Source organism: Chiroxiphia lanceolata, chromosome Z (genome assembly GCF_009829145.1).
Source record: "Chiroxiphia lanceolata isolate bChiLan1 chromosome Z, bChiLan1.pri, whole genome shotgun sequence".
In the NCBI taxonomy this organism is placed as follows: Eukaryota; Metazoa; Chordata; class Aves; order Passeriformes; family Pipridae; genus Chiroxiphia; species Chiroxiphia lanceolata.
In genome coordinates this window covers 49,712,256-50,000,613 of record NC_045671.1, presented here as the reverse complement: position 1 = coordinate 50,000,613, position 288,358 = coordinate 49,712,256, and the positions used below count along the sequence as shown (strand labels likewise).

At 38.6% G+C, this 288,358-nt stretch overlaps 2 protein-coding genes and 1 long non-coding RNA gene across 5 annotated transcripts; 1 reads left to right on the top strand and 2 right to left on the bottom strand.

The window, feature by feature from the left end:
- Nucleotides 1-61,959: 61,959 nt before the first annotated feature.
- On the bottom strand, nucleotides 61,960-175,644 carry LOC116780274. Its single transcript, XR_004354399.1, has 3 exons — nucleotides 175,585-175,644; nucleotides 63,931-63,967; nucleotides 61,960-62,449 (listed from the first exon to the last, which is right to left on the bottom strand). It is a non-coding gene; the product is annotated as an uncharacterized LOC116780274 (long non-coding RNA).
- Nucleotides 175,645-225,107: 49,463 nt separating this feature from the next.
- On the top strand, nucleotides 225,108-236,450 carry CCNH (cyclin H). 3 transcript variants are annotated; one of them, XM_032676907.1, is made up of 9 exons: nucleotides 225,108-225,253; nucleotides 225,373-225,495; nucleotides 226,659-226,732; nucleotides 227,014-227,224; nucleotides 227,534-227,697; nucleotides 229,538-229,608; nucleotides 232,078-232,189; nucleotides 232,743-232,803; nucleotides 234,699-236,431. In XM_032676907.1, exons 1-9 carry the CDS (start codon nucleotides 225,137-225,139, stop codon nucleotides 234,741-234,743), a joined length of 978 nt encoding a protein of 325 aa, XP_032532798.1. In that variant the 5' UTR covers nucleotides 225,108-225,136; the 3' UTR covers nucleotides 234,744-236,431. The 3 variants fall into 3 exon arrangements, with proteins under 3 accessions (XP_032532798.1, XP_032532797.1, XP_032532796.1); XM_032676906.1 differs by lacking the exon at nucleotides 232,743-232,803 and having other exon boundaries at nucleotides 225,121-225,253; nucleotides 225,382-225,495; nucleotides 234,699-236,450; XM_032676905.1 differs by lacking the exon at nucleotides 232,743-232,803 and having other exon boundaries at nucleotides 225,122-225,253; nucleotides 234,699-236,450.
- Nucleotides 236,143-287,306, bottom strand: RASA1 (RAS p21 protein activator 1). Its single transcript, XM_032676904.1, has 25 exons — nucleotides 286,927-287,306; nucleotides 272,166-272,315; nucleotides 269,664-269,799; nucleotides 268,837-268,907; nucleotides 265,942-266,059; nucleotides 265,048-265,079; nucleotides 262,829-262,881; nucleotides 261,989-262,139; nucleotides 257,428-257,506; nucleotides 254,982-255,102; nucleotides 253,660-253,816; nucleotides 252,023-252,110; nucleotides 249,607-249,684; nucleotides 248,397-248,554; nucleotides 248,024-248,100; nucleotides 245,756-245,928; nucleotides 245,392-245,551; nucleotides 245,072-245,214; nucleotides 244,364-244,479; nucleotides 243,385-243,471; nucleotides 241,069-241,136; nucleotides 239,874-239,962; nucleotides 238,982-239,059; nucleotides 237,703-237,837; nucleotides 236,143-237,133 (listed from the first exon to the last, which is right to left on the bottom strand). Exons 1-25 carry the CDS (start codon nucleotides 287,304-287,306, stop codon nucleotides 237,050-237,052), a joined length of 2,982 nt encoding a protein of 993 aa, XP_032532795.1. The 3' UTR covers nucleotides 236,143-237,049.
- Between the last annotated feature and the right edge of the window lie 1,052 nt (nucleotides 287,307-288,358).

The following is a 288,358-nucleotide window of genomic DNA, read 5'->3' as shown; positions in this document are numbered from 1 at the left end:
GACAGTGAAACTAGAGGGCCTGTATTGCTAAGGTTTTGAGCAATTATGATATATACACAAAAATGTCTTTGGGGGTTGTTACTTTAATAATCCTGACTTCCATGTATATTATGTAAGGTTCAAAGGAGTATCTGCCCGCTTCTTTAGTAAGTTCTTTTAAAAGAGCAGCTAACAAATTCTTTCTTTTTTTTTTCATGGAGGCCTTTACCAGCACCTGGGAGTGAAGGGAAAGCATCTTGCAAAAGTGGAAAAACAAGTAAAACAGTACTGAAAGCTTGGTAGCTTTTATTCAGGTTTCTTACAGATTTTATCTTGCTTTTTGGCCAATGCTTAATCATAGAATTCTACAATGGTTTGGGTTGGAATGGACCTTAAGGGTCATCTCATTCCAAATCCCCTACCATGGGCAATGGCACCAGACCAGGTTGCTCCCAGCCTCATCGAACTTGGTCTTGAACGCTTCCAAGGATGGGGCATCCACAGCTTCTCTGGGGAACCTGTGCCAGTACCTCACCACCGTCACAGGGAAGACTTTCTACCTGATACCTAATCTAAATCTCCCATCTTTTAGTTTAAAACCATTCCCCCTTTTCCTATCACACTCTGCCTGTGTAAAAAGTTGTTCTCCCTATTTTTTATAAGCCCTGTTTAGTACTGGAAGGTTGCAGCGAGGTCTCCCTTAATTTCTGAGAGATTTAAGGCTAAAATGTGCCTTTGGCAAATAATCCGTATTTGTCTCTTTCTTCAGGTCACACCTCCCTCTCTCAGTGATGTGACTTGTTAGCTTGACTTCTGTTTCTGATCTACAGTGCTTTCCCCATGTCCCTACTCAGAACAAACTAGGCTAAATTTAGTTTGGTATTGTATTTTGACTTCTGTTGTTTTGGTTTAAATTAAGCTATTTTTGAAGGATTAGTTCCTTTAAATAGGTTATATAACTTTGAATTCCAGGTGAAATATGAACAAACTCGTTAGCAATTATTTAAACACTGCACTTTTTTAAAGTGGGTCCCTTTAGACAAAGTGTTAAGATAGTGATAAATCCAAGTCTTCCGGCAAGCTCAGGGAGGTCCAGATCTAACACTTGGGCTATTTCTGAGCTAAAAGAATTTGATTAGAAAAAGCAGAATAAATTATAGCAAGTCTATTCTTCCACTTTGTAGGTGAGGTTTTTAGGCAGCACTTGTCCTCTTTTGATACCATCTCAAGCTGTAGGATTTGCCAGTTTTTGAGGTCTCTCTAGCTGCACAGTTTTTTCCTCTTCCAGAATTCTCTTGCATAAGAATCAGCAGATTTAAGTAACAGGGAAAAACAGATTATATCAGTACAAGAGAACATCATTGTACAGAGCAATGTACTTAGAGAAAATTAATTTCTGTGGCAGTTGTTCTCCTCCTTCGAGTCACAAGTACTGCAAGATGGTGGATTCTTCCTTGGGTTGTGAAGTCAAATTTGCCTGTGGACAAAAATGCCACGAAGATACATCAACACAACAATTACGTAGCATAACCTCACTCTTTGTAAAGGTTAGCGAGTACAGAAATTTCAGCTAACTTCAAAGGAACAATTCAAAGTGTTGTACTTGGTTACAGTAACTACAGCTAAGTGGTAATAGGGGCTTTGGATGTATCACATAAAAAATTTAATATGTGATCTTAAAGCTGTCAGAAGACTCTACAAGGTAAAAGGCCTTACGCCTCTTTATTTTCAAAAGTCTGTGCTTTCCACAGAGAAGATTTTTATCAGTTTTTAAATACTAAGCTTCATGCTTTATCACATGACACAATGTGCATGACAGACACAACCCCTCCCCTCCCAGACTTAACCCGACAGTCAATTTTGTCAATATAAAGTTAGTTTTAGTTAAGGTTTAAGTGCACAGAGAAAACAGAAACTTTGAATGAGAATGAGGCCAAAGAAAATTATATGTTCTCTTGGGGATATCTTTCTATAATGGATTAGCAAAATCTAATGGAGGAAGGCAACAGCAGGTTACTTGTATCCTAAATCAAATATTAAATGTGAACCTTTACCATTATGAGTAAGACTGTTATTTTTAGCATCTGCAGCCTAAGTCCCAAATGGCAAGCTAAGAACAATATTTTGACCTCACTGATATTTATTCTAAAGAGCATCTAGGCAACAAGTTTCTGAGGCCAAATGTCTGATCTTGTTAAGCAGGCTGATGCAGCATGGCGAGTCTGTGCTTTGGAGTGATTTTTGTGCAAGTGCTTTTTTTGGAAAGTCTGCCATGCTTTGTGACTTGTGCAGCACATGCAATGAAGTGGATGGTGTGTCTTTTCTCCACTCCTGAATATTAAACTGAGAGGTTTTTCTCCTCTGGGTGAGATCGTGAGGCCAAGATATTATTTCCAGGCTGCTTTTACTGACATCTGTATATGCTGCACTTAACTTTTTTCAGTCTCTCACTGTGGACTGCCAGGAGAATAATACTGCACTGGATGTTATTTTGCATGCCAGTGTGTTAGTATTTTTATAACTTTGATTTCAATGGCGTTTTTAATGAAAATTATTTTTAATCCTAATACCATGGATCATACTTTCATTTTTTAAATTAATATCAGTGCCTGCAACTAGAAGTCAAACACTTCTACACTAATTTTTTTTTAAACTTGATGTCCAGACTGAAGTATTCACAAGTATGCAGTTTTATATCTAAGTGCAAAATCCACCTGTAAATACCAAACTTCTCCATGTGATCACACATCAGTCAAAAACCTTGATTTATATTTGCAGCATTTCTGTCATCAGCATGCTATCCATATGACTGCTGTTTATAAAACACACATCTCAGTAGAGTTTTGAGTAGCTTTTTACAAACTCCTAATGGTAGGTCATTACTATTTTGTAATGCTGCAAAGTAATTTTAAAACCTGGCTTAAAATTCTTGTCATTAAAGTCAACCTTGTTCTGTTTTCCTCTGTTCATAGTAACTCTCCCTCCCATATATGTTCTAAGCTTCAAGAATGCATATTTATAGTCTTTTTATAAAAACCTGGGATGAAGAAAAATGCACCAAAAATTGTATTTCATAACTACCCAGGTAGTTCATACCCATGTCATGATGTGCCAACAAACAGTTTTTATTTTTTCTGTCTTTGGTCATTCCTTTGTCACATTGTTAACAGTCGTGCACATTTTCAGTATGTAAGGTTTTCTAGGAGGAATATACATGGAGAAATACTCTGTAATAGCAATTACAAGAAACTGTCTAATGTTTCAGTCTTCCCATTTATGTGAGCAAATATTAATGTAAAGACTTCTCATAAGGTAGACTTGTTATAAATTGCACAGGGAACATCCTCCAAGTTGTAAATATTTTACTTTAAATATGTCTCTTTGTTGCTGGGAACACACAAATTAAGTGTTATTGTTCTGTTAATAGTATTAATTTTTTTTAAGTGAAAAGCTCATAATACTTTCCACTCTGCAACAAACGTAAGATGAAAAGACTCCCCTCCCTTCATTTCAACATTTGACAAATGGGAAAGACTCTGGTGTTATTTATGTAAATTCTAGCTTCCTCTTATTGCTACATTACTGTTAAAATATGATTTTTATAGTTACAACTTTACAAGTACTAAGACTGTCATGCTTCACAGTGAAGATGGTGTCAAGTGGCATTTGCTTTGTATTGATCTGGTGTTGCATTACCTGCTGTTTCAAAACCACTTGCCTCCTATGCTTTTAGAGGTTTATCAGGATCTGCAAACAGGAGAGTGCAGCACATGTTGGAAAAGCTCTCTTTTCAGTTGAGGTTTTTTGTTTTTGTTTTTTGTGGCATGGATAATACTTAGGTACAATTACTACAAATAATAAACAACCTCCAGTAACATTGCATTCTTTTTGTACACTGTAAAGTGCCTAATCATGGGTGATTCTGCTAGCCCTCGAAATGTGGTTTGCTGTGAAATTATTGTTTTCATACAGTTTTTGGCATATGTAATGTCCATGTGTAGTTTTGAATTATTATACATTGGAGGCAAAGAAGATTTTGAAGAAATCTTTTCCATTCCTGTTACTTAAATGGTAATCTAACAGCTTTGCCCGTACCTAACTGGTAATTTAACACCCTGCTGCCACCTCTGCATTGTGCTTCTGGTTTTATGATTGGGAGAGGATTTACAAGATTCTGAAAGGTTGACTTACCAAGTTTTTTAGTGATACCCTGGGTGTTAATTATACCCCAGTTGTGCAGGCAGATGGGTGACTTCCTCCAGGTAAGTTGTTCTGCTTGAGCTCAGAAAGGCTACACTGACGTTCACTGAGTCCCTATGGATTCAGAGCACAAAGAGTACCAAATGTAGTATGGCTGGCTGACACCAAGCAAATCAGCTCCAGAAAGTTACACCTTGTACCGTTTTGTAGAATGCTGTTAGGGTATTGAATAGGGAAACCATACTTACCACTGCTTCTCCATCTCCAACAGCGCAAGAGCTGTAGGTGAAACCTGCCTGCTCTGGTGCAGCAGGAGAATTAAACAAGTGAGGAAACAGCAGGTGCCTGCTCCTGAGTTAATTATGTATTTTAGATGTGAAGTGCTTGTAAGTTGAGATGGTGTTGCCGATTCAAATCTACCAAAGGCGCCTTTTTCCAAGAAAGGCTTAAAACAGCATGTTGAGCTTTTAGCTCTAAAATGTGGCTGTAGCAATCCATACTGTATGTAGTACACTGTTGGGGAAAACTTGCTCTAGTAAGCTTGCTAAACATTTCCTTACACTATTTATAAAAAGTTACATTACTTTTTTTACTGTAGAGCATTTAAGAAGCTGATTTTGTCTTGCTCAGGCAGCATTTTGTATAAATGTGAAAATAGTAAGGATTGGTTTGTCATCTAAATGCCTGAATTCCTTTAACAACAGTCAGTTTTGCAAAGTTGAAGCAAGGTTATACTTTCTTACTCCCTACTAATTGTGCCGAAATGTTATAGTTTAACTTTGCTTTTATAATGCACACATTATTAAAATTAATTTTATATCTATGAGTTGTTAATGTTAATACCACAGCAAATCTACAAGAAACTGTGATATCTGCTGTATATCAACTGGCCCCATCAACTTGCTTGCCTTTGCAAAGCATTGATCCATGTTGGACATTTAATGTCTACTGCAGTGATGCTCATGTAGTATTTTAGTATCCCTACATGTACTCTGCATGCCTTGCACTTGTGCACTGTAAAAGACTGTTTTACAGTACTTTAGGTTGAAAAAACCCCTTCCATTTTTTTATATAGTATTTCCCATATCCAAAATAGGACAATTTCTAAAGCCAAAGATCAATAAATGTTTATTGTCTATCAGTGTGATTTTTTTTTTCCTATTTTGTGTTGATATATGCTACTTTTTATCAACTTTTGCAAAATCTCCAAAAAGCATGTGATAACAGGCTTTTTATCAGTTTCTCTACTAGTCGAAGTTGTTTGCTTCTTTTAGAAATAATTGAGTAGACCATTTATCCTCTTCATGTTTGGGATGCAGCAGAATAAACAATTTTCTAGTATCATGTGAACAGCAGTCTACCCTCAAGGAACCACTTACAGATTTCACATGAATGTTTTTGAGTGTTTCACAGTCTAAATTTGGGAACAGTTTCTGGGGAAAAGATTGACTATACACCATGGTGAGTGGAAGAAATTCTGAGTTTCCCAGTACACTCAACAGATTTGTCACTTTTCTTCTTGACTGTCACCCTTCCTAACAGATCACTTAGAAAGGGATTGTATTTGCTTCTTACAAAAAGAAATGTGTTTAAAAACATTACATGGTCTTTTCTGTGTGTTTCATCCTAACAATACTAAGAAGGACTGTGTTTAATAACATAACTTATGTTTGTTTTTTATTTTTATTTTTGGAATATAACATTTGATTATGCATGCAGTTTCTTTCCATGTGTGCAACACGTGCAGATGAATTATGCCGATATTGCTCAGATAGTTTTGCGGCAGTAGAAGAAAAATTCCTTGAGAAAACGTCCTCCTTTAACCTAAAACCAAAGACCCTTTTAGTTACAGACATCAGTCCTGTTGCTGAGATTGTAAGTGTCCCACAGTCCTCAGAAGAGCTAGTCTTGATTGTTTGGGTGAGGATTTGAAAGTGTTCAATGCATTTGAGCTGTAGGTCCCCCTCCTGAAAGTGAGCAGCCTCAGGTAACAGGGTAAGTTTATAATCCTGGTTAAGAGGAAGGTAACGAGCTCTGGTGGGAGATCTGTGTCTCAGAAGCCAGCTCAGACTTCAGTTTTCTCTGTGCATCCTGAAGCTTAAGGCTGCCCTTAGGCTCTACAGTCCCCAGGACTTTACAGTAGAATGGTTGTTTAGCTCAAAAAAAATGGTGAAAACCTTGGCAGTGTGCTCCTGGAATGAAAGCAAGCCTTGGATTTCAAGGGTTGTATATATCAGCAAGGAAAACCAGCAAAACTGATCTCAGCTGTCAAGGGCAAGCATGCATGATTCACTGCAATAGCCTAGGAACTACCTAATTTTTTGAAATGTTTGGTTTATGTTCGTGGTAGAGGAAGGCCTGGAAGTGTACTCCAGCTAAGAGGGCAAGCATCTGGTACCTGTCCCGTGCTGGCTGGTCTAGTCAGGGCTGAGAAAATGTTGAAGTTGTTGCTGGTTTGATTTGGATTTTATGAAGAATTTTCAAAGGTACAACACAGTTATTGTTTCTTGCCTCCTTAATAGGCTGTTACCTGGGGGACTGGAAAATGGATGCAGCAGGGGCTTGGCGATCTTTGGAGGAGTATTCATTCTAAATCTGCATTAGGAAATAGAAAGTAATTTGTTATACTTATTTTAGAACTGAGGGTTAGTGTTTTGCAATCCTGTTGGGTCTGGGGGAAGGTCAACTTTTTAGTTTGTGAAATGAGAGCCACTCTACAATCTGTCTCTCTTTAAAGCAGTCAAGAAAATAAAGCATCCTTCTCTGAATTATGAGGTTCACAAGCTGCTTTCAGTGGTTCTGAATAACCAAGCCCTGTCATGTTCCTCTAATCTGTCAAATCTGAAAGCAGCTTTTCAACAAGTGTAGAACTTTTGTGATTTCCTGAAATGCTCATTTTTATAGAATTAGGGGTTATGGTATGTAGCAGTTATGCATATGTCAGAAACTGAAAGAATTCAGGCTCTTAGTTGGATTTAGGCTGGTCTTTTAGCATCAGAGATGTCCCGTTACTTCCCATTCATTTGGATTACATTGTGAATAGGACAAACTTGCAAGTTTTGGTTATAAAATCCAGTTTTCTTCTTTGAGTGAGCACACGTTTCGGTATCAGCCTGACAAGAAGAGTGAAATACAAAAATCTTCAGCCCAAACATCTGTATCTTGTCCCAGTTGCCAGTTTCCCTCTCCCGGTGTTCTTGGAGTAGGATTAAGCTGTTGTTGCCATTTCGCAGACAGCATGAGCTCACAGAATTGGGAAAGGGGGCACAGGGAGGAACAACAGCTGAATAAAATGTCAAGGAATTTGGGCTACAATTTACAGAATGAAAGATACAGAAGGCAGTTCCAGACAGGGATTTGTTGACCACAGGAAAGCACAGCGTGATTATCTGTTAGTTCAGTGCACACTGCTGGAATCCATCTGGGATATGAGGAGTGAATGTTACTCATTAAAAAATAAAGGGGCAGATTGGAGATGATGTGTAGGGCAGGACATACAGGACCAATGCCATAAAACTATGCGGTGGTGTGTGTTCTTTTTTGTGTGAAAATCTGGGAAAACTGTGGAGCACTTAAGGACTAGAAAAAATTACTTTTAATTAGAAATGTAAAAAAAAAACCTCTGCAAAGTTATCAAGGAAAAATTCAGAGGTTAAAGTACCTTAACATGGAAAAAAACCCTGCATTGAGGAGGACTCTAATCTTAGAGGAAGACAGAACAGGAACCAGAGATTGGAACCTGATATTAGATAAATTACAGTAGTAGAAAGTGTTGTTTTAACAGAGCCGTCACTATTTGCATTTCAGCTTGAAGCAGTGAATTCTCCAGAGGGTAGTCTTCATGCATCCTCTGTGTAAGGTGTGGTGGGTGAGCAAGGTTGTTGCTCTCAAAACAAGGGCAATTAAAAAACCTAAAGGAACCAGGGGACCAACAACTAGACTACTGTTTAATTCAGTTTTATTCTAGGGACTGGAATTTTGGAACTTTTGGATTGGCAGTGCTGTGACTGGTTTCCCACATGAAAAATTTGACACGAACTATGCGTAGACATTTTTTTCATTTGCGTTGGTTTTAATGATTTAAGAAAATTGTAGTGGTAAAAGATTTTAAAATACAAAAAATTGTAATGTAGATTTGAAAATAACAAAATATAAACTGAGGAAATGGGAATGTTTTATCTGTCTAGAAGCATAATGATATTTTAGAAAGGAAAACTTTCTCTTAAAATTCTTTTTCTAAATGCTGCTGAATTGAACTCCATTGAATGCAGTTTTTAGCTGCAGAGAGTTGTTTTCATTGGGCCAACCTCCACAGGTGCTTCCTATGTCCCCCCTGGATGCATCACGCCAGCCAGCTCAGGAACGTTTACCGTCTCTACATCCTATACTCGTGTCCTCCTCCCCCACAAAGAGGGGCACCAGGCACATATGCTCCCACATCTATCCGTAATTACAGATTTACACAATTATTACTCACCCTTTGTATACTTATACAGACTGCTACTGTGTGCTCCCCTCTCAGATGATCATCTCCCACATTTTAATTGGACAGCCCTGTTAATGTATATCACAATTAACTTTGCTTGTTGTTTTGCAACAGCTTTGTAACCCTGGCTCTTATGTGCCTGTTGTGGTTTCACCTCAACTGGCAGCGAGGCCCCACGCAGCCACTCACTCACTGCCCCACCAGCAGGATCGGGGAGAGAATCAGATGGGTAAAAACTACAAAACTCGTGGGTTGAGATAAAGACAGTTTAATATAGGAAGAAAAAGCCACGCAGACAAGCAAAGCCAAACAAGGAATTAATTCTCTGATTCTCATGGGCAGGCAGGCACTCAGCCAGGGTCAGGAGAGCAGGGCTGCATCACGCGTAATGGTTACTTGGGAAGACAAACGCCATCACTCTAAATGCACCCCTCTGCTCTTACACCTTCTTTCCCCCATTTTATATACTGAGCATGATGTCATAACGGTCTGGAATATCCCTTTGGTCAGTTTGGGTCACCTGTCCTGCCTCTGTCTCCTCCCAACCTCCCATGCACTCCCAACTTTCTTGCCAGCATGACAGTATGAGGAGAAGGCCTTGGCTCTGTGTAAGCCCTGCTCAGCAATAACAAAAACATCTCTATATTATCATCACTGTGTCCAGCACAAATCCAAAACATCGCCCCATACTAGCCACTGAAGAAAATTAACTCTACCCCAGCTGAAAACTGCACATCTGGATATCTGATAATTCTCAGATCCTTTTAGGCAGTACTGTTGCAAGACAATTATTTCTTTTTCTGGTGTTTTTGGTATATATCTGTTTTTTTCATTTTTTTAAGTGTAGTACTTGGCATTTTGTTGTGTTTCTTTTTAAAAAAATATTAATTTCTGACCATTTCTCCAGTGCATCAAAATTAACTTCAAATTCAAATGAATTGTAACTTGGGTACATTACGCTTAACATGTTTTCTACACAAACATATGAGGATCATACAATCATAGAATAGTTTGGGCTAGAATGGACCTTTAAAAATTATCTAGTCCATCCCCCCAGATGTTAAGAAAGATATCGAAGTGTATTGTTCTCATAGGAGTGTGTGCACACATGCTTTATACTTATGTTTACATCTATGTGTTTTTATATATAAACACCACTCCCATGGTGATCAGTGGCCTTCTTCAAACACTCCTGAATGAATACATTTAACTTTTTTTAATATTCCTTAGTCTTTTTTTTCTATATCCTGGCCTGCCACTATGAAAAACAAACAAAAGAAGAGCATTCCAGCAGCTTATTTGTTTAATTTCACTTGTAAGAACCAGCTATTAATTTTCATTCTTATTTCCACTGTCCCTTAGACATTCTTAGGTTTCTTGGTTTTATCCCTGTCTGCCTGTTCTAGATTTTCTTATGCTTCCTCTTATTTGTTTGCTGTTGTCTGCTTTTGTTCTGAGTTTGGTTATGAAAGAAATCCAGCTTTCTTCTTGCTCTGATTCCATTTCTCCGTCCATGTTATTATTTCTCCTATCCATTGTTATTTATCATCTCTCTTTACTCCCACTAAAAAAGTCACTTTTCTTATACATTTTGTAGAAAGAGCTGTTGAAAGATTTAAAACACAGTTAGGTCACCCCACAGCATAAATTTATCATTTTGAGAAACCTTGTAAAGTCCAGCTTTGCTGCCTTTTGTAAAAATCTCCAATGTCTGGCAGCTCCAGGAGTTCCTGATGTTTGCATCTTTACAAAACAGAGTTATTCTAAGCTCACAGAAAAAGGATTTTATTACAGAATAGTTACTTTCAGTTATACTTTATGATTTTTAACAGATTTTGATTAACACAATGCTTTCAATCCGTGTTCTCTTAACTTCTCAAGGAACTCAAGATGCTTGTAAGTGTTTTCTGTCCATTGCAGAGCTGTATCAAGAAAGGCAGCAGCCTTCTGTGGAAGGCATTATATAGAAATAAATATACCCAAAGTCATCTGTTGATGCCTGTGATGCAGAGCTGTGCTAAACAGAGCAGCTCTTCAGGGCAGGGAATCATGCCCTGAAAGTTGGCCTATTTGCATAAGTGAATTTAGTAGTATTTCTGCTTTTTAACAAACAAATTAGGTTATGTTAACATCAGTCTGAAATACAGAGAAATAAGTTTTGAAGTGGTCAGGGCACATGTTACTTAAATAAAATGTATTTTTTCAATATATGTTTAGTCTCTACAATCCTGTTTTTACTTCCATCTTCTGTTTCCTTTGATGCTACTACATAAAATAGTATGAGATTTATTTTTTGCAAGCTCTTTACTGGGAGAGGGATATTACATCTGAGAAAATGACTGTGCTAAGCTTTTCACATACAAATGGGTCTTAGACTTTAAAACTAACTTTTAAGATATGTTTTAAACTATTTTAAAATTACTTGACTGGATTTCATGGTTGCAGTGTCTCTTTAGCCTGTCTGCTATCTGGTGAAAAATTAAATGTAAGATGGGAAGAGAGGGGTAGAATCTGGATGCTGGAAAATAGCCACTGTTGGTGCACCTGAAAAATGATCACTATGCAAATGACCTTTCCTTTAGGAAATTTTAAAATAATGAAATCACTTTAATATACTTCTAGCATGTCATTTAATTAAAAGGGTTTTAAAATTAAGTTTCCACTGCTGAACAAACAATATAGCAATGAATCTGAATTAGCAATGTAAATAGTTTGTTTGGTAGGTAAATGTTAGACCACTACATGGTTAGAAACATGGTGAGAGAGTTTTACAGGGTGAAGTATTCAAGCCTGTCTACCTCAGGATGAGGAGAGGTCCCTTGTGTGGAGACCCTGGTCTTTTTTTGCTAGGAAGCATATTAACACTGGGTTTAGATGGAGCAGTGTTGAGCCCAGTGTGAATCACAATTGAATTCTCCTTTATTTTCCTCCATAAAAAGTCACCCTTCAGATAAGGTCTGGACATTGCCCAAAGGATGAAGAGCTATCCAGGACACACCAGGTTCCCCTCCTATGTCCTGTGGAGAGATGATTATGAGATCCATCACTGTCATCTGAGAGTTATTTCAGTTCTATTTCATGTAGCACATGTGGTTCCTTTTCACAGGACTAGTTTTGAACTCCTAAGATACCTGAGAACTGTTACGTGCTTACTTTTGCCAACATTTTCTTTTTTATGCAATGTTTTGCAAGATACCTGTTCTGATCCTCCTGCAACCCATGCTTTTTGTTATTCTTTGAGTGAAGTAGCATGTTCTGATAGCAGTTTCTTTTTAACCTGTATTTCACTGATAAATGTATATGTTTCTCACAGACTGCTTGCGCGGATGGTTTTTAAGGGAATCTGTGCAGTGATGCTTAGTCCCTGCTGAATCAAAAGGGATGAATTTTGATTAATTTGAAAAAGGAAAGAAACTTCAGTTGAAGTTTTTGCAGTTTGGTGACTGGTTTATTATGTTGTGTGATGCAAAATGTATTTCACAAATTAGCGTGAAATACTGGTTTTAAACTCACTTGTAAAAACCAAGAGTAAGCACATTTAAAAACTGATTAGAGCTGCATGGAGCTCTTCCCAAGAGATTTGAACTCTGGGGCATATGCCCTCCCACTCCCGGCTATCTCCATCATTGCTGTTTTGCCCATTTAGTTTGCAGCTGGCTCACCTTGTTCATTTGTGCTGACTTAGTTTAACTGCTTACTTCAGTTGGCCGTGGCAGAGAAGGGGAGGAAAAAAAAAAAAGGGAAAAAATAAAATAAAATGTTGCTGCTGCCAGTTCTGTCAATGCACTCGTTTTTCTCCCTTGCAGCTTTCTCTGTTGTTTCACATTGATGGCAAAAAGCTTTTTTTTATACAAGAAATTGAACTGTCCCATTCCCATCCTTCTTTAAATAAGACTTTGGGATTTTTTTTTTGGTAATTGATTTCTTAATTGAATTTGAATAAATTTTCATGTTCTTTTTCAGTTTTTCTGAAGTTTTTCCTCCCACACACCAATACTCTTTTGCTTTAGTGGTGAGACTGAAATATCCATTATTCACAAAACTTTCTAGTTAAGAATGTCTTATCTAGACAATTCAATACTGCTCTCTGCTGTGTGTTGTGAGTTATAGGAAAAAAAAACAATACTAAGCCTAATATATTTGTTAACATATTTTCAGTACCCAGCACAACATGCTTCAGGTGTAAATATTCTCCTGACCATAAAACGCTTTCACTATGAAAGGAATATCTCTGAAGACTGTCCAGCTCCTTCATGGTCTGTTTTTTTGGGGGATTTTTTTTACTCATGAGGTGGACATTAACCAAAAAAGTAAATTTATGATGACTTGACTGATGTTGCATAAGATAACTGTGTTTTTATTTTTTTTTAAACCCCAAAGTTTTTTTAATTTGGTCACATAGGAATCCAGACAAAAGATTTTTTGTCTTGCATCCTTATGACCACTATTTTCTTTTTCTTTATTTTTTTCACTCTGTGAATAACAAAAATGACAAGGGAAAAGTACAGAACCATTTCACACCTGAGATTGAAGGAGTTGAATTACCATCATTTTGAAGATGTGCCTTTTATATGTCTGCAGTGGTTAAGAAAGATTTTATGGAGCACGAGCATTTGGAGCATGAGCGTTTTAGAGCAATTCAAAATTATTGAAGAGCTACAGATTTTGTAAAGTACTTCAATTCGTTAGTGACTCAGGCAGCATTGTAGTGAGTTTTTTAGGGCTCTTAGTGTGATCGGGTCGTATGCACAACCTATAAATGGTCTTTTAATTTCTCCTGGCTTTTTTTCCCCTCTGCATGTTGGTACTGTTGCTGTAAGTGTCCCTCTGCTAATACAAACTTCTGCTAGTACAAATTTCTGTTGAGCAGCAGCATCCTGCACACAGACTCAGCCTGACCTAGGTTAAAAAAAGGACAATTACTGCAACTCTGCCATCACATCCTGATGCTGGTGGTAACATGAGTCATGTGAAAGGTGTATCACCCCCTCACTGTGGAAACAAGACAGTACATTTCACCTTCACATGTCTAGAGACTAAACAGGTTGCAAATCTAAGATAAAGAAAGACTTTCTAATAAAAAAAAACAACCAAAAAGTAATTCTGGCACACTTAAAAAAAAAAAGTACTGTTGTCACTTTCTTACTAACTATTCTGGACATGGAATCACTCTCCTATTCAAAGTGGTCTTAGAAATTGTAGAGAAACTGTCCCCTCGTGGTGGCATGATTTGGTTATTTTGAGTGTAAATCACGTCTTTCCCTCGATTTTTCTTCTCATTTTGAAAAGCAACATAAGAATAGTTCAATTTACTTAGAAATTTCAATTGTCTGTCCTAGTCAGGCAGGAGTGCCTGAAAGTTGTGGGTTTATAATACAAACATTCTGCCTCAAAATAACGAGCATCCACATATCCTATCAATAGTGCATTTCCTACTCAATATTACACAGAGCAAAGTAAAATTTCCTAACAAATTTACAGTAAGTACTGCAAAAGCATGATTTTTTTTTCACCATCATTTGGGATGATCTGTGCCATTTTTTCATGGGTTGTTTTTAACTTTCAAATCCAACATCTTATCTGTGCTTCAAATTGTATTTTGTCTTCTGAATGAGTATAAACCCAAGAGGATAAACAGAATCAGAGCGGGTAGGATTGGAAGGGACTGCTAGTGGAGTTATATTGTCCAACCTCCCTAATCTTATGGATTTACGTTTGCCCGTTTGGGGATGGGTATTTGTTTTCTTGGGGATTGGTTGGAAACAAGTGACAGCAATTTGCTTCCTTCAAAGTTGATGGGAACATTCACCCAAGAGAAAAAAAAAAAGACAATATCACCAGTATTCACATAAAATTTGTATTAGTATTCACCCAGGTCTACCCATAATAATGAATCTAGAGACTTTCCAATTTAGAGCACTTTTATTAAGGACACATTTGTGAATTAACACATCATTACAGATACGCCTGGTATGTAGGCCCATATGGTGTTTTCAGGACCTCATAGAATCCTTGTGATCACCTGTATCTGTGCACAGTTGAGTTTTTTCAGCTAGATTGATCCACCACTTGTTCTGGATGTCACGGAGTTTCTGTTGGAGCTTGCTACATGCAAAGCCTTGAAGCCAGGTAAAACCTGGAAAGCGAATTTAGTCGAGCAATGTAAGGATTAGAGAGAGTTAAACACAAAGGCTTTAAGCAAGGCATAGAGAACTTAGTATTAAGAAATAGCGGAGGCAATAAATTCACTAGAATACAGGACACTCTGACATAAGAGAACACAAGCATGAACAGAAAGAACTAAAAATGCTAGCACACACACAAAAGGATATATGGAGGAAAAACAAAAGGAGATAAGGAAAGAGACAAGCCAAGTAATCAGGTACTCTTGCCAGATACTGAAAACCCCTGCCAAATGCACAAGGAAACTACCCAAATTAGGGAAGGTTCAAAAGTTTATGAAGATGATGATGAAGAGGACACGAGTTCATGATGAAGGACAACAGGAACTCCCACCAAAGTTCTCCCCAAATTAGAGACCACGCCTCCAACTCCGCCTTGACTCCGCCTGTTATGAATATTAAAAGTAGATGTTGCAAGATAATGAATATTCATAATATGTGATGTAATTGCTTGGCAAAAAGTGTATAAAAAGCTCAATTGTAAGTTTCTCGAGCGGAGCAGTTTGCCCAGGGCGACCTGGCTGCTCCCCGGCCGCTCCCCGGCCGTAAAATAAAATACCTCCTGCTTATAGACTGAAAATTCTGTCTCTGAGCAGTTCTTCAGCGCCTTTTGGGGCATAAAATTGGCATCAGCCCTCTACTCAGCGCTGATGGTGAAACGCTTCTAACAGATGAAACCTCCATTCTGAATCGTTGGTCTGAACACTTTCAGACTCTTTTTAGTACCAACTGTGTAGTTCAAGACTCAGCAATTCAGTCCATCACGCAACAACCGGTGAAGTACGAATTGGATACTGCCCCCACTTTAGGAGAAACCCTCAAGACCATACAGCAGTGAAAATTGGCAAGGTAGCTGGGGTTGATGGAATTCCACCCGAAGTCTGGAAACATAGGGGCCTTGCACTCCTGACCAAATTTCACGAGTTTGTGGGGCGCTGTTGGGAACTAGGTGAACTACCATCAGACCTTTGTGATGCAGTCATCATCACTTCGTATAAGAAGAAAGGAGTTAATTCAGACTGCTCAAATTACCGTGGTATTGCTCTGCTCTCCATTGCTGGCAAAATCCTGGCAAGAATACTCTTGAACAGACTAATACCCGCTATAGCAGAAGAAATTCTACCTGAAAGCCAATGTGGTTTCAGAACCAACAGGAGCACCACAGACATGGTATTTGTCCTCAGACAACTGCAAGAGAAGTGTAGGGAACAGAACAAAGGTCTCTATGTAACCTTTGTTGATCTCACCAAGGCTTTCGATACTGTGAGCAGAAAAGGTCTGTGGCAGATTTTGGAACATTTAGATTGTCCCCTCAAGTTCCTTAAGATGATCATCTCACTCCATGAGGATCAGCGCGGCCAAGTCAGATATGGCAACACACTTTCTCAGCCCTTTCTAGTAAAGAATGGTGTGAAACAAGGTTCTGTTGTTGCACCAACTCTATTCACAGTCTTTTTCAGCATGATGAAAGGGCCACGGCAGACCTCGAGGATCAGGACGGTATCTACATTCGATATTGTACTGATGGAAGCCTTTTCAACCTAAGGCAACTGAAGGCCCACACTAAGACCTTAAACCATCTTGTCCGGGAGCTGCTCTATGCTGGTGACGCCGCCCTTGTTACCCACACAGAAGCAGCTCTGCAGTGTTTAACATCCTGCTTTGCAGATGCTGCTGAGCTTTTTGGGCTGGAAGTCAGCTTAAAGAAGACAGTTCTCCATCAACTTGCACCTCAGGAAGTCCCCCATCATCCCCACATCACCATTGGTGAATCAGAGCTCAAATCACTCCAGCAGTTTAATTACCTAGGTAGCGTCATCTCCTCGGATGGTAAGATTGATGGAGAGATAGACGACAGGTTAGCAAAGGCATATAGAGCTTTCGGAAAACTCCACAAAAGAGTCTGGCATAACAAACACTTGACGGAAAGTACCAAGATCAGTGTTTACAGAGCCATACAGTGCTGTCTACTCTCTTATATGGTTCCTAATCGTGGGTCATCTACTGCCACCACCTGCATCTCCTAGAACGCTTCCATCAACGCTGCCTCTGTACAATCCTAAACATCCACTGGTCAGATTATGTGACCAATACATCTGTTCTAGAACAAGCAGCAGTCACAAGTATTGAGGCCATGTTGCTGAGAACACAGCTGCATTGGGCAGGGCACGTCTCCAGGATGAAGAACCACCGCCTCCCTAAGATCTTGCTTTATGGTGAACTTGCCACTGGCTGCCACAAGAGAGGAGCCCCGAAGAGAAGATACAAGGACTCCCTGAAAAAACATCTCAGTCTTGGGCATATTGATCATCATAACTAGTCTACTCTGGCCTCCAATCGGGAGATCTGGAGACACACTGTCTATAACGCAGCTGTCTCCTTTGAGAACGCACACGGGATCACTCTTGAGGAGAAAAGACAACGCAGAAAGAACCGTGTCTTGCAGAATATACCACCTAAGGAGTCTTTCTGCTGTGCCTTTTGCAATTGGATATGTCTATCTTGTATTGGCCTCATTAGCCACCAGCGTGCCTGTAGTAAATGTGGATAGAGCCTTCCTTAATCTTTGTTCGCAAAGCCCAGCCATGATGACAGATATGCCATACCTTGTATAGTTATAATCTTGAAATACTGTCAGTACGGGCCTGGCAGTCTGTGTTTTATTTGTAGTCTTGGAGGCATCTGACCTTTTTAGGACTAACTACAAGAAGCATTCAAAAGTGGCAGTAAGTCAAACACAGTTACACACAGTCTTACACACACACAAAAGAAAAAAAGTTTTAGTCATAGAGCTGCAAATTCCAAGACGTTTGAGGTATTACAGCTGGTTTACTGTCAGTTTGGTGGTGAGGAGGGCCTGCTAAAAGCCCCACTCACAGTGCTCTCAGACCCCATGTGCAGGAGTGAGAGATCTGGCAGGTGGAAGGCAACAAAGGCTCAGTTTCCTTTACTTTTGTTTGACCCATCATTCAGTCAACAAATGCCCACCCTCTGCTCTGACTGCACCCATAGCACTGGGAACTTGCCTCCCAAGGAAGCACAGTAGAGTGCAAGTCCTAGTGAGAGAAGGAAGAAATGATGTCAGGACAGATGAAAATTCTTGCGGTATGGCAACAAGGATGAAAAAATAGGACTGAAAGTGGTGACAGAGCAAAATGGAACAGTATCAGACACGCTGCAGTTATTTTTCGCCCCAAATCTGTGCTGTTTCTTTGCAGAGGGTTCTAGGCAGGTGCATTCATTGCGAAGTCCTGCTCTGGCTGTGCTGGGCTCTGTCTGAAAGCTTCTTTCAACAAGTTAGAGCAATTCCTCTTCTTTAGGACTACTTTGGAGCCTCCAACAACACGATTTTACAGCTTGTACAAATTACAACCTCAAGGGACCTTCTGCAGTCGCTTTTCCTCTACTCTGTCAAAATTACTTTCTATACTCTTTGTCTTCTCTAGGTTGACCAGGTCACTCCACATCACAAGGGGTATTCCTTGCCCTTTCATCATATTCTCCTTTTTGAGAATTTAGCAGCATCATTAGTTTTTGGGAGACACCAGGGATGTTTCCCTCAAACCTTTTTCCTCCCTTTACTGCAGTTGCTAGCATCTTCGGGCACTACAGCAAGTCACTCCTCTGCAGGTTATCATTTATTCATTCCAATGTTGATTCTTGATCCCTTCCTATATATATAAAACAAAGAAAAATCAAAAAAAATACTCTCTCTTCCCATCTAACACCCACCTCTTCTTCCCTTCTGAACACTTAGAGCTGCTGCCACCTCATATATCTCCCTGCAACTTTGTCCAAGTGAGTTTGTTTCCAGATTTCTCTTTTCACAAAAGAAATCCCTTCTGGAAGCTGCTGAGCTGTGGCCTGAGCAGCAAGATTTGATTGATAGATGGTTCATTCTCCCACTGAGTTACTCAATAATGCTTATGCACCTTGTGGTGGTGATGGCCAGATGATGTGCATGTGTCTCCCTGCATAAGGATCAAGCCATCAGCTTCTGAGATAATTTAACTCCATCTAATTTTGAGAGATCCTGAATGCTCAGATGGGAATGTGGATGTAGCACACAGCTGCTTTGCTCCTCATTTTAAATTGTATAGGCAGCTTAAGCTCTCTCTTGGCTGGTTTGCCATGGGGCTCTAAGTTATTTTGTTAACAAAGAATGGCAAAAATAAATAGAGGAAGAGGAAGTTTAGGTGATAAGTAGGGCTTTGGGGTCTCTGTTGCTGTCATAGAATCATTTGGGTTGAAAAGGACCTTAAAGCTCATCTCACTCCATACCCCTGGGTAGGGTCACTTCAACTAGACCAACCCAAGCCCCACCCAACACTTGAACACTTCCAGGAATGGGCATCTTCTCTGACACTGTGCTAGTGCCTTACCACTCTCACAGTAAAGAATAAAGGTGCTATGTAGCAGTGCTAGCAGGAAGTGTTCTAGTGTGCTGCACCTAGAACATAAAATTGCGTCAATATTAACAGCCAGCTTCTTGTGCATGGTTGTGAGATTTACAGCTCAGGGATTGACTTTAATAAGACACTTTAAGCATAGACAACCTCCTATTTGTGACAGAGTCTCAGCAGTGCAAGCAAAAGTAATCCCTACCCATAGTCTTTTCAAAGACAAAAAATAATTTTTTAATAGTTTTCAAATAATTTTTCACATTATTTTCATTTTCAATGATGTGTGAATTAACTATGAGACCTCTGAATGAGGGAGTAGATCTACGTGGCCAACTTCAGTGCTCAAAACAGGGGGCTTTTGTTGATTACTGAAATGTAAAACATTTGGCTGACTGAATTTTTGTTTTCTTTTTAATTATTACTGTGTCACCTCAAAAAGGAACCCAAACTACCAGTGCCTGGAATTAAATTTTCAAGTAAAGTTGCTGAGATCTTTTTTAGCTACTATGTTATATATGTTTACACTACCAAATGCTCCACATTCAACAAGTTCTTATTTTGAGAAAATTAAGGGCCTTTGGCCACAGGAGTAAATATATACCAAGAGGCCTCCGACTGAAGGCAGTCCATTTGTGCTGCCGGTTTCTCTTGGAATTGTCTGGGAAATGCAGTGGCAACATCTTCCTGTTTCCCTTCAAGTGACTTAAATATATATATGCAACAGAATTACTCATATGTTTTGTGTTAAGCATAATTACATATGCTTAATTGAAATTTATTTAATTAAACATAATTAAGCTTAATTATTAAACAGAAATTGCCTTTGCATCTGACTAATCAAAGTTATTTTTAGGGTGTCAAATAATTAAGAGCCTGATACTTCTGTACCTTTAATCAGCTGCTAAACCAAATAATTTCAAAAAGGTCTGACTTACCAAAGCAAAAAATTTTTCTAATGTTTTGAATTACATCATTTCAGTACTTTACACACTTATAGGTTTACAAAATTAAGAATCAATTCCTATAGACTCTGAGTTCTGCAAAGAGTGAACTAAATAAAAAAGTTAGAAAAATAAATTTTAAAAAAAGAAGAGGAGGAATTGAGCTTTCTGTTTTGTGTGACTGTAGGTGTACTTTGCTGCTGATTGCAGGGCTAACCTCACTAAGAGGTTGTGGTATTACTTAGGTGATTTGAAGGTCTGACATTTTTAGTAAATAAGCGGGTTTGGATCTTTTTTTTTTTGGAGTGTATCATATTCATGGCACATCACATGGGGATACCAAGGGGCTTAAGACATTAACTTGAGGCTTTTGGGGATGCTGTGTCATGCAGATGTGGCTGAGAGCTTCCATTGCCTCTGGTCTGTGGATAAAGGATTTCAGTGCCCCTTGTTGTCAGTCCTGTACCTTTTTGGGAATAAGTTTTGACTTAAAAATGTCAAAGGATAATTTTTTTCTGCATTTGCCAACTGATAGTTTAATAAATGGATTTGCATATGTAAGAAGAACCCTTTGGAAAAAAAATAGATAAAAATAAACAATATTGTAATCAAGAGAATCTTGCAATATTTCTTTTTTTTCCATTTGACCTGTGAGAGGGCAACACATATTAGCTTTTAAGGAAGGTGTGGATTTGAGAAACATAAAGATTTGTTTTACATTGTTGTTGATGATCATGATATTAATAATAATAAATAATAGCAGTTCATATGTGGAAAATAGCAAGCCCATCTGAACTAAGTGCACTACCTACAAATGTTCCTATAGTTTCCAGTACAAAGTATTCCAGTCCCAGTGACAAAATCAGGAGTGAAGGTGAAGTGTCAGCAATTACTCCAGCTGCTTGTCACCACTTCCCTGCCATTGGAAGGGGTCCATCCCAGGGGCTGCTGAGAGCATTGTGGGTTGAATGGAACTACTCTTGCTGGAGAGTTTTCCTGAAATCATACAAAATTACTATAGGAGTTTCAGCAATTATTTTGGTATTTCATCTATGTGATGTCTACCGTTGCTGCCCATGCTATTTTGGTTAAACTGGATCCTATTGACCCACAACAGAGTTTCAGAATATTGCTGAAGAAGGAATTCTTCTTCATGTTGATATTCTTGGGTCTTTTCTTTAAGTTGTTGTGAGTAAATATTTTGTAAGAATATGTGTTTAGAACTGAAGACAGGTTAAAATCCTGTCTGGCTTTATTTACCATTTTTTCTTTTGAGGATGGGAAAGCTCTCCCACTGCAAACTTTTGCCCTCAGACCTGAAAGGATTATAGTTACAGCAACTAACACAAACCACTGTGTGTTTTTACACAATCAGGCTGCAATTAAACTATTTTTTTTAAACAATTTATTCAAAAAAATGCTCTGGTTGAAGGAAGGAAAGTTTCTAGCAGGTGTACAGACTGCTGACACCCACAAGGACACATGTCACACAGTCCTTGATTGCCTAATTGATAAAACGAAGCCTTCATTCTCAAGGGAAAACTATAGAATAATGAAATGTATTAACGTGCTCTACTCCAGCAGCCACGCATCCCCCAGCTGAATACTTTCAAGCATTGCCAGGAGCGGGCAATTCTGACATGACAGACCTTTCCCATGAACTTCCACAAGCTGCACTTTTACCAAAACAAAAAATGTCCTATGGCCTGGAGATGCCAGCACAGCTCCTTTTAGTTCACACAGTGTTTGGTGCTCAGCCAAGCAGCTCTCCGTGAGCTCTCTCCTCTCTGTGGAAAGGAGTTGCCATACCTGCAAAATAACCTGTTTTTTCCAGGCAAGCTCGTTATATCTGTCTTGACAAATACAGCAAAAGAGGACTGATTGGGAAGCTACAGGTGCTCCAATTGATGCACAAGAATAAAGCAACAGTTAGCAACAGTTGAAAAATCCCTGCAGAAATGTATTGATTTAAATGCAGTGTGTTTTGGATTAACAGTTGAAACTTCATAATATCAAATGACCTGGTGCTCTGGGTTATAATAAGCCAGTAGTCTGTGTCATTTTGCAAACAAATCTCGTGCTAGCAAAAAAGAAAAGGGGGAAGCAGAAAGAAAAATTATGCACACCCACCCTTACCTTATTCATTTAATAGTGGTAGTTTTATGAATAGGCTTTTGACTAAATCACAAAAAAATGGGCAATTTTTTAAAACAGGATTTGGATTTTTGTAGTTCCCTTTGGAATCTTATAGTCTGTGCTATTTATTATTATGATATTGATTAGAAATATCTACAATTCTGTTATGAATCTAAACTTACATGTATCTGTACTTGTTATTCTAACACAATGCATATTTAAAAAAAAAAAGTGCTTATTTTGCATTTTAAAAAGCTAAGCATCTTCCTGGCATCTTTGCAAAAAGGCTTTGAAGCTCTCAGTTCCAAAATGCTGCAAAAGTTTTAATTAGAAATAAAGAGAAAGCAAATTGGAAATATTTTTTTTAAGTATGATTTTATGATATTAATCTCCCATGATTGAAGTGGATTATGGAAAGAAAGAAATAGGTCTGTTTACGTATTTATAATTATCTAGAGGAAAAACAATATGAAATGTCTTTTACGTCTGTATTTCATATTGAATTTAGTAAAAAAATCACTGTGGGAGAAAAATGCAGGAGTTTATGTCACAATTTTTCTCATTGAAGTAACGCATTTTTACAAGGCATCCATGGAGTAGCAGGACCTCTTTTAACAACAAAGGAAATACTGGAATAATTGTGATCCATAAACCATCCTGGATTTCTAAACAGAATTATGAAAAACAAATAAGTAACTCAAACATGATTTAGTACAGATATGCAATACATGCAACTAAGCAGATCTCTGTGCTGGGTGGGGGTCATAGCTATTATTATTAAATTATTCAGGTACTGTAGTAGAGCATTTTATTCTTCAAACTATTTTAACCTACTTGAGTAAAAAGCTTTCTGTAGAGCAAACTAGAAGTTACTATTGTCTTTTTTACAACAAATAATGTGATACCTCACATTAAGATGGCTTTAGTTTACAGCTTCAGCTTCAAGTGAATTGAGGAGGGAATAGCGGCAACATCTGCTTTAAAACAAACAACGTTTCCGTGATTTCGCTGTCAAGTCGATATCGACGCGACCTTCTGACCTTCTCGTCCCCGTCCTGTCCCTGTCCCCGTCCTCGTCCTGGCGGGGGAGGACGGTCCTGAACTTCTGAGATGCCGTAGGAAAACGACTTTCTGGCACCCTTCTTCCTCCGTCCTCCTCTTCCTCACCTCCTGCATTCCCTTGGTGGTTGGGGTTTTTTTGTGTTGTGGTTTGTTTTTTTTGTGGTTGTTTTTTTTTTTTTTGTGGTTGGGTGTTTTTTTCTTTCTAGGTTTTTTTGTTAGGGATTTGGGTTTTTTGTTGGTTTTTTTTTTCTTTTGTTGAGTTTCGGGGGATCGGGGTGGAGTTTTCTTAGGTTTTTGTTTTTCTTTTATCCGTTCATATGGGGGTTATTGTTTTAGTTGAGTTTGGCTGGTTGGTTTATTGTAGTTGTTATTGGGTGTTTTTTGGTGGTTTTTTTTTTCGTTTGTTTGTTTCTTTTAAATTTTTTGGAGGTTTTAGGGGGGAGTTGGGGGGTTTTTTGTTTGTTTTGGATTTGGGGTATTTTGGTTCTTTTTGTTTTAAATTTTTATTTTGTTTTGAAAGACAGGTCTCGGCGCTGAATAAGCTGGAGCCGGGAAGCCTCGGGAGAGCCAGATCCCCGATGGACCTCACTTTCTCCTCGGAACACAACCGCTTTGGGCAGGCGCTCCCCTCCCGAGGGCATCTCAAACAGTTCTCCTATCCGCACAATTTCTGTGTCCTTCCCTGAGTTTTGGAGAGCAGCAGAGCTCCGGGAAGGTATGAGCGTGTGTGTGTGCATGTGAGAGATGCTGTGCTCGTTCCCTTCCGCGCCCCTCCCTCCCCTCGTACCGCTGAAGTTGGATGCAGGGGCTGCAACGCGCAGTTCGCTCCTTTGGTAGCGTTAACCAAAAGGAAAAGAAAAAAAGAAAAAGGTAGAGGGGAAAAAAAAAAGGGGGGGGGGAGAGAGAAGAAGAAAAAAAAAAAAAGAAAAAAAATAAGAGGAGTGGAAAAGAAAAGGAAGGCGTTTTCCAGGCTGATTCCCTTCAGTGTGAGAGGGGAGAAAGCATCCTCAGAGAAAGCAAACGCTCCGGGAGTCACATGACAGAAAGAATAAGGAGGGAAGGAATGGGTGCCCTGGGACCTCCTCGCCCAGCAAAGTGCCCAAGGGTGGGGAGGGGAAAAGGGAGTTCCCGGTGCCCCGTGGAGGGAGAACAGGGAAGATCCTGGCCTTAAAAAACCTTGAAATTTTCCTCTTTTTTTTTCCTACCAGTCAGTGTACGTGTTCTGGGAGTCGTGCAAGGCAAGGACAAGATGGCAGGAGTGACTGGAAGGAATAGATAAAAACCCCATACATTTTCACTTTTGCTTGGTAGAAGTTATGGGGGTTTTTGTACTTTTTGCCTGGGAAGTATTGCAGGACCAATCTGACAGTAATTACTGAATTGTCATAACCTGGGCTTTTCATGCATTGTCTTGGTGCTTCCTTACTTATTTTTTGTAATGATGACCAGAGCCTGAGAATAATTCTTCTACATCACAAATGCTTTTCTGTATTTTCAATATTTCTGTTCTGGTCTGTAAAAGCATTTTGCACACATAATACAATGTAGAGTTGATTTTTGTTTTGCTTTGTTTTGTTTGTTTTGGGTATTTTTGTTTAATTTTTTGTTTGTTTTGGAATAAAAGCTATTCCAAATGGTTTCTTCAATAAAGATATTCATTTCCATGCTAGGTTATTTTTGGTATTAAATAATACTCACGTTAACATCTTTTAATGGGAAATGTAACCAGTGTTTTACTACTATTATAAAATTCATCTACAGACACAGATGATGAAATAATGAGTTTATGTTGAAATAATGTTGAATGTGTGTTCAGAAAATATAAAAGAAATGTGAGAATTCATAATTTTGTTATCTCTTTGGAGGTGGATTTTTTTCTTCATAATTAAGTATAGAACTGACTTTAAAAGATTTTCCTCCATATGGTTGTAATGAAATGAAACCTTACTCTAAAGAAAAAAGAACAGATAACTGAGGCATCAGTCTTCTCTTCATATGGTCTATGAAACCCTCAGACTCTGCTCTACACCACTTCATCCTCAAATATGTCTAGTGATTTCAAGGTTCAAATATTTGAGCACAATGGGAAAGATGCAGAAGGACCATGAAAGTGTTGTGTTTTAATCACTCTGTTTTTCCGTATGGCCCAGAGAAGCTCCACCGCACATCATGCCTATGTACTCTCACGACCAGCAGTGCCACAAAATGACAAGTTTTCTCCACCATAGTTTCATCAAACTTAGTCATCATTCATCTCATGAAGTTGAGATGAATTTACAGGCTAGAGAATTAAATCTTACCTTAAAGTGGTAAGTCAAACTGTTAAAAAAATGGCTGTTTGAGTTAGGATCCATTGTCAGGGGCCGTGTGAGTATACAGAGATGCCCATATCTTACTGAAAATTTTTTGAGCTTTGTGTGAAAATTTGTCTTGAGGTCCTGGAAGGAGGAAGCAAGGCTTGAGCTCACTTTTAGTGCTTTTGAGAAGCCCTTGTTTTGAGACCTTTCCATCACATTCTTCAGAGACACATAAACATTAAAGGATAAGTAAAAAAATATAAGAAATTAAAGGGAAAAAAGATCTGAGTGAGGAAGGAAAATATGTTCCATCTCCACAATGAATTAGTATTTTTAAATGCCCAAGCTGTGCATTGGGTTGAGACAGTAGGACTGTATAACTATAATGTAGTATTAACACAAATTGGCTACTGTTTGAGTTGGTGTCACTGGCTTTTTTTAAAAAACAAATGAGGTGAACAGCTATCAGGACTTGGCTCTACAAAAAGAAAATACTGCAAAGGACTAGATGTGTTGGGTGGTGTTCAGGGATACACTACCTCTGTCTCACATGGAAGCCATTGAATGAAAGAAATAACTTACTTGGATTGATGGGAGCATAATTTTTGGTATATATTTATCACAATCTTCCCACTGATTCTGAAAGTTTTTTTGGACAGGGATTCAGCAATATTTGACACTAGATATTATATTTTCAGCAGTGCACAGTTTTCTTCAGGAAAATGTGAAAGAATGAGAGTGGGACCTTTTACAAGATGGAAATTATTAAGACCATCACCCTGGTACTGAACCATGTTTAGGTTGATGCAGTGCCATGAATGCATTTATCAAGTGTTGGATAAGCTGGGGTTTTGATTTTGTTTGTTTTCTCCATGATTCCTATGAGGTAACCCATCCAGGAGAAGTTTCTGGGATTATCTTCACATTTCTGGTGTAAATTTATTTACACTTGATTTCTACTGACTATATTCTGTGCAAATCATTCCCTTTCACTTGTGGTTTTCTTCAGTCTTTTTCCCTCACCTTGCCCACATATTTCCAGAGGGTAATCATATTCTCCTACGGTTTTTGAAGGCCAAAATGTCTCTTTGAAGGCATTCCTTTGAGACCTTAATACACTCATCCCTGCTGTAACATAAACCAGGAAAAATGGTGAAGCATCTGAAGTGTTTCTGTAAATACACACAGAGTAGATCTTTTGGAAGGCACAGTTTTAAAATACTCTGGTGGTGACAAGTATGTCTCTATCAATATGACAAGCTTGACACTCCAGGTTGCCTTTGCAGAGAATAAAATTGGATTTCAGTGTTTTATGAAATTCAGTGTCTCAGAGTACTTAGATAACCATGAAGGTACCCAAACCAGAGAGAAATAACATCACAATCCACTTCTGCACATGAATTGGCATTTCAGATTTGGATTTATAGACACTAAACATAATGCTAAGTAATTTTAAGCCTTTACTTCTAAGCTGCACTAAACCAGTGAGATAATTTTTTTGCAATGCTACAGCACTGAAATAATGACATCTCTAGACCTGTGTGCAGCCTTAACAAGCAAGGAAACTTCAGAACTAGGTTGACTCAGTAGTACCTGACAAGACTGTAAGATGAGCTGAGGAAATATTGCCTTCAGAAATTACATGCAGAGGCTCCTTTAGCTTGTGTGAAGTTCTTTGTGCCATTTGAAATGGTACTTGGAGAAAAAGTAGGCTGGCTTTAATTTTAAAGTTTAAATACATCTCTGTTTTGCTTTATTAAATGTGAACAGACATTTCAAGTGAACAACATTTAAAGACAAGCAAATTGCTCTATTTACTCTAATGTCAGCTCAAGAATAGGGATATCAATGCCTAAGATTTCATCTTTCTAGCATTAAAACAATTTCAGCAGTTATAAAAACATCCATCACTTTATTTTGCTTCTAAATGTGCAACCTCTTTATTTCATCCCAATCCAACAGGATAAATGTGGAAGTGATATTCAGGTCCTCTTATTTTGCAGGTTGCTCCAGTTCTGATCTCCAAACAGAGCAAAAACCAGCAGCTCTGAGTATTCCTGACCCCTATCCTTGCTGTGTGAAGAGTATCATGGGGTTGTCTTCCCCTCCCCCAGCATTGCTCCTGCTCCATTGTGAGTCTGACCTTTTCTCCTTCCAGGCCTATCTTCTCCCTGGCCAGGCCCTTCCATTTCTCCTGTCTTACCTGCTCAGAGTTTTCTAATCTGCAAAAGCGCAGTTCCACCTCTGAATTCCTGTTTAAAATCTCCATCCCTCTCCCCAGGTGTCTCTTATTTTTCTCGAGGTTTTATTAACTCCCTGCAAGGACGACTGGCAGTATCTGAAAAGCACTCTCTGCCTCTTGTCTCCCTCTCCTTGTTTAACTGCCCTTTCTCATGTTAGCCCCTCCTGTACTTGCAGATTTCTGAATTCCCCTCCTGTTCAGGTTTATCCACTTGGCCCACCCACTCTTGTTAGGTTTCTTCTTCCCCTCTTTCCTCTTAAAACCATCCCATATTGATCCCACTTCTGAGATCCCTGTTGATCTTTCTCTGTGCTGCCATTCAGGCAGCCTGCCATCCTACGTCTCCTAAATGATGAACAGAGCTCGTTTCTCCCCATTCACACTGTCACTCTCCATTCCTTTTTCTCCAGCATCCTTGATCCCATTGCTTAGTCTCAACACCCCAAATTCTTCCTTCATCCCTGACAACTTCTTTAGTACTTTCTGGTCTGAATGTTAAATATTTCCTCTCTAACAGAAACTCTCCTATGCCCATTTTTTTCCCTTTTTTCCCCTGTGAAGAATAGGTTATATTTTGTCTAGTTTTATGGCTTGAAGTAAAATGTGAAGTGTGGAAATGTGGCATCGACATTTCTACTGTATATAGTATTACTGTTCATTATCTCTTTGTTCATGTCACTTTTCAGGAGATTTCCACTACCGTAACTTTTAATACTTTTTGTCATCATTTATACCTTGAACTTGTCTGCAGAAAGTTGTGTAAGAATTGATATTTCTACTTTTTATGGTAGTTATGGAAAGAACTAGGAACCCTCTATGTTTTGCCACAACATTCGTTGGTCAAATCAGCGATTTTAAACTTCTCCTACAACCTTGTTTTCCTACATTTGAAAGTGCTCTTCACAGGTATAACATAATGACCTTCTGACTGTGTCCAAGTACACACAAAGTTGTGGCACTAGGTTTCCAGCATAGTCTTTGTGGCTAATACCTGTTTTCTTCTGATTTGCAAAACACACCACACAGAGAACAGGTCTTGTGAGATTTCTAAGAGTGTGACGGAGACTGGTCTGGAACGGAAAAGAGATGCCTTAGATTGGTATAATTGGCTTTGGGGTTAGCAGTGTTAGTATAACATTCAGAATTAGATAGGACCACTTACAGGTTAAGGCAAGAGAAGAAATATTCATCTTGTAATCCTCTCACTGTACATCCATATTGTCACGTGTCCTGATTTAGGCTTAATGTTATTTGGCTTTGGAGATGATGGAGTAAATGAGTCATTTCCAGTTGTGGCAGGATAACTTAATTCTGTACCTCTCTCATTGCACACTGTCTTTGGATTTTTGTAGGTGCATGTGAGCATAGGTGCAGGGTGTGAGTGAGGAGAAACATTGGGCTCACTCTTGCATGTTCCTCAATCATAGGAGTAGAGAACCTCGCCCGCAGATTACCAGTGGGAAAACGTAACAGAAGAAAATTGTGATCCACTGCCTCTGACAACAGTAAAAAAAAATCTGTCCTCTGGAGTGCACAGAAACTTTTCATCAAGCACCACACAGACTTTGATTAATGTTCAAGTGGTACATATCTTTCACCTTACACCCAAGACTTTGAAGAAGAACATGAAGTACCACAGCCTGGCTACAAATAAGGTAAATGCTTTGCAGATGCCAAAGATTAAACTGACTCATACTGTTGCTTCACTGACCACTGATATTCAAAGAAATAAAAGGCAGCAAAATGGGTAGTCAACACAATTCAAAACAATGAAATTTTTTTACTTCAGCTGCCTTGAAAAACATGTTTCCTGCAAAGAGCAAGTCAAGCACTTTGCAGACAAAAAACATAACAGCTGAGTATAAAAGGAGTCCAAAAGAAATCTTTTTACTTTCAAGGTTATAAAATTTGGCTCTGGAAGTTCATAGAGAGTTGAAAAAATGCACATCCCATGGTACCATTTTTACAAATGCTCATCTTGGACTAGAAAGACACTTTTAAACCATTACAAGAGAAAAAAGCCACAGAAATCAAGCAACAGAAATCCCATTTTCTATTAAATCATGGAGTTGCAACTCTATAGTTTGAGTTCTTAATAAAGTTATTTTAAAATTAAAAAATGAATTTGTTTTCTGTACTCTAAACTAAAACTTGATGTTCCATATTCTAGAAAATGTTTTCAAATTACATTTTATCTGATGAATAGAGAGATTAAACCTGCTGGAGAATTGTGTGACAAAAATTGGGAGTCTTACCTGCCAATACTGGTTTTCTTCCTTGAAGCAGAGAAAGTTTATAGCAATGCTATTCTAAGGAAAGATCTGACAGAGGAATGTGACTCTAATTCATCTTTACTATGATGCTTATTTGGGTGAATTTTTTGGGAGGTGGAATATAATGGTGGTGATTAGTATCAGCATAAACCTTCGCCTACTTTTTCAGTGCTTTCTTATCAAAAGAAATTCAAAAGACTTGTCCAGCAGGTATCTATTTTTGCATGCCTTTTACAGATGATTACAGTAAAGAGTTGTAACTGTTGGCTCAAGTCAGCTTGATTCCATGTGTATAGCAACACAGATTTGAGGACCTACCATTAGTATTTAATGTTTGTTTGGAAACTGTAATTTACGAAGTTCCATGGGAGAAAAAAAGAGAGTGTGGGAGAGGATGTAAGTGCAAAGGTTGGTGGTGAGCTCTGCAAAACATGAGCTAGGAGAAAAAGTACATGTAAATGAGAATTTGCTTAGTTAACTGAAGAGGTGACTACAAATAAACTGATAGTATACTTTAAATGTGCCAAAAAACTTGGGGTGGGCTGAAGGGGAAAAGAGAGAGGAATAAACTACTGCTATAGATCAGAAGGGAATTTTGAGTTCTCATTACAAAAAGCAAAACTGATTTTAAAAATGAGGAAAAACTAAAGGACAGGGAGGACAGTTAAGCACTAGAACATGAGTTTTGTCTTAGGAAGTGCTGAAATACCAACCATGAGTAATTTTTATGAGCAATCTAGAAAAACTGGTGTCAGGAGAGGCATACATAAGTCACCTCTGCCCTTAACCAGAGCTGTGGAGCAGAGGTTATCCTTACAGGACTCATTTTTAAAACTTAAACCTGTGAAGAATCCCTTCTGTTCAGATTTTGTTTTGGAAAACAACAACTTTTTAACAATTCAGATAATATACATGTAGTTTTACAGAAACTGAAGATATACTGATTCAGCAAATGAAGTTAAAGTCCTGATAATTTTGAAATTCATCCTCTACTCATTATAAAATGCCATTGTACCCTTGGATTGTAGTGGGGTTTTGAAAACTTTTCAGGGCTTGCCTATGTAATTTATAGTGTCAACTGAATCCATCCTTTATGATGGAAAAATGAAACCTTTATTCATATTCAGTTTTACAGAATATAACATATGCTGATGATTTGAAAAGATGGATATGAAAACCATCAACAATAAATTGAGCCCTTCCTGTAGCTCAGCGATTGCTGTCTGGACTGCCCTGCTAAATTGATAATGAGATGTTGGGACTGTGGTTGACTGTAACAAAGCATTACTGCAAGCATACAGAATTTTCCTCCATCCCTGTACGAAAGTGCTGGTGGAGCTGCTGAGGGAAATGCATGTAGCTTCAGATGGAAAGGTGAAAAGAGCATATGCATTCTATGGTAACCTGTTAATTTTGGGACATACTGGCTTTGACTGAAACTAACCTACTTTTGTACGCGATTGTAGCTTTTTATAACTAAGATTAGTGAAGGGGAAATCTTATGTCCTCCTGTCTCTGATCCTTAAAGAATCAAAGGCAAGTAAGTGTACAGTAAGGTGATCCTCATGTTTTTCTGAGAAGAGGTTCATCTCCAGCATTAAAAGCACAATCTGTTTTACATGGTGGTGGAGCCTGTGCCACAACCAGACCTGTTGCGAAGAGATAGCTCTCTTTCATAACCTACAGAGCACTCTTTCACTGTCCATGTGAGGAAAGGCTGGGAATTACCTTTACCTTCCTTTCACTTTGCAGACATTGTATTTTGTCTGCACCAAGTGATGGTTTTAGTACAACAGGATCACAGAGAATTGGCATGAGGAAACAGAGCATCCAAGAACATGTAGCCTTTACAGGAGTTCCCCCCACTAACCCTTCCCCACCATTGTTTCTCACTGCAGATCCATTATTAATCCTATAGAAAAGGTTATTCATGCCCAAACAACACTAGTCACCCAGCGTGCACAATGTCTGACTGTAAATTATGACATTAGCTATGAACAGGAGAATGATGACAATAAAGCTCAAGACAAAACAGCAGTAAACTGAGAACCTCCACTAGATCTGTTGTATTTGTTTCCATCGTGAAAGGATGACTTATTTCCCCCCCAAGTTTGAGGCTGATAAATCACTGGGGCTGTCAGGAGCTTCTGTATGACCAGCTAATGGGGCTGAGAGCAGCAGCTGCCCAATGGCTTTGGGATACAGGGCTGGGACGGAAGTTTCTGGGGTGCAGAAGCTGGAAGCATCATCTCACAGACGCGCTCTCACCTCTACCCTCCATAAGTCACAACCAGGAGTAAAACACTGTCACTGTGGTGATCACTGAGATGAAAGGCTCCTTTCCTCTGATATCTCCACTATGAATTTATCTGGGTGCCACACTGTATTTTATGCCAATACCTATTTTATTTTTCAAAATTGAAAACATGTAAATACATTATTGTTCCCTGCACTCCTGGTGCTGGGGGTAGCCTAGCAACTCCTGATGCTGCTTGGGAGATGGTGGCACATGAACATTCATCCCAACAACACAGTGGTGCAGCATTCCACTTGCAGATGGTTCTCATCTTCCTTTAATTTCAGCAATGATAAAGCTCCTTTCCTCCTCACACCCTCACTGTATCTCCACCCCCAACACATCTATGGGAAAAAAAAAAAGATTTTATTTTCTTTCTTTTGGGCAACCTAATTGTCCAACAGCTTGTTGGACAATGTCTGTTCATTGCAGGTGAATAGCTGAAGCTATTTGTATGGAATTTCCAGTCTGTAGCACCCTGTGAACAGGTAATGACTGGAAACATGGGGATACATGCAAAAACACATTTTATACCATGCAAAATTTTGCAGGCCCTTTTTTTCTTACTTCACAGAACCATAGAATCACAGAATGGTTTGGGTTGGAAGGGACCTTGAAGGTCATTTAGTTCCAATTCCCTGCCATGGATAGAATTCAGTGGCATTGAGTATTACTTTTTAACTGAATTTTGCTGTATTTAATTAATTATAAAGTGAAATTAAATGTTTTTCCAATTTGTTTTATCTTTTTTTTTGGGGGGGGGGGTTGCCCTCTCCCCACCCTCAAAGTTTTGAGGGTTTTTGTTTGTTTGCTTGTTTTGTTTATTGGGTTTTTTTGTTGGTTTGGTTTGGTTTTATTTGTTTTGTGGGTGGGTTTTTTTAGTTTTTGGTTTTTGTTGGTTTGGGTTGGGTTTTTTCCCCCCTCAGAGAAATGAGTGAAAACAAACTACAGAAAATAAATCTGAAGTAACAAGATCACCACATTCAAGTCATTGTTTGGTGAAACATCAGAAGTTTCAGTGAATTCATGTAGCACTTTCGGAGTTGAAAACGGTCCTATGAATGTCCACGTTGTGTTTATTTGTACTGAGAAAGAAAGTGGAGGTGGTTTGAGAAGAGAAAGTTTAATTGCTGATATGTCTTTCTACATGTCAATATTCTACAAGAAAAGAAAATGTTTTCTTTTATAATGACATTTGTTACCAGTGCCATTCCCACAAATCTCACTTTTCAGGTCCACAGCAGTATTACGATATTAGATTCACTGTCTCAGCTATACAAAATTAGTCTAAGTTTAGTGGTATAAAAGATTCCTTATTTACTTTGTTCTAACAGAATGAAAAGGACCTGAAACTGTGAATAAGCAAATTTCATTTCCATTACTTTTTTGAGTAAGACTTCATTTGAAAGAGTCAGTATAAACAGCTCTTTTTTCCCATCTCATTCTCACTATTCAAAATCACGAGTTTTATACAGTTTTCTTTTCTAAAAGCATGTGTACATTTGAATAAAAAATGTTCACTAAATAAGCATCTTGCAGCTTGATTTCTCAATGACTTATTTGTACTGAATAACAAATGATCCATTTTTGTGGCCACTGACCGACTGACAAGCTGGTAAGTATTATTATTAATGCAGCATATCATGGTAATACTGGGAGGGCAACAGCACTGACAAGCATGAACACAATGTACAGTCTGTCTTGTAAATGGCCAAGGGGTAATCTTAATCCTGAAATCAACTACATTTGGAAAAAAAAAAAAAAAAAAAAAGAAGATGTTTTACTTTGTAAGTTCCCAAGTGGTTTTGGAGGTGAAGGTTCCCATGGTGATCCTTTCAGACAAGTTTGAAGGATATAGTAGCTCATGATAGGAGAGTTTTGTATCAAAGTACCACAGAAGACCAAATGGGACAAAAAATAAAAATCCACTGCTGAGGAAGTCATTCCAGGCAGGTATGTGGGAGAGTTGCAATCCAAAGAGAGAGACTCACAGTGAAATGGGTTTGCACCAGGCCAGGTGACAGTGCCTGAGGATTGCTGACTCTGACCACTGCGTTGGATGGGGCAGTGATGCAAACACCTTGCTGCACAGACCTTCTTCTCCCAGCAAGCTCCCAGGGAGATGATTTCCATGGCTAGAGACAAATCACTTCCAATGCTTGCAGAAAACATCCAATTTCTTTCCTCTCATTATCACTGAATATCTATTTCTCTGTGGTTTGAAAAAAGGCTCTGCAAGTAACTCTCTATCATTTTATTTCTCATCAAATACTACTTCAGGAAGAGAGGAAACCATTCCTTGAAAAGGTAAATTTCAAAGCAAGGTGTGAGGTTTCTTTTCACTTTTATTTTATTTTTTGACCACTTAGCAAAATACAATAAAGATGATCTTAGGGAGATAAGTGGTTAAGACCTATTTTCAGAGCTTGTATTATGAAAAGACCTGGAGTGCCTGACAGGTAGGCATATCTTTTTTCAACCTATTAATTTGTCAGGGATGAGGACAGTAACTGGCTTTGTGCTTCTGTGTCTCCAAATCTGGACAGCAAGCTCTCTGATGTTGCGTAATGAACCATCACAGGGTTAACAATGGTTATGCCACACACCAATTTTTATCATAAAAAGCAAGGAGAGATATTAAGAAATTTCTCCTCCAAAAGGAGTGATTTGCCTCCCGTTAAATTCAGGTACTAGTAATGGTGACCCCCTTATTTGCCAGTTTCAGTTACTGCAGATCTTTGTACCCCAGCATGAAAGTTCTACCCTTACAAAAGCCATGGCCAGATCAGCAGGAGGTTAGTCAGCAGTAGGAGTTACAGTGACAACACCACCCTTTGCCATATCCTCCTCATTCCAAGGTCAAACCCAGGATTTCTCCCTTGGTCCCTTCAGGGAGGACTGAAGCAGAACCCACCGCCCAGCCTCTACCCCCCCCATCACAGCTTTGCTCTACTGGGACAGTGCAGGCACAAATCCCATCCTCAAGAAAAGAGAAGTATATATCATCTCTAGATGTATGTTTTACAATTTTTTAAATACATATCCAACTGTTAGCATAAAACTGTTGTGGGAGGTGGGAGGCTAACTTCAACTGGAAAGAAAGAATAAGTTTGGATTTTTAACCAATTCAATATTTTTCCCCTGCACTAGGAAGTATGCTGCACGTGAAAAAACACATGATGCAGTTCCTTTGAAATTTGGCTGATTTAAACTATTCTGATCATCAGAAAGAGAGGTCTTCATATCTCCCAAGCCATTCATTACTCCTATAGAACTTCATGAAAATCTTTTATCATGGTTTGGGTTGGAAGGGGCCTTAAAAATCATCATTTTTTCTCTATGCTTGAAACTAAGGCAAATTATAAAGACAAATACCCATGTGTTTACTGAGAAGTTGTTGCTATGAAGTTTTCAGGTGGATGCGCTAGATCAGCTTCTGATGTGATTCTTGTGCATTAAAATAACTGGTCTGTTGTTTGGTAACTCACAGCTATAGTTTTCTTATATTTCACATCATTTTACTATGTGAAGCAGAACTGATTGCATTGCAGACTTTACAACAGGCTTACACCAGAATATTGCTATTTATTGTAGCTCATGTTGGCATAGGGATCTGAGGGAACATTAAGAAAAAAGCATAATTTTTAAAAAATATGGTTTAACTAAAATGAAATAATTCTTCTCTAAAGGAAAAAAAAAGAAAAAAAGAAAAAAGAAAAAGTGATATAGCTGTTTAGAGATAATCATATCAAATCAAAATTATTAATGCTGTCGCTCTGACATACAACCCTCTCACACTTTTTTGTATATGTTTCAGAAGGACATCTAATGAAAAAAATCTGTGGAATGAAGATCTCAAAAACTGTACCATTAGTAAGGAATTATACAATAAATGTTGCAACACAATTCCGGTTAATTATACTACTGTATTACTTTTTAACAATGTGTGATTTATCTTTATTCTGTACAAATTTCCTTAAAAAATAGAAAGCATTTCCTTGCCTACCATAATATATCTTCTAAGTTATCTCCACCAACGTCTGAGAAAGACGAGTATAAACCCCTTGTTAACATTTCTGGATTATTTAATACCATTTAAAATTCAATCCCTTTGCTTTTCCTTTTCTTACCTCTTTAGATGATCTCCTGTTCAGGCATGGTGCCTACCAACAGTGAAGTCCCCTGTTCCCTAAATTAAAGAGAAGCATGGCAACAAGTGTGGGTAAGTTTTGTGAGTATAACACAAATACAGCATCACAGCACCCCTCTCTGTCCTGATGTAGGCCCTAGACAATGTCCATGTCATATGCAGTTGATCTCAGTGCAATCCAACAGCACCATATGAGATATCTGTGGAAACATTTAAATAAGACATGGGATACATGGTGCTGCAGAACAACAGCCTTTGCCAGTAACAGTCTTCCAGATTTCAGAGAAAAGATGCAGGATTTGAGGCTTCAAATACTGAGATGTGACAGATTCAATTCAAAAATATGCGTAATTACGTGGGCTTTTTACATCAAATTTTAGCTCCCAGTTTTCTAAGAAGTAATCCAAAATAACCTTGGTCACTTTCTTCAATTTCTTTTCTTTCCTATTCACCTGACTCCACCTGTTTCTTCAATTCCTAAAAGTATGTGTAATTTTAATAATTTAGTCTGGCTTTCTGCTGTAAGCATATCTTCTGTTCTTTCATATTTTTTTATTCTGAGCACACTTCTCCTGCTTTTTTACCTTCTGATGGTTTCTTGTGGTCTGGCATTTCCATATGTGCATCTATATTTAATCCTCAATCACCCAGTTCCTTTCAGGCTCTTTCTGAGATTTTGACTCTCTGTGATTTTCAGTCTCTCAGATAAACAGTTGTGCCACTGTGGTGGGGGGAAACAGTTTTCCCCCTGCAGTTATAAAATGGTAAAACCCCAGGGGGTGGTGACCCTCGAAGTTTTGAGGTTTTACCCAATGAGCGCTTCTGCAAAATATAAACATATCACAAGCAGAACGGAAGAGAAGGTAGTTGTTGTTGTTGTGGAAGAAGTAGCCATGTTCTGAGGCCACGAGTTGAAGGGGTAAGAGCCCCTCTGGGGGGCCACGGCCTCCCAGCCCCTGGCTGGGGTCATAGAAACTCAGAAACAGTGTTAAACTGGACTGAGGTCTGTGACTGAGAAGCTAAAGAAGTTTTCTCCACCGTGAGTTGGCAGACGGAGCAGCTGCAGGAACAGCAGTGGATGGAGACAGTGGCAGAGAGCCAGGAGAGATAAGACCAAGCAGCAACAACAGACATGCAGCACACAGAGAGAACTCCTGCAAGGAGAGAGAGAAAGAGAGCCAGTAACACAGAGAGGAGAGTTAAGCTCTACAGAGAGAAAGTGTGGGTAAGAACTGAAACCAAAAACCCCAAACTCCTGTTGTGACCTCTCCTAAGTGGAGAAGATGGACTCCTGCTGATTGGAAGTCCTAAGTGCAACATGCACTACAGAGAGGAGCTGAAAAGCCCCGAGAAGAATGCGGAGGGGGTGACCTGCTGCCTTGAGAGAGCACGGAGCTCTGCAAAGGGGAATTTGAATCCCCTGAAGATACAGACCGTCACGAAGACCCCTGAGCTTCGTGATATGACGTAGTGAAGTGACCCTTGTCCCGGTGAACACAGCCTATGGAAGAGAAGATCCTCACTTGGAGACGACGGACTGAGGGGCTTGGATACCCCCTCGTGTGTACTGGCAGAGATCCAGCTACAGCTCCTGCATGAGAGAGAGAAACAGAGAACCTGCTGCCCTAGAGAGACTGCTGCTCTGAGAGTGGAAAGGTATCTTTTCCTTCTTCCCTCCTGGACTTTTATTTGGAGGGATGAAGAGATTTGATCCATTGTAAATACTTTTATGCCATGGTAGAGGTAGTTAAGATTGTATATAATGTATTGTAGTATTTATTTGTACAGTCATTGTAATATATTCCCTTTCCCCCATTTCAAGTCTCGTGTGGTGTCTGGAAACCCATCTCACACTGGGTTGAGATTTGGGATGGGGCCTTAGACTAGGGAATTGGATTTTGGAGCTCTCAAACCATGACAGCCACCTTCTCTCTTTTTTTTTTTTTTTTAATCTGCTTTTTAAAGCATCTCCTCTTTCTCCTTATCTATATCCCCTTTGCACTACTCTCATTTATTTTTGATATCTCTCTAGGTCCTTTCCTTTCTCTTTTTCACCTCTATAACTTTCTGCCTTTGAAATTTTTCACATTTCTTTCATTCTTGTCACACATCTCCCACTTTGAGACAAAGCTGTAGCTGAGAAATGAAGGTAAGTGGGAACATCTGCAAATATCTGCAAACAGCATTTTACTCAGCTTTCTAAAAGACATTTTCTCAGAGGAATCAGTATTTTTGGTGTACCCTTCACACTAATACTAGTACTAACTGCACAAAATTTATGCACAAAGTCTCCATTTTCACTGCACTAATGAAGCCCAGTTCTTTGAAAAAGTGTCTTTTTTTCTTCTCCCTGCCCTGTAGGTTTACTGAAGATTTATGTTTGGTCAGTAGCTGTTGTCCAAATAAATAGTGGTTGTCTGAATATCATCTTTCCTCTCTACCCACATTGCTTGCTGTATCCCTGCAGGCTTTTACGTACTGACAATCAACTTTTCACATGCATATATTGCCCTAAAAACAGGTCGTCTTAACAAGATGAACAGTACTGGGGGAATTAGTGCAGTATCTTTCAGTAATTTTTTTTTCCCCAGGATAAATACGAGGCTTTTTTCCTTTTACTTCTAACATATATACTAAATGCAGCAATTTTACATCTATTGCATTCCAAAGAAATGACTGGAATGCTCAAGAAGTTGTAATTAGGGATATAAAAGCCTCTAGAGAGGATATAGCTTATTTTCTTATTTTATTAACATAGTTGTTTCAAAATGTCACAAAGTTTTAAGGGGACTTCCTACTCTGCTATAGAGCAAATGCTGGAAATCAGAAATTTCTGGGAATATATTGGTACATTCAGTACTGGACTGGGCCAAAATTCAAAGTTGTCTATGTTTTGCTTTCCAGTTGAGTCCTATTCAAACAGGTGAGCCATACCTTCATGAAGTTATCATTCAGGAATATAATATCTATACTGTATATATGTACTGTATGTATTAAATTCCACAGCAAATCTTCAGTGTATTGGGCTGGTGAACACCAAACCTAGATATATCACATTTTTATGTACTTTCCTGCCTTCATAGCAACCAAGATTTTCTTCCAAAGGCAAAGTCAGGAAGGATAGCATCTCATGAAGAATCAAAATTTCAGAAACCTGAAAAAATTTACATATTTATGGTCAAGTGTCACATTTTAATCTCTTTTCCCCATACTAAACACTTTCAGCAAGGATCATGTGAGGTGTTAATTGGTCGACCTCTCACTTCCATTACGGGCACATCTACCCAACATACTGAATGGCTCTGCCCCTGCTTTATTTCAGAGTTTTATGTAAGACCTTCATCTTTCTAAAGGATTATAAAATATATCCACATTATATTTCAAAATATGAATGCCTAACATCTAAAGTGAACTGGAGAGGGGATTTTGTTCTGTATTCAGTAAGATTCAGCTGATTCAGTAAGAATTCTAGGTATGACCAAATAAGACATCTCCTAGGAATGAAACCCCTTCCATTCCAGAGACATGAAACCACGTGACAAGGCATTAAATGCCTTCTCCAAACAAATGAAGATGTGTTTGCTCACCAAGTGAGAACTGCTCACCAAGCACACCTTACCCAGCCATCTTTCGTCTTGCATGCAGCAAGCTCCAACAGAAAGTTCATGACATCCAGAACAAGTGGTGGATCAGCCTAGCAGGAAAAACTCAATTATGCGCAAGCACGGGTGATCACAGAGGATTCTATGAGGTCTTGAAAACAGCATACAGGCCTACATACCAGGTCCAAAGCCCTCTACTCAGCACAGATGGTCAAACACTTCTGACAGATAAAAACTCCATTCTGAATTGTTGATCTGAACACTTGCAGACTCCTTTCAGTACTAGCCATGTAGTCCAAGACTCAGCAATTCAGTCCATCTCACAACAACCGGTGAAGTACGAATTGGATACTGCCCCTACTTTAGGAGAAACCCTCAAGGCCATTCAGCAGGTGAAAATCGACAAGGTAGCTGGGGTTGATGGAATTCCACCTGAAATCTGGAAGCATGGGGGCCTTGCACTCCATGCTAAATTTCACGAGTTTGTGGTGCACTGTTGGGAAGTAGGCGAACTACCATCAGACCTTTGTGATGCAGTCATCATCACTTTGTATAAGAAGAAAGGAGATAAATCAGATTGTTCAAATTACCGTGGTATTACTCTGCTCTCCATTGCTGGCAAAATCCTGGCAAGAATACTCTTGAACAGACTAATACCTGCTATAACAGAAGGATTTCTACCTGAAAGCCAATGTGGTTTCAGAACCAACAGGAGTACCACAGACATGGTATTTGTTCTCAGACAACTGCAAGAGAAGTGTAGGGAACAGAACAAAGGTCTCTATGTAACCTTTGTTGATCTCACCAAGGCTTTCGATACTGTGAGCAGAAAAGGTCTGTGGCAGATTTTGGAACATTTAGGTTGTCCCCCCAAGTTCCTTAAAGATGATCATCTCACTCCACGAGGGTCAGCACAGCCAAGTCAGATATGGTGATGCACTTTCTGAACCCTTTCTAATAACTAATGGTGTGAAACAAGGTTCTGTTCTTGCACCAACTCTATTCACAGTCTTTTTCAGCATGATGCTCCTAAGGGCCATGGCAGACCTCAGTGATCAGGATGGTATCTACATTCAATATCGTACTGATGGAAGCCTATTCAACCTAAGATGACTGAAGGCCCACACTGAGACCTTAAATCATCTTGTCAGGGAGCTGCTTTATGCTGATGCCGCCATCCTCGTTGGTCACGCAGAAGTAGCTCTGCAGAGTTCAACAACCTACTTTGCAGACGCTGCTGAGCTCTTTGGGCTGGAAGTCAACTTAAGAAGACAGAAGTCTTCTATCATCCTGCACCTCAGGAAATCTTCCATCATCCCCATATCACCACTGGCCAATCAGAGCTCAGATCAGTCCAGCAGTTTAATTACCTAGGTAGCGTCATCTCCTCGGACGGTAAGATTGATGGGGAGATAGACAACAGGTTAGCAAAGGCATACAGTGCTTTCAGAAAACTCCATAAAAGAGTTTGGCGGAATAAACACCTGAAGAAAAGCACAAAGATCAGTGTTTACAGAGCCATTGTGCTGTCTACTCTTTTATATGGATCCGAATCATGGGTCATCTACCGCCATCACCTGCATCTCCTAGAACGCTTACATCAACGCTGTCTCCATAGAATCCTTAACATTCCCTGGTCAGATTATGTGACCAATACATCTGTTCTAGAACAAGCAGCAGTCACAAGTATTGTGGCCATGTTGCTGAGAACACAGTTGCGATGGGCAGGACACGTCTCCAGGATGAAGAACCACCCCCTCCCTAAGATCTTGCTTTATGGTGAACTTGCCACTGGTTGCCACAAGAGAGGAGCCCCAAAGAGAAGATACAAGGACTCCCTGAAAAAATATCTCAGTCTTGGCCATATTGATCTTCATCACTAGTCTACTCTGGCCTCCAATTGGGAGGCCTGGAGACACACTATCTATTGTAGCAAATGTGGGTAGAGCCCTTCCCAAATCTTCGTTCGCGAAGCCTAGCCATGATGACCTGACACTAGTGACTCTGCACAAAAAAAATTAACTAATGTCGGTGTGCCAGTCATTACTTTAGGTTGTCAACATTTATGGACGTGTTTGCATTGCAATCCTGGCAAATTTCAAACAACCTTTAAACTCAGCACAGAATATTGAATCTCTATATATTTTTAATTAAAAAAAATCAGAGAATCATACAGTGGTTTGACCTGTAAGGGTCCTTAAAGACCATCTAGTTCCATCCTCTTGCCTCCTTCCACTAGATTGCTCCAAGCCCCATCCAACCTGACCTTGAACACTTCCATGGATGGGACATCCACAACTTCTCTGGACAACCTCACCACCCTCACAGTAAAAAAATTATTTATAATATTTAATCTAAACCTCTCCTTTGTCATATTGAAGTCATTCCCACTTGGCCCATAACTCCATGCCCTTGTCAAAAGTCATTCTCCAGCTCTCCTCTAGCCCCATTAGACAATGGAAGGTTCTCTAAGATCTCCTTGAATATTTTATTTCTGCAAGTACAATCCCTTGTAAATACAAACTATCAAATTCAGGAACAAATACATCTACCAGTGAGCTCCAGATTCTATTACTCTGAATTTGGAAACAGTGAAGTCACAAGGAATTGCAGGGATAATTCTGCAAATGCAGTTCCTGATGACGGATCGTGTTTAAATACTGCTTGTTTCTGCAGGTGTATGCTAGCTTGTGGGAAGTGAGATACAGGGAGAAAGAAAAATAATTAGGTTCTTACTGTTACCAAAGCACACATGGAAACTTTTAAGTCTGCTCTTCATTGCCTTTCCCTGCTTCTTTTGGTGCTGTGCAGAAACCAGTAGATGTGAAGTCATGGAATCAGTGCAACAGGGACTCTTGCAATGCTAGATCTGTGGGATTGGCACACTAGAAGGTATGGGTTGGACTGCAAAAACAGAACAAAATATTGTGCTTGAGGAAATTTACTAATAGCTAGAGAATGCTCCTGTTTGATTCTAGCTCAGACTCCCTTTGGCTCCACAGTCCTAATTTTATTTTTTTTAATCTTATGAATTACTTACTTTGCTCATATAGTCCTTTCAAAATAAGTGTAACTGAACAAGGAAGAAAAATAAGCTTTTATCAGTCAGCCAAAATAAATATATAAACTACCAATTAATCCAAGGAAGAATCTAGGCTAAATCAGTTTCTGACATTTAGTGAACATTGAAGTACTTTCATAAATTAAATATGCAATATTCAATATAGGGAGTTGTGAATATATGCCGAATGTTGTGCATATGGCCATCATGTATGACGTTTCCTATAGGAAACAAGTCAGTCCCCTCAGACTGAGTACCAAGGTGAGGTACTCACTTCTTGTCTGGGGACAGTGTGGGGCCAGGCATGACCTGTGTGCCACAAATGCTGCATCACCCCTGAACTCCTGTTACTTGGAACTCTAAGAATACTCATGCCAGTTGAAACATATTCTGCTAAGGCTTAAGAAAATAACCATTGGTCTTGCATCTCCCAGGCTCATATACTGACTTCGGTGAAGCTAAGCCTTCCACCTTTACGCAGAGATCAAGACGGGCCTTTTCATGAACAACAGAACTCAAAAGGAAGTTAATGAAAAAGGAGGCAGAAAAATGCATTTTCTCTGTTGTGCTGTAGCTTCCTTGTAGGTATTTCTCAGAAATAGATCCTGACCATCTATGACAGAAATCAGCTTCAAACTATCTGCAAATCTTATTGGTTGTGAAGCACTATAAATAGGTTATAGACTTAACACAGACGGAGGCAAGTATATGAAGACCCATGAAAAACAGAACAAAAGAACCTACCCCCAGAAAGCATTGCCTCTAGTTCCTTTTCCTGTAGGACAATTTATATGTGTTTTAAGAAAATATATTGTATTGGCTGTGTACCCTGTGCATCTCAAGACAAATGAGTAGACTCACCACGTCAGAGAACTGACACCACGTCTTCTTTCCTTCTCTTCTACAAAAAAGCATCAGTGAGGGTAAGGCGTAAACTTAAACTGTCACTCTTTCAGCATTCCTCTAGCTGTGCCACAACTCTGGCATTTAAACACTGAGTGCATTGCATTTGTGAGCTTAAAAAACACCTGGATCTTCCACTTTTCCCAGTCTTAAGGACTTCTAGGGGAGAAGTTGACAACTGCACAGTGCTATGTAACAAACCTCATTAACGTGCAGGAAGTATCTTGAGGTTCCTAATTCTATTACAGTGTGGACAATGAGTGCATTTGTGTTAGTCAGCTTTCCCCTTTGAGTTTAAATTAATCAATGAATGGAAATCTCGGTGGCGGCAAAAAGAGGTACTGCAGATGATGAAGCAGGCAGCAAATGCCAGGACAATTTCTCTTAGGAAAAACACAAACCCCAACCTTTCCTCTGGTTCCTATGAGTTCCCACCAGTTCAGAGTCTAAATGTAAGTTTGGAGGTTTCTACCTTTCTCTAACCCTTTAATTCAATAGCTTGGTGAGGAATCTCACATGATACTTTATCTCTGTGTCTGACTCTTGCAAAATATGTGGTGAGTAGCTGAATAAACCCAAATGCATTTGTTCTGCCTCTTTCTGTATTAATGTACTTCACTCCCCCCAGAGCTGCTATTCACTATGATTACCAGATTGAATAACATACTGTTTTTCCTTCACCAGCACCACCACCACAGGATTTTCCCTACTGATTTGATTAACCTATCATACTGCTATTGAATGAAAACAAAAAACCTTTTAGATAATAATGTGACCTGAGTTTCAGGCCATTGTGCCATCCATCCATTGTTTGTGAGAACCATTGTCCCTGAAGGGAGATGGTGTGTTGAGACTGATTCTACCACCTGCCACTTTGCTCAGAAAAAATCTCCTTTCACTCCCAGCTATGAATCAATGCTATTGGGACACAGAAGCTTTATAGAAAAACTTAAAGAATTATGCGATTAAATGGTTTGGATCTCTGAGGACTAATTCTCATAGGTAGGAGGTGGAATATCAGGATGCATGAAGCAGACGAGCAGGAATATTAGATATTTTTTATTTCTGGTTTCCTCCAACAGTGTAAAAGACATAGTCGTCCTACAGTTCTGAGCATGACTATTCCTCCTAGTCTTGCTGGTTCTGTCACTGCTGTTGGGAACATCACACAAGTGTCAGTTTCTATACTGCTGCACCTATGAAACTGTAACCCAACAGCATATCAAAGTCTTTTAGTAAATCCTTCACATACAACATGCTTGTTTGGCAGAGAGATCATAGAGGGTTAGCAGCTATCTAAAATGAGGCAGCTCTTGAGAGGAGAATTGAACTTGCTAGTATTTCACAAGTTTCTATTAGCCATGAACCCTACAAGGCTAAGTGCTCTGTCTTTGCATGAGTTGAATTCGTAGAGAGGAACAGTTTTAAATTAGGAACTTTGTCACTGGAACAAAACTGAATTTTCAGTTTTTGAAGACTTAACAAATATTTGTGCTTCTTCACTAGAGGAATGTCAAACCTGGCCCTACCTCAAGTTTGTCAGCCCATTTCATTAAAACCTTAATTATTTAGGTAGCTAAACATGTAAATTGAGAGATAAGAGACATTATTAAAATTGTTGCATTTATTAAATGGTATAATTCAGTGAGTCACATCTGAGATAACATTATAAATGTTATTGTAGTCCATTCAGAATCAATGGATAAATTTGTATCTTGGAAATATTTCAGTAAAATATTGAACTAAATATTATTTAACAGTTTACACTAAGGTATCTGCTGAATAACCTGCATTATTGTGAAGTAGGATGCAAAGAGGCCCTAATTTCGTGTCCTAACACCTTATTCATCAGTCTACCCTAACTTTCTTTCAAAATTACAAAAAGAAATGAAATTTACCCGATAACAGATTTTATTTCCTCTTCCTGCTCTTTGTAATATGCAAACATGTATTGGATTAGTCAGATTGCTAGAGTGATTGTTTTTATGTGAAAAACCTGTTTTATTAATTAATTTACTTTAAAGTCTACATTAATAACAACCAGTTGTAGCCTTCTAAATCAGCTAAGTTCATAATCTACATCCTAATGGAAAACAACACTTAAGTGTACTGAGTCACTCTAGAGTCGCTTATTACCTTCCATGAAAAAAGTTCAAGACTCCTGACACTGCATTTGCTCACTAGGACAAAGAATTCCTTTTTATCCAGTTTCAACACTGTAAATACATGAACTGCACACACCAATTCATGGTTTGCTGATGTGGTCATTCCTCCCCATAGTGAAACAGGTGGAGTCCCTTTTTTCCCTCATCATATAAACAAATATTAAGTCAGCAAACTTTTTACTCTTCATAAATCGCACTTCAAAGTTTCTTAAAAGAGAAATTCTGACAGACTAAAATATTAAATTGATGTTGAGAAGTGAAGTTAATGTTCAAATGAAGAGTGTGGGAATTTGTACCTGTTTATATGTGGCTAGTATATATTTTAGTGCAGTTCAATATAACCCTGAAGTTAGAAGTCTATGATGCCATCTTTTTTTGATCACTGTCCTCATTTAAGCCTAAGTAAACTGATACAATTAAAGACAAAAAAAAAATCACAATATGTACTTTTTCTAACTGAATTTTATGTTTATTTTCTTCAGGCATATAGTAGGATTTTGAAAAAGACTCTAGACCTAGTAATATAGAACCTTCCAGTACCAAAAAGGGCTACAGGAGAACTGGAAAGGGACTTTTGACAAGGGTATGGAATGACAGGACAAGTGGGAATGGTTTCAAATGGAAGGAGGGCAGGGTTAAATTAGATATGAGGAAGAAATTCTTTACTGTGAGGGTGGTGAGGCACTGACATGGATTGCCCAGAGAAGCTGTGGATGTCCCATCCATGGAAGTGTTCAAGGCCAGGTTGGATCGGGCTTGGAGCAACCTGGTCTAGGGTAAGGAGGGTTGGGACTAGATGATTTTTAGGTCTCTTACAACCCAGACAGTTTTTAGGTCCCTTACAACCCAGATTATTCTATGATTCAATGATTCTGTGATTCTACAACTATCAGTAACATCTACTACTAAATCTTTTCTGGGAGCTGGAGAGCTGATTACACTTTCGTGTAGAGCATAAAATGTGTGTCTGTGTAAACCTGTATTATTAGCAAGATTATGCTGTAGAGAAATCTGTTTTAGGAATGACTTGTAGAAGGAAAGAAATGAACAAGAAATATACTTGATTCCTTTCTCTCTTTTTTTTTTTTCCTTTGTGGTGTATAAGCAGAGTCTATGGGAAGAGTTATAAAAAAAAAGTGTTTTGTTTGGGGCTATTTTGGTCTATTCAAAATCCATGTCAAAACCCTGGGTCACATGTTGCTCTGCTGACTGGAAAATTCATAGTACTCTCATAGAAAGAATTATCTTTACTACTCCTTTTAAAACTTTTTTCCCCCACGCAGTTATTTGATGTGAAGGCCTTAGAAATACTCAGGTGTAAAAATGGTCTTTGTTAATATTAATCACTCTCTGCCCTTTGAATTATGTGTTACATGTTCACAGACTCCATCTTTGAACCCTCCAATTAGCCCTCCAGGAGAAACCAAAAAAGCAATATCTGAATTTTTTCACATTTATGTTTAAGTTAAGGATGAGAGAGGGGAACAAGAAGGGAAAACAAGCAGCAATTTTTATCAAATGGCTTTTAGGTTCTTCTGCATATATCAATTAGGATGAAATAATGCATAGGTCCAGGGATTCTTTAAAGTACCTTCTTCAGGACTAGAGTAATCAGATATTTTGGAGCGGTCATTCCAGATGGGAAGTGGTTTGAAAGACTCAAGGGGCTTGTAAGTTGTTTGACTGTAAAACAAAGTCTGTTCTAACACCACTGAATGCCACTTCCAAGAATAAGAAGAATAAGGTAAAGCTAGGTTGCTTGCTGTTATCCTGAATATTCAGGCAGTGAAACCATCACAACTCAAAGAATTATTCAGTGTGTCTTCAAAGACAACTTTCAAAACACATTTTTCCATTAAAACTGTCAGTTTTGCAATGCAGTCATAGTTTCAAACTGTAGCAATACAATATTCTGGTTTAAATCAGATACAGATCACATCTTTTGTCTTTACATATTCTCAAGCCTTAATTCTACAGCTGGTTGTAGGCCTTCTTTTAGAACTTCAATGTAATAAGAATGGAATTCACAGCAGTGGTGCTATAAAGAAAACAGCAAGTAAGATGCCTCAGGAGGAGCAGCTTTCTTTAGGTCTCCAGGTGAAAGCTGAAAAGCTTTCCTGCAGTTAGCTTTCCTTTCAGCTGCAAATTTCTCATCTGCATGTAGAAAACACACCATTATATCCTCTAATTTATTATATGAGGAAAGACAGACTTCAAATCCTACGTGTTGGTATGAATCAATCCATAAGTTTTCCTAACAAATAAAAGACAACCGTCTTTTTTTTCCTCCACTCCACACATATATAGAGAAATCAATCATCATTTATACAAACCCTTTGGTTTTAGTCCATTGTGATAGTATAATACATTGATTTTTTAACCATAGGAATTATTCTCACGCAATCACCATAATCTCCCTCTTGTATGGGAACACATAATCTTTCCACCCTTCTTATGGCTGTAACTGTATTGTAGACCAGTGATTTTTTTTTTTAAATAAAACTTTTTAATATTTATTGATTTTTTTTTCTGGAGTTGAAAAAAACATTCTACCAAAATCCAGGATACCATTTGTTAAAGAGGAAGCTTAACCCTGGGAATACTGAACAGCAGGTTTTGTGATGAAATTGCCCTGTGTATCTAAAATTTAGATGAAAACTAGCCTCTCCATTGAAAAGATGAGATATCCACTTTCCAGAAGCAGCTGCTATCCATCAGTAGCAAATTTCTAGTTCATTCTCTGAGCAATCATTTTTAGATAATATAAGGATCTAAATCCATGCCCAGTATTTGGCATATGGTCAAGAATAGGCCAATCTGATGTAGCATTTAGATATTAATGTGTTAGATGGCATAAATAATTTATGCATAAATAATTCCCATACCCTTGGTGAAGTGAGAGCTTCTATAAAGACAATTCAAAGCTCAAAAAGAGAGACAGGCAGGCAGACTGATACTGTTTTTAAATTCTCTGGAAGAAACTTGAAGTCTGATCTGGTGGTGTTTTGAATCCTGCATGAGAGCATGTTGGCTCAAACTAGTAGGTTTGGACCAGACCCTGATTAGGAAGCACATTTCAAGTCTTTTCAGACTCAATAATGTACCATGGGAAGGACCACAAGTGGTTCTTACGCTCAAGCATTTTTCAGTAGGCAAGGGATGGGTGTTGGTGCTGGTACAAAGGGCTGCAGCACTCTCGGATTTGGGAGGGGCAAACATTATAACCTTCTGACAGCTCTGAGCAATCATGTTCCTAAGTTCTGACTCTCGAGTGCCAGAGAGTCAAAGTCCTAATGTTAAAATAGCAGGTTGTCCTCATGCCTGAAGCTTAATAACTGAGATTGTTCTCTTGCGCAGTGAGGAAAAAAAAAAAAAAAAAGGACCTTCCAGATAAAGAGTGGAAGCAGGATTCTGCCCTAAATGCAGAGTATTTTAACAGGCTGTGAAATCAACCCTCTCTCCTTGAAAAAGGAAGGTTTGTGTATCTTCAGAGGGGAATTTCTTCTCCAGCTTGCACAAGCGTGTAGATTTACAGCATAAAAAATTACGATTGCATTAACCGGCAAGTGTACTTACCTTTGATCTGAGAGGGGGTAGAGAACTTAAATAGGGATTTGCTCACTAAGAGGGTATGGTGAACTTCTAAGGAGAAATTCAAGCAGAAGTCTTACAGAGTCAAGGTGCTCATGGGAATGCTCCATTTTAAGGCAGTTTGTGACAGCACACTTTATAGATCTATTTAGGGAGAAACTTGCAATTCCACCAAAAGAATTTTAAAAGAAGGACAAGCAAAATTCAGTTTTATCAATGATAAAAATCTCATAGGTCATTATATATTGAATTGGATGTCATTTGAATATTTCCCTGGCCAGAAGCAGTGAGATGGAAATAAGTATTTCTAAAAGTGGTTTAAAGTTTTAGCACAGAAAGGTTTTGAAAAGCATCTGCAAAGAGAGAAGTAGAAGGACAAGCATTGTGAGAAGGAAAAGACCCACAGTTCAGGGATGAGTGTGCAATACTGAACAACGACTCCACAACTCAGATACAGAGTGAAGTGGGTCTCCTTGAAGAATATACTTAAGTTGGTAGAGACCATGAAACACCCCTTACCTAAGAGGTATCCTTGCTGTCAGGGGAGATAAATTAAATTCCTCAAAGACTGTGTGTAGCTAAAGCAAAGGGATTACACATATATGCCATTTACTCTGAAAAGTATCACAAGTCTTGATAGTTGCTTGACATTAATTGGTCTGTTTAACTAATCAGTGGAGGATCAGCTGTTTGAAAAGCTAATTTCACGTGTGGTAGGAACACAAAATCTTTTGTTCTCTCATTTGTTTAAAATAGGGGGTTTCTCTGAGGATGAGCTTCATCGAGCTGTAGCTGTGTTCATCTGAGTCTGAGAAGTGCCATAACTTTGATTCTCACTTTCTGAGAAAATGTTTCTCTTCTTGGGGACTGCAAATAATGCAAACAGCTTGAGAGAAAAATGCCTTGTTTTGCAACGTAACTGAATAAGCAGTTATTGTTCAGAAGAAACAATAATTTGTATGATGTTGAGGGATTTCTGTGAATGATAGGCAGTCCACAGTTCTGCTGCTATGGGCTTGCTAAGTTTCTGTCACTGAACTAGAACTTTATCTTGCTAATGACACAGAAACTATAATTTTTATAAATGGAAAAAAATGTGTCTTGCAAAAAATAATGAGCTAGTATTGTGATAAGGTGGCCACCGTGTAAGAAAACCAGTTAGGGTACTCTGAACAGATGTTTATTGAAGACTGTAGGATTGAATATGTACTTCATTTAAAAATATGATGAAATTACAAATTGAAATATCATGCACTGACATTGCAGGAACCCCTGAGAGGTGCTGTGCAACTCAGCTGCCCTCACTGTAAATGCAGAGGAGACTGCTTACTATCAAGGGCTGGACTGAGTAGGCCTGTCCAGTGCCAGCTTCTGGCTTTGTGCTTTTTCACTTTTAGATTTACATAGGCAGTGGTTCTGGACAGACACTGCTAATACCACTGTCTGTTATTAATATGAAGATAATGAATCTAAAAATTAATACTGAACTGTTACTATTATTCAGTGGAGTTTAGAAGTGCAACTCCCTAAGCTTCTCTACTTAAAAAGAATAATCTAAAAACACTAAGGTTGTGTCAATCTCCACATTTCTGTACTCTGGATGTCTATCACACAGAACATATATACTCCAGCCAGCTTTGAAAAGGTTTTCCCTGTAAATTAGGCTGTAGAGAGCTCTACATTATCTAATGCTACCCTCTGTGTGTCTCATAGCATGTCACTGTGCCACAAAGTCACTTTTTTTTTCTTTGTTCACAAACAAAAACTGTATGAACACTTTCCAGTTAACCCTGTAACTGGGGTTACAGGCTTCTGCTAAACACTCTGTTGTGTCTCACATCTCTCAGTCTTTACTCACTCTTTTTTTCAAGCAAATGTGCTTCCTTGACCAATTAGTTCAGGGGGATTTTTTCACTACATTTCGATAGATTTCTTCTTATATGATTGAGATGACTTTTTTCCTTGGTTTTGTAGAGATGGGTGTCAATGTGTGAGAAAGTACATTGTATTTCAAGAAGGCACTTTGTGAAGTTAATGAGGGAAACCACCTCCAATCTTCTGGTCACCTCCAACAGATTTATATATGAGTGTAATGAGGTAGAATGACAACTTGGTCATGGAGCCAATTCTGCTGAGACAGTTTTAGAACCAGACAAAAATTTAGATTTTGCTTACTATAGGAATATGATGAGAAAATAGCACATTAAAGCTGTAAATCTAAGAACAGTCAGATGAGAGAAAAAACAGTTACACTTTCATAACCTCAGGAAATGAAGCTAGGCATTTGGGTCATGCCTAAAACTGGATGGGTAAGATAAAAGGGTTTTTGGAACATTTTGTCAGTGCAGATATGATTTCTGTGACCAATAAGACAATCTGCTGAGTAGATCCTCCATTCGTGAGCTGAGCTTTTCTTACTTTTATGTTCACTTGGCATATGGAAGTGTTTAGAAATCTAGACTTGAGTTCTGGTAGACTGTGCCCACCCAGCACAGATTTTGATCCCCACTGTTGGGTTCTTACTGTGTCCAGGCCATAAATTTGCTCTTCAGTCTTCCTTGGCATTGAACTACAGTGGTTCCTGATGGGTCTGAATTTTAGGGTAGTTCAAATGGGTTCCAACTCCTGTTACAACATGTACAACATTCATTGTTGACTATCAGTCAGCCCTGTGTCCTGACAGTATTGCTAAACTGTGGTCTTGAGGTGTGATTTAAAAAGGTCCTTAAAAAAAGCCGCTGCCTTGAAAACTATAGTAGATATCTGGTTTACAGGCATTGCTATTCATAGCTTTTGCATATTCAGTTTTATATTTCTCTGCATTATTATTCTGAATATTGATCAAAAATGCTTCTTAAGAGACCTAATTCAACTGCTTAATCTTCATCTAAAACTTGGCAGTAGTGCAACACTTTCTGGGTTATTTTAACTTTAATCCTTTTTAAAAAGATTTTAACTCCTTTATGTATGTAGAATTATACATATTTGTGCTGCAAATATCTATGCAAAGTATATGTATATATAACATTCTATAAATACTGTTAGAATTGTCCTGGTCATTTTATTCACACTACATCCTAAAATAGGCTAATATTAATAGCCTTACAAAAATAATGAAAGTGGAAACTGATTGCTTGATTTAAGAACAGGATGGGAAAAACCCAGTTATTTTCATAGCAAAGCAGTAAATAATTCATATTTAAAACAATGAATCTACTAATAAAATTTAATTAAATAAAAAATAAAAAAATTAATAGCAGAGCCTAAACCACCGCATAAAAGTCTTTTTTCTTTTCAAGAACAAGATTTGGTAGTCCTGTTTCTGTGTGGGGGGTAAACAGTTTTCCCCTTGAAGTTATAAAATGGTAAAACCCCAGGGGATGGTGACCTTTGAGGTTTTACCCAATGAGCACTTCTGCAAAATATAAACATATCACAAGCAGAATGGAAGAGAAGAAAAATAGTTGTTGTTGTTGAAGTAACCATGTTGTAGAACCACGAGGAGAAAGGGCAGGAGCCCCCCCTGGGGGGGCTCTGGGGCTAGGGGGCTACGGGGACTTGGAACAGCATAAGGCTGGGCTAAGTGCCTGTAGCTAGAAAGCTAAAGTTTTCTCCACCGTCAGCAGCAACAGCAGCAGCAGTGAAAACAACGCTGGCTGGAGAAAGTGGCAGAGAGTCAAGAGATAAAAGAGAAACAGCAACAAGCACGCAGCTGAGCAGGAAGACACAGAGTTGTCTGGGAGAGCTGAGAGAGCGCCAGCAGCAGAGAGAGAACTAGGCTCTACAGAGAGAGAGAGAGAGAAAATTGGGGTAAGAACTGAACAAAAAAACCCCAAACTCCTTGGAGACCCCTCCTAGAAAGGAGGAGGATGATGGACTCTTGAAAGAGTCTTGAAGTGCTACAGCACTGCAGAAAGGAGCTGAAAAGCTCCAAGAAGGAATGCAGAGGGGGTGACCTTGACTCCCCCACTGCTTGAGACAGAGCACAGAGCTCTGCAAAGGGAATTTGAATCCTCTGAAGATGGGGACCGTCACGAAGACCTCTGCACTTCGTTGATATGGCTGTGGTGAAGTGACCTTGTCCAAGTGAACACAGCCCACGGAAGAGAAGACCCTTGCTTGGAGGCAACAGGCCGAGGGGCTTGGATACCCCCTCGTGTGTACTGGCAGAGATCCAGCTACAGCTCCTGCATGAGAGAGAGATAGACTGCTGCCCTGGAGAAACTGCTGCTCCGAGTGGAAAGGATCTCTTCCTTCTTCCCTCCTGGACTTTTATTTGGAAGGGAGAAGAGATTTGATCCATTATAAATACTTTTATGTCATGGTAGAGATAGCTAAGATTGTATATAATATATTGTAGTATTTATTTTGTACAGTCATTGTAATATATATTCCCTTTCCCCCCATTTTGAGTCTTGTGTGGTGTCTGGAAACCCATCTCACACTGGGTTGAGATGTGGGAGGGGGTTTGGACTAGAGAATTGGATTTTGGGGTTCTCAAACCATGACATTTTCATATTCAGCAAAAGTTGCCCCAGTGGACAATTAGCTATTGACAGCAGAGGGGAGATTCTAGTTTGGTAGGGACGCTAGGGTTTTGTGAAAACATTGGATGAAAAATTGCTAATGAGGCTTTTTTTGACAAGCTAGCATGAATTAGCCATTGTAATATCATAGTCTTTAATAAATAATAAGGAGGGTCTTTTTTAAGACACTTATTAGTAAAAGAAATTGTCCTGGTCATAGCGAGTGCTCACTCTGATCTGTATATTACCTGTTTGTGGCAATAATTCTCTGCTGTTATGCTGTGTGCCTGAGTGCTTTCTACGAAAGCATGTACCTCGTGATCCGAAAATCTTTCTTTCTCTTCTCTCTCCTATTCTCTCTCCCTGATCTGTGTATGTATGTATGTATGTATGTGTATGTATATATGTCTGCAATACATGAACAAAATTCAAATAAAAGTATGCTAATGCAATTCTTGGCTCCTGGGATTTAAATGGAGCTTAAGCATAAAGCAGTCTTGCAAAACTGTCATGGAGATTTACCATCCAAAACACAATTATTGTTTATCAGCCTTGTCACAGTGATGAGAAGGATACACAATCTAGAAGAGGAAACGGTGAAGAAACATGAGATGATTGACATGTTCTAACAAAATACATGCATTCTAAAGCAGATTGAAATAGTTGTGGAATAATTGATATAACTGATATAAATATGGTTGATGAAGATTTTATTCTGTAAAAGCAAAGAAGATCTAAGTCTCTGTAAAGCATATGCCTTACATTTAATATGTTGAATGTAGACAACTGATACTTTCCAATACAGACTGCCAAGTGCACAAAGAGCAAAGTTTAGTCAAAGTTCATTTTAAGGTCATACACTCAGTGCAACCATCAATCTGGACAACCTCTCAGTAACCTCCACATACTTCCAGACAAGATCTGGGATCCTTTGTGTCCTGGTTAGAGCATACAAGAGTAATTTGTTTTAAATAGGAAATTAAACAGTTTTTTAAAGTGCTATATGAGGGTCATAAAATGGTTCTTGAGGTGCATTGATGAGAGCTGTTTGAAATTCCTATTCCACATCTTGCTCCTGCAAAGAGGAAGAGCAGAATGACTGAAGAAAATAATTACAAACTCTTCATGGCGAAAAATCATGAAAGAAAAAGTCTTAACTGAATGGTAAAAGGGCACATCCTTTGACAGTTTAATTTTTAGAGACGCTGTCTCTCCATCCCACTGTAAAGAGGCCATGTAGAACTCATATGCTTCTTGCACTGCATAAAGCATGCTGTCTTGCTGGAGGCTGGCAGGAGCAATGCAGGACTAGGATTATGGCAGAAAATAGCAAAAGAAAGAAAAAGAAAAGAAAGAAAGAAGAGCTGTAAAAGTCAGCTGAATGTTTTGTCCATATGAGCATTGTAAACAGGGTGATAGCCCTGGTGATACAGGGACACTTTTTGGGTTTTTAGTGATTTTTTTAGAAGCTGCAGATTCCAGGAGCACTGGTGCTCAGAATTTGGAATCTGACTGAGTGGGGAGGGTGAGAATGATGGGAGAGGCAAGAGACCACAAGAAACCTGATGTCATGAGTGACATGAGACTTGAATTCAGACAAAGCAGAGGAGAGGACCTTCATCCTGGATTCTAAAACAAAGACAACTATTACTGAAGAGGATGTGCTCTCAAGAGTACACTTAACATCTTTCTACTTCTGCTTATCAGCCAAGTTTTGTCTATCAACATCGAGACTAATAATATTTTAATAATAATTTTGTCTTTCCTTTCTTGATCAGTGAAGTTACTTGAGTGATTTCAGACAGCTGCTTCCTGGGGAGCTAGCCTACTGATACATCTCCTATCATTCAAAAAAAATATTTAATGGGTTAGATCCAGTTTTAAAAGGAAAGAGTTGATTCAAATCTGTGATGCTTCATTTCTGTAACATGAGATTTACAGGTATCGAAATATTAACCCTGAAAATCATGATTTATGAGTGATAATCGAAATCCTGAGAAGACCCTTTCTTGTACTCACTAGTGTTACAAAATCCTGATATATGAGAACCTGATATTATAAAAGAAAAGTAGGAAGGGAAAAATAAAGCATGATTGTAGAAGAAAAATATTTTTAAACTGTTTTAATATTAAGTAACACCAAAGGCCTGATTCCCATATCTTGAAAAAGGCAGTGGAATAGAAGCAGAGGTTAGATGAAACAAAAATGGGTCAAATGCTTATACTAGATGACAAGCAAGCCTCTGAAGATGTGATGATGTGATTCATGGAAGACCCAAAATGTTTTCAAGTTTTTCCTTTAAACCTCTTTTACCAAGATATTGAGTTTTCTTGGGAAATTTTGCAGCAGTTAAATCACTGAAAATTAAGTTTCCTAGTTTCAGCATTCTGCTTCTTGTAGATGATGGAAACATGAAGCAGATCAGAAAAAGTAGAAACAAAACCATTCAAGTGATTTAAAATTAATACACATAGTTTACCTTTGAACAATTGCTGGTGTTTTTTTACTGTATTCAGGTCAGTTTTTGCAGTGCTGTGACAGTAAGGAGAAGGTCTTTACTATTCCCTCATATAGTTTTTCAATATTATCCATACACTCAGGTCTAATATTTTGGGGGGAAAATAAAGCAATTTTGAAGATTACCGGTAACACTACATCAGTGTTGCCAGGGATGAAGGACATACAGTCACCAAAAGAGGACATCCTTATGACATAAAGAGGCAGACATGCTTCAAGGCAAAACTGTGACACTTCTGTGAGCTAGAGATTACTAACAGGTTACTGTAGATGTGACACTATATGGTGACAAGGATGTGACTTTTGATGTGATTTCAATCACAGTGTAATTAAGGAAAATTCCTGCAGAATTCTGCCAGTTAAGTAGCCACTGTGTAGAAGCCCAGACTACAGTACTGAAAGAGATCTCACATGGTCTCCTCCTATTCATCCCACTGCCTCATGGTTCACAGTGTGCCAGCTAGTGAGAGGACAGGGGAAAAGTTGATAACCACATTGACCGCTAATAAGCATCAAGCTGATTTATTACGAAAATAAAAATAAGAGACCAAACTCTTGCAATCTTTTACAATTCTAGGTTGCAAGTATCACAATCTCTTTTTTTCTCTTTTTTTCCTTGGTAAGCATTAAATATGGTTACTTTCAAATATCTTAAGGAAATCTCAAATCATAAAACAATTACGATTATTTTTAAAAATAAAAATGTGACTGTTAGTGTACTCTGATGAATAAATGTCAAGTAGTGAGAAAAAATGAATTGCAGATCACCTGGATTTATATTGAAAAATTCTTCTTCAAAACTATTTAGTGAATAGTTACAAAAAATTCTCAGACTTAGGAAAATCTGGATAATTCTTTGGTTTATTAAAGCCTAGAGTGGTTCCTAAGTGATTCAAAACCACAAAAGACAGAATTGCAATTTCAGGAGACAGAAATTGCAGTTTGCCTCATGGTCTTGGATTTGATGATATTGAAGGTCCTTTCCAACTTAAATGACTTTATGATTCTCTAATTCCTCTTTGGAGTCTGTCTGATCTGAGACCAGGGTCTTGCAGCAGAGATGCAAGTGACAGGACTAGGGTGGGTAGTAAATAACATCTCTTCTGTGCCTTTTCAACAAGTTAATCAGCACGGAAGAAGAAAAGTTTGTGGCACGCATTGGACAGGGACAATTGGGAAGGCGGAAGAAGATTAGGGTTGGATTTGATGATCTTAAGGGTCTTTTCCAATCTTCAGTTCTATGATAAGACAGGGTCAGAAATGAAAAAGGCAGAGAAATTGACCAGAGCTGGCCAGGCAAGACAGTCTTCCAAAATTCCAGAAATAAAACTTGCATCATCCATGCAAGAAGTACTGTTGGGGAAGACCTGCCCAGGCATAACATGTTTCTTACACTGCGGTAGCCATGGTACAATGGAAACTTACTGAAGGGTTGGCTCAGGGCAGAGGTAGCCAAAACCTCAGTTGTTGAGGACATGAATTTTATCCTATAGAAAGAGCTCAACTGCCCAGAAAAACACATGCAAAAAAGGTGACATCACAGTTTTCTAAACTATTGATATGAATGTGAACAATGCTACTCAAAAAAACAGTTTTCATGTACTAAATAAATTTTACAGTGCTTTATTGCTTACAGTTAACTTGCTCTGCACTGATATACAAGTAGTGATTTGCAGACTTGAGTCTGCAAATAGAATCAAAAGCTGCTTGGGTATTCCCAAGGTTATAATTTCACTGAGAAATTCTCTTATGTCATAAACTGAATGAGTTTAGTTGAATTGTTTAGTCACAGGAATCCCAAGATGAAAATTGTGGCCTTGTAATGTACAGCAGGCAAGAGTTCATTAATTAACAGCTTTAAGTGGGCCATCTGTAATGACTAAATCTTCTCTAAAGACTTGAGGATCCAGTAAAATGATTTTCATACCTGAAAAATGAGTGGACTTTTTCCCATCTATTTTTACCATTTTCTCTTTGAAGGAGAAAATGTCACTTTCTTATTCAATCAACAAGTAGTTGATAAGTGTTACCGGCTTAAATTTGATCATAAAAGAAGAGAAAGTTTGAACTACTGTAGCTTTTTATCTGGCTTGGATAAAATTTCAAAGTGCTGTCACTTGAGTCACATTATCCTCTGCTGACGTCAGTGACATATCAAAAATAATCATGCAGTTCTGACAGAGATTAACCAACGTTGAGTTTATACTGAATCTATAGAAAGGTCATCAAGTACTTACATATTATTCGTATCATAGTTACCATTTGGGTCTTCATCTTGGAATGACAAATGTGACAACTCTAAATCATGTGGCAGACAAAAACCCCAAACAAAACTAGACCAAACAAAATGACATATCTTAGCAAAAGCTAAAGCAAAAGCAAAAGCTGAGAGCAAGAGCAGCCTACTGCCTAGATCAAAGCTTTATTATTTTATAAATCTTAGCAGGTCTGTGTTGATTTGTATAGGTCATCTGGAAGACAGGTAACTTTAGTGAATAATTTGATAAATAAAATGCAAAAGAGAGGAGTTTTTAGAGAATACATTTGATGTCTTTGTTCTCCTTGTGTTACTTCAATGATATACACACAAAAATCCTGAGAGACCTATCAGGAAGCACATTGGCATGCACTATATTTTACATACAAATTTAATATGTAAGTTAATAATTTATTTACTGTATATTTTATGGATTACTTTTGTGGGTGAGACAATACCTGTGCAGCTCTGACACAAGAAATGAGATTTAGAAATTGCCTGACATATGGTAGCATGATACTGTAGTACCAAACACCTATACCACCTGGCATGTGCTGCTTCCAACAAGAATCAGCGATAACCAGCTGTGGTCTCAAGACACCAGTTAATAAACAGAACCTCTAACTTTCCATGTTGAGTAAGACTGGAATATATTCATATCTGCAATTACTTGTTTATGTGCATGCATAGAAACGTATTTAAAAAACCAATACATTTACAACTATATGTGTTTTACATTATATATGAGCATACTTAGCATATGCAATTTATTGCATATCAATGTAGAGGAATTCTGAATCAATCTTACTCATCACCAGTTGTCTAAGTTTCGCTTTGGTTATTCCTCTCTACTTTTTAAGTATGCTGTGGCATGTTATCTAATAGGTCTCCAAGACAGAGGTTATTAAATAAGGGAACGATATGAGAGAAAGCAATTTTTAAAGAAGGTTAAATAATCACTTAAAAGAAGGTTAAATAATCACTTAAAAGAACTGCTATCACACATTTCTCAACATTTTCGAGACTCAGTATCTACTTCCAATTGAAAGATAATTGTATTTTTCACAGTGGAAACAATATTTTGTTTTCAAACTTTCCTGGTTTCAACAACATAGGCACTTCAGGAAAATATGTTAATTTGCATGGATTTATAGCCAAGATGGGTAAGGCCAATATTGGCCACAAAATGCTAACTTTTTTGTCAATTATTTCAAACAATGGATGAGTGGTTTCCATCAGCACTTGCAATATGTAATTTACTGAGTATTTCAGGCTATTCTTTGGCATCTTAATTTCTCCAGCAGTTTTCCCATGTCAAAGGCAACTGACTACTATCTCAGTTATTTATATTTCCAAGTGAATTAACAAAGGCAGCTTTCATAGTTTTCTTCGGTGTTTCATACCACAGATATGCCTGGTTGGAAAAGTAGGTTTATATTGAATCGGCCTTGAAAATAACTTTAAGATGATTTATGGAAAAGGATTTCACATAATGACTGCATTTGGTAAAGCTGAAAACTTCTTTGTTGGTTTTGTGACTTTGAGATGTTCCCAAGGCCTGGGGGATGAACTCTATGTCTTCAGCCCCTCTTCTAGAGATATCAAATCCATTACATAAAAAATGTCCTAAAACCTATTTCCTGCATTGTTTCTGCTGTTCTCTAAGGAACAGTGTGTTACAGAAAACAAACTTGCAAGAAAATTCAGAGCAGAGATTTTTTGCAAGTAATTTGTTACCCTTACAGAAAAGATTATTTTGCTTTTTAACATTCTCCAGTAAAGTCCAAGTCTGAATCCTGTGAAGTGTAGAGCACCTAGTGGTACTGCCAGAAAACAGCTGTTGTCTTCAGCAGGCTCTTATGGTTCTTGGAGATTTCTATCAAGCCTACAACACTTTTCAGGGTTTGTCTGCAAATAAACATGATCTTAAATCCAACAGTTCAGGAGAATGAAAATAAGACAATAAAATGACCATCCTACATGGTCTGGAAGGATCTTAAAACAGTTGTGGTTGTTATCAGCCTAGACAGAACCACAAGTCATGACTTTATTCCGAAACAAGAAATGCTCACTTTAATTGGCAGAAAAAAATTAGCTATACCCAACATCAATTAAAGAAGGGAATGAATGCTTGGGAAAGGGCAACATGATTGTTTGACAAGCGACAAATAGCGGAGATTAGATGGAGAAATTAACACCTGAAAAACACCCAGAAACTTGTGTGAGTGACCTGCTCTGTATTTGTCTTGAGTATTCTTTTATATCAGCACATAAAACTCCAGAAAATCTTCTTTTCCTGTTCTACCTTGAACCCGCCCTCGTGTTCTGTCACTTTTAGCTACTTAATGCAGAAAATCATGCTTTACATAGTCAAAGGAAAGAATAGAAAAACAGTAAAAGCGATTGTATAAAAGTGGTGGTACAAAAGCAGTTTGATGCCTCCTTTGGTATTTGTAGGAAATTAAAAGAGCCCTCCATTGTTGAGAATGAAAGACTATTGTTCTGAAAAAGCAAGAGCCATTAAGCTAGTTACACATTTGCATTGATTTGGTGAAAACTGAATGAAGTTAAATTAATACAAACCAGATGTTAACCAAGTTAAATGTGTTCACGCAGGGGTTTTCAACAGTTTAATTGATTTAAAATTATTTTTGTGCATAAACAAGACCATATTTTTTTTTTCTTCTCATTTGCAGATTGAACATTTGGTAATCATTTCAATTTGGATTTTGATAACTCTACATTAAAAACATAGCTGTATTGCTATGTAGGCATGAGTCTCCTGATAATTAATACAGTGCATGCCCTATCAGAAAGAGACCTCAAATTCATGTTTTCTTTGTAGCCAAATACCATACGCAAGCAGTTGGCTTCAAACCTGGTGCAAAGACACCTTGGGTGGCAGAATCAGAATCACGTCATTGTGAACGAAACGGTATCCTGAGTCTACACTTGTACATTGCAGTGCAAGTAAGATCACGCAAGCTCTATAATAATGCTCAGGAAAATATTAATACAGAACCTGGCCATGGGCACAATGGGCTTCTCCAGTACAGTAGGAAGAGAGCATTCCTGGGGCCTCTTCATCTGTCCCACTTCCATGTCACTTCATGCTTCTTCCTGAAAGTTCCTTGTGTCAAATGGGCATTAGCAGCAACTTACTGTCATGCACGTTCCATGCTATTTAGCAGAAAAGAAAGAGAAAAACCCTTCTTAGGACATACGAAAATGAATAATGCCATTTAAATTTCATATTGCTATAGTGACATGAGTGTAAAACGATGACATATTTTTTTGTGATTAAAATTCTGCAATGGCATTGGCCTGAAATGCATGTTTAATATCAGATCCTTTCCTGAGTATGTACTACTATACTATCCCTCTAAATGCTTTATTGTTCACATTTTTTAATACTCATACCTATTCCTTCAAGTTTCCAAACTGCCAGGGGTATGAGCTGAACAGGTATCTCCTGGTATTTTGGTTTGTAGTGTGACAGATTTGCTACCTCTAAATATGAGCAGGATTGGGAAACCATTCCTCTTCTGCAGCTGAGAACATCACTGGCTATTTTCCATCAATATTTATGGCATCTCAAAATGTCAAGAAGTCCTTAGGCATTGCTGAAGGAAAGATGTGTTTTTCTTAAACTCTCTCAGTATCTCCATCTCTGCATCTCCCCCCTCACTGACTTTCTGTGGTGACAGTTTTGACAAGGGGACAAGGTACAGTCTAAGGTCTTTACCTGTGGTCCTTAAAATCAATGGTTTGGTGAACACACAGGCAGAGAGGAGAAATTCACAGAACTACTAAAATAAGTACTAAAAGTTTCTGAAAAGTGAGGAGTGAGGATGGTCCATGGCCATCAATGTGATGGACCGGAGGGATGACATTAATGTCGTATAATACAGAAATGAAGGACGGGCCATTTCTGAGGTGTAAACCTGTACACACAGAGGTAAATGCTTCTGTATGTACATATAAAGTAGAAGGAATAGAGTAGTATATCAAAAAATGGAACAATGCTGCAGACTTTATAGCAATGTACACATACACATGTAGCAGAAATACAGATTCTGCAGGAACTAATGCTTGATTTCAGGAGAAAAGTGATCGAGTTGTTAAATTAAAGCAGTTTAAAATAGCAGGCACTAAAAGTTTCATATATCTAGCCATTCAGTGTGTCTCCTTAAAAGCCAAGATGCATGTGTAACATGTTAAGCTCACTGAAACTTGTGTTTATTCTTTCTAGTTTGTTTAAAACCAATAACTCTTTGTCATAATAAAATAGACATAATTTACAGCATTTAATTATAATTTTAATTTTATTTAATTAACATTAAAATTAATTTTGTATAGCATAGTTCATAATAATGATGCAAACAATTAATTAATCCAATTAAAAATTTAGCACTTGATGTATTTACTTGCTAAAAACTGTAAACTTCTTTTTAATAAAAGTTATCAACTGTGATTTGATGAGTTATTTTCTGCCCCACTGTGGATGTTTTCATGATTAAATATTTTACATCTGGTAAGTCAAGATGTACTATTTTCTCCTCATCAGAATGTTGTGCAGGTTGAAGTCACTTCCATACTCCCAGAGCAGTAAAACCACTTGTAAATCTAAATCATCAGTTCCCACAGTTCTGTTTTCTTACCTCTTTTCCATTGCAAATAGCTGCAGGAGTTCTTCACCTGAAAAAGATGAATTCTTGTCAGTGAATCATGCTCTCTTTTTTGTTTCAGGGCTCTCTTTGAGTTTCTGGGATGCTTGAATTGAGGGATCCTAACACCTGCATGAAAACTATTGAGGCCTCTGAACCTTTGTCACAGGCTACCCTCCTCCAAGGTACTTACTACTCACAAAAAAGAAATTAAAAAAATCTGAAGAGCAGATTCCTCGTGTCAGAATTTTACTGGTTCTCTGACTAACGGAGATCCCTCCTGGGTGAAAATGTCCTATATTGAGGTATTTAACAAAAAGTGGTAAACTTCCTAGAATTTGGAAATTCTTCTTCTATAAAGCAAGGAGCAATAAAAAGACAAAGTTTACAGCCTAAGAGTGGATATTAGAGACAACCCATGTATTTCGTTTTGGTCTCCTCTCTGGTCACTGAAGGTGACAAACATACTCCTTATATTTCTAGTAGGATACATTAAAATGGAGTCACAATTTCTTAGCAATAAAATCAACATGAGATTCAAGTTATGGAGGAGATGGGCAAACCTCTTTTCCCCATTCTAAAAAATCATGGCACTTCCTATCCTATTCCTATTTCTTTCTGCGGATATGAAGAGTTTCATGAAAGTATAGAGAGACCTTTTGGTCTGTCTTTGTATTGAATTTACCTATCACACTAAAAATTCATTGGATCAGAAGCTGCCTGCAACTGTATACTTGTACAGTGTTTATTATAACAGGAATTTACTCCTCAGTTGAGACATAATACACATTGTTGTTAACAATAATTTCAAGCTGTGATAAAACTTATGCCTCCCAACAGTTTCTCTGCTTCAAAAATGACACTAAAATCAAGTAGTAAACTCTGGTCCTCAAAATTTGGCCTTCTGGTTTGCTTAGGCAGTGCTTTGTCATTTTAAAATATTGCCTGCGTTTATCTTAATTTTGGATAACTATGTCAAGCTTAGAGAAAATCCCATTGTAATCAATGTGTGTTTCTTTTTTTACTTGTGTACCTCTACTTTCTTCCTATTGTCATTATTTTACAGAGCTTCGAGCACTTGCTCCAGAGAGCTCACAGCCAAAAGGACAAATAACAGCAGAAGGGAGAGAGGAAGGTGCAATTGGAATGCATTAAAAATTTCTATGCATCTTTCCCTTGGAGCATATGAAAAGTCTAATCTAGTTTTAGAGGTGGTAAAAATTCCAGGAGTATGTTCTATACTTATATTATCATCTCAGCCACAAACACAGAATTGGAATTGTCCTTTAATGTTTTTTTTCAGCTATAACATGGCAAGGAGCCATATTGAGGGTAACTCACAATTATTATGCTATAACATATTTTCCAGTCCACATTTGAGTAAATGTTCAAACATACTTCAGGAGGTACATAACTGTGTTAGCATATATTTGCACTGAAGTGCATTTACAACACATCTAGAGTTGCATAGTCTCGCAAACACACACAAATTCCCTAATAGTCAAATGAACTTACTTTATCCCATTTTATTCCCAGAAATTAAACCTAAATTAGTAACCTATTTAGACATCATTTATTGCTTGTTTCTCTGATGTGATGACTAATTAAGGCAATAAAATACTTATTCATGCTATTCAGATTATGTATTGGGATTTGGGGAGGGGAGCTAGGTTCAAAATGCAGCCCCAGGGCTGAATATAGAGATAATGCATCATTCTATAACAACTTTATTCCGTAATTCACAGAACAGTCACTGCACAAACACCATTTTTCACCAGGAAATAAAGTTGTTTCTTAAATCTAACGCACAACAATGCTTCCAAGACATACTTTAAAATCAACTATGCCTTCTCATGTTATAATTGTAATGTGTAAGTATGTTGGAAAAATAAACAGTTAAGTTCAAGTTTAAAACAAAGCAAAGCTAATCAAAACAAACAAAACCCCTGCCCCATCTGTCAGATTGCATGTATGACATCATCAGATATTCTGCGCTTATTTTCAGCCATTCAGACCAACCTACCCCACAGTCTAAACTTTGTGCTGCAGCTCTCTTTACAGGATCAGCGGGCTGGAAAATTACCACATGCTGTCACAGTTAGCTCAGCCAGGTCTTGTTATCATTGTTTCCAATGAATCCATTCATTCCATTATTTTGCATATTGGGCAGACGTTCTACCGCAGAGACTTGAGCCACAGTAACTTGAAGGGCCAAATGTTAATGGACCCCTATTTTCAGTAGAATAGCAGTGCAATACATGGGAAAAAATGCCCAGACAGCTCACTGACACTGGTTTAGGACCTCTAGACTTAGGGTGTACCCTGTAAAGAGCTTTTATGTAAACAAGGCTTCAATAAACAAAGAATATCTTCTCCGTCAATATTTATAACCCATAAATTTTTCCTTCTTTTCCCCCTCCTTCGCCCCACAGAGCAGCATAGCTCTTCAGATGCAAAGAGGCAAGAAAGTGGTGTGTATGATCAATGGCTTTTGCATGGTAAATCCGTAGGATGTGTGCAAGAAACCATACAAGCAATCTTGATTTATAAGGGATATTATAGAGCTCATGACTGGAACAAAGAAGTTTTATTTTGAGCTTGCTCTACTGTCTGTGTGGTTGATAATGGAGCATGTGATTGTGGAAATTTAAACATGTGATTTGTGTATGTGATGGCTGATGTGTCAAAATGAAGGCACAGCATGTCTATCTGTAATTCCTGGGCATGGAATTTAAGTAAAAGGATAGCAGTAATGACAAATTTTATTTTCCTCTTAGGAAACCAAAAAGCTAGGCAACGCTCAGGAAACACATAGTAAATTTTGAGCATTCAGAAGAAAACATACATCAGCATAAAGAAAAATGTGTTTAAGTTACATTGTTGCCCCCAAATGTTGATGGTGTTTTTATTTTTTGGTTGGTTTCGCTTTTAGGTCAAATGCTATTCTCAGTTGTTTCCCATCCACATCCTTGACTTTAATTAGAATTTGGTTCTAATATGAAAGAGCTCTTGGAACAGGCTTCCCAGGGAAACGGTCGTGGCACCAAGACTGTCTGAGTTCAAGAAGTGTCTGAACAACACTATCAGGAACAGGGTGTGATTCTTGGGGCTGGGCTGCGCAGGACCAAGAGTTGTACTTTGATAATTCCAACTCAGGATATTCTATGACACTATGATTACTTTTGGATAGCTCCATTGGCTCCAGTTCTTTCACCCAGCTTTACCTGATCGTGGATGGGGATACCTGATCATCCATGGGGATGGAAATTGGCAGTGCCTCCAAAGGGGAGGCATCCCTGCCATTGCCAGCTATGACATCTCAGGGGTCCCACTCTTGTTAGAAAGAGATTCCTCCTTCATATTCCTTGATTTGAACAGAGTAAAGTAAATAAGATTAAAAATGTTTCATGAGAACAAGTTGCAAAATCCTTCATTCCAAGAAGGAGTCAGTTTAAAAACTGCTTAAAAATTCATCCAAAAAGAGAGAGTGTTTCTGTATGCCTGGGGCTCTACTGCCAGATCTGAATAAACTCTCCTGTTCCTGATACTGGGCTGGCACTCAGGAGGGAAAGGGTCTGACCTTGGCATCTGATGCCAGCTGCCTTTATTTCAGGTACTGAGTATTCTCTTCTTATTATTTTCACTGTCACTGGACAACAAAGGTCTTGATAACATGACCTGGCTGCTCTCACTGTGACAGCATTTGGCAATTAGCTGAATCCACTGGTATTTTGAAAATTAAAACACAAGTCTCAGCTTTTTGAACTTGTCTGTAATTAGAATAACTGTTATTTCAGTTAATTTTGTGGTATTGATAGTGTGAAGCTCTCTAAGGAGCCTCACAAAAGTCAACAGCACAATATATCTTGTTTTCTGCAAACATTTTGAGAATATTAGGCCATGATCCTGAATGCATGAGAAGAATTCATGGTATCTCTCTAAAGCCTGGCTAAAATATATTCCAGGTGGTAATAAGATATGTTAAAATCTTTACACCATCCAAAAGCCAGATTAGCCACTTTATGTTTTATGTAATATGTTCTGTTTCAACTAGGATTATTTCTGTGTCTGGCAGCTAATTTTAAATAGTTCCTCTTTTCAGACAACATTAAGAGGCAACTGAAATAAATTAATTTTCCATAAATGTGTGTCAAGGATAGATTTCCTAAACCAAGACCTCCAAGCAATCATCATAAAAATTTTGTAAACCATAGATAATATCTTGGAATAAAGACAATTTTTCAGAGTACGAAATGTCTCATTAGGATAAACATTAGAACTTAGTGTTGCCACTTTGAATACAATATTTTCAAAAAAATCTTCCAGAATTTTAAACTAAGCATAAAAAAAGGAGACAAAAAATAAAGAGACCGAAGGGATGACAGAACACAAGAAATAAATAGCACTTTTACAAATTCAATTAGTTCAAGCAATCTGAAATGTGATATTTTGTCCCTAGTTCTTCAACATTAGTGTACATGCATGTTTTTGCCAATGTACTTAGGAGATATGGGATCTGGAAGAAATGAAACACTAATGAATTAATAGGAATGGGCCTTGCTTTATGTGGTCTTTTAAAACTGTATTACAAAAAACAAAAATTGCATTATTCAATGCTACACTTTCTTACCTAGCTTAAAGTGTTAAAATTAACCACAGGCTTCAAGGAAACTCCTGGACCTGAAGTATAAGCACAAAACGTGACTTTCATTATTTGCCTCAAGAATGGAGGCATTTATCTGAAATTCTGGGGAGCTCATTTGTATTCTCTGGTAGGACTAGATGCACCATAGCCCAGAAAGTTTAAAAACAAAAACCCAAAAGCAATAACAACAACAACAACAAAATCACTTACACATTTGTTTTGAAAGTCATCTTCTCCTAATAGAAGTGCAGGTAATTATATGACTGATTCGGTGTCCTGAACTGAAGAAAATAAAACAACTGCAGAACAGCTGCCACTGAACTTGGTGGGATTTCAACCATGGAATACTACTGACATTCATAAAACCCACAAGAAAGGGCATTCAAGGGCATACAAGGGCATTCAAGGACATACAAGGCATTCAACAACCTCTGCATTCTTGTATCTTTGCCACCTTCCATTCCCTTTGCCAAAAAGGAGTAAAAATATTTCAGCAAAATATGTGGAAACAATATAGAATTTATCTACATGACCCATTATAACAATTTTTCATAGTTATGTTCTGTTACATTTCTGTATTTCATGTTACATTAATATGATAGAATTTTAGCATTTGATTACCCTAGTATGATATGACCTTGCAATCATTTAAAAAAATTTCGTGTCAGATTAATGAAGACAAAGGCTTACACATTCAAAAGACAGCATGTAAACTCCTAATAGAACATGACAATTTTTTTTTTAATTTTTACTTGTGTATGTTGCTAATGTTTGTTTACCTTTCAATATTTTCCTCCAATTTTTCATTATGGAACTTGGAAAATTACCACATTATCACTCACTTTTTGAAGAAGTAAGTAAACCAGGCAGCATCGTAGTAATAGTCAAATTTTAAGCCAATTGTTATCATATGAAGAGCTGTGATAAGAAACGATGATCGCCATTGGGGAGGATTACATGAGAAAACAAATCAGAAACAGTGCAATGAAACCACTGCAATTGGATGGAGATCAAGAAAAATTCCTAGAGGAGATATTTTTCTAATGATTCAGTAATTGTCTCGAAGTGGTGAAAGCCCCTTTATTTTATGCAGTCAATGTTAAACTGGGAAAAAAAAGTATTACAAGGTGCTATGTGGGGAATAATTCCGTGGTAGGTGGTGAGAGAACCTTGTTGCTTTTATTTTCACTTCCTCTGATGTTATGATTCAAGTCTGGCTAGGAAGATGAAAGACTAATGGTGTTTAATGGATTGCTGAGCTCTTGTCTGATTGCTACATGGTTGTTTTTTTTTCTTTTGGAAATTAAATAATTTAAGAAGAGAAGAAAAATACTGTTTTATAGCTTCTGGTTGTCTTTTTTCCTCTAGTCAGATTAATTTAAAAGGAGTGAATCAACACTCTCTCCAAGTCTGCACCACAGAAAAGAATCATCCATAATGCAGGTGGTAGAAAGGCAATGATGCAGTGTGCCTGCACTGGTGAATGAATTTCGGATGAAGACTTAGTGTATATTAACTTTCTGTTTCCCTTAATATTCTGTTGTAATTTGTCCTTTCTTTTACTTTTTAATAAACTTCATAATACCTCTTAAGAATTTTTTAGGAAAAATTTCAGAGTGTCAGGAAAATCTGGAGATGACTGGTGGAATAAAGATCATAGGTACTTTATTGCCTATGAAACTCTATAGCCCAATTCATAATCCTCTCAGGACCCTTTCTCATTAAGGCAGCATATTTTCTGGAGCTCACAAAGGACCTGACATACCAGGGAGGGTATTCTGGTAGTATCTGGAATAGGGAGAAGGAAGGAAATGATTAGAGAAATCCAGGAATGCTCCACTGTGATACACACTAATATGTAAAAGGTCATATGTCATGTTTCGCCTTGGGCTTGTACCATCTCTGTGTCTCTTGACTGTGAAAAGGGCAGATTGAAAGCAGCAGTTCCTGAATTTATTATTGCAAGGAGCTATTCCTTTAGACTGAAAAGCTACTAATTGCAGCATGCCTTGAAACACATAATTCTTGTTGGTTTGGTTTGGTTTGGTTTGGTTTGGTTTTTTTAATGAACAAAGTCAATCACTTCTCTTCTACCACCTGTTCCCCTCAGACTTTTTTCTTCCAATCCCAGCCTATGTCATTGAGATCTGAGTAATATTTTTCGCATCTTCTGGTGTGTTTTTGTATCTCTCTTGTCAACCTAGCTATGTTTTCTTCTTTGATCTTAATCAGGGCAATGGATAATTCAATTATTTTCACAGCATCCAGGACTGCTAGGTGTCTTCTGGTTTTTTTCAGTAGATGCCATAAAATTGCTATCATTGTTTCTGGCCTTTTTCCATGCTAGGTTTGTTCAGCTGAACAGCATTGCTTCAAAAGGAGGATGAAGCTTCTTTTGATACAACTCTCTACAACTATCTGAAAGGAGGTTGTAGTCAGGTGGGTGTCAGTGTCTTCTCCCAAGTAACAAGTGACAAGACAAGAGGAAGTGGCCTCATATTGTACCAGGAGGTTTATATTGCATATTGCGAAAAACTTCTTCGCTGAAAAGGTGGTCAACCTTGGAACAGGCTGACCAGGGAAGTGGTGAAATCACCATCCCTGGAAACATTTAAAAAGCATGTAGATGTGGTGCTTGGGGACATGATTTAGTGGTGGACCTGGCAGTATTAGGTTAATGGTTGGACTCAATGACCTTAGAGGTCTTTCCCAGTCAAAATGGTTCCATGATTATATGTCATTAGCAGCATCTAGATGTTTGTCTAAGGTCAGACTATTTACAGGAAATGGCTGAAACAAGCTAGGAACTGAGTAAAGTAGATTACTTGAGAAGAAAATATCACTGGCAAAATAGCCACCCCCTCCCCCGCTGCGTTGTTCCTAAAGGTAGTGGCCTCCAGCAAGCTGGGCTCCATGTGCCACAAAGGGCACCAAATAGAGCCTTTACCTTCCCCACTTTAGGAGCTGAACCTTGAACAACCCACTTTGTTACATAAAGCTTTCAATACTCACCAATAGAACAGGCACAAGGTGAAATCCCAGCAATTACTCTGGTTTCATGTCATGCTGGAGATTATAAAATGTTAGAAATAATAACATTTGGAAGAAGTGTCCCCGTTGGCAGTGTGTCTGTAGCATGCTGCAGTTGTGCCTGTTGTATTTGAGATTAGGAGTTAACATCACCAACATTTCATTTTTAACATCCATTAAATGGATGTAATAGCACAGTACCCCCAGCACAGGTGTGTTGCAAGGCTTAACTAATCATTGTGCTCTTGCAAAGTGCTTTGAGACCTCAAAATGAAATCTAGCATTAACATGAAAAGTATTATACCTATGCAGCAGTTGGGGAGCAAAATCTCGGAGAGGCTGTAAATCTGCTACCAGTGTGTTTGCTGATAGGTCTGTCAGCAGAGGGAAAGACATGAACATTTAAACACTTATTTAATTATTAAACTGCAGGTCTACAAAAGCCATACTCATGACTCCACTGATGTCCTAAGTGAATTCTATCTGTTCTGTGAATCCAGAGCTGTACAACCAGGGAAATTCACTTTTCTTAACATGCTGGAAACTCAAATGGTAACTGCGGAGAATCCAGTTCTCAATATTTCACCTCCATCCCTCTTCAGAAGAACAGCCAATCCCCTTCTACCAAGCAAAATAGTTCTTAAATGTTCTGTAAACAATATTAGCCTCTTACAATTACTATCTGCAGGCAGGTTCAACTTGCTACAATTAGTTAAATTTTAAATTTCCTTGTAATTTGCACATAAAGACTATATTTTCCATTTGCTTCTTGCCTTCAGGCCCACTGACACTTCTGACACTGTTGGACTTCTCCCTTGGTACTATATGTGTCCTCCAGACCCTCTTTTGGATCTTGTATCTTGTGGACTGGAGTCAAAACTTCCTCTTCTGGTGGTTGATTACAGAGTTATGGGTGTCCTCAAGTGAAATACTCTCCTGAGACATCAGTTTTGTTAAACTGGTTTATAGATAAATAGTTATGATGTAGATACAGATAGAGATATAGACTGATATGGATAGATAAAATCTGTCTGACTTCAGTGAAACGTCTGATATGCTTCTATAATGGGAATTCTCTGTTCAGCTGACAAAATGGGGGTTACTAGAAAAGTGTGACATGAACATAGAGGTGAAAGCAAAGGGGTGCAATGTGAAAGGAGAAGCATCAAACAGGAGGGCAATGGTAATATATTTCCTAATGGCACTAGTATTCAGTTCAATCTTCATCAATAGTGACTTAGTCATTAATTACCTTGGTCATTTGGCGGAAAATTAATGGAAATGAAAAAATGAACTAATGGAAATTAGCAAGTGCTCAAAATTAGGAGCAACACTGGAAGTTTCAACTACAAGTAGAGTGATGACTCTTGATAACTGGAATAATATGATCTAGATATGACTGAAAATAGAAAGTGCAGAGCCTTTAATGTAGGGACTAACAACACAATAATATTTTTTAACTATTTTTTCCTTAAAATATCTAAAGATATTTGTCATTGAATGACTTGAAGTTATCAGGAAACAAACTTACTTCAAAAGTAGTGGTGACAATGAAGAAAGAATTCGGGAGTTGAATCTGCACTGAGTAATATTCAGGAAACATTTTTCAGTGTTAAAAACACATTGATATCAACTAAGTTGTGCTGGAGAAAGAGATGGGAAAGTATGTCAAGGCATTTTAACCCCTGACAGATACAATGACTCCGAAAAATTCAGGGCTTATGTAAATAAGGGGCTTCAAGAAAAAAAGACAAAGTACCTTGTACTTGTACTGAAGTAGCAAAGTACCCAATGTCCATGAGAAATCCTGTCTGGGAGAGCAGAACTAATATTTTTTTTTAATTTCCATGACCTTCTTGAGAAATCCAAAACTTAAAAAAACTTTAAAAAAAACCCCAACCAACCAAACAAAAAACCCCCCAACCGTTTAAAAGAAGAAATGTACCTGAAAAATAAAAGCAAAGTGCAAGAAAATAAGAACTTGAACATGTTTTTCATGTTGATTGTCTGTGTTTTGATTTCTTGATTTTGAATACTCCTGTACCCATCAGAAAGATCGTCAGGGGAGTTTAGTCATCAGTAAAGGCTACATGGACTATTTACACAAAACTGTTCTATTAGAAAGCATCACTTTTCAGCAATGAAGGTCTGCAAATGCACCCGTTTTGATGAAATTTTTGACCGTCATGCAACTTTTCTCACAGAAAACAGCCTGGATGTAGTCTTCTGTGGCAACCCCCATGAAATACTGGACTTTGTCAGTGTCTACAGTTAGTTATATTGTCATTTTGGATCCATGAGTCTTCTGAAGACAAAGGTTTTGTTTGAGATATATGACTTTTTTTATGGAGGACCTTAAAGTTCTGCCTTACTGTCAAGGACTCCATTTCTGTCTGGTTCATAAAACTGATTCAAGAAAACTGTTGTAAGGCATTTTAGAGGACAAGCTAGAATTAGTCATTGCTGTAGTCCTCAGACTGTAGACATCAGATCAATCTGCAGATGGTAGTGCCCTGGAGCTGTAGATGCAATAAGCCCTTGCAGCTATCTGATAGAGAGGCAAGAGTCTTCAAGCTCATGGCAAATACTGGTTTAGAAATATTGCTCAGTGGAATTTGTGAAAAGAAACTTCAAAATTTCCTTTTCTGTAAAGGCAAGGCTTTTTAAAATATTTTGGTGACATACACTCTGTCAAATCATCTCCTTCTAATTATCAGGAGCTTATCCAGCTTGACAGCGGAGGCTCACCAACCACAGCAACACACAACTTAATGCAAACTGATTTACTAATTTGGTAGCTTTCTCTGCATTGTACAGTACACAAAATTGATGTTCTCAAGTAGCGTCCTAGAAATGGTTATGCAGGAGTAAATGAAGGTCTGATTCATCTTGGTGCTAATACACTAATCAGAAGCATTTTTCAGGCCAGGAAGCTCAAGCCTCGAAGCTGAGATTACTTCAATAGTGAAGGTGGGTGTAATGACCTTGTGCTGCAAAGTCAATTGCTTCAGTCATATCATCACTTTCAATTCTTCCTGATCCTTATTGAAGCTTTTTGATGCTGTGGAGCATGGGTCTCTTTTGAAACCCTCATAGTGTCTTGTGTGCCTGCTCCTGACATGGCTCTCATTGCCATTTCTACCTGCAATATTGTTTTGTAAGCATAAAACTAGTGTTTCCTAGAATATTTTCTATGTGAACTGGGGAAACTTCTGGCCCTTTACCTTGTTTGTAGACATCTGCATACAAGGTTGTGCCTATGTGAGTTCAGCTTTGTGCCTCAATATTTCAATACATTTTTTTCAATTTCTGATTTATTTAGTCTTAATTCTACATTAAGAATCCGTGAGCAAGGTAGGTTAGGTAGATCACTTGGACACAACATTCTCCAGCTGCTTTCTGGTGAATGTGGGGTCCCTAACTCACAGATAATAAAGCCTGAAGCAGTTACGATGCACTGAAGCATTATGAATGAACTGTGAAGACGAATGTATTCAACACTGTCATTTGCCATATTAATATGTAACCTTTCTCTCAGACATCATTAACAGTACTAAATCAGTGCTGTCTAGAGGCTTCCTTTAAAATAAATACAAAAACTTTACCAAGCCCCCAGACAATGTCACCTCCATCTCCAGGTTTAAGGACCTTAACCTACTTTTACTGGTGTCTTTCCCTAATTTTCGAGTACTCAGGGGCCTTAAGAAATATGAAAGTAAAAAGACTGTTTTCTGGGAACAAATCACCCATGAGTGTCACAAATGTAATCAATTTGCGTAATCATCAAATTGATTGTAAAAAAAATAGTTACACAAATTAAGAAAGCCCAAATAATACATGAAGGGCATGGCCAGATTCACATCACTGTTGTTAATCACGTAGTTGGACTTCAAAGTCTTTAAATAAAAGGGATTTGGCCAGAACTCAGAATCCTACATCTGATCTTCCATAAATTAAACATCTTATGCATGCAAAATGTCCTCACTGGTCTGGGAAAGACATCTTAAGACTGGAGTCCATTGCTAAAAAGCATTAGAAATAGTTGTTCTTCCTTGTGAGTGCAAACTTGAATGATCAACGTAACCTGGATATCTGATTTTAAGATGGTAGAAGCTAGGAAGTAGCTAAGACAGGTTCATCTAGTCACACAACCATGAAATCTGAAGAGGACCTCTGAACATCACCTGTTCAAACCCCCATGCATGGTGGGACTGGTTTAGGTCTGCCCTGAACTTTTTTTATATATATCTCTGCATCTTGACTATTGCCTCCTGTTGTGAGCTTTCAGGCTGTTTGAGGGAAGAGATCATAGGTGCTGATTTTCTTCCCCATCTCTAGCAGCTAAACTTTGAATTATTTGTTTTAGGTTAGGAGGTAATATTCTTTAGTGTCTGCAAATGCAACAATTACTATCAAATTGGATAAGTTTTGCAATAAAAGAGCAAGATTTGATAAGGCTCCGGCTTCCCTGGGTGATGATAGGTTGTTCCAGCACAACAGCTGCCACTTCACCCTGCAGAAGGTGAGATATCTTGGTAAGTTTTGCTAGTCTGAGCTGGAGCAAGGCTCAGATTTGACCTGACATAACCCTAAGCCCAGTAGCAAAGTGGGGAATTGTGAGCTGAGCTTGTCTGCTCAAACGAAACAGGGAGCTGGAGCAGCTGCCCAGCTCCCCATGTAGCAATGACGTAGGATAGAAGGTTTAACTGCCAAAAAGCACGGTCACAGGCCCCTGGATGCCTCTCTGCCTTCCAAAATACGTATCAGTATCTGTTATGAGGTACCTCCCTGGGTCCAGCAAGGCTGTGTTGATCTGCCTGAGGTGTGAACACAGTGAGCTTCCACCTGCCTTCAAAGAGTCAGCTCAGACATTCACTGTGTGCCCTTTCCCCAGCCTCCACAGACACTGTTTGTGCCTCTTTTTGGGTTTTCTGATTCCTCTGACTAAGTGAGGATGCAGCAGAGTATCGTGGTGCCCATTCTCACCAATGCATGTGCAGAGAAAAGCCAGTCTGGCATTCAACTTTTACTGTACGTCAGGGATCATGTCAGTTCCTCTGCCATTATATTTACCCCCAAATTCACATGAAAATCTTAAAGTTTGTCCCCCTCTCCTCAGAAGGATTTTGTAGGATTTTTTTCCAGATTGCATTTGATTTTATTGAGATGTTCTTTTAATTGTGTCCTTGTAACAATTAATTGTGACCATTATTCAAGCCATAGCTGTTCTATAATTCATCGTCATAGTGTACTGTTCCATGAGTCCACTAGCAATATACAGAGCAATTATACCACTAGCAATTTACAGAGTCTGGTGTTAATAAAAATACTGAATAGGTATAGAACAAGCACTAGTCCATTAAAGATCTCATTAGGGAAGTCCATCGTTGATCTCTCCTTACCAACTAAACTCAAAATATGGAAGATGAGTCAGATTTTAACCTAAACAGCTGAGTTCCCTTGGTTTCAGCTAGTGACTGTTTAAAAAGCCCCAACACATCAGACAACACAAAGTCTTGGATACATTAATGTGTATGGTAGCATAAACTATATGAAAAATATTTTATTGACCAGATATGTGATTATGCAAAAAAAAAAAAAAATCAAGAATTTTGTAACTCCAACCTTTCAAAAATGTTTACATTGTCTTTGGATTCTGATTTGCTTACCAGAATAGCTCTTTTCTTCAAACTTTACTTAATGTTACTATAACTGATCTATAACTTTATAGTTTTGCAGCCTGTGTTTCAGACATCCTTTAGAAATCCTTTGCCAGTTTATTAGCATTCATTAAAACCAGTGATTTATGATTCAGAGATCCTTGCACAATTCAACTAGGATTCTAAGATTTTAGTTATCCAACCTGTTTATTGTAAATATACAGCTTTAGCCACTGTTATCTTCCAAGATTCTTCAGATTTTTCTACAAATTACTATATTACTACCTATTTTGTTAGTTGTTCTTGGGTCTATTGCAAGTATTGAAAGAAATTTCCACTGACACATTTCTCCCTTTTTGACTCTTTTGTTTATTATTGTCATCTTTAATATTCTAAATGAGAATGAAATTCAACTCTGATTAATAGAGCAAAGCACTGCACAGATAATCACTATGCAGAAATACTCTTTTTAAAAGTAAAAACTACTAGAGCTATTGGACATGGGGGTTTTTTTCCTGTCTCTTCACCCTCTGGCTTGGTAAACGGTAAGTAATATGAGATTCTAGAATAATTTAGAAGTGGCTATGGATATAACTTAAATGCTCTGATTTTTATTTAACCTCACTTGTTAATCGAGATGGACTGTAGCATGAAACAGGCATCAAGTTAGGCTTGAAATCAACAGAACAAGTTCTCATGGGAGACAGGTAAAGGATGAGGACATCATAGAAATTAGTTTTGCTACTTGTAGCCTCTTGAAAAAAGTAAAACATAAACAAAGCTTCAGGCTCTGACTACAGGAGTTGGATACCCCAGCAATAAGAGCAGACATAAATACAGGAAACTGAAACTGAGCTAAGGAAAAATAAAAAAGCTAGCTCACTCATTCTTAGCTGTATTGGTTATTCAGGATTAATGAGATTAAATAACCTTAAATATGTCAGTCATTAACACCAGTAGTGGAAGAGCACTGAGTAGAACTGTAGTATTTTTAAGATGCTTTTTAAAACCTAATGTATATAACAAAGGTGCTCACTTTGTCATAATAATCGTGCAAATACATTCTGTGAGAACGGGAAAGAGTATCTTTCATGCTACAGTTGCTAAGAATGCATTATGCTGCTCTGCATATTTCTTATTTCTCCTTGAGGCATTTCGAGATCTTTTGGTATTTTTTAGATGATGTATAAATCAGACACAGGCTCATATCATCACTTATGCTTTTAAAAAAACGTGTAATTGCATAATTATCCTCTAAACTACTGTTACCAACCTGTTTGGGCAATAGAGTATAGTCCGTACAGGTCATTATCACTCTAACTTCTGCACAAATTTTATGTAAAGTGGATAACAACTAAGTTGTATATAGTAGATAAGTACAGAGAGCAGGAAGGATCAGCCTGACCCTGAGTGGATAAAACTTTGAGGACTCTTAAGAAGGAAGTGTTTGAACTGCAGAGCACCAGTCCACATGCACACAAAGCTCACATTAATCCAATAAACAACCTGGTCTACTTTAAAAAAATCTGTTAGAAGTGAAGAAGAAGTTATGGGCTACTGCCAATAAGTATTCTGAGTGAGTATCAGCTCTGCTCTGCTGTGGCTAGTGTGAAAGCTTTGTAACTGGGCTTTGCATTGAGAGAGAAATCAGTGTTGGAAAACAAAGCAGTGCTGATTCTTTTGTCTTTACCACATTGATCCTGGCAGGAGGAACCTCACAAACAGCATGTGTACCAGCCCTTTTTTTCCGGAATCACAGACGTCTGTTTGATTTTTAGAAATTTCTTTTTTCTTTCAATATTTGCGATATTTTAGACAGCTGAAGGCAAACCACCCACAACATGCACTGCTCATTATTATTTCCCAAGAGAAGCATTATCAGAAAGGAAATGTACCAAAATATCTATTTGGTACGTTGATTCTGTAGCAGGAAGAATGTAGCACAGGATTTTCCTTCTAGTTTTCTGGGCTCTCACACATGCTCAGTGACATACCAAAATACCATTGGTTGAGGGATCATTTAAACACTGCATCACGATTTAAACACTGCATTTAAACTGATACCCTTTTTAATAAACTTAATTCTGCTCTCCTTGGTGTGAGTAGTGAGGTTCGTGCAACAACAAGCACCTCATGATTCAAGGTACCAAAACACTGACCTCACAGAGTCTGACAAAAATATATGTCAGAAAAATGCTTGCTGAGATCAGTAAAACTTTAAAAGTTATTCAAATTACAGTTTGCGTGTCATTTTCAAAAAACACTTTTTCTTTGCCTTTTTTATTCCTAAAATAGATCAAGAATTTGAAAAAAAAGACATAGAAATGTCTAAAAATCATCCAGTCATACTTTTGTTTATCAACACGTCTTTCTCCATTTCTGTTGAGTCTTTTATAATAAAATTGTTCTTGTTCTTACAAACAACCTTTAACCAAATCTCTCCTTGAAGAGCAGATTGTCAGTGATGTACTTCCCAGATACTCTACAAAGAAAGATATTTACATATCTTAAAACTGAAGTGTTAAAAAACTGAAAACAGTAGTGCAATCCACTTTTTAATCCAGTTTCCAAAGAAAATATCATTTTGGCAGGCTCCAAAGGGTATTTCACTATATTCCCTCTGCACAACGTTGTGATAATGTTGCGCAATCAGCAGGAAGCTCATTTATTGCAGATAAGTGATCTATGCTTGATTAGTTTTTCTCTTAAGTTTAATAGTGTCAGAAGATATCCATTGAACTATAACAGCTTCTTTAATTTAAGGGCAGTGGCATAAATCTAAAAACTCAAGCTGAAAAGAACCTGCTCTCTTCCCAGATGAAATTAAACATGTTTTGAATTGCAGCTGGACTAGTTGCAGAGCAAATAAAGTCCTTTTATATGTTTTGAATAAATTAATATATCCAAATAATAGCTAGTGAGTTGTGTTTGACCAATTTTTTACCTACAGATGTACATGTTTAAACACACATAATTTAAAACAGGGTAGATCACCGAAGATGTAAGATTTTATATGTTATTCTTCTGTATGTGTCATGGTGCAATAATCCATATTGAAAACGAGATAGATACTGAATAGTACTACTGTTAAAACATTTATCCCTTTTTTAATGGAGTGGTGAACAAATGCACATGCAAGTGCTCTGAGCAGCATGGTCTCCGTAACATGGAATTTTATGGTCTTCAACACCCAGGAAGACGAGACTACAAGAAGCCACAGACCTGTTTCTCACAAACTTAACTTATGTAAATAAACATACTTCATCCAGGAAGGGTGAGAGAAGTGGAGGTAAGAAAAAGAAGCCACATTTTGTTCTTTTTGTTGTGCAACTTTTTCCGTGCACTGAAAACTCCTGACAGGAAGAAAACATTCAAGTTCAAAACAGAAATCAGAAAAAAAATGCCTAGTTGTCAGCTAAGACTGCCCAAGAATGCGTCTGAGAGGTTTTAGCATCACCCCTCAGCCATCAGTACTGTTCTCTGATCATAGAATCATAGAATCATAGAATCATAGAATCATAGAATCATAGAATCATAGAATCATAGAATCATAGAATCATAGAATCATAGAATCATAGAATCAGCTGGGTTGGAAGGGACCCCTGAGATCATCAAGTCCAACCCTTGATCCACTACCACCGTGGTTACTAGACCATGGCACTAAGTGCCACATCCAGTTTCATCTTAAAAACCTCCAGGGATGGAGAATCCACCACTTCTCTGGACAGCCCATTCCAATGCCCGATTACCCTCTCTGTAAAGAATTTCTTCCAAATATCTAACTTAAACTTCCCCTGGCACAGCCTAAGACCATGCCCTCTTGTCCTACTGGGAGCTGTCTTGGAGAAGAAACCAACCCCCACCTGGTTACACCCTCCTTTCAGGAAGTTGTAGAGAGTGATGAGGTCTCCCCTGAGCCTCCTCTTTTGCAGGCTGAACAGCCCCAGCTCCCTCAGCCTCTCCTCATAGGACTTGTACTTGAGTCCCTTCACCACCCTCGTTGCTCTTTTCTGGACCTGCTCCAGGACCTCAATATCCTTCCTGAACTGAGGGGCCCAGAACTGGACACAGCACTCCAGATGTGGCCTCCCCAGGGCTGAGTACAGGGGAAGAAGCAAGCATAAACAAGTACAGCTCTTGGAGGGCTAAGGGCATACGCCCATCCCCAAGAGTCACACCATGTGCCTGAGAGTATCATATAAATGCTTCTTGAACTCTGTCAGGCTCAGTGCTGGGACCACTTCCCTGGGGAACCTGTTCCAGCACCCACCCTGGGATCTCTAAAAGACTCCTCATACTGTGTAGGCTCTGAGGCTGTCTCCAGCACAGCTTCAAACTTTGTCCTGCATCCCATTGGCACAGTTCCCTTTGATTCACTTGACAACTCATACCACGTCAAAGGGTAGCAATCTTTCCACTCTGATGACAAAAAGACTGGAAACTGATTGCGCTTGGAGAATTTGTTTCTGACACAACAAGGGTGATAAACTGGAAGACTAAACTCCCTATATTGTCCAGAGTGTATTCTTAACCAGCTTTCTTTTAAAGCATAATAAAGACAGTCACTTTCATATACTCTAAAGTTCCTGGAAGAGAATCAGCTTTTAACAGGTCTTAATTTTATCTTTTTTCCTTTAAATAAAATAAATCTATGACTCTTGCAGACTGTTCTGACATTACAGAGTTTCCTGTAGGGCATGGTTCACTAGTAAACTAAAATCTATACAGGCTGGTGTTTCTCAAGTATTACTTTAGGAATGCCAATAATCACCCTCACCTGAACCAAAAACCTCGAATGATGAGGAACGGAAGTGTTTTTTCAAGCATCACAAAGAACTGGGTGAGAAGGGGTTAAAAGTGTTAACCAATATTCTAGGGTGTGATCAGGTCACCTGCCTCTTTTGTGGAACTGTGCAGCTTCAGCAACACCTACAGTTTCCCAATGGGAATGGCAAGTATCAGAGTGATTGTAAATCTAAGTGTAAATTAACCAGCAGTTCAATTTCTTGGCAAAAAATTAGAACACCGTTCAAGTGTAAAAATTTTCCAGATCTTCAATATTAAGTTAAAAATTAATTTAACATGTGTTATGCTTCATGTATTACCTTAAATGGAAGTACTCGACTGTCACAGAATCATTAGCTGTCACAATAAAGCTTCATTTTGGCAGCACTGTCTCTGACATTATACTTCTATGTGGGATGGCATTTTGTTTTACTTGAAGAAATAAAATATTTCATTAATTCATCACCCAACTAATGCAAATACTTTTAACGGTTTATTTCCGACATGGTTTTGTGGAGTTATTTGTGGAGAGGATGTTCCTCTTTTATTTCTTAATTGCATTTCTTCAGGAGTTGGGAAAAATGTGTGGACAAATTTGAGATAAAAACCAGGAGTGAATTGTAGCAATCTACTGGTGAATTCAGTAGATATATGTTTATTCTTATTATGTCACTCTAAAATATCCCATGACTTTCCTAAGTAAGAAGTCAAAACTCTCATCAGATGAGGTCAATAGAAAAACTGAGTACTTTCAGTGTCCTAAGTTAGAACTGTATGTATTTCTGCTTCTTGACTACAGAATACTTACTGAATATTTTACCTACAGGTCAGCAAATTGCATAAATTGTAGAAGTGCAACACTGACAATTCATGAATAACTGTTTCTGGTAAATAAATGGAAATTACTTCCATTCTGAATAAAAAGACGGTTACATGAAACAAGGTTCTAAAAGAATTTAAATTTTCTTCAGAAAATTCATATGAAGATCCAAATCAACTTAGCAAGAAAAAAAAAGGAGTTTCCTTACTAGGTAGTTGCATTAACTACAGGCTCTAGAAAAAGCCTCAGAAGAGTGTGTATGAGAACTGGAATGATTTATGACAAATGTGAACCATAAGCACACAGAATATAAACAAAGTAGATTTGATTATTAGATAGATTTTCCTGCTCTCCTTTAAAATTACATAGAAATTACTCTTCAGACCTTATTTGTCTTCCAATATACATCTACAGGAGTCCTTCCCTGAGATTTTAGCATAAGCCAAAAAAACAAAAAAAGACATTTCAGTCCAGCTGTGATTTCTAAGAAGATCAGAGGTGTTTCATCTTTTACCTACCAAGTTACAGAGATTATTTTGTAAGTATGTTCTATGGAACATTGTGAGACAGTATCAAATAGCAAGTAAAGGAAGAAATGCAAGTAAAGACATGACTTGGTTTTTCCAAACCTGTTATCTCAAGAATGAAGCCTATTAGATACTAAATTTGCAGATCTGGAGTCTGGAGCTTTCTGTGCTGGAGTAAATCTGTACTAGCATATTTCTTGTAAGGCAAATTATAACAGTTCAAGGCTAACAGAGGGGAGGAAAGAATTAGATCCACTGCATGAAAGTGACATATCATATTTGCATATACATGTATGTTATTAATTTCAGTCTTGGATATCAGGTACAAGTTTACATATGTTTGTATTGTTTTCCCTGTTCAAAGTACACAAATAGAGCATTATAAATACATGCAATCAATATGTGAAATACAAACATTTGTAAAATATCTACAGATTTATACATACATGTGTGTATGGATTTATGCATAGAGGGTATTTAAATGTGTAGCTGTATGAATATGTTTTCTTGTGCTTATATATATCTATTGCATATGGTTGATAGATAAGTGGTATGTAAATCACAGGCATTTATGTTCATGGCAGATACACAGAAATTATATACATATATTTGTGTACATATGCACATGATGGCATAGGTCTCTTCCCTTGCGTTCTGAGGCAGTTTGCTAACTGCTAGAGAGAACCACACAGCTCTTAATAGCTGAGGTACAGCTTCATAATCTATAATATTTTAAATTGCATATGTACCTTATTATATGCTGTATTGAACAGGGGAAGACTGCTGTCAGATTTCAAACAGACCTCTCTCTGTTTTGTCCCCGGTTTGTAGGCTCTGATTGATAAACTTAAGCTTTTAAAATAAACAGCAAATGAGATCGAATATATCATTCCAATGCACTCACAGTCACTCAGCTGTGCATTTCTAATGGCTTTGCATGCTGGTAAACTGTCTTTTAATTGCAGTAGTTTACAAGTGACTCAGCCAAAGATGGCTAGACCTCAAAGGCTGTCAGTTTGTACATCAGTGGTCTCTAAAGCTGTATTTCAGCCTATTAACTCTTCTTTAGAGAGCAACAGAGAATCAAGCTTAGCTTTCAAAATTAATGGTAGAAAAACCTGCCCAGGGCCCATGTTATACAAGTGGGAAACTGATAAAATTGCAAAGATTATTCCTGTCACTAAGATAATAATCTAAAATAAAAATCCAGCTCACTGGAGAACTACATAGCCTATAATTTTGCAGTCTCATTCAGAGGTTTTCTGTTAAAAAGAGTGAACCTAACAGGCGTTTGTACTAATGCTACTTTGCGCTTTATGAAGGGCAGAGGTTGTTAATCTAGGACTAAATGACATTTCCACACATTTTAAGGTCCCTTAACAGATATAAGGAATCTTACAGATATGAGAAGTGGTTTAAGGAAGATTTAATATAAATGAGCAGTTGTCTCAGTATTTTTCCAGAATAGCTTGTCTGACTTATAGCTATATTTATTTACAAAGAGAAAATCAGTTTGCAGGTTCATGTTCATGGCTAGGCTTCGCGAATGAGGATCTGGGAAAGGTCTCTACCCACGTTTGTCACAAGCGCGTTGGTGGCTAAAAAGGCCAATACGAGACAGGCACGTCCGATTGCAAAAGGCACAACAGAAAGACTCCTTAGGTGGTATATTCTGCAAGACACGATTCTTTCTGCATTGCCTTTTCTCCTCAAGGGTGATCCTGCATGTTTTCTCAAAGGCATCAGCAGCATCAAGTTTGCAAGTATGTTGGCATTAAAAACACAAACTCAGATACAGAGAAGAGTATCAACTTTGATTCCTCCAATTCACACAAAGTGTATTTTCTAGTTATAGGCAAATTGATCTAGTTCAGAGCACAGAAATCTTGCACAAAATACATGAGGGAGTAGGAGCATTTTCCTGAGTTTTATTTTCTACTATAGATTATTTAATTATTTTTCTAGCAATTGTATATACTAATGTTTATCTGAGCATGCTGGACTCCTAAGGACTAATGACTTGTTAATCAACCTCAGAAAGCTAAATTACCAAGGAGGAAGACAAATAATGCTAAGAGTATTTTTTTTAGACAATCAGGAACTATTTAGGGAAATCACAGAGACAACTTAGCATAGAAAAGAAAAAAAAGGTTTGCCAGCATTGCTTTGCAAAAGCAATGGCCTCTGACCCATTAGGAGTTTTTGTGTGAGTATTTTTCTACCTACTGCATCCTCAAGAAGGTCACTGGAAAATTCTGGCTTTCATAATTTTCAGAACAATCTGAAAGTGCTCAAGTTTGTGTCCAAAAAGAGCCAAAGAAATTATTGCTTAAGTAGTAGAACAGAATTATTGGACCTCTTTAGCTACAGTAGACCAATAGACCTTGGCCATAGACCTGCTTCTTATCAGGTTCCTGCAGCTGTGGCATCCAGAGGCAGACATACTGGTATGAGTAGAGTTAGAAGGGGATGCACTCCCACTGGTACTCAACATTTCTGAGAGACAATGAATTACACCCATGCTCTGAGACCCACATCTGTGTTCAGAAGCAAAAGCACTTTTTTTTTCTCACACTGTGCAAAGCCCCCACTTCATATCAGTTGTGTCAGTTTCTCATTTTTGACTTGCCCTCCCTTTGAAAGGCTGAGGTCCGTTGCCTGGTGCAGATGTGAAGAAGAAACATTTCTCTGAAGCAGTCCTTAAGCATGCTGTCCTTTTACACAATGAAAATATTTTGGCCTCCGGCTTCAGCTGCAAGTCCAGCAAAGTGTCAGAGGCCACCACAGGACTTTGGAGGAGGAAAGTAGGTCTTACTTGCTGCTTTTCTTATGCTTGGGTAGTTCACAGTGATGCATAGGACAGCTGGACCCTGAAGTCTGACTGAGAGAGTTTTTAAGCAAATTGAAAGCAAGATAGATGTGACCTTTTAAAGGGAGTTCATAAAAAAGGTGGAAAGCAACTTTTTACGTGGGCAGATAGTGATAGAACAAGAGGGCATTCGTTTTAAAATAATAGAGAGGAGATTTAAGTTTTAGGAAGAAATTCTATACTCTGTGGGTGGTGAGGTATTGGCAGAGGCTGCCCAGGATGCCTCATGCCTGAAAGTGTTTAACTTCAGGCTGGATGGGCCTTGGAGCAACCTGGTCTAGTGGAAGGTGTCCCATGGCAGAGGGATTGGAACTAGATGATCACTAAGATCTCTTCCAACCCAAACCATTCTGTGTTTCTACGATTCTATAATGATTCTGTGATTCCATGATGCTATGACATATGACAGTGGAGATGGCTCACAAATCTCCCTGTACCTAACAACCAACCTAAAGCAAACGATCTAAGCCAGAATAGTCCTATTTGTTATCCCTGGACAATGCCTTTGCAATCCTTCACATTTCAGAAAAGAACTCATTTTTATAATAATTGAAAACAAATAAATGAATGGACTTTCTACTACCCAATCTACTGGTAAACATGCATGTGTACTCCTGCAAGCATATTTCTCAGTCTTTTTTTCTATATAGAAATAAAAAAGAAAAGAGAAAGGGAGGAGAATCAGTTAAATGTAAAGCTTGAGAAAGATAAACCTCTAAGCAATCACCCTTTTGCTCTTAATGTTTCTCTTAAATGAAGAGAAGCTGTATTTCTTTCTTTCTACTCCTCTACTTATAACCCATGTATGTTGCATCAACTTCTCTTCCTACTCTGCCACTTTCTAAACCAGCAGCAGCCACATGTTCCTCCCAGCTGGTACAGATAAATCTCTTTCCTTTATACTTAAAGAAGTAAAAAGTATTCTCTCCTATTTTCCATTTAAGACCAAGATCAATCTAGATAGAAAATCACATCAAAATTGAAGAAAATTTATAACATTATTTTCCCACGTGAATTTTCAATAGGCATTCTGTCTTGTCATGGGAAGAATGACTTTTTGTTCTCTCTTTGCATTCATTGAAGCAAACAGCCAAGAGCAAAGAACTTTAGTCTATATATGCATATACCTATACTATTTCTAAATATAGAACAGATCAAAAATAAGAATACTGCTTGAAGACAGCTCAGTGGGTATAAGGAAAGTTTGAAGTATAAAGAAATACATGTTAGGTACATAAAACAATTTGTTTATAACCAGATCAGTAATTATAAAGAACGTGTACTTTTGAAAACCTAAAATTTAATTCTGTTTTCTTTCACAGCTTTTTACTATTTACTGAATGATCCATTGTGCACCAGGCACACTGCTTTGCTAATTTTAGTGCATAGACTCAGAGCTCATCTATTCCTCCCAACCAAATAACAAATTCTCAAGGAAGTGCATGGAACAGGGTTGATTTCAACTAAGCGCTAGCCCCTAGTTAGACTACTGACAGAAATGAGAGGAAATAGCAGTGACCTGAGATTTGGTCTCTTAGGTCTTAAAGGATAGGAAAAGCAGAAGCAATAACAGAAACTGGTGGCTTAACACCCTTTTTTTGGAAGCCATTCTCCTGGCTCCTCATCTTAAGAGAGGCCCCTAACAAAGAGATGGAAAAGCAAGATCCTTGGGGCTGATAAGAAAGCGGACAAGAGGATAGGCGACTGTCAGGTGAGATATAGCAGGGATCTGGTCCAGGCCACTGAGCTAGGCTGGGTAGCACTCAGAAAAACAAGGATCAGAATGTCAGGACATTCTTATTGCAAAAAAGTGCCCACAACAAATGGTCCGTTAAGCCATCAAGCAGTCTCTTCTCTGCTCACTTGTTCCTTTTTAGAAATTTAATGACCTGATTTGGAGGAGGACGTGTTTCACCCAGCCTACCTGGTCATCAGGAATCTCTTGGGATGTAAGCTGACATTCTTCTAAAACTGAACCTTTACTCTTCTGGGTGAACGATCCAATAGCTAGTCTAGTGGAACATTCACTAGTCATATTAAAGAGTTATCTGTTTAATCCCATACTATAATGAATAAGAAGAGGTAAGTTCCTGTTTTTTCCAGAACAAGCTCTTCTGAGCATATCGCTGTATTCTAAGGTTGGACAGTCTTGGAAAATTAGGCAGACGGCATTGCTGAGGCAGGTCCTAGACCCCTTGTAGACAGGCTTAATTTAGATCTCTGTGTCTACTAACAGTTATATTTTCTCTAGATGTTCCTCTCCACCAACAGAAAAGATACAGTCTCTTCTGTATTTCGGTAATACCATCTGGTTTCATATTAATTCACTGTAGCTGCCTCATCTTGCCAGCTTTCCTCAGCTTTTAATCAATTTTCACAAGCGTCAACAGGTGGTATAAGTGACCCCTTTAGAAAAACCTTTTCTGAAAATAACTATTGGCTGTGACTTAAAATAATACCTTTCCAAAAATTATTATTTATGAAACCATAGCTACATGGCTGCACTGAAGCTGCTGGCTGAACTTCCTATACCATTTTTTCCCTTTAATTTACAGCACAGAGATAGAGGGAATGGACACAAGCAGAGATTTGAAGAAAAACACTGAGATGAGGAAGAGTGGGTAGTGAGAAAGATTTGAACCTACATCTCAGGTATTGTCCTTTCCATCTATACTCTTGTTCAAACACGTGGTAGACAACTGTGTTGTTTTGATGGACTCTGAGAGGTGTTTAGCAGCATGCATTTGTCTGTGAGTTTCTCCAATGCTCACATACTCTTTCGCTATTTGTTTTTCTCCCTTATGGGCGACAGCTGATTATTCCAAAGAGGAAACAGCCTCAGGTTATGCCAGGGGAGGTTTAGATGGGATATTAAAAATTTCGGCACTGAAAGGGTTGTAAAGCCCTGGTGCAGGCAACCCAAGGCAGTGTTGGAGTCACCATCCCTGGAGGGACTTCAAAGAAGAACAGATGAAGTCTTCAGGGACATGATTTAGCTCTGTGTCATAGCTACATCTCAAATTCCATTCTTACTTACATAAGTGTAGCTGGAAGAAGAGAATTGTTCGTAATTCTGTACAATTTCAGTCCTTTTCTGCTGCTCCTTCTTACAAGGTCACATTATGGTTTCTTCCTATAAATATGAAAAAAAAAATTGTCTTAAATTGTCTGCAATTGGTAGACAATGCAATATTGTCTGTAAGAATCATACGAACATGGGAAGGTTGACTTATAAAGGGTCTGAGAAAACAGTTGATTTGAAAAATATGGGAAATGGCTGACTTGTCCCCAAAAGAAAAATGCAAAAACTTTTCCCACAATAGCAGCCAAGAATTTCAAGCTCCAGCAATGTGTTTTTTTAAGAAGGGAATTCTTGCAAAGAAATGCTTTTCTATGAGGAAGATTATTTTCAGCAAATAAAGAACAGAAATATTCATATTTTTCAGTTCTTTGTACAAATCTCATCTATTACATAACAGAAGAGCTATTTGATATCATCTGTAGTCCTAATAATTGTGATTCTTTACACATACAAGCCAAAAAAGGTTCATATTTTGCCTTCATAAGATGTTCGAAAAACATACTCAAGCAAAACAGAAAACCAGCATTCAAATACTTTTAAGTACAGATTGCAAAACAATGAAAATTTTCTCTTTTTTTTGTTCCTTTGTTGTCAGTACCTTGCAAGACAGTGAACCATAAGGCACTTTCATAAGCTCGTTTTTGTGTGAGGAGCTTTAACAAATCAAGAAATTACTGAAACCTTCAGAAAGGGCAATTTGAGAGTTCACTCTGCCTTGAGGCAATTACATAATTGCTTTATTGAAGCCAAAATTTCTCAGTATCAGGTTTCTTAGTCTTTTCCAAACTTCAGGTAAGCAGTTGCAAGCCTCTTCCAAAGATCCTGCTCTGTGTGCCAAAAACAGCAGAGATGAGTAGATACTCCTTGATGAAGAGTTTCTGTGTTTTCCCATGTCTCTGGAAGAGAGGGAAGAGTTAATGGGAGTAGAACTGAACCAACTAGGTGATGTTTGGTCACTACATGCCATGAATCTGGTGTTTCTGCTTGGTTTTAAGGATGAAAAGTGTAGATAAGTCCTTTACACCCCTTGGGAGAGAACATCCGTGGTACTTAATGTCTGCACAACCTAGGTTTTGCAGAGACTCCCAGGTAAGACTGGATCACAGTCAAGGAAGTGTTGAGGGTCTCTGGAATGTGAGTGTTCAAAGCACTCACCTCAGCTGCATGAGTTGAAGGACAAAGTCTGGCAGCTCCCTGTGACCTGTTCCTCTGGCTCTCAACTACAGTCCCATGGTAAGCATAACTAACACCATTTTATGAGGCAAGCAATTATTTTCTGTGACCGAATGGAACATGTATTTGTTCCCTTCAGCACATCATGAAGGCCTGAAGGTCCTGTGCATCAAGTAGACAAAAAAACCAGATCTCTTCTTCCCCTGCCTCAAGGTCCCTGGGCTCCAGGGCAATTACTCCCCTCCTCACCGGTCTTGAAGGTCCCAGGCCAGCCTGACAGTATGATTGCCCCAGCACAGGAGAGGGAAGCACAGCAGCACAGAACATTGTCCAGAAAATAATTTTGATTATAAACTCAGCATTACACTACTTATAAGTTGTGCTATATTTTTTCAGCTTGTAGAAAACTTGTGCCATTCCAACCATAAATTCTGTGCTGTACTAAACATATATTCTCTTAAGAAAACTACGTTTTAATTATAACTACAATTTAGTGCTGCCATTGCCAAGGATCCCTAAGAGATCTGTCTCCTCAGTCTTGGGTGGTACTTGTGACCTCAGATATCTTCTCTGTGTATTGTCCAGGGAGAAAACAAGTGTAGTGGGAATTCACAAGTAGTGATGAGGCTGTCTCTAAATATCCTGCCCTTTCTTCCACATGCTGGAATATTTAAAGTCAATTAAAAAAGGAAAAAAAATCAACACTGACAACCCAGAATATGGAATCTCTTTCTATATTTTTTCCATATGAAAATATGTCTCTGTCTGTCTATTTCCATTTAAAAGACAGCTTTGAAAGGTTTGCAGAGGTCAGTGCAAAATATATGATTTGTAATGAAGCTTGGTTTAAACCAACTATCTTATATGTTACATACTTCATGCATTTGTTATAAACATGATACTGGGATGTTCTACATTCAGGTTACTGAATTCTGACTTTGTAGAATACCTAATGTTTACTACATTAAAAGTTTTGAGGGGTTAGTATGTTAACATAATTTTCCTTAAATTTGAAATTATCTAACAAAAAACCTTCATTAATATATAATTTACCGATCATTTTGAAAATAGAGCCATTCCCAAATCTAATATCTACAATCTCTTTTTTGTCCTCCCTCAAAAGATCCACCATGCATTTAAACATAAAGTCATACCCTGCAATGAGAATTTTTTATTGTAGTTAATATTACACTGCATATAATCTAATATACTAGAAGATTTAAAAGCACAAACACTAATAAAGGGAAATATTTTCCTCTACTTTTATGTATACAATAAATATAGTTTAAAAGTGATCTTCTGAAGTTCTTTTCATTAAATGTAGAAGGGGCAGAAAAGAGATATTTATTTACTCTTTCTTATATCTATTTTTCACATAAAACTCTGCTTTCTGAGAAAGTATGGGTGAAGAGATGCCCTTTTGCTGGATAAACTGAGGTCATCCACAGTGCCTTTGTCTGCTCTACATCTCGAATAAATCACATCTTTCTTTTATGTAATGCTGTGGAAACTGCCTCTTGATTATGAAGGTATTTGCCAGTGATCCTTTCTAACTCATCCTAGAAGGTTGCTGAACAGTAATATTCTAAACTCTAATTCTCACTACTGAAAAGAGACAAGACAAACTTTTCTAGAAGTTTGGGAAAATTCTGGCAAAAATTCCTTAGAGTCCAACCTTCCTTCTACCACATCTTTTTGAAATGAGTGAGTAGGTTTTGGGGAAGTGGAAGAGGAAAGAGGGGGGAAGGAAAGGGACATTTACTTTTTAAGTTGTTGGCTGTCAGAACAATGAGTTCTGCATGCTGAGATAAATATCCAAATGCAACATACCATAAAATAAACATAATAGCTCCAAAATAATTGCATGCACAAGCCAATTGTCTATGACTTAGCTCTTTCAGTTCATTTGAAGTATACTTCAGAGAGAGGGTTTTTTGTATATACTGGGTCATATTTATCCATAAAGTTCAGTCCTCAGATTTCAAAGGGACTGAGATAAACACAAGCTGAAAGTTAAGAAACTGAAACAAACAGAAAACTAAAAGTTAAGGAAAGTCGCTACATCCTACACTAAAAAGCTGCTATGAAGACAAGACAGGGAAACCACCTAAAAATGTAGGGGTTTATTTATCAGTGTTATAATTCTACCTTTGGGAAAGTCTACTTCATGCTGCATTACAATTTCCAAATATGTATAATTTTGATATTATGAAATTTGTTGTTTATTAATCTTGTTAAAAAAACCCCACAGATTTATTTTTTTTAATTTTTATTTTGTAGATGAAAGAAGCATCTACCACTTCTGCTGAAGACTGATCAGAAAGGCACTGGTAATAGAAAAGAGGCTTCATTAAAAAGAAAATATTAAATGGGATACTTTGTATATTTGCAGTCTGCTCTGAGTTTTATTACCCCTGTTAAAATGTAATCACCGTATAATGTCATCAAACATACTTGCAAAATCGAGGAATTTCAAAGTTAAAACTGGAAAGTTATATATTAGGCAGTGTCTAGGCTCATCTGGGTGAGCCCTTAAGTTTCATTTGGTTTTAAACACATCAGGGTTTTTTTGGTTTTTTTTTTTGCTTGTCTGCCTATGATTTTGTGTTTGAGTTGTAAAGAAGTGATGGCCAGTGTTGGAACTGGTAGTACTGACTTTTGTGTGTGTTCCCCTCCCAGTCAGGACTATGAGGAGAGGGACAATTAGGGGCAGCAGCCAGGCTTGGACATGTAAAGGAGCCTCCCTGAAGGAAGCTGGTCCTCCTGTTATCTCTATCACCTACAGTCAATACAGGATACACATCCATCTACCATCAACTTTAATCAATGTCCATCATGGCCAGAGACAACATCCTCCAGGCTGGAGAAAGCAACTTGCCTACTGCCAGCACCCTTTGTTTCTTCCATATGGGCAGGACATGATTCCCTAGGATTAGACAGCAATTATGTCCTCTGAACTGATCAATTCAGTCAATTTGCTGGGCAAAGTAAATTGATCCTCACAAACAAAGGGATCTGCCAGTGGGGAGATATCTGAGAAAGCAGCATGTCTGTGTAGGCAGTACTGTCTTTGCTACAGTGTGGAGCGGCTCAGCACCATATGGTGCCACCATGAACTTATTAACTGACGGATTAACTCATCTCAGCATTTGGGATCCCCAGTTTCCAGCCGTGAGGATGATTGATGGGCTAACTACTGCTTCAGTCTGGGAAGTTATTTCCTCCATTTAACAGAGTCAAAAAGACAGAAAATTGCACTCTTTGTAAATGCTAATCTCACCACTCCTTCGAAGGCCCAACAGCAATTTATTCCGGGCAAAGTCTTAAAATTGGTATAGTACACATCAAATGCATACTAATTAGCAATTTCTTTTGAAGGCTCTGTCACTTATTAAGGGTCTCCTTCTCCATATGTTCATCATGCCCCACTTCACCCTTTAATTACAAAACAGCACTTTCTACTAATTGTGAGAAGGTACATTGTACCTGGTATCTGTATTAACCACTACACCTTCTGAGGAGCAATTTAGGGTCAGATAGAAAGCAGGTAGATAGGTATAAAGTCTTTTGGGCTCTGTCCTCATTTTAGGCACATTCATTTTTATTCCCACTGGCAATGTTTCTTAAGGGAGTGCCCCATGAAAATGTCATTTCTTCTATTAGAAAAGGCAAATCTCATATTCACACAACATTGCACCAGTACTGGTATTGAGGTTATGGTTTTCCCACTGCTATTGAATAGGGCCTCAGTACCAGCAATTTATTTCTTGATACCTTCTAGTGGGGAGATATCAGTAAATCTTAAAATGGGCTATCTGCCATGGATCAGAGAATTCTGTCTATCCAAACTGGTCTGCGTTGACTCAGTCCATGACTATTTTTTCACCTTGTCCGATTCTTTACTGATTATATAACAGGTCTTCAGTTCTTAAAAGCCTAGCACTGTGGTACTTGTGTGTACCTTCTCTCACAGAAGAATTGCAGTACAAAGATATAAAAGAAGCCGAGAAGAAAAAACATCGAAACTAAGTCAGAGGCATACAAAAAATTTACACCATTTTCTTGTTGAAAATATTTACATATTCTCCTTGTTTCCCTATACCAGGCAATCGCAACTGTAACCTTGATAATTAATTCTTCTTTATGCCTAGCATGGCATAAGTATAACCAGAAATAGATAAATTAATGGCCAAGTTCTAAAGCAGGTTTCACTAGTAGGATATTTATTTTCACATGATCCTTGTAGGTAACTTTGAGTTGGTCTAGTTCATTACCTTTTGCAAAACACACAGCATCTAAAGCCCACTCAAAGTGAACAAATTGTTAGGAAATGAGGGGGGACAGTATAGCACAACACTTTTTTGAGCATTGAACCCTGACAAAGCTGTATTTTCTTTGAAGTTCAATCATGTTTCAAAGCATTAAAGCATTTCTCACTTGTAAAAAAACCAGTCAACATATATGTCTAGTCTGGAACTTCGCATAATATGTCAGGCCTATGTCTGTTATATTTTGGGATGGATCAACATTTCCAACCACAAAAAATCATGATTTAAATTGGGAACTGACAGACCCATGCAGTCCTGTAAGTGTTGAGGCTATCATGAAGAAGTGTAATTAAGTTGTTTGTGTCAGGAAGAGGTATGGCCAATCACTCAGTGCTCATCTTATGTGTAACCTCTTTCATTGGCTATTAGCTTCATTGTCTTTAGTGTGTTTTTTTTTGCAGCTGCCGCATCATGCTGATCAAACTACAACTCTTATTCCTTTTAATAAGGATGCAGCATCCTTCAGTCCTCAACTTGAGCATCTCAAAAGCATTCTTAAAACATCAGTTACTCTGTCAACTGCGTTGAAAAACATGATAATAATGCTATTTTTCTTTCTAACGCAAGATCAAAGCTCCAGAAGAGGTGGTATAAATCTTGGATATTCAAACTTAAGCATGGGGGTTAATTGAACCCAGAGATACTTTGTTGATGATTTTGTAGCATAAAAATTTATTTTAAGGGCAGTGTCCATTTACATTGCAGAATTTAACTGCTACCCTAAATTCATGTATGTTGAGTGTTTTGTTAAAGGTTGTGGGTTTTTCCCTTCATGCACTGTCAATTATTTTAATACAGGAAACCAGCATGAAGTCACGACTCAGATCAGTGTTTTTCAGAAACACTGAAAAGTTGTCAACCTAGCCCTCTTTAGACTAGCTTTTAAAATTTATGGGGAGGAATCAATATTTGTTTTCTTACCCCTCCTTAAATTTTAACTGTCCTGCATATAACTAGGAGAGGCTCTAACCTCAGGTCACTGAGTGATTTCCTCCCCCTTTCCTTCTCCTCTTCCGCTGCTCCATAAACACATCGTATTTATCTCTTATAGTGCAAATAGCCCAGACCAATACCTATCACCAACACATGAGAAGGTTCTTAGTTGGGATGTGGGCTTCCAAACGCTCCATTGGTCTAACCTGGGAGGATATAAAATGCCCTAATATTCACTGCAAGAAGAACCTCTGCTCCTGACCAATTGTTGTCGATATGAAAAAATGTTTTCACCTGAGCTGCAGGAGCTGTGACCAATGAGTCATTGTCTCTCAGAAGGGTTGCAAGCTGGATCCTTTCTCTTATCTAAGAATATCTCATCACCAGAGGTGACAAAAGAATCACTTGAACTCTCCCTCTGAAGATTTTATGAGTACAGGAAACAATCCTTGGGCGGCCATTCTTTTAAATCACCAAAGCAGCAAGCAGAAAAAAAAAAGTAATCATGACAGAAGAATGGGCCATGTTCCCTATTGTAAAATTCCCAGTTGATAGAATGTAAAACTTTTCACTTGAATTAGTGCACGAGCGTTTTGAGGGCAATGGTCTGAAGAAATAAAGCATTCTTAATTGGAGTAACAGGATGGAGAAGGGAACACTTCTCACCGTGCTAATTGAAAAAGCAAACTCACTGATTTTCCACACTGAATTAGTCAAGAGCTTTCTTTCATGCTTTAGTTCATTTAAAGATGGCACATCTGTGGCTCCAGCGCATTACACACAGATGGCATCCTTTTTTGTTAAAGTGCTTGACAACAGCCTTGCTTACTTGTCAGCCTGGATAACCTCAGATAACATGAAGAAACTACTTACTTAAGACTTAATGAAAGTTTCATTCATTACATCCCTTCATCCTTTCCCTTTATCTGACTTTCGTTAGAATCTTAATACTCCTCTCATTTACGGGAATGCCCTGGGCACAGAAAAGCTGCCCCAGAAAAATGGTACATCACCTTTTCTTCCCTGGTGTGCAGCTCCCTGTGAAAGCTCCTGTGACACTTCAGGGGGTGTCTGAAAAATAGGGGAGAAAAGCAGGTGGGCAGGAGGGAATGACAGAAACCTGTGTACATATTAAGTACTACTTATAAAAGTGGGTCTCCAGTGAATATGGTCCCTACACAAGGGTGAAAACACAAAGAATTAATGACAATCACCTCAGCAATGGCAGGAAAGCAACAAGTCGCCTTCCCACATTGGCCTTATCTTGCCTGCCAGAGTCGTTACATCACACACAGCGCCATGCACAAGGCAGCCTTACCCCAGGCCCTGTGGTGGCTGTGCTGGGGCACAATTAAATTAAACCCTGGACATCATTTATCCACAGGGCAGGGTAATAACACTCAAATCCCTGTGTCTGTTTTCTTACTCTCAAGATGAGAGAAACTGAATCAGGGCAAGACAAAGAAACTGGGCTCTGGAAATGATGCCCTGAGTCCTATCAAGGCCTGGAGGAGTTTGTACATTTTCCAACCGGACAGCGGTTAAATGATGGGGTGATGCACACAGCCTAGACCATTTCATGTCACTGGGTTGCAGGATCAGGCTAAAAGTTGCTTTTATAACCACTGTTAAAATGGGCAATTTTACAATTGGAAACTAACAACCCTTGTATGTTTTGTCCATATATATTCACACATCTGCTCATTAACTAGCTCAATGGGTAGATCTGTAAAGAGACATTACCAGGTCTGTCATGGCTTCAGACAAATGGAAAACAAAAAGCACCTCAACAAAGGGCACATGATCTTTCTGTCTGAGGGTGTGATGCTGTCTATGAAATTGCTACGATATTCTGGGGATTGATGTCCAAAAAACATGAGAATGCCTCTTTCGTGCCTGTTCCTCTCTTGCATTTTTCCCTTTTCCCATTGAGCTTGTTCCATCTACTGCCCCCACCAAGGTTTAGTACAGATGCACGTTTTTTCGGCTCATCTTCCTGTGCACCAGCAGGCACAAGAACAGTTCACATTCTGAACATGGAACCTTCTGTCTTCTGCTACTCTCCCTTTGACAGCAAAGTATCAACGAATAGTTAGCTGCAGATGAGAAGGAGGGAACGCAAATGGGAGGTGAAAGAGTGTTGCCATCCTCTGAGCTGACAAGACATAGAAACATGCCCTATCTTAAGTTTTCTGCAAACTTTGAGTTCCCATCATCAGATACATTTTTCAGGGCTAATGTACAAACAGTTAAAAGAGCATTCAGGATGTTTTGGTATACAACTTCTGGATAAATCTGGCATGAAAAGAGCTTGGCAATTTAATATAGTTTTGTGTTTTCTTTCATTTTGAACCCACTCTAAAATGCTTTATGGACCATTTCACCTTGCAGAGTAGCTGAAAATTCCCAGCCTTCTGTGATCCATCCCTTCTCTTCTCACTATAGAAATAAATGCCCACCATCTCATTACGTGTTTCATAGTCTGTGCTACCAGCAGTAGTGGTATTGGTAACAATCGGGACTTTAAGTCCCCAATATATCAACAGAATTTTGAACAAAAATGGCATTTTACATATAGGAACTGGTAAACACCCCTGAAATTAAGATGGCTTTGATGAAAAAATTGGAGAAAGGTATAATTTTGAACAGTCAAGACTTAGTCCCCAGAGGAGCGGGGCAGTGGGGTCTTCATCACTACTATGTCCAAGTATCCATCCAGCTCTTTGGACTTGAATACAGCACAAAGTCATTTTTCAAAATCACAGTGGAAACATGGGCAAGATTTGCTCTTCTCTCTAAGTCTATAAGAAGAAAATACTACTTTAATTTCAATCTAAAACTTCAAAAACAGGCTTAATCTGACTCTGCACCCAAAATGTGGCTCTCTGATGAAGAGAAATTTGCTGCCTCCGCAGCATGAGAATGTGTGGGAGGGTAGAGGACTGTTCTGGAACTGGTCCTTGTGGACTTTCAAGGGTGAATCCAGGCTAGGAAAAGTATTCATTCTAAAGAAAAGTAATAGAAAAGTAAATACAAAAATGAGCATAGACTTGCCTCTGAATCCTAACGTCTATCCTCGGGGATTTTGATTCCATTACAAATATTAGCAAAGATCAAGGGCATTTTATTTTAAGGGTGAGTCTAATTGGAAAGAAGTTAATTCAACAACAGTGGGAATCAGCTAAAGAAATTAAAATTGATGTGAGGTATGCAGTGGAAGTGTCAGATCCTTTAGGATTCTTCCCACATGTGAGTCAAACCTTCAAGGAACCTCTTGTATCTTTGAAACCCAAATCCACTCTTTCTTCTTATTCTCCTAAGTCCTTCTAGGCCTTCCGCCGCACATTTTGCCTTTGATGTTTTTGCAGAATGTTCTTTTCCCTTCCTAGCATGCTTTTTTAGAGGCAAAAAAATGCTCTCTGTTATCTATCTAGACCACCAAGAAAAGCTGAGGGACATCTTGTCATTGGTTCTTTTAGCTGCCCCCTTATGAAGTCTGGGCTACAAGGGCATGGAGTGACAGGACAAGGGGGAATGTTTTCAAGATAAAAGAGGGCAGGGTTATGTTAGATGTTAGAAAGAAATTCTTTGTGATGATAGTGAGGCACTGACACAGGTTGCCCAGAGAAGCTGTGGATGCACCATCCCTGGAAATGTTCAAGGTCAAGCTGGATGGGGCTTTGAGTAACCTGGTCTACTGGAAGATATCCCTGCCCATGGCAGGGGGATTGTACAAGGTGATCTTTAGGATCCCTTACAACCCAAATGGTTCTAGCATTCTGTGATCCTATGACAAAACAAAGTGTTATCAATTGTTTGTCTTACTGTCACTCTGCTCTCTATTGGCCTCTGGAGATTCCCATTGGCCATTTTGTTTAACTCATCACAGCAGTTTTTGCATTTATGATAAACAAGTGGGTGAATGAGCAAGGTCCTGCCAGCATATCTACTGAAGCACAGTGTGCACACACCATGCCTCTCAGTGCTGAGAGAAAAAATAGCTGCATGCACTGTAGTTAAAATCAATGACATAGAGGCAAATTGATGATTTTGCCCTCAATAAAAAGTTTCATAATACTGAAACCATTTAGAGGTTATTTTGGGAACACAGTAACTTTACCATTATGTTAACAGTTACTGTAACTGTGCTAGCAGCAGTACGAAACTACAAGGTATCACAGCATGATGACTGCTGAATAGAAACTGAAAAGAGTTACATCATAACTAATTAGTTAATAATACAGCTGGTTACAGAAATACACAGAATCTAAAGGTACAGTATAAGTAAAACGAAGGACCCAAACCACATTTCAGCATAGATTTCCTGGACTTGGTTAATCAAAAAAAATAATGTGAAATAAAGACACTTTAAAGAAAATCTTATAAGCTACTGAAAAAAAAAAAAAAAGAAAGTAGAGTGTAAATTTAACTTGATCATCACATTTGAAAGTAAGGGTTAGATGTTTCAAAATCATCTCTATAATTAGAAATAGATAAGAGTAGCAAAGAACTTTGGTCTTATTCAGGGGCCGCAACTGCAAAAATTTTATCAAAACTGGCACAACCTGGTAGGTTGTGAATATGTGAGAGACTTTAATCTGTAAGCTTGCCCCTAAGACTCCAGGTCACAGAAAAAAAAAGCAAGAAAACGTCACTTGAAAATGAAAATAATAATTTCTAAGAACAAAGAATCTGCATCTTAAGCCAAAATGTTAATACTGGTAGTACAAGTATTTCTGGAGGGGTCAATAGTATAGAAGTTCATGGTCAAAACAATTTATTTTTCTTTTTACTAATGAGAAAGTCATAGTCTTGGTCTTCCTACATGTTTATGACATGGAGTAAAGAATGGGGGACCCCGGTCTGAAATTTCACTTCAGAGATGTAACATTTATTCTGACTCAGTAAAACATTTCCAAGACATAAGGACATACTTACAACTGTGCTTATGTCAGACTGCACACAATAACTTAAGAATGTACTTAAATTTAGTTACCCAAATCAAAATCATTGGCATTCTTCTTTTCCTGATGTTTGTATTTCTTCAAGCATCTTGTCATAGAAATTTTCGTTCTGATGACTTTATCTATGACTGGGTTAAACTCAATGGAAAAAGGGCTGAATTTCAGAAAATGAAACACAATAGAAAGTACTCAGCTCCTGATGGGAAGATAATATTTTAATTGCCTGTTTGCATTTATTAAAGCTTTAGTAGTTTTCCTTAATTCCTTGGGCACACCACAGGGTTTGAGGTATTGTAGGCAGCTCTAAAACTTAACACTGCAGTTGAGACCATATCACCGGGGAAAGAAATATTAGGAGGGAATGTGTCTCCAGGAAATGCTATCCTTCTAGCTAGCAGGGCAGACTAAAAAGCAGTGCGAGTTTGCTCTTACAGGTGTCTCTTAGAGGACTAAAAAATTACAGGCAGTGTTTTCTCTTCAAAAGTATCTGTTCTGCAATTTTTTATTTCTAGTAATACATCTCCAAGGAGAAGGGGGAAGGAATGGGCTACCAGTTCAACAGGAAAAATATCAAATCAAATAGTTAAAATTTTAGTCCCATCAAATAATTAGGCTAGAACCCCACTTGCCATGACCACCTAGACAGGAACCAGCCTTGTAGAAAACATTTCCAGAGGAAACTCCAAAGAAAAGGTATTGGTCAGAGAGATTACCTGGAGAGTTTTACCTAGGCAAGAGTAATTTACTCATATATAAAATAATTATTTAAATGTCGCTGAGGGTGGAGGATCTTAATTTTACTTTTCAAATGAATGTACTTTCAGCACTATGGCACCTGTTCATAACTGATTCAGCTGGAGGTTGTGCCTCATCTCAGCACACCAATGGTTTTGGTGCTAAAGGCTCTCAAAGACATTACCAGGTGAACAAAGTTGATAGCTCCTTTCAGATCCACAGTCAACTGTGTCATGTTTGGATAAAGAATCATACTGTTAAAAACATATTTTTATGATGATTTAGGGGTATGATTCAAACTTGGGGAAAATATTAATAAATTAATTAATAAATTATAAATTATTATTAATTCATCTGCCATAGGTTATATCTTTCCACTGTGTATCTCAGGATAATCAAGCCAAAAAGCAGAGTGCAACAACAGTTTTAATATGGAGTTTATACGATTGATACAGAGTACGAAAGCTGAGGAAACATAGGGAATTAAGAAAAAAAAAAAGAAAGCAGTGTTTGAGGCTGGCAGCATCCGAGTGAGATCAAGACATGATAATGGGAAAGATAGCTAAGGTAAGAGATATGTTATGGTCTTAGGGAACAAGGTATTCCTGTTTTTAATGCTCTGGCATTATATCTTCAAATAATATTTCTCATCAGGCTTGTTTTCATAATGAAGAAGAGGCTAAAAAGGAGCCATCTGTATTTGTATGCTTCTGCACTCACACAAACATATCTCAAGCATGTTCTTTTACACAATCTGGACCACTCCCCAGAACAAACCTTTATTTAGATGTGAGAAAAACTGTTGACCTGTGCTGGGTACCATAGCTGACTATGAGTCTAAGGGGGAAAAAATGCATGAACTAGAAATCATAGAATTGTTTCTGTTGCAAAAGACCTTTAAGACCATAAAATCTATGTATTAACCTAGCTAAGCTGTTATGATGGCATCTTCTGCAATTACAGTCTCAAGTGTAACAGGCACAGTAGTATTGCACATACACTGACAGACTGTGCCACTATAAAATCCTTTGGGAAAATTTAAATAATGGAACAAATTACTCTTAAGTTAAATGATATACTTTATAACCCAATTCTTATTTTAGAAACATTTAATAATATTAAATTAACTAAATGGCTAGGGAGGACTATGCTTATAATTGCTGGAAGAATCATTCCAAAAATGGAACCCCCAGATGAGCCCACCCCAATTCCAGCGCACTCTCTCACAGATTGAGAGAACTCTGAAAAAAGAGAGAGAACTTCTTCCCATGAAGAACTCTGAAAAAAGAGAGAAAACTTCTTCCCATGAAGAACTCTGAAAAAAGTTCGCTCTCCAGTATGTGAGAGTTGAGTGCATTTGTCATTGCTCCTAGTTTGGATACATTAGGTGACCTCCAATCCTCTCTCAAACTAATGTAAAAAATTTGTTGCAAAATTAATGATATGTGGAAGCCACATACTTGAGCCTTCTCTATTGTTGCTTCTTCCCATAAAGAAGTTCCAGTAAAACATAAATCAGTTGTGGTGAGAGGTTATTATTTTGAATTTTTATAGGATGTAAACCACTGATGGCTTTAACAATACATACAGTACAGTCTGCTATTCATCCTTTTTTGGGGCATTCATATGCTTAAATTTTAAATTTTCTGCAATGTGTTTCAAATCTTTGAATTACTTGTAACAAAAGTATAGTAGCATAGACAATGACTCTACTTCATTAGCAAGACACAAAACATCTAGTGTGTCTGAGAGGGTTAACAGATTTGTGGCAGTGAATTAAAATCAGGATGCTAAAGCTGTTGCTGCTTTCCATGTTTGATCCATCTTTCAAACAGATGGATATCCAACTCAGAGTGAACTGATCTACTCACAAATCAGTTCCCAACTTCTTGGTTTTCAACTTGGTACACTAACAAGAGCAAATTCAGATTTTGTTTCTTTCTTAATAAACCATAAATAAATCAGTGTCAATTCAGGAGCTGAATCATGAATGGACTGGATAGTTTTGCCATCTGAAGGACTAAAAAGTCATTGGAGAGACAGAGAAAACACCTGAGATATAAGTAACTAATCCACTGCTCAATTTTCATTGGTTTCATTGACTCCTAAATCCACTTTTGCAAGCAGCATGTTTGCCTGTGAATTTCAGCCTGAATTTTATTATGCTTTTTATATCACAGTTTCCACAGCGTTTCTCTGCAACTGATACCTGAAAGGTATCATTCAGCAAAGCACTTTGACTCCTAAAGACCTAGTTAATGGTCTTTAACATAGGCTAATAATTTGCCACATTCCCACCTATTTATCCAAGGTTTATCTAATTCATTTAACACCACAACATTTAACAGCTTTATCAGATATAAAGACAGACTACTAGCTGATGCAAAATCTAGAAGGATTTTTAGTAAGCTCTCACTCTGCCACACTTTGAAATGCCACACTTGGCATTGGTGTAATTTTCTCAACAGGGGTCAACTGAGCCTTACATGGATGCCTTTGGTTCCTCTTCTCTCACTCACACATTTGACACTGGGTCAGAGCTATCTCTCCGTGTGTAGCTGCTAACAGCATAAAAAGAAACAGTGGGATATATCTCACACATTTTAGGTTTCTCCTTCATATGGTACTAATAAATAACTCTTTTTCTAAAGGCTTGCTTGCCTGAGTGGCTTCCCTTCTTTCTTCCCATCTTCCTTTGTCTTCAAGCTCTTTGCTGTTGCAAAATTCTAGGAGTTGCCCTGTTTTCCTCTTTGTGCCTCAAGAAACGTGAAGATCGTCCTCTGTTTACCTGGAACGATGGAATTGATATGAAATCTGAAGCAGTCATGAAACCCTTCAGATATTCTTGTGTTAACAGAGGTGTGGATTTAATTGTTTCTGAAAGCCAGGCTAATATGGAACACCACATTTCTATCTGGCTGAATTACACAATGTCTTGGTCCATCATTATTTTTAGGTGATAAAGTAAAAGAGGCAAACTTTGTGTTGAGATCCTTTGATGCTATTGGGTTGTGTACATTCTTCAGCCACAATTTCTATCATCATGCTATGAAATACCAGGTGCCTGAGGCAATGAGCTATTTTGCCCACAAGCCTGCAACATCATTTAGCATTAAAGAAACTAACTTTAGAAGGGATGATCAGATTAGTCCAGAAAGGAAGAAAAAGCCCCACTTTAAAATCCAGAGCAGGTTTTTAATTAATTAGAAGGGTGCCAATTTTCAGTGTTTTAGCTAAGGTTTGTGAGAAATGCAGTGACATTCTCTTCAGCTGGCATGATGAAGCTGAGACCTTCTGTCAGAATCAGGATGGATCAGGTAGAATTTGGTGAGGAATTGCTGGCATAACAATGAAAACTGGTACTGTATGCCCTAAAAAAAAAAGATGTCAGAGAAATCTGGAAGATACTGAAATGTATAGACCCTGAATCAGAACATTTTTAATTAATTCCCTTACCCTTCTGACTTCCAGTGTTTGTTTCTTGTATTGGTGCTTCTTAAACCCACCATTTATAAGGCACATAGCACTAACATGTGAACAGACTCTATTAATGTAAAAAGATGAAGCTGCTGCTCACACATATCTCCATCACTTGATCAGAACAATGGTGTTCAGATCCCTATAAATTTGCCACTACCAGGGTAGCTCCCACCCCTCTTTTCCTGCCTCTTGTCTTACAGCCAGCATTTGGAATGCACATGTGAAACAGTCGAAAGGTAACTGAGTATTGACAGCCTTTGTAAAGATTAGATTGCCTCTTTTTTTTTTTAATTTTCAATTCTTCCTTAATAAAACTGACAAAACTTTCTCTCGTTACATAGAGCTGAAATATCAGGTATATTTGATGAAGGAGCCTGAATGAACTGCAAAATAGTGATTAAAGTCCTGAAACCATCAATGAAAAATGTTTGCTTTGTTACTGCTTAATGAGAGGACAGGTCTGGCTCTTTCTTTCAAGTTTTGTCATAAAGTGTTTCAGTGACTAGTTAACTGTGAATCTTTTGATCTCCTGATTTTCATAGACAATGACCCTGTCATCACATCAAAGCAGCTCCTTTGCAGTAAATGGAGAAGCACATCTCTCTGGAGATATCCTTAGGGCAAAGTATGTGTGTGTACACAAGGAAGATGGAGAAAAATGGAGAGATATATGGCATCTAGCCTATATAGGGTTTTTCTATACTAGAAATACAATTGTGTCATTGGACTGAAAATTGTGTCATTGGACTGAAAATTGTGTCATTGGACTCTTACAATTTCATTGAGGAGAGCAGCTGGTAACCTTAACCTTTAAGCCTTGCAGTGGAACATAGTTATGGACACTGCAGTATAGAACCATATTGTATTTGAGTAAAGGGATAAATGTGTTATAACTCCATTCCCTGTTACAGCTGTGATTTTACCACAGATAAGGCCTTCTAAAGCCCAGTTTTGTCTTATATGTCTTGTTCACTAGTAATAATTGCTGCTGCTGCTGTTGGAAGGAAGTCACCTGTGATGACCCTTTCTTTTGTAAAACAATCCCTTTAGCAACAATAGCAGTCATTTTGGGAAACCCTAATGCAGTCTATTAATATTGTTTTACTGCATATACTTAAATGACAATTTTTTGCATAGCAAATTTCTAAATTTGTGTATGAAAGACCAGGTCTGCAAAGGATAGTGTTTGCTATCAGAAATTGTCTACTGGACTTTCTTCCAGTGATGTAAAAGTCAAGACTGCTAAAGAGCCTCCATTTAGCTTTTGCCGCTGACATAAACTTGATAGTGGTGTATGAAGGTGTGCACCCTCCAGATTTGTTACCTTAATATCATTGCCTATGTTAGATGATAAACCCAGCAAGAGACGTGAATTCTTTACATACTGCTTGCAAAATCTATTATTTTGATTTTGGGGGGGGGTGGGCTGGTAATGTGTCTGCATTTTGAAAGGGAGCGGGTGATGAACTAATCCAAATTCCCATCTTCATTCCAAAAGCTCAGGACAGACATAGGAAAATGCCCTAAGAGCTGCAGTGAGTCCACCTTTCCTCTGCAGTCTTGCAAACGGATGGGTATCGCTTCCTACTTCTGCTGCCCTAGTGATGCAGTGCATGACTCCTGTGTGGGGGCTAATCCATTCTAGTTCCACTGAATGCTCTCCAAGCAATGAGGCAGCCTGTGAGGAGTAAGCATACCTCTGCAGAAACATGCTGCAAGGTCATGGTTGCAACCAGTGCTTTATATGTCCAGCTACTACACACCACCTACCCTATAGTCTACAGCAAGCTCGGAGGACAGCTTACAGCTCTGCTGTGCAGCATTAGAGACCCTATCAGATCTTCAGCTGGGGTGATGATTTCCCTTTGGATAGTCTTCCCCTTGAAGTATCTTCTCAAAGGACAAACTGTTGGCCATGCCATCCACCTTGGGCTCCAAATCCAACTTCACCAAGGAGGGATGAATTGACTGCGCTCATGGCAAAGCAGACAGGACTAGATGAAACACTTTTCCTTTGAAATCTTTGTGGTGGGAACTGAAAATGGGATATGTTTCCTTTAGAGCACATACAACTTCCTGAAGAAAAGGTGTGTGGAGACGTGGAGGGCAGGGGAAGCGTTGCACAGTGTCAGCTCCACAGTCTGGTAGAAATACAGCCTCAGTTTTATTTCTCTTCCTTCCCAAAGGTGATAGAGGTAGGCCTGGTTGGGAAACTACATCGGTTTTAGTTACTGCCTCAGCTGTCTTCCCTGCCTTCATCTGCAGGATAGTGATACAGAGACTAGGGCTGGATCCATATCGTGCCCTTCTCCCCCCTTCTCCAAATTTATGCACCAATTCTGAGTTGCAGCATTATCCTAGTGAAGCCAATCGCAGCAATGGTTGAGCCTGAGGGGATACACAGCCATGCCTGTAGCTACAGTCATGTAGTTCTCAGCAAATTACTGCTGTCAGACCTAATGCTGACTGGCTTCTCACTTCTCTCCTTCTGCTAGAGAGCCAGGCAAGGAGGGCAGGGTGCGTTGCAGAAGATAGTTGTATTTGCTAATTTATCCCAGTTCTTATTAATAAAGTTTGGTTTCTATCTTTTCTTTCTTCGCCTTTTACAATTTGCTGCTGAAGTTTAAAGGCTCTCCCTGCAAAATAGTGGAATAGTATCTCCAATATCAAAACTTCCCCTAGTAGAAAAAAAAATTAGTCCTAGTATAATTTATGAATTTCTTTTGTTCAGGAAAATAAATTCACCTTTTGCCAAAGGCAGAAAGTAGAGTGAATAGTTCTAAAATATTAAACTTATAGCCAGCTTAGCTTCTCAGCCAGAATATCTGTTCTTGCGTTAATTTTATTCCAAGCAGCAAAATATACCACATTCATAGAATCATAGAATCATAGAATCATAGAATCATAGAATCATAGAATCATAGAATCATAGAATTGGCCAGGTTGGAAAAGACTTCTGAGGTCATCAAGTCCAACCCTTGATCCAAGACCACTGTGGTTACTAGTCCATGGCACTACATGCCACATCCAGTCTCACCTTAAAAGCTCCACGGACAGTGAATCCACCACCTCCCTGGGCAGCCCATTCCAATGCCTGATTACCCCCTCTGTAAAAAATTTCTTCCTCATATTCAACCCAAACCTCCCCTGGCACAGCTTAAGACCTACTGTTGGTTGCCTGGGAGAAGAAACCAAGCCCCACCTGGCTACAACCTCCTTTCAGGGAGTTATAGAGGGTGATGAGGTCTCCCCTGAGCCTCCTCTTCTCCAGGCTAAAAAACCCCAGCTCCCTCAGCCTCTCCTCACAGGACTCCTCACTGTGCTCCAGTCCCTTCACCAGTCTTGTTGCTCTTCTCTGGACCTGCTCCAGCACTTGAAGTGTGGCCTCACCAGCGCTGAGTACAGGGGAAGAATCACCTCCCTGGTCCTGTTGGCCATGCTGTTCCTGATCCAGGCCAGGATGCCATTGGCCTTCTTGGCCACCTGGGCACACTGCTGGCTCATGTGCAGCTTCCTGTCAATCCAAACTCCCAGGTCTCTCTATGCCTGGCTGCTCTGCAGCCACTGTGCCCAGCCTGTAGCACTGCATGGGGTTGTTGTGACCAAAGTGCAGGCCCCTGCACTTGGCCTTGTTGAACCTCATCCTGTTGGAATCAGACCAGCTCTCCAGTCTGTCCAGGTCCCTCTGAAGAGATCTCCTGCCTTCCAGCTGATCAACACTCCCCCCCAGCTTGGTGTCATCTGCAAATTTTCTAATGGTACACTCTATCCCCTCATCTAAATCATCCAGAAAGATATTAAACAGGACTGGGCCCAACATTGATCCCTGGGGGACACCACTAGTGACCAGCACCAACTGGATGCAGCCCCGTTCACCACCACTCTCTGGGCCCGGCCATCAGCCAGTTCCTAACCCAGCACAGAGTGCCCCTGTCCAAGCCATGGGCTGCCAGCTTTTTCAGGCGTATGCTGTGAGAGACAGTGCCAAAGGCTTTGCTGAAGTTCATGTAGACTACATCCACAGCCTTCCCCTCATCCACCAGGAGGGTCATCTGGTCATAAAAAGAGATCAGGTTGGTCAGACAGGAGCTGTCCTTCCTAAACCCGTGCTGGCTGGGTCTGATCTCTTGTCTATCTGGTAGGTGCTGTGTGATCGCACTTAGGATGATCTGCTCTATACCCCAGTTTCCTTTCCTGCAGGCTCTCACTTCACAGAAGTTTTTTCTTCTCAAACGTGCCTTAATAGCAACCTGTAAAGAAGTGTCCTGGGAACTGGAACTCTCTCAATGCATGTTCTCTCAGTCCAACACTAACCAAGGCCCTGGTAATATCACTTATTAAAGCACTCAATCCCCTGAGGTCTTATCAAAAGGCGGGTTTTGGAAGCTGCTTCTGCAAACAGGGACTGCTGAAGTGTTTTTCTAGTCTCAAATCTGCCTTATGTCTCCAACAATCAGCACTTGTGTCTCTTTTCACTCAACTCTTGTCCCTACTTATCAGTCAACAAAAAAAAATCTCTTTTATCTTGACAATATCCATAGAGTATTCACAGAGAAAATCCTATACAATAAAAAGAAAAGCACTACTCTCACTGAAGTGCTGAAGATGAACACAGGGAAAGCTCAAACATACTCAACATGTCCTGAATCACCAGCTGTGGGTGGTCTTAAAATTTTCCCCCTTCTGATCTTTCTCTTCCCTGATAAAGGCATCCATCAACCAAAAACTCTTATTGCATTAGTGCAGATGTCCTACAATGTGGGTATTCCTGAAGGCGTGTTGATAAAAGCCCTGTACATCCTGACAGCCCGCAATTTACCAAAGGCATCTCAGGGAAGGGGCTCCACAAGCAAAAAATTCAGCCTCCAGCAATTTCAGCTGAAAGAGCTGAAAATGCTGAAAACTGCTTCTTACTCACAGAGTGGCTGAAATCAGATTAACACCACAGCATGAGTCACTGTTGGAAAGTCAAAACACAATACACCCATGAAACAGTTTAAAATAAGCAAATACAGCAATAAATAGTATAAATATTTTTTGTCTCCATAAAGCAATCAAAAAGCAATATCTAATAATCCCTAGATTTGGTAATGGTGTGTTGGTGAAGCACTCTGATCTCTCAGGAAAAGAGAAGTGCTTCAGGGATTAATCTCTCCCAAACTCTTGTTTTACAGAAAAGAAAACACCCAGAGGGACACTCTTAGACAGTTGTGAGGCTTTGTAAACTCATTATTCAGATTCATCTCTATATAAATACCTATATTTTCTACCATTGAGTTACATTTCATTACTTCTAGTTAAAAATGTTGCAATTGTTTCTGCCTATGGATGACCCTCATAGCTACCCAGAAACTACTGCTTCTCTGACATGTGGATAAGCTGCCACTTTTAATAAAAAAAATAACAAAAAATATAAGTCACTAGGGCTTTATGAACTCTGCTGTTTCCATGTGCAACATCATCTGACATCCTTCATAAGCCCTGCTCCTTCTCTTCACAGCTCAGTTATGATTCTTCATCCTTCCTTGAATTGTCTCAAAAATATGACAGTCAGGATAGTGCAGTTGATAATCGCTAGAAAAAAGCTTCTCTAGTTAAGTCATTCTCTCAGCCTCTCTCTGTGTTATGCAAGTTACAGTGGAATATGTCCTTTTTGTGCCCAAAAAAAAGGAGAAAGTGAACATTTCTATCTCCTTTGGACACATAACTTTGCAAGGGTTTACCCGTGTATTAATGAAGTTAATTGCTTGCAATACCCTGACTTTTTATAGGGAGTCCTTTTCATGTCCTATGAGCCCTCGCTGCCTCTCTCAGGGGAGGTTTTGTGATACTGTTCCATTATGGATGAGGAAACTAAGGCATGTGTTACTAAAGAGCCACTCAGCATGGTGGCAGAGAGAAGAGACAAGATGCAGGACCTTTGGTCAACAGGCAGGTCACATCTGCCTTTGAATGAAGACAAAGCAGGAATTTGCTGCAGCTTTATGGCTCAGATTTTTACCAGTTTTACCTATTTTTTGGGGAAGTAAAAAGACACAAGTTCAAATTCAAGATGTCACCCACTTCTGCACCTATCTATCTGTTAACTGCAGTGAAGAGCTGGTACACAATTGTATCCACCAAAGAGATGTCACTGATGGAAATCAGGCTCTGAGTGTTTCAGCTGAAAAAAGGAGCAGGAAAGGAAATTGCTTTGTCAGACATCACAGATTAAGTAGTTCTGCTTCAGCAGCAGAAATAACTACTGAAAACTACTTCAAAACCCAAAGGCAATTCAAAGAAAAAAATTTTTTGTTTTTTACTTGTGGAATTGTTAGACTCCTCTTGTTCATTAGGAAATGGATCACATAAATTATTGTACAGGACTGAAAGCATTTAACTATTATACTTTCCTAAAAAGAAAAAATCTGTGTATTTCTGTTTCTTTCTATCTTTCAAATCCATTGTGTATTTACACATCATTTATTTACTCTGTTTCCTGACTTTGGAGGGGTTTTTTCCATCAAAACATCTTCTTTTTTTCCCTTAGCAGCCAATGGTGATGGATTTTGCCAAAAGATTGTTACATTGACTATGTCTGGTTTATTCCTTCGATTGATATAACTTTAGTATATGTGTGCTAGGTAATAGAATTGTAATTTTTTTCTTCTATAACATACATAACACTTTTATCAACAATATGCCCTCAACTTTGCATCAAATAGCATGCAGTTAGGTTTCTATCTTTCCAATGGAAAGCTGTACAAGCATAAAAAGTTTCACCGCCTTGGAAACTACAACAAATGGGGAATCTGTAAAAAGGAACTTTGTAACCTTATAATTTCATAGTAATGAATGAGATAGTATATTAAGAAGTCAGTAGTTTATAAATAATGTTAGGTACTCCAAGTGATTCTGCACTGAAATAAGCAACCTGACTAAATTCCTCTTTCTTTGCAGAGAGTTTTGCTACAGCCAGTAGTCCTGCACATACTTCGTATTTTTAAATTTTGTTAAAAAATCATCCGAAAAAGCATTCTGAGATGAAAGTCCTGCAAGTAGAAAGATGATTCAGAATTACATGCCAAGAAGCCTTCTCAATATCCTGAGGGCATTGCCTATGTTGCTGCTTCAAGAACTCTACCAATAGATTACACAGGAGTTGGAGACATGTAGTGATGTGACCCCACTTCTGAGAGAGTGACATGGGATATTATAGTAAGTTTAAGGGCCTTTTTCTCCCTCCAGTGCTCAGTAGGATGATGGTGTTGCAATGCCAGCAGTGCCCACTATCTCCCATCAGCACCCATAAACCACATGCAACAGGCAACAAGGTTGTTTCCAACACGACTTCAGGGTTGTTTTACCCACTTCCATCTTCATTTGTTCTGTCAAGATCTGCTCAAGTGCCTCTCCCTAAAAGAACCAAGTTTGAAATATTTTAAAATTATTTATATGTATTTTAAAAGGAATCACTCACCACCATGTATCATATGGTCTGAAGATTTTCTATAGCTTTTAATGACCAGCAGGTCCACTCTTCACATGAACTTCTTGCTGTCTCATACTGACAGAACCGAGGATCTTCTCGGGCACAAGTGCAGCACTTAAAATAGAGAAACTGGTCATCAGTTTCAGTTTTGTCTTCATTAGCTACTGCTTGGTGCAAAAATGTGCACAGCTAATATATCTTACTTTCTGTGTGAAGTGGTGAGAGGAATCTGTTTCAAAGGCCATGGATTAATCAGACTATTTAAATATTAGGAATGCCTCCGCAGAGTTTTTGTGTTTTATCTTCATTACAGGTAAGTAATTCTATACTTTTATAGCATTACCCGGGTCCTGTCTTGAGGTTTGGTGAACCCTAATCTTCTAAAGCATATGGAAGTCCCCTAATCATTATTTCAGTTCCTTCAGTTTAGCTCCCAGTCACAAAATATTTTCTTAACAAAACTAACCAACTTATATTGCTGGCCAGTTTATTCAATAAGTATATGTGTATGTGTGTATATATATATTTATATATTATATATTTACATGCAAATCTTAAACATGATTCTGGCAAGAACTATGACATATCTTTATGTTACTCACTAATTTATTACTAAATAAATATATGTATTATATATCCTTTATGGACAATATGTGTGCCTGCCCATGGCTTACTTGGGAAAATATCATGGTAGTGAAGGCACAGGAAGATTAGGAAAGTAATTTCTAAGAATGCTTCCTCCTTACCTCTTTGATTATAGGATATAGTGAAGAAAATCAGGCAAATGTTTTATGACTCCAAAATGACTACCAATGCTTCTGCAGGAAGTTGCTGCCATAACTGCCATAAAATACAATTTCTGGCATATATTTGGTTAAAATGTCTTTTTATTCTAAAGAGATAAGGAAATATCTTTTTTTGCTGAGGCTTTTCATTTTCTGCTGAAAATGAGGTTTGACTTTCAAGATCTTGCATTGTGATAAGAGTGATGCTAGGTGTTACTTCCACACCATTTACCTGTCACTTCCTTCTATTCAACTATTTAGCAATGTTAAGTGAAAGAACATTTAGTTGATCAGACGTTCTACAGTACCATTTAATGAATCAGAAATTATTTACAGTCACCAAATAAAATGAAAATTATGTGCACCTCAACTAATTAATTGTATTTACTACAGACAGTAAATATCGCATATGATTATAACTGTAAAAATAGGTGAGTTTAAAGAGCAAATATATGAAGGTGAATTTAGTGAATCAGGCACACAGGGCTTGTAAATTTGCTATTTGAAGAGGACAAAGGGCAGAAGTGGTTTTGACTGGAAAGAATTCTTTTCTCCTTGCACATCTATCTATCCAAGTTATTAAGGCATTATCATTTTGGCACCTACATCCCAATTAATGACAAGACCTACAGAATGAGCTCCCAATTGCATTAAAGCTTGCTGCTAATGGCAGAATGAATTTATTTAGAAAAAATAAGCATAATGTTGTAAAGTGTCCACTCCATAAAGTTCTTGCTTGTACCAGTGACTGCACACAAGCATCACATTTTTAGACCCATGATTGGGGTATTAAATAAAAATTCTCTGCATGCAGATGCAGAGCTCAATTCCTGCCTTATATTTTTGAGCAAGCAGCAACCTCAAGTGGCAGCTGTGTGGGTAAATATATTTCTTCATGAAGAGGTTTTATCAGGAATCTGAATCATATTCAACATTAGACCTATTGCAGAATTGTCTTTGTTAGCAGGATGGGTTTAACTGTAGCTTTCACAAAGTTTTGTGTGTTTAATCAGGTAGCAGAATGGAGGACAGAGTGGGAGCTGAAAGTGGAGGAGTGCTTGAGGAAGAAAATCTTGTGGAAGTATGGTGCAACTCTGAAGGTCTAAAACTATTAATAAAAATTAAAAAAAAAAAAGAAAGAGAAAATATAAAGGAGGAACAACAGAGTAGTTAATTCTCCCTGCATGAGAGACACCAATATGCTTTTCACCTGACTCTTTATGCAACTCAAATTACTTGAGAAACTAGCAAACAATGAAATACTCAGCAGAGAGTATACATTGGTATGTTTGGCTTCAAGGAAGTGTCTCTATCTGAGCTACAGCTATAGATTCATCAGGAAAAGAAACTGCATCTTTTAAAATGTCAGCTGCTCTTCTTTCTGCAGGTCTCTGGTTACCAGTTCAAATCTTATGAGTCAGGCTCAATAATAACACCTTTGAAGCTGGGCGAACTATTCATAATACAACGTGTCTACTTCTGAGCAAAATGCATTCATATAATTGAAACAGTTGCACTAAATGATGACTTCATCATCATTTTCTATACACATAGAAATATAGGAAAATGAATTTTTTTTTCTATTGATGCTCATTTTTGTTTTGAAGTGCATTAGTTATAATTTGTGTGGCAGTGATTTTGATTTTCCTGAGGGTAGAGTACATTGATAGAAGCCGTTTGGCCTCATTTTCATACAAGGACCAGCTATATTAGACTACTACATTACTCCTTGCTGGCCCTATTACCCCTTGCCCAGTTGGAATAAAACTCCAACAACAGAGTGGAGTGCCTGCAGAAGTTACTTAAGACAGAATGCAAAGACAGAAGGTCTCCTTATAACCTTGATTCTCCCCAAAAGTCATAAATTTTGGTATTTTACAGCTGCTCCCATTTTTATCCTCTTTTTCCCCTTTTTCTGTGTCATTCTGCATCATCTACAAGACAGATAAACTCAAAAGGTATGGTTTTCATTAATTGTTTTCATTCATTTTTCTTTCTTATTATGAATTGTAATCTCAGACAATGTGAACTGTCCCAAAACGGATTTCTTAATATTCACCTGACCAGGAAGTGAGTTTCCCCGTAAGAAGCCAGAAAGGGTCCAGTATGAAATGGTACTGATGAACTATCACACCAAGACAATTGGTTTTGATAGTAATGCATTGTTGTGGTGAAGCTGCCACCGGTTGGAGCCACTTTTAACTCTGGTGCTAAGAAAATTACAAAGGCAATATTGTGGGAGCAATAGAAAAGAATAGGTGTGAAAGAAAAGAAATGGAGAGGAAAAAAACCCTATACTAACTAGCTAAGAAATTAAGTACCTTTACACTTTTCTCAGCCTCAGAGAAATAGGGGTGAGCTGACACTAAAGGTCTGCAAGAAGGTTGAAGTCCCTAACTCCTATAGGTTTCAATAGGAATAAAAGATACCATCACCTAGGAAAACCACACCCTGCAAATCTTGTTCTTCAATGTTTTAGTACAATTTCAAACCAAAACACACTCCACCCCCAAATAATATTTTCTGGAAACTCATATGTTAAAATCACTGTGGTGCCTCTGAGTTTTTCCTCTGTAGTTAATGTATTAGCTCCATCTGACAGAGTGTTCTAGTTTTGGCTGGGGCAATTTTCTTCACAGTGACTGGTATGGGGCTATGTTTTGGATTTGTGCTGAACACAGTGTTAATATAATAGAGATGTTTTTGCTATTGCTGAGCAGGGCATACATGGAGCCAAACCTCTTCTGCTTTTCATATGGCCACAGTGGCAAGGAATTTGGGGGCACATGAGAGGTTGAGAGGAGACATATCCAGGTTGGGTGACCCAAACTGACCAAAGGGATATTCCACACCCTATGATGTCATACTCATTATAAATAGTAGGGTGAAGAAGGAGGAAGAAAGAGAACATTCAAAGTGATGGTGTTTGTCTGCCCAAGTCACTACTGCATACTCTCCTGGAGATGGCTGAGCACCTGCCCGCCCATGGGAAGCAGTGAATCAATTCTTTGTTTTGCTTTCCTTGTGTGCATGGTTTTGCCTTCCCTATTAAACTGCCTTTATCTCAACCCTCAAGTTTTGTAGTTTTTACCCTTCTGATTCTCTCCCTGATCCTGCTGCTGTGGCAGTGTTTAGTTGCCAACTGGGGTACAACCATGACCCAGAGTATCACACATGCAATTTAACAGGCATTCAGTAAGGGGTTAGAGTTCATTTAAAAACTGTTCATTGACTGATTTTTCATGGATTAGTATCTTGACATCAGAGAGACTGAAGGTTTTACTGTAACTTATAGATACAATGGCGATCGTATAAGCATGGAAACAGAGATGTAGGCAATCATACATACAAGATTGTTAGCAGATATATGTAGAGTATTTAAAATCAATACAGAACACATTTTGAGAGGTTTTTTAATTCTCTTGTATATTAATACTCAGCCAGCAATAGTTTTATGGAATTTGTACAAAGTGAAGATATTGTAACTCAATCATAATAAATGAATCTTCCCAATATATTGAACAAGTGTAAGCTTTCCTTACATTATCTTACATTAGTAACAATCCTAAGTAATTTTAATGTATGAAAATTGAGTTCCTTGACTGGAACAACTATCTATTTGGCAAACAGAGTAGCTAATAAATGCTTCATTGTCACCATGTGTAGTGGGTTGACCCTGGCCGGATTCCAGGTACCCGCTAAAGCCACTCTCTCACTCTCCCTGTGCAAATGGACAAAGGAGAGAGAAAAAAAAACAGCTAAGGATTCATGAGTTGAAATAACATCTGGGAGAGGTCACTTACTTATTACCTTCACAGACCCAAAGTGGGGATATTAGTTAAATTTATTACTAACAGGATAAGAGCCAAAGAATGAGAAATAAAACAGTCTTAAAAACACCTTCCCCCACCCCTCCTTCCTTCCATGTTCTCCCTCCTCCCCCCAGTGGTGCAAGGGGACAGGGAATGGGGGTTATGGTCAGTTGTTTCTGCTGCTGCTCAGAGAGAGGAGTCCTTCCCTTGCTCCTGTGGGGTCTCTCCCATGGGAGACAGTCCTTGATGGACCTGTCTGGCATAAGTCCATCCCTCAGGCAGCAGTTCTTCCCAAACTGCTGTCCCATGGGTCACTCCTCCATGGGGTGCAGTCCGTCACCAATGAGCTGTACCGATGTGGGTCCCCCACAGGGGCCACAAGTCCTACCCGGGAAAAACCTGCTCCAGCGTGGGCTTCCCTTTCCACGGGCTGCAGGTCTCCAGCAGGACCCTGCTCCATCTTGGGGTTCCCACGGGGTCACAGCCTCCTTCATGCATCCCCCTGCTCCAGCACGGGCTCCTCCATGGGCTGCAGGTGGGTCTCTGCACCCCAGTGGTCCTCTATGGGCTGCAGGGGCACAGCTGCTCCACCATGGGCTGCACCACGGGCTGCAGGGCCTCAGCTCTGGCACCTAGAGCACCTCCTGTCCCTCCTTCTGCACTGACCTTGGTGTCTACCTTGTTCCCATGTTCTCACTCCACTCTTCGCTGGCTGGAATTTCTTCTGCGCAACAACCTTCTGTTCTTAAATATATTATCACAGAGATGTTACTATTGCTCCTGATTGGCTTGGCCTTGGCCAGTGACAGGAAGTCCATCCTGGAGCCGGCTGACATTGGCTTCATGTGACAGGGGAAGCTTCTAGCAGCTTCTAACAGAAACCATCGTTGTAACCTCCCCACCACTACCAAAACCCAGCCACAGAAACCCAGTACACCATACAAAGGGACCTCAAAGAAATTTAGAGGGGGAAGGAAAAAAAAAACCATGAAAACCCTAAGTGTAATGCTGGAGATGAAAATTGAACAGGAGCTTTTGAATTTGTGTTTATAGAAATGTAATCAACTTCATATAATTTCTTTAATAGGGAAAATTAGATGCACATGTTATACTAATAGGGTGGTATATTCTGAAATCTAAACACAGGAGTTGAAAGTGAAGTTACCCTTCCTGCTGAAACAGACTATGGGTTCTGCAGGCTTCACTCATTGAAAGTCTAAGCAAGAGATGCTGTATCTGAAAAGGCATATATTCCATATAAAGGCTTTGCTCTTTTAGCTCATGAAAGTTATAGTTGATGTTGGTAACATTTCATATCTTTCACTTTAGCTTAAGTGTAGCATTCAGTTCTCTAGGGAACACTAAAAAAGCGTGCCTCTGAACCTGGATGCAATAAGCTGATTTTTTTTAACTTTGGCTTATACTTATTGAATTCTATTGTGTTGTGTAGGAACATAGGCATTGGTAATACCTTGTCCTGAGAGGACAGTCGTGCCTGGAAAAATGTCTGATAAACCTGACAACTGACCCACAGCTATGGAAGGATATGGTATGAACACATATTGTGGTTTAGATTGAACATACGAGCTGATTTCAAAGAAAAACACCTTCTGACTACTAAGATAGCAGCTGCTGGGTGAGTGTCTCCTCTCTGGAAGGGCTGGTATCCAAAACACTGTTGGGAGGCTGGCAGAGCTCTGGAGGTGTTCTTTAGGAAGGCGAATGTTCTTCTTCCTGGTAAGTGGAAAGGGAAAGGAAAGGGAATGAGAGAAGCTCAGCTACCAGCACTTGAGTAACCAGCACCATGAGATGTCTGGTCTGAGAGCACATCATGAAGTCCCTGCTCTGAATGCTCTCTGAAGAGATTTATTTTCCTCCATGGACTATACAGAGAGCTTAAAAAAAACCTCTTACTGCCTAAAAGAACATGCTGAGAATTCCTCTACAAGCTCATTCTTTCACTAGATCATCTTGGTGAAAGCTGTTTGATTAAACTTTGATCAATAAACAATGCATATGTATTTGAGCACATATGTATGTAGGTCTACATCTATGTCATTCTGTCGATAGACATGAGAATGGGAATTATCCTGTAAAACAAGTCTTAGTAACTAGAAAATGTGTAATAAGGTAATGGAAGCTGACTTTAAAAATTTATATGAATTCTGTGAATGCCATTCAAACAACTTAATGAATATATTCAAGATCCATAAACAAACTTCCTATTTTTAAGAGCCTCCATTTAACAGTAAATTCAAATATATATTTAAGCAACTTTAATATCTGAACTCATGAGTATTTTCTCTCCTTTATGTTGGCTGAAGCAGCAACATAACCTAACTGATAAATTCTTCTAATTGATGTTATAGTAATGTAACAGGACATGGCATTTCATGGGTTTGTGTAAGTAGACAGCAGACTACAGGCCATTCAGCTCCAGGAAATCTGAAAGCACTAAACCTTAAGTACTATTTGAAACTACTGTAATGATAAAGGGAGTGCTTGACATCAAAGTATTGCTTCCATCATGTTATTGTTACCTTAAAGGTACAGCACATTGTTTAAAATGTAAGGTGAAAAACCCAACAAATTATTCAGCTTGGAAACTTTCAGCTGCAGCCTCTTCCTTAGAGCTACACTACTTTAAATTTGTTGTTTTTAAGAGGCAGTGTTGAAATGTAACATAAGAGCAAAAATGAACAGATAACTGAAAGTTCCTCTGATGTTAAAATTTATAATCATTGCCAACATCTGGTATAAGATAGATGGAAAAACAAAATGTAGCTCATCATCAAATAATTTACAATCATATTCCTGTGTCTATATATTGTTTTCTGAAGCAGTTTGAAGAGTTACTAGAGTTCTATATCCAGAGAGTGGAGAATATAAGATGGAAAAATCTTGTAACAGCCTGAGTGATCCGATTATCTTTTCACAGAACTCTTCAAGAAAGACAGATTTTGCAAAGCAGCTGCTGATTGTTGAATTACCAGAATTCCCTTACAATCAAAAGAATGTTTTTTAGATATTCTTTCTGACAGCACAGAGCTGCCTAAAAATGGCTAATCAGTAGTATTAAAATTGCATGTAACAGTCGAGCTTCAAAAGTCAAATCTAATGAAAATACAATTAGCCAGATTTCAACCAGCTAACTATTCATGCTCAGCAGCATATAAAACTTTAAAGCCTGTAAATAGCAAACTGTTTTTTTAAAACCTGTTCAAGATGTTGTACTCTGAAGCTCATCTGTAATTTTCACATTATGACTTGGAACTCACTGTTTTAAATCTCATCTCTGCATTTTATATGGATTTTACTATTATCAAATTTGTCATTAAAAATGCCTAAGAGATCCCCAACAAGCAACAAAACAGATGTCTGCAAAAATTGATACTTTGCTTTCAATTTAGATAAAAATGAACCTTTGTAATTTTTAGACACAGTACATTTAGCTTTATGGGGGAGGATTTGAATAAGTATTTATGAATGTTTTAGATTCGTGTGAGGTACAGTATGAAAACACAAGATAATCCTGGCAAACCTGACATGGAAAGGCAAACAAATGGAAAATATTAAATAACAGCAAAGCAGCTATTAGGATAAGGATAGTATAAATGATCAAAGATTAATATAGATATAAAAATATTATTATAATATAATTAATTCATTTCTTTATATCCTTTTCAAAAGCATAATGTTCCATTATTCTGTGCTATTTTACCTTTTTTCGCCCCAGGATTTTCTTTAGATGTTTTCACAGCACTAGTGAAATATACAAAATTTTCACCAATTTAACCTGTTTTATTTCCTATATTCATAGTATAAACACACTTTTTTTACTCCTCTATATTTTACAACTATCAAAACAATTTTTAGCTCTGACTGTTTGTTCTAAAATTCTATAATGATTTCAGCTATTCCAGAAATATACATTTGGTTAGCAAAAGAGGCTTTTCATACAGAACACTGCCACTCTCTTGAACAACTCTATTAATAATCAACAATGCATTTCTTTGATAGTGATGAATAGTAATATTAGTATTTAGATTGCTATGATCTCGATGATATTTCAATTCTTCAGCCAAAATTAATTTAAAAGCAAAATTTTGGCATGGTTTACTGCATTTAGGAATCACCACTTACATAGAACATTGATATTGTTTGAATATCATGACTGTTTTCATAATTATTCTGTGTTTTTTCCTTTAAACAATGTCTTTGATTCAGGCACCTTCTGCCTATGACAATTAATGCCTGAAGACAATTAACAGCAAAAAAAGAAATTAAATTCCAAGCAAAATATTTAAAGCAAATAAATCATTCAGAGCCTGGTCTGAGATTCTCTGTTATTAGAAGAAACATACCTGTAGGATTAAGTGTGTATTTATTCATGTTTCATAATTTTCTAGCATGGTCTGAAATGCACTATACTTTAACAATAAATTAATCACTGACAGTTAATTAACATACAGTCCTATTAAAGAGGTCTCCTCACACACAAGCAGACTTAAGACTGCGATGACACCACAAGGGGTATTTTTGTAGTGGGTTTCATAAATCCATGACATGACAGGTAACTAATAAAAGTAGCATAAAATAAAATATTATTTAAAAACCAGTGATTTCATTAATGGCTTTCTGGAAGAAAAGATTACAAAATTGTTTCATTTCTTCCATTCACACAATTTGTTTAAAACCAGCCTTCTAATAATTAAGGGCATCCTGAAGTCAGTAACAGTTCCAATAATTGATCAGAATGGTTAAAAAAAATCAAAATTAAAAAGAAAACAAAACAGGATTCTTAACTTTAATATTGTTTGTGGTATTTCTTGAGTCAGTCTGAGAGAGTAATCACTCATACTACAGAGACAGCTACTAGTTAGCTGCAATTCTTGTATAATGGTTTAAACAAAAGTAAATAGTTTTTTTGGGTTTCGATTTTAAAAACAACAACAACCAAACAAAACAAATGAACAAACAGAACCAAAACCACACAAAGCCCCAACAAAACCTGCACAGCAAAGGGACAGGAAAGCTTACTTGTGTTCAGTGCCCATTGATGAAAGCACTGTTCTCTGATCCATGCTGCTATTGTTGGTTTTGGTTTAGCTCCCTCTCAATCAGTTTCTAACAGGGCATGATTTAATAAGGTTTTTTAATCTCAAAAAATGGGAAGAGGGTGGTTGTGATATTTTCATTCATCAAAGGGAGCCTTTCAGGTTTCTTTGCTTTCACCTGCTGGGACCCATTTGGTCCCTTTCAAAGAGAATGCAATGACACAATGAATGAGAAATGCTAGAATAAGAGTCCCTTATTCTACCAATAGTATAATCAGTGAGTACTTGTAAAACCTATTGTACTTCACAGAGGTAGTTGTAAGACAATTAAACCTTGCTTCTCAGGCAAATGATTTTAGTAGTTAACCTGAAACAGCCAACAATATGTTAGAGAATGTATGCATCTGCAGCAATGATGTAATGGGATACTGAAATGGGATACTGCTTATCTGGAAAATCACGGTGGTTTGGGTTGGGTTTTTTTTGTTTGTTTTATTTTTTGGTTTCTTTTGGGGTTGGGTTTTTTTGTTTGGTGGGTTTTGGGGGGATTTGGTTTGGTCGTTGTTGTTATTTGGTAGCCTGGAACTACAGCATATGCAAGATGTAATTAGAGAAAAATACCGGAAAAAGGCAGAAGAGAACTTGAGTTTTATTCCCAAAAATTCTTATGTGTAAGGAGTGAATAGTCCATATATATGCCCTTTTAAATGCACAATTTATATCTTACATGAGCAACAACAGAGTCTTATATTTTTATCACAGTCTGAATTCCAGACAGTGACTTAATAAATAGCAAACATTCACATAGTTAACATCATCTTGATGTGACAGCCAGTTTAATCTTAATTTCATTTGTAACACTAAAATTCAATTTTAGAGTTTTTCCTCCTTACTGAGTTTTTTGTGTGTCAAAAAAGAACTTATAGTCTTTTGAAGAGACATGCATTCATTCTGGACTCTGCACTATTTGTCCACCTTCTGCTGCACGGACATTTCTTACAAAACATTTACCTCCTGCATCATGTCAGCTCATGTATTTTCTCTTAAAAATTGCATTTTTCTTGTTAGATTCACTTCAGCAGAACTGTAAACATTTTGTGATAGAAAACAGAAATGGTCGGATAAGAATTGTTAAGTCTAAGACAGCACAGGCAGAAGATGCCAGAGTCAGCGGATGTATTTGCATCCCTACTTTTATTTATTTTATAATAGATGAAGGGAAATAAATTCTATTTGCCATTTGTATTATTAAATTTTACTAATCTAAGCACGTATACCTCTCTTGTTTTTAATAGCAATTGTACCAAAAGTTAAGATCAGACTGATAGTTTTCATATTTTACTTCAGATTTTAAAGAAGAGAAAAAGGCAAAATGGAGCAATCCCTGATATGGTTTTGCATTCTTCTATTGGTAAATATTTCCGTTCTTTCCTTTTTTGTGTGTGTAAGAGACACTCAGCCACATAAGACAGTGTTTTGCACTAATAAGGGACAGTGTTATTTCAGAAAGAAATCCACCTCATGAAAATTATCAGAACTACAAACATGTTTAAAAATACTAATTTTTCTACTAACTTTTATAGTGGCTTTAGGGTTTTTTAGGAGGTGGCATATGAAAGAGCACACAGAAATATAGTGACATTTTAAAAGTACCTGAACCACTATTTATGAATGCTGGTGGACCCAAATCATAACCAGTTTTCCAGATTCCAATGACCATTTTGTGATAAATCCCATGAAAATGGTTTTGTACTTTTAATCATGAATACTTCTAATCTCTTCTTAAATCTTAAGTTCTGTTGTCAGGGGAAGATGGCATAATGCCTTTTAAAAATGTCACATGGAGTAGCTATTCTTTATAAATGTGGTCCTGCAAAGCAGAACTAGGACAAGCGAAAATAAAAATATACAGAGCTGTGCCTGGATTGAAAGGGGTGCATCTAATTTTGGGCAGAGAGAATCAGACTTTCTGATTGGTTTAGACTAAGTGGTTTGCCATGATTATTCAGTGTTGAGTAGGAAAACTGTATGTGTGGGATATGGTGGAAAAGGTCTTAAAAGAAGAGGGATGCTGTTTAGTAATGGCTCAGAGAAGGTACTACAGTGGGAGCTCCCAGTGAGGAAGACCCTTACCCACAGGCACACAACACTACTGCTTACTACGGTTTCTTCTTGCAGATGTTGTGGATCAAACTACACTTAAGCCAAGCTGCCTTTCTTCACCACACATTAACTTGGTACCTATGTGGTGGCCTGATGGACTTAGTATTTTCACCCTCAGTGTCCTGTGTGAAACCCTGTCCTTTTTCCTTGTAAGTCCAATTTACCATAGCTGCTGGGAGAAGCATGATTATGTCTGCTTAATCAACCAAGCATTCCCTGGCTCAGCATGCCAGTAGACAGCCAGTAACATCACAAGTAACTGAGATTTAACACAAAACTAGTGTCACTCACTGACAGTCATGATTTTCTGAAAAGAAGAACCTTCTTCCAGTCTTTTACACAGTAAGGATCAATTATACAATAATAGTACTATTTTATGCCTACAGAAGCTACATTTATTACTATGCTTGTGTATTCCCTATTTTAATAGAAGGAGTCAGACAGACACCATGCAGAGGTCAAATGTCATTTCTTGGCACTATAAGTGGCGTTGAAACCCAGGGCTTCAATTTTTAAGCCTACTCTCTATGAAGCAGACTTTCTGAGGACACTTCTAAGAATAACTGACCATATCTTTGCCTTTCGAAGAGATGATGCTTTCCTTCTCAAGTTCCTTAGCCCTGGCTTAAGTGGTATGGTGGAAGAAGAGGTCTGCCTCTACACCCACTTCATAAATAAAGATTATACCAATGAAGATGGGATGTTCGTAGTTTCATGGTGCTGCTGAACTCAACTGGGTAACCAGCAGGGACAACATTGCTGAAGGCATCTCTTTCATCCTGATTGGCTGATACAAGAAATCCAACAAGGAAAGCAACAAGAGTTCTCCTGCTCTCATTTCTTTCAAAAGAGAAAAGTTTAGCAAAGTCACTTTTTGGTAGTTAGCTGCATCATCTCATTTTTTCACCTGCTGACCAGGCTCAGCTTTGCTGGAGATCAATAGCCTTGGGCAGCTTGTAAGGTGGATAAAAAACATGTGGAAAGTTGTGAGGAGAAAACTCTTGAGGTAGCTGCATGATGTTTTTGAGGGCAACACTAGTATGTCTGTTGAGTTTAGTTGCTGCAACAATGTGAGATGAATGAAGAGCAAGTGCCCCTGTACATAAAAAGACATTCAGAAGCATTAATTGTGTCCTTTAATTTTCTTTATTTCTTTCTTTTGCATGTTAAGGATATGAGATACTCTAAAACAGCTGTGATGCTACTGTGAAATTAGTTCTTCCTTTTGCAGGACACGGTCATCTCTGTTATAATACCGGCATTTCAACAGAAGAGTCTTTTGCTGTATTTGACTCGTGGTGGCTGGATGATAGCTTGCAGAATAGTCTTTCATTGCTGTTATTTTATTTTATTTCAATTTAAATGTAGTATGGACTGTTTTAAAAAAAAAAAAACAGTCTTTTTGAGATTGTTACTATATTTCAAAAACATAACAAATATAGCCATTTTTTTCTTTCCTAATGGAAAGGTTACATTTTGTTCGGGATTTAAGTTTTTCTTGGGGAGGGGCAGAGGGAGGTACTTATTTTTCTGTGGAGGTGCATCTTCAAGAAGAGAAGCTCTGGAATTAACATACTGCTATGCGTTGATACACAGCACGGTAGCATTTGATATATGCACTTGGCAGTTACAGAGTTAATTTTCAGTAGTAATTCATCAAGGTAAGCTGACCAAGTCCCAATCACAAGGCCAAACACAAAAAAACCCAAAGGAAATTAAGAACACCAGTCTTTACTTATGTCACTATCTGCTGTGCAAATGAAGGAGGGAAAGATTGTAGTCAGAAGGGAGGTATTTCAAACAAACAAGTGGACTTTTATAAAAAATACAACACAAAGTAAAACATCAGCTGATGCAGTCAAAAGCCTTGTAGATTTCATGTTATTTGTGCACGGGTGCAACATGAGGATTCTTTTATTTTCTTTTCATACCCCTATCTTCAGTCATCAGTTTAACTAGGGCCTCTGTTCCGTACTTTTCCCTGACTATTCCCAGAACAGTGGGATTAAATGAGAGGGGCAAGTTCAAATGCTCTGTAGCCCTGCTGAGTAGCATCAATATCTGTCAACACCTAATGTAAAAGTTACGAGGCATCACGCCAACTGTGGCTTTTAAGATGATTTTAAAACCACTTCAATGCAAAAAAAAAAAAGGTTTCCATCTTTTAATACTGTGTTTCTTGGCAACTCTGCTGTGTGCTGACACCAAGGGGGATTAAGACAAACTCTAGTTGTTGTTCATCTGACCCAACTTCTTTGCAGGGCATAGCTTCATTGCTGGCAATAACATACTTGTCTCACAGGCTTCTGCCTCTGTAGGTACCTCTAAGGGAATAGGTACCTGCCTTTTTGGATAAAAAAGTACTTGGTAGTCAGAAGGATGGATCTACCATAATTCTTGCCACTTGCTTTTTATAACTGGGTTATTTCAGATGGTTTCCATGGCAGATGAACATTACCTGTCTTGCAGGAACAGATGGTTAAACCTCACTTAACTGTTGCTTAGGAGTGGTATGGACTGGTGGGATTGAAAAACTATAGATTATATTTGTGCAACTGACATATAATTCAAGAGCACCTAATGAGTTGTCACCACAGGGTTTTTTTAAGACTTATTTTGATTCAGTTTGTTTTGGGAGGAGATGCTTTATTTGACGAAATTTAACCTCAAATTCTTTCCTTCACAAAATTCCATGCAAGAATTCATATGAATAATAAAATTTTCTACACTGGGGCCAAGTTTCTAAAAAGCTGTAAAGAAACTGCACTCACTTGCACTTACTGTGCTTTGGAACTTTGTGACATAGATCACACATTTGTGATACAAATCAGGTTGCCATATAGACCTTCTAGCCCTTCAAAGAACCCAACTGGGCCAAATCTGACTCAGATCTGCAAGACTTTTTGTAAGATTCATCATATTATTTGTAGTAATAAGGAATTCTAAATTGTAAGATACTAAATAAAATAATAATTAAAAAATTGTTTGTTCAATAAAGAAGTGTAAACAGAGTGTCTTAGAAAAAATAATTTAGAAGACACCTTCAGGGCCTGGATTGCAGAGCAGCAAAACTCTCCAGGTTTCTGGGGCTGTGCTGTTTGGTGTGTGACTTAGACATAAATTCCAAATTCTCTTTCTGTTACGAGATCTAGCAATTTTGTTTAAAATATATTTGAAAGGAAAGACACTTCCCATAACTCCAAGAGGTATATCAAGCATCCATATTACCACTGAAATAATGTAAAAATGGCCCAGTTTCAGAATTTGCCATGCCAGGCAAAACAGTATTGTTACATAGGCCATTAAAATCTCAACTTTCTCTCTAGGCAAGTAAGAGGTGCCTGGATTTCAAATTCTGGTTTTCATTGGAAGCATGAAATTAATGATTTCAAAGATTTCAACTTGGATTAAGAAAGAAAATAAAAACTTGAGCAAAGGACAAAAAAACCTTGTGTATTTCACATCACCTTAAAAACAGAAGTAAGTTTAAAAATTGTTGCAGATGATATGGACTTGTATAAGTAAATCAGAAGCTAGAAAATCTATTATACCCGTATAATCATAACTTTATCGATAGCATATGAAATAAATAATGGTGATCAGTATCTTTATACCTTTTCCGGAATATGTAGGTTTTCTGCAGAATGTTTAAAAACAGTTTCTTAAAACATATTCTGAGTCACAACAGATTTGTCATTCATTCACTGCTGGACATAGAGTTTTAATTTCACTTTTTTTTCCCTGTTGTTTTAAATCAAGCTGGTTCTCCAAAAGATAAAAAGAGCCTTTAAGCGAAGGAAGAAATGACAGTGTGTGGCCTGAATATGGCAATTGTTCATACATTTAAGGTGCAGATAGTGTTTAAAGGCTTAATAAGTGTGCTGCAAAAGTACAGAGACAGTGGGTAAAATTTATCCCTAGTGCAACGTCGCTGAAATCAACAAATCCACACTGGGGAAAAATGGAGTGGTTGAAAGATCTCTCGGAAAAGCAGTGAACCTGCTTCCCCCCCCCCCCCCCCCCCCCCGGGAAAAAGCAAACCCCGCGTGTTTGAACGTGCTTTTTTGGTGCCCAGGAGAAAGCAAAGCCTCGCGTGGCCCTGGACAGTGCCCGCGGTGCTCTCCTGACATCTAGTGGCTCCTTCCGCTCAAATGCTCAAACAGCCGCTGGTTTTACCAGTAACTGACAGTTTTGCAGAAGTTTTGCGCCATACCCACAACTAACTAAATACTCTGTACTTAATTCTAGAAAAGACATACAATGCTGCATTGCCCAAGGCTTTTTTTCAAGAATAGGAGTAATTATTAGTCACATACCTGTTCCTCCTCAAATCAGAGTATCCAGAACCAGCTGGCGCCAGTGTTTTTCTAACACATTTTTGGTTTGTGTTTTTTTTTTCACCTCCATGTTTTGACACAGAAATTTATGGGCTGGACCAAATTGATAATCTCCATGTCAACTGTGTATTTCAGCCTTTAATCAGTAACAAAGAAACATCCTTCCTTGATACGTAATGGAGAAGAATTTGTTGGTCTTAGAGAATGATGTGAAATAATTAACTTTACAGTTTATTTGTGGGTGTAAGGTATTGTTTCTGAATGCTGAGAGGTACTTATTTGTTTTCCTTCTTATCACTCCACCAATTTTCTCTTTAGTCTCATACTGTTGGGAGCTCCCACTGACTCAAACTGAGACCTGTGTATTTTGCCATAGGTCTCTGAGCTGGTTAATGACCTTTCTCTTCTCTTTGCCATTTCCATTTCTCCTGATATCACCTTTATCGCCTAAAATTTGCAATTTTTTTTCTGTCTTACACCATTATAGCAGGCTGTTCCAGGGGGTGATGGGGACTTTACACACACAGATCATTAGTATCGAGCAAATGTATGCATCAACATTCACATCCCTCCAACAGCATTATAAGGAAATCCACATGGTACTAATTATCTGTTAAGTAAGCAACATAATAAAAGTTGTATGGAAGTCCTGCTGTAAGATATCAAAATCAGCCCAAACCTCCATCTTCAGAAGTCTCAATTGGTATCTCAATCTGAACACTAAGTGAGGCAAAAAATATAGACTTTTTTCTACCAGGCATGTTCAAAACAACAAGGAGATGGCAGAACATTGTAGGAATAAGTTGAAGAACAGAGGGAAGTGTTTTATTGTACCATCTGCATTGGAATAATTCCTCAAGAAATAACAGACTGAAATACACCCGGATGAATTCCTTAGCCTGGAAACCTCTGTACTGTCTCCCTTTGTCAAATGATGTAATGCCCATTTTTTTTGCACCTTTGCTTTCTATAGCATTTTTCTTTTATTCACCTTTGGATCTCTGCAGACTTTCAGAAAAAAGTGGGAATTCAGTCTGAAGCACAAATGTAAAACCTAGAAAGCTAGATATGTTGAATAAGATTTTTTTTGCATTAAAGTCAGAAAACATGGATACGCCGGTACATTTATATCAAAATCATGTATTGTATTTTGACTGTCATTCCAAATAGAACAGAGTCTTACCATTGCTGTGTACATTTCCTCACATGAAATAGAGAAAAATTCATAATTGTTCCGCATAATTCCTTGTTTAAAATTAGAAAATCAGCTCTGATATAATTGTGTTCTTATTCAGCTACTAATTTGATTAGCCTTTGCTTTCTCAATGAAATAGAAAACGAATTATTTTTAATTAATTAATTAATTAATTAATTGTTGCTCTCCTTAAATCCTAAAAATCCTCCTCTGAAGTTGAGTTTTCTACATTTTAGGTCCTTGGCCTTCTGTAGTCTTCTTAACACTGTAGCTACTCCAAGATTATTATTCTTTTAAGACTAAAACATTATCATCTTAGGTTTACACAGGAAAGCTCCTGTCATGTTGGTTAGTATCTTCTGCCATTCCTAACATCTCATCTGATTTTCATATAGAGTTGCTGTATCTCCTGTTGCTCCAGAGCACCTTTTGTTTCATTCTCCACTTCTCATTTCTTAGTTTCTTCTTCAGAAAACCCTTTTCATCCCCATTTAAGTACCTGCTTTTCCACCGCAGGTCCCACACTTTGTGTCCGGGCTGCCTTACACCCCGCAGCACACAATACTTAGACAGGCTTTTCATTCACTCAGTGTTCAGAGCAGCATTGTGCAAATCAAAACAAGTTAAATGACAGATGGCTTGTGGCATTTTAATGAAATGTCTGGTCACTGAGCAGCTTCACTCTTGTAAACTACAGTAATGAACTAGCTATTGTAAAAGCTACAGTAATGAAGCAGGCACAGGCAGAGATGCTGAAGCTGTGTTTTGCCAGATCTGCACAAAAGAGCCCTAAAATAGGGGTACCTCCTCCAGCTCCTGTACCACAGGCTCGAGCTCCTGAGTCCTTCCTGTTTTTCCCCTTTGTTATCACTATAAGTTCATTGCCTTCTTTATTGATTCAAATTACACATATTTTCCCCTGATGTTTATGGTATCTCCCCACATCTTCCTTGGTTAGAGTGAAAATGAACACTGTTAAGAGACCTGAGTAGCACACATGTCACACAGGAACTCTAGAAAGGGGTGTCATCACTGTCATCACAGTAAAACAAGGGTGGTATCCTCACTTCCCTGTAATATTCTGCAGGGAAAAAAAGTTCTAACAAGGTTCAGTTGCTCCTTTCCATCTGTGGTGTGTTCAGTACTGTTATGTATCCTTGCATTTTCTGTACTTGTTACATATGGATTAGAATATTGCTGATGCAAGCTTACTAAATTGATAAGAGAGTGAATTTATCCTCAGGTACCATGGTGATAAGCAATTACAGCCATCAATCAAACTCCCACTACAGATGATAGAAGTGGCCCCAGTGACTTCAGCATGGAAGAGATCCTTGCTGTTCTGTTTGCAGAGGATCTTAGAGGCATTGTTCAGTGCCACAGTACCAAATAGAAATAAAATAAATTAAAAAATAAAGTAAAAAATCTCAAAAACCAGTGAAGCTGAGTTATTTCTGAAGCATCTTAGAAACTGAAACATCCCTGTAAGTGACACAGGGAACTCTGCCCTTTAAAACATGGGGTTTCTTTTTTTATTTGCCTGAGCTGAAACTGAATGCTTGCCCTAGTCAGTCCACAGTGCTGAGCAACAGAAACAGAATTTTTACAGGAATTGTATGTGAATGTGGTTTTGTGTATACGTTCTTGCATGAACATACCTATCATATTTGATTTCTCATGGGAACCAGCATACACTCCTGTCAAATAGTGTTATACTAGAAGATCAGTTCTTGGTTCATTAATGCAAGTAGGAATATTGTCATTGAATTCAATATGAGCAGAAAGTGCTACATTTTCAATGTTACAGCCTATTACTCCAAAAAGCCTACCTTCACATCCATTTGGATTGTCTAGGAAGAAAAAGGTGCAAAGAAAAAAAATAAAAAATATATAATTTTACAAATTGATAATTCAATTAACTTAAACTTAGAGAAAGGGAACTAATACAAAACAGGCTTTGGAAACATAGAAAGAGGATGGAAATCAGACAAATTCAGGGCTATCTGTCCAGAGTTATTCAGATAATAAATTATTTTAAGATTATATTTTTCAAATTAGTATACTGCTTGCACAGATTAGTGTGTATGTGTCACATGGTTATATATACCGGTGCCTTCCCACTTGCCAGGACACAGTGCAGCATGAAAGGCTCATAGTAGTATTTGTCAGGATGCTATGATAGTTACTGATTTTCAATTTTTTTCATCTCTTTTATGACTTCAGCATTTTTTCAGAGTGTCTCAGTAAGGTATCAAATCTCTATGGCCCTAGCTCCAGGCACAAGGCATTGTGCTTGGGTAGCAAAGGCTTGTTGAGTGCAGGAAGTCACTTTTGGAACAGAGACTGGAGATGGCGAATTTGGGAGAAGGAGGAGATGGAGAATTTCAGAGTGCTGTTACTGTTGTCACTGGAGCACCCACTACTGTGCGCAAAGCATTTAACCCACCAGCACTGATGCTTTCTTATTCTCATTATCAGCAGCAAAACTGATTTCACAGACTCAGGGAAAACTATGTCCACAGTTGTTTTTCCCTTTGTAGTAGTCTGCTGTGCCTACTCTCCCACTGGACAGATCCTACTCCAATATGTTTCATACAGCACTCAGCAAAACTTACCCATAAACTTCCAAAAGTGATGGAGAGCAAGGGAGAAAAAGTACCCATCCCATTAAATATTTATCAACTTTTTTAATAATGACCCTTTCATACATCAGCATTTTTCAACCCTTTGCACAGAGGAGTACTTCAATACTTTCCCTCCCTGGAAAATAACCTCCCTGGTATCATGACACAATGGATGTTCATATATGATGACTTTTTAATGATTCTTACTTCACTAGTAAGTGTACAGGTATGTTTTATAAAAGTTAGAGATCAACAAAGAGGACTATTGCTGTATTCACAGAACCATTTCTGTACACCTGAGGAAATGAGCCCTAAAAGAGACATCCAGAAGAGTTATTTTAGCTTGAGGTTTCCATCTTTTTTTTTTCCTCAAAGACACACTGTTTCAGCCATAGTACTGTGTAGTGATTAATTACACTACCTACTCACCAGCTATAACATAGATGAGCTTCTTATGGATATTCCAAAAGGTTTAGTCTCTGTGATGTTCTATTTCAAAATGCCAGCAGAAATTCAGATGGGATAAACAAAGCTGTGTCCTTGAATATGTTACAGGGTCTAGTGCTTCCTTATGGTTAGTTGTCTTATTCCTGAAAGTACAGTGGTTAATTTGCTTCACTACTACGAAGAGCAGAGAGACAATAGGCAGCTATGGAGATATACGAGCCAAAAGAGTTAAAAAACATTAGTTCCCTTGTCACAGGACTGGCAGGAGCTGAGGACACCAGACCATAGTCTGTTGCTCTGTCAGGTCACTGAACCCAGTGGCAACAACACCTTCCACAAGGAAAACCCTTCTCAAAGGAAGACATCTGTGGGACACATAATTTTCTAGCAGTCCATCTCAGAGTGCTGCTGATCAGGAAACCTTATCAGAACTCAAATAAAACCTTAAAAAAGATGTCCAAATTCCAAGGTTTTAGGAAAATCAAACAAAAGCATTAAACAATTGGCAGAACATCTCCATTTACAGGACCAGTAAAGATCCTAATGCTCAGAAGCTAAACAGTGATGAATAACTTTCTACAAGGGAACAATCATAGGTGATTAAGAGAAAGAGTTTCTTGGTATGGAAAATACAATAAATATTGACTAAAAATTATTTTTCATTGGCCCACAGTTTAAAGAAAAAAAAGAATAGGAAAGAGAGGATACTGAATGTAAAAAAGAACAGAGAAATGTTTTTTATGTTGCATACCTCAAACTCCCTGCTGCAAGACAATGTCACAGCTGAATATTTTAACAAAAGTAAGTTAATGTTAGCTTGTGCCAACATTTCTGTTGAGAATGGCCTGGACGTACAATTTTTTCTTGATAAATTTAAATTTTATATATTTAAAGCAAATTCAAATTCTTTATCTGTATTCTAGAAATATGTCTGTAAACCAGCAAGCTATGGTCATCTCCTCCTGTGGACTTCCCCAGGGCCCTGCTTTTCAGGTTTGAGGGGAAGAAGGAAGTTCACCCACAGGGACTCAAGAAATATCGCATGTATGATCTGATGTGTGCAGGCCCCCAATTTTTCACAGATCTCACACACCCACATCAATCTTCCTGAAGTAAATGGCAGAGCAGCAGCTGATAAACAACAAGTTTAACCATATAGCCCTGCAGCTACCACTGCAAGGTGGTCAGACAACCGTCTTCCTTCCACCTGTCTGATCAAAACCAGGTCACATCTTCTCCCAGTGCCAGTCACCCAAGCTCAGTCACCCTTCCACTGATGGTCATTACAGGCTTTCTCTTCATTGCAGCAATAAAACTTGGCATTTCTTGACTTACACAGTATTCAGCACTGTCTTTAAAAACTGGATGCCACTCTGCAATCTACACAATACTTCTGTATTAGCAGACAAGTATTCGAAGGGTCAGGATACTATTATATTTCTACTGTGTCAATTACCTGTCATTATTGTAAACTGGGCTTGTTCCTTAAAACATGCAACACAGAGTGTCTGACCAGAAAATTATGAGAATAACAAAAAAAAGCAAGTGACAGCGCTTTAGTATCATCAAATCACAAACGAGAAAAAGATGACTCTGACTAGTCATCTAAAATGCCATAACAGAGAAACCTCACACACTGCTAATTCAGACTTTTCAGCAGAACTCATCTTGTCAGAGCATATTTTCTTCTCTTGATAAGGTCAGTTTGCCAAAAAGAACAAAGTGCACATGACTAATACATTGCTCAACCACTTGTATACATACTTCTATTTTTCTTACCAGGTCTTGCTATTGAGAAAGTGTAGTGGTTTGGATCTTGTTTTCCCCCCAGAGGTTAAGAAAAGTGGTAGACCCCAAGGGGTGGAAACCTCTGGAAGTTTTGAAATTCTGCCCAATGGGCGCTCCTGCAGAAAATGTAAACATACCACAACCAGACCGGAAAAGAAGAGTTGTAGTTTTGGGTTAGAAGAAGTAGCCATGTTGTAGGAGCCACGAGGAGAAACTGCAGCAGCCCCACTGAGGGCTGGGCCCCCCCCAGTCCCCAGTGGGGGGCTACAGAGACTTGGAACAGTGTTAAGCTGGACTATGTGTCTGTAGCTATAAGCTAGGAGATCCTTCCCTACTCTGAGCCGCAGAAGAGATACTGAAAGCAGCAGCAGACCAGCACTGACCGGAGAAAAAGCGGCGGCACAGAGCCAAAAGATAAGAGAGCAGCAAACAAACATGTAGCAAAGCAGACAGAACTTCTGCAAGCTGAGAGAGAAAGAACAGCAGCAGAGAACAGAACTAAGTTCTACAGAGAGAAGGTTTGGGGGTAAGAACTGCAAAACTCCCCTAAACTTTCTTTGAGACCCCTCCAAGATGGAGGGGATGGACTCTTACTGATTTAGAAGTCCTAAATAGAGTAAAGGAGCTAAGAAGCTCGGTTGTCCTGAGAGCTGAGCCAGGACGGTGTGGGAGGTCGGCCTTGGGGGCCCTCCCTTGCTGCAAGCTACAAAGAATCTCGCAGCCTGAGACAGGGCACAGAGGCCCTGCAAGGAGCTTGAATCTCCTGGAGATACCAGACCGTCACGAAGACCCCCTGTGTCTCGTGATATGACGTGGTGAAACGACCTTGTCTGGGGTGACGAAGCCCACGGAAGACCCCTTTGCCTGCGTCAAGGGGCCGAGGGAGCTTGGATACCTCCCTCATGAGTGCTGGCAGAGATCCAGCTATCAGCTGCATGCATGAGATGAGGAGAACCTGCTGCCTTAGAAGAAGCTGCTGCCCTGAGAGACTGGAAGGGATCTGTCCTTCTTTCCCTCCTGGACTTTTATTTGGAGGGGAGAAGAGATCTGATCCATTGTAAATACTATATGTCATGGTAGAGATAGTTGTAATCGTGTATATAATGTATTATGATATTTATTTGTACAGTCATTGTAATATATTCCCTTTCCCCCATTCTGAGTCTGGTTGTGTTTTGTCTGGAAAAACCCATCTCACATTGGGTTGAGATGTGGGAGGGGGAATGGAGCTAGGGAATTGGATTTTGGGGCTATCTCAAACCATGACAGAAAGGTAGATGGTACCATGACAAAAAGGGTCATTTTGATGGCAAAAAGGCACAAAAAAAGAGTTAACAATGATTCAGCTGGTATACCTTGTTCTGTTTGTTCTACCTGTTTTGCTAGAAGAACATTTTAGGAGCACTGGTTAATATCATGTTCTATCTGCTCACTGGAATAAAGACCTTATTAAAGAAAGAATAGGAATAGTACACACACATTAATAAATTAGGTAAACTAGCTAGACTTTTGAATAAGATATAGAAGGCCGAAAGCCAGGATTTTGCAAGCTTGAAGGATTCAGGTCACCTCAGAAGAGGTCAAATCGAGAAGACGTCTGTGGTGACCACCAGAGGGATGAAGGTTTGAGGAGAAGACCCCCACAGTAGAAGACTGCGCATGCCTGGAAAGACTCTGCCCAGAGACCAGCCTACTTATTAATATGTATGTTAAATGATGTAACTATGTATCTAAAGTGTATAAAATGGCTTGCTTTTGCACTTTCAAGTCGAGCAAGTTTGTCCAGTGCCAGCTGGCTTGCTCCCAATGTTGAATAAAAAAATACTTTGCTGCTTAAAGATACAAAGTCTCTGAGCAGTTAAACATTCTGAGGTTTTTTGGCATCAATTTAAGAGACTTCGTGTAAGATCTGTACTGCGAAGGATTGAATTTTCACTTGAATGCTTACATTTTCACATCTTTTTCTCTACAGAAATACTCTTTTTTCAATGGCAGGCTGCAATTTGGTGTTTCCTCATGTCACTGATGCCTTAAGGTCCTTTTAGTTTTTTTATTTTTCTAATTTTTATAAGTTTTATAAGTAGTTATATAACAGAAGTAGATTTAGAAGCAGCAGCATTTCATTCCTTTACCCTTAACACAGAAGCTATGTAGATTACCAACCCTCTAAGCCCATTCTATGCTCCCCATACCAATTCTACCCCTGAATTCCATTAGAACATGTTTAGTCTCACTCTAAGATAGGCCTGATCTGTTTGGAGAATGCTTGTATCTTAGTCTAAACCGCAGAACATGGTCAGAAACTGGGTGACCATGTACCCTTTGTACTGTGAGAAAGACGAAGATGATGAAGAAAGGGTCTTGAAAAGCCCCCAGGCCCAGTTCCTAGGGGGTGGGATGGGGATGGATCAGGGCAAGGGCCAGGGAATTGGCAAAATCAGGGGTTGGACAGAGAATACTATAAATTGTAATATCTGTAACATACACATGCGTGCGTTCTGTAACCACATTAAATCCTTTTCTTATCTCATATCCAATTAAATTCCTTTGGAGGTTTTTTTCTCAACTCCTTTAGGCATCACACTGACCAAGAATATATAAAATATTAGAGTACATTTGTCCCAGGAGAGGATCACAGCTAACTCAGAGATACATCATTGTGGTGATTGTGATTACATATCCAGCCTTGGCCAGTAAACTTCTCCATCTCTGCTCAGATGGCGATGCTACAGAATGAACAAATTAAGCCAGTTTCTGAAATCATTAGTTCCCAGACATATCTGGAGGACTGATTTTCATAATCATGCCTTCCACACGCTGACAGAATGGTGGCTCTCATTTGCTTTTTTTCCCTTTTCTCAGCAAATTTAAGTGTTAAAGGGCAATAATTAAAAGATATCCACATGCAGATTACAGGAATAATTGTGGGCTTGTATTTGTGCATACTTAGCAACATGGTGAGGAAAACAGCTCTGTAGTCCTGTTGGAATATCTACTCGATCTCTGAAAGTACAGGATGCTTCACAGTCACGATATTTATCTCAAAAAAAGCATATGGAGAAATGCAGGAAAACCTGGGGATTTTTTTAGATATGGCAACTTCTCCAAAACACTGTAAGTTTTGGTGACAAAAGTGAGTTCAGTTTCACTTAATGGGAAGGTACTATTCTGGTTGGATATGGGTTTGGTCAGCATAAGTGATTCAAATGGTTGTATTTTTACAGCAAGCTGCACAATGTTTCCTAAACTCCTACTGAGTTGCTAAACTTCTACATAAGGTGGGTTATGCACAGGAAAACAGACCAAGGATTTACTCAGTCCCCTGTAATAGCTTGAGGGTCAAACCCAGAGACTTCTCACCCCCTTATTAACTGTGATGTTGGTTCCACTTTCTTCTTGCTCACAGATCCTCCCTGTGCTGTGCCCTGTGAAGATGCACAGGAAAGAAAAACCTTAGCATTTCAGTGGTAGAAAACTCCCATTTTCTATCGATTCTTCAGTAGCTTTTAAATGAGGTTCAGTATCACCTTGAACTAAAGTTGTCCCTCAAAATTTACTTTTATAAGGCTATGTTATATACTTACATGGGGAAATTCTGCAACAAATTTAACTATTGCGATAGGGAAATCTCAGATTTTCATAAGGTTCATTTTATGCATAAAATTCTTCTTTCAGATCCATACCTACTTGGTTCTCAGTAAAAGAATTTTCTTCCACTAATCTCTTAGGCGTATTTTTCTCATACTCTGTTTTAAAATACAGAAATATAAAGAAGGTGACAAGCAGGCTCAAGAAGAGAAGCAGCTCCTAATGGACAATAAAATACAGGCATTACAGCTCTGGCAAAAAGGGAAATTAATACACCACTGCTTTTCTAAAATACAAATAGATGGAGTTATTACTTTTTATTTGTTCAGGTTCTTACACTTTTTTCTTCTAACAACCTTTCTGTCAAAGAAATTCTTTGTAATGTGCTTCTGTTTGCTTTATGGTAAATTTTACAATAACTGCAAGAGGATATCATAAATGGGAAGCAGCTTAAAACTATCTTCTGCTCTAATATATGCCTTTCCTCCCTCTGGTGAAGAAGTCACTTTTAAATAAAATTGCATAAATGTGATCCCCTACAAATGTCTCATAGGCAGGAGGTAGTACAGCTAAGAATCAAAATATCTGATGTTATAGGTTTAGATACACACTGTTGATCCATCACAAGTTTAAAAAGAGGCTTTCCTGGGTCTTTTTATTGCAATGGCTGATTCTCTGAGGCTTGACAAAATTCAGGAGTATTCTTGCTCTGTTGGTGTGCTGGTTTAAAGGTAAACCAGCAGGAGAAATGAACCCAACTCAAAAGAGATTATAAGCCAGTTACAATTTAATAAAAAATAATACAGTAATTCAATTATATGGACAAACAATTGGTTTTAACCCACAAAACCCAGATATATAATCCAGCACCCTTGGGCACAAAGAAAATGTTGTTCATTGGCCCCCGTGCTGGGCCCTGTGTGGTCCCCCTGAGTCTGAAGTAAAAGGTGAGGAAAACCTGTTGGTGAGAGTGCTGGTTGCAGTCTGGTCGAGAGTGGTGGTTGCAGTCTGGTCAAGGTTCTGGTTCTCCTCTAGATCTGACAGGTGGTAACAGAAGTCCCAAGACCCCCAAGATTATATACACTCAGGTTTGAGTGGGAATGCCCAGTACCTCCCCCAGGGCGGGGAGTTCCGCAATGGGTGATTGTGAGTTGTGAGATATTTTTGGAATCCCTGGTGGCCCGTCAGCAGACATGACCCCTCAGGCTGGGTGTGGAGGTACTAATGACTCTCCAGAGGGGAGTTATCACACCTGAGTCATTGGTGTGAGGATAGGAATATCTTCCTATCTCAGAGGCTTTTTGACACCCAGCTTATAGCCTGAGGGGTCAGGTGTGCTCTGGGTAGCTGCTTTGCTGCCAGACAGCAGACAATAGACAATGGTCTATCATTAACAGTTCCTGGGAAATGACATAGAGGGTGTAGAATACACAGTTTGGATTACACCCACACAGTGATGAACTGGTCCCCGCTGCTCTAACTAGGACAGTTGGTTTTCTAAGAAATCGCTGTTCTTTATATTTGTTGTAGTATATTTGTTGCAGTACAAAAATTTTGAGCAGTACCAGGACAGCTGAGAGGTAGAGTCTGAGCAGATGGGAATGGGAGGAAGGGGACTGGACCAAGGGTGTTTTGTCAATCTAAAGATCTCCAAAACTGCAGAGCATCACTGGCAGCAGACTCTTGAGGGGCAAGACCACCAGTAGTGAGACCCTTTCCTCCTCACAGCCAAGCTGTCCCTTGTTATCTCCTGTTATCTCCAACCACTAGCCCTGGTTCTCTTTTCCAAGTATTTCTTTCTTGTTTTCATACATTCTTGAAGGGAGTGCTCAGAATTGCATTAGAAGATAAGGATCAGGGAGTACCTGTGAATTTAAATGGTGATTTTTAAGAGTTTCTAGGTTTTTTGCTCATGTTCTCATAGTTACTAGCATCCTAGCACCTAACACCAACATTAGGGGTAACATAAAGCAAATTGAGCTCCTGACACTGAAGGTAACACAGGTTGTTCACGTGGACTTCCTTCCTACTCTAAGAATTTATATAATAAATTCAAGTAAACTCTTTATCTCTTCCCTCCCTTATTTATCATTTGCTCCTTGCATCCCCATTTTGAGCACAGTCTGCACTTAACATCTGCTTTGAACTGTCTTTCAAGTCATATTTCATTTCATCTATTCTTCCTGTACATTCTACTTCCTCAATACTTTCTTGTCTTTGACATAATTAAAGTGTCTAGGTCTATTATTTTCATGATTTTGTCATTTGCTAACATTTGCAGTTGTCCTCCTGCAAGGATGTTACCATCACTACCAAGCTAAGTGATGAATTTTATGCTATTTAATATCTTCATAAATATTTTGAGGAAACTGTGTTTATTGTGTCAGAATACAGTTTTTCAGTACTTAAAACTGCATCTTTCCACCAAAAGTTTTTGCAAATCATTGCAAATTAGAGCAAATAGGGCAAAAAAATTTCAATTGCATGTATACAATGATGAGCTGTACATTAAACAGTAAAACACAGGAAAGATATTCTCTATTCAGTGCAGAGCCAAAAACCATAAAAAATATTTTCAGAGGTACTAGGAGAAGAATAACAGAAGAAAACAGAAAATATTACCATGCGATGGCTTAAACTTCTACTGCTCCTATGGCTTGAATATTCTGTAAAGTTTCGATTCTTCCAATTAAAAAAATGTGATAGAATGAGCAAAGATATAGGAAAAAAGCAATAAATACGATCAGAGAAACAGAATCTATATGAAAAGAGATTAAATAAGCTAGGATTCTTGTCTTAGGAAAGAGGCCTGTAAAAGTATGAAAGGTATGAAAAGATTAATATGAGGCTGCAAATTGTGATTACTGGTAACAAAAAAAAAAAGAACTGAACTGTGAAATTCACTTCTATGGAAGTAGAGTGAAGTCAATGTTCTAGGGACTAATTGTTGAAAAGGGTTAAAAAAAGGAAGAAAGTATTGAACAGACTCATGGAGGACAAGTTCACTGATGGCTATGAAAGGTAATAATCTAGATACAAATTCTAAATCAGAATATTCCTAAATTACTGTTTGTGGGGAAGGTATAGCAGAGACAAGTTTGTGCACTCATACTTGACCCTATCTCTTATGCTTTCAATAGTAACTTTAAGCATTGCTGGTAATCTGTGCTGACTAACCTTTATGACGAGTTTGATACACACTGGCTTGTGCTTTCTACAGGCAACCACAATACACACATATAACTGAAAAGATTTCTCGCAGCATTCTCAAGTTGTTGCTTCTGAATTTAGGTCTGAGAGTTTGGTTGCAGTGTGGTGGTGTAATTCAGAGTATCACAGCAGCATTTCACTGTGTGAAAGGCCAGCATGAATGCACTGTTGTCACCTGGTGATTAAACATGCAGTATGAAAGGACAGAATGGAAAATGTTAGGCTGTATCCTCCCAGTGATGTGCAAGAGGAATTAAAAGTGCCTGTTGCCTGGTTCTTTTGGAACGTTCCTCAAATCCCCCAGGCTTCCCTGCAGATATACTGCACATTATTTTTATTCAGGTCATATACCTTTACACAGTCCTTATTTTTCCATAAGGTGGGGAGAAGTTAAAGAAAACAAACATCAAGAGTCAGGCAAAACTCAAAGCCCAAAACCCTTAGCTTTTGGTAGAATTCAACTCCTATCGATGCTAGACTTGACAAGATTTTTATCTAGCTCAGCATTTACAACTTATCTTTGTGCCTGATAGACAGAACAATATAAACTCAACAGAAGAACTAAATTCTGTACAATACAACAAAAAGGAAAAATATACTAACTTCGCAGTCACCCAAATTGTTTCAAGGTATCTCATGGGCATAATATAGAGATGCTAAATTTTCTCTGAGCGTTTAGAGGAATTCTGAGGATATTTACTCTGATCTTGGTTGCACAGCATCTTATCAAGAATAACCTTTTTGAAGCCAGCTACACTAAAGAGGCATAAAACTGCAAAAAGTTTAGAAACTCAGAGCTCTGTTATTCTTGAAAAGCACAGGAACTTCTTCTTTTCTAAGCACAAGCCACCCTTCAGTGTGCCACAGAAATTATTTTTAGCCTAAGAAATACTGCGGTCATCCATAATAGCCATTCCCACCAAACATTCTGCGTGAGGACAAGAGGAAAATGGGTACAGATTGATTTAAGCAAGTGATTGCAATTGTTCTCGACCACCATACATGCCGATGAATCTCTGCTACATTTTAATTAATGCCCTACTCTGTTTGGCAACTTACCGAGGATCGGGGCTGAAGTCAGTGATTCTTTAGATAAAAAGTGACTTAAAACATATATTGAAAAGGGAAATATTTGTGTCTACACAAGCTATGAATATTTGTTAGGAGGAAGCCTTTTTGCTGTTAGTACAGTCACCTGAGATGAATTGCAATCTATCACAATATTTTATCATTAGTATAGTAAAATCTTAAACCCTACAGAGTGAGTAAAAAACATTTCTAGAATTAATATGACAGTTGGTCAAAAAGAATATTCTAAACCAATCTAGTAACCCTTCTCAGATTCAAAACTAGGGGAGAGACAATGATCACCATCAGAGTAAAGGAAATTATTTAAAATTTTGAGTGAATATCTGTTCACATATTCAAAAACCCCATTTGACTGTATTTTTGTTCTATTTTTTTAACTTTCTGATAGCAAATAAGTATTCTTGGAAATATCCAGAATTTACTTTTTTGTAAGGAGTATTAGAAAAAACTATTTTTTCCAGATAATCAATAAGAATTAAATTTGAAACAGAAAACCAATTCACGATGAGATGTTTATTCAATCTAACAGAAACTGCTGATGTGACTGCCCTCTTCAGGTGAAACAGCACAACTTCTCAATATCAGAATTGCAAGCCAAACAACTTGCAAGCTAAGGATAATTCACGGAAATTATTGGTTGAGTAATTTCAAAGAGCAAATACATCTGTGAAAACTATGATCCAGTTTTTGACAGCTCGAAAGGAAGAAAAAAAATCTCAATAGAGCATAGAAAAAATATATGAAAAGCATGCTTATTCCAAATTATTTTTCATCCACTCTGTTAATACAATATATATAATAATAGTTAAACACTGCACACATCACAGTACTGTGTATTCTGTATGTTGTAAAAACAATTGTAAGCAGAATAAGAAAGGTGTGGTTATCACAATAATCATATAACAATTGTAATTTTGTTGTTTGTTCTGAGAGGATGCATGTGGCCACAATACCGAGGAACTGAGCAGTTTGAATTGCTCAGGTGGTTGGCACTGTCCAGGAGCCAAAATTTCTTCTTCACTTGCCTTTTCAGGGGAACGGGGCAAGGGGGTGATACATTAACCCCTAAGGGTTTTTTATTTTTCTAATACTTGTAAGCCTTGTAAGTTTTATAAGCAGTGGAAGTAGACTCTAAAAGCAACAGCCCTCACTCCCTTGCATCCCTTTCCCTCTAGCACCTTAGTTTACACATTCCTTAACCCTCTTACCCCATTCTATGCTCCCTATATCACTCCTACCCCTGACTACAGCAGAAATGTTTAGTCTTTTGTCAAGGCAAGGCCTAGATTGTTGGCAGAACAGCATATCAAGGTCTAAACCACAGAATACGGTCAAGAATTAGGTAACTACGTACCCTTTGTGCTGTGATGATGGTGAAGATGGGATGAACAGAGGGTCCCAAAATACACCCCAGACCCATTTTCAGGGGCTAGACCCAGGGTGGTCCAGAGCAAAGGCCACAGGGTGGACACATTTTGGATTGGATGGATAGTATTATAAAATGTAACATCTCAGGCATGGCCTGTGCGTGCGTCTTGTAACATCTTCTGCCTTGGCAAAATAAACCCTTTCTTATCTCACCCCTAATTAACTGGTCTGGGAGATTTTTTCAGCACCTAAATCCCACGGCAACAGGGGTAGTGAGTTATTACATGAGTATTTTTGCTAGAGTAACTTGTTATGCCTGCACAGGTAGTCACCAAAGATGGAGCCACGCCTCTCAGACTCCATCACCTGCTCTGAACATGAGACAGTCTGCAGCCCCCATCACCTCAGGAAAGTCAATCAGAAGTAGTTAAGAGATGCTTAAGCAGCCAGGAAACAGCTGTGGTGTTCCAAAAATCTAACAACAACTTGTGTGTTCTTAGCAAAGCTGTTCCCCTCTTCCAGCTGGCAGTCTTTGAGAAAGCTATCTCATCTAGGTTATAACTCCTGGCAAATGAAATGTATCTTAATGTTACTTTGTAGAGCCTAGTAATACTTTATTTCAACACTAACTTCATAGACTTTATGAAACTTATGAAACTGGCAATATTTTTAGATAAGAAAGAATACTAGCATTATATGATTTCTTCTATGAAAACAAAAGTCATGCTTTCAGACATGAGAATTCTAGAAAGAAAAAACAAACAAACAAACAACAAAAAAACAACACAAAATCTTTCTAATGGTATTAGCGTTCTGACAGCATTATTCAGATGGTATCAGTCCTTGGTGAGAAAGGACCGAGTCGTATCCTGTCATCATTTATCTCAGTAGAAAAAGAGCAAGTCTTACAGACTTGCAGTGAAGGAGTGAAGAAACCCCTTCTACAATAGATGAGACAAGAAGATTCATCTCCCATAGCTTACATTTTTACAAACTTCAATTCAGAGGATGTGAAGGTCTAAAGGAGTACTAAAAATCTCATTTCACAGTGGTTTCCACTTAATTCATTCTCAGAATGTGAGAAAAGTAATTTTTTACAACCTGCAGCTGACATATGAAGAATAATTTTACAGTGTTGATTACTAATAGACACACTTTGAGTTGTTTCTTAGGTAGTTTCTTCTTTTTTGTGTTAGCTCTTTTTCTATCTGTATTCTGGATGTCCATTAGTAATAGAACAGACTTTTCTCTCCCTCTGGCTGCCAGTAACCTGCTTGTTTACATAAGACACTTCTCACTGACTGTGAGTTATTTGTTTAGCATGTTTATGTCTCCTTTTCCATGTGTTGAAATGGGTACACTATTACTTGCACAACTCTCAGAACTAAGCAAGCAGTACTTTTTATTATTATTATTTTTTCAATTATTTGCAGAGGACAGCTCCTCCAGGTACCCACCCTCTACATCCCTGAACCTAAGAGTAAGTTGCTGGAAAGTGTAACAGGCCAGTAGTTTAGAGACAATTATGAGATAAAGGGAACTCATACATAATTCTCCGGGTACTTAAGATGTCAGCTAAACTTCAAAATTCAGACCATCTTTCATCACACAGTCGCCATGATACATACAAATCATGGATTTTTATCCCTACAAATGCACTGAAAGTTTGATAACTAAGTTGACTTCCACTTTGTTAACAATTTGTTAGTTTTGTTGGCCACATATTATTTTATGCTACTTACGCTACATCTGAGCATAATTTTGGCTAAAAATAACATCAGTATATGTTGTACATTTCAAAATCTCTATTTACTTGTCACATGATATAAACGTTATCTGCGTCATTTACTTTGAAAACTTCTTTGTAAAAGGGCTGTTTATGTTTTCATGTGCCATTGGTCCCAAATAATTTGTTTCTTTTAAGTTGGCTTGACCTCTTTATTAACAGTCATTTAGATAATTTTTTTATGCTAATGATGTGAATGTCTGCATATGTATTCTTATCAAAATTGCACTACCAGAATTCTTTGGGTTTCTACTGCTCTCAAAATGAAACTAAATCAGTGGTTTTCCACAATGAAAGTTATTCTTTCTTCGGTTGTCAGGGCAAAATTTCACAAAGATGATCAGCATCATCTGGTCTACACAGGCAACAATTTTTTGTCAGTGTAAGAGCCAAGAAAGAGCAAAATGCATTGCAAGATGAAAAAGAAAGGGAAATCAGGGTGAGAATGACTGGTTTTTCCCTTATCATGTATTCGTAGAAACCATTTTCAACACTTCAGGCATAGACTTTGCTCTATGAGACAGATTTACCTCAACTTCCACCACAAAAAGTCTACCTGAAGGCAAGAATGCAAGTAAAACATGAAAAATCTTGCAGATGGGGATGGAAATGAACAAAAGAAAGGAGGTCAAGGAGGAGGTGGTAACAAGGAATGAATAATTCTAGCTGTATGTCACCACGGCTTCTGGGCCTACATTAAGGTAGACATAATATCACCTTCTGATACATATTATATATACAAGTGAAAATCAGGCCTCATATGACAAGAAAAATGTAATTTTTATTTGCCATTATCACTTCCAGAAAATTGGGTTGGTTTTTTTCAATAGATGGGATAATGTTAGAGGCCTCGTTAGGACACACTACTATTAGTGCTCTATATTTATTGATGGATGAAGCTTAAAGTGAATGGATGAAAGCAGAAGAAACTTACTCAGGTTTTAAAATCTTTTCAGCTGAGTTTTTTTCTTTCTAATTATTCAGTGAATGAAAGGGTACTAATTTATCAGGGAAATGAATCTCCCTTTGACACATTTTAAGCAAGTAGGATAGATTCTGTCATTCTTGCTTAGTAAGTACAGACTGAGATGGCAGAGGAAAGGAATCATTTGCCTCAGACTGATGTCATTTAAACTTATTCTGCATGTATTTCAGTGCTGTGGTGTTAAAATCATTGGCAGCTGTTTTTTTCTGGCATCCTTTCATTTCATGATGGGAAAGGAGCAGAAATAGTCACAGTGACAGGTGGAGAGTTTTACATCCAGCCTTAAGCTTTCAAGGCATACAATCCCCGGGGTTATAGGTGCTACACTGCACTGAATCTCCTGCAGAGTTTAACTACAGAATTACTCCCTCTTAGGCCAGGTTGAAGTCAAGAACCTCAAACTCCAGGCTGGACGATGTGGGAAGCCAGAATGTGAGTAGCCAGGTGCCTCAAGCCACCATTATCGTATTTTAATTACCTCTCTGAAAACAGATTTTTCAAATCTAGATGGAGACAAGACACCCTCATCTGAAACCTGCAGAGATGCTCAGGAGCTGGAAGACTGAAATTTGGTATGACAGCAAAGGAGCATGAGAGGTAGAATCAAAGTGCAGTGTCACATCTGAATTGGTGGTACCACAGGTCTGCATGTACTGGAGGTAGCAGGTCTGATGGAAATGGAGTCCCTGCTGGGCCAGTACTATATTTACCTAGGAGCTCTCCTGGCCTCAGGGACATCAGTGGCTAGAGATGACAAATCATGAGCAGGGGGAGACAACATGCAGGGAATGAGCTGTGCATCAGATATTGACAACAATGGATAGAGAAGATGATGTCTTCTTTTGATGGGCAAGCACCCATGACTAATGGATTGTTTTGCTCTCTCCAAACTGATGCTGTGATCCTTTTCCAAAATACAATTTTGTTTGTTTTTTTAAACAGATAACACTGCAGTAAAAATTAATTCTTTGATATCTGAGTGCAGCTCCATCCCTGCTGTCATACCTTCTGGGAGGGTTGTGAATATAATTCAATGAAGAATGAGTAAAGAAAAACAAGGTTACATAAAAAAAAATCCATATGCTTAAACAGATATTGTTTTATACCAGCTTGTAGGATATACCAACTTGTTTTGTTTGATCAAAACTTTCCACTCCTTTTCTGAACCTCTTAGGATTTAGTTTGCAAACTGACCTGAGTTTTACCAGGGAAAAATTTCACCATGATAGAACAGCAGAAAAACTGAGAGAAAACTTCACATTTGCAAGGCTGTCTTCATCTTCTGGCAGTATAAACTTGGGGCTTGATTTGGTTACCAAGATGAAGGCTTCTAGAGACATTCTGAAGACCTGAGGTATTCTACCTGCCCAACATTTCAGAGGGGTTTGGGTTTCCACCATGCCCTGTATCATGCTTGCCGGGTTTTCATAAAGAATAAGACTCTGATGGTGTATTCCCTGCCACAAAAACAGACCCTGCAATGGAATTATTTTTTGCTGAAGAAAGACACTAATTTCACTGAGGTAAAACTTCCAAAAACTTTGTCCTAGGTGCTTCAGATACAAAAAACAGTTAAACACAGTTCCTAGTGTTCACACACCTTCAAGCAGCTTTATATTTTATTTATAGGTAACTGCCATAATTTCTGTATGTTTTTCTTGGCAACATCCAGGGAGCCTCAGGCTGTGAGGTTCTTTACCATTTATTAAACTGCTGATGCTTCTGGGAGTAAGTTTATAAGAATTTATACAGAAGCTTACCAAAGTTGATGCACATCTATACTCTTTGAATAAGGTCATCAAAAATGCATGTTGGTAGGGGCATTAGTGCTGGGGACACTACTGCCGGCTCCTCCTCCAGCTCCTCCTGACACACATGATATTTACATTCCCATAATTTGCCAGTCCTTCATGAAAGACTTTCATTGAAGTCTAGGTTCTGAAATCAAAAGTGCATTATAGCATTAGATAAAGCAAGGTTTATATTTCTCTAAAATCTGAATTAAAATTCTGTTAGTGTTCTTTCTCACTCAGTAGTGAGGCGGTTTTGAGCCTCAAAAGCCAATTTCAAACCCCTCGCAAATTTACTACAAGAGTGAGAGAAGTTTCACACAGGCACAACTCAGCATGGGGAAATTATATTAAAATTTATAACTAACATAATAAATACTATAAAGTAACATATATACAACAATCCTAACTAACTCTCCTATTATAAAACAATGTACAGACCACCTGTCCCTCCCCCCATAAAGTCCAGGAGGAAAAAGAAGAAGTCTTTTCACTTTTAGGGCAGCACAGTGATGCCTTAAGGCCCTTTTAGGTTTTTTTGATTTTGCTAATTTTTATAAGATTTATATATAATTATAGTAGAAGTAGATTTTAGAAGTAGCTATGTTGTATTCCTCACCCTTTAGTTTACACATTCCTCAACCCTCTTACCCTATTCCATGCTCCCCATATCAATTCTACCCCTGAATTCAGTAGAAATGTTTAGTCTCTTGTCAAGTTCTATGCTGTTTAGAGAACACTCATACCTTGGCCTGAACAATAGAACACAGTCAAGAACTGGGTGACCGTGTACCCTTTGTGCTCTGAAGATGGTGATGAAGAGGTGGTCCCAAAAAGTCCCCAGACCCAACTCCCAGGGGGTGGGCCCGGGGCAAACCAGAGCAAAGGCTACGGGGTGAAAACACTTGGGATTGGACAAATAGTATTATAAAATGTAACATCTCAGGCACAGCCACTCAGGCATCCTGTAACATCTATGCCTTGGCACAAATTAAACCCTTTCCTTATCTCACCCTCAATTAACTGCTTCTGAGTTTTTTTCTTTAGCATCCGCTGCAGGCATCAACAGTCCCTCCTCTTATCTTTAAGGCAGCAGTCCCGATTCGCTGTAGCTGGGAAATCTCTCTCTCTCTCCATCAAAGTGCAGGGAGTCTCTCTCTCACCCTGACTCAGCCCCTTGGTTCCAATCAAGGGGTTCACCCATGGGCTTTGAGGGAAACAAGTTCATTATCACCATGGTCTTCATCCACAGAGCACAGGGAGCTAAAGCTCAAAGTCTTTATCTCATGCTCCATGGAGGTTTCCTTCCACAGGAGTTTCAGGGGGTCCCCTAAGCAGGATTCCACCCCTCCTTTCCCAAGTCAAAAAGGGGGGGGGGGTTTGGCTCAAGTACCTACACCAAGAACACTCTAGCAGATCTCTCTCTCCATCTGTTCCGTCTCAGCTGGACGCTGGTACCGTCTGGGCCATTCCAGGTCTGCTCTGCTCCTCATTTTGCATGTTGCCGCCGCTTCGGCATCATGGCTGTGGGCCTTAGTCCGTTCCGGGCTACTCCATGACTGCATGTTGCAGCTGCCTCTGCAGCGTCGTGACTAATCAGCCTGGCCTGCTCTGGGCCACCCCTTGGCTCATGTTGGCTTGGCTCCAGCGCCGTGCCTGCCCACCAGGGCTTGGTTCCAGCCCCCAGCTGAACAGTCAGGCCCTGCACTGCCACCTCTCCTTGGCAGTGGGGAGGCGACACAGTCTTAACTCAGCATCCTGGCCCAGCTACAAAGCTGTGCCGGGTCCTCCGAGCTAGGGCCGGGGTAGGAAAGAAGCCCCCGGCCCCCGTGGCCAGGACTGGGGGGGGAAACCCCCCAGCCCTGCTCCCTCTTTCTAATACATGGCGTCTCACTTCATGGCTGCCCTAATTCCAGCTACACCAACAAACCTTCTTTTCTGATTTTGTGAATATGTCATTTCTACAGGGGCACATCAAGTTGTAATTGGCTCAACACCAAAAACACCACCCCTGGATCTACCCACCTTCCAGCTCCAGGGGGAAGGGTTTTCAAAGCATGACAAGTAACTACAATTCCATTCAGGTACAAATGTACACCAGCTCAAGCTGGTGTGTTTGACCACTTCTCTTGCTGGTAAAGTACCCTGTGATTTGCAAAAACCTGGAATTTTTTGTGGGAAGTATTGGCTTAATAAAAAAATGACTGGCAGGTTTTCAAAGTCCCAAGTAAACCTGATACCTTCACCAAATCTCCTTTTCTTTCCAGCTCTGTTATTAAGCTGCTCACTGATTCCCGTGAGAGAATTGATTCAAATGCTTGGTGACACACAGGCTGATGTTGCTAACCATTACATATTTTATTATTATGGTGAGAGACTTTTCTCATGAGTGGAAGGAAATTTAGAAATTATTTCTTTCTTATAGCTTCTACATCCTAGTATTTTGTTGGAAGGTCCTGTCTCTACAAGTAGGGGTGTCTAATGGATATGTTTTTCCCTTTCTTTCTTTCTGCTGACATTCCTCCTCTGTTCCACATTATCTTCTGATAGAAACAAACACTTACAGGTTCTTTAAAAATTACTCTTTTTCCCTGTCAGTGACTTTCCATGAATTCCAATACACTTGGACAAATTAATCTGTAAATGTTTGGTATTTGCAGGGAACAACAGCAACCATCTTTGATAAAAAGCGGGATTTTTAATCCATGCAAACATGAACTATTTATGAATGTACAGCTTGCTATTTGTGCATGAAATGAACCAGATGAACACCTGTAGAATGCTGTGAGTACATGAGCCATGAAGTTTTGCACAGCTCTAGCAGAAGACAACGCAGGAGAAATTAAGTGAATTCAGACTTGTTTTGTATAATATCTGAAGGATTCTTATCTGTTAAGTGGTAGGTTTCACACAAAATTAATTCAGTAGGGCTGGAGAAGATGTCAAAGATGACTGAAGAGCAATGGAAAGTTTTGGGCCTATAGGCAACTTAAACCATTGATCAGTTTTCCTTTCTTGGTGTCCTCAAGGTACCCTTGCTAATCAGCAGTTTGGTGTGAGTATATTATTGAGGGGAAAGACATTCTTATATCATCCTAGAATTTTTTTCTGCTTCAGTTTGGGAACTTATGTCATATATTAACTTAAATAAAAACATTTAATCATCCCAAGGCAAGTTTGAATGCTTCCCAAGGGATGGAAACTTTGGTGAGACTCACAAATGGAGTATAAATGCTAGCAGTCCATCAGTCTCTCTAATGCAACAAGAACACTTATAATATCCAGGACACAGCCCTGCTTGCATCAAAAGCCTGTTGGCTAAATGAACATGATGAAATCATGGACAGGAGAGTTGGAGAAATTAACTGCTGTGATCTATAGTTAATGAGTGGTTTGACAAGCAGAAAATCATCATCACTAAAGAACAAATTAAATGGAAACAGAATTAACACTGCAAAAAAGAGCTTGTTTACATATTAGAGGCTTATTTCACCCAGAAATGCATTGACTTCCAGTGAGATCTACCTCCAATCAGCTACTGAAGATTTTCCAAGCATGATCAGTGAGATCAATCAAAACATTGCAACTTTGAAGTATGGCTGTGGTGGGGAAAAAGGTATTTTTCCCCTGGAGTTAAAAAAATGGTAACCCCCGAGGGGATGGTGTCTTGCTGTTGACCCAATCAGTGCCCCTGCAAAATTTAAACATATCACACCAGACCAGAAAAGAAGGATGATGAGGTAGTTGGAGAAGAAGTGGCCATGTTCTGAGATCACAAGGAGAGAGAGCGAGAGGGGCCCAGAGCCCCACTGGGGGGCCAAAGGCCCCACCCAGCCCCAGCTGGAGCTGCAGAAACTCGTAAACAGTATTAAAAACTAGGAGTCTTTCTCCACTGTGAGTGGGCAGCAGGAGCAGTGGCAGAGACAGCACTGAGCAGAGAACTTGTGGCAGAAGGCCAAGAAGATAAGAAATAAGCAACAAGGATGGCATTGGAGCTAAGCAGAGAGACACAGAGATGTCTGATGGAGAGAGAGAGAGAAGACTAAGTTCAACAAAGACAATTTTGGGGTAAGAACTGAATCAGATCTCCCCAAAACCCCTTTGAGACCCCTCCTAGGAGGAGGGGGGTGGACTCCTACTTGGTGGAAGTCCTAAAATGCAGCAGCACTGGAGAGAGGAGCTGAGAAGCTCAAGACGTCCTGGAAGCTCAACTGGGACGGATGGATGGAATGTGGGGGAAGTGGCCTTGTCCGTCCCGCCTCCCCCCCCCTGCTGCTGCCACACTGGCAGTTTTGAGACAGAGCAAAGGAGCTCTGATAGAACACTTAGGGCAAGGACTGAAAGCTGCCCTAAACGTTCTGACTCGAGAGAACTCAACCCCTCGAGGAAGGGACCTTCATGACCCTACACCCCATGATATGACACAGTGAGACAAGCTTTTGTCCTGGCAATCGCAGTCCACAGGAGAGAGACCTTCGCTTGGAGATGAAGGGCTGAGAGGGGTGAGAGAAGATCCCCTTGTGTGTAATGGGAAGAGATCCAACTACAACTCCAGCTACAACTGCTGCATTGGAGAGGAGAGACACTGCTGCCCTGAAAGTGGAAAGGATCTTTCCTTCTTCCTTTCTGGACTTTTATTGGAGGGAGAGGAGATTTGATCCAATGTAAATACTGCTTTATCACAGGAGAGACAGTTAGGATTATGTATATAATGTATTATAATATTTATTTGTGTAATAATTGTAATATAATTCCCATTCCCCAAATTGAGTCTTGTGTTGTGTCTGGAAAACCCCTCTCACACTGGGCTGAGTTGTGGGAGAGGGGCTTGGACTCGGGAATTGGATTTTTGGGGGTCTCAAGCCGCCACAATGGCAAAGGCAGCTGGGTGAAAGTATTCAAAACATGTCTATGACTTCATTAAAAAGGGTCTGCATAACATCTTCCATATGATGTGCAACTGTCTGGCAGCACTGCCTCATTAAGAAAAACAGCCCTAAATGGCCAATCCATGAAGAAAATTGTTGTGCTGCATTATAGTTGGCGACATGGACATGTTGTTTTGCTCCTAAGCAAGAAATTTTCTTGCATAGGAACCAGGTTTGTTTAATGCATCACTGTGTCCAGACCTAAGAGAGTACCACTGATATTCTTCCTTATTCAGACCTTGCTGTCCATGTATGTGGCCATCATGGTATTTACTATCTGGACTAAGCATTAGAAAATCTTACAAGATGACAAGGCAGATGACCTTGGTTGATGGGAGGACAACCATATGGATGAAGGGAACTTTTTTTACTATTTTTCTGCCTCCTGAGACAGTCTTTTCTGGAAGAAAAAGATCAAAAATTAGACTATTCTAAAGGTATTGAAATCAGACACTTTGGAAAGAATTCCTTTGTTCCAATCTTTATGAATAAAATTCAGATTAAATCTCCCCTATATTTTATTTTAAAGCGTTAGTGGAGCTGTCTTATTATTTCCAATCACAGAGTATTCACAGTCTGGTTTTGCACATACATCCAGGGCACATAGAACAGAATCACTGGAGGAGGTCGTGACCAGCCAAGGCCACAATGTCAACAAAATACAAATGAAACAGAACTTCATGGTGTCTCCCACTGCACATAGGTAGAAGACAAAATAATTTCTCTGCTCCCATGAGTGCTGGTTAAGCTCTGGCAGAGGGTCAGAATTTTTTGCCTGTTTCCAATAGGCAAATTTTTTGCCTATTTAAATTATTTCCAATACTTTAAAATAACAACAAAATGTCCACAGATCAGCTGTCAAAGCTAGTTCACAATTTGAGTCGCATTTTATACTGACCTCCTTCTTCCAGCTAATTTCCATGAATTTCTTTAGTCTTTTCTTTTTGCTGGACAAGAAAAAACTCTCCTATCACCTGTTTCATAGTCGCCTCACCTCTAGACTCCTGAAATACACTCAGGGAGTGTATCAGGGAGATCAGACCCGATTAATTTTTCAAACTGAAGGCAGAATAAACACTACATGCAGCAGGAGCTGCTAGATTTGTTTTACTGAAACTTAAGGTTTGGTTATGATTTCATATTATTAAATACAAGTCAAAACCAGTATGGTGTCTAGTGTAAACAGGATATTCCCAAAGAAGTTAACTGTGCCCTGAATTTACTAAACTGAAAATATTTTATTGGTTTTTCTCTGTGATTTTCTTTGTCCTTTACCCCTGTCATTTCTTCACCAACCACCGTCTCCCAAGAACAGAAGCCTGATACCTTGTCCTAAGCAATCAACATGCAAAACTGATTTTTGCTTACGGAACAGTGATTGGTCTTGTAAATTTAGGTGAGTTTTTTTATCTCTACTTTAATTTAATAAACTCACACTCTTAGAAGGAAATTTTGAAGGAGAATGGAAGTTTTAATTTTCCTAGAGATGAAAGGAGAAAAAGTAAGAAGAGCAGAAATGAGTTTCAAGACACATTGTTCTTTTAGGACCAAAGCATCATGAACTGAAATACAATTCTTTAAAAATAGGTTACTGGAAGATAAACTGACTGAGCACATGCAAAACAAAATTTTAATTTCAATTCATCCATACCATCTGAGCCTGCAGGAGCAGAAGGTTTAGTGCAATGCATAACTGGATTGTTTAATTTCTTCTGATGCAGAACATTAGAGAAGAGGTCATGATTCTCTATAAATTTGATCTATCAAATAATCTGACTTTTTTATGACACAGTTACTGCCCCTGTTCTACCTCACAGCATATGTACAAATGTTAACATAAAGATGATTTTGAGCAGACGTTTTATAATTGTTGATGAGGTTTCTTAAAATATTTCATGAGAAGGAGAAAGAGAAAGAGTGAAGCAAGTAGCTACTACCAGAATGGAGTTTATTGGTACAAAGATGAAAGAAGCAGGTTTTGAGAAGCATGCTTTGGTTTTTCAGAGGCAGAAGGAAGACCAGTTCTTCCTGTCTTGGTCATATATAGATATATGTATTGGGAAAATTAGATCATGCACAGTTAATATTTAACACATATATAATCAAAAATATTATTATAATTATTTACTTTCTGTTGACATGGAAAATCAGATTCAAAGTTAAAAGAAAGATGAACTCTGTCACCGATATGGGTAAAAAAAGGCTCTTTTTTTTTTTCGTTGCTGATCTTATCACCAAGATTTCATACTGGATTGTTAAAGGAATACTTCAAAAGAAGTAAGTCATCTTTGATATTTTTATTTATTTATCATGCTGTAGTTTCTTTACCGTACTTTATAGTACTGTGTCACACTAAGTTCACAGGCAATATTCTCAGAGAGAGAGTAGATCAAAGAAAGGAGGAGAAAAAAAATTACTTGAAGAAACTAAGGTTCAGCTTCCTGCAGAGCCTGCTTTACTAGTCTACATAACAGTTTTAAAAGTCAACTTATTTTAAGCTGTAAATCATAACGTTCTGTACTTTCTTTACCTTACGAAAGATTAATGATAGATATAGGCACATTAAAAGAAACCATAGAAGAGTTTTGTGACCACATTTGAAAAAGAAATTATGAATAGCGGTTTAGGAACTGTGACACATAGCTCAAATCTGGTTTGAATGCTGATGAGCATCACTGTTTTGAGCAGTCTATTACACTAAGCTGATGTTTACACAATTTGACTCATCATGACTGAGGTGACATGCACACTACTGGACCCAGATGAACATTTGTTCCCTGAAATGTTTATATACACCAACTTCCATTTCCTGTGGCCTGAAAGTTAGAAGCACAAACTTAGCAGTGAGAGGTGCAACGTAAGAGTTTTTATAGGTGACATTTGCCTTAACAAAGCTCAGCCGCAATGGAAAGATGGGAATTCCAGCATTGGAGTCCATGAAACGTTGCTTTTCATACCTTTGGAGCTCCATGTTCATTTTACTGTTACTGGTATTGGTGGCAACAAGGTTCAAAGGCTGTTATAAACATGGCAAAGCATCCAAGAAAGTTCAGCTGGCTGGCTCATTCAAATGGCTGAAATTTCTGATGTCTCTTTTACCTCTCTTTAGGAAAGAGATATCAGTTGGGCCATTAAAAATCCCACACATATATCAGCTTTCTCCAATGGAGCAGGGAAATTGTTCATGGGAATGAATGCAGGTTGCATTTATGCTTTTTATCTGGGTGAGAGGAAACAACAGAATAAGATATGAGGAAGACCAGTTTCATAAGACTGAGAACTTCTGTTGATATCTTTCTCAGAGGAGAGAGATGCAGTATTCTCTGTGGAGGTGAGATTAGATTGGCTTCATAGGCTCCTGAAACTCTTGCGAAAAGAAATGCCATTGTGAGCCATTATTAATATGCAACTAAATGTCAGGCTACATCCATCTTGCACATTGTTTTTCCTTCATTTCAAGCTTTAATTTGGGCTTTAATTACAAAGCAAGGAGCAGAGCTATATTCTACACAAATAGAGATATCACAAGGCTCTTTTGATCTAGTACTGGCAATGCTTGTCAGAAAACGAAACCAAAATATCTTTTTCCTGAAGTCTTATTTACAAAGCTGGGCACATACCACCCAGAAGAGAAAAGAAAAGAGAGAGAAGGACAGAGCATGAAAAATATCAGGACACTTGAATCAACTTGAAAGCAGCATGTTGAAGAAGATGCTGATTTGTAGAAAGCAGGGCTATCCAGTTAGTGAAATGAGCACACTGAAAATGATGCACTAGATTCTCATCTAAGCTTTACCCAAGTAAATCACCTGCACAGCTGAGACAAGAAGGTGGCCCCAGTGTTAAACTAATATATTGGGAAGGCTTTAGCAGGGTTCGTACTGGCTGTCTGGACTGAGAATGAGCATTAAAGACTGTAGATGGGTCCCAGAGTGCAATTCAGACAGGTGTTTGCTCACCCAAAGCAAAGAGATGTTTGCACAATTCCCCCACCAATCACCAAATAGTTATATCCACTGCTTGAAGTACAGAAAGTTTTTGTACAATCCTGCAGTAGAATTCATCTCTCACGCTTCAGGAAAAAAAAAATTAAAGACCAAATGTATTTTTATTCAGAAGGATAATCTGCTTCTGTGCTCCAATAAAAGCTCAAGGCATCTCCTTACCCATGAGCTGATGAAGGAAGGGTAGCAGAAAAAGGACATAAGGAGAAATACCATCTTTCAGGTGTTGCCATGGGGCCATAGTGCTTGTTATAACTTCCTGTCTGATTTGCCAGGCATGTGAAAGGAGATCCATCCTGCAGGATACTTATGATTCACACTTTCATCTTTATAATTAGATATCAAAACATGTAGTTTCAGGAGCAGGGAAAGCAATAGAGTATCATTTCTAAAGGGTCCTTTCCTATATAGTCTCTTGGGGCATTAATAGAATCCTTCACCATTACTTAACAGTCAGAAACTTAATACGGGGATTTAATGTCTTTGATGCATCAGCCTAGCTAGCAAGCTTGGTTGAAATTAACCAAGTCCAAAAGTTTTTTAGAGGGGAATAAAAGGGAGAACTGAACAGGAGACGACTAAAGAGAAATATGCCAAATTATTTCTTAAATATAATATACAGAAAGAAATTGGACTAGGCAGAGACCTTAACATCTACCTCTTTGCCCATAAATTTGTCTCCCAGACCACAATAAAGAATCGACAATTTTTGTTGCACAGCTAAGTGAAGTATGTGTTTCAATATAAAGATCAAAGCACCTTGAAAGAGCTTTTACAGCTTGTCAGGAGAAGTAAAATGACATCAGAACTTGTGTTTTTCTTGGGATTGGCTGTGTTTTTTTAAAAGTGGTAAGAAGAATTTTGAGCAGTTCATAGTGACCAGCTGATCAAAACACTTGTGCAGTCAATGAAAAATAGCTTTTCTTTCTTTTTGCACAAATTCACATTTATACTGTGGAACACATATTTTGGAGTTAAAGTTTAAATGTATCTGTAAAGATGAGTGTCTCAGATTATAATTTATAAATTATAATATTATATTTTATTTTATAAAAAAATATTATATTTTTTGTTAAAGAAAAGAAAAAATCTTATTACAACCACATACAGACACATACATTGTTCCTTAAATATTGATATCTATTTATTTTTATCTATTTCATAGAATATATACATATAAAATATGCTTTCTATGTCTCCGGGTTTGTGTGCAAGCTATAAATACATAAATCATAAATGAGTTATTATAAAAATATCCATGTTTCTAGATTACACTGCACAGTAGATAAGGTGTTATTAGCAAAAAAAAAAGAATAGGATACACAGCTTTTCAACAAAAGAAGACACTGATACTGCCTCTGTTGCTGCGGTTTGGGTGTTTTTGTGTGCATGCATGTGTTCGTATGTGTGTCTATGTGTCTTTTTCTTTTAACATCCATTCCTGCCAATCTTTGCACTGCCAGTAGGGAAAATCATATCCATGGCAACCAGCTGCACCATTCCTACCCACATCAGTGATGACTTCAATCTAAACTGTCAAATATGCTATGCACATCATGTAAAATAGGTTTCTTTCCTCACACCTCTGTGCATCTAGTTTCTGTGGCTACATGTTTATGCAAATAAGAATTGTCCCTTTTGTCTTGGGTTGATTGAACACTGAATTTGTTTTGCCCCTTGGCAATGCAAAGCCATGCTCTCTTGCCAGCAAGTATACCACATAATTGCATTACAATGATAATGCCCCCTAAATTATTTTGATAATACCAACTACCTGGCTTGTGAGGAAGACTTGGAGTGTGCTTCAAAAGAAGAACATTAATATGGAGCTGAGATATGCGTATAATGTTTAATTTGCTCTCTAGAGTCTACTAATTTTCAGGACTGGAAAGCTACGATTTCATTTGTTCTCACAGCTAGTGAAAAGGAGAAAACATCCTTCATAAATCCTCAACATATTAGTCACCATTTTTTGTACAAAGACATCAAATTCCAAGGATTACCCTTGACAGGAAAAAAAATGCCATTAAACACTCTGTGTTTCTGCCCCAAATTTTAACGTACATACAGTCCAATCATTTTTCCTTGGTCTCCTTCAAATGGTGATTCCTACATGTCATGGCTTAGGAATGGCACTGCTAATTTGGTGTCCCCCTACCCCAACTGAGACTCTCCCAAAGCAGATGACACTTGCTCACTCACCCCATCCCCACCCGTGAGAGAGACAAAAGGCAGAGACTATGGGTTGAGATAGGAGCGATCTACTGGAAATAGCAATGAGATAAGAAAAAGAAGAGTAACAGCAACAATATTACTAACAAATGGTATAAGACAAAGAAAGGATTTACACAGAAAAAACATGACAAAATATCAACCAGCTCTTCCCCACCACACTGCGCTTTTCCCAACAGGAAAGCAGGAAGAATGAGTTCCTTCCTTCCGCTCCATGGCAGTGATGTGTGGTATAGAATAACAAGCTAGACACAACCACACAGCTCCAGGCTCCATTCCCTCAGAGCCACTGTGAAAAAAATTAGCCCTGTCATGGCCGAAAAACAGGGCACTATAATAACCTACAACCAACCTACAAAAACCTTATACATCCCACAGGAACACTGACCAGAAGTGCCAAAGTGCCTCAAAAAAGTTATGTGGTCCTGAGCTGGGAGCAGAAGATACTTCCAGTCTCAGCCACCAGAACACACAGCACACTCGAGAGAGATGCAAGGCTTTGACTTTTGCTTTTCTTTTGCAAAGAAAAGTCAGGGTGTCAAGATCTTGTCAGTGTTACCTGGTAAACAAAAAGTGGTGGACAAATGCTCTCATTTGAACATTAGCACATAAGCACTTGCCTTTCACAGAATTTCAACTATTCAAAGAAAAAGGTTTATTTGAAAAAAGAGTATTCTCACTAAGTAAAATGTACATTTTCATGTGAATATCAGTCTTCTGTCAATTGATATAATTTTGTCATACCTTAACTAGTAAAGTGTAACACACAACACAGTGCTGTACATGTGGTACACTATAGCTGTGAATTCAGTAAAAATTGCACCACTGGAACTGACCATCAGTGCCTTATCCACCTCTGTGGCATGAAGAAGCTCATAAAAATATAATTCCACTGGTGATATTGTATCTGGCATGGTTTTCTCCAAATGCATTTAGAAGGAGGACATAAACATAAATTTCGAAAACACCATCTTGCCTCTTCTGAAGGGAGCATGTGGAACTTGCAAAAGGTCAATGCAGAAATTAAAAATCAGGATTTCCCCCTGGCCCAGGGGAACATGAGACATGAGATACAAGGTGGCCTCACTGGAGCTGTCAGGTTCCTTCTAAAGTTTCCAGCTTGTCTGCTGCTGAATGGAGAGGTGGTGAGAACCCATACTCTGCTTGTGGTGGTCTGAGGAAGACTCCTCAGCCAAACACTAAGACAGGAATGTGATGGAGAGAGAATGCATGAATGGAAAGTAAGTATTCTTGCTTATATCATATCTGTGTACATATTTGAAAATACAGGTCAAATTATACAATATATCCCCTATATCATCATACCATATAATCTTTTAGAACAGTGGACACAAGCTTTAATCATTGGAACACAGGAGAGGGAACTATGTAGGAGGCGTGTCCCAGGGGTGCAGGGGGACGCACCGAGGGGGGGAAGACAAGGGGCAGGCATGCACCGAAACAAACAGCCTCGTTGGTCACAAGGTCACATGGTTTTAGGGGATAAAAGGGAGCGCCAAGTTTGAATAAAGCCTCTTTGATTTCCACCTCATTGGAGAGCAGACTACATTTCATTATCATATAAAGACCCCCACGTTACAGTACTAAACTTTGTGTATAGTAGTGTTCTTTGCTGAAATGGATTTTTAAAACTATTTCTAAAGATAAAGGAAAAAGAGGCTATATGATATTTTCATTGTTGTGAGAGTCAGGAATGAGGAAGGTATATTAATAAGATATAATAACTCCTAATAATAGAATCCCTTGTCTCAGTCCTTTGTCACCAGCTGGAGTGTTCCTATGAAAACCAGTGATGTCATACTGCTGTGAAATAATTGTGTTCACATATTTATTAAGACAAATGTGATCATGTAAACAATACAAAATCAGGAGGCAATTTTGTCACGGGTATTCATTATAAGACCCAGAATCTAATATTTGAAAGAAAATTCTCAGTACTATTTTTTTTCACCTTTATCATCAGCACTATCTGAAGACAACAGGGAGAGGTTTTCCAGCCATAACAATCCACAAAAACACAATTTGGAGTATTATTTGTGCTTGAGAAAACATGCAGAAAGTTTGCTGACTGCTTTGTCTGGAAGTCTACACATACTGGAATGTACAAAGTGTAGTTAGAGCTTTGACAAACTTTCATGGAACAGTCCCTTTTAAGATGCTGTTGCAGTACTGAAGCTTCACCAAGAGTTTCTGAGACATCAAAGAATGTTCTGGAATACAGCTAAAGATACCATCAGTCTGGCTTTAAAGAAAAGAGAAGAAAAGTGTCACCACAGTGCAGAGGATCACACTACTATTTTCTGCTTCAAATTATATAAAAGAGTAATTATATTTCTGTAATGACAAGATCTAATTTGTACTCAGGAAATGGAAGATGAAAATGACATTTAAGGAAGTCTAAATCCATGTTTTAAAACTACATCTGTTATAAATCAGGACATCAGAAAGTGACAAGTTTCTTGTTTTGAATAAACCTACGTACACATTAATATCCCTCTTGTAGTCATGCCATGCTCTGCTATCATCAGCAGCAGCTTTTGACTGATTTTTGTCCTACTGTGTATCTGAGTCCATTCTCAATAAGTCTCCTTACAGAAAGCATGTTCACATTCAAATAATGCCTCAGGGAGAGACAAGGCACTTACGCTAAAAGCTGTTTATGGTCTCAGGGCACCATCTAGGGTACATGTGACATTGTAGAACAAGATGTCAAATGCATTTTCTTTCACAGTTTGAATGAAGCGCCTGCACTGACTAAGTCAATAGCAAAGAATTTATGTCTTCTGACTTACAAACTCACCAACATGATAGGTCGCATGCTGAGGATGCAAAAAGCCAAATTCATTGATTATATCTTGCCAACCTTCACATTTCCTGTTCCAAATCTGAAATTGCAAGGTTACTTACAACTGCAAGATAATTATTCTCCTTTACATGAAGCAGAAGTAGATTGTCATCATATCTAAATGATACCACTCATTTTCCTCATGCTAGTGGAAGTTTATCAACACACAAATCAATTCAGTTCAGATTCGATCTAAATAGTCACTTTGACTTGGAAGTATTTTTTTCTTTCAGATTGCTATATGATTGGGATCACAACAGACAGCCTGAGACTAGGGAACTAGTGACATCAAATCAAGAGGTAAAACCCTAGCATAGTCAATATGAAAACAAACACAAAATGAGATTAGTCTCTGGTATATTGTTATTTCATTCAATTCAGCAAGTGTCTTCCAATCTCCAGGGGTATTTGTCAGTTTCTGCAGAGTATTTATCAATGTCTTTTTTGTTTGCTTAATTGAAGTTAGACTCTGTCATTAGCAGCTCCATCTTGTGTCATTCAGACCTTTTAAATGAATTTGTCTTTAGTGTGAATAATGACATTCCTGCTCTTCAAGGCAAACTGAATAGCAGTCAAATGAACCTTTTAAAACTGTATAATGGTTTAAAGAACCAATTCTTCCCTTCTCAACATCAATTTATTACTCCTGCTTCTGAGAAACTACCATTTTCTAGACTGACTTATAAATTTCCTAGTATCTCATAAAGTTCTAGTATTGAGAGCAGATAAACATGGTGCTTATGTGAATCTGACGAAATAAAATTGGGGGATGGAAGAGTCTGCAAAACCCACAAACCACAGAAACCAGTTTATATTTATACTTTGGCTGCTAATATTGTTTAAGCTCCAATAGAGCTTAATGTCCAGTAGAAATATTCATCAGGCTTTTATTTCAGAATGTGCATGTCTAGTTACAATACACAAACCATTGTAACACAGGCAACAACAATTATTCAGCAGTACATTTCTCATTTCAACAAATCAAACAAGCAGTTGAGAGTGGTTCTTAACAATCAACATCAGCATGTTCATCATCATCAACATCAATTCTCTCTCTTGATTTTAGAGATGGTAGTTCTTTTCAACATGATAGTCATGCATCTAAACCACTGATATGTTTTATTTTGTGTTCCTAATCCTAAATACTTTCATTTTGTATGCAGTAAGAAATTCTGGGCATGTTGAAAAACCAAACCTCTAATTTCTTCTTTCTCATGTTTAGCAAACAGTAAATTCTGATCACCCTTACTCTTATTAAGCCTATTTTACTTTTTCTTTTTTCTTACACCTGCAGTGCGTCTTCTAAAACTATGAGTATTGTTAAGCCAAGATCTTATGATTTATTGGTTCAAAACTACATATTTTTCTAACTTCTACCTGTTATTTATTAATATTTTAATTATTAATTATTGTTAATTTAATTATTATTAATTATTAACCTCTTATTTAATAATAGTTTAATCTGCAAGCTTTCCAGCTCTTCATGTTTTTTCAAGTTAGCTATACCTCTTTTTCCTGTTCTTCTAAGTTAGGAAATATTTAAAAATGCAGTTCACCTACTCAACCATTTTACAGTTCATCACTAATTTACCCATTCTATTTATCTAGTGTTCGCACTGGTCCATTTGAAAATCTTTGTAATTCCCACAGGGTGTTGCATTATTCTGACAATTGACTTTATAAGTGGAATATGGGCTTTATGTGCATGCTTATTAATTCTATATCAAACCTTAAACACAAAATCTGCCCAGGCTTAGAGATGAAAATTACCATTGCTCTGCCACATACTACCAAATTTTCAACACAAATTCCACATTTTTATTTGCCATCCAGGCAAATGAAAGATCAATGCTGAGCTCACATTGATTTCCACATACTCATGCAATATCACCAACAAAAATTTTCCTTATATTTTCCTTATAGAAATCCCACTGACTGAGGTATATGACAGTGTAAGTCTAGTTTACAACATCTTCATTTCTGCAGACAGTGCGGGAGGAGAGGAGAATCAATTTCGACTTTCAGATGCTATATTTGCTTCTGCAGGTTAGAAAATGATTGTTCCACTTGCATGAAAAACAAGTAAACTAGGAGTTAGTGAAGCACAATTTAAAAAAAAATTTTAAAGCACTTTTTTCTACATTTTTTGCAGAGTTTATTTTGCTTGTCTTTTTCTATTTTGTTGACCTTATATTCATTTTCTGTACCTTATTTAAAGAATGATTTTCATCCCCTACCATTTTGTTAATCTGTTTAAGCACACTTAATCTGGCTGACCCTAACATTAAAAATCCTGACAGCTTTTCCAAAGAAATATGTTCAGTGAACCCACGTGCTCCAAAGACCTGCATGGTGTCACTTAATGACAGACGTTAAAGCCCAGATTTTGCACTTAGTTGGAATATTCGGAGAATCATTTCTGATTTCCCTTATGCCATTATAACTTCAATGAGGTTAAATTTATCCTAATATAAGAGAAAGAGTGACTCTTGTCCTAACTTTCTAAAAACCCAGTTTAGCCATATAGATAATATCTGAAACACAGATTTTTTTTGGTCATGCACAGTACTATTCTTTTTGAATAAGGACCCTAGTATTACATACTCTATTTAAATCATAAGGAAAAACTAGATACATTATTAAAAATGTATTAATGACAACAAATTTTCTTAATGTTTGCATTGAAAACTTAAATATCAATATCTCACCTGATATTACTTACCGGTTAGAAATAAGGCTTTCATTTGCTTTAGAGTCTGAGCTGCAATCCCAGCAGCTTTGGCAATAAGAAAAATGTCATAAAGCACTCCCACTGGCAGACCAAAAATGGAGCTTTGGAATAGTCTTGTATGTTCTAGTTCTCAAGCGTTTCCCCCCCCCCCCCCATAATTGTTTAAAATTAATATAAATTCAGGGGGAATGAGAAGTTCTGAAATAAGTCTATTACTCAGTTGCTGAAACATAGTTGAATACGATCTCATGGATTATCAAAGAGTTTTATGAAATGCAACAGGTCATAATTCCAACACCAGGAAAAAAGGGACACTTAATAACTGGGAGAGAAAATATACTTTCTCTTAGTGACTTAACAGATCCCCACTTCAACATGCAACAGAACTAATCAGTTTTGAAGACGCTGTTGATAAATAATTTAAGACCTCAACAATATTGAAGGATTCAGTAAGATGAGACTTAGAGGTTCAGAAGAAGAGAAAAGTTGGTGGCTCCAAGTGCTGCTTTACTCCTGTTTGGAGATACTTCAGCTGGTGCAACAGGGTGGAAATGAGTTGCTGTGAATGCAGCACTAATGGTATTGTGCCACTCATCCTTTCATTCTGCAACATTTTGTGGGAAAATGGCGAAATTTGAGCAAGATTGCACAATACACTGTATCGGCACTTGCTTAAAAAACAAAGGCAGGTTTTATATCAGAAGTTTTGCATATTTTGATGTTTGATTAATTACTATTCAGGAACTGGTTTTGCTGGAAATGTCTTGATTAACACTCAGAAGAAACTCTTATTCCTCAGAAAAAAATTCCAGATGCAGAATAATTTAGAATGTTTAAATATAGAAGTAACTCCACCCCAACACTCAGAAGAAGTTTGAAAAGTATTTTTCTCCAGTGTAGATTGAAATTAAAAATAGAAAGAGGAAGCAATTTCAAAACAAAATCATTTCTTTTTCACACAATTAAAATGTTCTTCATCTGGTAGGATCAGATGACAGATGAACTTCTGAGAGGAAAGGGGCAAAGTGAAAAAATATGATGTGTATTTTTTAAACAGGACAGATATTTCAAATTAGACCTCCCTTTCTACATGCTCAGAGAAACAGAATTGGATTATTGGATTATTTGGCTGAGAAAGGAAATTGCAGTCCTGCTGGTATCATACAATTCATGCATTTCATGGTGGGATTACACTGTGGATACAAGCAATGCCATTGAACTTCTGACAAAAAGAAGATATGAATTAAAAATAAATATACAAATTAAAATTAGCATCTCTTTGTCTTTAGTTTTCAGGAATAGGAACAGACTACCCACATCACTTTCCTGAGAGGTGATCAGAACTTCATTGTCTCCCAAGATTTCCTCTGTGGCTCATCACATGAGATGAAAAAGGATCCATAATCCAGAAGAGTTTAATAAGAAACACAGAGAATTCGTAGTGTTTCTCTCCAAATGTTTTAGCCCTGAAAATAAGGAGGCAAAATGAAGTCCTATACTTATTTAAAAGCAAAATCTGACCATGATCATTGTAAGACTGACGTGTTTCACATTTGCCTATGAACAATATCCTTCCCATGTTGATTTACTGTCCATAGCAAATGAATTGACACATTTGTTTCCCCTCTTTTTTTCCACACAGTGGTGTGAATATTTGTGTTCCAGGACTCATCTTGTAAAGGAGGGACTCTTACATACAGATGGTAGCAATAATAGCAGCAAAGCTGTTGTGTTGCAAAAAACAGAGTTCAGACAGTTTGACCTGAAACAATATTTGTACTCCTGATAAACATTTGGGAAGAACTTTGGTCTGAGAAACTTTGTTTAAAAAACTGAAAACTCAAGAAAACCTGAGATTATTCATGTAAATTGTTTGAAGAATTTGGGGCAGCCATCATGAACTTCTACAAGTGTTTGTTTTTCAGAAACAGTCATTCAATAACATTTCACTTACATGAATATCTGCAAAAGGCAAACTTCATACCCATATGTACAAATATTTGAAGAAAATGAATGGCAGATCCATAGCTGTGTATTAATGCAAGGAAAGTCCATGTATGATCGAATCTAAGGTAATTTACACAACACCAGGAGATGAATCTGCCCAATCACAAAGAACCTAAACATTATACCATGAGAATGAAGAGAGATGTATATTTGAATACTTTAGGAAGAGAAGGCAATAAGCTCTGCTGAAATACTAGTGAAGATGTCACACCAAATCAAATTGGAAAATATTCCACAATAAGCAAAAAGAGCTAATTTTGTAGAATAAAATATTAATTGTGAATTATTCACTCAGCATTAGTATTTGGTTTATAATTGATGCCAAATAATGTAGTTCTACAACAATGGAGAAATTAGTGAAATGCTTTATTTATACTTTTAAGTGTATCTTAACTCTAAGTTTTATAAGTGTTTCAGTAGTTTGATAGATTTAAATTATCTTCATGTTCCAGAAAGTTTATCATGAGATCGCATCAGGAAAACTCTTCTCCTGCAATTGTGAGGCTCCCTTCAGAGAGCAGGATGAGTTAATTTCCCTTGGACAGTCTGTCACAGCAGATTCAGAAAGGAATGGTACCTTATTTTCTGATCTTCCTCCCCTTATCTTCTGCTTTTCCTTTTTTATATTATATTATTCAGTTGGGTGGGGTTTTTTCTGTTTCAATTTTTTTTCAGCATGTATTTGTGTAAGTATCACTTACATAAGTGATGCTATATTTCTCATTATTTACCCTACTCTCTGGAAGCAAGTGTTTGCATTTTGCACAAAAACTGTTCAGTTTTCAATTTAAATGCCAAACTTTTATGGTAGGGTATTTTGTTTTTTTTTAATTTTCCTCAGAAACTGGCAAAACTCACCATGAACCCTGAATGGGAGACAGCCAATTAAAATCCACAGGCAATGATTTTGATTTTCAGTATTGGCAGCTTTGGGGTTGTCTCTGCAACAATTAAACACAGCAAATATCTAAAGACTGTAAAAGGCATAGTTATAACTCTTTTCTCATTTCCTCACATACATTCTGTGTGCTTTTGACATGAAAGGGTAGGGACCCATTTTATGAAAATAACATAATGTGTTTGAGGGAAGAATGAGCAAAGGAAAATACACAGTGGTAGAACCTTTCCTTCTGAAATACCACTTCAGTGCTTTGGTGGCTGAGACTACCATCTCTTTTATCTATATAAATAAAACCTTTAAAATTAGGTAAGTTCATACCAGAGGAAAAATCTTTGGATTCTTAATGCAAATGACTGGGAGCCAAATATTGTATTTCTCTGTCTGCTACAAAATACTCCATTTCCTTGGAGAGATCATTTTAATAGTCTGTTTCTAGTTTTCATTGGAGGCAGGACAAATAATACCTTCCTGATGTGAGTAATACCAGGTTCAATTGTTTACTGTTAATGATATGTTCAGATAAGATAATGATTTACTACACACAGAGACTCTTTTTATCAGGTCAAGTTCTCACTGACTTCGATTGAATTTTGTTGTGATAAATATGGGAAATGAATAAAAAATGTGACTTATTATAAATAACTATCTGTGTAAATCTTTTATTCAGGTTTGTCCTCACATCTATGTGGTATGATCTCAGGAATGTGGGCTGGGTTTCCTTCTCTTCTTTTCTTTTCTCCTCCTCCTTTTTTCCATGCACAATGCCCAGATTAATGGAGCCCTGACTTATTCAGAGGTTATTATAATGCACTGAAGTAATGAATAATCATATGAGCAAAAAAAGGACCAGGAATATCTGAGGGATGATGTTTGAAGTGGTCTAAATCATACACTTGGATTATTTAAATGTAGTTTTATAATATTTAAAAACCCTTTTGACTTGGAAGACATTAATTTCATACTGAAGCTTACAGCTAACGCTACTGTGCCACAGTTTAATATATCAGATCAGGATTTCAGGTAAAAATACATTTAAGGGGGAAGTCTGTGTGCAGCTAAGAGATGTTTGTCCCCATAAAGGAACAGGGATTTTTTTTTAAAAATAAATTCTACTAAATGTACTAGGTGAAGAGTAAAACTATTGCCCCCTCTCCCCAGTACAAGCCTGAACTTGCTTAGGTTGATCAAGATTTGACAGAATGTATGTTAGAGATAAGCATTTATTCCAGATGTTGCCTCCCATCATCCCATCCTTTTTTCCTCTGCTCAAAATGATCCTTCAAAGTGCGTGAAAATCTCTTTTGTGTTTGTCACAGAATCAAACCCACCATATTTCAAGATCCTCTTCCCAAACAGAGCTATTATTTCTGATGGCAGCATGAGCAAAAGCAGATCACCTTCCCAAGGTGTAAGCTTTAACTTCCCAGCAGCATCCCACGAACCATGCAGGTGAGATGCAGACATCAGGACGCAGACACTGCCGTGGCTGCTGGTGTTTTGCTTGAGGTAGAGCCCTTCAACAGCAAGACATGCTTCAAGAAAAATCTTTCCTTAATAGCAGGTTAAAGCACTGCCTGAAGGACAAGGGGGCATCAGTTATTTACAGTATGGAAAGTTGTTGCTGCACTTACAGCAATCACTGTGTGGTTTGATCCAATTTTAATATTTTTCATGGAAAAAACCCTTACTCACTGAAGATATTGAAGTCAGGAGTGAGAGAAGTTAAGGACTCTAGAGTGTTACAGCTTAGGACAAATTTCACTGATGATTTCACTTTTTCTGTGCCTATATATCAATGGTGATGGCCATATACCAATTTTTTTTCTTTTTTTTATATAATCAGAAACTTCTGAACAAAACCTGTACTCATTTGAAAAAAAAAATCAAATAAAAGGCTCCATAGGAACTTTGCGATATTTTAAAATTAAGTGGCACAAACCAATTAGTGAAACTCCTAAATCACAGATCACAGTGACAGAAATATTCTAAATGGGTTTTTTTCCTGGATTTTCTAGCAGCATTTGCCAATCCTTTGAAATGCATGATGGATAGTATGGAATATTATGGAAAACATATTAAGGAAAACATTTTGAAAAAGAGGTCTTCAACTTGAATGCACACACAATGCACATTAGGTTTTAAAAGAGATGTTGTAGCCCCTTGTACAAAGAGAGCATATAAGTATGTAGGGACAAGGCCCCATCCACAGCTTATGCAAAGTGACGGTGTCTCACTGAAAAACAGTCCTGCTCCCAGAGAAGGTGACAGGAACAAAAAGCCTATATTTTCTTGTCATCAACAGTGGCAACATTATTATAAAACTAGAGGACTGCCAGAGATGCTGTACCTTACATGGGACAAACATTTCCCATGCATCATAAACCTACCGAAATGTGCCTAATAATGAAAGCTGTGTGCATTTTGCTCTTATCCTTCTAATTCTTTCATATGTGTTAGAAAATGCCCCAAATGTGAGCTTGGGGACCTACAGATGCCTCTGGTCTTCTTCTCCTCCAGCTGCTGGGGACAAGACTTACCCCTCATTTCTGATCATTGTTACCTATCTCAGATAACAATAAATAGCCTCAAAGACACTCATTTGACCTTTAGTAGAATGATCAACCAGATTTTGGGGTACACCAGAGGAACTCCTCTGCTGCACAATTGAGGATTTGAGATATATTACCCAGTGGTCCACTCTTGAAATAACCCTGATTTGAGAAGTGCAAGGACTAAACCCAAAGCAAAAATATCTTGCAACATTCATGCAAAGATGATGAGGAGACCAGTGAAGGACCATCAGAGTGAGAAAAACTGAAAGAACCCCCTAACAGATATCTTCCTGTGGGGACATCCTGAGCTAGAAGGATGACATTTCTCCCTGCAGAGGGATGAGGACAGTGACTGCAGATGTGTGGGAACTTTCTTTTGCACCCCAGACCTTCTCTGTATCAGTGTGCGCTAGTACCTGGGATGGAATTACAAGACATAGTGTCTTTTCTTAATAATTCCTGAAAGGCCAGAGAGCAGCAAGCTCAGGTGGCAACTGTTCTTCACACAGTCCCTGTTCTCCATTTCTTTTCCCAGGAACTGGACTTAGGAGAATAAGTGTCCCTCTTCCATGACATAAAGACACAACCACAAGTGTAACTAAACCTCACCACAAGGTGTCTAGTGACAAAACCTAAACAATGTGCAGCTCACCCCATCATGATTACTGGGGAAGAAGAGCAGTGACTTCTCCAAGACTTTTTAGGCAAACTATAGCCAAACCTAGCCGAGAATGAAACATTGCACTTGCTAAATTGCATTGAAATTTATTCTCTTTCACTGGGTCAAACTCACCCCAGCAGAATTCTGTTTGACTACCTGTAACAGAAACCTGATTGTAATGGTGTTGTCAATTGATCTCTGAAAATTATACTTGAAAAACACCTCCTCTGGTCTTTTTTTCCCACTCCTCAACCCCCAAACATGAAAAAAAAAAAATCCATGAGAAAAAATCTCAAACCAAAACAGAACACATGAATTGAAAGTAGAAGATGCATTTATTCTACAATTGTAAAAATGTGTTGTACAGAACTCAGAGCTATTAGCCTTTTGTTCCTGTAGCATCATGCCAACACATATTAGAAAGACTTTGTTTTTCTAATATGCTCTCCATTACACCTGAGAATAATAATAACCCTAGCAGCTGATATGTAAAGAAACAGGAATCCCCATGAGTATGATCCACCTTACAGTTTTAGATATGAAACCAGTCATTCATTATGTAAAAATGCTTCCTTCCTTTATAGTTGTTTTTTTTATTGTTAATAAACTGTCAGACCTTTCATTTTAAATGCTAATTAACAGTGGTATGCACCAAAAAATCTTCAAAAGACCTTTTATGTTTATGAAAGAGAGAAGAATTTGAGGAAGATTAAATGGATATAAATACATTAAGGCAAGCCATGTATATGGGTAAATGGTTGGGCAAAAACCTGTTTACTGGGTGTCAGCATAGCATTACTATTTTGGCATATATAAAGGTAAATTACAGTCGAGCTGCACATGTTTTAAATCTGTAGTTTATACCAAGGGCTACAGTGACAGTGGCAGAGTAGCTATCTATCAGATTTTTTTGTCACTGAGAGAGCTGTAAAATATTCAAGCTTGATTTTCTCCTTCCTTTCCTTAAGGTGAGTCAGCAGTACTGCCACTGATGTCAATGATGTTACACTGGTGTAAAATTGGGGTGAGAGAGAGGCGAAGGAGGATCCTAATTTACTGTTTCATGCCATTTTTCTTTTTAGGGTTTAGTCCTATAGTCCTCCAGAACAGCAACCAAAATCAGTGATACTGTGCCTGTCTAAAGGTTACTCACACTGGAAAATGAAAAATAGTTTTCTTCTTTTTCTTTTTAAAACTGTATATGAAAACCTGCAAGCCTGTTTGCTCCCTTTTTCTCCCCACAATATTTTCCAATATCAGAAACACAGGTTTTGTTCCATGATGTGGTCAGCCTGGAGTGCACCATCACAGGGGCTGCAGGACCAAAGACAGTAGAAGTGGGAACTTTTGTATTCAGATTCCCTTCTTGTTTTTATTCCAATTCAATTAAAAAACTCCAAAACAGCTGGATTAAAATCCATGCATTGCTGGCCCCCATTGTTGGGCAATTAAGGATGAATTAAGTTCAATGTTCACTCTCCAATCATAGCTATTGAAGTAATTATTTATTTACCCTACAGAAGAAAAAAAAAATAAAAGAATAACAGCAGGCACTATGAGGCCAGGCACTGTTTCATTTTTGATTCCTCTTGCATAGAACAGATGAGACTGACTCACCTAATATTATGGTTTCGTTTTGAAGATGAAGTGGAAACTGCTGTATATTTACGGGGACCGGTGATGCACATTTCAGAGGTGCTCAGTGTTATATCAAGGTGGGTTACTCAGCCAAGTCAAAATGTGTGCAGAAGGGACAGGTTTGTCATGGCTATCTCTAAGCACCCAGGGTGGACAGTTGAGTTTCTGACTTTCAGAGCATCCTCGCTCAGAGAAGACATTGAAGCATTTCCCACCAGATACTTCATTCTGTCGCAATATGGACAACTAAATTGCTCATTGGCCCCCATTTTTTTTTCCCAGAAGATACCTCGGGCAGAATCTCCCTTTCTTTCTGCTGTGCCAACAAGGGCACCATCCACTGTTCATGAATAAGGGTGAAAAGCTCAATTTTAAAGTCCTTCCTGTATGTAAAATCCCTGCACCTCCTCTAGAAATTTCACCTGAGCAGCAATGATAAAAGCATTAAAATCAGGTCAGATCAATGTCATCAGGATATTAACAAATTTCATTGTGAAAAAAGATAATGAGGGTGGGCTTAGCACAGAGGGAGGTGCTACATGCCAGCAACAATATAGGTACCACTACAGATGTTCCTTCACAGAATTTCTTTGGTAAGTCATCTTGTTCTAGGGTAAGCATATTCTTTTAAAACTACCAGCCTTACAATCCCTATAACACATTAAAGATCACTTACTGTTTATGGTAGATGCAAACATTTAATGACTGATGATTAAATGCACAGTGAACTTATTAAACCTGAAAGAATTAAATAAATCAAATTGGCAGGGGATGTAAATTTAAAATTAGTTTTAATAATTCTGCATAAAATGTAACTCTTTTTAAAATAAGTGCATCTAATCATGAGAGACATTTTTACGTTAAGTTCTAATCTACTTTTGCGTTTCCCCTTCAAAATACCAGGCACTGATTTAAAGGAAAAAAAAAATTGAAAATAAGTCAAATAAAAAAAACATGCTCCTGGTAGGCCTTGCTTTAATGTCATAAAAGGAATGGTATAAATATTCGTTTGAAGAAATAACACTACCATAAATGAGAAACTATTGATTAAAATGAGGCATTTTTGCTTTTTCTTCATTCTCTTTTATTTTTTTGTTTCAGTGTTTTGTTTTTTTTTTTAGTTTTAGTTTGCACTAGATCTACAGGAATAGTTGATACCAGCAGTGAAAATGCTTTCTTTGCTCAGCATCTTCTCATCAGAGATTACAACATGATAGAAAACATGCCAACTTGCCTCACACACCACCATGTGCCTCCCATTACTCAAAGTCACCTACAGTCTATCTAATGTGTAATTTTAGCAATGCAGTACTGTTAAAATCTAGCTGTTCAGCTTTATAGGTTGTATCTATAGTCCAAACCCACGGACAACTCAGTTTTCCTCATTATCATTTTGAAGCACATGCATAGTTGTACTTGATACAGTTTAAAGGATAGATCTGCTGACTGCACGTTCCATTTAATATGACTTTTACCCTAAATCTTACTGTGTATCACAACTCTGTTTCATTAATTTTTCTTTTCCATGTGGCTATCTTTGGTGCTCACATACATTATATTTTGCCTGGGACACTGACCTTCTCTAGGGGTCAGCACACCTATGAGCTCACCCCTTTGTAACGAGAAAGCTTTAGATGTGATTATTTTATCCTCCACTGGCTCATTTCAAGACACTCACAAAAACTGAGTACTAAGCTAAGAATAAGGAGAGGGAAGCGTAATTTAAATACATAAACCACCTTTGGCTCTCTATACCCTGTTTCCCAAGTGCTGAGTCCTCAATTAATGCTTGTCTTATCTCCTTCCCTTAGTTTTCCATGTCTCCAATTATCCTTCCTTAAATGACATTTTAGATAGCAGAAAAATCAAAATAGCCTTATAAATAACATATTTAGAGTGTGACTATTCCTTTCTCAAATTGCATCCCAGATTAAACAGAAGCGAGTGGAGACACCTCCAGTGTGTGAATGGGAGGGTGCATATTGCATATAAATATGAGGGTTTCTTATTTACATGTTGCTCATCTTTATGCAAGTTAAAGACATTTACAGCTGAGGCTGATATCACCTTCCCCAGGAATCTCAGGCACTGGTCAAGGCTACAAACAGCAGGTGCAATCAAGCTCGTAACATGTTTTTCATGGAAAGTGAGAAGTGCTATAGCCTGGGAGGGCATGAGGGGAAACTAATGCAATTCCGTTTGAAAAGATAGCCGACATTTTCAAAGAACAAGCACTGTACATTAGTTCAGGTTATTTAATGGCTTTCATGTTGTAGGAATATTTGCCAGTGATGAAAATGTTGCAGAGCCAATCAAACCGCCGTGCCACACAGCCTGCCACACTCGGAGGCCAGTGTTTAAAATTACCCTTATGTATTATTCATTAAGAGTTGATGTTTATGCAAATTGCAGAAGCATGTTCCCAATCTGGCCATCTGGGGTTAATAACAACGATAAAAACAATAGCAATAACAATGATTTTAAAAAAATACATACATAGCTGCTCCCTGATCAAACTAGCAAGATTTGAGTCATCTCCAGAATCTATATAATAAATGCTAATTCTCCTTCATTAAATGCATCAAAAGAATTCAAACCTTACCTGGTTAGCTTTGTAGGGCCTTCAGATTTTCTGGGTGAAATAGCTGACTGTGTGGGCAACCAATAAAACTGAACTGAAAATCTGATTAAGGGCACTTAATGCAAAGCCACTCACTGAATATTCATATGATGTCTGTGTTTATGCAAATTAAAGGAAAGAAAGCCCAAGAGGATTGGTTGCCATAGCCCACAAACACTGTATACAGCAGAAAAACAGAGAATAATGACAAATAAATCTTGAAAATTCACAGCTGGAAAGGAGAATGAAGAGTATAACAAAATAATAGAAGTCTTACAATGCATTAAAGGTTTCAAAAGCTTTATTTTATCATGCAATTTTTAACCTTGTCAGATATTTTTATACAATGTACAAATCTGCAATTATCACCATCCTACAAGTTGGTATAACTGATGTTTGTCAACTATATTTATTCTGTAACTGTATAAGCAGAGTCCTTAAGCATATCAAGGAGGTGAAAAATAATTACAACAAAAATTGTGGTGTGATACATTAAGAACAAAACCCATGAGCTTGTGTCACACTTTATTTAGTCTTCCAGATGAGGCTTTCTTCTCAAGGAAAATGATAGTGGAAAGTAGATAGTGCCAATGGGAGTCTGATAGAAAGCTCCTTGGTATCTTAGGTTTGTTGTGGAGCTGCTTCATTCCAGATGCAGGCTCATATGTGATAGAGCTAATATTACTGTTGCACTGGGCTTGTTCCCAGCCTAAAATAATTTTTAAAGGACCATGGGTTTTTATAATTAAAAATCAAAATGCATGTGAAATTTATATGAAATGTTATTTCTCAAATCAGATTCAAATATATCAGTCCAAAGTCCTTAATATGGTAATCACCAAACCCAATAGTGCTCTTTTACATGAGATATTTAAAAATCAGAATGATACAGTGTATCAGCATTGCCATTTTCTTGATGAGACAGAATATACATAAGTAGAAATACACCTTTTATGCTGTATGTTATATTTTAGTCTTTTCTATTTACTCCCATAAACAAATTACACTTTCAAGAGAGGTTCCCACTTGAAGATAACCATTTATTAACAGTGCCATTGTAATTCAAGGTTTAAGAAATATCAGGTGAAGCCATCTCACACACAACATTTGAATTACATCTGGCTGTTTTGTGTGATTTCCACTGATATATATTGGCTGCTGTTAGCAGACTATTCTTCATCCGAAATAAAAGAACAACCACCAGGACAAAACCCAAATGCTGCTCTAGGGGTATGCATGAACAAAGATCACTGGTTTGTAAGAGGCTGATGGGCTCCCCTTCCTGATGAGTTGAGAACAAATGCACTCTCCCAGAAAGTGGAATGATGGTACCATAGCAGGAAATTGAGGTATACCATTGGTTTCATGACTGCTGAGATTCCACTGCCAGTTTTGTTTTGGTTTTGAAGACCAACCATCCCATTCCACGTTTTCACTAGTCCTAGAGGGAACTGGGGATTTTGCCATACCAGCTTATGATTTCTGAGTTGATGCCCTTGCTTGTTGCAGGATTTACTGTCTGCAAGGTACTAGCAGGTATGTTGTCACAGAATCACAAACTCAAAGAATGGGTCAGGTTGGAAGGGACTATGGTGGGTCATCTGGTCCAACCTCCTGCTCAAACAGGGTCGTCCTAGAGCACATGGTAGAGCATTGCATCCTGGCAGTTCTTGAATATCTTCACTGAAGGAAACTCCACAGCCTCTCTGGGCAATCTTTTCTTGTGTAAGGTCACTGCAGAAAAAAAGTTCATCCTCATGTTCAGGTGGAACCTCCTGTGCATTAGTTTCTGGCCATTGCCTCTCATCCTAGGTGTTGGCACCACTGAGAAGAGCCTGGCTCCATCCTCTTGGCACCACTCCTTCATATACATTGATGAGGTGTTGTTGGTACCTGAACAAGGGCAAAGAGACTTTTGGCCATGGGATGCCAAAGAACCATGTGAGTGGCAGAAGGTATAAAGCAGAGGGTCCCATACGCATGGTCAGGCTGCTCAGAGCAGGCAAAGGAAGCAGGGTGACCTGCTTGGAAGGAAATTATAATAAATATCCAGAAGGAGATTAATCAACCGGTGAATATAACTATGTGTATTTAAAAATCCCAATGCTAATAGGGACAACAAGCATACAGTGATTTCCTTTACATCACCCACAGAATAAAATTTATGTAACACAAGGACTTTTCTATTTTCAAGGCAGCCATACAGTGCTGAGAGTCCTACTACAGGACTCAAGTGCTCTCAAGTTTTTCCATTTCTTCTTGAAACATATAAGCGTAAAAAATTCTTTTCTTCAGAGAAGAAGTAATAATTTACCCAGTCTGAACACAGCACCAGCTGTGACGTCATAAATATTCAGCCACTGACTGAGCTGGATGTGCATGTGAACGTTGATGCAATGATTTAGCAAAACAGCATCTCATTCATACGATGCATGGGCATGCAAACAAGCAGGCATATTCACAAGGCAGAAATAAGAGCAGAATATGAAGAAATTGTGAGAGACCTTAATCAACTTCATTTTCTTCATGTTGACCACAGTAAACACTAGTCCTGGGTACCAGCACAAAGTTTCCAACTGGATTTAGTGGGGTGGAATCAGCTGTGGGTGAAGAAGGTTGAGATGCTGTTGGCTTTTCAAACAGTCTTTAGTCTTACTCTCATATACTTACAAGCGTTTACTTCTAGCACTGGGTACAATGTGATTCAGAATGTGATAGGGAGCTAGCTGGGGGTTTTTTCTTCTTTTTTTTTTTTTTTTTAGGCTAATTTTAATACAAGTGGAAGCTGACAAAATTCTACCTTTTCAACTCTATCATTATTAAAGATGTATGTATATGACCTAATTCTGTGAACTGATATTTCTTCACTGTAGTCCTGTCAATCCCTCACCTTTCAAGCACACTAAACTAATAAAGTAAATTATTTTAAAGAATAAAGAAACAGAGAAAACCTGATACATAAATTGGCTTCTTTGTTCTGCCAATTGACACTTAAGTCATCTCTAAGTGCCTGGAAAAAAATAAAAGGCATTTCTATTGTGAAGCTGATGAACAATTAGGCAATTTCAATTCATGGGATGGCAAAATGGAAAATGCATAGTAATAATGTTTCTCATTTCCCTCTCCCGCATTTACTTTTTTTTTTCTGCAGCAAATACCATTAAGCGAAGCAGCCAGGGAACTTCATTTTATAACCTCTGGATTAACAATGCTGGACATTTAACTACTTTTAAGAAGCTCACATATGGAAATGACTATCCCACCACTGTTTCACAGTCTTTTAAGTAAAGAGAGAACAGAGCTTTCACATTGTTTTCAAAGCTGAATGACAAAAAGATACGCAGAAGAAAACACTTCATAAGCTCATCCGCATGCTCTTTATCTCCTGGATCTCCAAAGAAATAAAAATAGTAACTTGCACCACAATACCCTACTGAAGCATGATCCAAACTTTTTCTGACTTACCACACTCTCAAGGATTCATCTTACATTTTGGATAAGGTGATATTGAAAATGTCTCCGTAACAACACTTTTTCTGTTCCTTGTCAAAGCAGCATGTCTACATGGGATTCACCTCCCTGCATTGGCTCATCTCTGACAATTTTTCCTTCTTTCAGTAGCATTTCCTGAAAACTTCTTTTCATACTTTCCTGTTTAGTTCTCTCTTTATCCTTCTCTTGCTTCTCAGCTGCTGTTCCAACAACCAACTATTTACTTCTAGTTAGTAACTTCCCTGATCTTCCCACCAGCATCAAAACCCATCTGAAATTTTCCCATATTATTGAAGCGGAGAAGACTGAGAGGTGGGCACTCAAATATTACACAAAAGCACTCCAAGTCTGTTTTAAAGAAAGCCATTATACTGTAAACTGTTACAGAAACACCTAGAAGATTCATCCATGCTGAATAGAAAACTACCAACAAGTGAAGTTTTCTTGCTAATGGAAAGTATGGAATCCTGAGATTAAAGAAAAAGCATTACCATCAAATGCAAGATTAAAAGGTGGGGAGTGCTGTGGGAGTGTGAGTGAGGGCGGAATCACCTTTTAGAGTGTCTGTAACATTACCTTCTATGAGACAAAAATAAATTGAAGGGGGAATTTGTGCTGCAGTCAAAGATTTTTTTTTTTAATGGAAACTGATACAAGATGGAAGAGAAATGAAAGAGAAAACATTTTTATGACATAATGGGATTTTAAAATTAAGCACAGCAGGCATAAACATCCTGTGCAATTTAAAAAACAAACAAACAAACAAAAAAAAACCAACAAAACATTGGGTGTCTCTACCTGAAAGCCTGTTTTCTTTTCAAAACATTGTGCTGTCACATAGATGTGGGAAATCAAAGTATGGGATAGCAATGGTCATGCATCTCTTTCCACAGCCAAGAGGTGCAGTAACGATGTTTGAAACCAGGACTAGAAGAAAAATACATACTAGAAAGAGAAAAGATCTTAAAAAGTCCCCTCTGAATTCCAATCCCTTGATACTCTACTGTTCCAGGAGGTCTGTTAACAGCTGCTTTGAAAAACACCTTGTCTATGAGGAGGGTTTTTTTTTTTATCACTACACCTGCAGGTGGCCCTTTGAATGGACACACAATCTAATATAGGTTAAAAAATCTCACTTTCAAGTGACGTAAAAGACAAGGTTCCACAGGTAAAGGTGTTCAGGGGATAAAAAGGAGAGAGAAAAATAGGTTATCTGATTCTACTACAGAAACATTTTTCTGTTACAAGAAGGTACAGATTATGTGGTATGAATAAAGTCCTAAAAGTCTGAAAACCGCCTACCTTGGTTGGAGCTGAGGTCCCTGTGGAAGATGTAATTTTGTTTAGGAACTGAAATAGAAAAGTAATTGCCAGATTCCATATATGAAAGCTGTCAGGGCTGGCAGTAAGGGTCAACAATCCAATATGCATTTTATACCACTTCTTTAGCGAATGTGATATACATGATTTTCAGCAACAGGAATTAAAAAAAAATAAATTCCAGTGTTTGTCTTTTTATTTTTTTCTTTTCTTGCTTCTATTCTGTATCTTCAGGATGCTAAGGATGAATGACCTAGTCGGGGAGAGCCTAAAGAGTTTCCAAGGATTTGTATAGTCCTTCTAGATAAGGGAAATTTTAGAGCAAAAGACTTCTACTATTGCAATACTCATTCTCAGAGCACAAAACAATGTTTCTGTCTTCCATTTTACTTTATAATAGAATTAATAATGACTAAGACTCTCCTAAGGGTTTCAACCTGAACTTGTGAATTGCCAACATGTCTTTTAGCAGAAATTTAAATCTTGAGTGGTAAAAAACCTATCCACTGCTCTTCTGTCTCTGAAAACTTCAGCTTAGTTGAGGGAAGGCAGGGGATATGTCATGGTTCGAGAGCCCCAAAATCCAATTCCCTAGTTCTAGCCCCCTCCCACATCTCAACTCAGTGTGAGATGTGTTCTCCAGACACCACACAAGACTCAAAATGGGGGGAAAGGGATTATATATTACAATGACTGTACAAAATAAACACCACAATACATTCTATACAATCTTAGCTATCTCTACCATGACATAAAAGTATTTACAATGGATCAAATCTCTTCTCCCCTCCAAATAAAAGTCCAGAAGGGAAGAAGGAAAGATCCTTTCTACTTTCAGAGCAGCAGTCTCTAAGGCAGCAGGCTCTCTTCTTCTCATGCAGCAGCTGTAGCTGGATCTCTGCCAGTACACACGAGGGGGTATCCAAGCCCTCGTGGCCCTTTGTCTCCAAGTGAGGGTCTTCTCTTCCGTGGACTGCGTAGCAGGGACAAAACTCGCTTCACCACGTCATATCATGGGGCGTAAGACCCCCATGAAGGTCCCTTCCTCAGGGGATTCACCCCTGAGTCAGAATGTCTTGGGCAGCTTCCAGTTGAAGGCCTCTACCTCAAGAGTTCTACCAGAGCTCCTGTGCTCTGATCTCAGGCTGCCAGCTTAGCTTGGCAGCAGCGGTGAGGGGGGCCAAGGTCACCCCCTCCACATTCCTTTAATCGTCCCGGTCCAGCTTTCCAGGACGTCTGAGCTTTTCAGCTCCTCTCTGCAGTGCTGCTGCATTTAGGACTTTCATTCAGTAGGAGTCCATCCTCTCCACTTAGGAAAGGTCACAAAAGGAGTTTGGGGTTTTTGGTTTCAGTTCTTACCCAAAACTCTCCCTCTCTCTGTAGAGCTTAGTCTTGCTCTCTCTGCTGCTGGCTCTCATTCTCTTCAGACAACTCTGCGTCTCTCCTGCTCAGCTGCATGTTTGTTCCTGCTGCTTCTCCAATTCTTATCTGTTGGCTCTCTACCACTGTCTCCGGCCCGTGTTGTTTGTGCTGTCGCTTCTGCTGCTCACAGTGGAGAAAAAAACTTCCAGGTAGTCAGTCACAGACCTCAGTCCCGTTTAACACTGTTTCCAAGTTTCTATGATCCCAGCTGGGGGCTGGGGGGCCGTGGCCCCCAGAGGGGCTCCTGCCCCTTCTGCTCGTGGCTTTCACAACATGGCTACTTCAACAACAACAACTACAACTACCTCTCTTCTCTTCCGGTTTGCTTGTGATGTGTTTATATTTTGCAGAAGCGCTCATTGGGTAAAACCTCAAGGGTCACCACCCCCTGGGGTTTTACCATTTTATAACTTCAGAGGGAAAACTCTTTCCCCCCACCACAGGATATAATATGGAAAAGTTCCAAACAGAAAGTTTGAACGTTCTAGATACATGAGCACTGTCATCTGTACACACTACAAAAACAGATGTACCTCCTAAGAACAACGATTTTACAAAACACATGGGTTTATTTGCTCTTCTCCTGAAAAGAAACAATGGTTCTCATCCAAGATCTATAAACACTTTCCTAAGACAATTAATAAGCCTTTTTTGTGACCTTTTTTGAGAAAAAATGCTTTCAAGAATTCTGGGTCTCTGTTTTTTTTGGAAATACAGTGCAGTACTGTCCCTTTCCTCTGTACTATATACCTGGATGTTTTGATGAACAGTCAACATATGACATCAAAACTGAGACATTTGATATCAAAAGCTCTATCAAATTATTCTCAGATTTAAATACTCTTCTTTTTTGGCTTCTCAAAGAAATTTTTTTCACATTTGAAGCAAGGTGACCAAAAAAAAAAATCATTATTTTATGTATAGTGTATAATAGAACAAAATCATAAATCTGTTCAGAATAATTTCTCAGATAGTGATGTTCCCTGAAGTGTGAAGCCACTCAGAAAAAGCAACCAGAATCCAGCACACTTATTATATAATTGTTTTTGTTTCTCTATTGAAGTGTTCCTATAGATAACTCTTACAATGAGAATATGTTTCCATTTTGCCAAAGGAGACTTGAGAACCTCTCTCTCTCTCTCTAACAAACAAATGACAAGAAGGAGAAGGTTTGTAACAAGTCAATTGACAGCAGATGGACCTCACAGCCAGCAAGTCCCAAATACTGTTTGCACCATGACCAGGCTACAAGAGGAGTCCATGGATGGTGCTGGTGACAAAGGGCATAGTGGATGCCTTGGCTGACATAAGCAGACAGCTCCTGGTCCCTCAAGGAAACTTTTTGGGAGGGCAGCCCCTTGGCCAGAAGAAACAAACACAATTGGCTGCTTAAATAACGGTGTGGTTAATGCATCACACCTTGCTGGCTTAGTATGGATACACTATAAGAGCCGTAACATGACATATTCAAAGCCTAGCAACTATACTTTAACAAAAAACATAACAAAAAAAGAAATGGACTGTCTAATGGCTACCAACTAATGTGCCTTTGATGACAGTACAATGGACACAAACCATAAAATCAATTTTTGTGTCTCAAACAGATGAAGAAAAGTAACACCTCAAGAGACTTAAGGTGGTGTTTGTAGGAAGAGGTGTGCAGCAAGAGCAGGCTAGCTGAATGTTGTTTAAATAGATCATCTTTGACCAGGGTTTCACACTCTAGAAACCACAGATCTATTGAATAGCTGCAAAGGTCTCAGACTCTGATGCTCAGTCATCGTAGCTGTCAATCCCATGGAACATGGGAATGTATATTACTTTCATTACTTCAGTGAAGAGAACAAATAAGTGCAACTTGCATGACAACAAAATAAAAAAAAAATTATGTGAGAGGTGAACAAAGAGATCAGAGCCCTGTTAAGGTTTTTGTAGTCTGTGAACACTACACACAGATTTAAATGATGTCTGTAGGTGTGCTGGGTGCTCTGCATCCATCAAAAATGAAGTTAAACATATTAACCATGTGTCAGAGTTCAGTAGGTAAAAATAACAGCATATTAGTTGAAAAAGCAAATTTATTATAATGTTTAATTTGGGAACTATTTGAACATAGAGAGTTTGCAAAGTGCATTTAAATATTATTTTTATTCTCTATGGAAAAAATTAGGAAAGAATAGAGGATGACGGAGAGAGAATTTCAAACATGCAAAATAGCCTTCAAAAGAAAAGAAAGTCTTTGTGCTATGTTATTTTCAAATCTATTCTTTCTCCTGTAAGTTTTTCCATTCCTTTTAGCTGTGCAGGACCTCTGCATATGTACAGAACAACCTTCATATTCAGACTCCAAAGAGGCATGTAAGTACAATAATGATCATTAACATTTAAATTCCTAGAACTCCATGATTTCACTAAAAATCTGTGCAACCACTCTTGAAATTTTAAAGCTGAGGTGCAAAAATTGTAAATCAGATAGTATCCTACTTCAGTTTATAACTGGAAATGTATGAACAAATTTCAAATTCCCCAAACTTAAGTGAAAATAGATTTTGTGTATTGTAAGACTGGTCCTGTAACGCAGCAACAGACACTAGAACATGACAAATGGTCATCTTTAGGCCTTGTATAAACCTGATGCTCAAGATAGCTTCCTTAATGATTATGGTAATATTCACAAGTAAAGCATGAACACCACATATTATTTATGATCAGAGTTTACTGCTGTAAAAATCTGGCGGAAATATCTCTATGTTTTTCAGCAGTTCTTGGGAAAGGGGCATTTTTATTAATTTTCTTATATTGTATTATGAAAATATCTATTGTCACCAGAAAGAAGTGAAGCTGACTGCTAGTGTCTAAAAATTAGCGGTCATTTGTAAGAAATATTTTCAGATAATAATGTGTTTGTCAGAACTTTACTGAAAGATTACTGGAACACACTGCTTTTACAAGGCCATGCTTTTAATTATCAACTTCATTTGTGTGGTGTGTACATTATAGTATAAATCACAGTATAGCATTCATAAAAGTTGAAGTAAAAATAACCATCTGGAGCAAAATACTTTAAAACAAAAGGTTATTTTTATATTAAATAAAAGCTTTACATTGTATATTAGTACTTTATAATTTTTTTAAAGTTACTAATATTTTTGGAGGCGTTAAAATTTTTTTTAGTAAGTTTGTCATTCTAACTTTTCTTTCTCATCAGTGATAAGAGAAAAATGCCAGAAATCTCTGCAGGGTTGGGGATCATTTGCAAGGGAAAAGGAGGTCTCATTAAATAGCCTAAATGCTGCAGAGCTGTTGTGTCAGGGTAACACAAAAAAGAGGAAGATGGAGGAATTTCTCTCCTGTCCTGCTCAGAAAGCTTTCACTCAGTTTTTTTCTGGGGACATAGGGTAAGATGAAAGCAGATTTTTTTTTTTAATTAACAGAATTTCTGGAAGCTGAACAGATGAAATGAGCTATAAAGGTGAGAAGACAAACAGCCTGCAGTCCTCACTTCTGGCCAGATCTTGCAGTTTTGCAGCAGCAAAAAATCTTAAGAGTTTATCAGAAGTCTCCTGCTATTTGGAGATTTTCAGTGGTGGTTGGTACCAAGAGACTGCTTATGAATTTCCACATCTATTTTTTTTCCGAATGGGAATCCAAGATTCTATCCCTTCTGACTCCAGAGAGATGCCTGTAGATATGAAATCAGTGCAAACATGAAGACTCTGATAAAGACTTCAAAACCAGAAGGCAAGTAAAAATAACCCCAGATGACTACATATATTTTCCAGCCACTCCTGTGAGTTTGTATGGCCTGGCAAAAGCAGTATTGCTCTTCCAGGCTAGGTCTGAACTCCATGCCTCAGCCCTGTTCTCATATGACTAATTCCAGCTTGTTCTTTTATTCAGGCTATGCATTTTCCCTCTGATTCCCAGCATTTAAAGATGTACTCCAATGAGAGCAAAACTCAAAGGTACAATTATGCTCTCTGTGACACATTCATCGCCCGCCGGAACCGCACGGCCCAGGGCTGCCCCCAGGCCCATGCAGGGCTGCCCTGCAGCCGGGTGGGCTGTGGGCGGGCCGTGGGGGTCCTTCGAACTGGCAGCCGGGCGGGAGGGCGGGTGGGGCAGCCCTGCATGAAGTGTCACAGGTAAGCGGTGCGTGGGAAGATATGAGGTAACATGGCAAGGTCAGGGTGGATAATGGTTTCTTCTGGGGGACTGGGGGTATCGGCCGGGCTAGGGCCTTGAGAGGTACTCGAGCCCTGGGTGGGTACGGGGGCCAGAACGGTTTTGTTTGGTTGGTTGGTTGGTTTTGGCTCACCTCCAGCTACTGCCCAGGCTCAGTATATATTTGTTACATCCTGAAAGGGTGGTCAGGACAAAGGGTTATTCCTGGGTATTTCCTTGGAATTGAATATAGATAGGTGGCAGAAAAGTAGGAAGTGAAAGACTTGCCCTAATTGTTTTAATAGGAATGTAGCCTGTGCACCCCTATGTGGTTGTGAGCTATGCTGGTGATGGTACATGCCTTTGGTAGGGTCGCCCATGCCAGACAGGTCAAAACCATAGGGTCAGATACAATACACCCCTGGGCAGGATGAGCTCATTAGCCTTCTGGCAGTCATCCTAGGAGAAGGACAACTCTAATCCCAAAGAGGGGCAGATGGAGCTCACTTAGCCCTGTAAGGCCATCCATCTAAGAGAAGGACACTCTAATCAAACCTACGTCCTGAGGACCTCGCTGCCACCGTCCAAGCTCGCCCGGCCCTGGCAGATGGATTAAAGGGTGGGCCCAGTTCCGCACATGCTGTGTCTCACCTAAAAAAATCCACTGCGCAGGCTCAAAGGCTTTACCCACATGCAAAAAGCCCTGTAGCGACGGGCAAGGGTCAAAATGGCAGGTGAAAGGTGCACTGGAAGCTGCAGACCCAACCCTACATGCAGGCGGTTCAGGATATTGGTCATTTGAGACTGACCGGAGATGACAGTCTCTTGGGGCAGCATCCTGAATGACCAAGCAGCCTTTTCAAGGACAGCACTGCTTGCTCCACTCGGAGAGGGGCCTAGAAAAGGTGGCCTAAACAAAGCTCATCTCCACATTTCACCCGGTTGGTTAACTGCAGGCCAACGGGCATCTTCTACTAATGTGGTCACACAAAGATCAAGAGACAAAGGCATACACCTGCCTCCAAAGGTGTAACCAAACTGATTCTAGCATGCTGGAACATCAGAACCATGCTTGATTCTGTGAATAGTGGACGCCCTGAGCATCACTCTGCCCTAATTGCCCACGAACTATCACATCTCAACATCAACATAGCTGCTCTCAGTGAAGTCCATCTCCACAGGAAGACAGCCTTAGAGAACAGGGTGCTGGCTACACACTCTTTTGATCAGGTAAACCCAGAACCGAAAGGCATCTCTCAGGAGTTGGCTTCATGATCAAAAACTCTATTGTCCCTAAACTCGAAAATCTGCCAACAGGTCATTCTGACCGCATTATCTCCATACGTCTTCCACTCCACAACAAGCAACACGTTGTCCTCTTTAGTATTTATGCCCCAACTCTCCAAGCTGACCCTGCCAAAAAAGATAAATTTTACACAGACCTGTGCCGCCTTACCCAAAAGGTTCCTGCAGAGGATAAGATCATTATCCTTGGTGATTTCAACACCAGAGTAGGAAAGAAATTTGAAACCTGGAAAGGAGTATTAGTCAAACATGATGTTGGAAACTGCAACAATAATGGTCGTCTTCTGCTAGAATTCTGAGCGGAGCAACAGCTCACCATCACTAATACTATCTTTCAACAGAAAAATAGTCTGAAGACAACCTGGATGCATCCTAGATCTAAGCATTGGCATCTCATTGATTATGTCTTGGTGCGATGGAGACATGTTTGCGATGTCCATCACACCCGCGTGATGCCTAGTGCAGAATGCCAAACAGACCATCGACTGGTGCACTGCAAACTTAACTTCAATCTTGAATTGAAACCTAAAAGGGGCAGTATCCCAAGGAGGAGACTCCGAGTTAACAATCTCCAATCAGCCACAGTGAGAGACAGATTCCAGGCAAATCTTCAAACTAGGCTCAAAAATCATTCCATAGATTCTATAGATGCCTCTCCTGAAACAATTTGGCACCATATTAAAAACAGCATCCAGCAGTCCTCTGAAGAAACCTTAGGGTTCCCCTTCAAGAAGAACAAGGACTGTTTTGATGAAAACAATCAAGAGATCCAGGAATTGCTGAGGAAGAAGAGAAGCTCATCAAGCACACCTTGCACTGCCTTCCTGTCACCTAAGAAAAGCAGCCTTTCGTCTTGCATGCAGCAAGCTCCAACAGAAACTTCCTGACATCCAGAACAAATGGTAGATCAGTTTAGCTGAAAAAAACACAATTATGCAGGTGATCACAGAGGATTCTATGAGGCCCTGAAAACAGCATACAGGCCTACATACCAGGTCCAAAGCCCTCTACTCAGCACAGATGGTCAAACACTTCTGACAGATAAAAACTCCATTCTGAATTGTTGATCTGAACACTTGCAGACTCTTTTCAGTACCAGCCATGTAGTCCAAGACTCAGCAATTCAGTCCATCACACAACAACCGGTGAAGAATGAACTGGATATTGCCCCCACTTTGGGAGAAACTCTTAAGGCCATACAGCAGGTGAAAATCAGCAAGGCAGCTGGGGTTGATGGAATCCCACCTAAATCTGGAAACATGGGGGCCTTGCACTCCGTGCTAAATTTCATGAGTTTGTGGTGCGCTGTTGGGAAGTAGGCGAACTACCATCAGACCTTTGTGATGCAGTCATCATCACTTTGTATAAGAAGAAAGGAATTAAATCAGACTGTTCAAATTACTGTAGTATTACTCTGCTCTCCATTGCTGGCAAACTCCTGGCAAGAATACTTTTGAACAGACTAATACCCGCTATAACAGAAGGAATTCTACCTGAAAGCCAATGTGGTTTCAGAGCCAACAGGAGAACCACAGACATGGTGTTTGTTCTCAGACAACTGCAAGAGAAGTGTAGGGAACAGAACAAAGATCTCTATGTAACCTTTGTTGATCTCACCAAGGCTTTCGATACTGTGAGCAGAAAGGTCTATGGCAGATTTTTGAATGTTTAGGTTGCCCCCCAAGTTCCTTAAAATGATCATCTCACTCCATGAGGATCAGCGCGGCCAAGTCAGATATGGCGATGCACTTTCTGAGCCCTTTCCAATAACCAATGGTGTGAAACAAGGCTGCGTTCTTGCACCAACTCTATTCACAGTCTTTTTCAGCATGATGCTCCAAAGGGCCATGGCAGACCTCGAGGATCAAGACGGTATCTACATTCGATATCGTACTGATGGAAGCCTATTCAACCTAAGGTGACTGAAGGCCCACACCAAGATCTTAAACCATCTTGTCCGGGAGCTGCTTTATGCTGATGATGCCGCTCTTGTCACCCACACAGAAGCAGCTCTGCAGTGTTTAACATCCTGCTTTGCAGACGCTGCTGAGCTCTTTGGGCTGGAAGTCAGCTTAAAGAAAACAGAAGTTCTCTATCAATCTGCACCTCAGGAAGTCCCCCATCATCCCCACATCACCATTGGCCAATCAGAGCTCAAATCACTCCAGCAGTTTAATTACCTAGGTAGCATCATCTCCTCAGATGGTAAGATCGATGGGGAGATAGACAATAGGTTAGCAAAGGCATACAGTGCTTTCAGAAAACTCCATAAAAGAGTATGGTGTAATAAACACTTGAAAAGTACCAAGATCAGTGTTTACAGAGCCATTACGCTGTCTACTCTTTTACATGGGTCAGAATCATGGGTCATCTACTGCCACCACCTGCATCTCCTAGAACACTTCCATCAACACTGTCTCTGTACAATCCTAAACATCCACTGGTCAGATTATGTGACCAACACATCTGTTCTAGAACAAGCAGCAGTCACAAGTATTGAGGCCACGTTGCTGAGAACACAGCTGCGTTGAGCAGGACACGTCTCAAGGATGAAGACCACCGCCTCCCTAAGAAAAATACCATCCTCAATGGTGTTTTCTATCAATTTTTTTTTTAGAGTAAAGCTGATCTAAACATTTCAATAAATAAACTATATCAGTGTACATGCACATAGCAGTTTTAACCCCAATTTTTTTCCATGGAGAAACTCTACCTCTAGCACATGCGTATTACCAGCTTCAGCAAGTTGTCATATCAGCGCTGGTTTTCTCTCTCAGAATCCATCTGTTCTTTATTTGGTCCCCATTAGGAGACAAAGGCCTTTGCAGACAAAACTCTAATACTGTCAGCCATTAAAGCCATGGATAAGACACATTATTTTACAACTCCAGTATATTCATCACAAGGAGCTGTACAGGCCATCATGCCTCTGTTGATCCCTGTTGTACCAGAGGCAACACCATGAGATCTGTGGGTCTCCCCCTGTGTCTCCCTCTGTGATCCCTTGCTGTGGGAGAGGAAGGGAAAGGCTGCCTCTGCTCTGGTCACACCTGTTCCCAGCATTACTCCAAGAAGAAGGGCAACACCATCCCCAGTGGCACACGTGGAGGAGATGGAGGCTGCTGGCTGTACTCTGGCTTGGTGGCCCAGGATCAGCAGAATCAGGGGACAACCCACAGACCATCACAGCCAACAACACTGACCTACTCTGGCCCTGAGCCCTGATAAATCAGTATTATTCACATTTCAAAGTCAACTCTAATGTTTTATTCAGTGCTGGAAGACATTTGTCCCTAGGAGAATTAAATTCGTTCTAGAGAATGTGATCCCAGCATGTAATTTCAAGAATCTCCCTGTGCAACTCACCTGCAGGCCATAATTTTAGGTACTGCTGGGGACCATTTGGGTGCAGTAACGCTGTCTTTAGTCATTCTGTTGTTATGTTCATCTATGTTCACCTAATTTCTGGTTTGCCTACTCTGGTGCCTGAGCTGACGGAATTCTATCATGCATCAGCACTGAAACATGACAATACCAATCTCACAGCTGTGCCAGCATCACTCAGCCCATTTTGCTACCATGTACTGTAAAAAATTATTTCCAAAACCTACCTTAACCTTCTCATTACCTGCAAAACCAAGCGGGCATCTCAGACCACAGGGCTGCGTTTTGCTGTGACACAGCACAGACCAGGCTGTCTGTGCCATTTGCTGCACCATCAAAGAAGCTAAAAACAGAGAATCATGAAGTTCTTTTCCAAGCAACCCGAGGAATGTAATTTTTTGAATTTTTAGGAAAAAAAATGCTTTGAGGGATCTTGTCTCTGTGTTTTGGGGTTTTGTTTTGGCTCATGTCCATGATGGAGTAGGTGATACGCATTGAAGTAATATAAGGGAACATGAATGGATATATTCAAATGTTTCTTGCAACATTTGGCAACTTTCAATCTAAAGCAAAGAGAAATGGATGAATGAGCGACATAAAAAGCAAATGCAAAACAAATATAACAGCACGAAAAGCAGCACAAAGTGTTGTCTCTTTGCTGGGATGAAGTGGCACAGAAAGCAGGGAAAGAATAAATGAGACGCATATTAAATTATTGCTACAATTATACTTTAATAATGATGGACGGAGACACTCATCTAGTATCTGTCTAAATTTATCCTGTGAGCAAAATAGTTCTTTCTCCCACTGCACAAATGTAGACTAATTAGTGCTACAATGCTTGATTTTCATTTCTTACACGAAAGTAAATCAAGAGTGAGTTCCTATAAATAAAGTTAAGCTAATGCAAACTGATAAAAGAACAGAAATAAGATCTAGATTTTTGTGGTGGTTTGAAAAACCTTTTCTAGCAGAGATCCAGCCACAGCAGCTGGATGTGGACAGACCTGCTGCCCTACAGACATTGCTGCTCTGGAAGAGGAAGCCTTCCCCCGAGCCAGAGGGCGAAGCGGGACCCCCGAAGATCAACGGGGAGGTGCAGCCCTGGCTGCCCCCCTCGTCGGAAGGGATTATATATTACAATGACTGTACAAAATAAATACAACAATACATTATATATAATCTTAAGTATTTCTACCATGAAAAAACAGTATTTACAATGGATCAAATCTCTTCTCCCCTCCAAATAAAAGTCCAGAAGGGAAGAAGGAAAGATCCTTTCTACTTTCAGAGCAGCAGTCTCTAAGGCAGCAGGCTCTCTTCTTCTCATGCAGCAGCTGTAGCTGGGTCTCTGCCAGTACACACGAGGGGGTATCCAAGCCCTCGTGGTCCTTCATCTCCAAACGAGGGTCTTCTCTTCCGTGGACTGCGTAGCAGGGACAAAACTCGCTTCACCACGTCATATCATGGGGTGTAAGACCCCCATGAAGGTCCCTTCCTCAGGGGATTCACCCCTGAGTCAGAACATCTCAGGCAGCTTTCAGTTGAAGGCCTTTGCCTCAAGAGTTCTGTCAGAGCTTCCGTGCTCTGATCTCAGGCTGCCAGCTTAGCTTGGCAGCAGCGGCGAGGGGGGCCAAGGTCACCCCCTCCACATTCCTTTAATCGTCCCGGTCCAGCTTTCCAGGACGTCTGAGCTTTTCAGCTCCTCTCTGCAGTGCTGCTGCATTTAGGACTTCCATACAGTAGGAGTCCATCCTCTCCACTTAGGAAAGGTCACAAAAGGAGTTTGGGGTTTTTGGTTCAGTTCTTACCCAAACACTCTCTCTCTCTCTGCTGCTGCCTCTCTTTCTCTTTCTCTCTCTCTTTCCAGGAGTTCTCTCTGTGTCGCTGCATGCCTGTTGTTGCTGCTTGGTCTTATCTCTTCTGGCTCTCTGCCATTTTCTCCATCCACTGCTGTTCTGCCTCCACTTTTCTTGCTGCGGCTCATAGTGGAGAAACATCTCCCGGCTCAGCTACAGACACTTAGCCCAGTCTTACACTGTTCCAAGTCCCTGCAGCCCCTCAGCCAGGGGTTGGGGGGGCCCTCAGCCCCCTGTGGGCTGGGGGCCCCTTCTCCTTGTGACCTCAGAACATGGCCACCTCTCCGACAACAACTACAGCTACCTTCTCTTCCGTTCTGTTTGTGATATGTTTGTATTTTGCAGAAGTGCTCATTGGGTAAAACCTCAAGGGTCACCACCTCCTGGGGTTTTACCATTTTATAACTTCAGGGGGAAAACTGTTTCCCACCACCACAATTTTTTAATGTTTATTGTTTTTATCTGTTTATCAATTTATGTTTATTTAAATAAACAGGAAGAAATGTGAATTTGAGATCTTGATTATTTTTGCTAAAAACAAGAACAGAAGGCAAGTTGTCCATATGAAAGATAAACAGCTGTGAAAGAGGTCTGAGACTCCAATTATGAGGTTATTAAGCCAAAGTGCAAGAGATTAAACCACATTCAATGTGCACCTTAACACCACTTTTAAAGAACAAATCTCTTTCTCAGAAAGCAGTTCAAAGAAAGTATTTTTATACAAGGTGAGCAAGTTAAGGGTTTTTTTCCACCTTATGCTTTATCAATTTGGCTATGAAATTCTTTTCCTCTTCCTGTATAACTGGCACAATAACTATTAACATTAACATCCTTCTAAGCAAGTAGGAATGGTCAGTACAGCTAAGGTGAATAGCTGAATAGCTAATAGCAAATAGCTATCAAGGTATTCCTGTCAAACTAGGAAGAAAAAAAACAGTGAAACCTTGGAAGTTGCTGCCTGGGGTCTGATAGCATTTGATTTTTAATTTTCATGAAGGACTTGGTTGACAGTATACAAGGAACGTCTGAAGTATCTCCAGGCAACATCCACCTGAGAGGTACTCCCGGCTGATTGGAGAGAGGATTAGAATTCAAAATTACCTTAATAAGTTGGACATATGACAGGAGGGAATATGATGGTCTTCAACATATGCAACTGCAAGGTATTGTCCTCAGGAGGGAATAATCAGACTCACAATGGACCAAGGGAGAACAGACCAGGTAAAGGACACAATAATGCAGAGGGACAAAGATTTGCTATACCCCGTCTTATAAATTTCCATTCAGGTAAATTGTAAGATGTTAAAAAAGGCAGCTGCTGGACCCAAACTCTAATTACTCCATGCACACCTAAAGAAAGAGGAGAACCACCTCTATGTCCTAGACCTGAATCACCACTACAGTCAGAATATAGAGTCAGAGCAGTTAGCTACTCTGATTAAAAAAATATATTTGAAAGTATATTTGCTTGGCATTGTACTAATGGTACACCTACTCTGTACAGAAGGAGTAGGACCCCTTTTAACTGCATTCTGTTTGAGGAACAGGAAATAATTCAGGTGAAGTAGGCAGTGGAGTCCTCTTTCTTTGTTCTCTTTTTAAAGAAAATACTAGTAGTATCAAATTCTTTCTTACTTGTTTATTTCTGTCCAAAGCAGCTCTTGAAAGATCAGTAAAGCAGCTGCTGAAATGTGAATGCAGAGGGATCAGAGCTCTAACTTCACGTTCATGTTTACTGTTCTTGTAGAAGGGAAATAAGACATCCAAAGATGTTGGTTAATCATCTCACAAAAAGAATAATTCTAAAAATATTACTTTATTATGAAATACACCTACCAAAACAAAGCATATTAGTAAAGCCACAGGATTACTGGCCTCAGCTGTTACTGTTGAAGACAAAGAATAGAAGAACAGTCTCCCACTGAATTTGAGGAAAATCTACACTCTTTGTAATTTTTGTTATAACTACACATTTCAAATGCAGAAAACTATCTGACAAACAAGCCTGACCTTTCTTTAAATGTCACCAAATTCATTAGACTTATATGGCTGGGTAAGTAAAATTAAACACAATAATTAATTTTAAAGCGGAGATATAGCCATACTCTAACAAACTCATGGGGTTTTCAATGGCTTTCATTACATTTTTCTCAGTCTCACAACGCTAAACCCTACCAAAATCCACCCTTTGCAGTGATGGTTTTTGCCTTCTATATCTGGCTGATCATGTTATATATAAGCAGTTGATGACAGGAGAAGCACTGACAAGCATAAAAGTTCTTTCAAATGTTCCTTCTCATGCTACTGGCCTGTCTCTCCATGTTAGACATGGAGTCACTGTGGAGGAAAATAGTTGCTCACTGTGTACTAAATGAACTGAGAATGACCACTTTCCAAAGGACTTGTTTTCCTGTCACCCCTAATTTTTTCCTTCTACTTTTCCACCTCCCTTTCCTACCCCCTATTTGCCATGTTTGGCAACATATGCCATGATTATGGATGTGCTGATGCATCAGACAACATGTGCACGCTGTTTTACCAGCTGGCTCTTAAGAAGGATAATGATCTGAATCATAACTGCATTTGCCTCACCAGGGAGCACTAATATGGACTTGCATTGTCCATCCTGTCCCCAGTTTTCTGGCTACTGCCAGCAAGAAGAGGATGGTCAAGTTCTTCACATCCCCACTTCACTTTTGTCATGGATGAATATAGGTCCCTTTCTGTGACTAGCTGTCAATTCTTTACAGTATTCAGAAGAAATTAACATCTCTGAGCTCTCTGTCTGGCTTTCAAAACTGGTCAAAAGTTTAAGAATCATGCAGTGAAAATTGGCAGTGCAATCAAATACGTATCATTTTCCTAAGAGTCAGGTTGACAATATAGGTACAACTGCTCTTACATGTAAAATCAACTCTCAAAATAAGGATAAATATGAGTTTTACTGACTTCATAGATTACCATCTGTCAAATTAGTCTCAGAAATCAGCTGGGTGCACACAGTCACCCTGTCCCTACTGAAAAAATAAAGCTTAATAGCTAAAACCTCAATATGGTTCTACAAACCTGTATCTTTGCAGATTTGGGTCTAAGTTCTCCACCTTCTTCATTCAGGCACTTACAGTTCTCTTCTGTTTTGACATGCAGATTTTTTCAACCCAGAGCAATTTTTGGAGGAAAAAAATAGCTTTTCAGACCTTCCATAAGATTTTATACTGTTGAACCAATGTTTGCTGTGTGGCATAGTGGCCATAGCCCACCTTTCAGAGGCAATGTATGGCCTTAGCTGAAGGACAGAGAAAATTCCAAGGATGACCTTGATGCACAAAGGAAACATAGTCTTAAAAGTCTGCCTTGAAAGTCTTATCCTTTTCTCCTTTCCAAGAGGTAATTCATTGCAAGTCTCCTAATAGTAAACTATTATTTATTTTGGAACATTTACCAACATTAACTCCTCTGGACTGTTAACAGCATGGGAGCACACAATGGTAGGATAACAGCAACAAGATCTGAAGTAGATAAATACCAGAACAACAACAAGGACAGAAATACAGTTTTATATGTACAGTGAAATGGGCTGGTGGTTTTATTTCCATAATGTTAATCTGAAACTCTGAAGCCAAAAAAATTTCTTATAATCCTTTAACACCCATTATGCAAAGTTTGAGATGGAATATGTTTTTTACTGCAATTAAACAACCCTTCATTCTCCATTACTTTACACCTTGCTTAACCCTTTCCAGTGCAGTGTAAAATGGTAATGGAACATGCCGATGCAGTTTTCCTCCACTATACACTTCACACAGCTGGTAGTGACTACACAAGGTGCCCAGAATAAACTACTGAGCAGCTAGTTTCTCAAAATATCTCTTTTTTTTTTTCTAGTTTCTTTGTTCCCACTCACTTCATGTCCACCATTACACCAATAGTGTTGAATTCACCTTAGCACAAGACTGCAGCCCATTAAGTACTGTGCTTCTCCAGTCCTTGCTTGGCAGCAGCCAGGACCTCTCACCACCTTGCAGAATGCTGCTGCACTCTTGGTTTGTTTGAACCTCTATCAAGAAAGGCCGATTTTGGTGCTCCACCAAAAAAGATGATGATTATAAAGACTCCCAGTTGTCCAGCAAAAACCCTGGCATTACCATAACCCTAATGGTCAGAAATCACAGATTTTAATGTCTCAATCAAGAAACTGGTATAAAATATAAACAAGCTATTTTGTTGGCATAAAAAAATAAGATTTTGTTGGCTCAGCTAAGAAACTTTATTTTCTATTAAGATAGCTTTACCTGCATTGCTATGCCCAAGAAATACTTTTGAGAAAAAAAATAATTAAAATAGATCAATTTTATTCTAGCTTCTGAATAATTAATAAGCTACTGTAGCAGGATGCTCTGACTGCAACAGTGTAAAACAGCTCAAACAAGGCCCTATTTGCAAAGGGCATTCACCAGTGGTGAATGAAGAAGGGGGCATCATGCTGCTTTTGGTGTTAAATGATGCTGAAACCTGTCTGACTCATCAATCCCAAAGTTAAACATCCTGAGAGTGAGATGAAGATGTGGTAGACCTGCTAAAGTACCCAATAAAGGAACAAGCAACCAATAACTACGAAATAATTTATCTAAAGCTGCTGAACTGACACAGCTGGCCTGGAGACATCTGACTGACAGCCAATCACTTTATACTATAAAAGCCCAGTCCCAAATTTTAATGGCAAGGTCTTCTAACATATCCTTTCCTGAAGTATGAGTGGAGATTCCTTCCCTGTGTGGACATTCCTCAAGGTTACTCCTCCAGGCTTTGCCCACAGTTGATGGTATGGATGAGTAACACCATTCTCTATTTAATAATTGGTTTTGCTAGCTTTAATACAATTGCTTTAATATAATTGCTTCAATATTGCTTCAAAATAGTGCACTATCCTGTATTAGTAGTTCTAGCTCCTATGCTGTGTATTAAATAAATCTGATTAAGTTTTTTTGTCTAATCATTATCATAATAAATCATTATCATAAATATTCATATAAATAAATGTGGTTTGCCATCTTTGATCCTGTGAGACAAAGTTGTGTAAAGGTTCAGTTACACCTCTATAATTCTTTAGATATAAACCATTGACAAAGTCTGGGGCTAAGACTGGATCCAGCCACACCTGGGCTCCTCTCTGAAAAGGATTTTAGAAAGCAAGGGGGTATTTTCTGCACCTTGTGACTCAACGGGAGGCCTTCTCTAATAAACTTTGTCTGAAGCTCCCATTCTCCCCAAAACATCTACCTTTCTATAATTTTGCCTATCCCATGCCAAAGAGGAAAGAAACTGCATTTTTGTACAAGACAGGAGTCAGTAACGTGATTGAAATATCTTTTAGAATGGGAGGATGGGAGTCGATATGGTACAAGTACTGGCAAAGCAGGTGGAGTTCCCAGTGAATAGCACAACACACATGTGACAAGTCCTCATCTGGGAATGTGGTGGGAAAGGACCATTCTTATTTGGTGACATTTTACATGTGCCTGGATGTCTAAGGCATCTGCCACAGTAAGATAAAATGTGAGGAAAATACATTCTTCTTCCCATTCTTGCACAAAGGGCGGAGAAATAGGGTACAAATATTTGAAAGCACAGTACAGGCCAAGACAGACTTGATTTAACATATAAACTTTCAGCTTCCTACTTGGATGATGTAAGGGCCTTCATAATCAACAAATTTCACTTCTGCTGAGGAAAAGAGGGAGTCTGAGCACATCAGCAGTTTCTTAAGAAACAGCAAACAAATCAGTGAGTCATTAAGTAGATCCTAGGTTCTTCCCAAGCTATACTACCCATCTGCCCAAGGAGGTAGGATTATAGTGATGATCATGATGAGACCTTCTTTTTTTGCATTTTTTAACAGGATTGGACTACTCAGTTTGTTCATAACCCAAAGTCCTGGTGTTAGACTGGACATGAACTGCAGGAACACAGCAGGTGACAAAACTCTGACATCTTAATCCCACTTCACACCCTCCACTAATCTCTGGCTGGAGATTGAGCTATCAGATTTATCCTCTGGTATTTCCAACAGCCCAGAGCAACCATAAAATTTCACTTCAAACTCTCTTTACCTCTTATGCACTTTAGCTGTTTTGTTAATTTTTTCCTTTTTTTTCTTTTTAATGTAAAACCTGCAATTGCTGTTGTGTAACGAGGCTTCTTTTCCCACAGCAGTCCCAGCCAACAAGGGCACCACATGAAAACCACCAGGCTAAATAATAATGTGAAGTGGTTGCAGCTTTCTGTTTATCATATGAATAGAAGCACTGCATATGAATAGTAGGCAGGACCTTCACAGGAGGACATAAAGAACACACATTCAAACACAGCTTTGTGTCAGCGTGCTACAAGTTATGTGGGGTCTGAATGCAAATAATTGCATCAGATGTGTCAAAACTTAGCAACCATGGGAATGGTGAAGATTACTCAAAGTTTCTCAGCCATAGCTCCTGGCCAAATGGGGAAAATATGCATGTTTATGAGGAAATGGCCTTCTGTAGATAAAGACATTTTAAAATCAAAAGGAATTCCCTCATCATCATCTCCTTATGGGAAATCATATTCAGAACAAGAAAATGTTTATGCAGCACATAGAGAGCTAACACAGTCTGGCTGGTTCGGATTGCAGCAGTCATGAAAATGGGTCAGGGTGAGCTTCAGCCAACTGAAGCTGGAACATAAGGTCTCAGGAATTATGGATCAATGTTCTCCTGGATATAATTATGGACCATACCATTCTATGAGTATAGGATTTTCCCATGCTTGTCTTCATTTTTAAATTTAAAGTAGCATACTGGTTTAAAGTATTGGTTACATTTTCAGCTTTGTTTTGCTGCATCGCATAATTCTCAAGTTAATACCAACAAAGTCAGGCTCCATGAAGGAAAGTTCGTGTCACCTCCTCAGATTAGCAGAAGGACAGATAAAATTCATGGAGATGGCTGGGGCAAACCAATCCAACTCACTGCAATAAGTAAAACAGATATAAGCTTTCACATGTTATGTAGTTCAAAGGCTGTCACAAGCCCAATGCAAGCAATGGGGAAAAACAGACCAAAAAAACCACAGCAAAAAGTATAGTAGAGCTCAGGCAGTCTTCATGCACAGTAATCCCTCTGACTACAGGGACAATGAAACCCTTATATTTACTTGACCACACAGTTACTGAGATGATAGATAGAAATCTGATGTACAGGTGTCGCCAAACATATGTATTTCTTGAGTGTCATTCACATTTTTTATGTTTCAGATCTAAATGCTAAACCCAAAAACTTAGCTGAAAGAGAGAAATAATGCAAATCCAAGTTATATTTTCCTGGGCATAGGGGTTCTGGGGATTTGAGAATTCATCCACAATTTCTTTCTAAAGCAGTAACAAGTGTCAGGAAATAATTTAAATTTGAAAATATGCCATCCATCACTTGGCATACACATGGCAATGATGAACCAACCAAGAAATGCTGGCTCTTACACTAAGGTTCTGAAAGGATTTACAAAGTATACTTTATCGACAGGGACATATTCAAGAAAATGCCAACTCTTTCACTGAAGTCAGAAAGCTGAGGCAACTGGGGGTTAATTGAACTAATTTGGGAATTTTAATTGGATGATGGATAAACCTGTAAGGATAGCCTCTCTTGCGTGCAGCTATAACATCTCATCCACCTAGGTTTTGGTTAGCAAGACAAGGGAGGAAATCTAGGATGCCACATCTTTTGAGGTAAATGCAAGCATGAATTAACAGAAAATTTTTGTAACTCTTCAATAAAACTAAGGGCATAAAATCAGCAAAGGTAAAAAACATACACTTCCATTGAAGTCAGGTTCACCAACTAAATATCTGTCTCCCATCATTCTGAAAAACAGCTAGAAAAGTTTGATGTACTGTAATATATAAAAGTGTTTGGGATTTTTTTCCCCAATAGGAGAAAAAAGAAACTTTTCTTATAGCACAGGAGAACAGATAGCAGACTCTATTAAGGAAACTTTTCTGTCTGCCCATACAGGAACCACTCTGGCCTTCACACTCCTACCACCTGAGATTGTCACTGCTGGGAGCAAAGTCCCTTCACATTTGGCAGCTCCAGTGAGCTAAGGGGAGCCCTGCTTGGCTCTCCACACACCCCACTCACACACAGTCAGAGAAGGCTTCCTTACTGGTTCTACCTGAGGTTTCCCATAGCAGAGTCACAGAATCACAGAATATGCTGAGTTGGAAGGGACCCACAAGGATCATAGAATACAACTCTTAGTCCTGTGTGGATGGCAGGAGTTCAGAAACAACGCAGACGATCAATATGATCAGCGATGTCCAATTTATTTTTTAAATGAGTTAACTTTTATACAGTTTAGTTTGTTCCGGGTGTATGCTTACAAAAGGTGATTGGATAGCTCAGTCTGTGCATGCACCTCATGCTTTCAGTTTATTGGATCTGGTGCTCTGTCCACGCAGCCTGAGATCATTTTTGGCATGTAAAGTCCCTTCTACTGATCCGCCTCTAGGGGTTTTCCGAGACTCTGCAGGTGTACCTTTATCTCCAGTTTCTCAAGGCTTTCTTACTATAAACATACTATTTTCTCATTCCTTATAACTATAAACACACAGCTAACGAATATAAACATTGCATAGTTTCACACAGCTTGAAGCTTCTAAAGTCGTGTCAAGCAAGGCCTACAAAATGGAGAAAAAATTGCTCACAGAAATCTCTCTGCTCCAGCCACAGTCCTGCATAGGACCATTCCCAAGAGTCACACTATGTGCCCGAGAGTATCATCCAAATGTTTCTTGAACTCTGTCAGGCTTGGTGCTGTGACGACTTCCCTGGTAACTCTGTTCCAGTGCCCAACTACCCTCTAGTTGAAGAACCTCTTCTTAATATCCAACCTAAACCTCCCCTGACACAACTTCAGATCATTCCCGCAGGTCCTGCCACTGGTCACCACAGAAAAGAGATCAGTGCCGCCTCTCCTCTTCCCCTCACAAGGAAGTTGTAACTGCAATGAGGTCTCCCCTCAGTCTCCTCTTCTCCAGGCTGAACAGACCAAGTGCCCCCTGCCTCTCCTTAGACAGCTTACCCTCAAGGCCCTTCACCATCCTCCTTTGGACGCTCTCCAAGAGCTTAATATCTTTCTTATATTACTGTGCCCAAAAGTGCACAAATTATTCAAGGTGAGGCCACACCAGTACAGAGAAGACTCTCAGATGTCTGTATCTTTAAAGAAATTTATTTGCGGTGCAGTAACATGGAAATAGCTCAAGCTGTTGACTCCAAGGACAGATCCCTGGAGGATCAACAAAGGAACTTCTTTTATATCCATGCACACAATAGTTTGGAATCTTTATGAAGAGTGGTCCTCTTCTGCTGTGTCTCCAACTGTTTGGTCACATGGTTCATGCCACAGATCCTGTGCCCTTTGCTGTACAAAGGTGTGGCACCATGTCACAGCCTCTTGCCTTGGGCTCCTGTCACTTCCCCCACCCTGAGCTCAGCCTGCAGCTGCACATTGAGGTACCCTCACTAAATATATTCCTCAACAGCTCAGTATTGGAAATTACTGTCATGTCATTCCTGCAGATCCAGAAAATCTCCTTAATCAGTCAAACGTGTGCAGTGCAAGTGTTCACTGACTAAGGATTGTATCAGGGCTTAAGAACTCAGATGCAGAAGACTAAGACAGGAATTGATAGGAATAATTTTCAAAATGTTAAAATTTTGCTACAATTCCAACAAGGACAGGAGTCTGAGAAAGATAATAATAATAATCAAGATAAAGGTAATAATAATCAAGATAAGGATAATAATCAAGATAAGGGTAATAATAATAATCAATATAAAGGTAATAAGAATAATAATCAAGTTCTTCCCAAGCTGAAAGAGAGGTGGTTGTAGTAGCTACTGCTCTATAACCAAACTGTGTTTCCCCCTACTACTTACAAAAAAATATAAAAAGTACAAGGAAAAAAAGACAGTGAGATAGATTAAAAAGCATCAGGGTGGCCAAATGCCTTGATTTACTCAGACATTTCAGAATCTTTCATTAAGATTTACATCATTTTGCTGAGCTAGGTGGCAAAGCAATTTTTCATAGCAGAAGAAAGGAGGCAGTGCTCTCTGGCTGTGTCGGGTAACCTTTCTCATGCTCACCACAACTAATGCAATCCTCCTTGTGTGAACAGGCTAACTAGTGAATGCGTCTTCAACTGATTTGAAGAAGAGCATCTTTCATATAAACACTGTGTCACTGTTTATAGTTGAACAAGCAGTACCTTAAATTTATCTGGTTTTCTTCATGAAACAGGCTAGGCTTAGAACAATAACACAGTTTAAAAACCCTGCTCATACTGACATCAATTCAAACGTGTCTCAGTTTAATGAGACTGAAGTGTTTGCTAAGGAGGATGAGTTATGAGGAAGACCAAGCTCCTCCCTCCATATTGAGGAAATATGGAGAAAGAAAAGATAACAGTCCTTTATTAAAGGATATATATGTATAGGCAGCACAACAAAAGAACACAAAAAAAACCCAAACAACAATCCTGCACCCAAGGTTCCCACCAAAAACCATTCAGTACTTTCTGCCTTTCGGTGCAATTCTAACCACGACCAGCAGGGGGCGCCGTTGGACACCCAGAGGAGCAGAGCCTGCAGTTGCTCGGTGGTGGCCAGCAGGGGGCGCTGTTGGGCTCTGGTAATCGCCACATGGGAGCCGCAGTGCGCGGGAGAAGCCAAATGGAGATTCCACACACACACACCAAAAGGGGAAGGAGAAAAGGGAGAAAGGAGGTTCTTCATATGGACTCACTGTGTTGGCGGCTGGCCCTGACTCAGATTTTGCCCCCCCCCTTGTCAATGAGTACAAGCTGTTGCCAACATGGGAACGGAGGAAGGGGGGTGGCCTCTTCCCTCAAAGGTTCCTCTGCTGATGGCCCTGGCTTCTCTGAGAAAATCCGAGGCAGGTCTGGACTGTGGGCAGAACAGGGCATGGGAGAACGAAGGCAGACTGGGTCCAAAGGCAGCCAGATGATCTGGCCAAAAACAAAATGAATTCTAGAGCCCCCACTCCACAAACACAGACACCTTCCCTGAGTCAGGGTAATAGTAAACTGAGGATGCCATTTCCCAAGGAGAAAAAACTTACCTCTTCCCCCCAGTGTTCTGAGGCCCATTAGCTTGGAATGTGGGTCTGCTGGCTAGTTCTTTTGTGTGTGTGAATCCCCCTCCCCTTCCTTCATTCAACACCTTTCTTTCACAGGGGAAAAATAATTCCAAGATTTTTTTTTTTAGAACAAGTAAACCTATGACAAAACTGAACTTTAAAAGGCATCTCACACACTGTAATGTAGTACTTGAGCAACCCAGCTCCCAGTTAAAAACTATAGTGTTGAACAGTGCCCAAACCATGATATCAGATCAGATTTTCTGGGGTATTGGCTTTCCTGAATCTAATCCAGACCACTCTTTGGCTTGATTTAAGGTGTGGGAAAGGCATGCGTATGCGCACACATTATAAAACAGTTGCCATCACTTCTACTGATGCTGACATTTTAGTAATTACAGGAAGTCAAACTATCTACAAGAAAACCAGGAGAAAAACTCAGAAATTAAGAACACCACATGTCCCTCCTGGAGAACTGCCATGAAGGAAATAGCTGCAAGCTACCACCGAACCATTGGCTAAATTCACTGAGGACTTCATAAAGATTGTTGCATATCTGAGACATTCAGGATTAGCATTCAACTTCTGTGATTTAACTTTCCTTCAATGTTAGTAATGTTAGAGTTTTACTGAGTGGAATTGGGATCAGTGTCCTCCTGTAAAGACCTTTCTGAGTGGGAGGTTTTGCAATGGCATGAGTTTGCCCAGCCTCTGGAAGCTTGGATGTATCTTATTCTTCTGCATGGAAAATTCTTCTGCCCTGTTCCACAGTCCTGCATCCCAACACAGGATATCAGAGAGCTGTTCAGCATTCAGGTCTGCTCCAGATCCAACAGCCCTCAGCCCTGGCACTAATGTTAATGGTGAGGAAGCACTTTACAACCAGTATAACAAGCCAACAATGCACAATAATTGCACAGCTGCTGAAATGGCACCCACTGAATAGTCTACTCAGAAAAGAAAGGACCACAAGAATCAAAATCCCTGCAATTATAGAAAAAGAGGAAAAATAGTTTCAGGTACTCAACATAAAAATGAGATGTTTTCATTTTTTTTTGTTTCATGATTGATTGTATCTTGACAAGACGGAACTGAAGGACGACAGGTCAGTATCATGTATACAAAAGGTAGAAGTGATGAGGACAGTGTTGTGACCCACTTCTGATGAGAGAGAACTCTTTTGTATGATGCTGAGCACTTCTGCTACTCTTTTTAAAGGAAAGCTGTCTTACTAAGGTTGCTTGCCTTTATTGTATCATACTTATTTTTTTTATGACAAAAGAGTAAGTTTAAATTAAATTCCTATTCTCGGCAATCACTGCAAAATTAAGACAACTGCTCTACAGATCAGGGGCATGACATAATTATACAGTGGTATCTGTGAATTTTTGGTGTCCCCATACTTCATCTTCTCCTATTTTTGGTTTCTTGATGAATGTTTTCATTCACTGACTAGTCTTTGGTGTACAATCAGTTCAACATTCATCACTGCATCTCAGTGGTTTGTTTCGGTTCAGCTACACATCACTGGTTACCTTGGCAAGGTATCTCACATCCACCCTGGATAACCTAATTCAGCCATCCTTAGAACCCTGACTCAGCAAGTGATCTGACCAACCACTTGCACTTTACTGTGCTGTTGCAGTTCGAGGGGTTTCTGGGGGGTCACTGCCGGCCGCTCTGTGAAGGTTTTCAGGGCTGGAATCACCCCCCCACCCCCGTCCCTCATGGCAGGGACAGGCAGCGGAGGTACTTAAGCCCGGAGACAGAGACCACGCAGCACGCAGGGAATCCAGCAGCGAAGAAGAGACTTTATTCAAATTTCCCACAGCTTATAAGGGCTGCTGGGGCAAGCAGGGGATTGGCCATTTGGCTAGCCAATGCAAGGAGACAATATAATAACTATGGCAACACAGAAACCAATGGTAGACAAGTGAGTTAACAACTTCCAAACCCCGGCACTGCGCCAATAGGATCCAGGTGCCCAAATACCTTTGAGGACTGAAGTTGTGTTTGTGCTCAGATATGCTGGTTTGCAAACGTGGGAAGAACAACCGCAGGCTCGGACATTTCTGCTGGCTCCAGGAGAGCCCTTCTGGCTTGCACCCACCAAGGAACTGCCTTGAGACTGTCTCAGTGGTTTGATGGGCAGTATAAGCTCTCAAAGAAATCATGATTCAGGTTATGCCTTCAGGTAATCAAGTATTCTTCTTAATGGAGACAAAGGGCCATGTGCCAGGGCATCTTCATTAGGATTCCACTGTATTAAATTTACAGTAGTTGTGTGAAGATCAGGGGCAAATGAACAAAAAAAGTTATCTTGTTTAGGTTTTCTTTTTTTGTTTTTAAATTAGAATTATTCAATGCGCAGGAATTGCCTTCCTTTGCTCCTCAGCCAGGAAAAACCCTGAAATTTAAAACCACCAAAAAACCCAGCAAAACCACCTAAAATTAAAAACCACCAAAAAAATCCAAAACCCAAACAAACAACCCCTCCTCCCTCCAAAAAAAAAATCCCAAACACAAAATAACAAAACAAAATGAGTAACAACAGAAAAACAAACAAACAAAAAACAACCAATCAAAAAAAACCCAAAGAGATTCCCCTCCAAATCCCACAAGTTAATTGTCTACCTTTCCACCAAGTTTAATCACAAAAAAAATCTCATCAAAAGTTGATTTAGTGCAAGGTGTACTAAAAAGGGAGCCTGAGTTGTGAATGTAAGAGAAAATTATCTGAATATTTGAGTTGTGGCAAACCATGCAATCTGGCAACTTCATGGGTTTAGGATTTCTGTCCAGACATTTGCATGCCTCTGGAAAAAAGGTTCTCTTCTGTGGTGATTAAGAGCATGAAAGGTGCTTTACATTTTAGCAGCTGTGTAAATAGTTTTTACAGACATTTGTGTATGCTTATGACAGAACTGATGGTATCACAGATTCAAAACAAGACCCTGCACAAGGATATTGCAGAGAAGTAGAATGGAGCCCTTCCTTTTAAATATTTCCAATTGTTTATTAGCAATATTTTAGAATTGGTTTTCATAGTAGCAAAGTGCAGGAACTTATACAGAAAACACACTTGTTTAGGCCAGCACTTCCCTTGCAGACAGGGGAGCTCAGAAGTTGTGTTTATTTATTCACTCATTTGTCTTGGTCAGGACAGGAGCAAGAAAAATAAAGTTTTGCTCAGGTAACCTACCAGAAATGAGCTGTCATGGACTTGAAGTACTAAATTCTTGACAAAGTTCATCTGTTGATACTAAAAAAAAAAAAAAAAGACAATTCAGCATGGCTTAGTTGTGCTATCAGCAGCTAAAACCAATTAATTTACAGAATCACTAATATAAGCAGCAGATGGTTAAATGACAGTATCTTCAGCTATTAAAAATATTAATCAAACCTGTGAGGACTTGTACAGGATTTAATCATCTATATCTCCAGTTACACATGTTGGGAAACTGTTACAGTAACCTTAGACATTCTGCCATTGTATTGGAAGAAATCAGAAAAAAACATTTCAAGTAATGTACAGATATAAAAATTTCTAAAACAAACCTTTTTTTTTCTTTGCATCTATCTGAAAGTGAATGATGATTATGGGTGCACAGTCAGGCTGATACACTGACCATTTTATTCAAGAAAAATACTATTTACTCTTGTGAACATGCTTGAAAAACTTGGAAAAATACTGTTCAAATCATTAACAGCATCAGCATCCCCCCAACTTTTTGATAGATGATAGTTCTTTGAGTGGAGAGGAAGAGAAAAAAATCTATTTTCCTCTGCATAAGCATAAAGACATGACTAAGACATTGCTAAAAAAGTAAAACCTTTGTGCATCTTGGTTAATTAATACTGTATCTTTGCCCTCTATTAAAGATACATATTTAAGGTAAGAATAACATACATGCTATAACAGCATGAGCTGACAAAAAAAGATGAATGTACATTTTAGAACCCATTTCATTCTCCTGGGGGAAAAAAACCCAAAAACAACAAACCAAAAAACCTCAACCTAAAATAGTATAAACTAAAATCTCTGTATTTTAACTTCTATATTTTAACTGCTTTAACTCAAGGTATTTCAATTTCTTCAAGAGTTTCTTAGCATTGTCTTGTTACCTTAACTGAGAAACCTTAAGAAATCTGATAGTTCTTTACTTATTTATAGTTTATGCAAACAGAGGAAAAAATCCAGTAGTATCCTTAAAAAAAAAAAACCACACACATCAAAACCAAAAATAAAAACAAAAAATCCAAACCACAGATCCGACTCAACCCACAAAAGAACAATCACAGACCTTTTAATGCATTCTTCCCAGGGAAGAAGTATAAAATCAAGGAATGACAATCACACAGAAAACTTTACAATACAATTGCCTTGAAAAGGCTACAAATATTTCTCACAAAATAAATATCGTCCATTCCTGTCAGCCTTTTCAACCTCTATTGTGTTCCCAGAAATTGCCAGTAATGAAAACAGAGCAGAGCCAATCAAATTGTTGTATACACTACTGCACTGTGGGAGCTGGAAACCTTGCATTTAAAATGTCTTATGCATTATTCATATACTATGTATGTTTATTTAAATTACCAAAAGACAGAATAAAGCAGAATAAGAACTAATACAGTGATGTTAAAAATACGCCACTTAAAGTGTACCTTAGTAGGGATATACACATGTAGACATACCTATATACATATATGTGTCCCTTCTAGACCTCCTAGTTAAAATGAGTGCAGTCGCATGTCATATCCTCTATGGAAAATAAATATACTTTCTGTCTTCTAGGACAGACACATTTTTCAACATTTATATTGGAGCAAGTACACAAATACAAAATAAAGTAAGCCTTTCAGTCATTCAGAAAGGTATTGGGAAGATTTGGTAGTCCTACTTTTACATAAGTTATACATTAAAACTCCATGAGGGATACGTGCTGGAACAGTCACTTGAAAACTTACAAAAATAGAAAAAAAATCTTAAACCTACTCTTTCCAAGAAACATGGCACATTTCTAGGTCAAGGCTGCTCTTTCCATCTATTTACATTAGCTATTATCAAGGGACATATACCATCTTCTAAAAGGAAGAATTTTAGAGAAGATCACATTCATTACTCAAATGCAGGCAAAGATTAAAATGTTAATGTCATTCAGACATTATGAGTGAAAAGAGGAGGAGGAGCATTTATGTAAAAGAGCTTTCTACTTCAAAGTAGACTCTGAAGCCCTCTGCAGTTAAGGAGCACACATAGCACAAATACATTGATGCTCTCGTATTCAAATATTTGCATACAAAATTTAGTAACCTCCTTTTAATGTGTTTAAATTTTACATTACATTATTTTGAAACATATAGCTTACTTACATGCTGTGTATTATACATGTTATGCAATATTAATGAATATTACACATAATACATTAAATGAATGTTACATTATGCAAAATCATTGTCCTTTTCATACTTTAAATAAAACTGCTGCTTGACCTAAACTCAGAGAATAACTTACTGACTACAGATGCACAATTACACTTTGAGTGTGAGCAAGAAATTGCTTTCCTCACCTGTATTGTAATTTTCCCTTAATGCATCATAACAAAACTAACACCTTTTGGAATACTGCAGATCTGCAACATGCACCTCATATAATCTTCATGCCTTCAAAAATATGAGTATCTTGAGTAATGAGGTATTCCACACAAACCAGAGACAGAAACAGAGGAAACTTGGGCTCAAGGTGACTGATAGGAAAATAGGGTTTTGAAAGCCATTTTTCCACTCTACCAGAATGCTGATTTTTGAAAGTTAATACCAGGATTATAATGTAAAAATATCTCAGAAACTCCATTGATGAGCCTGTTTTAGGGTGAAGAAAATACTCTGGGAGGTGATTGGACCCATAATCCTACATGGCCAAACAACACCCAGTGAGTAACTGACTTCTGATAACAAACATCTCCTTCCAAAACATCAATCCCTACTTTATTTTTCCTACATGTAGTTATGGATGAAGAACCTCTCCATCACTGTCTTCCTACAAGTTTAGCACAGAGATCATTTGGGAATGCCCAGTTGTATCTGCACAATCATGCACAATCAATGTAAAAAATCCCTCAGGGCAAGAAGCTGAGGACCTATATCACGATGCCAATTTTCATGTCTCAGGGCTGTAGTCAGAAACACTCAACGCCATAAAGTCTGAGAAGAGAGCACTGTAATTAGTTTTTACTGTTAACCCAAGGATAAGCAGATCCACTCAAAAGACCATTCCAGAGAAGAACCTTCTGCATTCAGACCTTTCTAAAAAGACTTTGTGTCTTTGAGGAATATGTTGTACAAACAAGTCAGTAAATTTCAGACACCAAATACACTGATGATTTTTTGTAAGATGCAAGCATCTTACAATATTTCAGTGATACAGTACTCAACACCTCTGATACCAGGGAATGGAATGGTTGGCTAAATTGGCCAAACCTGTGTAAGGTTTACCTGATATTTCCTGCACATATAGATATAGATATATATATGTACACAAACACACACATATCAAATCTATCTATATCAGATAAATGTGTAATATCAGAAAGATTAACCTATGTGCCTTTCTGATAATATCGTGACTGAGAAAAGACTGAGTGAGACACTATGAAGTATAGAGATCAAACTACATTATATGGATTTTTAGGAAGCAACTCAGATATTTAATCTCCTGCTGGGACTGAACTAAGGAAAACAAACACAGTAAAGATTTTGCTTTGACTAGAGTGTACAAAGTTTTTTTGAAAACAATTACCAGTGTAATCCTTAAAAGCGTTAAAATCCATACTGATATCCTAGAATTTTTCAGCATTTGTTCTTCTTACTCAGGCACTTTCGTTAATGATTGTGTTACCTGTATGTTTCTAAAAATAATTAAGTACATACTTGTCATGGTTCAAGAGGGTAGCTGTCAGTCTTCAAACATAACAACCTTCCTAGTGCTGAATGCCATCACCGAAAAGTACTATGACCTGTAAAACTAGAAAGAGAAGTTCAGTTCGTTCAGAAAGATCTCATTGGTATCCAATCTGTAGCTTGAGAATATTGCAATAGCTGTCTACAAAAGAGAGACATTTAAATTAGTGGCAGTTAGTACAGAAATACTTTAACACCTAGTATACAGTGGTCCTCCTTCAGTTTACGGTGAGTACAGTTCCAGTGAATACCCCTCAGAAGCAGACATCCCACAAAATGGTTATGAGTACAAGGCAGATCATGGGGCTCAGCAAATTGCCAGTAAATTACATCCATACTCACTAGGGAGTGATGTAATCTAAAAGTACCTGGGCAGGTATTCTATACGCAGTTTCACATCCTCATTTACAAAAAGTTTGTAGAAGTACCAGTCTTGGAGGTTTTATTTGGACCACTCAAAGATACACTGTTGGTGTTGGATGACTGTGGAATCTCCAAGGCTGCTCTTTCAGGTGTCCAGATAGAGTGGCAAAGCAACATGCTGAAACAATGCAAATGCCAAACAACGGGATAGCACTTTGTATCTGTCAATAAAGGCTGTTGATGATCCAGCCAACTCAAGCAAAAAGGATTCCCACCTCCAAGATCTTCTGTACAGACATAAATCTTGCATTGCAACATAAGTTGTGGTCAGTAAACACTTGGTGAGACAGCAACTGAAGGACAGACTAGGGTTCATATTCCAAGTCCTACCATAAGACTTGGGAGAGTTAGAGCCAGATACTGTAGCTTAGTCAAAATTGGAGGATGCAGGTAGGTCAAACCACATGAGCAATGGCACTACAACAATGTATGCACTTGCTGCACTGCCATTGACTGAAAGAATGATAAACAATGAAAAGGTGTTTCTAAACACTGAGAAAGACAAAAGTACCTAAAATTATCAGGGCAGTTAGAAGCGATTTGTGAGATTGTTCATGAAAATATCTTTCTCAGATGTATACTAAGTGGTAACATAAAAATGGAATTACTGCAAAATGCCAGCAGATATTGTGCAAATTGTGCTTCCATGGGCATGAAGCTGCAGCTGATTTTTATACAGCATATTTGGAAATAAAGCAATGAAGTCCTGATATGGAAATGAAGTCTCGAACATAGGACTTCACAAACATCAGACATTCCTGCTACAAATTTTACTGGCTCTGGCAAATAAATGCTGCCACTTATAGATCAAAGGCAGCATTGCAACTGTTATGTTTGCATTGTAAAATTCTAAAAATACTTGGTTTTCTTTTTAATGGGATTAGGACTACAAACTTCAAGATCACAAGACAATAGTTCATCAAATAAACTAAAGGAACATGTTTTCAGTTTATGATGTGAAGAAGCCCATATTTTCAATCAGACTTCCAGGATTTTGTGGAATGAGAAATTGTGCAGTGAAAGGATAAAAGTCTTCAGGGACTTAATATTCTGAACAAACAATATGTACATGAATCTTGTTATGTAAACAATATTAACATAGTAACTGTCTCTGCCTGCACTGAAAAGCTGTGAAGAAATCACTTCCAAGCTTCTGTACAGAAATATCCTGTTTGAAATCTGATGATATTTTTTACAGAACACTGACTATTTCAAATCATATTTGGGAAAGTATCCTTGGATGCAGTAACACTGATGCTACATCAAGAAAAACATACAAAATTTACCTTTTAAAATAAAATTACTCTATGATTGCTAAGTTAAATTCAGAACAACTAGGTATTTCCAGGGAGATAAACAAAACAGACTAAACGAGAGTGTGATCCTGGATACTATGGGCACAGAAATCTGAGACGCAATGTGTTATGTGGATCTGGATGCAATGTGGATACTAGATGATATTTGTTGGCTTATATTTGATAGCAAAGAAGTGTTAGTATTGGCATATAGAACTGAGACTACAGAGATCAATAATTCTGCTTCTAGCAATAGTCAAGATGGATGGGAGAACTGTGAATACAAAAAAAATTAAAAAGCTACTTCTAGATTTTGCCAGGGCCAAATCTTCCTAATTTCCCCAAGTAAATGACTCAGGTGTCCCAGCTGCTAAATATTCACAGTCTCGTTTTGTATCGACAGGGACAAAAGCAGCAAGCATGAAGCAAGAAAAGTGTTTGTGGTCCTTTGAGGGGGAAGGACAAACTTGGCAAGCATAGCTATGCCCTTCTGGCTGCCACAACCACCACTGCTGATGATGAAAGAGGTAGTCTTTAGGCAATGGTGTTATGCAGGAGCCCAGCAAAAATTAGGGAACACAGTCATTTTCAGCCAGAGGATCCCAACAGTGCTTTAAGGACATATGCTTTTTCTTCAGGGATAAACTAAAAATAATTTTGAAAACTAAAATTTATTCCTCCTGGATTATATAGAATACTACCTACTTTGACAATAAGTCTTCACAATTCCATGTTTCAGGGATTAATTTTGAATACAGAGATGACATCTATCACAGCTCTCTATTAAAGAATGTTATTCCTTACAGTATCTCCTGAATATGAGTCCTTTATTAACATGCACACAACTGTACCTGGAGGAGTGGAATGACCAAGAACACTGCTCTCCTGTCTTTCAACATATAAGAGGCAACCTTGTGCCTTCAGTTCACATTAATTTGGGGATAAAGAACAATAGCTTCAATAGAAGCAATCTGCAATACCATAACCACAATTCAGACAATGTTACTTCTATCCAAGGAGAAATAATTGCTTCCCTTTTCTTGTCTCATTGATTTTGAAGGGTGTTTTGTCCATTTGTTTTCAAACAGCATTTTAATAGAGATGTGATACTGATTAACAATATCAATACTCCTAACTCCAGCCACTCCAAATGACGGAACTGGCATAGACGGGTCAAACAAATTTGACATGGATTTGGTTGAAATCTGCTGAATATTGGTGTCCAGTCCCATATAAGATGCTGTGGGTTATCCCAACCCAGCAGATGGAAACCGGTGGCAGGTGCTAGGGAAACCTGTTTCATCATTCTTGTCTCTGGATGGGACAGAGTTGCTCCTGAGATCCCTTCAAGGAGGGGCGGGGATAAAATCTGGTCATGTACAGTGAATCCGTAAGGAAATCTTGCAGTCTGGGGAATCTGGGAATAATTACTGCAGTCCACAGTGCAGTAATAGAAATGCTCCCAGAAAAAGCTCCAGGCATGGCTGAGTTCATTGTATCTAAAGAAAGTGTTTTTAGCATACTTAATTACCAAAACACTATGTCAGCAGTTATGTCAATCACATTAAAACACGGAATGATTGCATGGCAGCAGAAATCACACCTTTGATTTGAATTAGGTTTGTGTCAGCCAACACTTTTGTTACATAGAACTTAAATTCCATTAAGCTGTGCTTTATTCACAGGACCAGTAAAACATAAATTCTGTAATAAAACCATGACAAAACACAGCTTTTTTAAATCCTCCTTGTGACAGACATGGAGGATATGCAAGACGCTGACTAGGTTTTTCACATTTTTTTCTTCTGAAAATATGATAAAAAGACTTACCCTTTCTTGCTTGAGTAATGCCTGGTCAGCCTTTCACTCGTGAGTCCTCTCTAAGCATCATCCCAGTACTTTCTCAGAAGTTTTTCCATCATCATGGCTGCAACAGCATTACCTGGGGAAGGCAGCACTACCAAGATGGCCCTGGGGCTCCAGGGGCCCTTGGTTGACACTTTGGCATTTTGAGAAAGGGAAATACCCCAGGAGAAGGGAGACGAAGCAGCACCCAGAGACTGTGTCATGGAAATAGTAATTTATTTTCTTTTCCTTGCATGAAGACTTGCTGCAGCCCTGTTACTGCTGATTGTGGTGAGGTCTCTTGCCGCAGTGGGTGCTATCTGGGGACCCAGGGCTCCTCCTCTTTCGGAGATGCCGGGACATTGTGGGTAAGTGGTCCCTGCCCTGGCCAGAAGCAGAGGGGCTCTGGCTGCTCTCCTGGGCAGAGGGACCTGTGGCTGCTGTCGTCTCCCCCTGCTCCTCCTGGGGCTGCGGCTGCTGTGCAGGAATGGACTCAGATGGGGGGCAGCTGGGTTGCCCCTCAATGGCAGCCTCCAGTGCGCCGGCTTCCTCCTCCATACCGGAATCTGTGATGCCACTGGTGGGGGCCTGGCTGAGGGTGGGATTAGCCCCCTGGGAAGCCGTGGGGCCAGAGATGGCCACAGGGATCTCATCCTCCTCCCTGGTAGAGCGGGAGTGCCGTAGCCTCCGGACCTCCTCACTGCACTGGGTCGCAATGATATTGAGGATGCCATGGACCAGTGGTGCAGTGTATTGCTGGAGGCGAGGCTCCAGTCTTTGGATCAAGACCTCCCTGTCTGGACCATAGACACAGAGGGCGAGCAGGATGCCACTCTCTGCACTCTTTACCTGCCACCACTCGCCCCCATATATCATCTCCAGCCCCTGGCACAGCCAGGGCCGCACTGGGTCCAAGAGGTTCCGTCGCCTTCGGAAAAGTTCTGCCCAGAGCTCAGGTAGGATGCCACCCACGGCCTCTGGCCCTGCAGCCTCCTGCTCAGTGGGGGCTGTTATACCATGTGGAGAAGAGGTAGGGGATGCTGGAGGGCCATGGGGGTTGTTTTCAGCCAGGCCTCCAGGAGCTTCTCCTGCCCGGCTGTTGGTCGCTGGTGACTCTCTGGGAGGCGTGATGACACAGTGTAGGTAGTTGTCTCCGCCATGGTCAGAAAACTTGACAGTCAAGATGGATCTTCTGCAGAGTGGGCAGGCAGGATTTCTTTCTGCCCAGCGCAGGATGCAGCCCAGGCAGAACCGGTGGCCACAGGGCATCGCATGAGCAAGATCATCTGGAGCATCACAGCAGATGGGGCAGCTCCACTCCTTCCCTGTGGCCATGTCTGCTTGTTCCCACAGGCTGGCCCAGGTTCTGACAGCATCTGAGTTTATAGACTGAGGGATGTGAGGTCACAATCCATCTCCCAGTAACTCCATAACCACTGCCAGGATTATGATTATTACTAGGATTACTAGGATTGCTATCACCTCCACCACTCAGTGATGTCACAGTCGGATGTCCAACCCCTGCAGCTCTTGGGAAAACACTGCAAGTGGAGGCTGTTCTCTACAGGAGTCTCTGCTGCCCCCCCAGAGAGAAAGGCACCACCAAACTATGAGATCTGAGCTAATGGATACATGGCTGTGGAAAAATAGCAAGGTTGCAAGTTCCTTCATCACCAAACATCAGAAATTCAGCACATGAGAGTGCAGGAAACAAGAAAAGTTTCAGACAGCACCGTAAGGAATGGCTGAGGAATGACTGTGAGGAAAAGGGCCATTGGAGTGGAGTTGTTTATTTTCGTTGGATGCAGGACTGAAGAAAGTGAAGTGTAAAGACATCTGGGGAGAGAAAAGAAAGACAGAGCCAAGGCCTTTGGTGATTGTCATGATATACCAATGTCAAGCAGAAGACAAGAGTGAGAAGAGAGAGTGGAAAGTGGTGCTGAGAGAGAAGAGAGAGTGGAAAGCCCCAGACATGTGTGCAGAGGCATGACAGAATGCAGGGACAGACATCTCTTCATGACATCACTGAGTGGAGGAGGGTGGTGTCACAGCGTGGTGGATTGTGACACTCCAAAGCCTGGCTCTCCAGCAATACTGACCTGCCTCGTGTTATCTGCTGCTGGCCCTCCTCAGAAACGACATCTATGAAGCTTCTTGTGTTTAGCCCAGCCTTCAGTAAGGATAAGAATTCTCTGAACTTCTCATCCCTCAACTTCTCTACTTCAATATAAAAAGAGCTTCTCTAAAGGGACAGATCAAATAATAAACAATTACTCCTATTTATTTAGAAAGCATATTTTTTAAAAAATGGTCAATGCGTTTTTATATTCCAAGCTCATTATTTGGATGCAAAAGCACCACATACCCTCTTATGTATTGGATCCTCCCAGTCTGTAACTAATAGAGATAATCAACTTACACACATAAAATAACTCTCATTCATCAGCAGACAAGATGCAGAGCTGCAGAAATGAGGGTGCAAATGATTCCCCTGCCTGTGCAGGGGATCTCAGTAGCCACTCTGTACCCTGGCCCTTACAAAAAGAAGGGTCCTCAGCCAGATAAGGAATGTGATTCTCCCTAGTTACTAACAGCAGTAAACTGCACATTTTTCCCTAAGGCACTGGGCAGAAATGGTGTAAGGTATTTCCAGGGCTTTCCTTTTCTTGCTTGAGGAATGCCTCGTCAGCCTTTCACTTATGACTCCTCTCTAAGCATCACCCCAGTTCTTTCTCAGAAGCAATCCATGATGTGGAGAATTATGGCAGATGGGGTGGTTCCACTCCTGTTTGTTGTGGCACACTGGGGAGAGTTGAGAGTGAAGAGCTACTCCTCCTTGCTGGTGTCACACATGCAAGAAATGTCCAAACTCTTAGAAGGACACCCTCCTGGTTCCTGGAGACCCAAATTCACCCCATGTCAATCCCCATGGAGTTATTTCTTTGCACAGCTCATCTGTGCTGCTACAAGCATCCTGTGGTAGCTGGCTGCCTGAACCAGGGGAAAACCTTAATGGGAAAACAGAGGTGAATGCTCTGGGATGGGCACTGGTAGCTGACAGTAGCCCCCAGTGCACCATGCAGCACTGGGGGAATCCTTGGTCAATCATCCAGACCCCATAGGTACTCTTTGTAGGGGTCCAGGAGGCTGCATGCAAGGCTATGAAAACTCATCCTCATTGTTGTTGGAGATTATGAATAAAGAGGTTCAGAGGCATTTCTAACATAACATGAGACACATTTCAAACTTCACTGAAATTAAAGAAAACTTGTTCTCTAATCTGAAGTATTTGATGCTAAGGTTGTTCGGAGAACTTTTTTGAGAAGTGGCTTTTCCCTCTTCATGTGTGAATTCAAAGCCAAAAATATTTTTGTCTTATTTTTTAAATTATTAAATAAAAAAGAGTTTTACTAGTGATCTATAAGGATTCAGATTTTGTTGTATAAAATCACTAAGAGGACTGCAGATCTCCAAATGCTAAGCATCAGCCTAAATCCAGAGAAGTTGTAGATGCACTTTTAATTTTTTTCCCAGGTTTTTACCAGTTCTAGATATGATGGAGAAATGTCCAGACTCTTGAGATTAGCTGAATATTTTGCATTGTTTAAAAAGCTGAGCTGCAGTGCTGTTGTGACCATCCGCTGTGTTTATCATGTTACCTCAGATGGCTTTATCTTAGTTCACTCTCATTACTAGACCAGTTAGATTTCTATCAATAGCAATTGATACATTTAGCCACTGTATTCATTTAAACATGCAGTAGTATTTGCTTTGTATTAGTCTCTAAAGAACACATCTAATCAAAATGCCCATATATGTTGGTACGAAGCAGCCAGTGACCTGCGAATTTATTGAAGAAGGTTAGCAGCTAATGCCATGTCCATGCCATGACTTAATATATAAGGACTACCCAGGATTTATTGGAAGAAGTGAGAAGGAACCATGCAAAGCACAAAGCATTGATTTAGAAATCGATCTGTGATTTTGTAATTATTTAATCATTATTGGGAAAATTACAATAATTTCATTGTTCCTGGTTTAATAATACAACAAGAGTAAACATAGTTAATGCCAAGTGGAAAGCCAGCTCTCCACATATCACAAAGTATTCCTGTGTCACATGTTAAGGCCTATGTTCAAGAAGATATGGCACAACTAATTTTACTCTGTCTTTTCTGAACTTACAGTATACGTTTGATGTTTTTGTAGAAATAATTCTGAAATTGTTAATTATTTGACGTTAAGAAGAAGAGAAAATACTTAAGAGACTAATGTCATGGTCCTGAGAATGCACTGCTAGCAATTCAGGGCCCTTCAGACATGCAGAGTCACAGACAACTTATCTCTTTCCCCAAGGCCAAAAGAAAACTGTAAATCTTCTTGGGAACCATTTATATTTCTGATAATATTTCTTCTCAATCACTCTGTTGGGACTGATAAGGATTTCTTTCCTATGAAAACTCTAGAATGAGGAGAATCTATTCCACAATATTCATTGCAATCCAAGGGTTCTCTAGGAATGTCATGGTACAGGCTGCTGAAGCCCTATGCCCTGCTTGCCCCTCTAAACTTCTCCTCCTCCTTGTCACCAAAGAAGAGCTTAGCATTACAAAAAGTGACAGTGAACATGCGGCAGCACAGTTCAATTTCAAGATTTGCAAAGGCATTTTCATAAGGCAGTCTTTCTGCAACCCAAGCCCTCTTTCCATCATGAAAGATACTTTTGAGTAACAAGAAGGAAGATCTATTCCATTTCTTGCAGCCTCCTATGTTCTCAGGTCAGTGGTTAGGTCAGGAAATCTTATATGCACAGCTAGTAGTTATTTAACCATCAGAAAATTGCTCCCTGATAGGCAAAAATAACAGTGCATTCTGACTAATGGATCAGAACCATCCTCTCCATGAGACATTTCATATCATCCAATTTGCCTGACAATTTTGGTGCATCTATTTCTCAAATTTCTCATTCATTTTCTTCATATCTTTACAATGAAGCTATTAAAGCATTTGCCAGCCTTCTTCAGATTCCTTCATGTTGTACTTATTTCAGGCATTTTAGTTTAACAAAGATCTAGTTCCTTTTTTTCAGTATATCCTACAGACAAGAAAGAAGAAAATGTTCTGTCAAATTTAATGCAATGAAGAAGTCTAAACGTAAGAAAAAAACCCATAGCTAAACACACTTATACAACACTGAACTCTTTGAAGAGCTACTTCCATAAATCCAGCAAAGAACAAGTTCCACGGTGCCACAGAGCAGAACAGAAACAATGTAATTCCCACACAACACACAGATGACCTAGGTAATAAGGAACAATGTAAAAAGAGTAAATTTCACAAACTACGAAATACTGACTGCCAAACTGTATGCATTTAAGAAAGGAGTTTCGATTCTCCTGGGTCCACAGTCAGCACAGAGAACTTTCTTATCTGTACATAATTTTATTTCATTTATTTAAAATTATAAAGAATCACTTTCCTCTGTAATAATTGCTAGTGGAAGAGATGATGAATTCCTATCCCTGTCTCTAAGTTCACTTTGTACCAACAGCTTAGTGAAAACAGCAACTTCTTCATACAAAAAAGAGAACTTTTCTTATGGTCTAAGACCCACTTTTCAATTTTTGGATGTCTCCAGTTGCCATGGCTTGCTGCAATTCGATCAGGTACTAAAGATTCAGAATCAGATGCATAGCATCAAACTCCATTATCTGCAGTGTTTAGACCAGAGGACGAAAAGTCACATGAGAGAAAGGATGAGATTGGCACACCACACTTTCATATGTGCAGTGCTCACATGTAAAGGCTTCTTAGTATGCCATGGCCAAATGCACATACTGTAATCACACAAAGTAACTTTAATTTTCAGTATTTGCATGCCTTAGGACAGGAGAGAGAGCTCATGGAGGCTGTACGTACAGAGTCAATGCAACTGAGAGATCTTTAGTAAAAGCAGCTCATCTTCATACTTTCCAATCACTGTGCGATGATGTAGCAATTTGAAGTAAGGTCCAGCTGCAAATAACCCTGAAATTTTGGGGAATTCACATCAAACCTTACCTTTGCAAGACCCTTTTTTCTTTATGTTAAAGTGAACTAAAGCCCCAGCTCTGAGCACTACATTCTGGTAAAATTCAGGTCCAGACCTGCATCTCAAATTGCATCTCAGATTTGTTTACATGTTACTTTGTTTTTTCATGATCATAAGCCTTTTGTAAGACACTTAAATGTCATAACTGTCATAACTGTTAAGATCACTGAAGGACTTTGTCCACTCTCGCAAACTGTATAAAGAAGCTGAGACCACCAAAGCCCATCCCTTCCAAATATGCCTCCCCGATTCCAGGAATTTGTACCATGAGCTAAGCTAGTTGATGGGAATTGAGATAAGATAAAGATAACTATTGCCAGTTATCTCAGGTCTAAGAAGAAGTAAATCAGGCTGGGGGAGAAGAATATATCCATAAGGAAAGCCAACCCAGCAGCCGTGCTGAAAATCAGCTCTGGCTGGGTCCAGTGGGGGGCAGCTGTAGCTCCCAGACTCATTTCTGGGGCCTTCCACCAGATGACTGCATGTGATCCACAGTGTTGCAACAGATCCACAGTGTTGCAAAAGACACTGTAAAATTCCCCCCTGCAGGGGAGGTGCTTAGGCATTCTCAGGTGTACCTGAACATATATTCATCCATTGAACTCTGTGTTTTGCAAGACCCCTACCACCAAGAAGACCAGAAGAAGAGGACCAACGGGACACCATCGGGATCCACGAGTGATGATATCTTTCTATTTACTCTGTGTCTCTGTCACTCTCTTTCTCCTCCCACCCCCCACTCCCCACTGTCTTTTTCCTATTTCTTTCTATCTCTCTCCATCTCACATTTACATTTACAAAATCCATACTATTGACTTTGGCATATGGTCTTGTTTGCACCTTAATTTGGGTAGAGGCATCTATCTAATAATTCTAATAATCGGATCACTGCTGACCCTTTGCACAACAAATGGCATGGGGACATGTGGCTCAGCCAGGGGACTGGACACTCAGAGACACAGCAGCAGCCGACAATCCCCAGACCTTCCTGCCCTTAGACTGTAAGGGTATAAAAGCTCAGGGGTCCTTTGTTTGGGGTTCCTCCTTGGAGTCATCAGCTCAAGTTGTTATTTTGTTATGTAGTTATTGCACTGCAACTACATTATTTTAAAGATCTGGACACCTGAGACTGCTATGGGAAACCTGATATTGAGCCAGTGAGGAAACCCTGTCTGTCAGTGTGAGTATGGGACGTGCAGCTGTGAAGGGGCCTTGGTCCCAGCTCAAGTAGTGTGAGAGTGACTGCTAGAGTGGCTCCTCTGGATGGCTGGGCAGGAAAGTTTCCTTAACACCTTGAAGAGAGTGTTCGAAGTGCTCAAAAACCTAAACCAGATGTATTAAACACACATCTAGGTTGGAAGTGGTCTTCAAGCTATTTTCTTATTCCTCAGTGGCTAAGTGCTCTCACTTTTAAAGTACACTTCAGGACCACTTGATTCCAAAGAAATCTTTGCAAACATGCCACAGCTGCAATTTCTGATTATGAATACAGTTGCATGAATGACTCAGAAGTCCACATTCTCAGTTTCTTCTTAACTCCGGGGTATCATCCATCCAAAAATCCAGTGATGACTTTTCAGCATCAGTACCAATAATTTAATTATATTCTTATGAGACGACATATTGGGAGTGAAGTGGGATGGTAAGAATGAAGTTGTGAAGAAATCAAAAACAAAGAACACCAAAGCAAGGTCGGGAAGGGAGAAATAGAGAAGGAAAAGCAAGAAACAAGAGATGGAAGCAACAGAACTTTCTTGGTGAATGATTCAGGACACATCAGTGAAAAATGGCAAAAATAACCACTGTCCTACACAAAAGCCAGCTTTGGCTCTTAGGCTTTAAGCAAATCCTGTGCTGATTCCAACAGACATCCTGCATGGTATCAAAAGGAACATCCAATTCTGATTGCCCAGCAGGAATTCAGCCCTCCCTGCTGAATGAATTGGATGCCTGAATTTAAGAATAAACAAACATCTCTGCCTCGGCATATTTCAGTTTTGCTACTATGATTTGTTGGTTTTTTGAGACTGTATACTTACTGTGCTTTTGAAGTTATACAGTATTAAATACAAAAGGTTTTCCTTAATATTTAAAAGTGCAAAGGTCGGAAATTCTAATCTACTGGTTTTTGGTCCTTTTTTGCTTATTTAAAGTCTGTGTTTCTGCTGAGAATCTTAAAGTTTATGTCTTTGTATTGCGTATTCAATATAAGTGAATTATAGCTATATATGTACACATTTTTGTACTGCTTGGAAAGACAAGCACATTTTGGGACTAGAGAAGAAGGCTCCTTAGATGAAATAATCTCACTGGTGTTAGTGAGATGAAATAAAATAAAGTACTAGTTAGCACAAGCCAGAAAGGTAAGAATTGATTTAAACTAGTTTCAATGTTAGGAAAATTGATAACCAAACACTGCAAAATCAAGAAGTCCTAGGATATTAAAACATTCAAAAAGTGAGGACTAAAACATAATCCTTAAAACATTGAATTTAGGACTACTGATAAATTCTCAGTAGCATTAAATATAGCAAATATGACCATGGGGTAATAAATTGACGTGTTTTCTCCTCTAAAGCTTTTAGTTCTCTCCAGGATCTTCAACAAGGGTGACTGCTTCTCTAAAACTACCATGTTTTAGGCTAGTTAGTATCTGCAGTTTGCAGTTAGGCTTAATAATAATGATAATAATGATTTTAATAATAATATAAATCAGGAAAATAATTATGTTAATTTAGCTGAATGAATGACAACTCAACTGAAGGGCTATGCACTTGTGTTCACAATCCTCTTTCCCCCATATTCTTTTAAAAGGGCACTATCAATATCAAAGTTGAATTATTTTATGAATGTTTACTAGTGTTTTCAACAGTAAAATTTACAGGGGAAGCATCTGGGGTTTAGGTATCTTTCTCTTCTTAGGTGGTGTGTACAGTGCTTCTTGGTCCTTCTCAGTGTCCTCTAGATGTTCCAAGAGACTGGTTCCCTGTATTCCCCAAACAGAGAAAAAAAAACATTTACAGCAGCCACAGCTGTCACAAAAACATTAAGAAAAATACTTCTGTGGCACAAGCAGGCAAAGTATGCTCTGTTTATCATATTTAGGTGGTGGATATTATTTACACTTTCAGACAATTTTTCTGAGAAATGGCTAAGTTTTAAAATGCCTAGGCAACTGGATAGCTTTTATTAGATCTTAAGGTTTGCTCTGTTACCTTGTTACTTGCATAATTCTGAACAAATATCCCTGCACATGTCATGTTAAAAATCAGAACAAAAGACAGACTGCAAACATTCACATTTGACTGAATTGAGCAACTGACTAATAACTCATATAGCTACTTATGCAAAATCAGAGTGTATCTCTAATTTCATGGCTGCCTATGGATACTTCGCCCAATACAGTTCTATATTTCACAATTAAGTTGATGTGTTTTAAAGGTTCAGACTTCAGTTTTCCAAAAACCTTTCAGTTCTTGTAGTTATCTTTCTGATTTTAGAAAAAAAAAATTATACTTACTCTGCTCCTTAATAATGTATTCTATACCATTCTTTGTAGATTTTGTTATTTGCACAAAAATCACACTGAGTATTTGTACTTTTTATTAACTGCTTTGGTTATGAGATAAGATATTGAAATTGTGTTGTGGGTAAAGAGATGAAAAGTGCTACTGTGAGAAAAACAATAGAAACACTAGAAACAGTAAATTCTTGGTTCTGCACATAACTGGGTCACAGACTTGCCAAAGTCTGCCATAAGCATTTTATGATTACATTTCCAAATGTGTTATCTAAATCTGCCTTTCTCCATTTTCAGATTGAATTTTGGAATCACTAATGGTGCATGATACCAGTTAATATAGGACTAAAATCAGTGAAGTCAGTAGTTGGTTGGTATCCATAAAACTTAAACTCATAAGCCTTTGAAGTACAGATTCTGAATAGGGAAAGGTATAAAATCAATGGAGACTTAAAAAGAAAAAAAATCCTGCTTTATCTCGTATACTGCTCTTGTCCTTTTCAGGAATTGTCATTCGTATTCTTACATTTTGTACCCTAAGACTGATGATGTGAAGTGACACGTTGTCACTCATTATTCTAACATGTGGGTTTTATCATTTCTAATTCATGATGGAATTGTTAGTATTAGATGGACAACAAACCCATTCTGGTATTTTTGTATCTGTGGTTCTTGAAACTGGAGTTTAGTCTGATTTCAAGCTGGATATGTTAAATTCCTGTAATTTAAGGCAAAGGAATGATAGATTTAGACTACACAGACAATAAAATTACTTTCTGTGCAGTTTAAGAAAAGAACCTTTTACATGTCCACCCGCCAGGAACCATTTTAATTACAAATCCTATGACAGTCCACATGTGCTCTACATCCTTTTTTCACACACTTCAAGTACAAGCGCAGTAATATCTAAAATTTGTTGGCTGAAGCACAAAGAAGAGGCTATGAAATGCTGCTTCCTTAAATCATAATTGGATCTTATACGCAATGGTTCTTTGGGAGAGAGTGGAGGAATCTAAGGGAGCAAGTTTATACAGCTAAAACCGAAAGAAAAATAGAGAGAGCTGCTATTCCACAGAAGTTTATCAAGTTGAGGGGGGCTTTTTTGTTTGTTTTACTTTTGGTTTTGTTTTGATTTGGTTTGGATTTTTTGCCAGGCTTCTTATCATTCCCGCAGGAGCTCTCCCCGTCCCGCCTCCCTTGGCGGGCGCTGAGGCCACTCCCGGCGGGCCGCGCGCGGGCGCAGCCATGTTGTGCAGCCATGTTCCACAGCAGCACTCAGCGCCGGCACTGGACCTTCCGCGGCGAGGAGGAGCTGTCTCGGCGCCGGGCCGAGGCGAACCGCCGGGCCCGGAGCAGGGCCGCGGCCACCGGGAAGGTGCGGGGGGCCCGCGGGGCGGGCGGGGAACGCGGGCGCGGGGCGGAGGAGCAGGGCCGCGGGGCGAGAGCTGAACGGGCGGGGCAGCGCGAGTGAGGCGCCGCTCTGCCTCTCTCCAGGTGCCGCAGGGCGACTTGGTGCTCCTGGAGCCGCACGAAGAGCTGGCGATATGCAAGTACTACGAGAAGCGACTGTTGGACTTCTGCGCCGTGTTCAAGCCCGCGATGCCGCGGTCCGTGGTGGTGAGTGAGCGGCGCTGGGACCGGTCCACCTCGGCCCCCTCCTTCTTTCGCCTGCTGCTGTTTGCTTGGCTTGTTCTTGAGACCGCGGATGCCTTTAGAGCTAATTTCTCTCTTCCAGCATTGCAGTCTGTGCCTGCTTCTTATATTTTTTGTTTGTTTTCTGAGCCGTGCAGCCATTTCAAAACGAGTTGTTTCTCGGCGTGATCTTCTGCTTGTGGCTCCTACACTTGCGTGGATGACTGGACTGCTTTGTTTGACTGAACTGTTGTGGTTTGTACACTTGTGCAAAGGGTAGAAACAAAGTGATGGTCGGTGGTCGATGGTAACGATTGATGTTACAATAAAACGGCGATGATACAGCAAAGCAGTCTCACAGTAGCTAAAGAAGGCAGTCCTGCATTTGGGCTGTCGTTCTCAAGCACTACTGCTTGTCTGACCACAGAATAAGCTGGATCAGCGTTTGTACTGGCAGTTAACTAACCTACGAAGGAGAAAGAAAATTACGTTGAACTGACTTGCCTTGAATGTAGGCGAGCGTTTCAGAAGGGAGCGTTGGGGACCTGCAGCCGAAGCCGAGCCATTAAGATGAATGGCTTATATTTGTACCCTGTTAGTCCTCCCTTCTTCTGGCAGGTGTGGTGAAGAGTGCCCCACTTGAGGATGCCTTTGAAAGGTGGCAGTAGCTGCCATGGCACATTCTCTGAAGCCGGACTTATATTTGAGAAGTGGTTCCCGTAGAGTCTCGTCAAGCAGTGATTTTGGAAAACACCTGTTTTCATGTTGATAAATATGTTCCAGAAATTACTGATCTAAAAATTCAAATGGTTAGGGTTGCTTGCAACTTCTGGTGTAATATTTTTTCAGTCTTTGTTTTTTAAATTTCATTTGAATACCATATTTTTCTCATGAAGATACTTTAGGGTTTTTGAGCATTGTCTTGCAAAATATGTCTAAAAATAAAAGAGAAGATTTTGTAAGGCTGTCATATTGCTGGCATAAATGAAATATTTAATGACATGGCTTTGTGTGTGTCTTAATGCCTTAGTGTATCCTGTATGCCTGTAGTATATATTCAAACTTGCCTGATCTGTGACGTTTTTCTAATGTATTTATTTTTTCTTTATCCATTTTTGTTTCTTCTCTCCCCATTTTTTTCAATTTAGGGAACAGCTTGCATGTATTTTAAACGCTTTTACCTCAATAACTCAGTGATGGAGTATCATCCTCGGATAATAATGTGAGTTATCAACACTTCTTCAGTTATTCTGCCAAGTGGATCATTGGAAGTATAATCTTTTATATTTGTGAAGACCTGAAAAAAAAGGAGAAAGGAAATCTGAGAGCTTAAATAGCCATAAAGACAAAGTATGGTCTGTTTAACTTTCCATTTGGAAAAATTTGTTGTCTTCAGAACATGGTGTTTTGTAGATAAAAATTTTGTGAACAGAACTCTTGATAAAAGAATCGATGCTCCATAAGTCAATTGTTCGCTTTTTTGGTTTTTTTCCCCTCCTCAAGGCTAACGTGTGCATTTTTGGCCTGTAAAGTAGATGAATTTAATGTATCCAGTGCACAGTTTGTTGGTAACCTTCGAGAAAGCCCTCTTGGACAGGAAAAAGCTCTTGAACAAATACTGGAATATGAACTGCTGCTTATTCAGCAACTGAACTTCCACCTCATTGTCCACAATCCATACCGGCCATTTGAGGGATTTCTAATCGATTTGAAGGTAATAAAAAACTGTTTGATGTGCTTCATGCTCTGTGTAGTAAAGTAATACAAGTCTTTCATGTGTTGTGTTAGAAAACTTTATTTCCTTTTGTACCTGTGATCTTAAAAGATCTAATTACTAAAGTGATAAACAAATACCTTAAAGGTGGTTGTTTATTTTTGGTCTTTAAGCTTTTTAGGCTATTTTTGGAAAAAGGGGAAGGCCTGCTACTTTTTAGCTTTGTAAAGTGGTGGTGTTTTGTGTGTTCTGAGCTCACAAACAAGAAGGAGGAGCAGCCACTTACTTTCCTAAATGATTACTTTTTAGACTCGATACCCAGTGCTGGAAAATCCTGAAGTTTTGAGGAAAACAGCTGATGACTTCCTCAGTCGAGTGGCTCTGACGGATGCATATCTGCTCTTTACTCCCTCACTGATAGCTCTCACTGCCATATTATCTAGCGGTTCAAGAGCAGGAATTAATATGGAAAGGTAGTATTTTCTTTGTATAGATATGATTTAAACAGTTTATTTGGTTCCTGTATAAAATTATTTTGCTCCAGGCATTCTTAACTAGTAGAATTGTATATTTACTGATTGTTAGCACTGTTATGTTCTTTAGGTATGTTTCAGAATTGTAGTGGTACTGTTGGTTTCACTTTCAAAAAGTAGGTGATAAATGCAGTTAGTTGGTGTCTGGTTATTATATGCCTTTGGAAGAACAAAAAAAAGAAACCTGATGACTTTGCCTCCAAACAGTATAGGATTTTCAGACTCATCTTAAAGATTATGGTGAAGAAAGTGGAAATACAGGAGCAACTGAGTTTCTTAAGAATCACTTAAAGAAAAAGTAAGATTTTTAAGGTTCCAGAGTCAACTGAAATGACACTGAACTGACAGCTACTAGGCATGCTGAAACTTAAGTGCTGTATTTGGCTGGTACAAGTGTTCATTTTGCATGGAAACAAACTAATGCTAAGGTGCTGTTTTAAATCAGTCCCCACTTTCCTTTCTGTGCCCTAGCCACTGGTGTTTGCACAGGCATTATCAAACACTTCCGTACCTTTGCTGAAATGTGTAGTTTGTTTGGTTTGGTTCTCTTAAAGACAAAACATATACTTTTCTTCAGAAAAACAGCTCAGGTGGTTCCTGTAAGGAGCTGTACCTGGCATGTTATAATCACGTGCCTGTGACCATTTTGCATCTGGAGTGTAAAACCTGCAGGCAAAATGCAAACAGTTATTTCTAAATAAACTAGTTACTTTTAAATAAACCTCCTCTAAATGAATCTCAGATCTCTCTTGTTCAAAAAGAAAGAGTATTATCTACAGGGTTCACTGAGCTTTCAAAATTTTATAAAAACATTCAGGTGCTTACTTTAACTTGAACTTGATCTCCTTCCTAGATCTGTAATTCTCTACTGCTAGTGCAAAAATTCAGAAAAGCGTGTTTGCAAAAATACTGAATACTAAAAGTACTAAAATAATTTGTAGATAGCATGGGAAATGAGGTATCTGAACTTAGTTTGCATGTTCAGGAAGAACTCAAGTCTTTGTGACCTGTCTGCACTATGCAATTGTTATAACCTAGTTATTTATTATTTTACTTGACTTTTTGCTGCGAAGCAGCAAAGTGGGCAGCAGTGAGGGAAGCAAGTGCTGGGTCTGTGGACCTGTCAGCAGGTGCACCTGCAGAGGTGGGACAGAACACTGGAGGGTTTTGAAAGCCTGTCGTTCCCATGATGGAAGGGATAAAACTGCTTGGTTGTTGTGAGTCTTGGTGAGGAGTGTTGGGGTTTTACCCAGGCAGTGTGTGCATATATTAGTGTATTTACTGAAAGGAAGTTTGAATCTCAGTAGGAAGAAGAAGGGACCCACAGGCTCTTACAAGACAGCATTTAGAAATGGCTTTTAGCTGCCAAAAGAAGCAGGCCCATCTTGCAAGCTCTGTTGTCTGTTGGTCAGTCTGAAAAACACTCTTCTGTAGTTTTGGCTTGTCCCACAGTCATACTGTGCCATAGTGTGATGTTACCATAGAATCTTAAACCTGATTTGTCTTAGCTCTGTGAGGCTTGTTTAGAAATGTTGAATTCTGCAGTGTTGGAACTTCAGTTTCTCACATGGCTGGGGAATACTTTTGTCAAGTTCTTACAGTGACAGATTTGCTTTTTTATCACTTTAAAGCACTTACATAACCGAAGTGTTCTTACTTAGTCTAATCATAAAGCTCTAGCATATATAAATAATAAATAATACACTTTTTATTAACAGATAGTAACTGCCACAAATAATTATGGCACTTTAAAAATTTATTCTTCTATGTCTCTTTGAAGCTATTTATCAGAGAGTCTTATGCTGAAAGAGAACAGATCAACCTTATCCAGACTACTAGATGACATGAAATGTAAGTAAACATCGGAAAAGTATGATAAAGAGTATCTAAAGAAGAAAAAAACAAGTTTTTCCAAATAACAAGAGCTTTAGGCAGAAGGGTGTGCTTCAAGTGGTTTTCTTCACCTCAGGGCATGCATAAGGTAAGTAAAACATGGGCAGTGTGGATGGATCATGTGGATGGAAGAGGAGAAAACACTGAGACACAATGAACAAATTAAACAAATGAAAATGAACAAGTGAAATAAATGAAAAGAGAAGTGGCCTGCCTGATGCTTTCAAACTAGCAGCTGACTTAAAAGTGAGAAATCTATTTTGGGAACTAGATAATGGTTTTTGTAAGACATGATTAAATGACTTTTCAAGTTACTGTGTCTTAAAAATTGCAGCTTCAGGCAAAGCCTGCACATTAGTACTACTACCACCAGAGGGTACCTTTTGAAAGCTGAATGACTGATGTGAAGTGATATACCAGGATTTCTACTGCACTTCTGTTTTGCACCTATCAACATATTTCAAAAGATGCTTAGTTTCACTAGTGTGAGACATATATGTGTGTGTGTGTATGTATATATTTTACAAATATCAAGAATACTACCACAGTTTAGCTAATAGGGAATATAGTCCGCTGATTATTACCTTTTTTAAATTAAGTGAAAAGGCTGGGATATGAAATTCCCAGTAAGTAATCAGGTATTTGACGCTTTAGGCTAATGCATGCATTTAAAATGAGAGTGGTAGCATTGAAGCTTCAGTCTTTGGCAAGGGTTACTTGAGTAGTGAATGTACCATAGAAGTCATCAGGGTCTACAAATTCAATTTAAATTGAATTTACAGAACTTAAGGTGCCCTTCCCTTTCCCTTCTAACAAATTCAGTCTTCAGGTTTCCATTGCTGAGATCAAAGGGAACACTTGGATCACTTAGTCTTCTCTTCTGTTATTCTGGAAGGTAGCTTTAGCCCAAAGGCAGCTCTTTCATAAACATATGATGATTGGAAGGGAATTTGTGAAGCATTTGTAAATGACTTTTACAAAAATCTGGTCATAGAGAAAAAAATCTTGTTTCTTGAAAGGTAGCTGTAAATGTTACTTCTATTATTAACAAGACAGAAACCAGTCTTTTTTTAAGACAGAGGTACAGTGCTGAATGCAAAAAAACCCTGTGTATTTTGAAGCTTGTTAGCACAGTAACATGAACTCTACATTAGTAGAGTTTACCTTGAGGAAATCCAGAGTGAAGTGATGCTAGTGACTTGTTTCGGTAGAGTTATAATGAGGGAAAAAAGGAAAAACTGTTGGCTCAAGCCTGGCTATGAGGGATAAGCAGTAGCAGCAGCTATGCTGCTGATAAGCTTATCATGGTCTGACCCCAGCTGGACACCAGGTGCCCACCAAAGCCACTCTATCAGTGACCTCCTTAGCTGGGCAGGGGGGAAAAAATATAATAAAAAGCTTGGGTGCTGCGATAAGGGCAGGGAGAGGTCACTGACCAGTCACAGCTGTGTGCAAAACAGACACAGCTGGGGAAAATTAATTAACTGCCAGTCAGAGTACGATAATGAGAAATGAAAACGAAATTTTCAGAGACCTTTCCCCTGCCACTCCCTTTTTCCGGGGCTAGGCTTTACTCCTGAATTCTCTCCCTCCAGCGCAGAAGGACTGTAGTCAGCTTGTTTCTGCCACTCCTTCCTCCTCAGGGAGAGGACTCCTTACACTCTTCCTTTGCTCTGGTGTGGCGTCCCTCTGTAGGAGACAGTCATTCATGAACTTATCTAACGTTGGTCCTTCCCATGTGCTGCAGTTCTTCATGAACTCCTCCAGCATGGGACCATTTCACGCGGGGCAGTCCTTTGGAAATGCACTGCTCCAGTGTGGCTACCCCATGGGGTCCCAAGTCCTGCCAGCAAACCTCCTCTATCCATGGGTCTACAGGTCCCTGCCAGAAGCCTGCTGTAGCATGGTATTTCTAGAGGATCACAGCCTCCTTCAGGCACATCCACCTGCTCCAGAGTGGACTCCTCCACAGGCTGCAGGTGGATCTCCATACTGTTGACTTCCATGAGCTGCAGGGGCACAGGTGTCTCACCATAGGCTTCATCAGAGCTTCATCAGCAGGGTAATCCCTTTTGGTCCCTGGAGTACCTCCTCCCCTCCTTCCTCACTGACCCTGCTGCCTGCAGGGCTGTTCTCACATATTCTCACTCCTCTTTCCAGCAGCACTTACTGTTGCACAGGTGGGTTTTCACCCCCTCCCTTAAATCTGTTAGCCCATTGCTGATGGGCTCAGCCTTGGTCAGTTGTAGGTACCTCCTGGAGCTGGCTGGCACTGGCTCTGTTGTACACAGGGGAAGCTTCCAGCATCTTCTCACAGAAGCCACCCCTGTAGCCCCCCCACTACCAACACCTGGCCATGCAGACCCAACACAGCAAGGCAGAGTAGAAATTACTTATGTGCTTAGAGCTGTGTTGTTGCCATTGTAGGCATGAAAAATCTCATCAAGAAATATGAACTGCCAAGGGCTGAAGAGGTTGCTGCTCTGAAACAGAAATTAGAGAAGTGTCATACCTTTGAGCTTGCACTTAATACAAACCCGTAAGTAGATCTTTGATGTGTTAAAATTCTGCTGATTTTATTGGTATAGTAACATTAATTTTTTATCTACATGAGTGATTGAAAATTGAAAACCTTCAATTGTGCACACAATGTTCACATGCCTGTTAGTGTCTGCTGGGAGCTGAGAACCAAAACTCAACATAGTGCTTTCAGTAATACATAAATACATTCTTTTGTGCTGATTTGCACTGCAGGCTGATTAAAAAAAACTGGAATCCTGGGTGGCTTCTAAGGTCTGGTGACTTGATGTTGTATGCAATGAGAACTAAGGCCTTTAAAACCACGTGATTAAAACAAGAATTGTGTAAAGGGTTAACGTTTTCTTAAGAATTATGTGGAGGGCAAAGAACTTGCTGATTTTTCTTTTCTGCCCTTTTCACTTCAGTAGACACTGGACTTGGAGCAAGCTGCTTGTTGAGGCTTTGGTAGTTTTTTTTATGTGACAAGTGTGCCCATAATCTAATCTTGTAGTCAAATAGAAAGAGTTTAACTTATAAAAATACCTGAACATTTCACTTCTTATCTGGGTTAGGAAGAAGAGGAAAGGTTATGAAAATGATGAATATGTTGCAAAGAAATCCAAAATGGATGAGGTCAGTAAACCTTTTGTACATGTACTTGTTTTTCCACTCTTAACTGCCAAGATGAAAGTGACACAGCTACTGAGATAAACTTATGCATCTGTAATACTCTTTTACTTGTTGCTCAAACCAAGTCTTTTTCAACTTTTTTTTTTTTCAAGTGAGCCAGATTTCCTACTAACTTGTGCTTTCAAGTGTTCTTAGATATCTCAGTCTTTTCTGAGGAGGGGGAAGAACACGCAGGTCATCCTTTCTGCTGTTTCTTGTGCTCTGAAAATTTTTAGTTACTTTATTTGGCTTCTTGCTCAAAGCAGAAGTCAGATTCTGGACTAAATTTCTACATCAGCCACTTTGCCAGCAAGGCTTGCATGAATTACAGATTGGTAGCTACTACTTTGGGTTATAAGACCAAGTGTAAAAAAGGTGGAGATAAACTGATGAGGGTGACTCAGCAAATGAAAACAGCATTAAGGTAGTCCTTCACATCTGATCTGACCACCTTCCAGAGCTTTTGTTTGTAACATGGACTGGAAATTGTAGAGAGTCCATTCTGGAAGGGGTGAAGAACCATGTTTAAGTGGACTCCTCTTGTTACTAAAGACACTACATCCTGATGGTCAAAGGTACTCTGAGTATGACATTTAGAAAAATGTGCTAAAGGCTGAAGAGGGTTGTCTGCCAAAATCTGAGGATAAAATGCAAAATTTGTGTCTTTCTATAATTGAAGGAGTCTTGCTATTATAGATTATCATACTAGGTTGATGCTACAGTGTCAAAGTAGAATCTAAAAAATTATTTAAACAAGATTATAATAAAACCAGCATTGAAGGTACGTTCTAAGAAAATATGGAACCTTGAACATACTTTCTAACTATGCCATAAAACCTTTGACTAGTGTTTACTCCAAATGCCAATCTTAAAAAGCATATTGAAACAGGCAACTCCATTTTGCCAGGCACTGGCAAAACTTTTCACTTTCTGACAGAGTGACATAGAGAACAGCTCTGAATGAGCTCTGGAGATTTCACTGGTTCCCCGCCCCAGTTTAATTTGAATTAATTATGCTCTAAGGTTTGAGGCATTTTTGATTTTTGGAGCTTGTTATTAATTCATAATTCTTTTTCCAAAGGAGTAACCTGATTGGATAAATGCACATAGCCTACAGCATTTCATGACAGGCTCTTGCGCGGTTCCAACAGGTCCTAAACTCAGGACTTTTCATTACTGACATATCTGAACTGCCAAGGGTTTGTACTTTTGTAGTTTCAGTTCTGAGTAATTGTCACATGGAAGAGCAGATCTGAGCTGGCCAGGACCTAAAAGAGAAAATGTTCTTAACTTTTTGAAAGCATATAGTGGGTGCAAACTGCTCAGACCTCGAGGCTTCATTAATCCTGTCGTTAGACTGTAGCGTACAGGTGCACAGTCAGTTTTAATCTATGTCTAGACATTGTTTTAAATGATTTATTTGCAGCTGAAGGTTAGTATCAGTAGGAAGGCCAAAACTGGTATGGAGGGCTCATCAGATTGAAAGATAGAGGAAACAGACAAGGTAGTGGTTAAGCACAGGTGACTCAGCTTCCAAGGTGATGAGGCCATAAAACAAGATACTAGTAAGAGGTTGCAGTATGAGCTGTGGTGGAAATCTGTACATAACTGTAAGAAGCATGAGCTAAACCTCAGACTGGTGCTGTAAGGGGCTGCTCCATGACTGTCTCCATGTAAGAGCAGGTATGGATAACTAGCTTTAAGTTTATAGGCCTGACTTGCCACAACTTATAATATTTTTCTAGTCTTTCCTCTGTTCATGGAATCCTTCTGTGAGTTCTTAAGTTCTGACCATAAAGAACACACAGGACACTACATGCACACATTGCTCAAGGTGTTGTGTTTTTCCCTTCCATTAGGAAGAGTGGACTGATGATGACCTTGTGGATTCTGCATTACCTTAAAGGAAGATGGACTCCTACCCCTCCAGGAACCAATTTGGTGCCAGGTGTGACCCTACCTGCCACAGGTTCTTTATATTCTGTGTCATACAGTTTTTATGCTTTCAGTGTTTATCTTGGCAAAAAAGCCTGTTACTTTGTTAAAATAAAATTAGTTGTGGTTCCTTTAAACCCTCATCCATGAAAGGTCAAATATTAGCAAGAAATACTTGCTTTTAGAAATCTGGCACTCATTTGTGGTTTGGGAACAGTTTGCTGTGTGTGAAGTGTAGTGTTAGAGCATTGCAGCCACTAATTTGTTTCATTTTCATATACCCCATTGAAACATAACAGTTCTACAATACACACACTTAAATGCAGCTTTGGGCATTGCCCAATTTCATTTTCTTTGCTGCATTTTGTATGTAACAGGTAGATTAACCAGGCATCTCTGTGCTCAGCAATTTTTTTTTACCATGTTGTACTGCCTACAGCCAGCCACCTCAATCCACAAAATAATCCATTTTATACACTCTGTTAAGATCTAAGTACGGCAGAATGAGAGATTGTTAATTACTTACTCCTCTCAGATGCAGTTTAATACAGACTTCACAGGGTTATGGGACAATCTAAAAAAAGACTTCTGTGGTACCAAGGTCTTGCAAACAGGTTTGTTGTCACTATGGAGAGCATCATCTGTGCCTGCTGAGTGCAGTACTTGCAACACTTGGGAGCTCTCAGCTGTAGCACTGGACTCTCATTTCAGGGAAGCAGTTCAGCTGGACACCAGGGTCAGCACAGCAGAGCCACTATAATACTACAGCAAAGACCTAAAAGTAAAGTCTCTGATTTCATGTGACAGTGAATTGAAAAAGCAGTTCTGATAGACAGGAGAAGCAGCAGTGTAGGTGTTCTAATGGTGTATCAACAACGTTCATGTGATAAAATTACTTGATTATCTCAGTCTTGTAATTGAATCTCAGCATCCTGTTATGCCCTATTATTAGACCACTGTCTAGAAAAGTAGTACATGGTGATGCTGCAACGCCCATCAACAGCACATTTTACTTTTCATTTTTTTAAACACTCTGTGGCAGTGCCATGGGCAAGGATACCTTCCACTACATCTGGCTGCTCTAAGCCCCATCCAGCTTGGCCTTAAAGGCTTCCAGGGATAGGGCATCTCCAGCTTCCCTGGCACTGTGCCCGTGCATCACCACACTCAGAGGGAAGAATTTCTTTTTAATAAATCTCAACCCACCCAGGATGTTTTAACATCTACTTTCTCACCTTGTCATGTACAAATTAAGGTGTATGGACAAGGTAATGCTGTTTTGAGGATTTACGCTGAAAAAGTGACAGTGTGAACATTTTAAAGTACACCACATGTAGAGACACTAAAAAATTTCCACAGCAGCCAAAGTTAGCAAGTTTCCATACAGTTGATATGCAGCTTGATTTATTTTAAAAACTCATTTTTCACTTATAAAAATAATATTTATGCTAGACTTACAGTACACAAAAGACCAAACGATACCTATTTTATAAAATGGTTTAATGAACGCATGCATGTCTGATACAATGATCAATAAATTTACTGAATTCAAATTATTTACTGTTGTAAACATTTTACAAAAGCATTGTGATTTATCCGGATATACAGTTCTTGATGGAAGAACTATTCAGACTGAATCAGTGGCACATCAAAAAAATAAAGCTGACAAGACCCATTCTGCATATTCTCTTTCCACATAATTCCAGCGAGAGAAACAGTATGGTATAAAAAGTGTACAGTAAAGATTGTTCCTACCATAACATCAGATTCTGAAAACTGTAAATACAAGTTAAAAGTGGTTGAAACAGTCAAAAGTCATAATTATTGTCACCACTTAGAAATTACAGTAAGAAATGTTATCCAGTTATAGGTGGTTGTCAGAATGACACATTTCTTCTCATGTCAGTTGATAATTGTTTTCCAACCAGACAGCAAAAACTTTGGCAATCAGAGGTGCTGAAAATAATTTTCAAAGTCCAAGACACAGTCACAGCATTTTCACTGCGGAGGGTGAACTCTACACCAAGGCTCAGAGGTTGTGAAAACTGTTTCCAAGTGGAAAAAAAAAAGTGCAAATGTCCTGCACAGATAGCTTAAAAAAGCTGCTGGTACAATTATTCACCAGCAGGATCTTTGTTTTCTTTTTGCATAGTTCACACATCACTGGGAACGTGACAGGGTGTGCTGTTTTTGGCAAGAGCAAGAAGAAAGTGGTACTGGTCTGAGTTGCCATGTCAGGCATGCTGGATCCATGCAGAATGCAGGTAGAGGGCTGCTACCTGATGTTGTTAGACACTGAATACTGATTTTGTTTTTGTTGTAGCAGTTCAGTAATGGCCAAAAGCTTCTTAAGAACATGCTGCAGAGAGAGAGTCAGTAAACCACACATTAGCTATTGGAAACAGAACTGTCCTCCCTGAGCAGCGTTTTCAGCATCTGCCCATCAGACCTGTGAGTAGGTAGTTTAAATATATTAAAAATAATTAAAAAAAAGGGAGGCAGAGAAAGCATACAGGTGTTTGCTAAGTTTACAGGTGTACAAGTGTACTGGCAAACTGGCGAGGATAAATGAGGTATTAAAGCTAATTTAGTTCTCAACTGAAAAAAAAACCAAGATCTGAAAACCAATGACCCAGAGAGCCTGTCGGGATATAGTAATTTTGTGTGTTTAAGGCCAGAAACTAAAACTTCCTCTGAAAACTCAAAAAAATACCCCAGTTTGGTTTTGCTGCATGAAAAAACAAAACTATGGACTAAGTATTTATCTTCACAGCTAATAACCTTCTGGTGAAATGCCAGTATTTTAAAATGTTTAGCAGTCACACTGCTACAGAAATACTACAAAAGAATCCCAGTACTGAGGAGTAACTCTGGACATGCCACCTGTACCTGTGATGTGCTTACTAACCCTGCCTGGTGTTACCTTACCTGCATCACACCTCGCTCATTGCTGAGTGTCCGGAGCTCGTCCGAGTGTGCCACGCAGATCTCGTGCAGGGCTGCCAGATCCCGGGACAGGTCAGTCCGAGAGTGCTCTGTAGTGTCTGGGAGCTCGGGAACATTCTTCAACAGAACAAAACACAGATTTAGGATGTCAAGACCAATTTTGGTCTTTCCAGCTAAATCTCCAGTCCATCTTTCTGTTGTGTATTATAGAGCACTGGGCAATCACCAACCATATGAAGTTCAGCAAGGGGAAGTGCTGGATTCTGCACCTGGGACAGCCATAGATGTAGGTAAAGAATAGGGAATGAGATGCAGGAAAGCAGTGCCATGGAAAGGGACCTGAGGGTCCTGGTCGATGACAAGTTGCATATGAGTCAGCAGTGCCCTGGCAGCCAGGAGCCAACTATGTCCTGGGGGGCATCAGGCACAGCATCGCCAGCTGGGCAAGGGAGGGGATTGTCCTGCTCTGCTCTGCACTGGGGCAGCTTCACCTTGAATACTGTGGCAGTTTTGGGTACCTCAATACAGGAAAGATATTAGAGTATTAGAGAGTGTCCAAAGGAGGGCACCGAAGATGGTGAAGGGCCTTGAGGGGAAGCCATATGAGGAGCGGCTGAGGGCACTTGGTGTGTTCAGCCTGGAGAAGAGGAGACTGAGGGGAGACCTGACTGCAGTTACAGCTTCCTCGTGAGCGGAATAGGAGGGGCAGGCACTGATCTCTTGTCTGTCGTGACCAGTGACAGGACCTGAGGGAATGGTCTGAAGTTGTGTCAGGAGGATTAGGTTGGATAGTAGAAGAGGTTCTTCACCCAGAGTGGTGAACTACAATATAAAGAATGCATGCAGTGACACTTCTGGCAATGCTAACCAAGATTTGACCTAGTAATTTTTAAACCAAAAAATTAATTTCCATCTCTGGTCAAAACCATGTGACAAATTAGACATAAAAATTTCTGGTTTAAAACATGTTTTTAAAGGTTTGTATTGCTGGCCAAAATTTCTAGTCTCATGGCTACAAAATCTATTTTGAGCTTCTCATATTTACAGAGGCACTAAATTAATAAAGTCTAGGAAGATATTTGATGGTTTTAATTCCTATAACAGACAAGCAATCTGTAGTCTCTAAACGTGCATAAAAAAATGTATTCAGTTATAAGCATTCAAAATTGATGCACTTTTGAGCTAGTTAATAAGAAGTGTAAAGAATTTTAATTTATAATGCTGCTATGTAACTTCAATAAATACTTTTTTAACCACTTACCCCAAGTTCATCCAAGAACATGATCATGCGATGTTTGTTGCTCTTGATGAATGGATTTACCCCTTCCATATATGGCTCCTGGTAATTTTAAAGAGCATTCATTAACAAAGTAATGCCAAGATAATTGTCACATCTGAAGGAAACACAGTGCAGTCAGGCAAATGACACTGCAAAACAAGTATGTAAACTGGAATAATGTTATCTTTTTTCAAGAGAATTTCTAATGTCTGGTGTGCAACCAGACAAAAGAATACAGAATTCAGTATTTTCTTGTGTCCAGATGATTGAGAATCTCCGATTCAGAATTTTTCTTATACATGGATACCAATATGAATTTGCATTAAGATGAGTGTCTCTCAATACCTGGCTGCAATGAACAGATGCTCTACTTTCAGAGGCATGATCAGGAATAAGTGTCCCCCTTCTTTTTTTTTCATTAACTCTTACATTCCAAGTTCTGTGTGTCAGAGAAATAACTATAATGCCAGCCTGAATTCATGTTAATTATGCGTACATCAAAAAATTTCTTTTTAGCAATGTTTCAGCCTGGGAACTGAGATAGACCAGTTAATGCTGGCATTCTCTTAGTCTTATAATTGAAACTTTATTGAAAGCTTGGGCTTTTTTGTGCAATATGTACACTTGACTTACAGCATTAATTATGTCTAACAGTATGACAGTGAATACAGATAGAGTTTGAGGTGCTCTTCCACAGAAAACACCTAACTAAGGAGTGATAAATCCGAGGTCAGAGTGTGGGGTAGGAGAAAAAGTCAGAGGTTCAGCATGAGAAAATAGCAACAGATTCTTGCATGCATTATACAAGTACATGTAAAAAAATGTACTGGAAACATAGTTCCACATTGTCCTCTTTGTGTAAAATTATACTCACCTTAGCTCCAAACTCAACGAGATTTGCTAAATTCTGCACAGACTTGGCGACCAGCGTCAGCGTTCTTGCAGCAGTGGGGGAAGGAGAATCTGGCAGGATTGCAAAATAGAGAGTAACTGGCCATTCATTTAAAATTCATAGCAGTCACATATAAAAAGAGTTCCCATTCATATTTTTAATGATATATCTTTAACATTATATAAATATAAAGTAATTTTAATAGTATAACATCATGTGAAAGATGTCACTTGATGAAATAAAACAAGTTGCTTTAATGATGTCCAAAAAAAACTTGTTAATCTGACTTTTTACACCTGCAGTCACAGTGCCACCCAAATTAGGAGGTACCTAACTTGCAAACTACTCGAAGATAATAAAATGCTAAAAAAAGGATCCAGGCCATGTTTCTCAAATGCTTTCTCCAAAGCATGTACAGAAATTATTACTGTGTGAGAGAAAGAAAGAAACTCTGTTCAACACAGTTCTTCTAATTTAATACGGCTTAAAGACTGATGATAGAAAACATGCTGCATTGTCTTAAAAACTATCTATGAATAAAGAAAACAAGCTTTTCTGAACCAGATTTTTTATTTCCTCCTATTTTTCACCCTTTCTGAATGCTGCCCCTCTCTCTCTCATCTTTAAGATTCTGTATTTGAGATTTTACTATATTTAATGAGTCAAAAGACCTCTCCAATGGCTGGAAGCCATGTAGGCAGGACATTCAAACAAGTTGTTCAAGAATGATTTTCTAGGTCCACAAATGTATTCCAAGCTCTGCAGGAACATATCAACTTCATAAATCTTGCTCATTTCAGAGACACCATTGAATTCAGCCATTAATTTTGGCACTGCATTGTATTGAAAGCGACATCTGAAGATCCCAAAATTCCATTTTTTACATTGCTAAATACATTAAGCAATGCTAGACTTTAATTCAAAATGTTATTATTAAATATCAACAATGCATGTTTTTCTGGATTTTAAAATTACATTGGAGATAACTACAATCAAACCTTTATGGGAGAAAAGCATATGCCGGCTGTCTTAAGGAGAAGTGAGCCAAGTGACATGGATAACATGACTTTGAACAGAGTATTTGAAGAAACTTCATATTTTGCTGCATTAGATATTACAAGCGATTTCATGTCTCCTGCTGTATAAAGTATAGATTCAATCTGAAGCATTTAGTCACCTGAGATGATATTAAACATCCTTGGGTTCAGGATAGCAGGACAAATCAATCGAAGAAAAACAAAGCCACTGAAATGGAAAGAAAATTGCATTTTGTTCCATAGCATTAGAGAATTAATGTAAAATTGGGTAGTCTTCAAGGATTCAAGTTAACATGGAATCTTGCTGAGACAAACACCAAGCAACCAGAATGTGCTCTGTGAAAATATTAACAAATTAAGATCATCATGCTATGATTCTATGAACTACAAAGCTGAAAGAATAGGCACTCAGATTTCAAGTGAACTGTTGAAATCATGTGGGAAGAACTTAATTGTGAAGTGATAATGAAGCCAATCCCAAAACATGCTGGCTTCAAAAAGGAGGAGCCCCTAGTCTCTGACCTACCAAAAGTTCTCCATTATCTGCTACTGGGTGTCATCCATCCCACAGCCACTCACTCCCCCAAGCCATCGTAAGGAGGAGTGCAGGAGCGGGTGGGCAAAGGGAACGTCTCTTTTGGCACAACACAGCCTTAGGTCAACTTAGGCTGGTTGATATCCTGATGGCAATACATTCCAGTAGAAAAATAATAAGGGATATGCTACTTTCCTCCATGAAATAATTGCTGCCATCTAGAAAGCTGGAAAAAAAACAGTGCTCTGTTTTAACTGCAGAACTAGTTCCGTTTGTTTTGCTGAAGCCAGAATAGCCTTCAGCAGCATGAGAAAAACCTAACTTCTGCTAATACAAAAGTGAAAACCATCCACTCAAGTTAACCTCAACTCCAGCTAACTGCTGTACAATGAAGGGACATACAAGCCAACTGAGTAAATCTATAATATCCGTAACTTTGTCCTTGGGCACTACCAGCAGGCTGGTTTTCACTACAGCAATACCAGAGCCTGACCAGTTCCTGACAAAGGAGGAAGGGACCTTACACTACCTTGCCTGTTGATAAGTACTCAGTGATGGAAATGTCCTCATTACTTGAAAATGACAAACATGGTAGTGAGGTTAATGTGTCTTCCATATGTCCAAGACACCTAGTATATTCTGTTATAGATGTTCTTTTACATCTATAAGAAACACAAACTAAGGGCTGGTAAGAAAACAGTTCCTGGCCATAGGTTAAGCTAAAGTATTTTCTGTGGTGTGAATTTAAAGCTATGAAGAAGTAATTAATTTTGAAGCCATGGCATATACATCAATCCCTCTTTTAAAGTGCCCAAAGTTGAGGGCCAACGAGGTACAAATCTAGCAGGGACTCTGCTGATAGGCAATATCTGATACTTCTTACCTTGGTCAACCTGCCTAAATGAAGAATGAGCAAATATCTACATGGGGGTTTTATGACCAGAGAGAAATGGCAGCACCTTCTGACTGATACAGTAGGGAAGATACCAAGACATCAAAAAACTGTCCAGCTACCTCTGAATATTTAATCATTCTTAAACAAAAAGTAGTGCAATAAAAGATAACAGGATCACTGAAGGCTGTGAAACTTTGTACTCTAGAGAGAAATCACTAGTATCCACTTGTGAAAACAGAACACCACAAAAGCAAGCAATCCAGTATTTTTAGCATCCAGAGGAGGCCTTCGGGCAAACCCTGAATGTGAGCTGTGTATTCACTAAGGAAAGACACATGGTCCTCTTTGTTGCTGGGGATGAACAGAAAGAGAGATGGAATTCACTGCTGACCTTTACAGCCTTCCAGCAGAGGTTAGACCCTCAAAACATGAAGGGCTCTCACAGTAAGAGCAGTCTCCATTTGAAGGCAATGCCCCTTAGCAGTATGGAATACAAAATTATAAATACAAGCCAAAGACAAATCCTCTGAAAGATCCCTCCAGGGGAGATAAACCTCTGCCAATAATTTAACTGCCTGACAGCAGCAAAGACTTTTGTTTGATCTGCCCTGGCAATGAACAGAGAAGAACTTGTGTGTTGCATTGCTTTAATAACGTAGATTGGAGTTTTGATGCTGGTGTGAGTTCAGAAGAGCCAGGTTCAGTAACCTCCTGAAACATTTTCAGAGGAGCTCTGGGGAATGTTTCAACATGACTGGACAGGAGCACCACAAATTCAAAGTTAAAACCATAAGTCCAGCTATACTGACCTCTACACTACATCGTTTTATTCTGGCAAGCCTCTAAGAACATGACTAAGAATCTAGCAAGCTCATAATCCTTAACTGGGACATTGTGCCTCAGTATCTTAAATGTCTTAAATGTGCAGGCATGCATAGTTTTGTCACTGAAAGAAACACAGATAAGCACACTGCAGTGTCTCTTTAACATCACTTATTTTCAGAATAAAGTTGACAGGTAACTTACCTAACAACTCTGGTTCTCATAGTGGTATTAGCTGGCCACTTGTTTTGAACAGACTTCTGTAGGCACCCGTAAATATACCTCAATGTCCTGTAGAAGTAGTAGGTAATTACTCATCAAACTTACAGAATCAAAAATGCTAGTGAGAAAGGACCTAGAGCAACTTCCTACTTTATGCAGAACTATTACCAACTTTACATTACTAACTTAGACATAAGTTTTAAGTTACCTTTACCTAAGAGTTATTTTATAAGTTAACAAATTTATACATTTTCTACAGTTTATATTAAAAAGTAAATTTATAAATTACAGGCAAAACACATTGTATATGCCATTCAATGACCATTCAGATGTGCTTTAAATGTTTTATAATTATCTGTTTCCTGTTCCTGTCTTTTTAAAGAAGAGACAATTTTGATGCTTTAATTTTTTCTCTTAACTAAATAACCATTCTTTCCATAAATGAGGAATAGTGTTTAGAAGTTAAGCAACCACTGCAATAGTCCTCTCCCATTAAAAGAAATACAACAATTTGTGGCGCATTTCAGAAAATATTGAGTTGCTGCACCAAACACTTAAAAGCAGTGCACCTTTCAATGCTAACCTTGCCAGCAGTAACACGAAACTTCTGTGCTACGCTGACGTCTCAAAATTGAGGATTTTTTATACCTTAAAAGCTAACGACACACTGGAAGAAAAACCCTGTGTAGTGCTTCACTTTTTGTGAAAATATGAGATTGATTATTTTTATTATTCTTGTTTTTCCCTGACCTCTTGGGTCTAGTAGCTTTTCCTTAAAAGATAAGCAAGTGTGCAAGAGGCTTTTGTAAAAAGCACTGCTGGAAGTGTTATTTCCCCCCCCCATCTATATTCCTATGTATCCATACAGCAATCCTAATATAAGTCAGTAAGAACATCATTTTAATGTGCACAGAAACAGGAATTTTCAAGTATAAATCTGAACAGAAAAGTGCACACTTACGGGGGCAATATCTCTGCAGCCATGAAAATTTTCTCCACCAGTTCTGAAAGTATACTGAGTAGATGTGCCAAATTAGTGTTTACATCTTCATTTTTTTCTAACTTTGAGGGATTTAACTAAAACAAAGAGAAACAGATTAGGTTTCTTCTCCTCAAGAACTACATAAATAGTTTCATAATATTATGCACTGAATACTACTTCAAAGTAAATTAAGTATTTGCTGCTGTACAACATCTCTTATAGAACTCACTAGCCTGTTTCAATGACTGGTCAGGAAATGTGAAGAAGCAAAAGTTTTAAGTTCTAATACACATATCTGACTTTTAACAGCTCAGATATTCAGCACTATCCATCTGTGTGACCTTTTTGTCTCTCTTAATCCAAATTTCTGATGACTACCATCCTTTCCACAATGAAGCTGAAGTGAAACACAGAAGTTAGGAGAGCCATTTTCAAAAGGGTTTCAGGATAAATAACCATTATTTAATATCAGGAACTTTTCAATTAAAAGTTCTACTATGAATATTGCTTGAAGCCAAAATCCAGGGAAAAAAATGTCTTAATGAATTCAGTTCCTACATTTCTAATGTAAACAAACTTTAGTTCTGAGAGATAAATAACTGTTTCTAAAACTAATATTTAATGTTAGCAACCAGCAGATAATTGTGTCAACAAACCAAGATGTTTACAAACAGTTCAAGGTATCACCTCACAGGACTGCTTGCTCTCCATTATCTTTAATATGGAGTCTTTCAGTGCGTGATGAACAAAACTTGTTGCTGTGGCTTTCATATACTGCTCCATAAGTGTGCTTGCTAAAGTGGTGGCACGGAACAAGGTAGTAGCTTCATCTGAAAAAAGAGACAGGAAAGAGAAAAGTTAAGAAAAGGAGGTAACAAAATGAGAGGAAAAACGTATTAGCTATTCAACATAAATTGTAACTAAGGAGAAAAAAGGAAGATACTGGAGCCCTTCCTTCCCCACCTGCCCAAAATTCCAGTAAACTTTAGTGTGATTTAGTGCAGTACCTTCCATGCTTATCTCCCTGTCATTTAGTGTTCGTAACAACAGGGACTCAAGCTTTTCATGAAGAAAAATCTTCAATAAAATGCCAGCCAACAGTGTTCTGTCCTGTCCACAAACATGTGATAAGGCATAGACTACATGAAGTTCTTTCTGGAGTATAAGCTGAAAGAAAAAAAAATAATTAAAGTATTCAGAAGCTTCTCCTAACATATAACAGCTTTGGAAAAAATTATATCATATATATATATATATGTGTGTGTTACTGTAAATATTATTTAATTATGTCAACCACTGTTACTGAGATCCATCTCTACCAACAAACTGAGTTTTGACAGATAAACCAAGGAAAGTTAAACGAATTCATACCTCTTTAAATTCACTGTATTCCTCTTCTGGCATGATCTTCTCCATGGAATATCGTGCTCGAACACGCAAAGATCCTGGCTCAATACCCTTTAATGGTACATGGGAACTGAGTTGAAACCACTCATCTGTTGCATGTCCTTTTTGTAATCGGCTTAATTGGCAACGCATAAACACTTAAGAAAAAAAAGCATCGTTCAAGTACGTTATTTCCACCAAAACAGTGTTACTATTGAATAAAAAGCCCATCTTATTTTCAGCACATCGTCTTATTTCAGTTAAAAAATACTAGTAAGAGTAAACAAGTTTGCCATCAATATATTAACAGATTCGCTTCAGTGGCTTAACAGAGTCCTGTAAATTGAAGAAATAAGGCATTCTGTAGAGAATGTATAAATTCAAAAATGTCACACAACTATTGACATGGCTTCCCTTTTAACACCCAAGTAAGTAGGTAAAAAAGTGCTACCCTGCAAATCCAGGTAGCAGCCTGAAAATAAAAATAGGTGATGTCTAGAATTGACTATTCCCTTTCCAGCCTGTGGCTGACACCACCATCAGGTCTGCTCCTCCATCACTTTATTACTTCTTACTGTTTATTATTACAGTGTTGTATGGCCTTCCCAAACACATATCTATTTCCTATATACTAACTCCCAGGCTAAGTAACACTTTATGCATATTACATAAAAAATTGGTCTCAAGCACTTGCTGCCTGATAATGAAAGTCAGCTCCAGAATGGCCAGATCAGTAATTGGCCTCTCAGTGGAGTTGGTAACTTGAAATTGCCAAGCAAGATACAGCAGCTGGGAGCACGGGCTCACCTGGAGCAGGTACATGTGTTCCTGAATGGAAGTTCTTTTTTTCACAGAGAAAGGGCCCAGGTACTTTCACAGGCAACACTGTGCTTGTGAAACACCCATCATCCTCCAAGAGGAACTCACAGTTAGTTTTACTAATAGTTTAGCCTGTTAGTCTGCATCTCTCAAGTAAACATTCTCTCTTTCCATGACTCTCAATGAGATCTGCTTTTAATTTCCTCACATGAAAAGCAAACAAAAAAACCACAAATTGAATCAGGTTCTGCAAGACCATTCAAAATGAGTTGTAAATGATCTATTTTGCTCTAAGTTTCCCTACAGATTTTAAAAAAAAAAACCCCAAACCAAACCAAAAAAACCCGCACACACAAAAAAAACCCCAACGCCAAATAACCCCCCCCAATAAATCAGCACTGTGGCACAAGTTACGGGCCAGTAACAAAATATACCCAAACTGAAAACAACTCTGACAGGCTTTAGAACAGACAGCTCTGAACACAACAGAAAAGAAAAAAATCTTGGAATAAATTTGAAGGGGACAGAGAAGCCATCCTGCAGGCACCAAAGAGGAAGCACAGGGCTGAAGCTGCTCAAGAACAAGTATGGTGGGAAAAAAACCAAAACTAAACAGAAAAAAAACAAAACTAAAAACATGTTGTGTGGTAGAGACCTGAACTTAAAAAAAAATAATTTTTTTATATCTTCAAATTCACATTCTTCAAACCCCTTCTTTTCAAGGAAACTGAAAGATTTTACCACCTTGCTCTTAATCTGCTGGAACAGAAACAAAACCACAGTTAAAGAAGTAGCTGTTTGGGTAACATGAGGAAAAGAAATTATTGGAAACTTGTGTAAAAGGCAGAAGAAAATATGGATCCTGTCCTAATCAAGGTAATACTAAGGTAACTTCAGGTTTAAGCCTAAGTGGTAATAAGGGAAGCAGACAGATGAGGTAAAAAAGAAAGAAAACAAGGAAATTTTCTTCAGAAACAACCAAGATTATTTTTTTAATAAAGAATCATATCTTTCTCTTTCTCACTGGAAGCAACCAAAAACCTGAAAAGGAATTCCATGTAGTCAGACTTAAAACTCCATGGAACTCCATTTTATGGAGCAGATTAGTACTGAAAGTTTCTCTTTCCTCCTGCTTCTCTTGCTTTTTGGTAAGCACAGTCATTGTCTGACAATGGTTACTCTAGAGCAGAGCTAGGAAAGGTGCCACGTATACAGGACTGGATTATTGTGCATTTTATCACTAAACACCATGCAGATTGTCATTATAAAACCATTAATGGAAAACTTCTTCAGACATCCAAAATATACAAAGACAGAGGTATGGCGAGCATAAAAACCAGCCTAAATGTCTTGTGACAGTGCTTGACAAAAGAAAACCCACACAGAGTATCCATTGCTGAAACATATAAGCATCTTTTCAGAAAAAATACTTACATATATCTGGATCTTTGCTTTTTTTTGTTTTGTTACTAAGACTTATCTCAAATCTATTAATATCAGATGAAAGATCACTAGGAGAAAAGACAGAGAACTTCAATTAGTACTATACTTGGCTGGCATTTACACTTTTCCTAATTTCATTTCAATCCTCAGCTATCCCTATCAGCCAAAGACACTTATATTAACAAAGGTAGTTAGGTGCCTATAAAAAATTCTGCCCATGCAGAATTTGGCTGAAAGGTTGGTGCTGTATAAAGACACAGACAGTATTTTTAAAAATACAGTAAAATAACACAGAGTGTTAAGAATCTTAAATGCAATGCAAATTACAAGTGAAATTCAATAATTCAAGATGATTAAGACTTACTCAAAGACAAATTCTTCTGACCACACAGGGTTCTGCCCTTCCCTGATGTGTGTTTTTGCTACCTGGACACTGTTCAGGTAGATATTACAATATGGATTTGTAAAATGCTTTACTGGGAGCGTATGAGCTTCTTCTACATGCAAAATGAGACTGCTGACCTAAAAAAAAAAAATAAACAGAATTTATTTTTTGTTGCTAAAGTACAAAAACAAAGCATATTAATGAATTTTTTATCCTCTGTGCAGAGATAATGTTAATATGTGAATACTGAACATTTTTAAGAGGCACAACTGACAAAACAAGAGTAACTAAAGTTCTGAAAACAAATATCATATTTTTAAGGCATCATGTGTTCTTTTAAAATTATCTTTGGGGCATTAGGATTTTCAAATAACTTTTCTAGGCACAGAAGATTTTACTGAAATCAAGGACTGGCACTTTGAGTAAGAGCCATGGACAATTCCAAACACAATGGTTATTATTTGGTGCTTTCCTAACAGATTATGTAAAATTCTCTTGTGCAACCCATTACATTGTACTCCTTTATGTAGATGAGTTTTGAATTAAAGAATTGTCCTTTTGCTTTGCTTTTGCAGTTTGAAGATTCCAATTTCACCTGCCACTTCATCTGTTAATTCACCTAATTTAGTTCATTTATTAGAAGTATCCAAACATTTTTAATGCTCACAACTAAATGTTGTATTTTATTCCTTTTTATTTCTTTTCTTTATTCCACATTTTATTCTTTTCTCTACTACCTATAAAAAACAACTACATTCAACGTTCCTAAGATTTAAAAATATGAGGAATTCTTGAAGTATTTCCCCATTATTCTGCAATCATTATAGACTTAAATGTATAAGACTGACTGTCCTCTGTCTCTGAGGAAATTCCAGCACTTTCAAAGGCCGAGAGAAATTAAGGCTCAAGAACGTTCAGGCATGTACGTGTTGTTGAAAATTAAATCATTATTTAAAGGAGTACTTTATTTACATGTCATATACATTTTTATAAAATTTGTTCATGTGCCATAGAGATTTTCGAAGTTTCCCATATGAGGCACATTTTTGAAGTTGCTGAAATCTTTTCACTTTTATTCAGGATTTACTTCTACTGAAAGGAAAAGTCTGAGATTTATCCATATCATTTTGCAACGAAGAGGCAAAACACTCCTCCACATACACCACCAACCCCACAATATCAGCTTCACCTGACGCAGGCGCTTATTTGATGTTCCTGGACTGGTTTTTCTTAAACTGCAAAACATCTGCAGAGCTTTCATCCAGTCCTAAAAGAGAAGGACACAGAATCGTGAAACGGAACCAAGTCAGACACAGCTTCTTGCAGTGGAACAGACACATTTAAAAAGAGTATCTGAAATTTCACTTTAGCTTAGCAAAACCTAGGTTTCCTGTAATTCCAAAGTACACATTTGAATATTAAAGCAAATTTCTTATCTTTACTGAGCAAAACCTCCTAAAGGATTTGCAAATCTGAACCACTTTCTCTTTTATAACTATCAAGCATTACTAATGGACATACAGTGTGACCTTTACCAATTTTCCAGTCTAGTGATACTACACAAAATTACAAATTGTATAAAAAATTAAACAAAACTTTTTTGCTTCTGAGAAAATTACATTTAACAAGTCAAACTTGGTGTGATTATTCTCTCCAGTACTCCTGTATGGCAGTCATAACACTATGTATACTTCAAACAAAAACTAAAACATTAACAGAGAAACACAGAGCATATATCCAACATTCCCCAGTTTGCTCACAAATGCATACAGCAGAGTGGATGGACAGATGGATTCCATTCTGGTCACAGAAATAAACAGTTTGTCTAACACCAAACTGCCTGCAGAACCTTTGTCTATATATTTATTTTTTTAAAACAAATAAAGCTGCTAAGAGGCACTGTCAACTTGCCAGGCCACCTCTGAAAAAGTCACCCCAGTGTGAAAAAGTTAACAGGGAAGCTTTAGAAGGGGCTTTTGGAAGGTGGAAGATATGTTATAGCTTCATTCTCTAGTTTTGTCCCCCAAACATTAAATTTTGTATATTTCTTGTGAAGCATAAAATGCAGGTTTTGAGCAACAGCCTTAATTCTTAAGTCTGTATCTCAAAGATCCGCCATTCACTCTCAAAGTACAATTTAACAATGTCATTAAAACCCCCATAACCCTGCTTCAATCTTACCCCTCACAATACCCTTCACATTTTAAAAATACAGCAATATGTACTGCAGCTATTCTCAGCTAGACCACTTTGTGAATCAGGCTTCTGCTTTCAAATCCTTCCACGGAAGGAAAAGCTTTCAGCTACACACCAAGAAGTTTCTATTCTTCTATGAAATGTTACACAGTAAAGAAAGCTGAGCTTTCTTGAAAGAAATATCTGTAAACTTTTCTGGGCCAAAGCCATGTTATAAAGAAACCTGAAACAATTGCATTTTGTATAAATACAGTGAAACAGCCTGTTAAGAAGATCAAAACCAAAAGAGGATTATACTAAATGTCCAGGAAACAAGACAGGATATTCTGTCTTCAACACATTCTTAATTCTTCTACTTTTTAGAACACAAAAGATTTTACAGATGTGACAAAATTAATGTGCAGTAAGGGGCATGGGCATTATATATTCTCAATTACTATACAAAACACTGCATCTCAAAGACAGTACAGTGAAAGCTGTGTGACAAATGTGACTACACAATTCTGATGGCATCTCAGCTAATTCCACAAATTTGCATTCATTTAACAGGAAAATTTATGCTTTATATACAGCACTAGAAAAATACTGTATTTATATAGGCTTCATGCTCTGGTGAATAGCAGTCTATTATAAGTGCTCTAAACAGTTTTAATTCCATTCAAATCAAATGCAAAGCTTACACTTCTGATGCAACAGGTATACTTCAGATCTGAGGGCTTTCAGAGCTTAAAACTTAATAAATAAGAACTTTGTGTCATTTTAGATACCCTCTAATATGAATGGAAAATGAGTTTCAGAGAAGTAGGCTCCTATCTCACAATTCTTAATCAGTGAACATAACTGTTAAGAGAGCAAGTAACAAAAGGATACCATATAAAACCAGAAAACTTTATGTTTTATGCACCATCAAGGCCCAGATTATGAACAACTACCAATTTATAAACAGGACGAACAACTGCAAAAGACAGCTGTTCAATATACTTTGATCACTGAGCACACATGCATGCATTAGCATTTCATTTCACTTTATTTATTTCAGTCTAAAGTAAAAGTCTTACTTACTATGCTGGAAAAGTCCTAGAGAGTAAATTTTTCTTCTGAATTGAACTATGTCAAGAAATGTATATGTTCTATGTTCTTCAAAAACACAGAATGGAAAACAACAGAAGTTCAGTCCACGGGACCTGACTAGAATTTGTCCAAACCAAAACCCTAAAGAGCACGTAATATAGATGCTGGATTCTCAGCACCAACCTCTTCCCTGACAAGTCTGCTACTACTCCATGTTAGCACCTCCTAATATAACCACTAAGTACTTGTGATAACGCTTCCTGTTTCAGAAGGGCAACATCATTAAACAACACAAGACAAAAAGTTACTTTTTTACACTTAGCAACAAAAGCTCTCACCTGTGCTTGTTCTGGAGTTTCGCCTGCAAAGTAAAAGATGTAATGCTCTTCACTAAAGTGCTGAACTACTATCTGAAAACAGTTTGGCCTTAAAAATAAACAAAACAAAAACGTAAGTTTTATTAATCTTCACATATTAATGGACATCTTCCCTTGATCTGTGCCAAAATAAAGTTTACACGGAATTAACAGATTTCTGCTGTTTGTCTGTAAGGAACACTGCATATTCCATCAATTTTTTTTTGTCTACATGTCATCATCACAACACGAAAAGAGAAAGAACTCCAATGAAAAGATTCCTCAGGCCCTTCAAAACTCCTTCAGAGTATTGATAAATTTTTAGAATGTTCTGTACTGAACAGGCATGGATGCTGACTTACAGTCAGGGAAAAAAAACCAGCCATCTGAAAAAACTTATCAACAAGGACTATTCCTAGCGAGTTTAAAAGCAGCAGAGGTTCAGCATTAGTTCACAAGCAGTTAATCATACATTAAGGCTTTGTTCTTTCAGGAAACAATATTAACTTAGAAAATCCCCTATCTCAATGTGTCCCACAGCTCTCATGACGAATGCAGTATGTACTGGACCACACACCAAACATTAGTGTATGTGGCACAAAACTATACAATCTTAAATGTCACAGAAGTACCTACTTCACTGTACTGCTGAGGAAACAGCAAAGGCAGTTTTTTATCAGTTACCTGAAGTGCAGGAAGAACTTTGTCTCAGCTGTAGTTTGTCACTAACAGCTTCCTAAGTTGCTGCTACCACAGGTCTCCTACACACCTGTAGTACCACCTAGTGCCCAACTACACTCTAAGCCACAAGACAGGGTTTCTTGAAAGCTGTTCAAGAAACATAACCAAAATGTTCCTTTATTACAATATACACCAAAGCTTCCTGCATAATTGTTAACCTACATAAGGAACGTATCAGTAATTTTTTTAGATACTCTTTATCTACATACATGCTCCTCATCCCAGTAGTTAGATGAAGGGTTTTTTTCAAAATTATTGAAAAGATTTTAAAAGAACCCAAACAGATAAAAAAACCCACCAGTCTTTGCAGTTTAGGAAATGCCACTAATTTTAAGCATGTCTTGAAGTTTTTTCACAAAAATAAAGAGAAGCTGAGTATGTATAATTTTTAATAAATACTGAGATCCTTAGGATAGCCAGAATTTCTAATTTCTATCATTTATTATATAAGTAAATGCACTTATTTCTTCTATAAAATACTATAATACAGGCCAGTGGAGTTGTTTTTGTAACTACCAATGAACAAATATGTAAACTCTTTCTTGGTAATTACTAATAATATCTGAAATACTTTTGATTCTCAGCATATTTTGAACATCAAAATATTACAGGAAATAATCTTCACATCAAATCTTATCTCTGAATATAGTAAGTATGCAAAAAAATTTTCCTGTGGATGTTTAATCATATGAACTAGTTTATTACTAAGTTGGTCAAATGTAACAAAAGTACTAGTTCTCATACAGAAAAGCACTTACAGACTTCATCTAACTGGGTTAGTTTTCAAAGACCTACCAAAATAATGTAGAACGTTTTGAACTGACAAAATTCTTTATCAATTCTTGGTTCAATACGATTAAAAAAAGCCAGTGTCCTACCTGCCAAACAAACTGTCATGTACTCCATAGACGGAACATACACTAAGGTCTATTAGTCCTTTGGGTTTTGTGGCTCGTTTTTCACTTTCAAAATAAATAAGCTGAGCATCATTCCCCTCTAATATAAAGTACAAGTTTTTCCATCTTTTTCCTTTACCTGTACAAGAGTCAAGAAAAAAGTTATAGTACTTTTTAAAAGAACATGTAAATTTTGTAAATGAAGAAAAGAGAAGAGGGCAGTACAGTTTTTGCCAAATTCCAAACAGAAGAACAATGTACAGGTAATCACACGAGTTATAAAACCAGCATACATACTCAATTTTACACAACATGTGACGAAAACCAGACCCTTTTCGCAGATGCAGGTAGAGTTGCAAAAGGTTCCTTATGCATTTTCAGGCTTAAGCAAGTGCCTATGAGCTGCCTGAACAGTGAGTTCCTGTCACTGTTCTGACTGTATCTACACAGATTGCAAATAATAACAGTGTAGATCAAATTTATTATATTTTTATTACAAAATAGACTCTTGATATCAGAAAGTTACTCCTAAACTCTGATCGATGTTTAACAGATTGCATTACAGTATCTTAAAGCAGTATGGCTGAAGAACAGAAATGGAAATATATTGTATGCAAACTTAAATCAGAATTAAGCCTCAAACACAACCGTATCTAAGAATTTAGCAGGTTCCACATACACAAATACAAACACAAACACTTTATGAATATATACTTTATTTAGTGAGTTTGAACGCTACCTTGATAAGGATGCCTAGTTTTTGTGCTGTGGTCTGATTTTTTTCAGAACTACCAACCAATATTTTCATACTGTATGTAATTTCAGGTATCATGTCCTTCTATTCTCAAACTACTTCAGGAAAGATCTTTCATCCTCCTCACACACTTTCTAGAACCTTTTGTCCACTTCAATTTTGCTCTTTCTAGTACCATTACTACACTAACCTCACTAAGTATGCATGTTCAACTAGGAGGTGCTGATCTCCACCCTCTGGTGACCAGCAATAGGGCACAAGGAAATAGAATGAAGCTGCAGTAGGGGAAGTTCAGGCTGGAAAAAGTTCTTCACTGAGAAGGCAGCTCATCCTTGGAACAGGCTCCTCAAGGAAATCCTTGCAGCGACATGCCTGTCAGGGTTCAAGGAGCATCTGGACAATGCTCTTAGTCATGTGGTTTTGCTTTCAGTAGACCCATGAGGAGCATGATCCTTATGGGTCCTTTCCCATTTAAAATACTCTATGATTTTGTGATCCTGATCTGATTTTTTTTAAGAATAAAAAAGTAATAGAAGCAAACATAACTCACTTTTTTTTAGAAGATAACCTTTTTTGACAATATTTTTGTAAAATGCATCCTTTGTTTTCCGACGAATTGTATTGTAGATTTCTCTTCCTTCCACTGTATCATTAAGTACTTGTTCTTGGTGCTGGAAAACATGTAAGAAAAACATACTTTAAGCTTGGAAACTGTCATTAAAAAAATGTATACTATGAAGTTGCAACCAGCATCATCTTACTGAATGCTACCAACTCAGTACTATTGTTCTCTCATGTATTTTAGCAAAGCAATATAATATTTCATACAAAACACTTGTTAGAAATGTAATATAACTATTTCCATATTTCCAGAATGGACAGAAAAAAGCAGGATCTTTCCCTCTGATTTCTGTTAAATTTCTTTATGCAAGTCTTTAAAGATATATCTAGCTTCTAGCTAGATGTCTAGTCATGGACCCAAGTAATCATGGATAAATTCTGAAGCAACAAAAATGGTGCAGAACCAACTCAAAGTGGCATTAGAACTCACATGTCCTAAATGAGCAGAACTCAAGACAAGAGAAGAAAACAGAAACAGGAAACAGAAAAAGGATAAATTCACACAGAAAATGGCAGGATCTGGAAATGTAAGTAATAAACAAGAATAGCCAAAACCAAAGCTAAGTCTGACCTTACCAAGTAAGGTGATCAGCAAAAGTTCTTTATCCATAAGAAAACATGAAAAGCCAGACTGTCAAGCAGTGAGAACAGAACTGAGATGAAAAGAGACATATGAACTGATTCTTAGATATATATACTCTACTTTTCTCCCTGCCAGTATATATACACAATAACTATGTTTAGAAGGAAACAACAAAAGCAACATGAAAAATAATCTAGTAATACTAACAGGAATTACAGGACCTACAATGGAAGCAACATCCAGATGTTATGAGCTCGAGATCATGTCCGTAACATAACTACACAAGGAGCAGTGCACAAAAGAACAAATCTAGCAACACATTTTTTTAAGTAAATTTCATATTAGACATGGGAAGTGAATCAGACTGACCCTAGAATTTTTTTCCCCTCAAAATGAAGCGTAGTAGTATGTGAAAGGGAGGTAAGACAAAGCAGAACATTAACTGCACCACTGACCACTAAATTTTGAAACAAAGTCACAAGTGTATCTGGCTAGTTTAAAAGGATCTGAATTACTCTCACACGGAGAATTAGTCAGTGCAAAGTTAATTAATACAAGAACTGTAAGCGCATATGCAAAAAGCTAAAATGAAGAGTTACTGCTGTGATTCAAGAGGAATGATAGAGCATCAGGAAAGTTACTAGTAAAGTTTTTCAAGGAGCAGTGTTGGAATTCATATTTGCTTTCTGTTCCAACCACATTAATAAGCATGAGTTAACAACAGCAAACAATAGGGAAGCACTGAGGACACAACACAGTTTGCTTGTGGGAGGTGGTAAGTGATGGCCTTTGCATCACCCCACCACCCCTTCCTTTGCTTATTAAACTGTATTTATCTCAACCCAGGAGTTCTTTTGCTTTTGCCCCTATCCTACAGGAATAGGGAGTGAGCAAACTGAGGTGTGGGTCCTTGGCTGCTCACCAGGGTCAACCCACCACAGAAAATTACATGCTTTCCTCAACAAGAAAGGGAATTACCCATGACATGGTACTCTAAACTACTCTGGCCCACTGTGTTCAAGAAAGGTAAGTTAGCACCAAAACTGGTGGCAGCAGGGCAGCTACAAGAACATTACAGAAAGTGACAGGATCAGCTTTGGTGTGCTTAGCTTGGTGAACAGAAGAAATGTTCTCGTATTAATATGAAAGATCTCCCAAAGGGATATGAACTGACTGTAACTCTATTTAGGGAGGACAGGAAGGCAAATTTCTAACCATTGAAACAGGAAAGCTTGGGAATAAAGGAGGAATAAAATATGTATGTAAATGTTACAACTAAATATAAGCTCATGAAAACCTACATGACGTGGTGTGCTTACTAGTGGTCTCTCAGAATCAACATCTGCTATGGGACAAGGGTGCTCCAGAACAAATGCTGCAATCCCAGCCCTGAAATCATCCCTGAAGCTTTTCTGTGGGTACAGGTTTCCTCTGACAGGAGAAAAAAAACAGACACAGAAGAAAGGAGGGCAGACTGGTTCCCTTAGTCCCTAATGTGGGACTAAGTCACAGCACGGTTGAGCCAGGGACCAGAGCAAGGGGCACAGAGCAGAGGCTGAACACCTAACAGGACAGAGTGAGCTTACCATATTTTCTGCTGACTACAAGCCAACCTTTGGTACGTGAATGCATTTGAGGATAAAATAAAAAGAAACAGACCAGCTGAAAACATTAAAACTGGAGATGAAGCTGTTTAACTACCTGTATCTCTGCTGTAATGCAGCTCATAAACCGATTTGATAATGATTCAGTATGTAACTTCAACATTAAACACTCAGAGATGAAATCTCACCTGCATTGGAACAGGATCTTTTAGGTAATATCCTTCAACAATCTGTTCTTTTCTATAGTGCTCAATGATGTCAGCAATACTGTTTCAATAAGAAAAAGAAGATTGAAATGTTAAACTCATTAATTTTTCCTCTGTTTGACAGTCTGCTTTTCCATACAACCATACAAAACTTTCTCACAGAGTTTTAATAAAATCAAGTGTTAATCATCATAATCTTCCTTGTAGCAATGAGAATTTGCTAATATACTGAAGTCAAGAAAGTTCACAAAATCGTATTCAGCACATTTTAATTCTAAACTCTGCAAAATATTTTAATGAGTTGCTTAAAATGCCAAATGAGGCCACTGCACTTTCCACGTTTAAGTAGCACATGTGCATTACCCACTTTCCAACTAGGCTGAAAATTGCTATTTCACTGGCAATAATTTTCCAGGTCCTAGAGTAACTAGGGAAGGAGAACGGGAGATACTCGAAGTGCAGTCTCCTCCTAGGCTGTGTGTGCAAAGATAACAAACAAGGCATGTGTTCAACACAGGAACAATAGCTGATACTGTAAAAGTAACCTCAAAAACTTCTAAATAAAGCTATATCAAGGCATTTTAGTTCACTTTTCTTTCCCTGTAATTCTGAAGCTATGAACTAGTGCAAGCTTGATATAACAATCTTCCCACACGTACTTTTAGTTTTCAGGTATATAGAATGACATGAATTTCTGTTTCAGTTTCAGTGAAATCAAATAATTAATTTCAATTATATCTGAGCTGCATAAGCCGTTTTCTGCATAAGAATTTAAAATCTGTAACGTGACATAAAATAATTACTTGGTCATTTTTTTTAACAATAGCTACTGCCAACATTTTATAATCAATAAAACAGCATTGCATAACTTTTATCTCTCATTTAATCAGGACTGCCGTGACCATCAATACATCCTCTCCGTCCTTGATTAAAAATGCCAGTGTAAGGAGCAGGTGCCTAATTTCTTCCTACTTTTTAATATGGACTGAAGGACAAACTCAGTTGTATTTTAAAACTCCTTTTCTAGTTAAGAGTACCATATAGACTAAGACTCCATGCCTTGATAGAGGCTCTGCAGCCTCTGCTCCCACTCAACTCAGATGGTCACCCACCTTACCACTACAACAGCTCAAATGCCTGAATGCTGAAACGAAGATACAGGTATCTCCAGATATGTACACTACAGAATGTGAATCTGCGAGTGATCACAGCTATCTAACGTGTGAAACATCAAGCATAAAATCACATTGACCACAAAACTTATCTAGGGGAAAATGAATCATAGCCGCCTTCAGCATTTGACAGGAACAGAAATCCTACTTATACAAACCACGTAAAGGAAGGCATAAAAAACAAACAAACAAACAAACAAAACAAACAAACAAACACACAAAAAAACCAAACAAAACCCAACAAAACTGCTAGACTTGGTTTTATAAGACATAAATAGAAATGGATCTCAATACTACATTACAGTTACTTTGGTAATTTTAAAATGCTCAGCATAGGGCTTGTTACATTCCCCAGGTCTCAGCTATTTGCATGATTTGAAAAGTATCTCACCATCGTGAACAGTATGGGTTTTTTTAAGTATGATTTGAAAGTTATCACAACAGCAAACATTTCAAATAACAAAGAATACAGAAAGCAGTACGAAGTGATACCAATTCTATACACTGTTAAATTACAAAGACAAAAAACATTAAACCCATATCACTCAGCTCATCACAATACAATCAATCCACCAGTTAAATCAAAATTATCTTCCAGTTGTCTATTAAACTTTCAAATTGTGCTGTCTATCAAAATTCAAGGTAACTTGAAAGCTTGTTCATTCTATAAACTATTAAGTCAATGTTTTTTTAAGTTTTCCTTTGACACAGAATCTCTAGAAACAAAGAATCATCTCTAATTTTATAGCTTTTTCTTAATGCCACCTGTTACACAGGTTAAACTTTAGAAAAAGGCAGATAGAAGAAATGAAAGGACAGAAAAAGGGTCTGGTATGCTTTTCCTAACCACATGTTCTAAAATTAGAAAAATTATTGAAACACTAATAAATGCTTATCTTCTACAAAGCAATTTGCATAAAGAATGGTGGAAGCACACACAAAAGGAACAGGTTACTGGAAAAAATTAAGTCGGCCTACGCAGCAAAGAATATGAGATGATCACCCAAGATAAATTCTTCTGGAATACAAGCAGACATACTGTTGCTTGTATAGGTTATTGTGATTCCAGTCCCACATTTTGACATACAAAATATCCAATAAATAAAACAACTTCTTTTGGTTTGTGTTTCCCTACTATACTTACTTTGTACTTTTATATGGAAAATCTTAGTCTACCATTTATTGATACTATAACTGTAATCAGTACTCTGCAAACAAAGAGCAGGTTGTTTTCATTTTATCTTTTGTCCCAATTACAATCGCCAAACTGTAAGAGAATACGAAAAATACTATCAAGGGTGATTTTGTAAAGATCTAATCAGATTTCAAAGGAGATACTTTGAGAGCACTTATGAAACAGCTTAATATAAAAAAGCTTATAGTTAATGGACACTGTCAAACAGATGCAGGTAACCAAGAAGCAGCACTTCTCAGAGCCAAAATTTTCACCTTGAAGAAAAACACTACATTTTTACAGAATCCACGATGAACTCACTGCACCAAGAAATGCTTGTAGTCTCATTACCTTGCACATAAATCCATGCTTTTCATATTTCTGTTCCGGATTCAATACCTATTGTTCAATACCTATCGTTTTTCAGACTCTTCTGATTAGTCAATACAACAAAACCACATTAGCCTTCCCATGTTAAAATACTTCTTACAGTGTCCAATTATTGAACTAGTACAAGAATTTAAAATCCCACAAAGTTATTCACTTTTTCATGCTCCCTAATTCATGCCATCTGCAGTAGATCTTACATCACAGAATTTGGGCAAGTTAGCATCTTCATTTTGGGGCCTTATCTTGCACTGCATTCTTCATCACGTTCGAATTTCCAGCAAATTTACTAACCTGCCACACATACTAAGTTGGACTGAATGTGATTACAGTAATAATCCTCCAAAACATGCAACAAAACTGAATCAGATTCTCTTTCACAGTGAGGAAGATCTCTAGAAACTAAGTACCAAAATACTAAAAAAAAAAAAAAAAAAAAAAAAAAGCTTAAAGCATTCTGTCATAACTTACTGCTACTTAACTTTACAATTTAGTTTTCTGTTCAACACCATAGAATCTCCTTCAGACAAATGTAATCCATTCCTTAAGTAAATCCAGCAGAATTGTAATAACCTCATGTAGTAACTTTCTGAAGTAACACTATTTAATGCTGCAAAACCATTTGAGCCTAATAAGAGTTCCACTAACTTGCTGATAAATTTGACATCACCTAGGGTGAGGGCTCCTGGCCTATCGTCCTCCTAATAAGCCATGTAATTAGAAAATGTGCAAAAGAGCATTTACCTTCACAAAAGGCTGACACTGCAGCTCGCCTGGTTTTCAATGAGGATGTCTGGAGGCCAGACTGATTAATGAAGAAGGTATTCAAGCAGCCTAGGTGTGGCACAGGCATAGGTTCATAAGGGTCCAATTGTTTAGCCTCAAACCATTGTCCATGTGAAGTCATATGACAAAGTCCACTGAACTTCTTAGTGAGGAGACCTTGACATTTTCTCAGACACACCAGCTGCTGGATGTCTACCCACTCAGAAGCCAAGCTGGAAGTGAGAGAAATTCTCTACTGGGATGAAGAATGCCCTGGTTCTAAGTGACCAAGACTGGAAAAATGCTGATTTTTTGAGGCAGGCAATGACCTCCGTCAAAAGAGAAAGGCAAGTTTTCTCTACTGAGAAGTCTTCCACCTACAGGAACTCTAAAAACAAGACTACCAAGGATGGAGGTGTACAGATAGCTTCTTCCACAAAAGGGGACACATATCTCATTACTTCCTCTTTCTTTTTGTACAAATTACTATATTTTTGCACCAACGGCAGAACAAGTACATCTCAAATTTGCTCTCTGAACTGATCTGTATTTCTGTTCCAGGTATAACACACATATTAAAATGCAATTTTATAACTTTTTCTAACAATGAAGATGTTTTTCCCCTTTCTTGTGAATACCCATTTCTATCATTTGAAAACTCTACTGATTGTCTCAGATAAAATTAACATTTCTATTATCCCTTTTCAAATAGCCAAGAACACACTGAGTAGTTTCCAAGCTACTTCCAACAGAGCATTCTCCTAATTACAGATCCACAGTCTATGGATCCACATGACCCTTACAATCTACAATTTACAGTGTGAATAAACCGGTCTGCAGAAGGACTAATACTTCAAGAGAAAAAAGGTACACTGGGGCTCTTTAAGCTTAAGAACTTGCTCAGTTACAGGCAACTACTAAGGAAGTTAGGGAAAATAGTTTCTATAAAGAAAACCATAGTCTTAAAAGCATAGCAGTAATTATAAACAGAATCAAGTTATAAAAGTATAAAATACAAACAATTCCTTTTGCCATCAAAACTTACCTATTATAGTATCTGCCTCCCATCATAAACTGATTGTTTGATGTTGGACATATTTTAAAACGCTGAATATTTTCACTGGTCCGAAAATAAAGTGAATAATCCCCAGGGGTATTATCTGAAGGCCTCACAAGAAAACTGCACACCTGACCAACTGAAAAGATATCATAACAGTGTTAATTTTCTTAAGTGTTCTCTATAAACCCCTATTAAATCCATTTCCACCTAAATTAGGAAGAATTGCACACTTGAAGAAATACAAAGCCTGTAAGGTAAATTCCAGCAGTGATCTCGAACTAGGTGAACTAGGACTAAGCCACCAAAATTAATGAAAAATGGTTTAGTTGTAGCTCACATCATCTTTTCCACGTCTTTAAAAAAGCACTAAAAAGGTTTGATAATGTTTTCAAAAAATAAGAATTTCTGTTCCAATATTTAAAGTAAGCTATTAAACAATATGGCTGAAAAATACTGATGTTTTCATTTAAAGAAATATTTGCTTTCAGAAAGTGCAAAGAATGTTTATAATATATTTTCTTTTAGGTATATAAAAGCCTAGTCTCCACAGCATTTTGAAGAAGACATCAAAAAGTGAAATAATTGATTACACATTTATTTATTTAAAAATTATTTAAATAAAAAATTATTACATTAACAGTACTAATAGCCACAACAGTTTTCCTCCAGTGTAGTTTTCTACTGAAGTAACAACCACAGGGATTTGAGACTCTTAAGATACTTACATATGTTCTGACATAAAAGCAAGTTTTGCCACACTCTAATATTAAAAGGATCCCTTTTGTGCCATTTTACTATCACTATTTCAATCAGAAATACATGTACCTGTCATCAGCAAATTGTAAGCCTCTTGTTTGGAGATCTTCCCGTGGAACCATCTTAACAAAGATGAAGAGAAAAATCAGAAAGCAAGACTACCAGCCCTCTGTTTTGGTAGTGGTGACATTCAAGGCTCTAGTACCTATGAATTAATCTTTATTTAAACAGACCTAATATATATATCTGAGACAATGAATATGCTACTTAATGATTCTGTTCCACCAATAGCATGAAAAAAGTAACATTAACAGGTATATAAATAATTTCAATAAAAATATCCAATACTTGGAGCTGATGTCCAAATCCAACTCTGTTCAGAGATTAAAATGAATTGTCTAAAGAGTAGACAATTTGATAGGCATTATTTGAAGTCAGTATTATACAGCAGTTTACTTGAATCATGAAATCCAAAGCTCAAACAAGGAAGTTAAAACATTGCAGAGAAAACCACAAACTCAAATTTGCCAGAGCTGTGGAAACAAAACCTAGCTTTGTTAGATTAATGAATACAAACTGCTTTGATCACACACCTTGTACCTTCCCAGAGTTCTGTGTCAGAGAAGTATTCCATAAAAGTTCAGCAGCCTCTGCCTAGTCTTAGCCTGATACTTAGCACTATTCAGTTCCTACAACTGCTACATGCTGCAGTTTAATATTCTGTACTCAAATGAAAGCTAAAAATATGGCTTCTTTATGTATCACAAAAGAGCCCAATTTCTAACTTTCTTCCTATACTACCTTTAGAGGGTATGCTCAAGGCAATCTCCTCTGTATTTCTCTGAAAGGTAAACAAATGTTGAAAGTATAAAAAGTATAAAAGTTCCAAATATCTGCTACCAGCTACTTTGCAAAAAAGTAAACAAAAAATTCCACATTTGAAGGGCTCCATACTGCCAAATTGATTAGCAGAACTCAGTACACAACAAACATACCAGCGAAATGCCTTCTTCAGCCACCAGCCTCTTGGAGACTGAAAAGTGGGCAACAGTGAAAAAGCAGCAAGTGCAAACTGACAAATGAGGACATCAGATTAAATAACCAAGCCACTAGTAATTTTTTATTTGCAACTCATCTTCACTTTGTAGTACCTTAGAATCCTTTGGGTTGGAAGAGACCTTTAAGTTCATCAAGTCCAACCATTAACCCTGCACTGCGAAGTCCATCACTAAATCACGTCTAGAAATCCCACGTCTACACACATTTTAAATCCCTCCAGGAATGATGATTCCACCACTGTCCTGGGCAGTGTATTCCCAGGTTTGACAACCCTTTCAGTGAAGACATTTTTTCCCTGATACCCAATTTAATTTTCTCCTGGTGTAATCTGAGGCTGTTTCTTCTGTCCTATCACTTGTTAGGAGCAGAGACACTCTGCCACTCCTCATCACAGTTGTGCTCCAGACCCTTGTCCTGTTCTGTTGCCCTTCTCTGGACTTGCTCTAACACCTCAGTGTCTTTCTTGCCATGAGTGGCCAAGAACTGAACACAGGATTTGAGATGTAGCCTCATCAGGGCCCAGTACAGAGAGATAATCATTGCCTTGGTCCTGCTGGCCACACTACTGCTGATCCAAGCCAGGATGCCATTGGCCTTCTTGGCCACCTGGGCACACGCTGGCTTATGTTCAGCCACTGTCAACCAGCACCCCCATGTCTTTTTCCCATATGCAGCTTTCCAGACACCCTTCTTCCAGACTGTATTGCTGCCTGTTGGTGTTGTGATCCAAGGACAGAAATGATCTCTCGACCTTGTGGAATCTCCTACCACTGGCCATGACCCATCAATCCAGACTGTCCAGATCCCCCTGCAGAACCCTCCCATCCTCCAGCAGATCAACTCTACCACCCACGAGGCTAACAGACACTTTTCTAACACTCTAGTATTTCTAGTATTTTAGTATTTCTAGTACTTTGCTCTCTCTCCAGTATTTAGAGTACTCTACAGCAACTCTGTTCAAGAAATACTCCATTGCGCATATTTTGGTTGAAAGTGATTATACATGGACTCATCCAAGAATTCAACACTGCAATATCCATTAGCAGCAGGTACGCCTATCACAGGACCCTTTCATGTTAATTATCCATGCATCTTCAGCAGATAATACATAAAAATGTCTTGAAATGAAAAAACAAATCTCTTTGGTAAAAAAAAAAAGCTTGGAAATCTCATAGTTGAAGTTTACAAACAGTTATGATTGCTTTTAATAACAAAACAAAAATCCTTACATTTTGCCTTCATGAGGATCTTCTTCTCTTCCCTGTGAAAGAATTAACATATTAAGTGCATGACGACAGTACAGCTCAATTCAAAAAATAAATGTCATAAGACCTTCTGTAGAAAATATACAAAACACTTAGAAGTCTGAGGCATTTTTGAACTAAAGGGCTTACTACAATTCTGTGAAAAGTTTCCCTCTTCATTCATTAAGTAGAAATTCAGCCAAAATATGTTCTTTCGGAGGATTGTTTCTCTAACGTTTCAAGTCCTTTTTTAGAGGTGGTAACCTTCTAAAATCTCAGCTTTCCTAAGCCTAAATTAGCCACTGACCTATCAGTCTACAGATCAAGTCTAGTACTGCCACTTCAATTTAGTTATTCACATCCTGACACAGGTCTCAGAGAAGCATCTCAGGTAACTCTGCTATTAGCAAAACACATGTACTGTACAGGAAAATATTATAAAAAGTATATTTTTTTTTCCTCTCGTCAATAAATTTTTAAGCCAAATATCACCCTTGTATGAAGAGAAAGACCTACCACGATGCAAAATTACATTTTGTGGAGTTTGACATTTCATGGCAACGGTAAGAAAGAAATGCAACTGAAATGAGTAGCAGATTCTTCATCAGGACAGTCAATTTTAGGGAAGTGCTTAGCAAATTTACAGTACCATTTGTTTCTACTTGTATTTGGACAACACATGAATAGGCATTTTTGATACTGAATTAGGCTTAAAGGTTTGTTGCAGTATTCTAGAGCTACTAGATCAAATTATTTGGTTTAGAAAAGTACATAATTAGAAAACAAGCAACTAAATGTCCCTAGTTTTTGTTCATTCAAATATTATTTTACAAAAAGCATCTCATTCATTTAAGAAATTTGAATACAAAAATTACTTACCACTTCTTCTACCAGGTCTTCTACAATAAGACCTTGTTCATCTGTCCGAAGGTTTGTAACCCACATCCAGCCATCTTCCAATTCATTATGGACAATAAACATGTCTCCTTTAAGGAAACTGAAGAGGGTTACAGCAAGATTTAAGTCAGAGATACAATTGTAATATAAAGTTTAATAAACACAGTGAATTCTTGAGTATAATTTCCACAAAATATTTGGGAAAACCTATTTGTGAAAAATGCATGAATTCATACCCCAAGCGTATCATGCATATTTTTCCTCACAGTTAAGAGGCTGCTATATACAAGTTTTTGTATTTTTTATTTATGTTTGGTATCTAATATATACTTCAGTGCTATCAACTTCAAAGTGTGCTGAGGATATATAGAAGAAAAATAACACCACAACAATATTAAAAGACAGTAACATTGTTCTTTTATCAAGAGAGATCAAATACTAAACACAATTAAAATAACCCTCAGTAGTCTATAAGAAAATAATATTCCTTTCATTGAAAAATAATCTTGCATAATAGAAGCTGTGGAATATCTGTTCTTTCTGTTCTTACATATGAAGACAAATGATACAAAGAGAGTGTAGAACAGCTACCAGAGAAGCTGCACAATTCACTTCATGAAATGCATAGGAAGCATTAACATATAGAATCACAAAATCAACTAGACTAGAAAAAACCTGAGATCATCAAGTCCAACCTATGATTGAACACCATCTTGTCAATTAGACTATGGCACTAAGTGCTATATCCAGTCTTTTCTCAAACACCTTCAGGGATGGTGACTCCACCAGCTCCCTGGGCAGTCCATTCCAATGTCTAATCACCCTCTCTGTGAAGAAATTCCTTCTAATGTCCAACCTAAAGCTCCCCTGGCACAGCTTAAAACTAGGTCCTCTCATCTTGTCACTAGCTGCCTGGGAGAGTAGCCTGACTCTCATCTGGCTACAACCTCCTTTCAGGGAGTTGTAGAGAGAGATGAGGTCTCCCCTGAGCCTCCTCCAGGCTGAACAACCCCAGCTCCCTCAGCCTCTCCTCATAGGACTTGTGCTTGAGTCCCTTCACCAGCCTTGTTGCTCTTCTCTGGACCTGCTCCAGCACCTCAATATCCTTCCTGAACTGAGGGGCCTAGAACTGGACACAGTACTCAACGTGGCCTCACCAGCACTGAGTACACTGTTCCTGATACAAGCTAGGATGCCACTGGCCTTCTTGGCCACCTGGGCACACTGCTGGCTCATGATGCTTCCCCCTGCCAGTAGCACTGCATGGTGGTGTTGTGCTCAAACTGTAGGACCCAGCATCTAGTCTACGGGAGTTTCATTTCTGGAAGGTTAGTGTAGGTTACTCCTTAAGTGTTACCCCAAACTCAGGTCATATGAAAACTTTTCCATGCAGCACTGATTTTTCAATCAAGTTTCATGACACATTAGGGTACAGGAAAAGGAATAAAGGATCAAAGCTCATTAATTACTATTTCAGTCAAAAATTACATAGTAAATGTCTATGGCATTTCTCTTATTTGAAACAGGCTAACAGAAAAGGCATTAACTTCAACAATAGCACACAGCAGGAATTAAAGAACAAAAAGCAACAAACCGCTATTGAAAACAAAGAATAAATTCAGCTGCTTTTGAACCTTAACAGAAGACAGACAACAAGAACACATTCCATCAGCTGTACTGTTATTACATAGAACACAGGTTGAAACTAACTCAGTAATACTTCAAACTTGCTAAATATTAACTATGATATTAAAATTCTAAGTCAAGATTCTCTGAAATGCGTAATGTCTTAATGAGCATATTAATTCAATCTAGAACAAAATGAGAACTTTGGTCCCAGCTACGCCATGTAAACTCAAAACCCAAACAGAAACTTTGCATTTCAGCTCTATCCTAAAAGAGGAAGAAAAGGTTTAATTTTCTACAATTTTTGTTATAATAGTAAAGTAATAAAATGCTTTTTCCTCTTAAGTTGGTAGGTGCAATAAGGCACTTAATGGACTCAGTCTCTCTTATTCTCACACATAATAGGAAGCCTTATTTGCCATATGCCATTGGAAAGGTCCTTCCTTGTCTTATCACCTTCTTAAAAAGCATAATCACAAAACCAAATATCCTCATATCATCTTTTAAAGGGTCACATAGGACTGGACTGCGACCCTTGGGATACATTTCCTTTCCAAAGAGGATATAAAGCTCTCATACCTTTCGCTACATTTTAGGCTGATAGTCCCAAAGCCAAGCCAATTCCCAATTCTGGTGTATTACGTCTACTTAAGAAACCAGAACTACTCCTTAATAAGATTAGAAATCACTACAAATCTCTTTCAAATACTCCTTCTTTTCTACCTGAAAAAAAAATCCATTTAAAGAAAGCAGTACCAATTCTAAGTAACCAGAAAATGTTCTTCTACTGAAAGGTCCTTTTTTCCTTTTCTTAAATTTATCAGTAGTCAAGGTTCACTTTCTAGTGGTTTGAATTGTTTGCTTTGAACTATTTATCTACTAACAGTTCTGTGGCAGTTCAGGAAAAAAGCCTAGCTCACTTCTTTCACATACTCGCGTAAGGCATTTCCGCACAGAATTCTTTCACACAAACTTACTTTTTTGGTAAAAATCTAGGGCTTTTAAAAACTATAACATTACTAATTTTATTTCTATAAACTTAATGTACCTTCCCTTACAACTAATACAAGCAAATACTGAGAATAAAAAGTCTTACTGTTATTTCCAAAGAAAGAACAGAGAGGCATAATCTAACTGTGTTAAGTTTAAAGATGCAGCTGGGCAGTATTTGCCTATGAACATCTACTTAAATCCTCAGTATTCGTAAGTACTCTTGAGAATTTTGCAGCTACTGCTATTATTCAAACATACCTTATTTCATCAGTTTCTGGCACTTTGGTGTAAGGTAGAATTGCTCGAACTCTCCTTCTGTCCTCCACAGGCTACAATGTAAGAGGAGAGATCAAAGATAATACTCTTCTCTATAGTGTAGAATCCTTCTCCCCAGCATTATGCTATTCTGAGGCAAAGGACTGGTAACATCACTTGTATCTCCCCTGCCAGTTTTGAACTTTCAAAGCTCAAAACCACTGAGAAGCTGGAAATGCATAATTCATACACTTAGCTAAGAGAGTTCTCATTTTAAACTTTTTTTTCACTTAGACTGGAAGAAATGTCCAGAAGTTTAACATTTAGAAACACTGTTATTTAGGTTTTGAGTTTTGTTGTGTGGGATATTATGCAATGTTTTGTTTCATTTTAATTACTTATATTGTTTAAAGGATGGGCATGTGAAAGAAACCTTGGTTATCTCCAGACCGCATATCTTGAAACCATCGCCTGATACCACAGAGCAGTGAAGGTTACATTACAACAGCGCTCTTTATTAGCCAAGATCTGCACACTTTCTTGTTTATTTCTGCCTACTTAAAATCCTGTTACTACATTTGGAGATAACTGCAACACCTCTAGCTTCCTTCTTATATATTTTCAATAAATAGTGGAGGTTTTTTAAATCACTACTTTGTATCACTAAAAATGCATTTTTATATTCCCTATAGTTCCACACATGCCTTTGCAGAACTACAGGAAACTTTCTAAAGTGGTTTTCCCAAAGATAACTATGAATGGTGATTGAAGTTAAGAACGTTTAGGTTAAGTTACAATTCAGAATTTTGCTATAAAATGTTACTACTTGCCTCTGGAGGTGCTACTGGAAATAGCAGCTTTTCCCCTTTCAGTAAACAGGACACGTGACTGTAATAACCGATCAAGTCTGAGAGTGAAGCAAAACGACGTCCACCAATGTAATAATCCCCGCACATGGCAATAATCCTGTTAATTAAAAAAAAAGAAGTTTGACACTAGAAAAATTTTTGCTACCATTTTTTTAAGGAAAACGAGATTAGGATCATGTTTGATTCTTAAAACAGTGCCTATATGCAGCAAAATGCAGTATTAAAGGATCTCTATAAACATTTAATTAAACCTTAGCTAATAAATATTTAATAAAAAATTACAGATATATATTGCATAATACACCAGTCTTCTATCTAAAGAAAGTGCTGATTTACAGAAAAGACAGTACATTTGTCAGAACTAACTGAAACTAAAAGGAGAAAAATGTGTTGAGTGTCTTGGAAAACTGAAGCAATGCACTGGTAGACACAATAGTATTATTATTTATATCATACAGGACATACACCTTTTATGATCACAGACAAATTTAATGAAGTAGCAAAGTATTTTAACAAAAAATTACTGCATTTGATTATACAATACAGAAAACTAACACCTTCAAAAATTAGTCCCTTCGTTACAGTTAGCTTAGCATCCATATTAATCGTTAAGAAATTACTTCGAAATAATCAAAGTATGTACTTTATACTCAAATTAAAAATTTGATAACTAATGGAAAAAATCTTATACAACCATTTCAGTAATTTAACTTCCTACAGAACTGTTTATTATTATGTAAGGCTGGTGATTTTTCTTAAAGCAGAGATTCTTTAATGCGTAGTTCAAACTAAATTATTTCTCCCAAACAGCAACGTAAAATGTACATAGAGACGAATCTTCAGAGATTAAATCTAAAGTTTATAAGCATATAGCACTGCAAGGGGAGTCAGAAAACAATGCAACTCTAAGGACACGGGCTAGGTGTTTTAGCAGATTTTCTCTAAGACTCCTTGGCAAATTATTCAATAGGGATTAGGTTCTAAATGAAATTTAGTGGTTTGGATTATTATTTCCTCAAGCTTAAATGAAACCTTTCTTCAGAACATTGAGTTAGCAAATACAGAAAGACTTCTGTAATCATCAAAAACTCTGAAGGAAAAGATTAAAAATAAATATATTCTCTCAAAGTATATTTTATCACTGACTCACCAAAAACATGCTGCATATATGACTGTATACAACTTTCAAGGGACACCAAAAGAACTGAAAGAAAGATTCCTTAAGGATTGAAAATATTTTTCTTAGGGAATTGGAAATCATTTGATTATTTTCTACCCAAGATGCACCCACTTTTACGGGGTGCATAAACCAACAGCCAATTGCCTGACACTGACTTCAAAAGGAGAAGCTCTTAAAAATAATCCAAGACTCCAAAACAGCACTAGAGGGCAAGTATGGTCAGAGTTTCCTTTTCTACTACTGCTACACAGGAAGCAGTTCCCATATGTGTATCAGTACAGCTGAGAAGCTGAAATTGAGAGCTCAGATGGCAAGATGCAAACATGAGGTACTATCTGTGTGTCACATTGTCTGCAATTAGTAGAATTATGCCTTCATGGCTATACTACATCAGGACCTCTGAATCACACTTCATCATACAGTAGATGCAACCAAAACTTCCCTACATTTGCAAGCCATGCACATAGTGGCTCATAAGACGGTATTCTGGATAATTCCCAACTTCTTACGAAGTATTTGCTTCCGACTTGTTTGTTAGGACCAAGACAACTGACAAATACTTCTTTTACTGCTGAAGAAATGCATTTGCCTTCCTATTTTGTAAAGAGGAACATTACACTGCAGCACTCCACTTGCTGACTAACCTTCAAGCTGTTTTAAGAATACACCTCATTTATACCAAGGAATAAACAAACTTACTAATGCACACTTGTTTGACAATGGTAAAGTAATCCAAGCTACCACTCTGGATAAAGAGCTACTTGTATTACAAACAACTAATTCTAACACATGCTGAAAGCTGTTTCCAGCAAACGTTTTTATTATTAAATACCTCTTTGTTTCTTCTTTTTCTTCCTTTTTTTTTCCTGGTTTTTTTTTTTTTCCATTTTTTTCCCTCCAAATTAAGGAAGTAAACAGATGTGCTAGCACTTTAACTATGCCATGTGCGCTACAATGACTACTATGGAACAGACTCAAAACAATCTCCTTGACTGACTAACGAAGCCTGTATGTTGCTTAAAGTCCATTCAAAACCACTTTAAACTAGCTTCTGTATACAGATATTTTCAGTTTCCTGACACTTTTGTTCTTTATTTTATAAAGTAATTTTAAGCATCATATTTTAAAACAATTAAATACAAGTAAAAAGCTGTACGACATAAGCATAAAGAGTAAAAAATACTGAATTATAATACAATGATAGTTTTCTGCTTGCACCCTACTGAGTTCTGAAACAAAAATAAATGGATCACAGTATTCAAAATAAAACATTTAATTCTCACCTAAAATGATTGACATTTGTTTTACTAAGGAATGAAAGCACAAATGAACCTGGTCTCCGATCACTCTCTCGAATAAGGTAACTTCCAGGTTTTCCCGCTTGTCGAAGACGTTCTTCTGCAATTGTTCGGTCAAGTTTTCCATGATACCACCTGAAAAAGAGTAACAATGGGTGTCCTTAGAAGGTAAGCGTTTTGTTTATTCTCACACAACAGACCTATGGAACTAACAAAAGATTTCAGTCAAAAGTGATGTAACTTCAAAGCTTTGTTTCGAAGTTATTACATTGCTACAAGTTTAACCTCCAAGTTTACCTATTTCTAATAAACAATACTTTTAACACAGCAAAGTTTTTCAGATAACCTGCTTCTCCCAAGGAACCACCCTAAGAGGTGGAGGGTCTATATGTATCCTCAGTTTTTTTCTCTTCCCTAATTTGCTTATTTTAAACAGGAACAGAGGTAAGTGATCTGACTTGGAAGACTCCTGCATTTTAAGCCTACACAGGCTTTAGTTCAGGCTGGATATTTCAAAAGCACAAACTGAGAAGTGCATGGTATCAGCCTGCTTATAAGCTGACAGAGATACTGCTGCAGCAAAGCCTGTGAATGGGACAGCAGTCACCAGACCACCATCCAGCCCCAAAGCCATCTTTCCCAATCACGATGTGTACCCTATCAACTGAAAATGAGTGCTGATGCATAGCAAATCACAGACTGCAAAGTACAACAAGGGAATACTTCAATCTACTGTTACCATTCAAGCATTCAATCACCTTACCTCAGTTTATTTACAAGCCTTTGTGAGAACCCTCGTTCTATCCAAAATGATCAAATATTACTTCCTTAAAAAAAAAAAAAAAAAAAAAAAAAAAGGCAGCAATGGAGAGTACTTTTCAAATAGGGCCAACCATTGCTCTCACCACCTTCACAAAGCCACAGCATGTTCCAGAGTTATATACTGTAATAATTCATTAGCTCCACCAACTAACTCTGCTTAATTCAAACTTTAATTTTTACATTCAAGAAAACATCACCTTCCAAACAGCCACTGTTTTAGACAATTTAAATACTTCACTATTTCAGATAATGTGCCTTTTAGTTCTAACACTTCACAAGAGTCTTGCAAGAGTCACAAAAATGCAATTTGGAAGAGATATGTAAATGACCTTTTGAACTAATATATAAAAGAATACCAAATACGTCACAGATTGCAGTTCCAAAAAAAATTAATAGCTAAACTGTTGATAAAATCTGACCAGATGCAATTTTTTTCTACAAAATGGAATCCAAAGCTTTGAGAGCTTTTGTCAAAATTAAAATCAGATAGACTAAACTAGTAAAAATCATTTTACCAGTAGAAGCAGAACCAGCACAGATACTGTTTACCCTGGCAAAGCCATGTGCTTGCTAATACAGGTCTCATTTGCCTCTCTTCCTCATCCTGATCAAAACAAGTTCAACCAGAAAGAGCACTGTTGTGTATGTGCAACACACAGCACTTAAGACCGCTGCAGGTCAAGTTACATTACCGAGATCCTGTGCCATCCCATTCCAGGGCACAGCAGCCTTGTGAACAGAAACCTGTCATTCAAAGATGGTCCACAAAAAAGTGGATCATACTTCCCCTCCCAGAAGAGTCCTTTAGGAAATGAAACAAAATCAAGACTGTCAATTTTGAAGTACCTAGGATAAAATACTCTGCTTGTCAGTGTGCACAGCATAGGTGAAACTCGAGTGAGTTTGTTCCCAGCACATGTCACCACTGGGCTCTGCTTTCCTGGATAGCCTGACTTTCATGAAGTATGAAACTGCCCAGAGATCCAAGAAGCTTTCCTGATCAAGAAATTCAAGGAAACCAACATTCCATAAAGTCTATTTTAAACTAACAATAGGTTTACTGAGCTTTTATTTGTTCCTATTTATCACCCACATGAGAAAAATAATCTTAATTCTTTTGAGAAACATATGTATTACAGTGCCAAACTAAAAAAAAAAAAAAAAAAGGCACAGTTTCAAAATGAGGAAGGTGGAAGTCTTAGTAAGAACAGAAATTACCAATAAAAAATTTACTGAGAAAAAAAAAGGCAGGATCATATGCAAACAAAACAAACAACTTTTCTGTAAGGGACAGGGATTTCTAACAATGACAGCACAAACTTGGGTGCTCCAATTTTCAGTCCAGAAGCTTTGAACAAGGAGAACACCCTCCTTGCTGGTGACAGCAATATATATACATTGGTATAGCCCACATATGGGAGGTCACTTTCTCTAACACTGAACAGGCACTCTGTCCCATTCAACCATCTTATATCAACCCTACCAGAAAACATTTATTACCTGGTAAAGCAAGGTTAAAAATTACTTGCTGTCCCATTTAAGGAAAAGTTTGTTTTCTGAAATAAAAATATCGAGTTAACTTCTGAGTGCAACTAAAATCAGTGTCACTGAGTTGGTATTTGAAATATTAACTTCTGATGGAAAAAACACCGTATTTTACAGCTCACTATGCATTAGTGTAATGCACGAATTAGTCTATATAGCACTACTCACAGAGATAAATATTAACCCTAAATTTAATATAAACTGCAGCAAAGCAGTCAGTGTTGAGCAATGATAACAGAGAACAGTTCAAGTGACATCATCCTCAGGAAGCCTCTGTAGATAGCACACATCTGTAAAGAACAGGATACACACTCAAGTGCAAGTATGTATGATACCATTAGAGTATGCAAAATGCTTGTCAAGAAATAACTACATTTTTCCAGAGAGCAGAATTTTATCACTAGACAAAACCAGTTTATTCAAGCAATATACAACCTAAGAGTGTTGAAAGACTTCATAGTCAGAAGTGCACGTCTTATAATTCATCTACTTATCGCCTGTTTTCAGTGTTATAGAAAGATGCACTCTGCAACTATGCTATCAAAGTTCTTGAAGGTAATGATGCAAGCAGTAAAGACTGTTTTACAAAACTGAAGTATTTAATTTGATTTAAGGATATTAAGTGCTCAGCTAAGGAGTTACATTATATATTTTCTTAATACTTCTGTTAAACTGCTGTTGGGGTTTTTTTGCTTTGAAATATATCCATAGATCAATTTTTCTGTGAATACTGATGAATGTACCGAGCACTGATGGAAAATATTAAGAACACTTATGCGGTATTGTCAGATCCATTCAACAGTCAGTGCCAAAGAAAGTACAACAGAAATGAGTAAATTAAAGAACCTGCCATATTCGTAATTTCATCAGACTGCAACTATTTCAATAGACTGCAAACACTATGAAGGATATGACCACACTACCATAACTTCTGAAATGAAATGAAGTCTCAGATTCTTTGGTTTCAGCCTTCAAACAAGTATATTAGTGAGCTTGAACCCATTATTTCTGCAAAAATACACCAAAAGAAACCACCTCTCCCTCTGAGTTTTGTAAGTCAAGACCAACAAATTCAGTATTTTTCAACCAAAACAGCTTCAAGTTTAACGTTTTCACAGTCAGAAGCAATGTTTAACCATATAGGTTCTTAACAGATGCAAAAGGAAGTGCTATGTACAGTGCACTATAAGTCTCACGAAAGGAATTACGATTTGGATTGGAAGGTATCACTTAAAAAACTTGCCTTACTCTTCAAACACGAAGTTGCCACATGGCTATGACTTATCAAATGCCTGCACTCAAAACAATAATTTGCTACCACTTAGATGTATATCCTCCCTCACTGCAAAAGACAAGATCCCTATAATTTCCAGTTGCCTCTGCTTGCTTGCCTAGTCCTATCTAGGAACACTTGTGTACTTCTAACATTAACTTTGCAACTTCTTACATGCTGACAATCCACTATTTTCAGTGTGTTTTGAGCAAACAATTCAATGACATTCTGAATCACAGCTAGTGCTCTAACAATACAGTTGCTTTTACAACAAGGACTGAAAGAGAAAACATAAGTAGCCTTGTAAGACAGTGTTATGAAATGATTCAACTATAAAATGTCCTACCAACTACAAATCACAATTCTGGTGGTTGTTTCTCTGACCACCTGTTTAACTACCTGCTTTAATAAACTTGTATAATTGTTTTTTATTTTGCTTCTAAGAGAATACTAATAATAGGCTTCCATGTTTCACAAACCAGTCAAAAACTGTGCATGAAAATACTTCCATCTGCCAGTTTAAATCAAAAGCAGCATGTTCAAAACCCCAATCCTATATATCAGGATCTTAATGACAGCAAGCAGACAGAACGCAGAAACAATAATATCACAAACAGCTTATGCATCAACCCGAGAAATACAGAGCTGTGGAAGAGAATGGTCCCTACACTACAGTCACAGCTACATCCAGTGGTTGACAACCATATGCCAAATCATAAACCTCATGGAATGAGCTGCACTGCAGTCAGAGCTGTTACCTTTGGTCTGCATGCAAACAAGAGATCCTTAAATTTTCGTATGCTCCAAGGAAGATGCTGGGTACCACACACCCAGCCACACCAGTCCCATCAGGCCCAGCCAGCACTCTCTGCTGTGAGCACGACTGCAGCTACACTGCATCCCTTTAGCAAGCCCACAGTACAGCAACAGGGCTTCTGGCCCCAACATGGACACAAGGCCCATGCAAGGCACAGGCTCCTCACAAAGAGGTAGCAGATGGTGAATTTACCATGTAGAAGGAGTCAGTTGCTATTGTGCGTGGAAGCATGTCACATTGTACAAGCAAGTCCTTTTATTTACATATTGCCTTTTTACATGTGGGAAACACAAGTATGAAGCTTTGCTGTTTCACTAAAGAATTCTGCTCTTACAGTACACTGCAATTTTTACTTGGGAACACAGTAGGTTAGTGATGAGACAATAAAAGATAAATTGCAGAAGGGAAGAAAAAGTGAATTTCAGCATTTTAGTACAAATACAGATGTTGATAACAGCTGCAGACCTCTCTATTTCCATCTAGAAAAAGCTATGGTGCACAGAAAAAAAAGTCATTAAATGTCATATCCTCTTCACTCACAGCTCTTCTCAGTCATAACTTGCTGCTTCCAGAAAACCCATTAAAAACAACAGAGAACTTGAAGGAGTCACAGTCAGAGCCCCCCTTTTAGCAATTCAGACACTGCCTTAGCGTCTTTCACACATTACAGATTTTTGTTACCACCTCCTGAGACTATGAGCTCTGTTCCAATTAGAAGCAAAATAGCAAAGATTACCTAGAACTGGTGAAAATCCTCAATTTCAAAAGGTTCACGGAAGTCTCAAGTACAATTTCATGAAGACAAAGGAGAAAATTACACAACAAAACATCTTGAATGTCTTCTTATTCTGTTAACATCAACCATTCTCCCCTCAAGCCTTCCATCTGAAGATTCAATGCTCCTATTCACTGTTCAAGTTTCATTTCAGTCTTACAGCTTCTCTCAGCCTAAAACGCATTTTTAGCTTTACCATTTGTATCCAGACTCTGCCTTTCAGCACTTTATCCTCCATCTCCATCAGATTTGTAAGGCTGATTACTGCCTTTATGCACATAATTTGTAGAGCTTAAACTAAATATCAGTCAGACTTTACTAAATTCACCTCCTCTTCCTGTCTTGTTAGTTACTATTCAGTAGTTACCAATTTTTGACCAAGTCTTTGCAGCTCTCCACATCACAAAAAACTTGCTACCAGAAAAAGATCTGCAAATATGCTAAAATGGATGCACCTCTAAGATAAAGGAGCTCTGCGATGAACAAAACAGATCAACCAAAAACTTCAGTATGTCTTAACGAAGTGACTACACAAAGATGAAAGAGCAAGATAAGCATACAGTAGAAGAATACATTTAAATAACTTCACAAAGGGCAGAAAGGCTCTAAAAGTTTCAATTGCTGTAGCAAACAATGCTATAACTTTAAGAGACAGAGATGTGACAACAGCATAATATCCAGCACTGAAAAGACTATCTCATTTTTTGCAAGAGCCACCAATGAGAAAGTGAAATACAGCTAAACCTGATGAAAAATAGCTCTTGAAACAGCTTGCATTTTTCCTACTGAAGGATCAGATTAGGAAATGAGTTCTCGAATTCATTAAAGGTTTTAGCTAGAAACTTCCCATTTTTACATGCTATGTTAACTGGGCCCTGAGGTCAAAAATGCACCTTTTTCTGTTTGAACTGGGAGTAACTACTACAGAAATAATGTTGATACTACTACACAAATAAGCAGATACTTTTTTACAATAATTAAGGAAATTCTAAGATGTTGTTCAACTTGTCAGCCATTACCCTCATTAAATCTACCAGAGGCTCCTTCACCTTTTTCTCCTCCTTCCACCTCACTCTCACTAACAAAGCACAGGTTTTGGTTTTGTGTTTCACTCTCACCCCCTCCTGCAAACTGGATTGCTTCTCTAGAGAGATGTGTCACGCCCGCAGATAGATAACCGCTTCTATAATGAGAAAACTCTGACAGTTATATACTAGAAATCAAAGAGGGGTGCAATGCCTGAACTGCATTGCCCAAAACTTCCCACATGCACTAGGAACAACAGTGGGGGAATATAACCTAGAGAGTACAACCCATACACAACAAATCTAATGGCATGACATAAAATTGTGTATACAACTAAGAAGAGGAAAAAAAACCTGTTTCTAGATTTGAATAATTGAGATGATTACTACAGAGGTTTGGTAGTATTTTGCTTCTAGAGGAATAAAGACACTTCTCTACCACCCCTTTTAATTATGCAAGTATCCAAGCTTGAATCTTGTAACATCTCTGGTGCTAACTCTAAGACGGCAATATTGAGAAGAAATTGATTGATTTATGGTTACTCTTAAATTTTACATATAAAAAATGATGCAATTTATCTATAACATAACCACAGAAAACCTAATCAGCCATAGACAGAATATCTTATTGTGCATGTGCCATACATGGTTGAATATTTACATACATACGTATGCATAATTTTATGGAAAGCAAGAGGTGGGCTAAAAATAGTAACAATAAAGAAGGAGAACAAAATTTCATAGAAACATCTTACACAAATCTACACATAATTACCATATGATTCCTGAATTGATCATTAAAGGTTGGTTAAATCTAGATGGTGATCATCCCACTCCATCCAGCTGTGAGGCTGCCACTGGAGGATTGTGTCCAGTTCTGCTCCACACAAGTCAAGAAAGATGTGAACAGACTGGAGAGGGTCCAAAGGAGGGCCCAAAAAGATGAACAAAGGGCTGGAAAACCTGCCCTGTGACAAAAGAATGAGCTTGGCCCCTTCTCTCTGAACAAGAGAAGGCTCAGGGGCATCCCATCACAGTGTTCCAGTAGTTAAAGTTATTTATTTAAACTCCCTCAGGAGGAAGAAAAACCTCACTGGAGGTTTTCAAGATGTGACTGGACAGGATGACAAATAATCTCAGCTATACTCCCTTTCCCACAAAAGGTTGAGACACAGGATTTTCCAAGGTTCCTCCTAATCTGGGCCATTTTTTGGTTCTATGGTTCTATATATTCCAACCCTGATGAAACTTTATACTCACAAAAAAACCCAAACAATTACTACTTGAGGATGAACAACTATTGCTATTTCAGTTTGGCAAAAAACCAAAACACTAACAAAAACAACTGATTTGGTGTGAAGGTGGCCTGAGAAGTGGCTGAAAATACCGAAATTTGAACATCAAAATGAATTTTTTAGGGTCTGATCAACATAAGAATCAGACTGCTAACTTACCATAATACCCACTGGATACACTAAGTGTCCTGAAGACCTCAATACTCCATTCCTAAAATACAACTGGAGCTTTAAAGTTAATCTAGCAACATTTGTTTGTATACATTAATTTCTACATGCTAGCCAATTGTAATCAAAACACACCTTAGAAGGAAATGGTAGGTAACTGAAACAAGTTAATCAATATTTAAATAGCACTGTTAGGTAGCTTAGAAAGACCCTTTTTTAAAGGCAAATTCTTGAGCTTTTACAGCAGAAATTAAGACATATGCCTATATAGAAAGTAATTAAATACTCTTTTTGCCAACCTAAATATTCCTTGTACTTTCATTACAAATCTTCCCTCTTAGCTACTGTCCTGACTTTATTCTTGACTACTTCAAGGAACGATTTTCATCAAATAAGTCTGTAACATGGATCCTCAACTACAAACAGTATTTTTATACATCTAGATAGAATCACCACAGGTAACCACTGGGGATCCTCCAGTTCAACCCTGCCCCCCCACACCCTGTACAGGTAGGATCAGCTACATCCAGTTGCTCAGGGACATGTTCCATTGGATTATGAACATCTTCCAACTACAGAGACTCCATGACAACTCTCAGCAATTTCTATCACTGTTTGACAACCTCCACCATTAAAAAAAAAATAATAATTCTTTTGTATTTAGATAGAAATTCAAGTTTTTTAATTTGTCTCCATTGCCTCTTGACCTGTCACAGCAACCACTGAGGTTAGTCTGGCTCTCTCATCTCATCCCATCCCATAAGATCTTTATACTCATGTTTAAGACCCACTCAAGACTCCTCCAGAACAGTCCCAGCTCTCTTGGCCTCTCTTAATCTGACAGATGATTCAGTCCCTTCATCACCTTGATGGCCCTGCACTGGACTGTTTCCAGTAGGTCCATGTCTCTCTTGTACTGATAAGCCCAGCACCAGACACAGCAAACCAGATGTGTCTCACCATTACGGAGGGAAAGGATCATCCCCCTCAAGCTGCTGACAATGCTCCTCCTAGTGCAGCCCAAGACAACGTCAGCCTTCTTCGCCAGGCAGGCACACTGGTGGCTCTGCTCAGGTCCTGATGCCCACATCCTTCTCTGCAGAGCTGCTTTCCAAATGCTCTGCCCCACCAGGTGCTTGGAGTTACTACTCCCCAGTGCCAGAGCTTTGCAGTTCCTTTGTTTAACTTCACAAGAACCCTTGCAGCCCAATTCTCCAGCCTGTCCACATCATTCTGGATGTCAGCACACCCATCTGGTGCAGCTGCTATTCCTCTCTGTTTTGCATTGTCTGTGAACTTGCTAAGGGTGCACACACTCTGTCCCAGCATCCAGTTCATTAATCAAAATGTTATATAGTACTGGTCCCTGGATGCACCCTGGGGAATACCACCAGTGACTTGCCTCCACCTGGACTTTGTGCTGCTAATCACCACTCTCTGTTCCCAGGCATTCAACAAGTTTTCAGTGAGATGCCTGTCCTTTTACCTAACCTGTACACTGTGGGCTTGTCTGGAGGCTATGGAAGAAGGTGTTAAAAGCCTTACTGAAGTTAAGCTAAATTCTTTCCCTTTCTCCCAAGCCAATAACCTCATCACAGAAGGCTCTTAGGTTGGTTAAGCACAATTTTCCCCTAACAAATCCTCTCAGCACAACCCAAAATTTATACACAGACTCAAGTAATAACAGAAACTTTCTTCTGCTCTATCACTACCCAGAGTGATAAAGCAGGTATTTTACCTAAAACAAAAACTGTTAAAGACTACCTTCAGTCTTTATATAGTATACAAAATTATATAGAGCTGGTCAAGTATCTACACCTTGTCAAGCATTGATAACATTTTACTTGTACTGACTGTACTCTGGAGGGACACTGAGGAATCCATACTGCAATACTACAGTGCAGCACTAAGATCATGTTAAATCAAGATCTCTTCTCCTCTCTCCTATTGTGTCTACCAGCAAGACAAATATCAAGACTTTTTTTTTTGGTTTTGTTAAGGTAGAAAGATAGCTATGTAAGAAAATGGAGTCCTATGCTGAAGAGACCCACTCCCCCACTGTAAAATTTGTGTTCCTCCTTCTTCCACAGCCATAAAACATTTAGAAAAAAAAAGATCAAGAAATACAGCATGATATTATGCTTCTCAATAGGGCAGGCCAATTGATGAAGTGTGGAAGTCCCACATTGATATTCTGGGAATCACTCTATGACACCAAATAAAACATAAATAAAGAGCAGGTCAAGAGACTCTCCTCACTGTTTAAACAAAATAACATCATCTGATGTTAACTAGACATACAGACTACTGAAAAATCCTCCTCAAACTTTTTCTGGCTTCAAATGCTGTCCCTCTTCCGGTTTTCTTTATCTGAAGCTTTCATTTACCTATGTAACCAACACGCTCGGTTTACTTACAGCTTCACTTCCTGTATGGGGTTAGGTACGATGCTGCCCCACTGTGTTTAACCACTCAGTGAAGATCACACTTCTAATACCACACATTCAGCCAGAACTAAAAACAGATTTATATTCAGGTCTGTTCTGTAAGTAGCCCCAACAGTACATTTATCCACCAACTTGAGAAAAATAAGGTGTTTCCCTGCCATAGAGAACAGGAATTAATAGAGAAACTCATTACCTAAAAAGGAAAACATCCACTGCTAACTACATTAAGTGCTAAAAAGAGAAGAAACCTTGTACGCCAAAATCAATTTATATCACATTTCATTTTTTTTTTTAATACAGTACCTAACTGAACATGCCAACATTATTTCCCCTCAGTTTCCAGTGCAACAGATTCATTCATCAGTCTGTAAAAGGGTCTTTCACCATTATTCGGAACAAAATTTCTTTCTGTGATCTTCTGAAACAAACAAATGGTGCAGAACTCTGGACCTGACACTTCCAACACTCATGTGAAGATACTAGAACGTCACTCTATTTTCAGGTGGAAAAATGTTCTACTTTCATGCAATCCATGCTTATTTATATTTCTCTACCCACCTCTATCTTCAGCTCTTTTTCTCATTATGTTGCCTCAACAGGCACCAAGAGTGATTGTAAGAGTACATCTGCTTTGGGCAAGATTTGTTTTAACCAGGAGTTATTTTGACAGCCTATTTTATTTTATGTGATTGACCACTTTCACAGTTCAATTGATTTCCATTTCAAACTGATAATCACTGCTTAAAAACATCACATGGAAATGCCATTTTTCCTAGAATACTGGAACTGTTCCTAGCATCTTAATGCTACACTAGGATCTAAATCAACATTGTCAACTAAGATTTTAAATCAAATATATAAATAACTGAACCAGCGTTCATTCACTAAATCTGAAGGCATTTCCTTACACTAGTTCAGCCTGTCACTGAGCTTTGCAAATGGGATAGAAGGCAGGGGACCTAAACAAGCACAAAGCTGCTCATTTTATTTCCTAGCATCCTATGCCTCCCACCTAGCATTAAGCTGCAACATAAACACACCACTGCTGTGCTCCAGAAAAATATGAAAACACACACACAGTGAATAGACAGTTAAGTCAGTTTCTCTCCAGATTAAAGATTTTAAAAAAAAAAAAAAAAAAAAAATCAACCCTACTGGGAGATTTTGAGTTCACACATAAAGAGGATGCGTTACATGCTAACATATGTAACACATTCTCCCACTGCTCCAAAATTAAAGAAAATGCTAACACTAACATGTTCCTTAGGTACATGAAAAAGACAAGAGGAAATTAAGCACATTAGGTGCTTGCTAGCAAAGATGGACATATCCTGACCTCCCACAACAAACTATATTTACAGCATCCTGATGGGAAGTGCAGAACTTGCATCTGCTTTGCTTCCCATCTCTTCACGTTACTTATTGTGAAAGATAGAATGTCAACTTTACAGTACTTAAAATCTTTTTCATGTTTAAAAAAGCATTTGTCTATAACATCTTTATGGCCTAGAACTTGGAGACTGGGAACTCATATTTTGTTTTGTGTTTAGGCATTTTTGTTTGCTTTGGGTTTTCTTTTAAATTGTAAAACCAGCTAGGAGAAGAAGAAGTGATAAAGCTGTGTCTAAGTTTGTGAAGAATGCTTTAATTTTTTTTATTTAAACTTAAAAGTCTAATCTAAGATTGTATGAACCTGAAAAAAACAGCAGCAACATTTACTAGATAGTTCTCCCTGCAGTCAGTAACCAATCATTCAGCAAATCCTGAAACATGATGCACATCTATGGGAAGGAAAAGAAGCCTAGTGAGTCCTCACAGTTACAAAAGAATTAACACCTTTTCATTCCTATAGAGGAGAACAGTAATTTTGTATCACACAGAGCAAGGCCAGGAGTGAAGAGCACTCTTAATTTTCTGATGTACCCATAACATAATATAAGCAACTAAGACAAAACCACGTGACAGAATCATGGAATTATCCATCAAGCCACCCTGCATTCCTCCTATAAAACTGAATGAATTAGGAGGAAGTGGGAAAGGGTGGAGCTGGCAGTCATATTTAAACAAATGGAACAGCAGTTTGCAATCACATTCAACTGGAGAAATTGAACACAAGTTTAAATTTCAAGATCAATTTCCATTCTTAAAGACTTACATTGGAGCTTTCCTTGTATGCAATGATGGATAATATTGATCTGTGGCTTTGGTAATAAATCAAGAGTTCAACTCCACAGAAGCAGATGGTATAACTACACAGAAATGGCACTTCCAAAATAAAAAAGCAGGACTGAAAGGACAGTATTTACTATTGACATATGCCAGTTGTATGACTTAACTGAGAACGGTAAAAACTGACACTGCATAGAATAAATAAGAGACGAATGAAAGGGAAAAAAGCTTCTAAATAACCAGCCAATTTAATTTTTTTATGGAAAAGTCACACATCAAGGATAAAAACTATAAAGGAGAAGGCTAAATATTTGGAGGCACAAACTTCTGAATCAATTTTTAAGTGTATTTTACTTCTTGTCTGTTTCTGTACTGAAGAATCTTCAAGAGAAAAACATTTAGAGCTACAGAGCTAAGCCCTGGGGCTCTATAAACATCAATGCCCCCTTAAATAAGGTAAGTAGCCTTCTGAGCCAAGACAAAAACCAGGGCTGCAGTGTTCCCCTAGTCTGTCCTTCTTGTTAGAAACCTGACATCCTCTTTTGTGAAAGTTAAACCATCATGCTTGCATATGACTTATAAGACAATAATCTAACTGAAAAACCCATTCAAAATTGTCAGTGTGGTAACAATTATTTAGCATCAAACAAGTGACTGCTCATAAATAATTACCCTGCTTTCCTTGCTTTTTGGCTTTTTCCTCAGTCTGCTGAGGAACTTAGCCAGGTCTGACAAAAGCAGTCTGAACTTTCAGAGAGAAAACCAGAAAAGCAGAATCCTGTACTTCACCAGCTTGGTACACAAGACTGAAAAGCATTTGCTTTTTACATGCTTTTATTTCCCACATTTCTGCCAAATCTGCCTAGTCCTATTTCTAGCTCACTAAGGAATTCTAAAAGTTTAAGACTATTCAAAGACTGTCTTCACAAAGCAAGGCCTTAATATTTACTAACTTCCACAAGTCCAGGAATTAAAAGAATAACGGACTGCCAGAAAGCCTATCAAGGTTAGAGAGATTAATTAAAAAAAAAAATACTACAGTGTTACAGTTTATGTTCTACATACAAAGACACTAGCTCCTGAAATCGTGAAAGTATGTGACAATGCAGAAGATAAGTCTGACACTGGAGTTATGAGAGAACTTAAGAAAGACCCCAAAATTCAGATGGGTTTTTAAATTAACTTTCTGACCTATATATATATATATATATATAAAAAAAGATAACTGTATCTTAACTCCCTACATTATCCAATATACTTGCCATAGCTTCAGGAACAAAATATTTAGACACTGATGAAAGAATGGAAGCCTTTGAAGCAATTTCATTCTGGGGAGAATATGGTAAGAATATCGGAGAAAATAGTTATTTTTCGTTCTGATACAAGCCCTACAAGTACTTTGTGTAAACCTGCAGATTTTCTATAGTGAAACCCAAAGACTGCTTTTAGAGTACTTACTAATTACGTGGACTCTACATAACATTATCTGATCTTATATTTCACGCAATATAAACAAAGAAATAGTCTGCCTCTAGTACAAGATCCCTTCTATCACCAGAACTGCAGGAATCCTGATTAAGCTAATGTATGGATAAATACAATAAAACCTAACTATAGGTTTACAATTTATTCCAATTGGCTCCTCTCGCCAAACATCATCTAATTGCAAACAACTTTATTTTAAATTAGTTGAGCAGCAAGACAGTTAGACACCATTTATAAAAATATCCCCTGTCAACACTTTAAAATACGGAACTGAATTTAATCCATTTTAAATCCACTGTCCCAGACTGCTTGAACTGTTAAAAAGACCAAACATGCGCATTACTTTGGCTGTGTGCGTATATGAAATGGGAAAGAAAAGCGTTACTTTTTTGAGTAGAAGGCAATGCAATACAACATGATTACATGATATATTAAGTATTCTATGCCATGTTTAGCTTTTCTTCCTTTTATTAAAAAAAATGAAGTTTATGGCTCTAGGGAGAAGGCGCTACCAGAGATTGGAAAAGTTTCCCCGATAGGTAGTTTAATCCACAACCGGAATAACTCACTCTTCCTGGCAGCCTGCACTATCGCAATGAAAACTTGCAAAAAACTAACTCGAGCGCCCTTTTTCCTAGGAGCTGATCCCAATCACCACTGGAACATCAACCCTCGGTGAAGGGGAAGGAATCCGACCTCTCCTGCCGCCGTTCACCCCCCGGGTTGCGGACAGCGGGTGTCCCTCGCCCGGGATGGGGCTCCCCGGGCAGTGTCCCGGTGCACCAGCCTTCCTGCTGAAGCGGAACCGAGAGAGGGAGGGAGGGAAGGCGAAGGGGGTGGGACACAGAACTTCTGCGGGACTTCCAGTCGTTTGACACACTTTCCCCGGCGCGGCCCCCGCTCCCCAGGCCCGGCGGGTACTCACTGATTGGTGGGGGGCGCGTTGAGCGGGATGGCCACCTCCTCCTCCTCGTACTCCGGCCCGTCCAGCGAGTCCCCTTCGTCCACTGTCCCCAGCCCCCCGGCCAAGGGGGGCGGCGGCGGCGGCAGTGGGGGGAAGCCGGTGGTGCCGGGATCGGCGGCCGTAGGGGCAGGCCCCGCGCCCAGCTCCAGCAGCCCCAGCACGGAGCACAAAGCCGGCCCGCCCGGGGGGCCGCCGCCGGCCGGGAACGGGCCCTGCGGCCCCGGCGCCTTGCCCCGGCACACAGCGAGGCACTGCCCCGGCTCCCCGGGCGCCGCGGCCACCGCCGTCCCGGCCGAAGCACCAGAGCCGCCTTCCTCCCCCGCGGCCTCGGCCGCCATCATGGTGAGCCTCGCCCCCCGCGCCGGCCGCCGCACGCCGGGGAGGAGGCGACAAAGGGGCCTCGGCCCCCCGCCCCCGCCCCGCGCCCCGCCCCGGCGGGGAGCGGAGCCGGGACGCGGCCGAAACCTCCCGGCGGAGTCGGGCCGGGAACAATGCCCGGCTGGGCGGGGGCTGGGCCGCTCCGAGCGCCCCGCGCGGTGCCTCGGCCCGCGCCCGCCCCGGGGAAGCGCCGCCCGCGCGCCCCGGAGCTGCGCGCCTGCGCGGCCCCTCCGCGCCTGCGCGCGGGCTGCGGTCCCGGCGAGGCCGTGAGGGAGCGGGAGCTGGTGCGGAGGGAGCCGCGGGGCCGTCCGGTAACAAAGAGAGCCACTCGCCGCTGAGGGGCGGGAACGCACGGGGCTGTGGAGAGATTCACCAGCGCAGCGGCTGCCTGCGTGTGGGGGCCAAGCTGCTCGGGCTCTTAAAAAGGATCGCAGAATAATCAAGACTGGAAGAGACCTTTGAGATCATCACGCCCGACGTCAGCCCAGCACTGCTAGTGCAACCCCTAAACCACTGAACCACGTCACCCACCGCCAGATCCAGACTCCTCCTGAACACCTCCAGGACTCCAGTCCAGTGACTCCACCTGGGCAACCTATTCCAATGCCTGACCTCACTAACAGAAAAAAATTAATATTTAATCTTAATAATCTTAATCTACCTTGTTTCGTCTTGAGGCCATTTCCTCTGGTCCCCTCACTGCAGGCACGGCAGGAGAGACCGGCCCCACCTCACCACAGCCTCCGTTCAGGTGTTGATATGACAAGAGGGAACGGCCTCTGCTTGCACCAGGGGAGGATCAGGCAGGCTGTTAGGAGAAATTTCATCATTGAAAGCATGGTCAAGCACTGGAACAGGTTGCCCAGGGTAATGATGGAGTCACCATCCCTAGAAGTGTTCAAAAACCGTATCAGTGTGGTGCCCGGGGACATCTTTTAGTACTGGACCTGTCAGTGTTAGGTTAATGGTTGGACTCCCATGGTCTTGGTGGTACTCTCCACCTTAATTGATTCTA

What these genes read in the sequence shown, in the direction of transcription:
- RASA1 (XM_032676904.1), bottom strand. Translation starts at nt 287,306, where the DNA reads ATGATGGCGGCCGAGGCCGCGGGGGAGGAAGGCGGCTCTGGTGCTTCG. An exon ending in AAGACCTGGTAGAAGAAGTG is followed by an intron (nt 265,080 to 265,941) that starts GTAAGTAATTTT and finishes ATTCTTTCACAG; the next exon opens with GGAAGAGAAGAAGATCCTCA. An exon ending in AAGCAAAGATCCAGATATAT is followed by an intron (nt 245,929 to 248,023) that starts GTAAGTATTTTT and finishes TTTTTTCTTAAG; the next exon opens with TGTTTATGCGTTGCCAATTA.
- CCNH (XM_032676905.1), top strand. Translation starts at nt 225,137, where the DNA reads ATGTTCCACAGCAGCACTCAGCGCCGGCACTGGACCTTCCGCGGCGAG. An exon ending in GGGCCGCGGCCACCGGGAAG is followed by an intron (nt 225,254 to 225,372) that starts GTGCGGGGGGCC and finishes GCCTCTCTCCAG; the next exon opens with GTGCCGCAGGGCGACTTGGT. An exon ending in GCAGGAATTAATATGGAAAG is followed by an intron (nt 227,698 to 229,537) that starts GTAGTATTTTCT and finishes GTCTCTTTGAAG; the next exon opens with CTATTTATCAGAGAGTCTTA.